This window comes from Mycena indigotica (assembly GCF_014461135.1).
Source record: "Mycena indigotica strain 171206Taipei chromosome Unknown Mind.scaff0004, whole genome shotgun sequence".
Taxonomy (NCBI): Eukaryota; Fungi; Basidiomycota; class Agaricomycetes; order Agaricales; family Mycenaceae; genus Mycena; species Mycena indigotica.
The window spans coordinates 4,523,106-4,761,245 of record NW_023503003.1 but is presented as its reverse complement, the minus strand read 5'-3'; the positions used below and the strand labels follow the sequence as shown (position 1 = coordinate 4,761,245).

The following is a 238,140-nucleotide window of genomic DNA, read 5'->3' as shown; positions in this document are numbered from 1 at the left end:
AGGTGCGACTGCTCTTTCTGCGCTCTGGCGAGTGTCAGAATTAGTGACAACGATGAAGGGACTTACCTCGACAGTCGCAGTTGTATGTCCAGCCGCGTAGCGCGATCGCGGAATAGCTGCTCCTCTTGGGCCTTCTCGAATATGTCCTTGGTGTCGCGAATGACGCGCTCGAGGTTGTCCATGCAGATGTGGGGGAGCAGCGGTCGGATAAGGAAGCGGAGGCCAGCGGTGAGCACTGAGGGCGGCCAGGGCCAGGACTGTGTACTGGAGAATGCCGGTGTTGCTATCGGCCACAAGATTGGCCATGTTGGTGCGTCTCTTTATGCTCAAACAGCCTTGTATCTTCGTGCGGTAAAATTAGATTGGAATTTGGATGGACACGTGGGAAGAAAGACGACCAAGTTTGTCGACTTGGTCGTCTGAGTCGATCTGTCGTCGGGGAGATTGGAGTCGATCTGTCGTCGGGGAGATGGGAGTCGATCTGTCGTCACGTTGTTGAGTGTGGCAAAGCCTACGAAGAGCATCGGTCGGTATCGTATTCGATGCCGTATCGGAAAGGTGCCTGAGACATCGCTGGAAATACAGAGAAGGATTATCTTCCTCGGTTCCGTTGGATCGTCTGGATTTACTTGAATCCCATTTCTCGTGTTGGTCCAGATGAGCGCTTCAAGAACTTGCGTCCAAATGTGGACTCGGACCAGCCGGTCCATCAAAGTTGGACAAAATGGAAAATCTGTCCCGGACTTCCATGTCAGTCTTGGGGTATTTCTGTCAATAACATACATGGAGAGAAGCAAGAGAGAGAGAGAGAGAGAGAGAGAGAGAGAGAAACAATCAGCTTGTCACTTGGCGGGACTGCAGGAGCATGCGCCGCTGGATGGTGCTCACTGCTGTGCCAGAAGTAACTACAACAAACCGTGGCTCTCTTCTTTTGCACCTCGTACTAGTGCATCAAGTATAAGTTGAAGTAAGGTCGGCATCAGCTCTAGCAACTCACACAGTTTGTTTGTTTGTATAACGTTGTCGACATGTCATTGTATGAGCCCGATTCGATTCCTTACAGGTTGCCTGTTCCACAGCCAGGTGGAATAGTGCATGTGGGAATTCCGAATGGGCAACGTCAAACTCAGCGACGAGTCATCGCCCTTCGTCATCAGAATTGATTGAAGGCTCCTTTCTGCGCCGATAGCTCATCTACTTAATGGACCAACGCCCACGCAAAGGATTGAGCACGGGTTGGGCAGATCGCTGCGGGACTGGATATCTTCAATGCCGACGAGGTCAGGGCACCACAATCATCTAAATGTTCATCTTCGTGCGCACATTGGCATCGCTACACGGGCGGCAAATGCCCCGGCAATGAGAACTTGGAAGTCCCAATTTGGGAGCCCGGGGCGTGAGAAGAATTAGGAGGATCAATCTAATCTAATTTTATCCAGCGCAATACTAGTATAAGGCCGTTTGAGCATGAAGAGATGTACCAACATGGCCCAGCTCCTCCATCTCGCAGCAGAGACCAACACTGGCATTCTCCAGTACACACTCCTCGCCCTGGCCGCTCTCGTCGCTTGCCACCATTTCCTGATTCGACCGCTGCTCCCCCACAACTGCATGGCCGACCTCGAGCGTGTCATTCGCGACACCAAGGACATCTTCGACAAAGCCCAGGAAGAGCATTTATTGCACCATCGCGCTACGAGGTTGGATATTCAGCTCCGGCTGTCGAGGTATCATATTCCGCTTGACATCGTAATCAGCAATTCTGACATTTGCCAGAGCGCAGAAAGAGGAGTCGCACCTTCGCTCTCGAGTTCTCCACGAACATGGACTTAATTGCTCAACGCGCGAATACCTCTTCATATTCAGCAATCTTGCGCGTCAACTCCGCAGATGTAGACGAGAGGTCAAGACCATTCAGTTGTTCATCTTGGTACGCCATTTCCGTTGACGAGTTTCTTGTTATTGAATATGCCTCCAGAAACAAATGGAAGACGCGAGGCGCGGGCTTCATTGTGAACGCGTCGAGGAACTCGCGGCCGTACTTTCATCGGAAAGGTTTCGGTCTGGTGATTGACATTAGGGTTAGGAGGATGGATTGTATTGTAATTTCAGGAATATTGGAGAGTGCGACTTGCTTTCGTGGCCCGAGGTTGTTTCCAATCCACAAGGTTGATTCCGCTAATGGACGACAAGGTAATAGTACAAACAGCCAATAAGCTATCTGGCGCGGCAGTTGAGTAGCTGTCCCACAAGCCAAATGATGAGGGCACGTACAACATATAAACCGGGGTCAAAGATGAGAACACGGGCTATGCGCGCGTTGCCCTCCCCGAGGCTTTTCTCCGCCCGCCAGCGCTTACTGTTCGTGACGCCCTTGGACTTGCAGTCATCGCAGAACCAGCTTCCGTCGGGGGTCGTGGTCATACCGATACACGCCAGATGGAACCAAAAGAAAGAAAGTCAATGCGGGCGGAGAGGAAAGAGAACAACAGCACACACCCATTCAATTTCCCATCGACAGTTCCGTCCATCATCTCTCCAAAGCCCTGGCGTTGGCAGACGCAGTAGACCTTGCCATCGTCGTTGTCTCCGTCCCCATGCTCTTCTCAGGGAGGACGACCCATCGAGTGCGTAACGTCGATGTGGAAAAGAAGTCCGGTGGGATGTGTACTGTACATTGAAGTCGACCTCTATGGCTTCACAGAAGCAATGTTCAGACGAAGGGAACAGATGGGGACCTCCGAACTTACTATATGGGAGGTTTGATAGGTCAGCACAGTGACTGTCACGAATCAAAGGTTGGACAAAACTCAAGAGGTGACTGATCGGGAGATCGGGCTGCCTGGATCTGCCTCGTGGGCGACCCCCCCCCCAGAAAAGGAAGTAGCTCCGGTGGCTGTTACGTCTGCATACACCGTTCAAGTTGGACAGCGTTGTACTCTCTTGCCTACCCAACACATACTCAATGCTCTTGGGTGTTGTCCTCTTTCTCTACACCTATTGTTAGTAACAAACCACATACTGTACACATTAAATAAAACATGGTCTTTGAATTGACACTTGTGTTCTCCGCACAACAAGCAAAATTTGAACCCTCAGCGCAGGAAAATTGTACAAACAACTTGAATTCCAATGCCTATCATGAAGTTGGGCAGTATCCTGTACAATATGTATGGACTCCAGGCTCCTTGTGTAAGGGCAACCCCGGAGGCCTGAGATCAAGGTCCTAGCAGGGGAGGATCCAAAGCGTGAACATTGGTAAGCAAATACAAATGAAGCTGACCTAGCAGGGGAGGATCCAAAGAGAAGAAACTCTAAGGGTCCGCCTGCTAGGGAGCTGACTATATACTGCTTGTCCGTAGCTGCCGCTGTCGGGCACAGAAGGCTTGGGCGGCGTCGCAGGCAAGGTCCCAGGGCGACCGTTGGGAGGGCGTTGACGGATCGGGTGATTGTGCGGGCGAGATGGAGGGCCGGACCGGAGACGGAACCGAGTCGGACCGGAATCGGAGGCGTCTCCGAGGGGCCGAAAGGGAGGTTCCCCTGACATCACCCCCCCTTTGAATGCGGCGTCCCGGCGCATAGACCGGAACGGAATCGAGTCGAAGGTCGCAGAGGCGATGTGCCGTGGTTTGCCAGGGTACTTACGGTAGAACTCCGCGATTTTCTCCGGGGCGAAGACGCGGTCGAAGCCCCACTGGTCGTGCGGCGCGTCGTAGCCTTTCCATCTGACAAAGTAATTCAGCCGTTTATACCTCACCCTTGCGTCCAAGATTTCCTCTACTTCCCACTCCGGGACTCCGTCCTCGAGGTCCGGAGGGGCTGGTCGTAGCCGGGCGTCCGTCGAAGGGGGTCGTCCTGGGCGAGCTCGAGCTTGACGACGGGGAAGACCGGGTGGAGCTTCGAGTAGCGCGGAGGAAGGTCGAGCTTGTAGGCACCTTTGCTGATCTCCGCGACTATCTTGAACGGTCCAAGGCGGCGATGGGAGAACTTTTCCGAGGGGCGAGTCGTCCTGATGTCAGAGGCATCTAGCCAAACACGGTCGCCAACCTTAAACTCCGGAGACGGAGTGCGTCTCCGGTCGTAGTAGCGCTTGTACTCCTCTTTGGCCTTAGTGAGCGCGGCCTTGGCTTCAGCAACACCAGTGGCGATCCGGTCGCGGAACTCATTCACAGACTCCATAGGGGAACGGACTCCGGGTTCGAAGCCCATGCGCGGAAGCCGTCCCGTGTCCGTCATGAAGGGGACTTGCTGCGTGGAGGAGTGAACATGGTTGTTGTAAGCGAACTCCGCGGCCGGAATCAACTCATCCCAGTCGTCCTGCTGATAGTTGGTGAAGATCCGCAGGTATTGCTCCAACTCCTGGTTGACGCGCTCTGTCTGACCGTCCGTCTGTGGATGATACGCGGTGGACGTGGCTGGCTTGATGCCGATTAGACGCCAAAGTTCTCGGGTGAAGTCCGCGATGAACTGCGAGCCGCGGTCGGAGACGTACTTCTCCGGAGTCCCATGGTGCCGCCAGACATTCCGGTAGTAGAGGCGGGCTTCCCCTACTGCATCGACCGTCGTATGACACTCCGAGAAGTGGGCGCGCTTTCCGAGGGTGTCAACGACGACCATGATCGCGTCGTACCCATGGGCTTCGGGAAGCTCTACCATGAAGTCGACGGAGACGGTATGCCAGCGTTCGGGGGCGTTTCCGTGGGGTGCAGTTCTCCGTGGGGCAGTCTCCGGAGTGCCTTGGTGCGACAGCACAAGTCACAGGTCGCAACATACCGGCCGATATGGCGAGACATCTGAGGCCACCAGTAGTTCCGGGAGACCAACTCCAGGGTCTTGAAACGACCTGCGTGTCCGGCGACTCGGGTGTCATGGCAGAGCTCGATGATGCGTCTCCGGAGGTCCTTGTCCTTTGGTACGACGATCTTTCCTCGGAAATGGAGAAGACCGCCGGAGACAGCCCACTCGTCAGAACGTGAGGAGCGGGGGCCTCGAGCTTGACCTTGGACCTTTAGGAGTTGCCGGGCCGCTAGTGCGACGGGCTCCTCCAAGTCTGGCTCACCGGAGAGGGCATCACGGATGTCGCGAAGAAGTTCAGAACCAGGGCCGGAAACGGAAACACCTTCGAGTGCGCGAACGTGGAAGAGTTCGGGCCGCAGAAGGACGACGTCAGAGTTGTCGGAATCGACTCCGTGGTCGGGTCTCCGAGAGAGGGCGTCAGGTCGGCCCATGTCGCGGCCGGGCTTGTGGTGCAGCGTGAAGTCGAACCGGGAGAGGTAGAGGGACCAGCGGGCCTGTCTCCGGTTGAGGTGCTGCGTCTTCCTGAAGTACTCCAAATTCTTATGGTCAGTCCAAATCTCGACAGGGTGCACAGCGCCCTCGAGGAAGTGTCTATACTCCTCGAGTGCGCGGATGATCGCGAGCATCTTGTCAACGTCGGGCTCGGGCCGTATCGGGGCGTCGGGGGGTCCGACGTCGAAGGGGTCTGAGGAGCACGAGAGATGGGTATTCGCCCGGAGAATAGACGATATTAGCCTAGCGACTACATCTTGTAAGTACGACTTTTATACGCTACGGTATTAGGGATGGATCGGATGGGCGCCAGGTCCCAGGGCGGATCGGATGGGCGCTGCGTAGGGTCGTAGGGGTGAACGGAAGGGGTTGGAAGGATGAGGGGGCGTCCAGGAGGACGACGGTATACGGGCCCGTGCGGGCCCGTTCGGGCCCGTGCGGCCTTACGGCCCGGACGGCCCGACCCGAACCGTGACATCACCCCCTCCGTTGTGGGCGGCGCCTCGACGCCCTATGGGTCCGCGTCCCCTGGTCTTGCTTTCGGATCTTCCATCGGCCGTTTACGAGTTCTTCGCGGGGCGCGAACGGGTTGAGAGTATAGAAGTCCTCGAGTGCCTCTTCTGCGCCCTCCAGTTTGTCCCGCAATTCCCACGTCCACTCTTCCCGAGGGTAGCCTTTCCACTGAATTAGGTACCTTAGGCGGTGTCGTCCTTGCTTGCGTACGAGGGAAATGGCCTCGACTTCGTAATGAGGCTCGCCGTCCCGCATTTCTGCCGGGGGTGGTGGGGCGGCCCGTTGATGATCCGCTATGGGGGGGTTCCAGGGTCGTAATAGCGCCGTGTGGAATACGGGGCTTACGCGCCAAGTTGGGGGTAGCACCAGTTCATAGGATGTTTTACCCACTTTGCGCTTAACTTCAAACGGCCCGAACCTCTTGTCGTCCAGTTTTTTTGAGGGTCGATCGCTGGTCAAATTCGTCCCCTGGAGGTAAACTTTGTCCCCTTCGGCGTAATTCGGTCCGGAGAGTGCTTTCGGTCGTAGTATTTCTTCATCGTTTCCTGGGCTTCTTTCATAGCTTCGGCCGCATCGGCCCAGGCTTCCTTCATTCGTTCGGCAAACACCGTAGCGGCCTCGGTCGGGACCTCTTGCGGGGCCTCGGACCCCTTTCTCGGGTGGAATCCCAGCGTGAGGAAGAAGGGCGAGAATCCCGTTGAAGAGTTAACCTTGTCATTAAACGCGAATTCTGCTAGGGAAAGCCAGTCGGACCAGTCGCTCTGCTGGAAGTTGCAGAATGTTCAAGGTATTGCTCGACCTCCATATTCGCACGTTCTGTTTGCCCGTCCGTCTGTGGGTGATACGCCGATGAAGATCGAATCTTGATTCCCAGCAATTTGCTCAAGTCGCTCATGAAATGCCCGATGAATTGCTGGCCCCGGTCGCTAGTTACTTCCTCTGGGAATCCGTAATCTTTCCAGACGTGATCGCGGTATAGTCGAGCGACTCCTTCCCCGGAGATGTTTCCCGTGCATGGGAGTACGCGTATCCCTTTACCCAGTCGATCGACGATTACGAGAATGGCGTTGTACCCGGAGGATTCGGGTAGTTGAACGATCAGATCGATTGATATGCGCTGCCAGACTCGAGTCGGCACGCTATTCGGGACCAAGGTTCCTACGGGGCGTCTCGGGAATATCTTCGTTCGTTGGCACAACGGGCAGGCCTGTACGTACGCCTGGCAATCGGCTTGAATAGACGGCCACCAGTAGTTGCGGGTCGTCAGCTCGAGGGTTCGATGCCACCCCGGGTGTCCCACGATAGGGACGTCATGGTGTTGCCGTAGCACCCGATGCCTCAGTCCCATAGCCGGGGGTACGTATACCAGTCCGTTCCGAGTCTTGAAGCCGTCATGCTGTTCCCAGCCTTCCGGTTCTCCGTCTTCCCAGAGTTTGAGGACCTTTTCCTCAGTGGCCGATCCTGCCCGCCGGATCGAGTCCATCAGCCCGTCGCCCTCCGTATGCTCTAGTGTCAGCATAGCGCGGATCGCGTGTTCCTTGAATAGCCCCGCCGGGAGTAGGACGATGTCCTGGTTATCTTCCTTTCCGTTGTCGTACCCGTTTCGTCGGGATAACGCGTCGGCCCGCCCGTTCGTTTTCCCCGGTTTATGTAACAAGGAGAAGTGATACTCGCTCAGTTCGAGAGACCATCGTGCCTGCCGCCGGTTCAGTTTCTTAGCCGTCATGAAGTACTCCAGATTCTTGTGGTCGGTCCAGATTTGAACGGCTTATCTCCCCCTCTGAAGATAATGTCGCCACTCGGTAAGGGCCCGCATGATAGCGAGCATCTCTTTGTCGTGGATGTCGTAGTTGCGCTCGGTGTCGTTCATGGCCCGGGAGAGAAATGCGATCGGGACCCACTTTCCCTCCTGCTCTTGCGAAAGGACGGCCCCGGTGGCGAAATCGGAAGAGTCCGCTTCGACCCGCCATGCCCCGTGATCCGTAGGGAAGTGTAGTACTGGTTCATCAGTGACCCGGTCTATCAAGGTCTGAAAGGCCTCCTCCTCTTCCGGTCCCCATTTCCATGGGCTGTCCTTTCGGGTCAGCCGGGTCAGTGGCTTGGCGTACGCGCCGAAGTCTTTGATGAATCGTCGGTAGAAGTTGAGGAACCCCAGGAAGCTTTGAACCTCTCGCAGGTTACGAGGTCGGGGCCATTCGCGCACGCCAGCGACCTTGATCGGGTCCATGCGAAGTTGCCCATTCCCGACGATCACACCGCGGTATTCAACTTCGTTCCGCTCGAAGTCGCACTTGTCCGGTTTCAGGTACAGTTGGTTGTCCTTCAGGATCTGTAGGACCTCTTTCACCGTTGCGATGTTCGGAGAGGTCGCTAGAGTATATGAGGATGTCGTCCAGGTACACGATCACGCGACCCTGGGAAATCAGGTTGGAAAACAATTCGTTCATCATGGATTGGAACGTGGCCGGGGAGTTGGTGAGGCCGAAAAACATCACGAGTGGTTCGAATAGGCCCCGGTTGGTAATGACGGCGGCTTTCTCCTCGTCGCCTTCTTTTATGCGGATGTTGTTATATCCCCAACGTCACGCCGAGCTTGGTGAACCACCGGGCGTTACGTAACTTATGCATGATGTCCGATATGAGTGGTATCGGGTATCGGTTTTTGATGGTGATCTCGTTTAACTTCCGGTAGTCCTGTACGGGCCGTAATTTCCCGTCCTTCTTCTTGACGAAGAAGAACGGGGATGCGTACGGGGATTTCGAGGGCCGAATCCGCCCGGTTGCCAAATGTTCCTTGATGAATGCGTCAAGCTCTTTCTGTTCCTCTCCTGATAGGGGAATGCAGCGCCCTTTGACGGGTTCGGCGTCTGGGTGTAGTTCAATGGCATGGTCCCACTTCCTCCGTTCCGGGAGTTTGTCGAAGTCCTGTTTTTCGAAAACCTCTTTGAATTCCCTCAAGGTAGTGCGGGGTACGCTCTCCTCGGTGGTTCGGGGCTTCTCGGCAGCGTGGGCGGCGGCGGCCAGTTTGGTGGCCACGCTCTGCATGGCCCGGATGTGGGCGGGCGCGTTCGAACCTTCGTCGTAGATCCGCGTGACGAAGAGGCGATCCCCTTTGCCCAGGGGTTCGTTGTCCTCTTCGTCCCCATTGTTCCAGCAATCGGGCCCGCTTGCACTCGGGCGGGCATCGGGTGAAGGCGATCGCCCCTTCACGCCAGTCGATCACGGGGTTGTGCTTCTTGAGCCAGTGATGCCCGATGATCACGTCACTGTTCCCGGTGTCCGTGATGGCGAATGTCAGAAGTTCGGAGTGATCCTGAATGGTGACTCGTAAGCGGGTAACATGGGTGATTGCCCCGTCGGCGTTGATCGTCCCGTCAGCGTTGTACACTGGGACTGGGTGCGGCAGGGCTTCAAGTTCCAGTTGCGAGTCCTCCTGAACCGTTTGTGCATGAACTCGGAGGTGGCGCCACTGTCGAGGAGGGCGTCAACCGAGTACCCGGAGGTCGTTGACCCCTTGAAGGGTGACGGCTACCCGCGTAGCCGTGGTGCCCTCACTTTTCCGAAAGGGGGAGCATCTTGCAGTTGTCACAAGGCTTCGGCTACGTCGGGGCGTACCCGTTCGTATGAACTCTTCTAGTTCGGGCCCGTTCTCGGCTCGGCGGGCCGGATGTATCCACTGTTGTAGTTTCGCACGAGCCTTCTCGGGCTGGTCTCGGATTTGTGCGACAAGCCTCTCGGCGCTGGCCGCGGGCCAACTTTTCCAAGCGGGCCTTGGAGTGTCTCGTATGGTTTTATGCGGGTTCTTCCTGCGGGTGGAAACGGTGGTTTGCGGGGTTTGTTGTTCGGGGGTTGGTTTCTACGTCTGGTCCCACGTATCTCTGGATTGGCAACACGGAATATCGATTATGCGGGTTGTAACTAGAGACACTTGTGGTATACGTCGGCGGGGCGTAGGCTTCACTCGCGACGATCGCCAAAATCCGCTTTATCCGCGTTATCCTTGACAAACTCGGAGAAGATAGCCCGGATCTGGTTTGCCGATGCGGCCCGGTTCGGGCACATCCGACTGATGTGTCCTTCCTGGCCACAGTTGTAGCAGCGAGTGCTGCGGGCCGTAGCGGGGCCTGGGCCCGGTCGATCTCCATAGGCGCGGGCCCCGTCGAGGGTCCGGCGACCGTGGTTGCCCCGTTTCCTCGGGGTGCGGCCACGGTCGGTCCGGGCGGCGCTGATTGCTGCGTTTCGGGCCCACCCGTTGAACGGGTTGCGGTTGCTGAGCCCGCTCTTGGCGGGGGCGGGTGCCGTCGGGGCGTTTTGGCCCGAGGGTGGTTAACCTTGTGGCTTTCGTCGAAAATGCGGTAGCGGCGGAGTGCGCCGTCTTGCTTGATGGCCTCTGCCTTCCAGGCCTCGTAGGTGTCGGGGAGCGTGTCCTTTCGGTAGACCGCGTTCATACGCCCGGAGCATACAGTTCTTGGCGACGCGAATAAGGTTGACGTCGTCGTAGTGCGCGACTTTGTTGAGAGAGTCGAGGACCGTGAAATAACTAGTTGCGTCCATGTCTTTGGTCTGGACGAAGGTTTCCATCTTCTGCTGCGATTTCGGCGTGAGCTTCCCAGGGAAGGCCGCGATGAAGGCTTTCTCGAAGCCTTCGTACGTAGTATAAGCTGCGGCGGTACGGAGCTTCATGGCTTGGGAGACGTTTTCCTTCCACGTGACCGCGTTCCCGCCTTTGATATAGGAGAGTGCGTACGAAATCTTTCGCACCTCGTCGTTATAAACATTCGGGTTGGCTTCGAAGGCCAACCAACAATCGGCCAGGAAGGCGTCTACTTCGCTGGCGTCGCCCGTGAACTCCTTAGGGGGAGAGACGGTTACTCGTGTGTTTCCCCCGTGGGGCCGATGAGCCAAGTCCTCTCTGGCTTGGCGGAGCAGATCGTAGCTCTGCATGACTCCCTGCTGTACAGCTGCGTATTCCCCGTTTACTCGGGACAGCTCGGCCTCGAGGACCACTTGTCGATTCGTCAGGGCGGTGTTTTCCGCCTTGAGTTGCTCCATCTCCTGACTCGTTCGGAACAGATGGGCGAACAGGAACTCCTGTTGTTCGTTATGGCCCAGGGCCATGAATCGGGCACGTTCGTCCCCCTGGCTTGCGGGGGTGCCCATCGTACTGTCGTGCTCGGTAGACATTTGTCGCGCTTCTTGCGTTCGTGGGGGAGGCTAATATTCTGTCAACGTCGGGCTCGGGCCGTATCGGGGCGTCGGGGGGTCCGACGTCGAAGGGGTCTGAGGAGCACGAGAGATGGGTATTCGCCCGGAGAATAGACGATATTAGCCTAGCGACTACATCTTGTAAGTACGACTTTTATATGCTACGGTATTAGGGATGGATCGGATGGGCGCCAGGTCCCAGGGCGGATCGGATGGGCGCTGCGTAGGGTCGTAGGGGTGAACGGAAGGGGTTGGAAGGATGAGGGGGCGTCCAGGAGGACGACGGTATACGGGCCCGTGCGGGCCCGTTCGGGCCCGTGCGGCCTTACGGCCCGGACGGCCCGACCCGAACCGTGACACATCTCCTTGTCGTGGATTTCGTAGTTGCGCTGGACATCATTTAAGCTTTTGGAATAGAATGCTACAGGGTGCCACTTCCCGTCTGGGGCGGATTGTGAAAGAACCGCCCCCGTCGCATAATCAGAGCTGTCCGCCTTGAGTCGGAAAGGCTGTGCGTCGTCCGGAATCGCCAGGACCGGTTCCAAGGTGACCGCGTCCTTGATCGCTTGGAACGCGGAGGCCTCCGCATCGCCTCAAGTCCATTGCTGGTCTTTCTTGGTGAGCGCAAAGAGAGGACGCGCGAGGGCCGAGAAGTCCCGAATGAACCTGCGGTAGAAATTAGCGAACCCAAGGAACTGTTGAACATCCTTCTTGTTGTCCGGAGTCGGCCAAGCGGAGACGCCTGCAACCTTGACGGGGTCCATTTCGACGTGGTTGTGGGAGATGATGACTCCGAGGTATTCGATTGACGATTTTTCGAAGTCGCACTTCTCCGCTCGGAGGTACAACTTATGCTCCCGGAGTCGGCGTAAGACCTCCTGGACGATCTGTCGGTGTTTCCGGAGGTCGGAATGGGCGATCAAGATGTCGTCAAGGTAGATCATGACGTCTCCGGAGAGGATGAGGTCCTGAAAAATGTCATTCATCATCGTTTGGAACGTCGCGGGAGAGTTTGTCAGGCCGAAATACATCACCAAGGGCTCGAACAGGCCTCAGTTACTCCGGAAAGCCGCTTTCCACTCGTCACCTTCCTTGATCCGGACGTTGTTGAAGCCCCAACGGACGCCGAAGTTTGGTGAAGTAACGAGCGCCTTTGAGCCGGTTGATGAGGTCGTTGATCAGCGGAAGGGGGTACCGATTTTTGACGGTCATCGCGTTGAGGGCCCGATAGTCCTGGACAAAACGGAGTCCGCCATCCTTCTTTTTGACAAAGAAGACCGGAGACGCCATCGGAGACTTGGAGGGGCGAATCCGGCCCGTCGACAGCCCTTCCTCGATGAACGCGTCGAGCTCGCGTTGCTCAAGGGGCGAGATGGGGTACACCTTGCAGTTGGTCGGCTTAGCGTCGGGGACGAGTTCGATGGCGTGGTCCCAGGTTCTCCGTTCCGGGAGCGTGTCGAAAGACTCCTTGTTGAAGACGTCCTGGAACTCCTTAGCCCAGTCCGGGATGTTGGAGGGCGGGGGGGCGGAGTTCCTGGCGAAGGCCTCGGCCAGGCGTTGCGAGACAGTACTGCCAGCGCGTATCTCCTCCGAGGGGCGGAACGAGGTGTAGAAGATGCGGTCACCATCTTCAAGCTGACCATCGTCATCGTCGTCGTCGGAGTCCGGCGTCAGATCAGGCAGGCCGGAGTCGTCACCAGAGACGGAATCGTCTCCGTCATCAGACCCAGAAAGGTCCATGGCGCAGACCGAGGGGAACGGGCCGGAGCGGAGTCGCTTCTGGAGCAGCCGGAGTCGCCGTAGCTCAGTCCGTTCAATGCGTTCCTCCTCGCGGCAAGTGGAGCAGCCGCGAGGGCACCGCGTCATCTTGACCTCCTTGGTTTCCCAATCGATCTCTGGGTTATGCTTCCACAGCCAGGAGTACCCCAGGATGAGGTCTTGTTTACCAAGATGGGTGACGGCGAAGTTGAACACGCTCGGAATGGCCTTTGTAGCGTAAGACCAAGTCCGCGATCTGGTTGATGGAGCCAGCATCATTCGGAGTGCCATCGACGTTGAAGACCGGAATCGGTTGCGCCAGGGTGCGGACCGGAATGCCATTCCGAGCGGCGTGGTTCGTGTCGATGAAGTCGGAGGTGGCACCACAGTCAACAAGCCCAGAAAGGGAGAGCTTCAACGCACTGGTGGTGGACTCTAGCTCCAATGGGAGGTGGAGGGAGTTCACTCCAGGGGAGGCAGCGACGGTGTACTGCTTGGGCAATTTCTTTTCCCAGGCAGTGAGGCGGCGAAGGACGATGACCGGAGTCACGGGCGGAGTCGGAGACGGAGTCGAAACGGGGGCGGGGGAGGGTATGTCTTTCGTTTCAGGCTCGTTGTAGGGCAAAGGAATTGATTCGTCATACAAACAAGCGAAATGATTTATGGACGCGAACGAGGGCACACCAGTCACTCGTCGCGGGGGACAAAATCCTCTCCAGCCATCGACTCCGCAGCCGTTTCCGGCAACGCGGCTGTGTCCGAGTAGCGGGCGATCAACTCCGCTAACATCTCGTCACCGAGTTGTTGGATCATCTCGTCGAGGATGTCCATTGAGCGGACGTCCGCGGGGAGGGGGCAATCCCGGGCGAGATGGTTTGGGTCGCCGCACCTGAAGCAGGCGCGACGAGGGGCACCCCGAGCCCTAGTGCGATCCAACTCCATGGGGACGGGAGCTGGAGGCGCCGGAGCGGGGGCGCGGGCCGCGGGTGGCACGACCGGAGCCACCGGGCGGAAAGGGGCCGGAGTCGGAACCGGAGTCGGACTGTCAGGGGAACCCCCGCTTCGGCCTCCTTCGGACCCTCCGAACGCATCCGAGGCGCATCCGACCGGCGCCCCCTCGGACGCTCCGACCCACCCCGACCATCGTCCCACGGCCTCCTTCGCCCGCACAATCACCGATCCGTCAAGACCCTCCCAACGATCACCTTGGGACAGAGCCTGCGACGCCGCTCAGGCCTTCTGCGCCTACGTCGGCAGTTACAGACGACTAGTATATAGTTGGCGCCCTAGCAGGCGGACCCTTAGAGTTTCTTCTCTTTGGATCCTCCCCTGCTAGGTCGGTCCCTCCGTATATTTCCTGTAGTCTTATTCACGCTTTGGATCCTCCCCTGCTAGGCTTTCGTCGGAGTCTCCAGGGTTGCCCTTACAGCAGAAGAAACTCTCTACGGGATTAACCGGTCAAGATTGCCAGGTTTGGTGCTGACTCAGGCTCGGAGTACGAGTCCGTACCCCCCTCGTCACTGCCCCCCGCCACTTGACCCCTCCTCCTCTGCTCTTGTCGTCTTTACGCCCGCTATGTCTACCGGAGCTGCTCCGGACGCTGACGCGCGCATGGACGCACTTGAGGCGAAACTAGACAACCTCACCAATCTCCTCACCCACCTTGCTTCCCAGGCTTCCGCTGCCGCACCACCTCCGGCAGCTCCCGAACCGCCGGCATCTCCGAATGCCCCGACGCGGATGCGTTATTTGGTGACATTACTGTCGCCTCAAAACTGGTCTTACGACCAAACCCCCCGTTTGCGTTTAACGGAGATCGCAAACGCGGCCGCGCTTTCCTATACGCGGTCAAAACCTACGCTCGGCTTGCCCCGGAGGCCTTCGTAGTTAACGGAGAGCCGAGCGAAGAAAAGGCCGTCCGCTACGCCATGTCCTATATGGCGGAGGGACCTGCTCAGCAATGGGCAGAGCGTTATGGGAGCAAAAACCCCTTCCCCTTCCCTCGGTGGAGCCAGTTCCTCTCCGAGTTTCGCCTTCGGTTCGTCGAGGAGAACGAACAGGACCTCGCGCTCGCTAAGTTGGAAAGCGCGGGTTATCACATGGGAACGCGGGATGTCTACGGATACACCGACGACTTCGAGGACTTGATGGACCTCGCTGGCTTCGAAGACGCGTTGGTTAAGGTAACCAAGTACCGCCACGGACTTGACCCCTTGATCAACAACGGCATCACCTCTTCGAACGACCCCCCAGACCTCCGTGACTATCTGGGTTGGCGCACTCGGGCTTTCCGACAATATGAAGCCCTGGTGCGAGCGAAGCTCATTAAGGGAACGGCTACCCCGCAGACCGCTTCGGGAGCTCCGCACGGCGCCTTCCCCATCACTCGTTCGGCAACTCCGTTCCCCATCCGCCCGGTGGCCCCGCCTGTGCCACCCGCGGCCCGCACCCCCGTCCCGGTACCTCCGGCTCCCGTCCCTATGGAGCTGGATCGTACTAGGGCTCGGGGTGCCCCTCGTCGAGCCTGCTTCAGATGCGGCGACCCCAACCATTTGGCTCGGGACCGACGTCCGCCATGTGGACATCCTCGACGAGGTAGTCCAGCAACTTGGCGATGAGATGCTGGGAGAGCTGCTTGCGCGGTTGTCCGATACTGCGGCCTTAGCGGAGGCGCATTCGGAGGCTCCGGCAGAGGATTTTGTCCCCCGCGACGAGTGACTGGTGTGCCCTCGTTCGCGTCCCATAAATCGTTTCACTTGTTTGTATGATGAATCAACTCCCTTGCCCTACAACGAGCCCGAAACGAAAGACGCACCCTCTGCCCCCTCCGAAGCCCCCCGTTCGGATTCGCCGACTTGCCTGGGAGAAAAAGCTACCTGGCAGTTATACCATCTCTGCCGCTCCTGGCGTTAACTCGCTGCACCTCCCCCTTGAACTTGAGTCCACTGCGAACGCGCTCAAGCTCTCCCTCTCGGGTCTGGTCGACTGCGGAGCTACCCTGGACTTTATCGACACAGAATATGTCAACCGGAATAATGTGCCAGTCCGAAATCTCTCAGTACCCATCCCGGTCTACAACGTCGACGGCACCCCCAATGATGCTGGGTCTATTCGCCAAATCGCGGACCTCGTTCTACGGTACAATGGACACTCCGAACGCGTTCAGCTGGCTGTAACCCACCTTGGGAAACAGGACCTGATACTCGGATACTCCTGGCTCAAAAAGCATAACCCCGAGATCAACTGGGAAACAAAGGAGGTGAAAATGAGTCGTTGCCCCGCAGCTGCTCTACCTGCCGTGACGAAGAGCGGACCGAACGCGCCGAGGTTCGGCGGCTCCGACTCCTTAAATCACGACTACTTGCGGGCGCCTTCCCCACTGTTTGCGCTATCGATATCGCTGGCCCAGATGATGCTGACGACGAGCTCGGAGCTGCTTCGGACCCTCCGGAGCCCCCACCAGATCTCGACGGCGACGAGCATCTTGAAGACGGCGACCGCATCTTCTACACCTCCTTTCGCCCAGTTGAGGAGATCCGTGCTGGCAGTACAGTGTCCCAACGCCTTGCAGAGGCCTTCGCCCGTAACTCGGCCCCTCCGCCTTCGGAGATCCCGGACAGGGCCAAGGAGTTCCAAGACGTCTTCGACAAGGAGTCCTTTGACACGTTACCAGAACGAAGGGCTTGGGACCACGCTATCGAACTCGTCCCCGACGCGAAGCCCGCTAACTGCAAGGTGTATCCGATCTCCCCCCTTGAACAGCGCGAACTTGACGAGTTCATCGAGGAGGGACTTGCCACAGGCCGTATCCGCCCTTCGAAATCTCCGATGGCTTCCCCCGTCTTCTTCGTTAAGAAAAAGGACGGAGGACTTCGGTTTGTCCAGGACTACCGCGCCCTCAACGCAATGACGATTAAGAACCGGTACCCCCTCCCGTTGATTAATGACCTTATCAACAGGCTTAAGGGCGCCCGTCACTTCACCAAACTCGACGTTCGCTGGGGCTTTAATAACGTCCGGATTAAAGAAGGAGACGAGTGGAAGGCGGCCTTTCGGACCAACCGAGGGTTGTTCGAACCTTTGGTGATGTATTTTGGCCTGACGAACTCCCCCGCGACTTTCCAAACGATGATGAATGACATTTTCCAGGATCTCATTCTCTCAGGAGACGTCATGATCTACCTCGACGATATCCTTATCGCGCATTCGGACCTCCGTAAGCACCGCGAGATCGTCCGCGAAGTCCTTCGGCGACTCCGAATGCACAAGCTGTACCTTCGCAAGGAGAAGTGCGACTTGAGAAATCGTCAATCGAGTACCTGGGGGTTATCATCTCTCACAACCACGTCGAAATGGATCCCGTTAAGGTTGCCGGAGTCTCCGCATGGCCTCCGCCCGAGAACAAGAAGGACGTCCAGCAGTTCCTGGGGTTTGCTAATTTCTACCGCAGGTTCATTCGGGATTTCTCGGCCCTAGCGCAACCCCTCTTCGCTCACCAAGAAAGACCAGAAATGGGCCTGGGGAGACGCCAGGCCGCCGCCTTTCAAGCTATCAAAGACGCGGTCGTCTCAGAGCCCGTCTTAGCGATCCCGGACGACTCCCGGCCTTTCCGACTTGAAGCAGACAGCTCAGATTATGCGACGGGGCGGTTCTTTCACAACAATCCGCCCCGGACGGGAAGTGGCACCCTGTAGCGTTCTATTCCAAAAGCTTAAATGATGTCCAGCGCAACTACGAGATTCACGACAAGGAGATGCTCGCGATCATCCGCGCACTCGAGGAGTATCGGCATTTCCTCGAGGGCGCCGCGCATCCGGTTGAGATCTGGACTGACCATAAGAACTTGGAATACTTCCGAAAGGCGCAACACCTTAATCGTCGGCAAGCCCGATGGTCGTTGTACCTTTCCAGGTTTGACTTTACGCTGCACCACGTCCCCAGGTCGCCAGATGGGCCGTCCCGATGCTCTCTCCCGCTGGCCTGACCACGGTATCTCCGACGACAACTCGGATGTCACCCTCTTACGCCCCGAACTGTTCCACGTTCGCGCTTGAGGCCGTCACTGTCTCTGGGCCTGGCTCCGAACTTGTCCGCGACATCAAGGAAGCGCTATCCGGTGAGCCTGACCTAGAGGAACCCGTCGCACTTGCGGCTCGGCAACTCTTGAAGGTCCGAGGTCAAGCTCGGGGCCCCCGCTCATCGCGTTCGGACGAGTGGGCCGTCTCAGGTGACCTCCTGTACTTCCGCGGCAAGGTCGTAGTCCCCAAAGACAAAGACCTGAGGAGGCGCATTATAGAGCTCTGCCACGACACGCGTGTCGCCGGACATGCCGGGCGGTTCAAGACCCTGGAGTTGGTTTCGCGCAACTACTGGTGGCCACAGATGTCCCGCCATATCGGACGCTACGTCGCGACCTGCGACCTATGCTGTCGTGCGAAGGCCCTCCGAAGGCTTCCGCATGGGGAGCTACATCCAACCGAAGTCCCCCGAGCGCTGGCACACCGTCACTGTGGACTTCATCGTCGAGCTCCCCAGGGCCCATGGGTATGACGCGGTTATGGTAGTGGTTGACGCCCTCGGGAAACGCGCTCACTTCACCGAATGCCATACGACAATAGACGCGGTCGGAGCTGCCCGCTTGTACTATCGGAACGTCTGGAGACACCACGGAACCCCGAGAAGTACATTTCAGACCGTGGTTCGCAGTTCATCGCTGACTTCACGCGCGAACTCTGGCGCTTAATTGGCGTCAAGCCGGCTACCTCTACGGCTTACCACCCACAGACCGACGGACAAACCGAACGCGTTAACCAGGAGCTCGAGCAGTACATCCGAATCTTCACCAACTACCAACAAGACGACTGGGACGAGCTTATCCCTGCCGCTGAGTTCGCCTATAACAACCACGTTCACTCCTCCACTCAACAGGTACCCTTTATGACGGACACTGGCCGGCTCCCCCGAATGGGCTTCGAGCCGGGCACCCGCTCAGAGTTGGAGTCAGTGAACGAAGTTTCGATCGGATAGCGAACGGCGTCTCCGAGGCGAAGGCCGCGCTCGTCAAAGCCAAAGACGAGTATAAACGGTACTACGATCGGAGACGATCGGACGCTCCGAATATTCAAGTTGGTGATAAGGTTTGGTTAGATGCCTCTGACATCAGAACAACTCGGCCCTCCGAGAAGTTCTCCCACAAGCGCCTTGGACCGTTCAAGGTGCTCGCAGAGGTTTGTCAGGGGAACCTCCCTTTCGGCCCGGAGACGCGCCCGATTCCGGTCCGACTCCGGTTCCGACTCCGGTCCGGCCCTCCATCTCGCCCCGCACAATCACCGATCCGTCAACGCCCTCCCGACGGTCGCCCTGGGACCTCGCCTGCGACGCCGCCCAAGCCTTCTGTGCCCGACAGCGGCAGCTACGGACAAGCAGTATATAGTCAGCTCCCTAGCAGGCGGACCCTTAGAGTTTCTTCTCTTTGGATCCTCCCCTGCTAGGTCAGCTTCATTTGTATTCGCTTACCAATGTTCACGCTTTGGATCCTCCCCTGCTAGGACCTTGATCTCAGGCCTCCGGGGTTGCCCTTACAGCAGAAGAAACTCTCTACGGGATCAACCGGACAAGATTGCCAGGTTCGGCGCTGACTCAGGCTCGGAGTACGAGTCCGTTCCGCCCTCGTCACCGCCCCTGCCACTTGTCCCCTCCTCCTCTACTCCTGTGGTCCCCGCACCCGTCATGCCGTCCGGAGTCACTCCTACCGCAGACGCCCGGCTGGACTCACTCGAGGCGAAAATCGATAGCCTAACTGAGGCCCTTGCTTTACTCACCAACCAGGCTTCCGCTGCCGCTGCCGCCGCTAATAATGCTGGCGGACCCCAAACACCATCGCCGGAGACGTCGATTCCGACTCCGACTCCGGTCCAGGGCGACTCGAAGCCCTTTTTGGCGACATCAACCTCGCCTCAAAATTGGTCTTACGACCAAACCCCCGTTCACCTTCAACGGCGACCGGAAACGCGGCCGCGTTCCTCTCACGCGGTCCGCACCTCGCCCGCCTTGCCCCTGAGGCCTTCGTGGTCAACGGAGAGGCGAGCGAGGAAAAAGCTGTCCGCTATGCCATGTCGTTTATGGCAGAAGGACCCGCTCAGCAATGGGCGGAGCGCCACGGAAGCAAAGCCCCGTTTCCGTTTCCGTCCTGGGGCTCGTTCGTTTCCGAGTTTCGACTCCGGTTCGTCGAGGAGAACGAGCAAGATCACGCTCTCTCCAAGCTGGAGACTTCCGCCTATCACATGGGCACGAAGGATGTCTACCAGTATACCGACGACTTCGAGGACCTGATGGACCTCGCCGGATTCGAAGACGCGCTGGTCAAGGTGACCAAGTTCCGCCACGGACTTGACCCCTTGATCAACAACGGAATCACGTCCTCGAACGACCCCCCGGGACCTCCGGGATTACCTTAGCTGGCGCACCCGGGCCTTCCGTCAATATGAGGCCCTGGTCCGGGCCAAGCTGATCAAGTCAGCCGCCCCCAAGACGCCTGGCGGTTTGATTCGGACTCCGTTTCCGGTCAACCGCATCCCGGCTCCGGCTCCCTTCCGCCCGGTGGTTCCGGTCGTACCACCCGCGGCCCGCCCCCGCTCCGGCGCCTCCAGCTCCCGTCCCTATGGAGTTGGATCGCACCAGGGCTCGGGGTGCCCCTCGTCGCGCCTGCTTCAGGTGCGGCGACCCAAACCATCTCGCCCGGGATTGCCCCTCCCCGCCGATGTCCGCTCGATGGACATCCTCGACGAGGTGATCCAACAACTCGGTGACGAGATGTTAGCGGAGTTGATCGCCCGCTACACGGACACAGCTGCCCTGCCGGAGACGGCAGCGGAGTCGATGGCCGGAGAGGATTTTGTCCCCGCGACGAGTGACTGGTGTGCCCTCGTTCGCGTCTATAAATCGTTTTGCCTCTTTGTATGATGAATGCAGTTCCTTGCCCTACAATGAGCCCGAAACGAAAGACACGCCCTCTCCTGCCCCCGCCTCGACTCCGTCTCCGACTCCGCCCGCGACTCCGGTCATCGTCCTCCGCCGCCTCACTGCCTGGGAAAAGAAACTGCCCAAGCAGTACACCGTTGCCGCTGCCCCTGGGGCGAACTCCCTCCACCTCCCGTTGGAGCTTGAGTCCACCACCAGCGCGCTGAAGCTCTCACTCTCTGGGCTTGTCGACTGTGGTGCCACCTCCGACTTCATTGACACGAACTATGTTGCTCGGAATGGCATTCCGGTCCGCACCCTCGATCAGCCGATTCCGGTTTTCAATGTCGATGGCACCCCCAATGACGCTGGCTCCATCAAACAGATCGCGGACTTAGTCCTGCGCTACAAGGGCCATGCCGAACGAGTTCAGCTGGCCGTCACCCATCTTGGCAAGCAAGACCTCATCCTGGGGTATTCCTGGTTGCGGAAACATAACCCAGAGATCGATTGGGAAACCAAGGAGGTCAAGATGACACGGTGCCCCCGCAATTGCTCGACCTGCCGTGAGGAAGAGCGGGTCGAACGGACCGAGTTGCGGCGACTCCGGTCGCTTCAGAAGCGTCTCCGCTCCGGCCCGTTCCCCTCGGTCTGCGCCATGGACCTTTCTGGGTCTGATGACGGAGACGATTCCGTCTCCGGTGACGACTCCGGCCTGCCTGATCTGACGCCGGACTCCGGCGACGACGATGACGATGGTCAGCTTGAAGATGGTGACCGCATCTTCTACACCTCGTTCCGCCCCTCGGAGGAGATACGCGCTGGCAGTACTGTCTGCTCGCAACGCCTGGCCGGAGCCTTCGCCAGGAACTCCGCCCCTCCGCCCTCCGAGATCCCGGACTGGGCTAAGGAGTTCCAGGACGTCTTCAACAAGGAGTCCTTCGACACGCTACCGGAGCGGAGAGCCTGGGACCACGCCATTGAACTCGTCCCCCGACGCTAAGCCCACCAACTGCAAGGTGTACCCCATCTCGCCCCTCGAGCAACGCGAGCTCGACGCGTTCATCGAGGAAGGGCTTTCGACGGGCCGGATTCGTCCCTCCAAGTCTCCGATGGCGTCTCCGGTCTTCTTCGTCAAGAAGAAGGACGGCGGACTCCGCTTCGTCCAGGACTACCGTGCTCTCAATGCGATGACTGTCAAAAACCGGTACCCCCTTCCGCTGATCAACGACCTCATCAACCGGCTCAAAGGCGCTCGTTACTTCACCAAACTCGATGTCCGTTGGGGCTTTAACAACGTCCGGATCAAGGAAGGTGACGAGTGGAAAGCGGCTTTCCGGACTAACCGAGGCCTGTTCGAGCCCTTGGTGATGTATTTCGGCCTGACAAACTCTCCCGCGACGTTCCAAACGATGATGAATGACATTTTCCAGGACCTCATCCTCTCCGGAGACGTCATGATCTACCTTGACGACATCTTGATCGCCCATTCCGACCTCCGGAAACACCGGCAGATCGTTCAGGAGGTCTTGCGGCGACTCCGAGAGCACAAGTTGTACCTCCGAGCGGAGAAGTGCGACTTTGAAAAATCGTCAATCGAGTACCTCGGAGTCATCATCTCCCACAACCACGTCGAAATGGACCCCGTCAAGGTCGCAGGCGTCTCCGCTTGGCCGACTCCGGAAAACAAGAAGGACATTCAGCAGTTCCTTGGGTTCGCTAACTTCTACCGCAGGTTCATTCGGGACTTCTCGACCCTTGCGCGCCCTCTCTTCGTGCTCACCAAGAAGGACCAGCAATGGACTTGGGGCGACGCGGAGGCCTCCGCGTTCCAAGCGATCAAGGACGCGGTCACCTCGGAACCGGTCCTGGCGATTCCGGACGACGCACGGCCTTTCCGACTCGAGGCGGACAGCTCTGATTATGCGACGGGGCGGTTCTTTCACAATCCGCCCCGGACGGGAAGTGGCACCCTGTAGCATTCTATTCCAAAAGCTTAAATGATGTCCAGCGCAACTACGAAATCCACGACAAGGAGATGCTCGCGATCATCCGCGCACTCGAGGAGTATAGACACTTCCTCGAGGGCGCCGCGCACCTGTCGAGATTTGGACTGACCATAAGAATTTGGAGTACTTCAGGAAGACGCAGCACCTCAACCGGAGACAGGCCCGGTGGTCTCTGTACCTCTCCCGGTTCGACTTCACGCTGCACCACAAGCCTGGCCGCGATATGGGTCGGCCTGACGCCCTCTCCCGGAGACCCGACCACGGAGTCGATTCCGACAACTCCGGCGTCGTCCTTCTGCGGCCTGAACTCTTCCACGTCCGCGCACTCGAGGGCGTTTCCGTTTCCGGTCCCGGCTCTGAACTCCTCCGCGACATCCGTGATGCCCTCTCCGGTGAGCCTGACCTGGAGGAGCCCGTCGGCACTAGCGGCCCGGCAACTTCTTAAGGTTCAAGGTCAAGCTCGAGGCCCCCGCTCCTCACGTTCTGACGAATGGGCCGTCTCCGGCGGTCTTCTCCATTTCCGAGGAAAGATCGTCGTACCAAAGGACAAGGACCTCCGGAGACGCATCATCGAGCTCTGCCATGACACCCGAGTCGCCGGACACGCAGGTCGTTTCAAGACCCTGGAGTTGGTCTCCCGGAACTACTGGTGGCCTCAGATGTCTCGCCATATCGGCCGGTATGTTGCGACCTGTGACTTGTGCTGTCGCACCAAGGCACTCCGGAGACTGCCCCACGGAGAACTGCACCCCACGGAAACGCCTCCGGACGCTGGCATACCGTCTCCGTCGACTTCATCGTAGAGCTTCCCGAAGCCCATGGGTACGACGCGATCATGGTCGTCGTTGACACCCCTCGGAAAGCGCCCCACTTCTCAGAGTGTCATACGACGGTCGATGCAGTAGGGGCAGCCCGTCTCTACTACCGGAATGTCTGGCGGCACCATGGGACTCCGGAGAAGTACGTCTCCGACCGCGGCTCGCAGTTCATCGCGGACTTCACCCGAGAACTTTGGCGTCTAATCGGCATCAAGCCCGCCACGTCCACCGCGTACCACCCGCAGACAGACGGTCAGACAGAGCGCGTCAACCAGGAGCTGGAGCAGTACTTGCGGATCTTCACCAACTACCAGCAGGACGACTGGGATGAGCTGATTCCGGCCGCGGAGTTCGCCTACAACAACCACGTTCACTCCTCCACGCAGCAGGTCCCCTTCATGACGGACACGGGACGGCTCCCCGCATGGGCTTCGAACCCGGAGTCCGTTCTGCCATGGAGTCAGTGAACGAGTTCCGCGACCGGATCGCCACTGGTGTTGCTGAAGCCAAGGCCGCTCACTAAGGCCAAAGAGGAGTACAAGCGCTACTACGACCGGAGACGGACTCCGTCTCCGGAGTTTAAGGTTGGCGACCGTGTTTGGCTGGATGCCTCTGACATCAGGACGACTCGCCCCTCGGAAAAGTTCTCCCATCGCCGCCTTGGACCGTTCAAGATAGTCGCGGAGATCAGCAAAGGTGCCTACAAGCTCGACCTCCCTCCGCGCTACTCGAAGCTCCACCCGGTCTTCCCCGTCGTCAAGCTCGAGCTCGCCCAGGACGACCCCTTCGACGGACGCCCGGCTACGACCAACCCCCTCCGGACCTCGAGGACGGAGTCCCGGAGTGGGAAGTAGAGGAAATCTTGGACGCAAGGGTGAGGTATAAACGGCTGAATTACTTCGTCAGATGGAAAGGCTACGACGCGTCGCACGACCAGTGGGTCCGCTTCGACCGCGTCTTCGCCCCGGAGAAAATCGCGGAGTTCTATCGTAAGTACCCTGGCAAGCCACGACACATCGCCTCCGCGACCTTCGACTCGATTCCGTTCCGGTCTATGCGTCGGGACGCCGCATTCAAAGGGGGGGGTGATGTCAGGGGAACCTCCCTTCGGCCCGGAGACGCGCCCGATTCCGGTCCGACTCGGTTCCGACTCCGGTCCGGCCCTCCATCTCGCCCGCACAATCACCGATCCGTCAACGCCCTCCCGACGGTCGCCCTGGGACCTCGCCTGCGACGCCGCCCAAGCCTTCTGTGCCCGACAGCGGCAGCTACGGACAAGCAGTATATAGTCAGCTCCCTAGCAGGCGGACCCTTAGAGTTTCTTCTCTTTGGATCCTCCCCTGCTAGGTCAGCTTCATTTGTATTCGCTTACCAATGTTCACGCTTTGGATCCTCCCCTGCTAGGACCTTGATCTCAGGCCTCCGGGGTTGCCCTTACAAGGTTAGCAAAGGTGCCTACAAGCTCGACCTCCCCCCGCGTTACTCCAAGCTCCACCCCGTCTTCCCCGTTGTTAAACTCGAGCTCGCTCAGGACGACCCCCTTCAATGGACGACCCGGCTACGACGAACCGCCCCCGAACTAGAGGACGGAGTCCCCGAGTGGGAAGTCGAGGAAATCTTGGATGCCAGGATAAGGTATAAGCGTCTTAACTACTTCGTCAGGTGGAAAGGCTACGATGCTTCGCACGACTCGTGGGTTCGGTTCGACCGTGTCTTCGCACCAGACAAAATTGCGGACTTCTATCGGAGGTACCCAGGTAAACCACGGCACATCGCCTCAGCGACCTTCGACTCCTTGCCCTTCCGAACTATGCGTCGGGACGCCGCATTCAAAGGGGGGGGTGATGTCAGGGGAACCCCCGCCTGGCCTCCTTCGGACCCTCCGAACGCATCCGAGGCGCATCCGACCGGCGCCCCCTCGGACGCTCCGACCCACCCCGACCATCGTCCACGGCCTCCTTCGCCCGCACAATCACCGATCCGTCAAGACCCTCCCAACGATCACCTTGGGACAGAGCCTGCGACGCCGCTCAGGCCTTCTGCGCTCTACGTCGGCAGTTACAGACGACTAGTATATAGTTGGCGCCCTAGCAGGCGGACCCTTAGAGTTTCTTCTCTTTGGATCCTCCCCTGCTAGGTCGGTCCCTCCGTGTATTTCCTGTAGTCTTATTCACGCTTTGGATCCTCCCCTGCTAGGCTTTCGTCGGAGTCTCCAGGGTTGCCCTTACACGGACCGGAATCGGAGGCGTCTCCGAGGGGCCGAAAGGGAGGTTCCCCTGACACCTTGTTGCTCCTCTGAGTTTCGACAGCTAGCCCTGGCGAATGGGGAAGCTGTCAAAAAGTGCGTGAGACCTAGGCTGCTCGATCGCTCGATCAGTCACCTCTTGACAAAACTTCGAAACAATTCCATCAAGGCTCAAGAGCTTCAAGCTCGATATCTTGCTCTGGATCTGCGTCAAAGACCTGCCGTGACTTGACTATCGAATAGTCGACTGACTGGCCATTCAGAACGCCAAACCGATAACATCCACCAAGTGTACAAACAATACTTAGTCCGACTACTTACTTGACCACAATATTAATACTATCCTCGAGGTCATAACGCAGCTCAGAACATTCGTCCAACTCATAGCTGATCTGCCTCAATAACTAACCCGAAGCTTCAAGAGTACGGCCGCAATCGCGCCAAGACGAACAACTGGATTGTCTTAACCTCGTGTCGACTCCCGGAGCACCCGCGAGCGAAGGTACGACCGAGAGGTCAACATTCTAGATCAACTACAATCACGTCGAAAGTCGCAGCTGTATATGAACGGCGCGTTCGAGGTCGTCTATATATCAGCGTACATAGGCCTGCGATAACGGGGATAGGACTATATATTGGAGGACGGTGTTATTGGCCCTCTTCACCTTACTTCTGCTGGGATCCACAGCTGATTGCCGTGGCAAGCCGAGCGTCGCCGAACTCCGTACAGCCCTGTCGATCAGGTCGGCTTCTTTTACAAGCAACGACAATCGCCGTGCTTCTCCGAGTCGCAATTTGTCATGCAGTATCGACTCAGCACACCATACTGCACACAATAGTTACTTCAGTTTTTCTTGTGATCCTCAATACCACTCTAGATCTACGTCAAAGTCAATCCCTCTCAATAACGGGACCAGAGCCTTTCTGACACAGTCACGATTTTTTTAACGCGTTCAAGCCTGCGTCCCCTGTCTATAAAAGCATTTTTCATTGTTTATTAGAGCTCGAGTTTTGGTAGGATTTGAGCTGCACAACAGAGGTTTTTCCAAATAGAAGTAGAGCAATTGATGCCATATCAGGTTTGAGGTTCTGAGGGGGTGGAGCTTTTTCGTGATGTTGTGACATTTCGAGCTTTTTTGTGACATGTCACGTCAGCCATCAAAAGATAAGACTGCCATTTTTATAGATAAGACAATTTTTGAAAAGCTTGGTCACCAATACAAGCATGTCTTGTACTACACCACACCCAAAGCAGCCTGACTCCGAAGATTATAGTGATTGAGTCCATTCCGACAAGTACGTGCCCGATTGACGTTCCGACGATTATTACTCCCATGATCTCCCTCAGACCGTGCCCCTGCATTGATAGCTTCAGCACTAGGCATGATAGAGCCATGGCTATCCCGCCCGTCAAACAACCTATTTTTTTTATCAAGACTCCGCTATAAACTTGAACATGAATGACATACCATAAGGCATTAGGAACCGTTTCAATGGCAACACCCCACTCAACATATGCGAAGTTGAAGTCGAGAGGACCACAGTTTTCTTTGGCGAGCTGAAAGCAGGGATGAAGGCAGCCTCCATCAATATCATCATCACGATGAATGCAACTGACGAAATTACTGCAATGGTAGCCAGTAAGACCGTACTTTCCTAGATATGTTAACTCAGATTCCTCGACAAGATTTTTGTAATAGGTGGGAGCGCCGGACTAGATAGTCCGGGAACCCTCCACCAGTAAGTTTAATGTCTGGGCTTAGTTAGGACGCACAATGAGATAGTAATAAGGTACCATAGCATGTCGCATGAGAGCGAGAAGATCCTCTGGGGTAGCTCCACTATGTTTTGCATAAGCGTTGTAAATGTCACCCTTGATACCGCCTTTGGGTTGTCGTGTGCCATATCCAGTCATGGTACCAATGTGGGACCAGTTGTCCATAGCTGCGCGTCGTCGAATACCATTGACTTGGACAAGTCGATGATTATCTCTTAATATCGCAAGAATCTTGTCGGAGAAAGCGCAAAAAGTTGACGCCGCCAACCTAAAAATTACCATTAATACCAAGCGTTGACTAGGAGCAAATATGTAAAACATACCAGTCGATACTTGCTACCCTCCCTAGAATAAAAGCGTACAATATCTCGGCCACAGGTCTGAGCCACATCTCGCCGGCAGTGATAGTACTGGAGTTGGAGACGTGGATCATCCGGCGAGATATAGTTCTGACGCTTTTGTTTTCCGGAGGATTGGGTCTAGACCTATTGTTAGTATTTTCCTTTCCCAAAAGACTAAACATTGACCTGAAATTTACGTGGCTGCAAACGGCTCTTCCCCTGGGCATGAGTGAGAGCATAGTCAAGAAACTTGTCAGCATTCATGTTTCGTTTCACCTCCACCATACGGACACAAAACTTCACAGAATCTCCCTGAGAACATCGGGGGCATGAGCGATCACGCCACCAGGAGGGTCTATTGGCTTCTTCATCCTCTTCATCCATCTCTAAGCTCTGAGACTTAGCCCCCCTAGACTGTTGATCCATACCTGCCATCGTTTGCCGATTTTCGTTTTCGCGATGATGCCGTTTTCGGGAACTACGGCCTCTAGCACCTGGGGTCGGACCAACAGTGTCTGAACGTTCTCGTTTGGTCCCTTCAGGCTTTGGTATCGACTCCCTTGCTCGCTCTTTCCGATTCAGATCTTCGCGGACTTCATCAAGAATGCCGCGCTGCCAAAGAGACTCGGTAGCTATGGTTCGTAGTCGAGAGTCGAGTTGTTCAACAAAAGTGGTAGCCTGGTCACGAATTACTTGATCTGGATGAACGTCCTTGCGGGCAGGTCGGGGAACCACCATATAACTCATGATGTGGTTGTATACTGTGGCTGGATTCCATTGATCGGGGTCCTAGAGAAAGAATAACTGAGAATCATAAGCTAAGGGATCAAACTGTACGCACAAACTTCCACCGAGCCTGTGTTGGATAACGTAGAGTGCAGGCTTGGAGATGAGGCTTAATCCAGCGGCGCCAATTGAGGACAAAGGCTGCTTGAGACATGAAAGTAAAGGCAGCCATAGGATTATAGGTCCAGGGCTTCATTTCATGGGTGTCGCTCATGAATTGAAGGAGGTCGGGAACAAAGTTGGTATTCCCTTTGGCAGGGTCCACCATAACAGAAGTCTAGAAGGTGTTCAGCTATTGCGGCCAAAGGAGTCTGCACCAACCTTTGAGCTGGATGCCGTTTTGTGGATGGAGGTGTCTAGAGGGGCGTCCCAGGAGTGGAGAAGAAGGATATAGGCTAACTTCCAATTGTATCTCCGGAAGAAGGGCAAGAGGAGATCGTTATGGTCAAACTCAATTAGATTTCCAGGTTGACAAAAGTCATACATCCACCGTCGCAGGCCGGAACTCTGTGGGAGGCTGGGTTAAATCTTTCCGAAACAAGACTAATGTTTTTACCCGGAATTCCTCCTGAAATTCTGCCCTCCGATAAACAGTTGCCTTGACGCGCCGCAGCCAAACCAAATCGTCAACAACTTGGTCCATCTCTTGATACAGAGAATTGGTATCAGCCACAGTCCAAGGTATAGCCTGAAAAGATCAACGATAAGCCAAAAAGCCGAGAGGAAAGAAAGAAGACAAACCCGCCGGAATACATGATGAGCCCGATCCTTGATATCACGCAGAGACCGCTCCAATGATAGGACAGGCTCCAGGAGGGGCTGGGGCTGAGTTGACTCCCATAGCTTCAAATGTTCTTGAATTTCTAATAAGATCTCCTCCTGCTCATCGGCGTAGTCAGAATCACTGTTGTCCGACATATCCTCATCAGTTCCCCCCTCCTCCTCCTCCTCCTCGTCCGCTTCTATGTGACCGTAGGGCAGTAGAACGTCCTCTAGCGTAGAGAATTGACGCGCCGGAGCACTCTAATTCAAGAATAAAACAGGAGACTAGGAAGGCAATACACACTTACCGCCAACCATTGTACTGATTGGATCTTGTGAATTTGGGTGCGAAGAGTGGTCAAAGTCGATTGGGCGTAAGCTACGTGGTCCCGAGAATCATCATTTTGATTGAAGCGGAGCTCCTGAAACTCGATGAATTCCTTGAGAAGGAAAGGGAGATGTTCGTCGGAAAGACCGTTAAGGTCAACGTTCAAGACTCGTTCAAAGTACCCGCAGATTACGGAGATCTGCCTTGTGGTGAGTATTGTAAAAGGAATCGACATGAAAGATCAGCTTACCCAGTAGGATGAAGCCCTCAGACGTTCCATCAACTGTCGTCGCAGACTAGAAAGCCCAGCGGTCTTGAAAAACGAGTTGGAGAGAAAGTAGCCAATACAGCGGTTGTCATCAGCCCAGATTTGAGTTTGAAGGAAGTCAATAGTGTCCACATGAGGTGGACCCCCCCAAAAGTACTCTTTCTTCATGGTGGATGGACAAGAAGGACGATAATATCAATAGGTGACAGGTAACATCAAATCAATAACAAGAACTACCATACAAAAAGAGGCCCATACACTAGCTCAATCTCAGTGACCAGAGAAGAGGGTAAGGAGAAGTCAATGGTTAGTATATATCTACAGAATAGAGTGAGATTTGGCCAAGGTTGGACAGAACAAAAGGGCACACCTTGAAGACCGAAAAAGGCAAACCTCGGCCGGCTCGTTCTCCACAACCACAGGGATTCCCGCGGCGGGGCCACCAGCGTTTTGAAGGTATAGATGGGCAGTATAAGTCTACCAAGTATCGTGAGATTCGACAAAGGTTTGACGAGGATAGAGCACACACCCTGAAGGCCAAAAAAGGCAATCTTCGACCGGCTCGTTCTCCACAACCACAGGGATTCCCGCGGCGGGGCCACCAGCGTTTTGAAGGTACAGATGGGCAGTATAGGTCTACCAAGTATCGTGAGATTCGACAAAGGTTTGACGAAGATAGAGCACACACCCTGAAGGCCAAAAAAGGCAATCTTCGACCGGCTCGTTCTCCACAACCACAGGGATTCCCGCGGCGGGGCCACCAGCGTTTTGAAGGTACAGATGGGCAGTATAGGTCTACCAAGTATCGTGAGATTCGACAAAGGTTTGACGAAGATAGAGCACACACCCTGAAGGCCAAAAAAGGCAATCTTCGACCGGCTCGTTCTCCACAACCACAGGGATTCCCGCGGCGGGGCCACCAGCGTTTTGAAGATACGAATGGGTAGTATAAGTCTACCAAGTATCGTGAGATTCGGCGAAGTTTTGATGAAGATAGAGAACACACTTTGACAGGCCAAAAGAGGAAACCTTCGACCAGCTTGTTCTCAGCAAATATAGCGTTCGGTGGGGCCGAGTTGGGATCGTTTTGAAGGTATAGGAGAGTAGTAGAACTCTATGCAGTATCGTGAGATTCTACGAAGATTTGACGGAAAGAGACCACGCACTCTAGAACCACCAGGGATAAAACTGGATGGCCACCACTCATCTAGGCCTTAACCATTGGTGAAGCCACGGTGGAGTTGTTGGCCAGAGAAGGGAACAAGGGAGGGGAGGAGAAGGGAAAGGCTCCATGAGAGCGGGGGGAGGATGGCAGCAACAAGGATAATTTGGGACTTCAGCTCAAACTGTCAGAGTGGTCTGGGATGCGCAAGTTGCGTAGCCCGATGGTTGCATACGGCCCTAGACCAGGAGTTCGATCTTCGACAACTTCCAAACTCATTACCTGCTCCCTGCTGTCGTATCGAGGTTAACATTGCAGGCTTGCATATTTCTCGCAAGCTACGCACACTGTGTGAGCTTATCAACGATTATGAAGACGATCCGACCTATGCCGAGAGGGTAGATGGCGAGCGAAAGGATTTAGAGAGGGCCCGGAATCGGTTTGAGGAGACGCATAACGCAGAAGATTTAGACTTTGAAGAGGAAACTATGTGGGTCTTTGGAGATATTTTGAATCATGGTACACCCATTCCTACAGATAGAGCTGAAACTCGTAGACAATAGATAGTTCTAGGCCATACTTCAATGATTTTCTTTTCACTAGGTTGCGAGCGTCAAAGAGCGTCTGATAGTCCCGTGACCATTCCGAACTTGGCATGGACCTAAATCTGCCTATTTTCTCTCAAACGGCTCTGTTAAATGCTTTTCGGACGCACTATATTCGGTTCTCTGATGAGGTCAGACAGTTAGATGGAACAGTGACGGATGGAGTAGTAATTGCACGGCTGGGCGACGATCTAGATGAGTTTCTTGCTATCGTTCAAGAAGTGTGTCCCAAACTTTTTACGTCTAGTTCAGACTGACTTGGAAGCTATAGCACTCTAGGGTCTTTGAAGATGAGGCGGAATGGACAACCCTGCAAACTAGTATTGCTGCTATGCAACAGGATATTCGCCACCACTATCAAACTGCGGCGGACTCGTCCCACCAAGGTCGACCTGCACTTGTCGAATATAGGGCAACCAGTGGGCGAGGCAGGCCCCGGATATGGATTGATCCAGACTTCCTGCGATAGGCTTATTCACATCGAACCACGGCAGGCATTAGCCATTTTCTGGGCGTCAGCCGGACAACAGTTCGGAATGCTTTGCTAGAACATGGTATTGCGGAAGCTCAAGACAATCCATTTCCCATGGAAAATCATCAACAATCTCAAGAGGGAGATGACGACCTCCTGGAGCCAGTCCTACCAATGCCTACCAACAACGAGCTTTCACGTCATACAACCTCTTATACTGGTCCAATCTCTATACTTTCGGATGCTGATCTCGATGATCTAATTTCACGTCTGCGAAGTAACTTTCGGCGTGCAGGACTGGCTATGTTAGATGGCATGTTGCGAAGGCTTGGTCATCGGGTTCCACGACAGCGTATTCGTCAGTCTCTTCTGAGAATAGATCCTGTCCGTCGGGTCTTTGAGCGAATCCGAATCCGGCGCAGAGTTTACCAGGTGCTGGGCCCACACCCGTGGCTGTAACCTGATTCAATCACTGCTGGCAGTTGCCAGAACATCAGATTGCAAAACACCTGGCTCCACCACCCCCCCTGGCAAAGCCACTGCATTTTCAACTCTACCTCTGCCGACCCTGCTCACCCAGGTTGATTGATCCTCTCGTGCCGATACTCGCCGTCTAGTCACTTTCAGGGCCAAATCAATCCTGGGTAAATTTTGGGTAAATTCCAGCCCAGCCCTACGCTGGATCGCTCGATGTAACTCATATATTGTATTTGTTCTCTATTTATGCGCACATACTTAGCTACTCCGACACTACACACACACACACATATGTATAAGGAAGGTGAAGGGGAGGGAGACGGTGCGGAACGGGGCTGGGCAGCAGATTCCTTGCGGGAGCGGTAGAGAGATGAGCGGGCAGATGGAAAAAGTCAGAAGCAGGGGGGAAGGGGTAAGACTGTGGTCGATGCAGACGCCCAGACAGTGTAAAAATCAGGCCACGTAGCAACGCGGAGTCTTGGCGCAGTCTGTCACTGTCAGCGGAAGATTTGATTGATATATGGTACATACATTTCAGCCCTACACGTACATCAAACCATTCGGGATGTCGCCAGACCACCAAGCACGATCCATTCGCTCTGTGCACCTACGAATGACAGTCCAAGTCACCGTTTTCGTCTTCGAGACTGGCAGGATTACCGCATCGACGGCGAGTTTGCCCTCGACGAGGTCAACGATGTTCATCAAATTCACGTCGCCCCCCCACATCTCCATGCCAGGCACCTCCGGCAGTTTCGTGGAGCGAATGCAATCATACCTCATTGGCACGCAATCATAGCGATAAACCACCGATAGGTACTCCGACTCGTCCAACGCTACCAAGGCCAGCCTCTTAATCGACTGGAAGCCAGTACGAAAGGACCTGGTGATCGTCCGACGAATGAACTTCTGTGTTGCGCTATCGATGCTCTCATGTTGGACACCTGCCATCCAGTCAGCTCAGGTCAATTGATGATTGGAACAAAGAAAAGCTCACGCCAGAGCGAAACCGCGAGGTTACTGCAGCACATCCTGTGGGACGCTCGATTGTTCCTCTGACACTGCTGGTTACAGTAATACACCTCCTTGCATGCCGAGCAAGTCTGGAAGGACGTTTTGGAGGCAACATGGCCACACTATCAAGACTCAGATTATACACCCAGGCTCAAATGACAACTTACCCCTTGGCATATTCCCTGCGACACGAGCTCTCTCCCCACCCCTTGAAGGACCTCCCACAGGTTTGTGCTTTCTTCAACTTGTTTATTGAGCCCCGACAACGATCTGTCGCTGCTTTCGTTGACGTATCGGGCCAATGTCTCTTTTCCTTTGGTAGCCTGCAAAACCTTCAAGACTCGTGGATTCCACATGGTCTGGCCCAGTGCGGAGTGCAAAAAGGCGATCACCTGTTGCTTGGTGTGTTGAGTGGAGTCCTTGTGAAGCAGGAAGTCCAATAAGACGGGCAGCGCCGAATTCTTTTTGAGTTGGTGAGCATTAGAACGATCGCCTTCGATAGGTCTCCTCCGCTTGTGCTAACCACAACAGCAGGTTGACATTACTATCCATCGCCCCAGTCAGCGTTTCCCGTCAGTTCCGTGAAATCGTCGATCGTCAAGAGAGTGGCCAATAAGTCGATCAGCATCCCATATACTCCCTTCCGCCTCAGCTCGACGTGCAAGGCGGCGTTCAGTTCCTCACTCTTGTAGAATCGGTAGAGGAAGTTGAGGGAATCCACTGACATGACTGGTAATGCCCAATGGAAGGGCGAGTCCTTCAGGCCACAGACTTTTATCGTTATATCCAGAGAGAGCATCAGAATCTGCGCCGTTTGTCGAGCTCCGATGCGATTGACGAAATTTGCATTTTCGAAGTTCTTCTTGTCGAAAGCACCGAGCGCTTCCAGAGACCTCAATGCGAGATAGAATACGTCAGCCCGACGGTTGGGTGTTAGATTCCAGGTGGTCGAATGCGACAACCTTTGCACAAGCAACATGTCCTCGATGAGGTAGCGACACAGCGGGCCAAAGGCGTGTTCAAGAGCCCAGGTAAGCACAGCAGAGATCTTCGTCAAGGAAAGCACAGCATTCCTGGTTATTACCTGTATTTCGTCAGCCTCCGCGTAGCGCAAGCCAACGAGAGGTTCGGAGTTGTTAGTATTGGCAGCGCTCGGCCCGGGTAGTTCACTGGAAAAATGTTTCGATTGCAGTTGGAGATAGTGCCCCTCCTTTATCAGACACTCCTGCCATTCGCAGATGTTCAGCCATATAGCTTTAGCGTCTGGTGTGGTGACACAATCGTCGTCTGCGTTTATTAGTAGCAACATCTCCCATGCCATAACATATTCCGTTTGTTTTTGGCGTTCGGCTTCCCTGGTGGCGTTGACCAAGGAGTTCGAAGCCACGGGGTCAAGCATCTTCGGTGTATGCTCCACGAAGAAGACCTTAATCCAGCGCCATGCAACCCGCCAAGCGTGGGCTTTGTCCTCCGCCTTCTCGGCTGCGTCGACGACTTGCGCCATTTGAAAGCGAAACTCAAAGAGAACCCGGTTTTCACCGATATTCTAGCATGATGATTCAACGAATTACCAGTGCCACTGGGCAATCCTTACCCAGAGCACGGTGGTCATCGGAGAAAGTGGGTAAGTCGCGATCGTCACATGCACGTGACGAATGTCACGTTCACACGTAACTGAGTGCCTCGACGCATTGTGACTCGACGCATTTAAAACATCCTACAAATTGTTGCTTTCTAGCTCAGCCATTCCACCAACCTCTGAGTCTCCATCCAGCAAATGTCGATACAGAGCCCCATCTTGAGCCATAACCTCTTTCACCGCATCCGAAACTGATTTCCGCCACTCGGTGTAGAACCCTTCAGCTATTCGTTTGTGTAGCTCCACCTGGCGAAGAGCATACGCCACAAGACCATTCGCCACCTCTGGGTCGACAAAGAGTCTCGCAGAGGTGGCACGTGCTGCCCACTCGTTCTCTGCGCAAACCGCAATGAACGCAAAACACGTTTCATTTCTTCACGGATGAGTTCGACTTCTTCGTTCCAACGCGCGCGACGAGCCCTGGCTTTTGACCACTCCACACGAACAGCTATTGACCAAACCAGTCAATAATGACTTGAATGAAAACCCTTCACACATACCATCATGCATTTCTTCGGCTTCGCTTCCGATTTCGGCCTGCCAAATCCAAGACACTTTTCCGCGAAGGCGCTTGGTACTAGGTTCGCTTCGAGCACCTCTGGAACCATCGGCACCTCTAAGCCGTTGGGCTGCTTCAATGTCGTTCTCTTCCACAACTCGGCAGTTCACATCTGCATCTTCCAGCTTCTGAAACTCCGGGGCAAAGGCGGGCCCTTTTAGCTTCACGATCGCTTCTTGCGAGAACGATATTTAGCCACGATTCTGGTGATGCCTTCTTCAAGACGCCCCATAAGTGTTACTGACCGAGTCCGCGCCTTTTGACCCACAAGATTGCGATCGCGAAACCAGATCATATGCGTCTGGGCGAAGAGTTTTGCCCGCAGGGCAACCAAAGCATCGGTACATTGACCACGGCGAAGGTTGACCTCGGTGTCAACAACGCGTTGGACGCATGCCTGCAAACGCTCAGTATGTGTGAGGTCTGACGGCAGGTAAAGCTTCGTGTCTTCTGGTGGCGGAGTCGGTTGATCTGGGTTGCGTTTTGTATCGTCCGCTTGACGCAAGCCCTCGACCCCAGGCATGTAAGTTAATTGCAGCTTTTGGAAAGCCTGTGTTTGTTTGACGAGAGATAGTCGCAGCTCTTGAATCTGACTTGCACGGTCAGCTGTCAAGGACTTGTTTTTCAGAGCCGCACGGATTCGCCTCCTGCCAAGTGTCAATAATAAACGGAGAGCAGGAGTAGGTCAACCTACTGCAAGTTTTGCAATTGAAGGCCCGCTTTGATGAAAGCCACAACCGTCATCTTGCCTTCTAAGACAGGAATTCGGCCAGCCCTGACCTCCTCAAGCTCTTCCTTCTTCAAGTCTTGCACAATTTCCCGCTCGGTAGGGCCAGCTGGTTTTCGTCGTTCATTAGCCGAAACATGCAGCCAAGTCCAGCCACTGACCAGCGTTTCCACCCTGCAGAACAAACGGATTTGGTTGGGTCGTGTCTTTATACCAGTTGTCCATGAGAGTTCGCCATTGTTTTCGCTTGACTTTGTTGATGCTTTGGTCGAATTCCGCAAATTCGTTGCCTTGACGCCGGCGTTCGAGATGGCGACGATGAGTTTGCGAGACAACACCCTTCCTAACAATGATTCGTTTGACGTAGTCAAAGAGCAATCCAAGCACATACCTAGTCCCAGATTTTTCTCGAAATTAAGATGATCCACCTTGTCCTCCAATACATCGTGTCGACCTCCTTCGCCCATTTCCTTCGTAGCCCAGCTGGCGGGGTTCAAACTAGCCCATATCCTTTCCATCGCCTCTCCATCGGTCTTTCCCATGCCCAAGAGATAAGCCAGAGCAAGATGTGCTCTACATTGAAGATCGTGCGCACCTGCATGCCAGACAGGCACGCCAAAAACCACCTCCAGGTCGTCGAAATCGGTAGTAAGCGTGGTTGTATCCGCCGACCCCTCGCGAATTTTGGCCAGCCGTTTGAAGAAATTTATCATCCATTGGCAAACGATGTCATAGGCGAAGCCATACTCCATTAACCGCTCGGTCCAGAGTGTGCATGCCACAATCCAATCCACATTTGCATACCTAAGGTCATCCTTAAGTCGAAAAGATAAGCAACTTGACGCGACATACCGTTCTCCCTTTTGTAGATCTCCTAGTCCTCGAGCTCGCACCAGCCCATGACGGGCACAAACACATCCGGCAACCCCAGAAACACGCAATCCGGTCGTTAAACGAGTCTCCTTCTGGAGCAGAGCAGCAAAGGCAACACAAGAGCTGACCTATTGGGTTACCATGGCATAAACCTCAGTCTCGCTGCCCAAAACAGTACTCACATCTTTTTCTTTGACATAGCTTCGGAGGTGATCCTTGTGCGATGATGACTCCACGAAATATCCCAAGCCTGAGCCTAACGACAGGTCTTGATGCTCATTCGGTCGAAGGCGATTCTTGAGGCGAAAGTTCGGCGTCGATGGAGAGGATTAATCGGTAAAGATAGCTTGAACGCATTACTATTTTTTTCCAAAGATAGATGGGTATTCACCGTTGGCTTGGCTTCACGTTACGCCACCCCTCGGGGAGATTTCTTCCCTCCGCTGGACACGCCCAACATAATACTGCTAACCCACCGGGTGGCGTTGTAGCCATTCCATCAGCCTCAGACGCGACCCGCCCGCGCTTCATCCGCTTCAAGAAATCAAACTGTCGAGCCATCCGCCCAAATGCTTTGTACCGATCCTTGAATCCCATCAGTCTACGACGATCGAGATTATCGTGTGTACTTACAGGAGTGTCGCAGGTTAAGGTGGGGTCGCCTGACCTCTCCAAAGTCCGCATGAAGTCATGGACATTGAGGTTGCCAATGGTGCGGAGCAGACGAAACAGTTCAAGCACATTAAAGGTGGCACAGGTCGCTGGGTTGATGGTTGTCGCTGGGTACCATCCATTCCGGAGTAGTTGCTGCAGCATGTCAGAGCCATTGGTATTGTGGCAATCGCAGTACTGTATGTCAACGACAAAGATTCCATTGACGCCGATGACAACCATTGACCGCCGATTACCAGGGAAGGGACATGTAGCACCCGAATGTCCTAGTTGATACATAGCGCCAAGGCCTGAGCGCCCCCCGCTCTCCACTCGACTGTGGTAGAGCGAAACCTCTGTCCAGAAGCTCCCAGTCCACTCCTACCAAGCGAGGATCAATATGTCGGCCCACAGTGAAAAATGCTTGAGGCTGACCTGAATAGTATGCAAAGGTGACCATTGGTGCTGTTTTTTGACGCAACTTTCGCAGAAGATTTGCACCCCACATTGTCGGCATCGAAAAAAGCGCTGGCCGGCCTGGTTAACTTTGGTCGGGCAGACGGCGCACTGGGTTCGCTGACCCAAACCATCGTGTCGTACGATTTCGTCGAGAAACAACCCCGACACACTTTTCCACACCTCCATAGGATCATCCTACATTCTTCGTAAGCTCTTTTCTCGCATATTTCGTTTCAGGACACGTACCGACTCGTAGCGCTTGCGTTTTGTCACGACTTCGTCAAGGTCAACGTCGAAAGATGAGACTGACGTAGCCAGAGCATCTACCTCATCCATGGTGGCATCCGGACGGGGACCCAATCCTGCAGTCTTGGGTCGGATTCGTAGACGCGCCCTTTTCGGGACGCTTGCTGGGGGACAGATTGAAAGCACTTGTAACAACTCTTGTGTTGTCTGCAGATATATACGCATGCTCGTCGGTCGGGTTGAAGTCCGCATTCTCGTCGGGCGTACACATTGCGCTGCGCCAAAGTCAGTGGCGCCATGTCGGTTGTGGAGAGTGAAGAGGAATAAGGCAAGAAAAAATAAGCATCAACACGTAATTGCCACGCCACGGTCACGGGTTTAGAAGCGGCACGCGTTTGGGACTCGTTGATTGGGGATCAAAAATTTAGGGACAAGCGAATTAACGGCGCAAAAGCTCTATCTACTGAAATTACGACTCAAGTCAAAGTTTTGATGAGAGGTAGGGTATTGGCAGATTATATCATAAGTTGAGACCGATGCCCCTCAACTTGGCTGCCCAAAGCCATCCTAAGGTCCACCCGGCTACCATCAAACTCCTCCCCAAGCTGCAAGATATCGCCTTCACTCCCACTTAGGCTAGAGCTTGAGCGTCCGCGATATCGTGATAGGACTCGCCAATGGCGAATGCTCGCGTCCACCGGCGTTGCCAGTGGTTGATTGGGATGATGGCGTCGACTCGAAGAAGGAAGGATTCAAGGCCTGGAACGAAGAGGTTGGTTGAAGCCGCGTCAACGCTGAGAGGGGCATCCTAGGACGGACTCCGACAGAACGACGTCCACGAGATAAAATAGATTGGCCTGGGGTTGGATTTCGGGTATAGGCTAAAACCCGGAACGCTCGGCCAACGCAAAACTCCTGCACATCTGCAGGTAGACTCGCCACATCAAACCGACCGACGCGCAAACGGGAGCTGGTCGACGAGTGGGAGACAATGTTGGATAGGTGAGGGTGCTTGCCCGTTGAGCCCTGTGGTCCATAATCTCCGTCGGCCTCTGCAGCGATGAGTTGACGTAGGACTGAGCTAGGTCGTTCAGTGGAATAATATTCTGCGTTGATATCAGTACAGCTGCAGCGAGAATTAGCTGCGTAGACTCACCGGCGGACTCAACCAAATTGGAGTTCAGGGACTCGGAAAGATTCGCCGTTGCGTTGACCAAGTTGCTTGGGGATGGCAAAGATCCTTCTTCAGGTTCGCTCTGGCTGTCGCTATCAGAGAGCTCTGCCAAGTCGGAGTCCGGGTCCTCATCGCAGGAGATGGTTGTCGGCGGCGACTGAGAAGAACGAACACTGCCAGTGGTAGCGTTAAGACGAGACTCCGCGAACTTGAATGCATGCCGCTGGCAGTCACGGTCCTTGGGCTGCCTCCAATTCTTGGTCGTCGAGCAGGGGGGGAGGAAGTATCACTGCCTGTGGGTGTCGACCGACCACGAATAAGCGAGCCTGGGCTATAGAGCATCGTCAACGTCGACGCCAAATTCAGAAAGGAACACAAACGAGGGGGGTGTGGGGAGCAGACATTGTGAGTTGCTCAACTTGGACCGGGGAGGATGTTTATAACTTACTTACTGTTTCGATAACCCACTTCAAGCTGAAGCGTCGAAGCCGACAACCTCACGCTTAAATCGGGCCTTTTTCCCTGACAACCACAGGATCTCGATGACAATGAGGGGATCATGGAAAGAATCAAATCAAGTGTGAGTGCGTGACGTCGCCAAATGACCATCAAATGTCGCAAAACCCGAGCCAAATCCGAGCCACAACTACAACTACTTATCCGAGGGATTCAGGGTCGTCATGTCGTGGCTGACACGATGCTAAACTAATACTGACTCGGGCCCTTGCGCCGGGAAATCAAGAAAATCTCATATTCAAAACACTTGCGGCACTTGCTTGGGAATGGCAAGAACTTCAAGCTCGAATGCTGCGAGGAGATCCCGAGCTCTCTACATCATCGCCCGAGTCTGAGCTTGGTACTACGCCCGGGCCTACTCGTAGCAATAGGCGGCTACTATTCGGTGAAGGCTTTCTCCCTCTTGCAACATTCACGACTGACTCCTCGTTAAAATCTTACAGTACCCCATTTCCGCCCTCGGTCAGCAGATGAAATCCCACAAGGCCACAGTCTTTTCGGCATGACCCCTCCAGTAATCCACCGTGTTTTCGACGCGCACACCCAATCCCAACGCGCAAGCCTGTATCGTGGAAAAGCACGGCCACCCTCGATGTCGACCGTCGTCGTCACTGACTCTGCCGACTTGTGCGGACTTTGCGGGCAGCTACTGTCTGTTCCCGTGAGGTAAGAGGTGCTATTTGCTGTCCGTCCTCCATTTAACCTTGACCTATACAGACTGCGCGAAATTTCGCAGCATTTCCGAATCAATAATGACCCCTGCGGTCATCACTTCTGTTGCGTTTGCTTAACGCTTTGGCTGGTCGACAGACACAGCAACAGTTGTCCGACGTGCAGCCAGCGCATTCATTATCGACCCAATCTTGACCGTCGGCCGGCAGTGGGCAATACGGCGAAAATACTCATGGTATGACGCAAGCACGGTAGATTCGTCTTTTCGTGGATTTCATTTCCCAGCCGAATTTCGCCTCGTAGAACTCCAGTTGTAAATAGCTACTCATTCTACAGCAATACTACTTGCTTTTACATGGTCGAACTTTAGTCGTAGCAAGTGATTGGAATGAGATTGGTCGAAGTACTAGTATTGCACTACTGGCTTTTCGCATTGACTCCTTTGTCCTTCGTCAAAAAGTCCAGGGTTGCTGCAGCATCGTTCGTGAGGTTTTGCACGACCCATTCCACATCGTCGACAGCCTTCTCCCAATCTGCAGCCGCCTCGTTGCCTTTATCCCATACTTCTCGGCCCCACCAACTTAGGGAGGCCACCACAACCCCCATCCCACTGGTGCCTGGTAACGCCAACCCACCCCAGCTACGTCTCTCAGATGCAACCTTGAGCAAATCATCCGCGGCGGAATCAGGAACGCGCCACGGAGGCTGCCGACTCCGCCACCAAGAGTTCCATTGTTTCCCATATGAAAGCACGTCGGAAATTTTCATGGCCTCAGGATTCCAGACGCGACCGTGCTTAAACCACTCGCCAATTTGACCAGGACGGCCCACTGCTGGCAATTTGGCGCGACGATCAAGGTAGCCGTATGCAGCCTCTAGCAAAACGAGGGCCTTGATCAACTGCACAAAGCGAGGACCGAGCTTGAAACGTGAGATGTCGGTGAACATATGCTTGAACCATGTCGGAGCGTCAGGTGGGCATGCTATCAACTCGGATGCAGGTGCGGCATTGTCAGCGTGAGGCACCTGGGAGGATGCAGCGAAAGCGACCTGCTGGCTCGACTCGAGATTGACTGGCGGGTCGTTTGAAGCCAAAGAGGAAGTTACAGCTGAATGTTCCGCCTCCTTCTCCAGCTGCTCCCTTGCCAATCTTGCCTCTCTGGCTTGTCTTGCCAATGCCAATCCCTGTTCGTGATATTCCGCGCGCTCTCGTTGAATCCTCATTTCTTCGGACTTGCGCTTCGCCGCCTCCCGTTGCACCTTAGCCGCGGCTTCACGTTCAGCTTGCTTGAGCTTTTTATCTGCAGCTTCTTTTTGTAAACGCGCGACACGGTCATTGGCGCTTTCAACTGCCCGCTTTGGGCGCTTGTGCGTAGAACTGTCATCGTCTGCCTGTTCTGGTCGCTTGCGCTTGTTTTTTTGTGGGACGATAGCTGGTGCAGCGGTTGCGGTTTGTTGAACGATGGAAGATGCTGAGAGATCGCCAGTTGGCTGTGGACTTGGATTTGAAGAAGAGCCCGACGCAGCTGCCCCAGACGAGTCGATGGGCTGTACTGGGCCGGTGTTTGCTGCATAACCGTCAACATTCAGTGTCGTTCAAAATAAAACCTCACCATTCGTGTCCAGTTGCGTTGACTCTACCGTTGGTGATACCGTTGGAGTCGCCTTGCTCTTGGCTTTCTGCTTGCCCTTCTGAGTCGACTTTGCTGGTTCCTTCCTTTTTTTCGCGGTGACCGTCGCCTTGCGTTTGCCGCGCGCCGCACCTGAGTCGGTATCAGAGTCTGACTCGGAATCATCAGAGTCCGAAGAGTCAGACTCTTCCAAGTCCGACTGTGTGACTTGAAAATCAAATTCTTCATGGTCGTCTGGGAAGCGGAGTAGACCATCGAGTTGGGAAGGATTTGCAGGAGCTGGATTGGACGTGGATTGGGCGTTGTCTTTCGCAGGCAAGTGGACGTTGTCCGCGTTCTGGCCTGAGGGGCGACCCAAGGTCGCATCTGCTTTATCGGATTCCGCTACAATAACAAAGGTTAGCATCATTATGGCACACAGAGATTCACTCACTAAAACAACCTTCCAGATATTCCCTGAAAAAACCCACAACGTCCGTCTGGAACCGTGGCTTGTTGGAGGAGGGCCATGCAACTCCGACAGTGGCTCGATTTACGCCATGATAGACCCTGAAGTATAGTAAGTTGGAGTGAGAAAATAGGGAAGGCTTCGGTTACGATGAGGTCCAAATCTCGCCACCTTGCTCAGTGGGTTTGAGACCGCCAACCATGCAGAAGAAGTGGAGACCTGTCAGTTCCGTAAAGTGTGTAGCAATGGGCCAAATGAAGTCTTTAAAGTCTGCAATACATCTGAAGCCAGCTTAGCGCAAGAAGAACAACCCCCCAAGAAACAACTTACTCGAACGGAATTCTGGGGTCACCGGCGGCCCTCCTTATCGAAAATGGCAAGTTTTTCTTTGTTGGTTGTAGCTTCGTCCTGCGCCCTTTGCTCATACTCGTTCTGGACTTCCACTGGGAGGTTCTCGAAAATCTTCTTGACGACGCTCTGGCGAAAGGGAGCGTTTATAACCACAGGCTTCGCCCCGGGTTACTGTCGTTGATGCGGCTGGCCTCTTGAAGGTAGATGGGGCGAAGTTCCTCAGCATGCTCGTGCTGGTACTGCTGTTGAGGTTGGAGCTTTCGTTTGGGGCGAGGAACGGCTTTCATGCGGTGGAATAAAATGTTGTAGGGGCTATGAGTCCTTGCCCGTAAATATTTGCCGCGAATGTTTCGGGCGTGGTACTTGAGGTAGCGAGCAATGCTCTGTTATAATGAAGTAAGATGGATGTGGACTCAAACGAGAAAGCTTACTTTATTTCGTTCCTTGACAATCTCGTGCTTCTTTGCCAGCTCCTCCTCACTCAAGGGTGGGTCCTCGACCGGTTCAGGCGCATGGGGGTCCCACGGCTCAAGAGGGATGGTGATTTTTGGTTCTTCGTGGTCTGGAATACGCCAAGATATCCGCGTCGTTGTATTCATTGCAAACGGCTTGAATTTTGTCGCGATTTTCCCGCCAATTGAGAGACAATGCCTTCGCGTATGCTTCGACATGCGGCTTCAGAATGAGCTCATGAACACCTTTGGCCCAGAATTTTCTCGACTTGCGCTCGATTTTCTCCATGGGACGCCACACGCGTTTACGTTTTGTGGACTTGGTTTGCGGGGTTGTTGGCTTGGTCGCAACCATAACTCTTGTGAACAAGGAAACTTGAGGATGAAGTGGAGCAGAGGAGACGAAGTGTGACTGCTGCGTGATGTGCTTCAAAAGTTTTCACTAAATTCAAGGCAAGTCAACAAGAAATCTGATGGAACAGGACGGTTACCAGATCTGAGATCGACTACTTTAAGCGGCGTCGTATGTCTGAGCCCTGAGTTGACCCCCCAAATTTCCTTCCAACTTCCATGTCTCAGTCATTCGCTGACCACCCGCCGTCCTGCCTCAGAGACGAACCCTCCTCGAACGGCCCCAAGAGTCAAGGATGCGCAGTTGAAGGCCAAAGTTTGACGAGGGTCAGCTTGGCATCCACATGTATTATCCGTAGTGCGTGCACAGTCACTCGAAGAGAAGGCCCCAGATAACTTTTTTTTCTAGCAACCAATCAAGGTCGTTTTTTCGCTATTTTCCGGGGCAGGACCATCGGCGTAACTCATTCCATGTGCGTTTGACCCAGTAAATATCTGGCGACAATCAACTTAATAGCAACAGGGGAAGCCTACATCAAGCTACCTGGCGATTTCCGGGCTCCCTCTTCCGTTCATACACTGACGTCAAGGTTGCTCTTGAAGCGTTGGCTCGTGCGGAAATGGCACATCTTACATCGACCAAGGAATTGGGTCCAGGAAAACTTCATTTGTCTATCTCGGAGACGCCGCGTCCGCTTGACATCCACAATTGGAACAACCTTGGCGACCATCTCGCCGCCGCGGCCCTGAGGACTCCTGGTTCGTGTGTATAGTCGGAATTTGGCCCGGTATCTACTCGACATGGTAAGTTTTTCGTTTGTTTTCTGTGCTTGATGAAATATCGTGCTCACCGACCGGTCAAGGATCGAGTCAGCGGTCAACGTTCGAGGTATTCGGGATGGGCGACACCAAAAGGCATCGTCATTAGAAGATGCTATTGCAATTTTCACGGCTGCACTGAAGTCGGGGAGGTCAGGACTTCACGGGAGGCTTCGTTAAAGTTACCAGGCCAGATACTTGAGAAGGGAGCTCAGGGCTGGATGTTGGTCGGATAGATTGAATATGACTTTATTGCATCTAAAAGCAAGGAACAAAAGATAAGCGACAGCAAAGCGGAAACAATATTCAGGCCAGGTAAAGCTCCGACACTACAGGCTTGGTCTCCTCCTCAAAGTCGTGAAAAGTGTCGTCGTGGTCGAGTATGTATAAGCTCTGACTGCTGCCATTGGCCCAAGGGCGGTATTGTCATATCATAGGCTCTGAGTGCAAAAGTTGACAAGATTTTAGAGTCGCGATATTAACGCACCTATTGCGAGTCCGCCTCTGGCGCTCTATAATATCTTGTCGGTGTCTTGCTTGAACGTTAGTAGAGCTGGTGTAGAACGTATCGAGAGCACGTGCATTTTTCGATACCGCTGACTGGCCTGCCTCGCTCTAGCTCGGCCCTGCTCCTTCTCCTCTTCGTTGACCTCCCGCAACCGGTTGCTGTGGTAAAGCTGTGCAGTGCGTTCACCGGTGAGCAGAAAACAGCAACTAACCGCTCCATCCGTTCCCGCGCCTTCTGGCGTAAAGTTGGTCGATTCCTAGATCTTGTCAGGAGCTACATATGAAAGTGTGCTACAAGCACCTGGCCCGATATCTTGCGCAAGCTTCTCGCCTGAGACAGCAGCATCCTGGGGAGGGGAGGGGAGCAGTGTAGAGGGCATCGACGAGGTGGAAGTTGGAGGCAACTCATCAGTCAATGGATAACGCACACTCATTGATGTAACGCACACTCAGGTAACGCACACTCAGGTAACGCACACTCACCTCTCCCGACACAAATATAACAGCGTTTAAGGCTTCAAGTGGTCGGTAGATCGCTGGCACGTCTCATCTCTTCTTTAACCAGGCAAAGGTCCTCACATTCATCTGCGAATGAGTGCAATCTTTGTGCTAGATTGATCTACCTAGGAGTAAACCAACTAGTGAGTATCTACACATCTCGACTACCATGAATCTATTGTCACGCAGACAAAAAATCTAGGGCATAGAGAACGGCTCGCAGAAGAGAAAACAATGCCCTGCGAGTCTGTGATCCCCGCACATTTGCAAGTATTTCAAGTACGGGTAAGCCCGGCCCCTACTCCTGCGTCACGGTAACGCAGCAAACAGGCTCTGCTTTCTCCCTCACCCACTGTCAAAACTACTCGATGCTCATGTCGCAGAATACCAAGCAAAAGGAATTCAAGACTAGTGTGGCGAGACGTCGCGCCTCTGCCAAGTATCGAGAAGTGTCAGTGGTACCAAAAAATAAGAACTTTGATTTATCTTGTTACTTACTTACACAGTCACGGCGACGCAGCTAGGGAGCGAAATCGCATTCGCATGGCTGCGTCAGCGGAGTGTTTTCTGACTGACCGACCAAAAGACTAACGCAGGTCTGTAGTCGGCGAGCACTCATCAAGGGAAACCCTCTAGAGTGGGAAGTTCATCGAGATCGAAAAAAGGCTGAGAATCGCGCTCAACGAGAACGTCAGAGAGCACAACGTGAAGCACTACGTGTCGGAGGTGACAACGGAATTGAATGCTGTTTGCCTCAAAGCTAATGCACGAGCAGCCCCAACTTCGTTTCATCCTGGTCCTCCGAATCGACCAGAGCCCGAAGCAGGATCGGAAGAACTTAGCGCTCGGCAACTCGAAGAAACTGAAGAGGATGTTCATAATGAGCAACAGACGCCGGACTCTATGCTTCCCCGCGGTGTCAATGACCAAGAAGATTTGGACCAAGAAAGTGAAGATTCAGCTAGAAGTGAAGTCGAGACCGAAGCCGGTCGACGTATGAAGTGGGCCCAAATCTATTCTTCCAGTCAACAATTATATTTGGTCTGACATGCCTGTCCAGGAGAGACATTGCACGATATGGGGTGGAGGGTTGGGCTGAACGCGAAGGTGCTCGCCGTCTCAAAGCGCAAGAGAAGATGGAGGTAAAGCTGGCAACAGAATAACCTCGCGGAAAATACTCAGCTAACCAACTCGCAGCGACGAGAAGCAAGACGGGCAATGATTCGTGAAATGGAAGAAGAAGACCGCGAGTGTGCTCAGGGAGCTGGAGAACTTGGAACAGCGCATGCAAAGGCGATGAACCAAACACTTCGACAAAATTATGGAGCAAGGATGCATGGATTCTTCGAGGCGTTGGATCGACGGCTTGGACGATGAGGCAGTCATGAGGAACACAGTTAGGTTTTTGGGCAACGATACATGGAGGTGGCATTTGAGCATGACAGAACTCGGTCAACCTCACGAAATGGGGACTAGGTAAGCTTTCTTGAACAAGCGAGTCTGATTTCGTTCCAGTGTAGGCTTAGATAGTACGAGACGTTGTATTTTCTATAGTGAATGAATAATACTTTTCGAAGCGACAAGTCTAACTACAAGGGAAAAGTAAGGTCGGAAAAACTATAGGTAACTTTTGTAGTGTCATTCCATTTGGGGTACACCATAGCGATTACTTCCTCGAACTTGTAATGACGATGGGGCGCGGCTTTGATCGTCGCTTGGCACTCTGGACACGTCCAACGAAACTGAAGGTTTTTCTTGATGCAAGCGTAACAAAAAGTATGGCCGCAGGATGTCCTGAGCAAGAACATATTAGCGTTGAGTTGATGTATAGTCGAAAATGGGAAGGAAGAGTCCACGTACACCACTGGATGAGAGAACAACAAAAGGCAAATGGTGCAAGAGAACGTTGGGAGAAGACCTCCGGGACTTGCCGGAGCGAACGTGGTCTGGGTCCAGGTAGATGTCGCTGTCCTTAAGCTCCCCAATTCGTTCACGGGAGCCCAGCTGAGCGCTGCGCTGCCTGCCTGTGCTTCCCGACGGGCCCGAAGACTGCAAATCCTTGCTCTATACTGCGCCATAATCGCCCGCTCGTCGGCCTCCTGGTCCCATGAGCGCTGTGATTGGTGAGAAGAAACCGAAAGGGAAGTCGAATAGGAGCTATGAGTATCTTCAGATTGATCTTGCTCTGATTCGGAGACAACTTCGTCATTGTCGTCGGTCTGCGAGTCTGATTGTGAATCGGAGATGGAGACGTTGGAGTTGGATTGGGACGCCTGGGGAGTCCCCGACTCGGTCAAGACCGCGATAGGTGGCGAGGAGCGAGCAGGCAACGCAATACCCGCAGAGAAGCCAACATTGTTGGCAAGTTGAGCACCGCCGTTGGGGGGGGAACTTGAAGGGCCGCCGGACAAAGTGAGAGCGAAGCTAGATGGGAAGGATATGCCTAGCAACAAGCGATAACTTAGGATGGATTTTAAAAGCCTCGAGAAGGGGGACGTACCGAGACGTATAAAACTAGTTTGATGACCGCTGGCAGTCGTAATGCCAAGCTGAGTGGCCGGCTCTGACTCGAGATCGGACACAGTTGGGGACTGGGGGCGACGGGGAGCGGCTTGACCAGTTCCGGGTTGAGTGGCGGCACTACCAGTATTTCCAAGTTCGGAGCCGCCGGTGTAGGACATTCGCCGAGATCTTTGGCGCGGACGGCCAGACTCTGAGTCTGAGGTAGCTTGATTGTCTTGACGTTGGTCAGACGGCAAGGCAGGAAGAAATGGAGGATAAGCAACATACGAGTGCCCTGAGAACCGTGCGCCCGACGTCGAATCAAAACGCGCGGGGAGGGAGAGGGCGGAGCCTGGGCAGTGGGCATGGTGCTACTAGGTGGAACTCCAAGTTTCGAACGTGAAGTCTCTGGAGCCTCATATGTACCAGTACAGCTTCCGGAAGGAGATCTAGATTTGGGATAGATCCCCCAGGTATATTGAATTTGTGTGTCCGATGTCGAATGCAAGGATAATAATATGAGCAGTGGGACACCGTGCCAGTGGACACGTCGCTTGTGGAAAGGCATGTGGTGAGACTCGCTTGGCGAAGTCTGACGTTGCATGTAGTTGTTGACTGGTTGTTTGCGAAATCTGTACTACTTATCTCGAGTACTCGGAGCGAGCCTGAGCCTGAGGGGAGTGCCAGTGGAGGACGCCGGCGACGCATCGACCAGTATGTTGACCTTCAGGTTTACCGTCCTACACTGACCGCCGCAGCGCTCCTTCCGCGGTCTCGCTTCAGGTCGGGGAACATTTGAAGGCCATCGCCAAATGACTGTCAGACTAGTTTCGCGTGACCAGTTTGATGGCCGGTTCTCACGCGGGTTCTCTCACGCTGCCTCTCTTTCGCACTTTGCCAGCCAACTCAGTGGCTACTACTTGCTGAGCAGTGAATCCTTCACCTTCCTAAGATTAACTTGAAGGGATCATGCAGGAACACCTGAAACTTTGGACGCGACCCTCCGAGTCCAGCGAAATCCAGATTCTAGTCGTGAAGTATCGCCAAACTATCTCGCGACGCCGCCGTAAAGTACTTGACCACAAGTTCGTTATCGCCAACTGACGCCGGGACAAATTTTTTTTCTGGGTCCAGATATTGCGTCGCTAGGCTATCTCCAAGTGGAAATGACGCGACGCGCCGCGCCTTGCTCCCAAAAAACAACGACCATTCATTCAGTGGCTACTACTTGCTGAGTCCTTCACTTTCCTAAGATTAACTCGAAAGGGATCATGCAGGAACACCTGAGACTTTGGACGCGACCCTCCGAGTCCAGCGACATCCAGATTCTAGTCGTGAAGTATCGCCAAAACTATCTCGCGACGCCGCTGTATGTACTTGACCACAAGTTCGTTATCGCCAACTGACGCCGGGACAAATTTTTTTTCTGGGTCCAGATATTGCGCCGCTAGGCTATCTCCAAGTGGAAATGACGCGACACTATGGCACTTGCTCCCCTCCCCAAAAAACAACGACCATTCATTCAGCATTTCAACTCGTTTGCCTCCTCTACATCCAGATGTTCGGTATCGCTAACTGACGCCGCGGCTCAAGTTTTTAACCCAGAACTTGGTTGCTGACGAACGATTCCGTCGGACCTGAACATTTTTTTAGTTACGGCTGGACAACGACCATTCATTCAGCATTTCAACTCGTTTGCCTCCTCTACATCCAGATGTTCAGTATCGCTAACTGACGCCGCGGCTCAAGTTTTTAACCCAGAACTTGGTTGCTGACGAACGATTCCGTCGGACCTACTGAACATTTTTTTTGTTACGCTGGAGGGAAACAAAAATTTCTTTCTTGTCAATCCACGCCCGGGCCAATGATCCTTTAGGCTCAATCCAAGCCCCCCCGACAATAATTCATACTTCAAGGTTTCATTCACCATCCATTCCTTTCGACCCTCCATTGGCCACAAATCACTAGCCCCCAAATGGGTCCGAGTCCTTCCCCAAAGCGACGCCAGCGACGCAACCACCTGCTGCGGTCTCGCAGAGCGGATACCAGCACCCACTCGGATGACTTTCAAGTCGGAACAGCCTCTTCGCCCATCCGTCAGCCACAAGCACGACGTTTTCCCACTCACTCCACTCCTACCCACCGCAATCTGCGTTCGCAAAACCCGCGCCCACGCCAGCCTCCCTGCATCTCCTCACGGCAGCCTCATTGTAGCTCCTGGCCCGGGCGGTTCTGCATCTCGACCGACAGATAGCGTTCTGCGCGAGCGCATGGGGAACTTTCTTTACTATCATTACCGCCGGCGTCGGCTTCGCTCTGAAGTCTCGCTGGGAGGTCCCTTCCATTGCACCTGGTGCTGCTGCAATGGCGAGCCGCTTTACCGTTGTGCAACGCGAAACTGCCGCAAGGGTCTATACGCTTGTGCACCATGCTTTCTGCTGGACCATGCCTGTCGCGTTCTATGCGGTTTCATCGAGGTGCGTTGCTCGCCAGCCTGATTCAGAAATATTTAGACTTAAAGCCTTGTTTTGCAGCGCTGGAACGGATTTGTGTGGGAGCGCATGCCCTTGTCCTCTCTTGGTTTTGTGTTCCAGTTCGGTCACCAGGGCTTGCCTTGCCCAAATGCTGGTCCTCTCGACACGACAACCATGCATCCAGTTAGTGGGGAAGCTGTAAGGGCAACCCCGGAGGCCTGAGATCAAGGTCCTAGCAGGGGAGGATCCAAAGCGTGAACATTGGTAAGCGAATACAAATGAAGCTGACCTAGCAGGGGAGGATCCAAAGAGAAGAAACTCTAAGGGTCCGCCTGCTAGGTAGCTGACTATATACTGCTTGTCCGTAGCTGCCGCTGTCGGGCACAGAAGGCTTGGGCGGCGTCGCAGGCGAGGTCCCAGGGCGACCGTCGGGAGGGCGTTGACGGATCGGTGATTGTGCGGGCGAGATGGAGGGCCGGACCGGAGACGGAACCGGAGTCGGACCGGAATCGGAGGCGTCTCCGAGGGGCCGAAAGGGAGGTCCCCCTGACATCACCCCCCTTTGAATGCGGCGTCCCGACGCATAGACCGGAACGGAATCGAGTCGAAGGTCGCGGAGGCGATGTGTCGTGGCTTGCCAGGGTACTTACGATAGAACTCCGCAATTTTCTCCGGGCGAAGACGCGGTCGAAGCGGACCCCATTGGTCGTGCGATGCGTCGTAGCCTTTCCATCTGACGAAGTAGTTCAGCCGTTTATACCTCACCCTTGCGTCCAGGATTTCCTCTACTTCCCACTCCGGGACTCCGTCCTCGAGGTCCGGAGGGGGCTGGTCGTAGCCGGGGCGTCCGTCGAAGGGGGTCGTCCTGAGCGAGCTCGAGCTTGACGACGGGGAGACCGGGTGGAGCTTCGAGTAGCGGGAGGGAGGTCGAGCTTGTAGGCACCTTTGCTGATCTCCGCGACTATCTTGAACGGTCCGAGGCGGCGGTGGGAGAACTTCTCCGAGGGGCGAGTCGTCCTGATGTCAGAGGCATCCAGCCAAACACGGTCGCCAACCTTAAACTCCGGAGACGGAGTGCGTCTCCGGTCGTAGTAGCGCTTGTACTCCTCTTTGGCCTTAGTGAGCGCGGCCTTGGCCTCGGCAACACCAGTGGCAATCCGGTCGCGGAACTCGTTCACGGACTCCATAGCGGAACGGACTCCGGGTTCGAAGCCCATGCGCGGGAGTCGTCCCGTGTCCGTCATGAAGGGGACCTGCTGCGTGGAGGAGTGAACGTGGTTGTTGTAGGCGAACTCCGCGGCCGGAATCAGCTCATCCCAGTCGTCCTGCTGGTAGTTGGTGAAGATCCGCAAGTACTGCTCCAGCTCCTGGTTGACGCTCTGTCTGACCGTCTGTCTGCGGGTGGTACGCGGTGGACGTGGCGGGCTTGATGCCGATTAGACGCCAAAGTTCTCGGGTGAAGTCCGCGATGAACTGCGAGCCGCGGTCGGAGACGTACTTCTCCGGAGTCCCATGGTGCCGCCAGACATTCCGGTAGTAGAGGCGGGCTGCCCCTACTGCATCGACCGTCGTATGACACTCTGAGAAGTGGGCGCTTTCCGAGGGTGTCAACGACGACCATGATCGCGTCGTACCCATGGGCTTCGGGAAGCTCTACGATGAAGTCGACGGAGACGGTATGCCAGCGTTCGGAGGCGTTTCCGTGGGGTGCAGTTCTCCGTGGGGCAGTCTCCGGAGTGCCTTGGTGCGACAGCACAAGTCACAGGTCGCAACATACCGGCCGATATGGCGAGACATCTGAGGCCACCAGTAGTTCCGGGAGACCAACTCCAGGGTCTTGAAACGACCTGCGTGTCCGGCGACTCGGGTGTCATGGCAGAGCTCGATGATGCGTCTCCGGAGGTCCTTGTCTTTTGGTACGACGATCTTTCCTCGGAAATGGAGAAGACCGCCGGAGACGGCCCACTCGTCAGAACGTGAGGAGCGGGGGCCTCGAGCTTGACCTTGAACCTTAAGAAGTTGCCGGGCCGCTAGTGCGACGGGCTCCTCCAGGTCAGGCTCACCGGAGAGGGCATCACGGATGTCACGGAGGAGTTCAGAGCCGGGACCGGAAACGGAAACGCCCTCGAGTGCGCGGGACGTGGAAGAGTTCAGGCCGCAGAAGGACGACATCGGAGTTGTCGGAATCGACTCCGTGGTCGGGTCTCCGGGAGAGGGCGTCAGGCCGACCCATATCGCGGCCAGGCTTGTGGTGCAGCGTGAAGTCGAACCGGGAGAGGTACAGAGACCACCGGGCCTGTCTCCGGTTGAGGTGCTGCGTCTTCCTGAAGTACTCCAAATTCTTATGGTCAGTCCAAATCTCGACAGGTGCGCGGCGCCCTCGAGGAAGTGTCTATACTCCTCGAGTGCGCGGATGATCGCGAGCATCTCCTTGTCGTGGATTTCGTAGTTGCGCTGGACATCATTTAAGCTTTTGGAATAGAATGCTACAGGGTGCCACTTCCCGTCCGGGGCGGATTGTGAAAAGAACCGCCCCGTCGCATAATCAGAGCTGTCCGCCTCGAGTCGGAAAGGCCGTGTGTCGTCCGGAATCGCCAGGACCGGTTCCGAGGTGACCGCGTCCTTGATCGCTTGGAACGCGGAGGCCTCCGCGTCGCCCCCAAGTCCATTGCTGGTCCTTCTTGGTGAGCACGAAAAGAGGGCGCGCAAGGGTCGAGAAGTCCCGAATGAACCTGCGGTAGAAGTTAGCGAACCCGAGGAACTGCTGAATGTCCTTCTTGTTTTCCGGAGTCGGCCAAGCGGAGACGCCTGCGACCTTGACGGGGTCCATTTCGACGTGGTTGTGGGAGATGATGACTCCGAGGTACTCGATTGACGATTTTTCAAAGTCGCACTTCTCCGCTCGGAGGTACAACTTGTGCTCTCGGAGTCGCCGCAAGACCTCCTGAACGATCTGCCGGTGTTTCCGGAGGTCGGAATGGGCGATCAGGATGTCGTCAAGGTAGATCATGACGTCTCCGGAGAGGATGAGGTCCTGGAAAATGTCATTCATCATCGTTTGGAACGTCGCGGGAGAGTTTGTCAGGCCGAAATACATCACCAAGGGCTCGAACAGGCCTCGGTTAGTCCGGAAGCTGCTTTCCACTCGTCACCTTCCTTGATCCGGACGTTGTTGAAGCCCCAACGGACGTCGAGTTTGGTGAAGTAACGAGCGCCTTTGAGCCGGTTGATGAGGTCGTTGATCAGCGGAAGGGGGTACCGGTTTTTGACAGTCATCGCATTGAGAGCACGGTAGTCCTGGACGAAGCGGAGTCCGCCGTCCTTCTTCTTGACGAAGAAGACCGGAGACGCCATCGGAGACTTGGAGGCGAATCCGGCCCGTCGAAAGCCCTTCCTCGATGAACGCGCGTCGAGCTCGCGTTGCTCGAGGGGCGAGATGGGGTACACCTTGCAGTTGGTGGGCTTAGCGTCGGGGACGAGTTCAATGGCGTGGTCCCAGGCTCTCCGCTCCGGTAGCGTGTCGAAGGACTCCTTGTTGAAGACGTCCTGGAACTCCTTAGCCCAGTCCGGGATCTCGGAGGGCGGAGGGGCGGAGTTCCTGGCGAAGGCTTCGGCCAGGCGTTGCGAGACAGTACTGCCAGCGCGTATCTCCTCCGAGGGGCGGAACGAGGTGTAGAAGATGCGGTCACCATCTTCAAGCTGACCATCGTCATCGTCGTCGTCGGAGTCCGGCGTCAGATCAGGCAGGCCGGAGTCGTCAGCGGAGACGGAATCGTCTCCGTCATCAGACCCAGAAAGGTCCATGGCGCAGACCGAGGGGAACGGGCCGGAGCGGAGACGCTTCTGAAGCGACCGGAGTCGCCGCAACTCGGTCCGTTCGACCCGCTCTTCCTCACGGCAGGTCGAGCAATTGCGGGGGCACCGTGTCATCTTGACCTCCTTGGTTTCCCAATTGATCTCTGGGTTATGTTTCCGCAACCAGGAATACCCCAGGATGAGGTCTTGCTTGCCAAGATGGGTGACGGCCAGCTGAACTCGTTCGGCATGGCCCTTGTAGCGCAGGACCAAGTCCGCGATCTGTTTGATGGAGCCAGCGTCATTGGGGGTGCCATCGACATTGAAAACCGGAATCGGCTGATCGAGGGTGCGGACCGGAATGCCATTCCGAGCAACATAGTTCGTGTCAATGAAGTCGGAGGTGGCACCACAGTCGACAAGCCCAGAGAGTGAGAGCTTCAGCGCCTGGTGGTGGACTCGAGCTCTAACGGGAGGTGGAGGGAGTTCGCCCCAGGGGCAGCGGCAACGGTGTACTGCTTGGGCAGTTTCTTTTCCCAGGCAGTGAGGCGGCGGAGGACGATGACCGGAGTCGCGGGCGGAGTCGGAGACGGAGTCGAGGCGGGGGCAGGAGAGGGTGTGTCTTTCGTTTCGGGCTCATTGTAGGGCAAGGAACTGCATTCATCATACAAAGAGGCAAAACGATTTATAGACGCGAACGAGGGCACACCAGTCACTCGTCGCGGGGACAAAATCCTCTCCGGCCATCGACTCCGCTGCCGTCTCCGGCAGGGCAGCTGTGTCCGTGTAGCGGGCGATCAACTCCGCTAACATCTCGTCACCGAGTTGTTGGATCACCTCGTCGAGGATGTCCATTGAGCGGACATCGGCGGGGAGGGGGCAATCCCGGCGAGATGGTTTGGGTCGCCGCACCTGAAGCAGGCGCGACGAGGGGCACCCCGAGCCCTGGTGCGATCCAACTCCATAGGGACGGGAGCTGGAGGCGCCGGAGCGGGGGCGCGGGCCGCGGGTGGCACGACCGGAGCCACCGGGCGGAAAGGGGCCGGAGCCGGGATGCGGTTGACCGGAAACGGAGTCCGAATCAAACCGCCAGGCGTCTTGGGGGCGGCTGACTTGATCAGCTTGGCCCGGACCAGGGCCTCGTATTGACGGAAGGCCCGGGTGCGCCAGCTAAGGTAGTCCCGGAGGTCCGGGGGGTCGTTCGAGGACGTGATTCCGTTATTGATCAGGGGGTCAAGTCCGTGGCGGAACTTGGTCACCTTGACCAGCGCGTCTTCGAATCCGGCGAGGTCCATCAGGTCCTCGGTCGCCGGTGTACTGGTAGACATCCTTTGTACCCATGTGATAGGCGGAAGTCTCCAGCTTGGAGAGAGCGTGATCTTGCTCATTCTCCTCGACGAACCGGAGTCGAAACTCGGAAACGAACGAGCCCCAGGACGGAAACGGAAACGGGGCTTTGCTTCCGTGGCGCTCCGCCCATTGCTGAGCGGGTCCTTCTGCCATAAACGACATGGCATAGCGGACAGCCTTTTCCTCGCTCGCCTCTCCGTTGACCACGAAGGCCTCAGGGGCAAGGCGGGCGTAGGTGCGGACCGCGTAGAGGAACGCGCGGCCGCGTTTCCGGTCGCCGTTGAAGGTGAACGGGGGTTTGGTCGCAAGACCAATTTTGAGGCGAGGTTGATGTCGCCAAAAAGGGCTTCGAGTCGCCCTGGACCGGAGTCGGAGTCGGAATCGACGTCTCCGGCGATGGTGTTTGGGGTCCGCCAGCATTATTAGCGGCGGCAGCGGCAGCGGAAGCCTGGTTGGTGAGTAAAGCAAGGGCCTCAGTTAGGCTATCGATTTTCGCCTCGAGTGAGTCCAGCCGGGCGTCTGCGGTAGGAGTGACTCCGGACGGCATGACGGGTGCGGGGGACCACAGGAGTAGAGGAGGAGGGGACAAGTGGCAGGGGCGGTGACGAGGGCGGAACGGACTCGTACTCCGAGCCTGAGTCAGCGCCGAACCTGGCAATCTTGTCCGGTTGATCCCGTAGAGAGTTTCTTCTGCTGTAAGGGCAACCCCGGAGGCCTGAGATCAAGGTCCTAGCAGGGGAGGATCCAAAGCGTGAACATTGGTAAGCGAATACAAATGAAGCTGACCTAGCAGGGGAGGATCCAAAGAGAAGAAACTCTAAGGGTCCGCCTGCTAGGTAGCTGACTATATACTGCTTGTCCGTAGCTGCCGCTGTCGGGCACAGAAGGCTTGGGCGGCGTCGCAGGCGAGGTCCCAGGGCGACCGGCCGGGAGGGCGTTGACGGATCGGTGATTGTGCGGGCGAGATGGAGGGCCGGACCGGAGACGGAACCGGAGTCGGACCGGAATCGGAGGCGTCTCCGAGGGGCCGAAAGGGAGGTTCCCCTGACAGAAGCCTTCGACATGGCCTTTCGACGATGCCAGTGCCAAAACTCCGATACCATTGTTTCTTAATGCTCATACTATCAGAATTTCCATCCGCATTATTGGCCTCTTTCTTTCGCTCGCCACCTACCACAATTTACATCTCTACGCCTACATCACTCCCTACATATAGTAACATCTTTATTCCCCCCCAATAAACTGTGCCTGAAAAAAGTACTCATAAGTTGGTGAATGAGATCATGATCTTTATCCAAAACCGTCTGTTTCCTGCCTCATGTCCTGTTCTGCAGTCTGCTCAACATCGACGATGTCTTTGATTACATTGCCAGCCACATTGCACCAGGACAGTCCTACACCCCCTGGCGCTCCGAAACTTCGTTACCCCCACAAAATCTCGGCTTGAAGCTTAGCTACGAGCTCACACTGTCCATTTTCTTCCTTGTTTTGCCACCGCGCTTCGACCCTCAAAGTTGGTCAAATGATGTTGAAAGCCGAGGCATTTTACGCAGTGTCAGCCGACTTTGGAGGAATCTAGTGGATGGTTGCCCTGCTTTCTGGGCTCATCTAAACCTGGCTTCAGCAATTGGACCAACCTACCTTCGACATGCATTTTCACTCGCGAAAAACTATCAGGCTAAAACCATCACCCTCACCCCTGCGGGAGCGCTATGGTATTCCCCGTGGCATCGGGCGGCCAGCCCGCCAACGGCACGGCTGGATTTACCCCGACCCCCAGTTCATGTCGACTTTGGGCCATCTACTCACTGCGAATGCTTCTACCATCACGAGCCTTGCAATTACCGTCGATAAGCGATTTTGGGACAGTTTGGTCGTGGCTCTTGGAGATGATGTCGAATTTGCCAGCCTCAAAGTCCTCGTTCTTGTCGCTGTCAAAATCCCTCAAATTGACAACAGTGACGACTGGGATAGTGACCTGGATATCCAGGCCCTCCCTGGAGTCACATCGTCGCTCCGAGAATTGGTCCTGGACGACATTCCCCGTCATTACATCGCTGGTCTCTACTACCGCGATCTCACTGTCCTCGCTCTGACCGGCTCTGTCGAACACCCCGGAGACGGAGACGAAGGATGCCGACTTGGCCGCAATCTTCTCCAAATTCTCGCCAACTGTCCGAGACTAACGTGTTTGCGGGTTACCGATGGAGATTGCCCACAAGATGCACTGAACGAGCAACTCCCTGTTGTGAGCCTCCCGGAGTTGACATGTCTGCTTTACTCGTGCAAATGGCTGGGCCGTGGACGACATGTCTGCGGAAAAAGTTGTGTCCTGCATCGATACTCCCGGCCTCCAATCTTTGGCTCTTCATATCAGCCACGACGATGGAGTGGCCACGTTTGCCGCTCAACGAGTCGAAGCTGGGCCAAGTAAACGTTCTGCACCTATCGGGCCATTGGCAGCTTTACACACCGACGCAAAATCCCTCGTTGCTTATTGGCAGAATTTCTCGTGCGACTGAGCTCGACATTACCCACCTGACGCGATTGAGCGGTATCAGGGATAGCGGCATCGTGACCGAGCCTGAGTCATTCCACAACTTTCTTGCCCTTATTCTCGGCCGCCCTAACATTCAAGTGCTGCGTTTGCCCTACTCCGAGGCGGTTTTTGGAGAGTGTGACTGGGAGCAGATGGAGGAGACGATAAAGTTTTTTCATCAACACACAGGCCGCGAGTACACACTCGCTTTTACACCCATGTATTCGACCGGTCGGTGCAACATGAGCGCGCATTTCAGCTGCCCAAACGCGTTTTTGGAGGCGTCATTTACCTCGACCTTGTCATTCCATGGGAAGTGCTTTCCTGTTACAAGATGGGCTGTAGAATGCATCCAAGGCACATTTGAAGATCATTCTAGTACTTGAGGGATTGTTTGTTGCTTATTATCATTGATGGGTCTGTTACACATACACATAAATGCAGATAAGTCAATAAAAAAAGGTAGTGCACGTGAAAGACTACGGCTTGGAGAAGGATCCGACCAACCCTGCTTGCTTGCTGACTCCCCATGCCTCCGTGGAGCGCCAAATTCAAAGCTCGCATGTCCGAGGAAGTACTAGAACAGTAAGTCCTCATCCCACAAACCTCATTAACTGATGCCCACCATGATTACCCGAAAATCGTGTATATGGCAAATTGACTCGTCAAGATCGCGCTTTGGTTCGCGCGCTCGAGGAGCAGGGCTGGACACGGGAAATGATTGCAGACGAAATGCACACAAACACGGGAAACGTTACCCGCGCCGTCCACAACTTGAATACAACAAAAGACACGCTGAGTTTGGACGACCGGTATATGGACAAGACTCGTTACAAGCTATTGACACAGGTCAACGTCTACCCTTTGAAATTACCCAACCTGACCTTCCTAGACCCCCTCTTCCAATGCCGATGCAAATGATATTCGGGGCAAGCGATATTTGAGATGGAGGTCGACTCCGACAGCAGCTCCGAGGACGACGAACTTGATCACGAGTTGGGCGACACCAATGATGCAGCTAGTGTCAAACCGGACTTCGATGTTGAGCAGCAGGAGGACAATGAGGTCGATCTCGAACAGGAAAACGAACAAACATTGCAAGAAGAAGGCCTTATGACCCCCATGGAAGCCTGCGGTTCAATGGACGAAGGTGTTGCTGGAGGCGTCGAAGCTGTTTTTGCCGTCGAAGGCGTCGAAGCTGTTTTTGTTCTCGGAGACGTCGATGTCGACGACGCAGCTGCTGTCTCTTCTATCTCCTTGAACGACTTTCTGCACCACCTATCGGGGTTTGACCTGTCCGACAAACTCGACCTATTTGTCTCCCAAGATTTCCGAACTGTGAAGGATTTAATGCGGCTGAAGTCGTGGGATGAAGACGACGATAGAAGCACTCAGAGTACTTTTTGGGAGAACTAGACCCAAAAGTCTCCTCGAGGATGATCACCCCGGCTGGCTCAACTACATCGAAATTCTAGCCGTCGCCTTCCAAATCGACGCTGAAGAGCGAAATGGGTCTTTGAAAACATTGAAGCTCAAGTCCTCCCTGCTGGCTTCGATCCAGCATTCGCTGATTTCCTTGGTTCACTCAAACCAACAGTGGACCTGCGAGACCGACTCAAGCTTTTCGCCGCGTGGGATTGGAAAAACTTTGGAGCATTTGAGGAATTTGCGGGTGGTCATTCTCGCTGGTGGTGCAGGTGGCTGATTCGTTGTTCCGCGCACCTTTCAAGCCAGCATTTGCGAGATCGCTCCGCATCAGGGGCTACGAGGGCAAAGGATTGGAGGCTGTGGAGATAGTAGCGCTTGCACAGGGTGTGCGTAAATGGCTGAAACGGCAGGGACGCCCCTTGAGGTTTGTGCCTTTCGGCAACCTACCACCATGAACTCTACATGCCACGCATTGTTCGTTTTGTTAATAGATCTTATGTGTGTAACTAGTAAAAAAATTATCCGCATTAACCAAAGCAAGAAAGACATGAAAAAAAAAATTGCATTTCAAAGCAAAGAAAGACACGCGTGCATATATAGAATAGATTCGCCTCGAATGCAACTGTCAAGCCTTGCGCTGTCCCAGGCGGTGAATGGTGAAAGGAGAGGGCAGAAATTCCTTGGACTCCTCCTGCCAAGGGGACGTCGGGTTGTAATCACCGACAATGTATCTATATTGGTGCGTTAGCTGGAGCAACAAACAGCACTGAGGCCGAGGAGACACACCTGAATATCAAGCCCCAGATGACTGAGAAGTCATCCTCCTCAATATCAACGATCTCCATATCCATGACGCTGTCGGGAAGTGGATTGACCATACGGTGCTTGACCACCACGAGGTTACCCCGAATGGGATTGTGCCCAACCTCTTGTGTGATGCGCGCCGTGGCGAGATTAAAGGCGCGGTCGTCTTGTTCCTCCGGTTCGCTGTGTGCATGGTCGCTGTCGTCATCAGAATCTTCAAAATCTTCCTGGTCATTGGCTTCAAGCATCGCTGCTCGATGAGATGGATGGATGCAGCGTTCGAGGAAAGTGTACGCGATGTCGTCGTGGGGGGAAATGGCAGTGGGGAGAAGTCGGTGACAGTCGTCGCACCCGAGGGGTGGGACTTGCCAAAAGTTTCGTAAAATGGGAGCTTGGTCGCGAATCGTGGGGGGACTTTTGATCATCCAAAGGGATGATGAAGTGCTGGACGGCGCCGGAGTAGTCGTAGACCGCGAAGGCGCGGCATTTTGGATGACCAGGCTGGGGGAAGGATTAGAAAGAGCGAGGAAATGAACAGGCAAGGGAGACAGACGCGAGGAAGAGTTGGAAATATGTTGTGGTCCAAGAAACCCCAAGCATGCGACGGGGGGGTTGAAGGGGGAGCCATCGATGGTATTGTCGATGGTGGGAGTTGGTGGGAGTCCGAAGAATTTGTCGGAGTCAGAAAAACTTGAATCATGCGGAGGCATCTCCGCCAAGGCCGACGCTGAAACACATGAAATGTTGAAACCGAAATGCCCTACATAGGAAACTAGGAAATTTGAGAGTAGAAAGAGATAAGGTTGAGGACGCACCAGCATTGACTTGTTGGTATAAACAGTAGGACTTGAACAGTTGCCTCAGGATCCGACTGGTGTGTAGATGTGTAGACTCGGAGGGAACACGTTGGCGACAATTGGTCCAGAGTCTGTCGCCGCCTGAGACAGAAGCGAAGTGCGTCGCCGCTTGGCTGCCTTAGGCGGCGAGCCGCCTAACGCAGAAGCAGAGGCGTTCGTCCTCCACGAGTGTCACACACGTGCCAACTAACTAAAAGAGGGTGACTTTGGTGTCGAATGTGGAGTGAATAGGTAGGCTTGATGCCGCCCAAGCCGCTGGTCGCAGTAACTGATTGCCAGGTGGAAGCCGTCCCAAGAGCGAAGCATTCATGGACTGGCTATTGCCAGGGGCTGGTATGAGCCACGGTTGTTGCAATCAAAACCCCTGGCAACTGTCAGGGATATTTTGCAAATATCTACTACTAGGGCTCGGGCCCAAACTCTCTCTGGCACCACGATGGACAACATGGTTCGTATCTTGCATTTACTTACTTCACTTGTCTCATCTTCGTCAGGGCTCATCCGATGGGGTATTATCATTCACGGATTTATAGATGGCTATTCAAGATTAATTACCGGACTCCGAGCAAGCGACAATAATCGAGCGCAAACAGTTTTGGCGCTTTTCCTGGTTGCCATTTTGGTCTATGGTCTTCCGTCGCGTCTCCGTGGCGATCATGGAACCGAAAATATTCATGTGGCTGCCTATATGGAAAGAGAACGTGGTTTAAGGCGGGGGGTCATATATATGGGGAAGGTTGGCGATATAATTTGACAAATCTGCAGTCAACTAAACTGTTTCAACAGAAGTGTTCATAATATTCGTATTGAGCGGCTATGGGTAGATGTTACGGCTCAGCTGACATCAACCTGGGCCGATAACTTCACACAATTAGAACTTCACCACGGTCTCAACGTGAACAACTCCGCTCATATATGGCTTCTGCATTTTCTCTTTTTGGCCACCTTCAACACACAACTCGCGTTTTTTGCTGAAAGCTGGAACCAGCATCGTATTCAAATACGTGGAGGCCCTAATCGCTCACCAGCCGACATGTTTGTGTTCGATCAATTTGTCAACGGTATCCGGGGTGGGAATCTTTCAGATGGGGAAGAAGATCTAAGTCGGGAAGAGCTTGAAGTTCATGGGGTCGACTGGGCGGGTCTTCGCGACGACACAATACTACAATCTCAGCAGCATAATAACCCTGCAACTGAACACGACTCCTCATGGGTTGGTGAGGTTGGGCCTCCCCCGAATCTTAATGAAGTTTCTGTGGATCCACCAGTAGGCGTTTTTACGGAGACAGAGTTAGAGTTGGTACTGGAAACTTTATCTCCACATATACAGAACTCGGCCGAGCCTACCTATGTAACCGCTCTATGGACATTTGCTCTAGCTTATGTTCGAGTTGTGGCTCCAAATGTATTTTAACCTCTTTGATACTTCAATTAGAATTAGAATAGTAGTAGGGGTATAATAGCTAGATAGTCCATCTCTATCTGTACGCTATCTATCCATCAAGTGCTAGATATATTGATGTCTAGTATTGTGTGAATGGCCCGATGCTCTCGACTAGCTCTGTAAAGAGCCAATGGTCTATAGCTTGCTGAATGTTGTATGGCTCCTTCTCTTTTCCATCAGCATCTTTGGCGGGGTAAGTGGCGGTAAGCAGTTCAGCCAAATACGTCAGAGGAATTCGCCCAATCTTCAGGCAAGTTGCAAAGGATAAACGTCCAATGGCCATATGAGCATCCCGCGCTTCCTGTGTTGGGGCGTAAGTGGCATCGTCTGGTTTGACAAACCAAAGATCCAAGCTTCCATCTGTCGGAAGTTGGGTACGAGCACTGACGGCAAGGCATAAGGCATGGGCACGAAACCTGGGGTGGTCAACATGCTCAATATCCACAACTGGGTCCGTAAGATAGGGTGCAGTATTGAACAAGGAGGGGCAGGGAACACCTGTGCCATAAAGGAAGGTTTTGATGGCACGACGGATATTGAACGTGGCCAGAGGGTGGCTCTCCGGAAGGTGTAGGGCGGTCGCTAGATTTCCGGGGGGGGATGCATATATGAAGTTGGTTCATAATGGATTCGGGACCGTGGATAAGAGAAGTTGAGAAATGGGCAATTGTTGCTTCTGCGTTCTTTGAGACCGCAAAACTAAAGGCAGATTAGATTATCTATATATGAAAGAGGAAGAACTAACCCAATCAAGTGAGAATCCATGAGCCGTGGCCAGTCGAAAACCGGAATAGATCAATTTGAGCTCAAAATGATTGCCCGTAAATGCTCCGATAGTTGCACGTTGGAATGTCTCGACGCTAAGAGATTCTCGCTCGATTGAGGGAAGGCTAGCCAGTCCTGGAATCTGAAAGCCTTTCGTTAACATAAATCATCAGGAAATAAGATACGAACCTGAACGCCCAGGTAACCTCCAATCAAATTCCGGGCCTGCTCAACGTTGGTCATATCTCGAAGTGCCTCGAGCTCACGGAGGAAATCTGGGTCCCATTCGACGATCATGCTTCGGGGAATAGACTGTAGGTTGCAGTCGTTGAACAGGTAAAGGAGAAGATATGGGGACATATTCTCTGGGATGCGGCCATGAATCAACGAGAGACCAATAAGTGCCCCAAGAGTCTTGAGCTCCACACATCTCTCCATAGATATTCGTTGCTCCGCCCCTTCCTCACGCTGAACAAGTAATTGGAACCCTTTGCCCCGCAATAATGGTACAGTCAAGTATTGCGGGAGCATAAGCGCCAGGGCGTCAGTGATGGCTTGCTCCTCCAGTCCGTCACCACTTGAAATCACTGTTCCAGTAGTGTCAACTCTAGAAGGATGTAAGCTACCGGAGAAATAGAGGGGGAAAGATAAGACTTGCTCGTTAAACTCTCGATTAGGAGAGAGCAACTTCGAGTAATCGTCCAAAACTGAGCACTCCCTAATTATGGCTAGGAGCTTTGGTCCAAGCTCCGACTTCTGTCCTACTGGAGGAGGTGGAGCGTTGATAACTAGGCGGGGTGCGGACACTGGGATATGATCGGGATGGGCACCTGGCCACGTGAGTGCAAAAATGTGACGTGCCGTCCACTCCGTGTTAGCATAGAGTGGGTGGCGTGCAAGGGGTACAAAAGTCTCCCAAAGGACTGTGGGGTGAGAAGTTGCGTACTCCTGTAGCAAGGTTTAGTAATCTTAACGCACAAATGACCTAAAGTATTGGAACATACTTTGGGTGTGAGAATCGTGAATCCGTCGGGTCCAACTGTTCGATTGTAACGATGATCAGATAAAGCTTGCGGTTGAATTGCAGAAGTTGTATCTTGAAGCCGCCCTGAGCGCCGGAGAAGAGCTGTTGGATTTGACGGTCTATCTAGTTCCTAGGCATTATATGAGAAGAGACGTCTTGAGAAATGAGGGAAGATCTTACCATAACTTCATTCTCAACCTCCATGCTCTCAACCCTTTCTGTTTCCGCAACTGATACATCGTCTTCATTGGTATTGTTGTCTATACAGACACACAGGCCATAGGTGCGAGGAGCTCCTCCAATTTCCGTTGAGGGATTAAGCTGGAGATTCATTCGGGCAGTCAGGCAGCTGTGGTAGCCCTCTTGTCCATTATCGAACCTAGTCCGGCCTCGGACCCCATGACGAAAGACCGCTAGTCAAGAATGAGCAATACAAATGCGTAATAAAGTAAGAATTACCTAGATGGATAACCAGTCGTTGCCCTTGAATCAACAGAACAGGATGTGCCAGTCGTGAAGCATAAGGGTCGTCAAAAACTTGCTCAGAGTAAGTCCCTCCGGGAACCTCATTTGAGTCATGTTGTTACGACTTCCATGAACAGTGGGTGTACCGCCGTTTGTTGCCTGAAGTAGGATGAAGGGAAGGGTATCGCCGTTCTGATATTCTTGGTCGGCTGAAAGGGGCCCACTTCCAACAAAGCGCCAAGCCGTTGGCGATTGCTCCATGTCCCGTTGAACTTGATGCATAAGATGTTCAATACGTGTCGACTCGGGTATAGTATACTGGTAGCGCAGGTGATAATGAGCCAGAAAACGTTCAAAGTCGCCCCGGAGATTATGGAAATAAACAAAATGTGTCTGGATATAACTCAGTTTAGGTCCAATAGTAGACTGGAAGATGCAAACGTACCGCGGGTAGTCGCACTTGAACATCAATATTGATCATTCGTTCATTTGAATTAGCATCCCAGCTAAATATCGCCAACGTTATATCTCCCGAAGTAGCTTGACTTGACGCGGTGGAGGGGGCAGCACGGGCAGGACCTCTTCTACGTTGGGTTGAGGTAATGGGATTCAAGTTGGTGGATGTCCTGTTTCGAGAACTTCGAGAATTTCGGACAGCAAGTGAGGGTTGGCGGGGGAAATGATTTTGAATGGCAACGTTCCGTCCTTCGCTTGCAATAGATATGTCGTGAGAAGTCAGGGTAGGTAAACCAGAATGGGGGCCTGAAGATCGTACAAGATTACGATTACTAGCCATAGGAATACCTAAGGATGCAGCTGCCGGAATCATGGATAAAGGGCCATTCGGAGAAGAGCTGGAGGCTATGGGGTGACCTGCGGGGGCAGTCAAGCCGGAAAGCACCAAATGTGAAGATGGGGATGGTAGGGTGGATATTGTCGAAATGTTGGCTGGGGGTTGGTTAAAAGAAGGTGGTGGTAGTGGTGAGCTTTGGGAGGAGTAGGGCTCTATGGGCGGCGCAGTGATAGTCCCAACGATAGTGGTGGCGCTTGGAGTTGACATCTCTCGTTCTCTTTCCTGTTCTAGCATGCGCCGAAATCGTAGGAATTGGGCTGCTAGTTCTGCATCTGAGCTGATGCCAGACGCCATATTATGAGAGGTAGAGGGTTAATAGGGTAGTGTAGCGTTAAAAACGAAGGTTGAACAAAATTTGTGACAGTAACAAAGAGAATGTCACACCTTGCAGGGTCTGATCACGGGCAGTCAAGTCAAATCAAGATTTAATAATGTGATTCACGACAGCGCAAAACCTCCAGCTCACAGAGTCACATGGCAAAAAGCACCTAATTGCGCGATCAAACCAACCTTCTGCTTTACTCTCTGACCTACTTCCTATTTTACAACGATAAATACTGTCATACCTGTCGCTGGGATCATCTTAGCGAAAGTCAACTGTAAATGCGGACAAGATCAAGATACACACTTAGTTGGATCATGACCCCTCGCCAACACTTGCATACTCGGTGCGCAAAAGTCGCCGATCGCTGGACGGGTCAGTCATTTTCTGTCAATGGAGGACTCGATTCCTCTTCTCGAGTTCTTGCGCTCCATCAAAGATTCCAACAGCCAAGCAGTATCGGGCTCAAATATATGTCCTTGTCGGTGTCTCTCGGCTATACTCCATTCTACAACAGCCTATGTTGTCAATGGTAAAATTAGAGATTGACGACTGTTACATCTTTTCCGAGTCCGGGCCGGAAAATGTGGAACAACTTGAAGGAGAAGAAGAAGTTTCGAAGATACTCTCACCTACGGTAGGCCGTACTCACCTCGAGCGCGCTCGGCTATGCTTGCTGGGAAGGTTCCAATTGGTGGATTCGCCGGCGTCGGTCGCCACGATTTTTACTCTGAGACCTAATCGTATTTCAGGCTGGGGATGGCAGGGCGACCCTGCCGCTCTAAGTTTCTATATAGTTACCTATAATCTGACAAGGTGTCGCCAGCTCCGCGGCGCCTGACCAACCTTGCTTTGGCGTTGATAAATACTTAGAATCTAATAAGGAACAAATTTTCTAGTTATCAAGAATGAAAGATGTCGTTGATTTCTCCGCTCAACCACCAGTCCCTGTCCATCCTCATCGTAGAGCGACGCGTTACACACCAGCTCAAACACCTCAACCCGGTCTGCACCACGACTGTATCGACAGCAATCTGGTCGTGGTGCAAATCTAAAACTGTAAATGGGTTCACACTGCGCCATTCATCCAACGCCCCATCTTCACGGCAAATCTCCAAGTCCACGCATTCCACTTGGACGGGCAGCGCGTCGAATCTGAACACCAGCACCGGTTGTCTGTCTGGACGATCCCGCCAGAACTCGAGTAAGTGGGATCAAATCTGTTGAAACTTAGCCCTGAAGTAGTAGGTCATAGCGTTGCGTATGAATTCCCGCTGAGCCCGGTCAATATGGGCCCTTCGGAGTTCTAGTACACCTTAACATCAGCCTGTCAATCCAACATAACGCGAATCCAGTACTCATCACTATTCTCCCCAACGCTCTACAACTCCGACGATGAGTTGACCAAGCTTGTTGCTGACAGTCCCTTCCACAAAAGTAAACTGTACTACAACCTGAGCAGCGACGCAGATCGCTGCGAGGGCGGATGGTGTGACACTGTCGTCTCCGTTTAGTTCTAGCAAGCACCTCAGCACAACACATACCCCGTCGCACATCCTCCGGAGCGGCGCGTTCACAGTCTGTATAGTGCGATGCAACAGAGTGTGCCGCTCGATTGTCTCTGCGAAACACACCAACTCGTCGTGAACGGGCCCTTCGAGGTTGACTCGCGATAGCATCTCCCGGACGGAAGGTGGTCTGAGCCCCAACGCTCTCACGACGTCGACGTGCCACAGTGCCCGCCCAATGCCTTCCAGCAACAGCTTTACTATGCGCTCGTTTGATCGCTGCGGGTTACTGCTGCGTATCGCCTGGAGGCACGATTCAACGAGATGATTTTCGATGGCTGGGGCCCAGAGACCCTGATGGTTGCGTCCATTTGCCACGAGTACCAACACGTTCATCGCGGAGTCTAGCACGTGTATCTTGATATCCCAACTGGCCAGGTCGGTGCATATTCCCTCCAACACAGAACTCAACTTGGCATATGCGCCGGCACTGACCAACGCATCGACATATACCGCGTCCGGGGCAGACTCCAACATAGCCTGAAGCAGGCGAAGAACACCTATCTGCATCGCCGGAAGCTGGGAAAAATTCCTCGCATCCACTAGAAAGGGCAAGTCCAAGCAGCGCAACGATATCAAAGCCAACTGAGTCGCCGAGCGTCGTCCGAAGCAATGTCGATGTATCCACCATGGGCAATTCCGCAGAGCAGAGAAGGCGAAATGTGCTGATCGCCATAACGTGCGCTTCCCTTCCCCAGCCCGATACTATATGTACGGCGCAGTCCAGTTGATCAACGAGGAATTCGCCGCAACAACCCACACTCCGCAGAATAGGTAGCCGCAAGCTATTGTGTTGAGAAAAGGAACCCAGAGCAGCGCCGGTCCATATGATGACCTGATGTCTGGTATGCGCCCATGGCAGAGCTAACGCCACCCCGTGTTTTGCGAAGAACATTGTCCACTCCCAAAAGCATGGTAACATCGCGCGACCTTCCACCTCGCTGTCTTCCATCGCATCGTTCCGGGCAATCACCAGCACGAGGTACCAGACCATCACGCAATGGGTTTGCCAGCGTAGCCGAGAGCCCGAGAACTCCTCTAGCACCATCACTGGCGTCCGAGAAGGTAGCAAATAGTCGGCAGCAAGCGATATGAATTCCGACCATCCACCAAGAACAGGAGCTCTCTGCATTATGAGCCGAATCCGAGCACCAAAGTCCAACAGAGGTCGATTGGTGGATACGTTCTAGCGACGTTAAGGCAATGTTGAAGGTGGTGGAGGATACTCACCCATTCCAAAGGTGAAAGCGGCAGCATAGAGAAACGACCGAAAGTCGTATCCCGCGGTCAGCATATAAGGGGAAGCTAATATACAGCATTCGGTTAACTGAGCAATGCGATCTTCTTGCGCCTCTCCCGGCCAGATTAAGAACCAGGCGGCAGAAGCAGAAGTAGCTTGGGTATGTCGTTTTTCAGGGTCCGCCGTCAGACATTCTCACTTCCAATTCAGGGTGCATAGAAGCTAACCGTATGCGAAGTGCTTGACACGAAATAAATTAAAAGGCGAAGGAGAAGGAGAAGAAAAGGCGTATCTAACTATGGAGATAAACGGAAGAAAATTTAACTACTGATACTGCTTGATAGGGCCCTCGACGTCTAAGCAGCCTACTCGGTTCTGGGAGCCTTCGTAACTTGGTTTTCCATGAAAGAGGAAGCCGCTTTGCGCTTGCCTGGAACTGACATCAATACCCCAAGTGACTGATGTTTGAACGCCGCACCTTTGCTCGTGTAACTAGTACCGGAATAGCCGTAAGGGGACGCGCTGGACCCTACGACCGTGTCTTGGGAGAACTGGCCAGCGGAGGGCTGCGCGGCGGAGTAGGAAGAACCGAGGGAATAAACTTGATCTAAACACGTCGTCAATAAAGTTGGGACAGACAGTCGGTAAACCCACCATAACAATAGGGAGAATCGCCACCCGCAACGTCATCTCGAAAGTAGTCGCGCGTAGTTTGAATGGGCTGGTCAACTGCACCGGCAACTGGTGTTTCCCCACTCATGTATCCGGGGCTTTGAGGTGTATCTCGGAAGCTAAGTAACTCAGTTGACGCGAGTCCTGTGTCTCTCGTACCGCGAGATGGGGTCTCTGAACGCCAAAACCCCTCCCCCAATGTCCCAAACCCAAGCATACCCGCACTGGCTGTATTGATCAAGGGGGTAGGGGGATGGAGAGGGTTAAAGAAAAACGGCGAGACCTCCGTGGGATCTACAGTTGCGGGGGACGGCTGGGCTGGTGAAGAGGCTGCGAAAGGATGAACGACTCCGAGCTGTGCCTGCACTGTAGATGAAACCGTGTCGTCAACGGTGGCCGGAGGATAGGCAGAGGTAGCCTCTCGCAAGGGGCTATCAGGTCGATAAGCAGCGCGATTCAACAAGCGCGACACGCTGTTCCCGCTTGACGGAACGGGCGATCCCGGGGCAACCAAAGGTTGGCGCACTTGAGGCGGTGTGGACGGCCGACGAGATGATATACTGAGGGGGGGTGCCAACTGGCCAGAACCCCTTGCACGCGACAGGTCCCAGGCGGGAGAAGACATGCCCGCCATATTTAAAGCGGGTAATCAATATCTATCGTCACCGAGGCGGACACCATAAGGCGTCTGAGCACGTGACCCGGGAGATGCATTGAGCGTTGGAGCACTGGGTAACTGTGCAGTTCCGGAAGGCGAGCGCCCTGCCAACGGGGAAGATGCTGAAGAGAACATAAGTCTCAGTCACATACATCGAGAGATCATCTAACCTGTCGGTGTCCACGCGTGAGTAGCTACTGGTGTCAACGGTACACCCGAGCGGGGCGGGACAGGAATAACAGCCACATGGGCAGACGACAAAGCTGTTGACACCACTGAGCTGCTGGGTGATACCTGACCGGCAGGTAACACCGGGGGCACGAAACCAGGGGCTTGGCCGGAGCGATGAATGATTTGCAGAGATAAGATCGTCGCTGCGCCAGCTTCAGCCAAGAAAATGTGTCGAGGCAAGACACGCATACCGTTGAAAGAATTGTACGGGCCCGCGGTAGTGTTACTCATGCTACGATGAACGAGCGAGAACTCCACGAGCACGATGGACCCGGGTAGACGACCCAGCGCCTCGACAAGGCCGGTACCTGTAATAAGTGCCCCAGATTCGTCTTTCAGGACAGGTACACGGAAATCCATTTGCTTCGCTGCGTTCAGGAACGCTTCTTTGTGTTCTTGGGGCACCGGCCAGTCTTGCGGGTCGTCAACAGCTTTGTAGGACGCCAAGTCAACTCAGGCTGCTACAGAAACTGGAGAAACACACACGACGAGAGGAGTCTCTCTTTTTTTCCAACACCACCCGTGTGAATCGGAGGAAGAAACGGTCCTGTTCCTTGTCGTGCACAGTCCAATGAAGGTGGCGGGAGACGTCCGCCACCTTCAACCGCTGAACTTCTTGACTATTGGCTTTAACGGTCGGCCAGTCCAATACAAATTCAGAACCAGCTGATAATTGTCGTCATTGGGGTGGAGGCACTCATGATCAGAGATTATGGCGTACCTGGTTCCTCAAGGAGCAAAAGGTATTTGGCCTTGTCAACAGTCCCAAAGTTTGAGGAATACGTGCCCAAACCCGTCATCGAATGGCGTTCACCGCTGACCATACCCACTACCATCATTTTCTCGGGTAAACCAGCGCCTTTTCCAGTCCAACTATCCAAACCATTTCTTCGAGTCCAAGCCTGATCAGTCAGGAAGCGGGGCGAAGCCATGTAAGCCGAAGAGGACAAGAGCGAAGTGCGAGAGAAAGTCATAGCGAAGTACGCAGTTGAGGGTTTTGGAGAGTGTAGTGGGGAAATAAAGAAATGAGTGCAGGCTAGGTTGAAGGGGCTGTAATGGGTAGTTCTCTCACTGCAACTCTTGCGTCCTATAAGGCAGCGAAATCGACACCGTTGACAACCGCTTGATTAAACGAGACAGACGCGCCGTATCCTACTACAGCGTCAAGTAGATGAAACCGAGTTGTAGAAGCGATGGACTGTCTTGGCCGTTAGAGTCCAAGTCTACAATCAACTGATATGAGCAGGGATCCTAGCGTGCAAGCTGAAAACGAAAGACTTACAGCATGCCAAGTAGCAGTACCCTCACTTCCCTCGGCCGTACGGAGCTCTTCACGACCCATCCAGACCTCACAACCAAGCAAAGCGCCGCGTCTAAGTCCGGCACCCGAGGCATTGTGCACCAAAGGGACCTCTGTCGTCAAAGCAATGTTCATTGGATGCCCCAGGGTCGAAACATCGAGCTCATGCTGCGGCGATAAGCAAAAAAAATCGACTGGAAGAAGTTGAGAAGTAAATTTACCTCTATGGTGTCGGGAGACAAATTAACGAAGATCAAACCGTCGTGGTAGTTGGAAGGCTCCTGTATCCAAAGGGTGCTGCTGTCGCTGAACTAACCAGACGGTCAGTGTGCAACGACCCACAGCAATCAAGGGCACACCTTCTCCATGCGATCCTCCAGAAGCGCGATGCTCGCTAATCCATCGACTGTCTGAACAAACAAGTTGCGCAGTCGGGGTTGAGTCACCGCGGGTGCTTCCAACGCTACTTTCTGACGACCGTCATGGATAATGAAGATAAGGAAGTGATAGTCACGAACCGTCACTCCGTCTTGAAGACGGTAAACGTCACGGACCACCCCCACGAGCGAGAGGAGAACCAACGATTCGCCACCATGCACAGCTTGCAGGTAAGGACGGTATTCGGTACCAACATCCGTCAGATCCGCAGGGCCAAGGTAATATTGGTGGGCTGTTCGAAGAGTGTGGATGGTCGGGCGTCATGTCTACCGCAAAGGGGAGATAGGGCGAGTAAGGGCAACTGATTGCATTGAACGATTTTAAACAGATACGTTAGATCTAGGTCTATGGAATGGAAGTGGAGGAAGACGCCATCTCGACAGCCTCATGTGAGGACGACATGAAGTCATTTGAGGGTCAAAACCGGGAACGCAATGGTAGTTCATGTATGGAGGGCAGGGTGTCCTTACGACTACAACTATTCAGAGAAATTAGTGTGGTGGACAATCAAGGACAATATACACACCTGTGAATAGCTGATATGACATCGTCAAACTTGATCTTTGCGTGCGCTGGTGCTCTCAAGCCATCCTTGAAGAAGACAACAAGCGCGTCGCCGAAAAAAAGACCTTGGTACAATCGCAATGATTCATGTAAATGTTTGAGTTGACACCCGCCGATGTGGAGTTAGATTCGAAGACAACGACAAGAGTGTACCAGCCATCTTCGCCTTCCACCCGGAACGACTTCTGGAATGGATTAGCGAAAAACGAGACCCCCGTAAATGCGATTAGGCGGCTCGAAGAGCGACAAGCCCATACTGGGTCTGATCCAGGTGTGAGTCCGCAGGTCATCAAAATGGCGATAGTAGCCGACATGGTCGTCCAGAGGAACCGGCACGAGCACAGCGTCCATCGCACTAGGCAGCAACAAGCAAGTGAAATATATCGGAAATCTCTGCAGTGGAGAAATATCAACAATCACAAACAGCTAAGATTAATCGCACACTGAACGCACCGGCTCTCTAAATCTGCAAGCAGTGATATTGCTCACGACGCGATGAATCTGAAGATCATCGTAATTGGTTGAGTCAGGGCGCCGACTAGCAGGCTCCATGTCGAAACCCGGGAGACGGCCGCAGAGATGACAAAGGGAGACGATAACAAGGACAGGATGGATTGCAACAAGTGCCCCAGGTGAATATGATGCTGTACTCGCTGGAGGCGAACCCCGCCCGAGGCATCAACACCTAAGCGATCTGGCACATTGGGACGATGAACGGCGATTACAGCGAAGTCTCGTCCACCGCGCAGCCGGCGTTCGTATGCACAACAGAGGTCGCAAGAAATCAACGAAAGCGGGTTAGAGTTCGGGACAACTGTTATACCGCGAGCCAAGAGGTTATCCCGGGGTGGGGATCCTGCGGGGGTCGGAGTCGCCGTTGACAATTGTGCCATCACGGAAAGTCGCCTGCTGAGCTCTCCAAAGTCGGGGATGAGCGAACATCACGGTAGTCGGGGTCAACACTGCAGTCCCAAGAGTCGTTTCAGCGCCAAGGACGGTGCGCATGATATTACAGTCTTTCGTCTCAGTTATCGTCACCTTAGAGCCGTTCTCGTGCGTATAGAGCGTCGTAGTGTTGCTCCAATGGCTGCCAGGGGGGTACGCCGTGATGCTCTCTGACCCATAGGCCGGAGTGTAATGGACGGCGGGAATGTGGCTGGGAATAACTTGGGGGACGTGACCGGAGGCTATGAACAATTCTCCAATATCGGCACCCTCGCCAGCGGGCACCAGAATATTGAAGTCGTTCGGGGTCCACGCGTTGGACGGGTATACCAGTTGCAAGACTGTTGAGCCTACGACGCCACCGCCAGCTGAACCCAGGCGACGCCAGAAATCGGGATGATGGTCCGCGGGAAGGTGTGGTAAGAGAAGAGCGTCAGCGCGCTCTGCGACAACAAATTGAGCAGCGCGAGCACCCAGAGTAAAAGCGCTGCAGATGTTATTGATAGTGAAAAGGTCGCATTGCTTGAGTAGCTCGACAACGATTTCGAGAGGGAAGTCCATTGGAGCAAAGAGGTTTAAGCTCGTCCATATAGTAACAGGTTAAATACGAACAAGGTAGATACCGAGCCGCGGACCCCCGCTGACCGCCAGAGGCACATTGAACCGTCAGCGCGAACATCCTACCAACCCTGCCGACCATACGGAGCGATGTACGCCAAGATCTCCATTCCATAGAAGGGGCATAAGGGGTTGCTGCATGCGGCGCCGAGGCGCCAGCGGATTCGAAGTGTTTGGCCGAAGTCAGCCTCGATGGGAGTACTTCCGAAGTGGAAACGCGCAACGCCTCGGTCGTTCCGCAAGCATCGCCACAAACGGGGACACTCAACTCCGCACGGACGAGCCAGAGTAGCGTTATTTGTTTGATACCGAAGGGTTTCGCAGCCAACCCCCCTGATAAGTGAAGGACGTCGTGCCCACTGAGGTTGACCGATCTGCGCCCAAGCAGGGATGCTCACACACTCCGCGGCCAGCTTAGGATACAGGGTGTAAACGGTTGATCCAACAACAAATGTCATGTCGGACGTCCGAAGGGATGCGTAGACCAAAGGCAGGATCGATAAGGTGGAACTCTCGAAGATGAGAACACTAGAGTCCTGGGCAAAAGATAAATGAGGTAGATTACACTGAAGGGCAGGGACGGACAAATTTCGTAAATTTTCGGACCGCGAAGGCATGACCATGAAGGCGCCGCGGAGGTGGCCTCACGAAGCCGCTGTAAACGCACATTTATTTTCAACAGTCAAAGAAGCAGGCAACGACACGTACGGCTGGAATCCCAATTGATGCACAAGGAAGCGGCCCCAACGAGCAACGTAGATACTAGGGACAAAAAGCACCAGTCGTCGGACGGGAGTGTCTTGCAATGGGATACATGTGACTAGCTGCACAAAAGCGTCGCCTGACAACGCGGCCGATGTTGCAAACGAAAGGTGCAGAATGCGATAGAGGATGTCGAGATCAGATGCTGGCTCAATTGCGATGACCGGAGCGAGGAGGTGACGAAGGCGAAGCAACAAGTAATGGTTGCCCAGTTGCCTCATCAAACGACACGTAGAGGATATTGAAGTCCAAGTACCCCAAGGGAGGTATTGCAGTATCATATGCACAAGGTGGGCGTCCCCCAGAACACGGGAAGACGCCATGATGAAGAAAAGAGAGAGACAAGTGTTTGATTTGTCAGAAAGAGAGGAACGTCGATACATCAGTGCCTATCATTTTACTCCGTATCACACTGAAAGGTGAAATCAATCCAGAGAACGGTCAAGCAAAAGAGCAAACCTTTTCACTATATTCTCACATATCGCCCTATCGTCCATCTCCATATTACTCACACCCGATCGAGCGTAGCTGGAGCGCGCAACCAGCACATTGCCTTTCCAGCGAGCGACACCAGCAAGGTTCGAGATATATTTGTTGTCGTTGTGTATGGTGTCTTCGGGGGGCCATTTAAAAACGGGCTGAGGGGCGCAAAATATAGTGTACGCATAGGACAAGTCTTGTGAAGTATCAGAAGGCCAGCGAGTAATTTGGATAGAGTTGCTGTCGACATTGAATGAGGAACTTTCCGGCCGACAACCTGGCGATATCCAGTGTGTAATATCGAGGTCATAGGTGTCTGCGGGCAGCGAGGACCCCAGATATAGAGGTACATCGACTAGACACACTGGACTCCAGCCGCAAATAAAAGGCATTTGAAGGAGCCTGACACTAACTAGAGCCGATAGTCAGCGATACAAACAACCGTATCATGTGCGGAACATCCACTTGACCAGAGCAAGCGATGTAGCGCTGAACCAACCCCCGATTATGGGAATCGAGAATGGGTAGGAGTTCAGACTGAGGCATCGACTGATGATCGAGGACGGAATCAACGGAAGACAAAGCACGTGACCACGTGGCGACTTTCAATGCACTTTACACCAAGACAAGGACACTCGCAGGATCATGTCTACCGACGCGACAGCATTTCATTTGAAGTAAAGAGCAATACGCTACTCAGCTGCTGGCGATGAACTGTTATCAGGAACGGTAATGTTGGTGCTGGGCGCAAACGTCTCTACACCATCCCACTCTTCAAGCAAGCCACCCACGGACAACTCATTTTGTTGCTGAGGGAAGACTTGCTTGATGGAGGTCGACCTGAGCGCGTAGTAGTACTCAATAAAAGGTCAGTGTAGGAAGTCATTCGTCGGCATACTCACGCGATATTCATCACCAGGTCCCAAAAACACCGCTTGCGAATGCATGGTGCATTCAACCACCACAGTCGACCCGATTTCGAAGGGGAAGGCCCTGGCATCTTGGCACCCGAGGCAAGTAGAATACTTGCCAGGCGCATGCCTCATCCAATAAACAGTGTTGTGACGGATGTTCAAAACGATGTGCGGGCCAGGGTAAACCGTGAAACTCTCTTCTTCGTCGAGATCCTATAAGCGCGTGAGCTCGACTCAGGCGAAAGAAAGATGAAGGCACATAACCAGCCTGCTTATCCAGGTCTTCCATATCCAACACAATCGACATCAGCTTATCCAACTGCAACTTCCAATCTCCCGCAAAGACATCCGGACTCCAACGGGATGTGGACCAGTCGGGCATGCACAAACGCAGATGATAGCCCTGACCGTCCTCTTTCTGCGGCAAACAGGCGACTTCCCCGAACAGTAGGAAAGTCTTAGCATCGTCCAGACGCGATGCCCCCGGGTGCGGCACTGAAAGCGCTTTCATTGTAGTTCGTGTTTGACGGCTTAAAGAAGTCCTTCTCGTATTCGACCGTGGACAAATACGAAGAGGTCTTCGAGCGCAAGAATGTCAAGAGATGGTGCGGGGAAAGCCGACAATCAGGGCAGACAACATCGGTAGGCTCTACCCTGGTCTGCAAGTCCAGCGATACCAATAAGGCGAGAGACGAGGACATGGGAGGTAGTAGTCAAGGACGATGATAAAGAGAGGGTAGTAAATCAAATCATACTCTGCGAGAACCATGTCATTAAACCACGTCTTACAGGCCTTTACTGTCGCGGAAATAATTGAACTGGCCACCTATGCAACAGCACCCATTCCAAGAGCAGCAAAACGCAACAGGACAGCACTATTGGCATACCTCGACGCGTTACCTGACAATCAGCGAAATTTACTCGTGATACACGCGCGGACGAGGCAAGGCTCGAAGCGCAAACGAGCTCCGCAGAGGGACACGCCTAATAAGCGCCAAAAACCCGAGATCGTGAGCGGCGCGATGGAAGGACCGCCGCCATCGAGAACGCCGTGGGCAAGGGAAGAGAACGTGTCAAGAGATATTATGGAGGGACCATTTTTACGATGCGTCAGCGACAGCGTAATTGAGGGTTGTATAGCGAGGTATGTTGTGTTTAAACACTCAAGTGTTCGAGACCCAACATCTCTTTAGAGCTATTGATCGTACGGGTAACTCGGGCTTGCGCAAAAGAGTTTGTATGAGCTGTGCTCGCAGCCTCTTTATGTCGGACCTAGTGGAATTGACGGTGGACAAAATCCCTAATCCCATGTTCCTTGTGCCAACACACCCACATCCCAGACACACACTCACCAATGGAATGCTACTCCATCGGACGGGCGAGACGAAGGAGTACATCTGTAGTCAATGTCGACAACAGCTTATTAAAGGCAACCGACCGCCTTTATCGCTCGCCAACAATATGTGGATTGGAGCCATACCGAGAGAACTCGCCGTGTTAACTCTCAGCGAGCGTCTCCTGGTATCTATCTACTTTCCTGCAGCCTATATCATCAAACTATATCCTCGACATCTCGGCAAACGGGACGAGGAAAAGACTACAGGAGCTGGACTCAGAGGGAATGTATCGTCGTACAGGCTAAACACGGACCGCATTAGCCAAATGGTGGACGGTAAACTGTTCCCGAACCCTGCAGCAGTGCTAGCTGCGACGATAGGAATCACTTTCATTGGAGCAAAAGACCGGCCAGTTTCAAGTTATCCGGATTTAGTACACATGCAACGCCATCGGGTTGCGCAAGCCCTCCGCTGGCTCAAAAAACAACAACCCATTATATTCGCAAATCACCATATCTGACGAAAAGACTCGACGAGCTACCAGAAAATGACGTGCCCGAAGAGATAACCAGCAACGTCAGATATTCTGATGATGTAGGGGCAGTCAGACAAGAGCACGCCTCCTATGTCCCGGCGGATGAGTCCTCTAGTGATGAAGACGATGACGAAGGGATGGGCGATGACAGAGAACGATACACAGGGCATCTACCAGGTATTACGAAACAACGCATCATGGGATATATCACTGAATAACGGCAGATAATCGTGGGCAAAACAATGGAGAAGATATAGATTCGGATTATGGTAAGCAGCATGCGAGTGGTTGGCAGCAGCATATCAAGCAATTGAAATGTCCACAGAGCCTGACGTGTTTCCCATTCAAGCTAGCGGTGTTATCGACACGGGTGGAGAAGAAGTCACTGACTCTGACCTCTTTGCGCATGCGGCGGAAAACATAGTCCCGGCCTTTGCTGCGAGGGAATACGGCGTGCGGAAAGGAAGCGCGTTTGTCAACGAGTACGCGCGAACAGATGGGCAAGGGCACTGATTTGATGGGGGACCGACAGACCCGAACCACTTGCTGGGAGCGTTCCCATTCCTATTCCCGTACGGTTTGGGAGGGCTGGAGGTCGACCGAGAAGGGCGGGTCCCATACGAGACACACGTTCGCTGGGCATTGCAATACCACGACAAGAGGTTCCGAAAGGACATATACTTCATGTTCCTCGCCTTCGGGGTCATATCCAAGCGACAGATTTGCAGAGCAGCCTGCTTACAAATCAAGCGAAGCTCCTTTATCTCGATGCAAACATCATTTCAGCTACTTGTCCCCACCGACCTCATTCGCGCAAGCGAGGAAGAAGCACAGAGAAAATCCATAACCAACCCCGTAGTGCGGAGCTTGAGACGCCAGCTCACCGCGGTGGCGGTCAAAAGTTTCAGGGACAGACGAGAGTCGTATAGCCATCAGGGCTCAAATCTGGGGCATGACTGTCCGGTTCAATCCTCCAACTATATGGGCGACACTTAATTTGTCAGACAGTGGCGATCCTGTCGCTCAAGTCCTGGCAGGGCAGGAAATCGATCTCGACGCGCGTTCAGCGCAACTGCTGGTCCCACGTACAAAAGCAGATTGAGGAATATTGCAAGCGACCCCTTCGCTTCCGCGGAATTCTTCCACTTTATGGTGAATGTAGCGCTTGAAGAGATCTTTGGAATAAGAGTGTCGCAGCGAGGAGGGATTGCTCGTGAAGAAGGTGTGCTGGGCGTTGTCAAGGGCTATATAGGCACGGTCGAAGCACAAGCACGAGGGTCACTCCACCTACACAGTCTGTTCTGGTTGGAAGGCGGGCCGACTGCGTCAGCAATGAAAGCAGCGTTGCAAACGGAAGAATTTCGAGCGAGAGTCAGAGCATTCATCGCGCGAAACATCAAGGCGCACATCAGCGAGAACGACCTGCAACTACGGAACACACCGAAGGAGCGTCACGTGGCATACTCACGACCTGAGGATCCACGACTGCCTGGCTATGCGGAAAGAAGGGATGCAAGTGAAAGAAGAATTGCGCGAGCAACTCAACCGCACGATTGCTATGATAGGACCTGTATGCGAACCCGAAACGGAAGGCAGGAATGTAAGCGAAGAGCACCATGGAAGACGTCGGAAGAGGCTTGGGTTGAGCCCAACGGAGAGTGGGGACCGAAGCGGATCTGGTCGCGGCTTAATGCGTGGAACCCGCCTCTCATGCAATTCGGGCGCTGCAATCAAGACATGAAACTCATCACCAACGGTGGAGAAACAAAAGACATAACGTTCTATATCACGCTCTACATTGCCAAGAAACAAATACAGGCAGCGAACGCATCGGCACTTCTCGCAGTCGGGCTTGCTATGCACAAGAAGCTGACCGCGCGGCAAAAACGACACGGTGATGAAAACAAGCTACTTCTTCAACGTTGCGCAAAACACTCTCAGCCGACAACACGAGCTTAGTGGGCCTGAGGTTGTGAGTTATCTGATGGGATGGGGAGACCGCTTTATCTCACACAACTTTGTGCGGATATTTTGGGACGAGGTAACATGGACTATTCGGCAAGCATTTCCGGGAATAGAGACCATACCACAGTAAGTACAGATCGGTGTTCAGTCCAAGTAGCTAATCAGTTTATAGGCCGAGTGAGAGAGCGACATACACAGTAGTCTGACCAGCGATAGACAGCCGACAGTAAGGGTTTCCACAATTATACAAGGTTTATTTTTGTTGACAAGCAGATAGGAGCCTGTCGCTAGATTGTCGCTCGAAAACGGCCGCCTGGTCCTCAAAGACCAGATGAAGGAGTACGCGGAACGAGGACACGAACTGGAGACATACAGTCTGTATGATTTTCACACGTTCACATACCAGGGAACGAAAATCCCCCAATCACAAGTCACGGACGACGAGGAGGAAAGTGACGAAAATGAGGAGGAGGTTCCGAGACGCCGCCCTGGACGACCCGCCAGCCTGCGAGTACCATATCTCCCGGGATCTGAACGCAAGGGTTGCCGAGTGGTCCGTGGTGCTGACCTTGAAACGGTAGTGCAACTGGTGGGCCGCTGGCTTCCGAGAAGCGATGACGCAAACAGAGAATACTACGCAGTTCAAGTGTTGGCATTATTCAAGCCGTGGAGAACGCTTCAAGACTTGCGAGCAACACTCCCAACCCATGAGGAGGCGCTCAACGAATTCTTGCAAATCACAGGCATCAAGGTCAACGAGATGATAGAAAACATACAGTACTATCACGACTGTACAGATGCCGCGAAAGAGAGGAAGGAAGCAGAGAGGGGGGGCGGGCGGGAGCGAAGAGCACTTTGCCCAGCGTGCAGACGAGTTCGTCAACGAGAGGGAGGATCCACTACGTCCACTGACAGAGGCTGATGTTGAAGCTGCAAGACAAAATCGATATGCTTCTAGAGAAGGTGCTTATGGTCTACACGCGATGGAGGTGGCTTATCGAGTGGGGGTGTTCCAGAGGGAAGATGAAACTGTGAATCATACGTACACGCCCGTCGAGAGGGCAAGCGTAGAGGACTGCTTGAAGTACGAGAGATGGGCGAAGGAGGTGAGCGCCATAACGAGGAGGACCGCCACAGTGGACAACAGACACATGGTACAGCCGCATGGTGCCGGGAGCGAAGACGTTGTCGGTATGGTAAACAGAACACAAGCAGATGTGGTGGACCTTGGGAACCCATTAGAGAAGCGCGCCGAGGAGCATCACGCACTCCTTGACATACTCAACGAAGAACAGAGGATGGCTCATGATATTGTGGCTGACCATCTACGAGGCGAAATGGAGGGTCGAAAGCCAAAACAGCTTTTGATGATCGTCAGAGGCGAAGGAGGGACGGGGAAAACAGTGCTGATCAACGCCATCTCACAACTATTCGAATCCAGAGGAGTACCAGAAATGCTTGCCAAAAACAGCAACGACGGGCGTTGCCGCGAGTCTCATCGGGGGACAAACGATACACAGCTGGGCAGGCATCAACATCAAATTGTCGCAGAATCCCAGTGAGGAAACACTGGAGAAGCGGATAAGGAACATTACGCCAACAAGATATCTAATTATCGACGAGAGCTCAATGCTGACGAAAGTGTTCCTGCGAGAACTATGCAAAGTGATGGGCAACACGAAAGGACACGACGGTAGCGGCGACGCCGGATATTGCATTTGGGGATGTGAATGTAATCCTATTCGGTGACCCTCACCAATTCCCACCTCCAGGCAACCCTACTGCGGCGCTGTACCACAGGGAGGACCGGCGGCAAGACGGGCGGCTTGGAGTCGACCGATATGAGCAATTCGACACCGTGATAACGTTGGTGCGGCAAATGAGAACGCGGGACCCGGGCTGGATGGCCATTTTGAAGAGGCTTAGAACTGGATCGTGTACAGCGGATGATATCGAGGAAGTTGAGCACCTCTTACTCGAAAACGAGCGTTGTGACGTACCCGACTTCACGACTAGCCCTTGGAACACAGCAGTGTTAGTAACTCCCCGACACGGTGCGAGAGTGAGATGGAACACGGCCTGTGTAAGCAGACACGGGAGGACAACGGGCAATCGTGTTTTCATTTCACCAGCGGAGGACATGGTCGCGACGGAGAAAAGGGGGGTTGACAGTAGAGGAGCGATTTATAGTGGCGGGCCGACCTATGAAGAAGACAGGTAAGCTGGAGGAGAGGGTGGAAATATCTGTTGGTATGCGCGCGATGGTGCTATTCAACATAGCGACAGAGGCGGACCTTGCAAACGGGACACGAGGGACAATAGTGGATTTGAAGTTGGACCCTCGAGAGCCAATGCCGTTGAGGGAAGACGAGCAAGGGCGAACGCTGCTAACATACCCAGCAGCAGTTATACTGTTCAAGCCAGACGCGAGCACTTTCGGAACCTTCGCGGACTTGCCAGAGGGTGTCCTCCCGATAGTGCCAACGATCATGTCATTTCAGATACCGTCGGCGACGGGTCGGTTCAAGACGAAATCAATCAAGCGGAGGCAGTACGCTTTAACGCCCGGATATGCATTCACGGACTACAAGTCACAAGGACAGACGCTGGAGTATGTTATAATTGACTTGGAGGATCCACCCACCGGGAAATTGACACCTTTTAACGCCTACATGGCACTATCACGTAGCAGAGGACGAGGAAACATCCGGTTGCTGCGAGGGTTCGACCCGAAACTGTTCACGACCCACCCATTGGAAAAGCTTCGAATAGAGGACGAACGACTAGACAGACTGAGCGCAAAAGACGATGCAGCGGGAGAGGATGAAAAGGTGAGAGCTTCAATTCAGGTGGAAAGCAAAGTCAGGCTGACGGCGAGCCAGGACGCAGGGCATATATGGATAAGACACAAGGGGGAGGGGGGAAGTAGAAAGCGAGAGGCATAAAGCAGGATTTAATTTTTATGTAGGAGACCGCGCGTAAAGGGACAATCAGTTGTACATCGAATCGTACAGATTCTAAACCAGACGGAATAAGCAGTAATAACCTGATTAAGGAGACGTGGTGAGATGAACACGTGAGACGGAGGAGGCTATACAAAGTTGTTTGCATTTATTTGTTTCTGGCAAGTGAGGAATAGTGAGGGAAAAAAATCATAGGACGGCGATTGATCATTGATGCGTAAAAGTGACTTCCTTATATGGGTGATAGACACGATGGGGGACCTTGCCAAAGCAAGGTGAATCCGCGGCACCGTTGCGGGGACGCCGTGAGAACACAACGACCCGTCAGAATTTTCCATTGGAACGCCGACTCTTCCGTGGGAAACTTTCAGGATCTCCTGGGAGATCTCGTCATTTCGGGGCGTCAATCAAGCCTCAATCCAAACATGTACTTAAGCCGTTCAAGCATGAAGAGACCCAACCAGTACAAGTAACTGATATGGCCAGGCTCCTCCCATTCGTAGCAGACACTACCAGCACCAACAACAGCCTCTTCCAGTACACGCTCCTGGCCCTGGCCGCCCTCATCGCAGTCCTCCGTCTCATTCGTCCATTGCTCCCCCACATCTGCATGGACGACCTCGAGCGTGTCATTCGCGAAACCAAGGACATCTTCGACAAAGCCCAGGAAGAGCATTTATTGCACCATCGCGCTACGAGGTTGGATATCCAGCTGCGGCTGTCGAGGTATCATATTCCGCTTGACAGTGTTATCAGCAATTCTGACATTCGCCAGAGCGCAGAAAGAGGAGTCGCACCTTCGCTCTCGAGTTCTCCACGAACATGGACTTAATTGCTCAACGCGCGAATACCTCTTCATATTCAGCAATCTTGCGCGTCAACTCCGCAGATGTAGACGAGAGGTCAAGACAATCCAGTTATTCATCTTGGTACGCCATTTCCGTCGACAAGTTTCTCGTTCATATGCCTCCAGAAACAAATGGAAGACGCGAGACGCGGGCTTCATTGTGAACGCGTCGAGGAACTCGCGGCCGTACTTTCATCGGAAAGGTTTCGGTCTGGTGATTGACATTAGGGTTAAGAGGATGGATTGTATCGTAATTTCAGGAATATTGGAGAGTGCGACTTGCTTTCGTGGCCTGAGGGTGTTTCCAATCCACAAGGTTGATTCCACTAATGGACGACAAGGTAATAGTACAAACAGCCAATAAGCTATCTGGTACCAAAGTTGAGTAGCTGTCCCACAAGCCAAATCATGAGGGCACGTACAACATATAAACCGGGGTCAAAGAGGAGAACACGGGCTATGCGCGCGTTGCCCTCCCCGAAGCTTTTCTCCGCCCGCCAGCGCCCCTCTGCGAGCGCTTGCTGTTCGTGACGCCCTTGGACTTGCAGTCATCGCAGAACCAGCTTCCGTCGGGGGTCGTGGTCATACCGATACACGCCAGATGGAACTAAGAGAAAAAATCAATGTAGGCGAAAAGAAAAGAGCACCAGCTACGCACCCATTCCCATCGACAGTTCCGTCCATCACACGCAATCATCTCTCCAAAGCTCTGGCGTTGGCAGACGCAGTAGACCTTGCCATCGTCGTTGTCTCCGTCCCCGTCTGTACCGTCTGGCGGCGCGTTGTTGTCGGGCGGTAGCGGTTGGTGGGAAATGGCCCGGGGAATTCCTGGCCCTTCGAGAGTTTGTGGATGTGGTGGATTCCAATCCTGCACTGGAGGGGTCCCATTTCCATTCATTTGCGCATAGGAGCTGCCGTTCCCATTTTGGTAAGAGGCAAGAGAAGGATGGCCGGCAGTAGGTGGGACATTGAAGTCGCCGCGACGTGATCCATTGCCATTGACTTGCGGCTGCTGCTGGTCTGCGTAGTACTCGGCTGGTTGGTTGCTTCCAACACGGTTGGCGCTGGGGCGAGACCGCTTTCCCGCTCCATTGGTTGCGCGTGAAGGAATTCGGCCATTTGGTGGGAGATGGGAAGTGACAGAAACAAGGGACTCTGTTGGTGATGCCGCACGTTCCACTCTACCCAATGAAATAAGCCACAGAGGAGTAAAACAAAAGTTATGAACGCACTTTTTTCGAGCTCCTCCCCGTGCTCGCTCACCCTTTCTTGGTGAGCGGTGGTCGAAATCATCGTCCCTGGGCCCTGTATTGCGCTTCCGCTTGGCTGGACTGGGATCGACCGCGCTGGACAGGGCAGAAAACACGCCTCTCCGCCGTCTGCCGAATTCGAGGGCCGTTGCGGGCATAAACGGTTTTGTTGCGACATGGGGGTAGGTGGTGTGTCTATTCAACGACGTTGCATCGAACCCGGGGATGCTTTCCGCGAGCTGTCTGAGGTACGTGTGGTGCCCCCTCAGGTTGTCGGCTGCCGTGCAAGCGACTCGTATTTTGTCCTCCCCACCCAGCCGAAGTCGGGTGGCCTCCTCCGCTATTTCGCCCAGCATCCACATTCTCTGCTCGTGCGGGCCGGTCCCATTCTCGATCATCGTCGTCAGGGCCGTGATTTTCTCTATGAGCGTGGTCTGTGAGGCGGACAGCACAGCGTCGAGCTCCCGTAGGTCGGCAAAGTTGCGGGAAAGCTCGATGGGGAGGGCGGAAAGAGTCTGGGCATACTCTTGCAATAGAGTAAGAGGGTAGATGGGGGAAGGAGAAGCCGCTTGCGCGGCGGGGGGCGGGACGACGCGCGGTGGCATGGCCAGGATAATCTCGTCTAACGTGACTGTCACTTCCGGGCCGGAGATCAGCTTTGTGGATCATGATCATCAATTTTTCGCACCTCTTGACTGAACCACCATTGGCCCTCCAAGGGCGTCTATCTATTTCTTGGATTCCCATCTTGCTCCGTGGCACACAAGGCCGATGACTCCGGCCGAAAACCAGAAGCTCAAATAATTTCCTTCTCAACCATCGACGCGTTGCAAAACCAACTTGAAACCGAAGGACGTGAAGAAGCGTGAAGATCCTAGCGCCAAAGTACCCCGGCGAACAAAAAACAACCAAACACGAGAAGAAATTGCTCCACGAAAGGAGGACTCAAGTACGGTTCTCCAAAGTTCGAACAACAGCTTGTCAAGATCAACAACCTCTTACCCGCGAGGGACGAAATATGACATATTCTGGCTCATTCTTTGTTCTATACCGCAAGTGTATCTATCAATCTATATGTCCGAACATCGGAAGAGACAGCAACACCCGATCGTGGGGCGGCCGACTGCAATCTTCCGCCTTTCCATACGACTCGCTGCGCAAGATAAGCCTTCGACTGCACGCCGCGGCCAATTCAGATGACAAGACTTAACGTTCCTTGCTCTGAGTGCGCTCGCGCAAGCCTTGTTCGCAGTAACAAATTCAACTTATCGACGGTGAACTTGAACAGGCCGCGCGAATCAACACGACCTCGCCTTGAAAAAAAGAGAGAGGTGACTTCTCTTCCTCTGTGATTGATTGTTCAAGTTCCCGACTTAGCCCCGGCGCGACTGAGCTGTCAACGCAGTTCCGCCAACTGAGATGGCGCCGTCGTTACGCCAGCTGATCGACTTGCTGTTGCCTTTATCATTGCGCGCGGAGTTGACCTTGTGGATTGCGTTAAAATAGACACAACCATGTGTTATAAGGGCCCGGGCTTCGTCACCGAGGGCCTATCCACAAGGTCATGTCCCCGCTCGCCTTGGACTCCGCTCTCTCTGCCTCGATGTCGTGTATCGACAACAACATCCATTATTTCGCTTTGATTATTGGCACAATCGTGGTTCCCGTGACCGTCCTGCTCATGCGCCCGTTTCTCCCCCATTCCCGGCTTGGTCGTCTCGAGAATGCTATTCGGCAGACGCGGGAGACCTTCCGCGAGGCCCAAGAGGAGCACCTGTTGCGTCAGCGCTCTATTCGACTGAATATTCAACTGCGCTTGTCGAGGTAATTGCTGCTATTCAGACAAGGCGGCCTTTCTTATTCAGCTAGGATAGAGAGGGAACACTCCCATCTTCGCTCTCGCGTACTGCAGAAGCACGGCTTAAACCACTCCATCTCAGAACACCTGCATATATTCAGCACTCTTTCCCGACAACTGCACACATGTCGAAAGGAAGTCAAGACGATCCACCTATCGATTCTGGTGACCGTTTCATTCGCCTCTTGTTGGCTTGCTGAGGCCGGCGACAGAAAGAAATTGAGGAAGAGCGACATAATCTCCACTGCGAACGAGTTGCAGAGATTATGGCTCTGATTTCTTCGCAGCGTGGGCCGAATAAAACTTGATGAGCTTGGGCCATGGCAAGCTGTGTACGAAAGAATTCAAATACACGAGAATTCGGAGATGATCGACTACTCAACGGTGGGAGATTAGATTGGACGGCGAGCGTTTTGATGCCATCAAAGCGGATGCAATCCGTGCCTCACTGCTTCTCCCACAATTGAAACTACCGCCAAATTTTTACTTACCATCTCGGCTCCGAGTCTTTCTTGCACGGCCCCTGCATTAGAACCAAGATGAAATATATGTACAACAAAAGATACAGTCGAGTGTGTATATGCTACAATATTTATGGCAAAACTGCTTACCATTCCTCATTCAAAAATGTCGGCATCGACTTGTCTTCTAGCGTGAGCTGCTTATCGGCGAGTTTCTTCTCGTTGTCTGCAAGGAATGCGATAGCCCGACGACAGTTAGCCGCTCGTTGTTCAGCCGCCATGCTCAGACGAGCCCCATCCCAGACTACATCCGCCGCCTGCATCGAGTCACGAATTTGGCGGCACAAAGGGAGTGTTTTTCGGAGCGGAGCGCCAGTCCAACAGAGGCATTCAAAGGCAGCGAAAAGTAAGAACGGACGCTCTTCCTCGTCTATCACATAATTAATACATGGATTCGCGGGCTTTCGGTAAAAGTCACCCTCAGGGTATGCCTTCGCCGCTTGTGTGTAGAATTTGGCAGCCTTGGACCACTCTTTCGACGCTTCAGAAGCAGCCTTGTTCCGCTTGTGGCGGATTCCTTGCTGTTTGTGGACCCAGCCAACATAACTGAACGTTTATTAGTTACTTGAATGGCAAAAACACCACCACTCGACAAACCAAAGACCCTCTGCGATGGGGTATATCCAGAATGGCGCGTAAAAACCTGGTTCTGCCTCGATATTCGGAAACGGCGCGCACGTTTCAGTGTCGGACTTGAGGTCGCGCGCGAGCTTCTCAATGTCTTCTAGGGTGCGACCAGGTGCGCTGCCCTCTTTTCAAGTGCAGCTAGGCGCAATTGTGAACTCGAAAAGCAAAATAAATCACGTGAGCTATGAATTACCGCAATCACTGCTGGAATATATAGACGCTGGACCCCGCGAATGAAGCTCGCTTCAAAGTGGGCCCCGCGGTCCTGCGACAGGAGTAAGATAAAGTCGACCGTGTTGTCTCAATAACTCACATCTCGATGCACATGTGGATACTTTGCTGCTCCCCATTGGAGGATTTCGACCGTTCGCTTGTAGTGTTGCACGGCCTTAGCGTGGTCGCCTCTCTTCGTCGCAATGAAGCCTTTGAAAATCCAGATGCGGACCGTCACGGCGAGCGCCCGTCGAACAGGGTTCCAGTCATTGGGTGTTTGCTCCGGCCCCAATCGTTGCACGAACTCGGTTTTGATGCGGTTGAGGTTGATCGTCGTCCACGCGTGTGTGTTCCAAGTTTCCATATTCACTGGCAAAAATTTATATTATCTAGTTAAGCGGGCAATGAAGCATACTTTGGTACTCCATCTTGTCAATGAAGCCTGGGTCGACCTTGAACGCCCGCTTGTCGTTGAGTAGGCCAGTCGTAAGGCCCTCGAGCGCCTGACAATGACGGGTGAGTACTAGTGAGTTTTGTTGCACGAGGCAATCGTAAAATACCCGATTAATAGTTTCGAACCAGATTGCCATGCCCGGAAGCGCTATCGCAAAGCGGGGGTTAGTTGCCAGCTGTTGAACTGGTTTATACCCTCGTTCAAACCACTGGCACATGTTTTAGACATGCCTACTAGTATTGACGAGCAGAGCATTACCATGGCAGCAACAGCAATGACCCATCCCTTGGAACGTAATAAGAGCAGAGTGCTCCATCAGGTTGTGCACTCACGCTGCTTGGGAGTGTACCCCTCTTGAGCAGGTTTTGATCGTTCAAAACAACAGCACGGTCCCAAGGCAAGTTGGCGTTCTGATTGGCGGTCGCACTGGCGAGGCCGCTCTCCAATTCACGTCTGAACACCTGCTGATGCAGGGAGGACGTTTCGGTGCCCAGACAGGACAGGGCCTTCATGTACGCGCTACGGGCGGTTTCCCAATAGTGTAATTTCTAATGAAGGAATTTCAACCGTCTCGTTTTCAACCAAGAAAGATCGAAGAACCTCGGCGGCAGAGGCGATCCGCGACCATCCTCTTATGTACAAAGGGTCAATAGCGGTTGCCTGTAACGGTCGTTCGTCCACAGCAAGCTACGAGGGAGACAGAGCACCTCTGAAGCATCATCCAGAGCACCCAAATAGCTGCGAATGGATCAAAAAAACGTTTACGCAGGGTCAGGATGGCAGCAATATTACTCTGCGAGCTTCAGAGAGGTGGCCGCACGGTTGGCGTATAAGATGGCATTGTTCGGGGTTTGCGCGATGGCCTCGCTGTACTTCCAATGGCTGTTGCGGAGGTGAAAAGTGTAACCCTGTCATCGAAAGGTCAGTCTTACGCTTGGGCATAGTTCCCTTGTCGGTGGAGAGCATCAGCGGCCGCCTTGAGGACGTCCGCCATGAGGGGCAAACACACAAAGGTTACAAAATTTGGCGCGTCACGTGCGATCATACGACCTACAACCCAGCAAACACCAACTAGTACTACAGCTCGATGCAACATGTTCTAATCGACTTCTCTACCTCAGATGAAGGCAGGTATTTTTAAATCGTCCAGAGTTAACACTCCTGCAGCAATTTTCTGTTCGCAGTCCTGCATGAATGTAATGGCCCTCTGACAACGAGCAGCACGATCGGCAGTGACCCCGAGCCTGGCCCCAGACCCACCCCAGATGACATCGGAGTCTGCCAAAGATTCTCTGATGCGGCGACAGACAGGAAGGGTGACACGCAATGGCGACTTGGCCTTCCACATGTTCTCTGCAGCAGTGTAGAGCAGAAACGGTCTTTCTTCCTCGTCTTCTAAAGTTTAGCAAAGAAAACATGACGGAAGTGGGTAGGCTACATACCTTCCGGATAGGCGTCCGCCGCCTTGATGTAGAATCTGGACGATATCAAAAACTCTTTGGATGCCTTTTCGCCTGTCGCATGTTGCGCGACACAACGATGGGCCCAGGCGATGGCGCTGTTTACAGTTGGGAAGTAATTACTCTCAGCGCCTAGGAGCTTACGCATATGCTTCAGCGATGGGATAGACGTGGAATGCCGCGAAAGACCCTGGGTTGACTTCTTTCAGGTCCGAGGGTTGCGGAATGCTCGTTTCTGTTTCCTCTTTTAAGTCGCGGGCCATTGCTTTGATCCCTTCCAAAGAATAATAGCCACGTCCTTGCATATATGCCTGACGATCGTGAGTTTTATATATACATGTTCAGTGAGATGGAGCCTTACGCTCATGGCATTGAAGAGATGCAGACGCCGAACGGAACGGATGAAGGTGGGCTTGAATATTTCGAAGTCAGACTGCAGTCCAATAAAAATGTGCTCTTGAGTATGAAGAAAACTCCACACCGTGTTGGATTGCTCCGCACCCCATTCCAGTACTTGAACCGCGCATTTTGTCTGTTCAACCGCACTCAGTTCCTTCCCCGTCTTGACGTCCAGAAACGCAGCAACTATCCAGTTACGGACACTGGCTGCGATAGCCTGGTAGACTACATCCCATGTAGAGTTCTTCAGCCGCCGTTGAACCTCTGCTTTGACATTTTCAACTTGTGCCGCTCCAAAAGACTTGAAATGCTGTTCCTCAAATTGCACTTTGAGATATCAGCAAACGAGACAAACATGACACGAGTTTACTTTGGACCTGGAGCTGTTGAAAGAAAGTAAGGTCCGGTCCCATCACCAGCGCTCTTGCATCGCAGAGAATAGAGGAGGCTATTCCTGCGATAACCTGGAGGCGAGAGTGAGCACATTGGCGTATTTGTGCAAGAAAGCCTTGTACTCCAGGCTCTGGGCGAGTAGTGACACTCTGGAGACGTATCAGAGTCGCTTCGAAGAACTAACAGTATTGAGCCTGAGACAGATCTGGCAAGGCTGAAACTCGCACCTCAGACGCTCGAAGAAGTAGGAAAGCCTATCCATTATTGAGATGATTTAAGAGACGATAAGGACACTCACGCTGCTCGGTATTGGGCTCTTCTTCAGTTGATTCCCCCGGAACAATTTAAGTGCGCGGACAGTCGGAACATCACCCATCAAGCTTGCGCCGATGTGTATGGAGGTGTCGAGACTTGGTTTCTTCCTCAATGCTTCTTCGGTTTTCGCAAGACCAGTGTCAAAAGCGAGCTTTTGGATTTTATAGATGTCGGAAGAGACGGTCGACCGTGACTTTGCATTTTCTAGGCAGGATAAACCTTTTTTCCATGTTGTTAGTGCCCTGTTCAGATGTCCAAGCTCCTAAGTGTACTATCAGAGAGGGAAAGAATTTCTGAGGAGAGGTGGACTCACAAATGCTGCAGCGGCTAGGCGAAGGTAGCCCTTGATGTACGTAGGGTCAATAACCGTTGCCTGACGAATGTATTAGATTGCTGCTGTCACAAGAGGGCTTGAATGACCTGGTTTGCGTCGTTGACAGCATCGAGGTAGTTAGCCAAGCAGAAAGAACAGGTCGACCGATTGGCATATAAGATAGAGAGAGTTGACTTCTTCTGGGGCTTCGCCGCGATTGCATCTGAATATTTCTGGTATGCTTCTGCGTATTTTGCATTGCCTATAAGTTCATTTCCTTCGCTTTTGAGTCGCTCTAGAAGATGACGGATTGCAACAGAGTCCCAGAGCCCACCGGCCTCGTACCTACATTTGCCATGATGGACAAAAGCAACTCGAATTGATGAGAGATCAGATGATCAACAACACGTTTTTGCTCGTTCACCCCAAACCATGTCCGCTGCGATGGATGGCGTCTATTCAATCTGCACTGGACTTTTGCTCCGAGTCGTAGTCGACGCAGCGACCTTCCATAACGTCAAGCTGTATGGAACGCTCATTGGACTTTGGGAAGGCATTGTGGTTCTACATTATGTGAAGAAGGTGCGTCGTAGCAAGTCTGAAAGACAATTTCTAACTTGGCGCTATAGGTACCAACCTCCTCGGACCCCTACCTGGCCTTGGGAGTGAGGCTATTTGTGGATTTCATTGTCACCGCCAGCATCTTTCGGTTGATGATTGTCCTTCTATGGACGACCCTGGGGAGCGTTATAGCAGACGTGGCGCCGGCGGTTTGGGTTGGCTATGGACTCAAGAAGCGATGGAGTCGACTACGGAGGGAGTTGTATTGGACGACCCGCCTTTTGTCGCGCAAACGAAGAACGGCTACAGTCAGATTCGTGACCGTGCCTACGATCGCGTCTGGCTCTGCCTCGTCAGATGTCAGCAGTGTTGTTGGCTCAACGGTGGTCACCACTGCCGCCCCACTCTCAACTCTTGCCACCGAATCTATTGCCCCCACCTCCCCTGCCACCCGGTCCTATCCGCCTACCCGCTTACCAAATCGACGACGGCGCTCATCGATTCCCGGGACATTGCCAGGGTCGGGCTGGTCAGAGACAGACACAGATGGTGGCTCAAGAGTCGGATTTGACCGGGCTAGCACACTTTCGGGTTCTGTGTTTCGCTCAGAATCGGGTTTCGTCTCAGAATCAGTATTTCCTTCACAAGCGTCCTCGCACATCACAATCTCCCAGTTCATTCCGGCCAACCCATCGGAAGACTCGCTCACAGTTTCCTCGTCACAGACATCGCGGTCGTCTTCTCCCACCTACTCCCTAGAGTATTCCGATGATCCATCAGCTTCCAACCCACTTGAAATACCGTCGGATATGGAAGAGGATGAAGAAGAAGAGCAAGTGTTGGTCCATGTCAAGAGCTTCCCCATTATAGAAGAGACGACACCTAAACAGATCCCTGTTGTCCTACCTCCAACCCCATCCGACACTTTCCGAGATTGGGAGAGTTCTCAAGAGGGTGAAGATATGGGCGAAGAGGTATTGGAAGTGCCTCCTTCACCATGGATACCACAGATTCCTGACCAGGAATTGCTGGATGAATGGGAGACAGTCAGCGTGGAAGAAGCAGAAGCGCCACCTGTGCCGCCGAAAGATGATGCTCCTGAGCCTTCATCCCCCCCGCAAGACGACGGTAGCGATGCAACAAGTGTCAACGCCCCATCAACAATAGCCCCTCTTCCACCTCTAACCAGCGAAACTTCACCACCAGACGCGACAAGTTCTGATTCCGTTCCAGAGGCCGAAGTAGCGGGAGATATCACTAGCTCCATGCCTGAGCCTGAACCTATTGTGGAACCATCACCTGAAGTTGACCCTCATCCTCCAACTTCTGATGAACCTACAGACGAAAGCGAGCCAACCCCTGTACCACCAGAAACGAATGAAGAACCTCCGACTGAATCTCCGCCGCCACCACCCACAACAGATGAACCCACACGAACACCCCCACCCTCATTCGAAGACATCTATGGCGAGGACCTCCCCAAGAGTTCTGATGCTGAGCCTGAGCCTGATGCTAAGCCTGAAGTCAGCGAAGAAGCTCAGCCAAGCACACCGTCAGTGCCTCCTTCCCCAGCGGCATCTGTCCGACATGCCCTCTCTCTTAGAAAGGAGGCTCTCGAATTGAATGCACGCATTGCTTCTCTTGGTCGCAAACGCAAGACCTCACTGTCTGAACGGACAGCTGAGTCATTGAGCGCAGCGATGCTGGCGAAAATCGAGATTGATCGTGCAGAGAAGGAGCTCGCGGAGTTGAATGCCAAAGCAGAGGGTGCGTTCGTAGGAGGTCTGTTTGTTATTTGACCCGAAATGGACTCGAAGCTGACTGCCAACAGCGTATAACCCACCAACTGCATCGCTCTACGAGTTCAATACAACGGGACTGACACCTGAAGAGGCTGTCAGACAAACAGAAACTCGTTTGGGCCAGCTACTTCTTACGCCCGTTCCACCGGCGGGGACACGACCAGAAGATCTCGCACATGACTCACCAAACCGCGGTGCTCTCAAAGTTACGATGGAACAGTCCATCAAGGGCAGACTTGTAAAAACGCAATTGCTTTCCGCCCTAACAGAGTAAGTTGCACTAAATGCGAGCTAAGCTTTTTGGCTGACGCGGTTTAGGAACGGAATGAACTGGAACGAAGACACATCTCGCCCGAACGTAATTTTCGTTTTGATCCCTGTCATGGCGGAATCAGAGTCAGGTGACGCTCCACCAGAGGCCGTCGAGGGTACGACTGATGGCGACAAGAAGGATCGTATCGGAGAGGAAGAGTATTGATTAATCTTGATTCCTCAACGATGATGACCTCTTGTTCATGATTTTTGTATGTGTATCTAACGCTTGTCATTTGCTTTCGGAATGTTGTTTCAATGGATTACATAAACTACTCCTTCTGCCTCATCTTCCAAGTCTTTGGGCGCAGCTCATAACCGCCTCCAAATGAGTCGTCCAACGTCCACTTGCCCTTGGCTATTTCCGCATCGCACCGCTTCAGGAATTGGTCGACTTGCTCCAGCTGTGATCGTGACTTCTCTGAGTTCATTGTGGCTTCCCAGATTTCCATTGCCTTGGGCGTTGCCTCCTGGACCCGCCGCGCAAGCGGAATAGTAATACGGAGCGGGGCGTGACCTCGCCAGTACGCCTCTAATGCTACAGCCAAAAGATATGGGTGATATTCGTCGTCTGTATCAGAGTGTTCACAACAGGGTGAATGGCAAGGAAAGGAAAGAGAGCAAACCTGGAGGGTATGTCTCGGCTGCTTGAATGTACCACTGCGCCGACTGGGTGTACTCCGTGACTGCATCTTCGAAGATAGCCAGCCCGGTATCTTGATTCTTCGCTCTTTCTGCGCGCGAGACGTGTTCGTGGCCACGCTCCATATGGTACCAGCCTATTACACTGTGTGGTGTTAGTTTTTGGACAGTGCACCGACAGGACTTTACGAGATGGCGCTGGCCAAGGGGTAGGTCCAAAAGGCGTCGAAAAAGCCCTTGCCTTCAGACGGCATCTCTCCTTCGCTGGCTTCTGTCTCGCTTTTGAGATCACGTGCGAGCTCGACGATGTCGTCGAGAGTGTAGCTGCACTTGGCGCCTTTGTCGCCGTACAGCTTGGAACAGTCGGTAAGTACGATTACAGAAAAACGAGACCGGCTCAACTCCGATTAAATTGTCGAGTCGGAGGTTACGAACAGCCCGTAGAAATGTTGTCGCGAAAATGGCCCCGCGGTCCTGTGGAGATCAAATTAAATGAAGTCAATTCTATCCAACAGGCGCACTTACTTCGGTCGGGACATTAGCATAAGTACGGAGTCCCCATTCAAGCATGTCAATGACCCACTTATAGAACTGGTCTGCCGTGCCCGCCCCGCCCATGTTGGCTTCCATATATGCCCGCCAAATCCAGGCTCGAATAGTTATGGCCACCGCAGGGCGAACCGTATCCCAATCAGACGCGCGTAACCTTTTGGGGATCTGTTTCATCAGCTCTACAGGTGTGCTATCCGGCCAGCCATTAAATCCTGTCATTTCCGCGATGACTGGAAAGGTGTTTCAGTATTTTCGTATGGACATTAGTACCAGGACATACTCTGCTGTTGCATATTGCGAAAGAAATTGGAACCATCTTCAACATGAAAGACCCGTTGATCGCACAAGACCGCGTTGGTTAGCTTCTCCAAGACTGCCTGAAATATAAATAATCACTCATGTAAAGGGAGCGTTCGGTTGAACCACCTTTTTTTTCTGCAGAAATGATCATGCGACCTTTCATGTTTAGCCGCTTCAAATCCGTTAATGCTGCTTCAAACGCCACGGTTGCTCGGAGAATGACGTTTCCCTACGACCTGTCAGAACAGTGGAAGGCAGGAACTTGAAGGCGATTGCAACCCACACTGCTCTGCAACGGCAATCGGTTTTGCTCCCACAACCTCTTGGCCCGCACCCATGGCATAACTTGTCCTGCTCGAGAGCCAGGCTTGTAGGTGACACGCGAGATTTCCTTCTGACGCTTCGTTTGGGCTGCCTCTGCCGCATCGATATGGGCCTTACACATAACTTTCAGCAGTGGGTCAGAGTCGGTAATTAGCCCCAAGGCCATCCTCCACGAGCGAAGCGACACATCCCACATTCCAACTGCCTGTGATTTGTTTATTTGCACAAGGATAGGAAAAATAGTCGCGATAGCGTACGCTAGCTGCGGTACCCGTACGAATGTACCCCTTCATGTAGTCTGGGTCGGCTTTCGTGGCTGTTTGGCCGTCGATTATGGCATGCAGGTAGCTGCAAGAGAAGGTCACTGCAGCGCAACCAAGGGATTTTGTGTGTACTCATTCAGTTTTGTAGACACTGCAGCGCGGTTGCTGTGCAAAATAGCCAAAGTCTTGTTGTCCTTGCACGCGTTTATCGCTTCTGTATATTTTTGGGACCTAGAATTCGACGGTGAGCGGTCGCCCGCACCACTTGAAAGTATCGTGGTTACGCCGCAGTGAAGTCCTGTTTCTTATAAAGGTCGTTGCCTTCGAGTTTCAAGGTGTTGACGGTGTCGACATGCAATTGCAATTCGTCCATGATGGTGGGAGGAAAGGAGGGGCTTTGCCAAACGAATTCGTGCACCAGGGGAATGAAGCGTTAAAAAATCATGCAAGAGGAGGGCCAGTAGCCGAGAACTATTGTCCAGCAGCTAGTCGTTGAATGTTATCAAGACAGAGCCGGCGGTTTTCCTGAGATCATGATCATCATGATGGCTGGCAATCCCTTCCTCAACCTCAAGCTTGAAGCCCGTGCAGGCAATCTCCCTATCCTCGGCAGCGATTATTTCGTCCTTGGCAAGCTTGTAGTGCTTCTACTAATAACGCTTTCGGTCTGCCCTATCCGCTTTCCGTCCCTTGTGCTTTCCTTTTGAGTCGGAGGGCCCCAAAAATATTCCCCCGTTTCTGGAGATAATCAGCTAGACGCCGTTTTTCATGAACGCTCCCCCCAATCACAAGCAGCTCATCAATAAGTCTGTGGACGCGAACCATCACCTTCTGTCTTGTTTTGGGGCTCAACAGCCTTTTGAATGGGTGCTCGATGCTCGTCCACACACGCGTCCACACACAAGTGACCACATGAACAGCTGCCCTTGTTCTAGACAGTTCGTTCTTTTGTCAGCGCAGAATGATATATCGGGGCAATGGGCGCTTGTTTGGTGTATAAAAGCCAGCCCTCGAACGATTCCCTCCTTCAGCACTCTTGCCTTCGACCTTCATCCTCCTCGCTCTACCTCGCTGCTCTACCTTGAGCTATGCTTCTGCTCTTGTCTTCGACTTGAGCTTGCTCATGGTCATCGTTGACCTGACCACGACGTTTGTCGTCGTCTCCATCGTATGTTCTGTCGCTGTCATCAACGTTGATCAAGACCTCACTAGCTTGCAGATGCCTCCCCACTAACAGGCTACAACATCAACCACATCGCCCTCAAGTTCATGGCCATGGTACGTGTCCTCGGGCTGTCATTCTCACAGATACTAACGACCACTCAGCGTTCCTCTACGATGTGAGTAGGCAGCCAGCTATCCACCCATTTCTCCACGCAAACACACGCACCCACAAACACCCTCCCACGTCCCCACACCATCATCATCTATCAAACACGTGTGCATCAAGCTGAACCGAAACCTGTGGTGGACGTCAGTAGTGCGCACTATGGCTCTGGAGTAAACACGAAGACCGGCTGACTCATCTCATACGAGAAGTCGGTTCTTGGTCTTCAATGTGTCTTTATCCTCTATCCGCGTCACGAAAGCGATCTGCCCCAGGCGCCTGAATCGACAAGAGCCCGACTGCTTTAGCGCGTATTGCTACGGTTTCGGATCGGCCTGTGCGCAGTGACCGTGTGAGAATCCAACGCTACGCGCGGGCGGGGCTCCGTAAGGGAAACACAAAAAAAAAAGAAAAAATATATATCGGGTGTGGGGACGGAGGGTAATAACGACACCACCTACTATTTCTTCTTCTTTTCTTTGTTCTGTCCATCACGAGTTATGGGATGCTGGCTGACCTACTCACAGATCCATTGCACGTCGCTGTCCACGCCTCCTCCTGCTGCCCGTTCCGACACCCCGACCTCAAGCGCGTCTTATCCTCAAGAAAGATCTCGGGCAAGACAATGCGTAAGCCGGATCAATTCCAGACCGGTCCGGGGGTTGCTTGCGCAGGATTGAGCGGGGAAGCCTAGTCGAGTTCTCGCCCACAGTTGGTTGAATTCCTGGCTCTCGCAAGACATTATGCGCGCCCCTCGGCTGTTCCGTCGAGTTGACGCAGTATCCGAGTCGAAGATCGTAAGACTGGTGGGCACGGGCAGTTAGGGACATTCGGCAGCAGACGACTATTATTGTCAATGTGGATGTAGCAGTACTAGTGCATAATGCAATTGCAATCTCCGATGCTTATTCTTTTGTGTGAACGGGTGGACTTGGTTCGAAGTCATTTACTGGTGCTTAGAAAGCAGTTTTTCGTTCGCCTTTGATTGCACATATCGTGGTATGTTTGGACAATCAGCGCATTGCAGTGGTGAACTTCGAAGTTTCACTCGCTTCGGCCAACCATTGACGCTTCAACAAGATACGACATTAATGTAGTTGAGGTATTATTGGCAAAATAACAAGCGAGACTGGTCACTCGAACAGCGTATGGTAGAGGTCCATATGTTTCTTGTGTGCCGATGCAGCGGCGACCTGGACAATTGGCTGTTGGAGGGGGGAACATTGACCATCGATGTGCTCCGTCACAGTTGTCTTGCCGTCGGCCTCAGTGAAGATGCGCGTTTTGCGGACGGTGACCTTGGAGTCTGCACAGATGTGAGTGAACACGACAAGAAGCAGGATCAGATGCAGGACACACTAGATGTAGTCTCGTAGAGAGCGACATGACGTTCCGGGTCCCACGTGAAGGTTCCAGTGAGGTTGACCACGACGTTGCTGAAGGAGAGACCGGGAATTATTTGGATCGTCTCTGTGTAAGAGAAAGGTCGGCGCTGGAAACCCTGTCCTGCGGGGCTTGATGGAAGCGTGCGCGCAAAGGCCTTCTCAATGTCTCCGTCGGCTTCAACAACATCGAGGTTTCCTGCAGAGAATTTGGACGCGATCTTCGAGAGAAGGATCGTCTCCTTGAGGCCTTGTTCTGTCCCTAGGACAGGAAAGACGACAGACATGGGCTTGTTGACCGTGACACTGTAATCGTGCTTGAAGTTGGGCTTAAAGTTGGTGGGGTAAGCGTCAGCAGCTAGAGCGGCAAAGGTGAGCACTGAGAAGCTTTACATCGGCAGAAAGGGAGACACGTGCCTGTTTGGGTCTCGTTCGCCGCACGCGTAGACAGGGAGCTCATGGCCACGCGGAATGCTTGATGGCGGCAAAGAAAAGGAAATATAATGCGATGTATGGACGAGAAGACAAACGGCAAAGGGTACTGAGAGTATTGATACTGATATGAACTGGTATGTGATTTGAGACGGCTTTCTGAGGTTCCTTTTTTCGTTTACGCAAGCCTGTTGGAGAGAGAGAGAGATCGTTTCAACGAAGGACTGGAAGAGAAGAGGTCGACGTCGCAGTCACAGTGTGACTTCTCTGAGTCGCGCTCACGTGTTGCCATTTTTTTACGTGTTGCCAATTGCCAATGGCGTTGCGCCTTCCAAACTGCTGAATCTAGTGCAATCTCGAATCAAAGTCAAGTAAAGCAAAATAAAAACAATTAGGTGAAGCCTTGCCGAGTCCAGGTCTCAGACCGGAAACAGCTTGAAATGTGACTGCCCGCTGTGTGACGAGGCCACTCCTGCTTTCTCTCTCTTACCACCACCTTCTTGGTCTTGAGGGACACGACTACTTCGAGCCACCACTTGCAGCTACTTCGACCACTTCTGACGGCAATGTTTATCGACACCCTCTAGTCTGGCCACTCGACCACCGCTGATCAAGCCTGCGCTACACAGACCTTGAGCCCACATCCCTATGTAGTCTCGACTTCTCTCAAGAGAGACCCCGCCATCTCGCGCACACATCGTTGTCTTGCCCACCAAGCAGCCTGGATAGAAAACTCGGTGGCACGAGGCAACGACTGCGGCGCCAGGGTGCCCGGGAGGTAGTTTGACTTGGTCCTACCTGCTTTAAAGCGACTCTCGAGTTGGAGGAGACGCGAACAGGCCACCTGCTTGCAGGAAGCCGATGATTTTTCCGGCCATATAACTCCTGTTGGTGTCGATAATTTCCGCTGAGTTACGTCCTGGACGAACCGCACGTGGAGAACTACGACGCTCTGTTGGGCCAGCGCCGATCGTTCGCCACATATCTGGACATCTTCTGGCTTGTTCTAGTGCTTCGTTCTGGGCTACTTTCTGCTTGGTCGTTTGGTGAGTTTCATATTTTGTCGAGATCTCATCCGAGTGGCGACAATTGGGCTTGATCATGGCGGTTCGTTTTCGCTGGAAGATACCATGGGGGGTCGGAGGTCGAGGTCAGATATATGGGCTGCTTGGGAGATCGTATATATGGGCTGCTTTCGGTGAGTCTCATTTTTTGTCGAGATTTCATCCAAGTGGCGACGACAATAATTGGGCTTGATCGTTTTCGCTGTGGGGGTAGGAGGTTGAGGTCAGATATATGGGTTGCTTGGGATGGTCGTTCGGTGAGTCTCATTTTTTGTCGAGATTTCATCCCAGTGGCGACAATAATTGGGCTTGACTATGGTGGTTCGTTTTCGCTGGAAGATACCATGGGGGTCGAGGTCAGATATATGGGCTGCTTGGGAGATGGTAATTTGTTGTCCCGTTTCATGTAAAAAATTGAAAGTTGTCTCGTCCTGTGGTACTTTTTGCGTGTGTACTATGATTTACGCCAAGAGAAGATTCTGAGCAACACCGCGACGCGTCTTCTTCTTCATACCGTTCATTTCCTCAAGACGAATGGAACGAGTGTAGTCTACGTAAGAAAGGCGAGGGTATGGCACAATGCATGGGCTATAAATACAGTAGTGTAAACTTGAAGAATTTAAACGCTATATGCAGAGAAGTAAATGTGCAGTAGAGGTAGTGATTGTGGCTCCGAGTGGAAAATGCAAGGGTGGAGGAGAGCAGACAGAAACGAGCGTGGCACAGACACCGTCGTCTGGTTGAGAGTACACTTGACAGCCAATAAGGATACTTTTTGTCACCCAACGAAAGAGAGAGAGAGAGAGAGAATGCGTGATCACTGCTAATCGTCATTCACCCACCACGCACCCGACACCATGCGCACGCGTTCCAGCGGGGGACAATGCCGCCGCCAGACTGCGACGCGTAGAGCGTCTTCTCGTGAAATCACGTCCGTGACATCCGGGTCATCGAGGCCGGCAAAGTCGCTGCTGCTTTCGGCGTCATAACCAAACGAGTCGATCACAGCATCGTCAAGATATAGCCGTTCTCGCTCATCGTCCCAGTGGTTGATCCCCGCGTCGTTCAAGACATCACCAGCGTCTTGCCAGCCGTCCCATTCCCAGGTCCAGGTCGGTTTGGTGGCTGTTTGTCGTGAGAACGTGGACCCATGCGGGCTGAGAGGGGGCAATAACCCAGGTGGGAGCAGTTGGATAGAGCTACGGCGATAGTTGGGTGTGGCAGGCGCTAGTGATGTCGGAGTTGACGGAGCAGAAGCATAAATCGAGGAGGGTGATGGCGAGAGAGTTTGGATCGGAGGCGATGGAGGAAGTGGCAGTGCTTGTGCAGCAGCAAATGAAGGACTTGGTGGGGGATGAATAGAGAACGAAGGTGAGGGAGGAGGTCGAAGTGATGAACTCGCGAATCCTGGAGTGGGAGGAGGCGAGGGGAAGTAAAATGTTGATGAAGCAGGTGATGGTGGAGTAGATTCTGCTGCGATGGTGATACTAGGACGTGTGAGTCGTGTGAGAAGAAGGGTTCGCAGTGTTGGATAACGCGGAATGATCGTAGTGATGGTTCTGTATAACTGGAGACAGTCAGCGAAATTTCAATAAACCAAGCTGAGAACTTACATCGGTGACTCGAACACAACTCCGAACCTCTAAAAGTGCGAGACTCCCTGACACTTTGACCGGATCCAACCCATCTTTAATTCCAGTTCCGATAGTTCGTAAGACTTTCTCCATGGTCCGTTTGTCAACTCGCGGGCCAAGCATTATATGCAAAGCGAGTTCCCGCTTGCTGGTGACATTTGATTGCCCGCCTCTTGCCAGTAAACTGGCAATTGCGCGGCCAATACGTGCTCCGCCGACTGCTCCTGAGGAGATGGTCTCATATAATGGCCGGGGCATCGCAATTCGCAGAACACGTAATGGATGTGGTGGTGTAGGCGGATTGCTGCCAGGTGAAGCAGGAACGTAGGATGTTCTCGTCAAGTTTATGCTGACCGGACGCTTTAATTCGACGACTCCGCCTTCTGAAAGAAAATGTTGAGGGACAGGCTTTCTTGGTATCTTCTTGTCCCGGAACGAACGTTTGGGCGATGGCGCATCCGGCGAGAGCAGCGCCAGAGCCTCTGCAGACAGAAGTCTTTTCCGAGGCGTCTCAATGACTGTGGGTAATGCAGGAAGAGTGGGAGGAGAAGTAGCCATTCGTTCTAATAGGACACAGGTTATTGCTGGAGGCGCATGAAGGTGTGTTAAATTCGGGAGGAATGGAACATAAGATGTGTCGGGGTTCTCTGAAAGAACTTGTTCGTCGCTTGCTGTATCCCCAATGATTGCCAAACGCTCCAGGGTTCGATGTTCGCGCAGAAAAGTGCTCAAGGAAAGGAAATCGAGAGGGGGCATTGTTTGCGGCGAAAATACTGTCAAGCTGCGCAAGGACGACAATTGCAGCTGAAGAAGAAGAAAAGTGAGAACTGGGGAAATGTTCACCACAAAATGACAAACCTGTTCAAACCCTAGTGATGGCCAGCCCAGGCAGATCACACCTTGAACAAGTGCGGCAAGGTGTGGTGAACGAATCGAGTCCGCAAGACGCGATCGCGTCTTTTCGCGGCTTAACCTGAGGTCCAGAACGCTATATATCCTACTTCTGGCCCCCTCGCACATAGTCTTGCTGACCAAACAGCAACGAGAAGAATCTGAGAGGGAGAGATATTTGAAGATAGCATGCCATATTGAAGGAGTAACTGTTGAGGCGATTCGATTAACTGGAAGCAGTGGAGGAGCAAGACCGAGCATCTGGTGGAGATGCGTCAATGTTCCAGCTGGCGATGAGCGTGTGCGAGACCTAGGGTAGTTTTCTAGAGGATTCGAAGCGAGTTCGTCCGCTTCTGGGCTGTCCTCAAGTAAAGAGCGCATTGATGACGCTCTGCCAAGACCAGATGGTCGTCGAATATCCTCCTCATCATCCTCATCTTCATCTTCTGACAAGTTTGGGAAAGCCTTTGCTTGTGGAGTAGCCCCTGACACATCGGCCTCAACAAAAGCTTCCGAATCCAGTGGGCTGTTGGTTGAACGCAAGGAAGATGTCCGCCCTAGGTCCGATGGACGGCGAATATCATCTTCATCATCCTCTAACTCATCCCTCGATGTGGTATTGGGAAGCGATTTATGACCGGGGGAGGCAGGCGTCGTTTTGGCAGTTGATGAATTGGACTTGAAGCCAAATGTCGACGAGATGCTCATGGTGGACTTGCTCGACTTGACAGATTTCGCTGTCTTTTTCTGTGGAGTAACTGCAACCTCCCGTAGCCTGTCCTTCTCTGGTTGGGTGGCAGCAGTCGTGTTCCGCCTGGCAGACGGCCGTTTGACGAGTTTCCCACCAGCAACGACGTGAATCTCTGAATTCGAGGCTGTGGCTTTGTACTGGGAGCTTGAGGGAGAACCTAAGGGTAACGAAGGATAAATGGAGTTTAAAAGCGAGATATAATGCACACCAAGTTTCGCCGTGGCCGACGTGTTTCTGAAGAGCGAAGACACTCGGTGAATGAGGCCATCCTTAGGATGACCGACGGGAGTCTCGGTGGAGAGGAGACCCTTCTTTCCTGGAGTGCCAGTCGGTGCTGGGGTGGGCAAGGTCTTGATACGCAGTGTCGCACGCGTCAGACCAGTTGGTGGGGGCGGGTACTCTTCTTCTTCGACCTCAGGCGGTGGTTGAATGAGAGCAGTGAGCGAGCGTTGCCGCCGAAGCATTTTTCATATGGCCTCCGGCAGCCGTCCGTCTAGAATTTAGGTCGCGGAGTGGTCGCGGAATGGGAAGAACCAAGTGAGTGCAGAAAAATCCAAGAAAATCATGTCAGTGGTAGCGTGTGAGCGCGCTATGGTTGCCTAACAACGATGGAGCATCTTGATGACTTGATGGCAAGGTATATTTGAAGTTAAAGTATACCAGATATGGCTTAGAATACTGCTCAAGAAGATGTAAATGTCCGAAACTGTCCGAAATCATCTGCAATCGTCGGCTGTCAATTCGCGTAACGCAGCGTACGTCACACAACCTTCTTATCGCATCCCGCCATCTCCTTCTTTTGCGTCGCCTCTTCTTCTCATGTACAACTCAAGCGAATCCCCATCTCCTCCTTCCAAAAAGCGAAAACGCGACTCTCTCCTCCAAGCTGCCGCATATCCTACAGCGTTAGACGCGAATGGAAAACTGAAACCGCGTCGCATAGATCCAGACCGGTATGCCCAACCATTCTTGTCTCGCTATTAGTGAGGCTGAAACACGCGACTTAGGCTCGCCACTCGCCTTGGCTCCGACCTTACAGCTGATCTTGACAAGTTTCTGGTTCCCGGTGCGAAAATGCCCTCTTTCGCGGTAGGCTTTTGGCTCGCCACTCTCAGACTGTTTTGAACATGTATCCAATCCTCTCAGATACGTCAAGAATTTGTCAAGAAGTATAACATAGATCGTCGCCACATTTATGATTACTTGCACTCCAGAGGTGTGTTCGCTTGTTCTTTCAACCAATTCTTGACATTGATGTCTTATACAGGCCTTCGGGTCGCGAAAGAAGACAAGCATCTCAATCTCTCTCGGAAAGTGACCGCAACCGCTTCACGCAAGAATAACAAACCCGGAAAAGAAAACATCCCGCCAGCGGAGTTCACAGATACCCTCGGAACCTTCCGGACCTCTGTCGCCCCTAAGCCTCCAAAACGACGCAAAATCATCAACACTCCCGCCATCCGAGTCAAGAGTGTTACCCCACCTCCAGTACTTCCTGTAGCGTCTGAATCTCAGTGTCAATCTCTTGGTCAATCTCCAATCCCAGCTGCGGAGACCTTTGCCGAAGTTCTACATCCAACTCCCGAATCAGAAGCCCTGCCAGACGATTACGCGGACGAACTCGTGTCCGTTGACGAATACTGCGAACTCTCCCAAGACGAATTACCAGCGGCACCCATCTACCACGATGAACTTGTTGAATATCTCGACCATGCTTTGGACCCTGCACCCACACACGATGACCCTCTTTTCGCTTTGGAAGACCTCCTTGATCTCGAAGTTACTTCTGCCGACGTTATCGTTCCTCATTCTCCACCCGCTCGCTTCGTTTCTCTCCACGACATTTGCATCTTTTCTCAACAAGATCGTACCTCTTTCTACGATACAGTCAACGCGAGCATCAATATAGATGTTCTTGCTCCGCCTGCAAAACGCCACGATGTAGCTCCTCTCCATCATCAGGAACCCCCGCGAGTACCCCTCCCTGCCTCCTCGCAGACAACATCCATGAAACTGAAGGAAAATATCAAACCTGCTCCTGCTCCTCGCCGAATTGTGTCCATCCATCGCCGTGATGCTCATCGTCGCTACTCTGAACCGTCACATTTCGTTGTCAACAATGCGCCGCTTCAGCATCACCAACCCTTAGTGTGGACTTCCCCGATCATTTACCCACCGCAGCCCTCTCAAATTCTGCAGCAACACTGGCAAACCCGACTTGCCGTCCCGAATAACGCGTATCCCTATTCGACCCCTGTGTACGAGTATTGCTAGATGACGGAATACTTTACGGTAATGATAATTTGTGTTGTCTTTCTCAGCGATACCTTGATCCATACCTCGCGACCATAACTTACGATCTGCCATGTACTTTACTTGATGTTCTCCCCGATTAATATTCTAGTTTCATGGTCACCAAACTGCTACTAGTAGTACAATAAAACGAGACCTACATATTAACACTAAGTACCCTGAGACTATCTAAACCAAGAAAGTGTCCGCCGCGTTGTTGAGATTATTCCAGAAGCGTTGAACTGAGGAAGTTTCGAACCCATTCTCATCGTAACCGAGGCTAAGCCACAGTTTCCCTGTGAAAAGGTTATTCTGGAGTCTTTCTCGAACCGGCGAGCTTACCACAGAATGTGTAACCAAACAAAAGCATACCCCCAGCCCGCTGTCGCGAGCCTGTTGTGAGCGTGTGGAGCTTGATATGGGGGAAGCGATCGTGCTTATATATCCCGTCTAGGTTGCCTGGAGGCCGAGGGTCAGCATCGTATTATTCTGGCACGAGTTGAATATTACCCAGCAAGCTCAGTCCGATCAAACATACACACGGCGCTTTCGCTTTCTTGGGCTCAGGTTGTTGGTTATGTGGCGGCGAAGGCTTCCATATCCCCAACGCCTTCTCGTCGTCTTCTCTCGCCCACACCCGCGCGCGCTCGCCCCGCTCCCTGGCCATCTCCATGCTCCGCGAGACAAGCATTGGGGTCTTGGCGGCCCTTGTGCTCTGGCTCTTGGCCATCCGGGCTCGATGCCAGAATGTCTTCTCCGCCTCTTCGGGAAAGAATGTCGGGAGGACAACATTGAAGTAGCCAATTGCGAGGAACCAGTACGTGTCGTTGAGCGCTGCGCTCGCGGTGAGAGTTGGCCGTAAATTCAGGGCCGAGTACATCATCCTGTTGCGCATTGAAAAGAAGAATAGTACAGGAAGAACAACACGTACGTTGGCTGGCTCCGGTCGTCCACCGTCCTCGCCCATGCGTAGTTGCAAAGGCTGAAGAGCGCGGCACTGATGGAGACGCCGTGGGCCTTACATTTCTTCAGCATGGCTTTGGTCTTGTCTCCATCGAAGCTGGTTGTCGGGACAACTGTCTTGCGCGCATGGCCGGACCGACGCGGGAACGATTGGCCGCCCTTCGGAGCAAGTTAAATAAGGTAGGCTGATACGCGTAAAAAAAGTACTGACAATGAGCTTCGACTGCGCAGTTTCAAAATCCACTCGTCGCACTGCTTGGTGGAACTTGCTTCGTGGCAAGGGTGGCAATCGCGTTTCCAAAGGTTCAGGGAGTTGCGACGGCATCTAGATCCCGGTAAGCAAAGGTTGTGCAGTATGAGGTTGTGGCTAACCTTGGTTTTGCTACCCCACCAATTTTCCCACTCATCCTCCAAAATAGTTTCCAGGCTCGCCTGCTCGCTCAGGAGACCAAAGAAGTCGTTGGCACACTGGTGCAGCGCCATTCCATCGCCGAGGAAATGCGTCGCGCATATCAACAGGTCAAAATCCTCAGAGGATTCCCGAGATCCCACGATAAGATATGATAAGCGCTCATTCGACAGCGTTCTCGGTCCATTCAGGTACGCGTCAATGAGCTCGTCCTTGCTCTGCGAGCGGTACTCGAGAGTACTGGCGGCATTTTCGAGCGCGTCTTCTACGGACTCTGGTGGGTTGTACCTACACACGGTTAGCCGGGAGTGAGAACAGCCAATTAGGGTCATACACGAATCGGATGTCGTTATAATCGAGCATGTCCACTTTTGCCGCGAGCAGGGGATGGCGCAGGCGGAGAATAGCCCACACGAGAGCGACACGGGCTCGGGCCATGGTGGAGACATTGGTGCGGAAACCAAGATGTAGATACCTACGGGGGAAATTTTCGAGGACCCGATTACTTGAGAAAGGGGACATACATGTCATTCACGCCACTCTCACGCGAGGGCAAGAAGTACGACGCTTCGGTGTCGCCAAGCTGGCGCTCGAGAGCATGGTTTTGTCTGCCGACGAGGGTATCATCGGAGGATTGGGAGTCGACACGGCGCAGAATGGGAGGCATTGGGGATAAAGGGCGAAATTAGACAGCATTGAACAACCCGGTTATTTATCCCGGAGACAAGGGGGCACAAAGTAGGGGCAAATGCAGTGACAGCTATATTTCCAAAAATAAAACGGAGGAAAAGCGGTAGCCGGTGAAACTACTCTTTGATTTGGGCCTCTCGCTCCGTCTTGGCCCCGTTAAATGCCTCGATATCTGCTGGCGGTTGCTTCTTGGCTTCAGCCGACTTGATCCAGGTATAGAACCTTGGGTTTCAGTTAGTCGAGGCTATCGCACATCAAACCAAGACTTGCATGGTCCCTCCGAGAATGACAAGTATGGACGTCGCGCGATTGCTATTCAGTTGTCAGCACTGGCATGTCCAAATTTCGACGTCGAGAATGGCTTCAACACACATATTTATGAGGTCGCCAAAATACGCCACCCCGATAATTGTCTGAAGCACCGAGCGCGCTGCCTAAGAGTGAATTAATATTTGACAGAATGGGTGGGAATAAAAAAATGGGCATACACTGCTGAACATGTGTGTGACAGGACTGGTAACTCGAATCGACAACAACCCAGCTATCAGCCTCGTCGTCAGTGCGGAAATGCAAGAGCTGATAACGCGGAACCCACCAAGACAAAGTAGAAAACCGAAAACACCCGTAATCAGACTTCCGTAGAGGAAGGTATTCCCATTCCACTGTGAATCGTAGATCTTGCCCTGGAGAACAGATATTTCCCCTGTAACTGCGACGACAGGAAGCAATAGGAGGGCGGAGCCCGCGTTCGTCCACCATGCCAGTTGGATTGTGGAGTTCTGACAATATGGCAGACTTATTTTGATAAGAACTGCGTGGACGGCGATGAAAAGGGAGGAGAGGACGCCATAGAAGAGCGAAATGAAGGATGGTGTCGAGGTTGCAGGGATGGTGGAGTTGGGCAGTACACCGAGGAAGAATCCTCCAGTGACGATTGCGCTGGCTGTAATGACATTTTTGCTGACTCCACTGGTAGGATCGTACATCCAAGAGCACAAGATGGTGAGTGGCAAAACAAGCCCCCTTGCGATTTGGAAGAAGGTTGCTTCAACGCCACGCAGACAGAGGAGATTGAATGTGAGTCCCGTCTAGTGCCATGTCAGCAGTAGAAAAGACGGAGAAGTGGTTCGGCAGACAATATTGACAAAAACCACTGGGAAAAGTTTCTTCGCCGCATCCAGCGTGATTTTGGGTATCTCGACAGATTTGGAAGCAAGGGCAGAGACATGGAGCAGAACGACCGCAATCACGAGTTGGAGGAGCAGGAAAACAAGGGGCAGGTCTGGTTCATTGTTCATAACAGTCTTGTTGACGAAGACCATCTGAAAAAGTGGGGTCAAAAACCACACAACTAATAGAGACGACGACGTACCACAAGCGCAGCGCACATATAAAACGCGACGACACAAGCAACTTGCAAATTGGTGCTGGACATCGTCGTTCGAGGTTATCCAAAACTGGCCGTATCTCAGCCGCCCTTTTCACGCTATCGATATGATCGCCCCTGTTATTCATGGTGGCAGCTTGCAATCGCAGCCTGTCTCTTCGGTCGCATATTGAGCGGCTGTGGCCATTGAGTGGAAGTAGAGAGCAAACGCAGAATGTGATGATGATCAGTCAGCTCATCGCGACCACGTGACTGTCCGTAGAAACGTCTAGAACAAACCCAAAAACGAGTATGTAAGATGAGTGCTCCGATGGTTGATGTTGCACTCTACCTTGAAGTATCGCGGTCGACCTAGAGAGTGTTCTCGAAGACTTCTAGTCTAACAGCCACCATGGAAAGTAATAATCCAGACGCGCTGATTGGTGTGTTGGTTATTTTATCGCCTAGACCGCTTACCGCGGCTTCAACACGTTAATTGAATGGCATCATCAACCCCACGGATCTGTTATCAGCAACACGCGCATTTCTGCGTGTCAACCATACTAACACATCCTACCACCAGCCTAAACGCGTTTATCGACTTACAACCAGCTCTCGACGTGTCTTTTGTTGTTAGCTTCTCGAGGGACCCTTCCGCTGCGTCGCCTGACCAGCGGCGACTCGATGATACTTCATCTGGCCTCAGATCGCTATACATCACATCTCCGATTTTTGTCTGCGACTGATATCAATGCATAAGAAAAGCCCGCTGTTCGGTTTGGTCGAGTTCATTCTCTTTACCACACCCACCCCATCGTGCTCTCCTCATTTCGGACTACTATGCGCAACGCAGCCCTCTTCATCGTCGCCCTCGCCACCGTTGGTGTCCTCGCCCAGTCCAGTGACGTCCACCCCATGCTCCAGGTCCGTCCCAATTCGTCGTCTAGCTGACCACACACAAACTCAAACCATCCACATAGACCCTCTCCCAATACATCGACGTCTCGAGAATAGAGCCTCTCCGGGCCAAAGCCGAGATCTTCATCGAGGCTGCCAAAGTCGACCCCCTCGTTGCCGCCCAAACCTACCCCGAAACCGCCATCGTCTTCTTCAGCGCTTTCTTCATCGTGCTCGGCTTCCTCGGTACCCTCGTGGGCTGTGTCGTCCCCCAGAACAAGGAGTCACAGGAGGACATTGAGCTCAAGCAAGCTGCCGCCGTCCCCGTCCCCGCCATGAAGAGCAACAGCAGCATTGCCCCCCTCAAGAAGCGGAAGTAAATATTCTGCTTTCTGCTTCGTTTGGCCGCTGGGCGTGAGGATGTATTAGAGGAGCAGGTTGTGTTGTCGCAAAAACCATTATCTCTCATTTTATCCACTTGTTGTGTAGTTTGGAGGTGGGGAATCGTGCCAGCGTCGCGACTCATAGAAATACCATAAAAACTATGAAAAAACGATTCAGAGAGCAACACAAAGGCAAAGGTCTGAAGTCCTTGTTGCAGCGCAAGGTGATGCGACCTTCGTTGATGCCATTGGTGGTTGCCGGCCATGCCACGAGAATCAACACCCAGTTTTAGAAGGTCCAAAAGACTGGTTAGAATTACACAAATACACGTCCTATCCAAGCAGGTCTGCGTGTCCCGATGCAGATAACGCGAGCTGTTGTGCAAGATCAGCATAGTCTCTCGCCAGGAAACAACCAAATGCAACTCACCACAAACTCATCGTCCAGATACTTGGACACGGCAATCTGCTCACCAAGCCCCTTTCTCCGCCTGGTCTTGAGCACTAGATCTCGCGCTAGCGCCTGCCCTGAGGCAGGCTCCAGTGGGCGCAATTTGATACTCGTGTCCGTCGGGTCACCTGCCATCAATATCAGCATCACAACCACCCGTCTGTGACAGAACGCGCCTGGCACAACCGCCCAGTGATCAAACACCTGTAAACAGAACGCCTGACCCTGCGTAGCGGTCCGCAAGTCGGTCTCAAATCCATTTGCATCGATGACGGGAATGAGCGCCTTGACGGTGTAAAGTGGGGATCCGGCTTTGGGAATGTCTTGCGTCACGTGCCCTCTTCTTCGGGCCAACACAGTGTAAACAGCCGAGATACAGTCTGCTGGAGCCTGTACTTCCACGTAGTAAATGGGCTCCATTAGACGTGGCGCAGCCTAAGAGAAATTAACTCGGGCTGGTCAACGATATTTAAGTATGCATACCATCAAGAACGATGAATAGCAGACTCGTCGAGCGGTTGGAACGATTTGCCCGCCTCCACGGAAAATCGGCTCTTGAGCGAGACTGGCATCAAGCAGCCGGAATTTTACGTTCCGCATGGGCTCGTCGCATAGCGGACCCTCTCGCGCTCCCCATTGGAAGCCTTGCCTGATGTGGTCTTTGACAGTAAACAGCATCTTTTTGTCTATCTGAGAAAATTGTGAGGCGTTGCAGCGATTGGAGTTGGTTATACACACTTGGGAAGGTAATGTGTCATCGAGCAGAATGTTCGGGCCGTTCTCATCTGGTCCAAATGCCCATATTGACCTGGACGCAAGCAAATCCCACTGGTATTTCTCTTGGAAGAAAGTACCCCGCTCTTTCGGCGTCATCCTCATGTTCACGCGACCTCGTTCGATGTCTTCTGCGATTCCCTTTTCTAAAGGTTCAGCAATCATCGTGATTTTGTTTCTGGGCCACATTAGCTTCGCATATAGGAAAATGAATGAATACTTTTTTGTTGGGCGTATCCGCGTAACATTTTAGCGCACTTGTCTCCAGCACAGTTTCGCTGAACTTGGTAACTGGGTCCGAAACCTTGATCTCGATCTCCGAGAACAATTTCCGTAGGTCGTGCATAACTGAATCGAGATAAAGTTCGCCCGTCCCAATCAGGACATGTTCTCCGCTTTCTTCGACCTTGGTCGACACAAGTGGGTACGATTTGTTGACGCTTCGCAGCCCAGACAACATTTTGGGCAGCTCGGACGGTGCGATAGGTTCTATGGCGATTTTCAGAACCGACTGCGTCATATGTTTAAGTGGTCGGAAGATATGGAGGTCGTCGTCGATGTCGACGCCGGCAATCGTGGCCGTTTTGATGATTGAGGCATCAACACCACCGAGAAGTACGAGGTTGCCTGCAGGGACTTCTTCTGCTGGAATGTAGTACCTGGACTCGCTTATCCAAACATCTTCAACGGTGGCCTTCATCATGTCTTCTTCGTCCTCCGGTGAGTAGCCTTCCCCAAGCACCTTGACTTGCACGCCCTTCCTCATCGTCCCGCTCAGGATACGGCCAAATGCACGGAATGATTGGGCATCTGTCGTCTGATATAGCTTGGTGACTTGAACCATTAGAGGGCCATCGGGATTGCATGCCCGCATTGACTGCGCCAAATCCGAGCTTTGGGGGCCACTGTATGTGCCCTCGATCTTGTTCTCCGCTCCTTCTATAGGTGAAGGTATATGCTCGACAATCATATCCACCAAGCCGGTTGCAGAGCCAAAGAATTGCGCCAATACAACCTTGAGCAGCGGTCGCACGTCCATTTTGTACATTACAGGCTTCAGATGAATGCCCAGCGTTCCCAGAGTGTCCTTCAACATGTCGGTTTCCTCACTTAAGACGTTGCTATACAGCTTGTAGAGTGGTTCCAGAATGAAATGTACGAAGGTGCGTTGTGATTCGGGATCTGCCTGCTTCCGTGTGAATTTCCGGGTGTCGGTGTTGAAGTAGATATCGCCCCAAAGTCGGTCCGCAAAAGAGCGGACGTCGAGAGAGCCTAGATACGTAATATCACCAAATGGTGGGGGGCTATATGAGCAGATTACAAACCAAAAGTGTCTGCATACATCTGAGCAAACGAGCGCAGAGTGAAGCACCAAGTCATGTCCGTGCTAGCGAACGAAACATTGCCATTTTCGGGGCTTAAACGGAGCTCTGGGTCCGGGTCGATAGACCTAGTAAGGATTCAATATACTGGAACATTTGCCTCCCCAATAACGCACGCGATGAAAGTGTTGATTTCTTCAATGGTGTGCTTGATTTTGTAGTACGCGTCGGCAGGCTTTATCCGTAGCTCCAATATAAGTCGGTCCAGTTTATTGACAACAAGCGTGATTTTGATGTTTTCTTGGAGCGCGTGTCGCAGGATGCTTTCGGTGCCGACCATTAGCTGTAAATGTATTAGCTTCAGAAATAAAAACTCAGACAATGACAATACCCCTTCCACCACGTCAACAACCAACACAATACCATCCACCAATCGAATAGCAGAGGCCACCTCGTCAACGAAATTGACATGACCAGGGGTGTCGATAAAATGCACGAGATGGGACTTCCCCGCAGTGGTTGATAGTATCAGGGACATTGGGGAGGACTTGATGGAGATTTCGCGTTCCCTTGCCAGAATATGCGTGTCGGTATATCGCAACTGAATTTGGTCAGTAGAATGTTGAGGAGTGAACACGAAAGCTAACTGGATGGTCGGCATCCCACACAAGTTTGTGCGTCTCGAGAACGAGCATATCCATAAGCGCCGTCTTTCCATGATGGAGGTGCCCCACAACAGCAACATTGCGAATCATATCAGGGAAAGCGGTCATGTTCAACAGAAACCTAGCCGCGAGTTCTATCAACCATAGAGCGTGTTCTGAAGGAGGACACACCCTTTGTCAAAACGAGTCTCTGGCATATCCTTTTCTTCCACATTCCATTTTCGTATTTTTATTGGCGCGATGATAGGTTGGGTCAATGGTTGGGCATCCTCCTCTTGCACCATAGTCTCCACATCTGCGCCGTAGACATCAGAGGCTGACGGGTAGTATTGTTTGTCTTCATGTAATACGACAGCGTTGTGAATCGGCTCTGCCAAAAACTATTGAACAGGATGAGCATGCCTGCTAACGAAGAACACGAACCAATTTCCATCAATGCGCTTTGCTCTCCTCCCTGCATTGGGTCGTCGTCTTCATAGCCCTCCAGTGGTGCAGCCTGCGGTGGAGGCGCAAACGATTGTTGTTGGGGAATGTCATCCTCCTCATCTGAGTCCAAGTCAGCGCCGATGTAGTTCCCGAATTCATCGTAGTCTTCAAAAGACGCCATGTGAAGAAGTGGGATGGGTTGGTGAAGGTGAGAGTCAGCGCCGAGACGCGTTGAACAAAATTCGCGTCAAGAGCGAAAGTGTGACCGTCACGCGGCGGTACCCCGACCAAAACGATGTCGTTGCCCGACGAGACACTCAGAAAGGTTGAGAGGCTTTGCTCTCTGCCGTCGCCAGTCCTCTCAAGGCACACATAACCCCAGATCTTGGTTCAAATCCAACAAACGGCCGTTCAATCTCAGAGAGCCCACTCCCTCTCTGTACAACAATCCAGTGCCAAAGAACGAGAGCGGCGAATTCTTCAACTCACGATCGACGAAATAACGGGCATCAAGGGCGATGTGAACCTGTACAGAGGAGTGGGGAAGATGTATTATCTTGTCGGCCGTACTTGTTGAGGCGCTAATCAGCAAATAGGTTCATGGGTGTTCCTAGGAAAGAGATGGAGAACGAGTTGAAGAGTCAGGAGAAGGAGCTGACAGACGATATCGCCAGCCTGGCGAAAAAGGTAACCAGGGAATGCCAATGGCTATCTTTCACGCATTAACACCTTCCAGTCCAAATACCTGGAGAAGCAGTTCAACGACGCTCAAGCACAACTACGAGATATTGTACGAGCACTTCTTCCCTTGTTCAAGACTTCCCTCAATACCTTTTTTCCAGTTCCACCACGCCCCACGAGCTTCGTGAACCACATTTTAGATATTCTCGACCGCATTTGTATCGTCTAGCTGTGTGAGATTAAATGGTGCAAGGATTGATTCAGAGTCTCTGACGCTTCCTCAACTGTCGACATCAAAACAAAGAGTGTTCAACCTGATCACACCACGTTATTTTCGCTTGTTTTCGTTCACCATGAGCAACAACTCCGACGTTGTTAACGCCTTGAAGCTTGAAGGCAACACCTTTCACCAGCAAAATGACTTCAAGGCGGCACATTCGAAGTATACACAAGCCATCAATGTTTGCGACCCTGCAGACACGGGAACATTGGCTATTCTTTTCGCAAATCGTGCCGCATCGTCCTTGAATCTCAAGAAGTAAGTCACCTATTCTATGTTCAGCATTTCGTCTGACCAGTCCGAAGTTATCTGGACGCACTTCATGATGGTCGACAGGCAAGCACTGACGAGCCCAGCAATTTGGTGATCTTATTGGTCCTCTAGGCTACAACGGCAGATCCAACCTACGCAAAGGGCTTCATCCGTGTCGCCACTGCTGCTGATGTGAGTACTAGTACTTGGTGCAGGAAGTTCAACTTAACCAATCATGCGCCAGGCAATCGACATGTGGGCCATCTCCTCCGAGGCATGGTCAAAGATGTCGGAGTTGACCTCAGATGCGACGCAGAAAGCTATCTACCGAGCTAAATCTGAGGCCGCAAGGTCCAAAAATGCCAACCACGAAGTGAAACTCGCGACAAACAGCTTCCGAACCGAGTTCAGTACAAGACAATTGCCATGGACTCGAGCGATAGCAATGCTAGAGAACGGCACTCTTCCTCCTGGGCCTGGCCAGAGCAGCGTAACGATCTTTCCTCATGTAATTGTATCATCAACTCATGCTCATCGTAGGGTCATGTTATCATTCAAGCGTACACAGTTCGTTCCTTCTGCAGTATTGTCAACCTTATCAACCCATAATCAGGAGTTTAAGCCTGGTCTCGACAACCTAAGGAGGATCTCGATAACCCCTCGTGCCAATGGGGTGATGGTCATACCCGCGGGCAAAGTGCGTGCACCACTTGATCCTTTCGGTTGTGGTTGAATTAGAGGGAAAAGGTTCTCGAACCATTCATCAACGGTATACTTTGCGACCCCCGCGCATTTCATGCGGATATTCCCGACTTCTTCGAGAAACTCACCCGACAAAGTAGGCCACAGAGGTTCTTCGCTCCAAATCAATCTAATGTCGTCACAGTACGGGCTGAAGTCGAAAATTCTAAAGGTTGGCCGTCAAGTGGTCCAACACAGATCATGCAGGACATCCCCAGGAAGTTGCAGGAATCGAATTGGGCTGCGGTCCGTCCAGCAATAGCAATTACCATAAGGGCTTGGATTTTTCGCGCGTTCATGAACTCCAACATGGGGCAGGAGGCACAGGCCGATGAATTTTATAAGCGAGCCGTAGATGTAATCGAGTGGGGGCGTCGAAAATACCCAAACGTTCCAAGAGAAGTCGGTGGTCCTTACACTAAGTATACGTCGATCGCCAGACTGTCTGATTTTGATTCTAGGATCGTGGGTCTATTTTCGAAGCCACCATTCTCCGGGGCGTACGCACTTTGCGTCTGCAAAATATACTGACCGTGCGTCATTACCTGCTTCATAATTACCGGCGTCAAAATCTCCTCAGATCGGTGACCACGAAGGCAACTACACTTTGGAGGACATCGAAAATCTGGCCCTTGAACTCAAAAGCGAGACCGAAGCAAGTGAGCGGCCGACGGCTTTCAACGGCTATGGGTTCTTCGCGTTTTGGACCTATCCATTAGCTGAGGCAATTTCGTGCGCTGTCATGATCAATGCCTGATCTGATTCGCTCTTACACTCCCGTTGACAGTGCTCTTGGTTGGGTCCATATGCGTCGCGGATTTGCACTTCAGCGTCGTTCGGAAGAGCTGGGTGAGGATTCGAATGGAGAATCACCAGTCCTGGACAAGGCCGAAGACGAATATGCTCTCGCCGCCCAGTACTACTATCAAGCGGCGGAAACTTACCCTGAAGGTGACGATTGTCTCCTTACTCGTCAACAACACATAATATTAGCTGCCCTGTTCAGACGACATTCATCACGTGGAAATGCTGCTCCTTGCGCTTGAAGCTGAATGGCGCGGTTGCTCGTCGTTGAAGGCCACATTCCCCCTTGCTCGTAGAATCTCCAAGGCGGTTCCCGTCGTTTCGAAGATTTGGCAAGCCAAGATTAACCAGCACATTACCGCTAAACTCAAGGAAGTCACCGATTTCCTGGAGGATTGTCAACGCAACCTTTCTCGAGGAATCTGGACAATCGATGAATCCTGCGGGCCACCACATTATGTGAAGTATTTCAAACGCGTTGCAATTTGTCTCTGAATAGCGTTGTAGTTTGTGGCCCCTCCGACAGCTCTGCAAAGCGGTAACGCAGGTGCTCATGATTCAAACGACTCGGAGGAAGAGACATGAATACGGAAGACATCTTTTACAACTTGAAGTAGTAGAAGTAGAATTGCTTGCTGGGTGATAGCGGCAAGTTAAAAGATAACCGATTCAGGGTCGCCACTTACCCCAGCCAACGACAGAGCAAAAAATCAATAAAGAATGGTGAGCATGCATATCTAAGTCTCAGAGACATTGTGCCCCGTGAAGTATCGATATTTAAGCCCAATGTTGTATAACCGAGAAAACTCCCGGTAGTTGACGGGTTTGAACCAGTCTAATCGACGTAACAAAGAACGACTGCTTTGAGCTTGCCTCCCTCCATCATGGACACTGCATCCAAGGTCAATGCCCTCAAGCTCGAGGGCAACGACTCCATCAAGCAAGGCAAATACACTGCCGCGTAAACCCAATGGCCATATGCTTGTGAGCCAAGCTCATGTCGTTGTGCAGGTACAAACAGTATACAGAGGCTATCAACATCTGCACAGACAGCAAGGTTTTGGCGATCCTTTACAGCAATCGGGCGGCCGCATCTCTCAACTTGAAGGAGTCAGCTTATATTCAGGACGCTGCACCCAACTTATCTTCCTCAGCTACCTCGACGCGATATCGGATAGCCAACAAGTACGACAGAGCTGTGGCGTTGACTTTTTCTTTGTTTCTCATGAATCTCATCGCATGAAAGGCAACAAACGCAGACCCGACGTTTGTAAAGGCATACACTCGGACAGGCACTGCTGCGGATGTGCGTTTTTTGGAGCGAAATTCTCAATATTCCAACTCATTCCGGCGACAGGCAATTAATATGTGGTCAATCTCTTCCCGTGCGTGGGGCACGGCGGCAGAGCTTACCCCAGACCCGGTCCTCAAGGCCGATTACGAGGCAAAGGCCAAAGCTTCTGACGACGCCAGGACGAAACAGGAGGACAAAATTTCGCAAGGCGACTACCACTACCGGATGCCATCACATCGGGCTCAACAGATCGTGCCATGGATCAAGGCCAGAGAGTTGTTTCAAGCTAATCAGTTGCCGTATGAAAGCAGCGTTTGTTTTTCGTCTTGTTCCCCGCCGTTTTGTGTTGCACTAACGCTCGCTTTGTGAAGGGTCATGTTATTATCCAAGCATATCTCGAATACGAAGAAGCCGTATCGAATCTCAAGAAAGTGCGTGTCAAGGTAGAGAACGGTCAAGAGATGATCATGCTTGCCGGCAAGGTTAAACCCTGTATTCACGGTTGATTTCCATTTGATCCATCGAACAGGTCTTGGAACCGCTAACAAACGCCATCCTCGGCGACGATCGCGTTTTCCATATTGACTTTCCCGAATTCTTCGATAATCTTCGGCGACAAAGTAAGTTTCGATGAATCCTCAGCCCCTGTTCATCACATGACCTCCACCCGCAAGCCGTTATCGAAGTCCAGGCTAGCAATGGCTGGACCGATAGTGGACCAAAAGAACTGATGAAGGAGGTCCCGGAACGACTGCAAAACTCGAGCTGGGATTTAGTGCGGCCCGCATTGGCGATGACTATTCGGGCATGGATTTGGCGCGCGTTCTTGGAATCCAAAATGGGGATGGGAACCAGCGCAGACGAATTTTACAAGCGTGTCATTGAAATCATTGACTGGGGACGGTCTACGTATGCCCATGTCCCCAAAGAGGTGTGCTGGTGCTAACTTACTTATGGGCTTTTTTTTGACGCATACTCTTGACAGGAGCGCGGCGCGATCTTTGAGGCGACCATCGTTCGTTCAGTTCGCAGTTTACGACTGAGTAATCTTTTGGGTGTCAGTAAACACAATTACCCCGGCCATTGCGCTCACACTTTAACACAGCTATTTCGTGCTGGCCTTGTTGGTCCGGGCTGTGTTTACACTCTCGACGACATTGAACAACTGGCCAGTGAGATCAAGCGCGAAACCGAGGCGAGCGAGAGACCAGGGACCTTCAATGGCCGTGGATTTTTCGGCTTTTGGACGTACCCCCTGGCGGAGGCAATTTCGTCAGTCATCTAGCTACCTCAAGGACTGTTACCGACTATTTTTCTAGTGCCTTGGGTTTTGTTCACATGCAACGCGGTCTCGACCACGCGCTCCGCTCTGAAAATATCGAAGACGAGGAGGCGAAAGAAGCAGCATTGCTCGATGCGATGAAGGAATTCGACCAGTCCGCCCGCTTATACATCAAGTCAGCGGAGACATACCCCCCAGGTTGCTTGAGCCACCATAGATTTGATAGTTTCTCACCATTGTCAACAGACGATGAGTCCTCGTTATACATGCTCTGCATCGCCCTGGAAGCGCGCCTCAGAGGCCACGCGCCCCTGCGGCTGACGGTGCCACTCGCTCGCCGAGTGCGGGACGCAGTGCCCAAAGTCATGAAAATCTGGGAGGCGACGATCAACTCTTCGGAGCAAACAAAAGCCAAGTACGAAGAGGCCGCCGAATTTCTGAAGCAGTGCGAGCGGCAAATCGCGAAGGGCAGTTGGAAGTTGGACGACTGTCTGGGCTTGGCCCACTACGTAAGCGTCGATGAATTCTGGAGTTCCACATTAATGCATCTTTCCGACAGGACGTTCATCCAAGTACATGGGCACGGAAACGGGCTAGTCAGGATGAGGACGAATTGGACGAAGACGAGTTGGCGGAGGAACTTGAAAAGAAAGTAAATATCGAATCATAATCTGTTCATCACCTTTTTGTATATTCAAAATAATTGTAAATTTGCGCTAAACGAAGGGCGACGACAAGTTATTTGCTAGCATACCACATTTTAGTCAGCCTGCCTCCCATCCTTCACACCAACCAGCATTGACCCGATCGTTGTTGCAACTCGAAAACACGTAAGATCTCTACAGGTAATTGGAACTCACCAAACGCGGAAAGTAGCGCAGAAGGAAGAAACTAGAACAAGCCCGAAGATGCCCAGAGATATGGCGAATGATCGGCGCTGGCCCAACAGAGCGTCGTAGTTCTCCACGTGCGGTTCGTGCAGGACATAACTCAGCGGAAATTATCGACACCAACAGGAGTTATATGGCCGGAAAAATCATCGGCTTCCTGCAAGCAGGTGGCCTGTTCGCGTCTCCTCCAACTCGAAAGTCGCTTTAAAGCAGGTAGGAATCCCGTAGGACAAAGTCAAACTACCTCCCGCACATGCTGACGCCGCAGTCGTTGCCTCGTGCCACCGAGTTTTCTATCCAGGCTGCTTGGTGGGCAAGACAACGATGTGTGCGCGAGCTGTCGGGGTCTCTCTTGAGAGAAGTCGAGACTACATGGGGATGTGGGCTTGAAGTCTGTGTAGCGCAGGCTTGATCAGCGATGGTGATCGAGTGGCTGGTTGATGAGACGTCGACGAGCATTGCTGGGGCAGTTGCGACCGGTGGCTGGGAGTAGTGGTCGTGGAAAGAGAGAAAGCAAGAGTGGCTTTCGTCACAAGTCACGACAGTCACATTTGTTCAGATTACAAGTGAAACCTTGGCACGCTCTGACTTGACTTTTTTTCTCGTTGGAGGAAGTTTTCAGTTTATACCCCTTCAACTTCATTCCCATTTTACGAATTGTGCATGCAATCTATCATCTTATCGCATCACATATGTGACATTTGTGACCTTCTTGAAATTGAACCATGAAGTTCGTTTGGATGGACGTCGATCCAGGGCACGACGACGCGACTGCGCTTCTACTTGGGCTCCACTGCCCTGACATCAAGCTTCTAGGAATATCGACCGTATGCGCCGCGCTTGAACCACCATTTCTCTCCCGGTAATTATCGAAGATCTAGACTCACGGCAACGCCAGCAGCGATTGGACCCTGCGAAATGCGGCTCGGTGTCTTCACGCCTTCGGCGCGTCTGCCCACCACTCTGACATCCGCGTATATCCTGGGGCGGCGAAGCCTCTTCTTAAACCAGCCAAACACGATCCAGAGATTCATGGCGAAGATGGGCTGGGGGGCGTCGAGGGATTTCCAGACGCTGAAGACCCCAATGTCACGCGTTGGATTGCGGGACAGTCAGAGCGGGCTCTAGATGGCCTTTCTGCCGCTGTGCGGAAGACGTGGGACAACGGAAAAGGCAACAAGGTCTCCATAATTTCTAGCGGTCCCATGACGAACGTTGCACTGTTCGTTGCGGTCTATCCTGACCTCTTGGAGGCCATCGAAGAATTCGTTTGTTCGCACTCGTTGGTTTCCGTGAATGGGCTGCTGACAAACCAATAGTCATGGGTGGAGGTGTTGGCATGGGCAATCGATCTGCTGTTGCTGGTAATTATTTTCGAGCTTGTCCTGGACAAATATATCTGACTTCCACACAGAATACAATATATTGTGTGATCGTGTGTATTTCTTTTACCAATCTATATTTTTTTCTCATACATTTTCCAGCCCATGCAGCCCAAATCGTACTCAATGCACCTGTAAAAAAGACAATGATCCCGATAAATGTGACCCATACCGCCATCGTGACGCGTCAAATCCACGCAAACCTCCTCTCTCCCGCCTCACAAACAACCGATGGACGTTTGCCGACAGCGTCCTCTAATCTGCGATACACACTGTCTACCCTTATCAGCTTTTTTGCTGAATCATATCGCAGCACATTCGGATTCGAGAATGGACCGCCTCTCCACGATGCCCTCACGGTTGCATACGTGGCCTACCCACACTTATTCAAGGAAAAGCGGTTCCGAGTCGATGTCGAGCTAAACGGAACGCATACGTCGGGGGAAACAGTGGTTGATGTTTGGAACTACAAGAACTGCGATGATAGTTGGGGGGTTGGTGGAAAGAACTGTTTGGTAGCTCAATCAGTCGATGTCAGTCCCATTTTTACGTGTTTTTCGCTATCTAAAGTGTTTCTAGCTCAATGGGTTTTTCAGCTTTTTCCACGAGTCTATAGAACGATGTGATCAGGTTTCTCCCTTGAATGCTTGATATGTCTTTTCTTTGATTGGACAAGATGCAGCAATGATGTCAGACTCCACGACCGAGACTTACCTCTTGCCATGTCCGCAACGAAAAGCTACCATCTCATATGCACCGGTACTGCTCTCAAGACGGCCCAGAAACACGCCGAGCCGCAAGACATTACCCTTTTTGGCAGCTGCTTTTGCCCCTTCGTCCAGCGCGTGTGGGCAGCGATGGAATACCTCCAAGTGCCATACGAGGTGAGTAAGGTAACCTGATTCTTGAGAATGTCACTAAAGCTCATTCACCAAGTATTGTGAAAATGCCTCTCCCGTCGTCTATTATCTCACTAGGAGGCTAGATGAGGTTGACCCGTATAAGAAGCCTGCCGATCTACTCGAGGTTTCGCCCAAGGGCCTTGTACCCGGACTCAAACTGCACCGATACGCTCCTGCCCGTGGTCTGAATGAAAGCATAGTCATTCTCGAGTACCTCGAAGAGTAGAACTTCCGCCCTCTACCAGTATCTGTGCTGAGAAATATTCTGTTCTGAACAGTCTTGCTGCCCAATCAGGCGGCCGGGGCCTACTTCCCAAGGATCCCTGTACGTATCTAACATCGTCTCACATAGCACACTCATGTTCTTAGACGCCCGCGCCCTCGTTCGTCTCCAGTGCGATCACGTGAACCGCGCGATCGTACCCGCCTTTTACCGCCTTCTTCAAGCCCAAGAGGGATCGGCACAGATAGAAGCCGCGCAAGATCTTCGACGAGGCCTGGAACGTCTTGTCAACCTCCTCGATCGTGCCGAGCGCGAGATTCTCGGGGGCGGAGGCACCACTGGGGTGGGCGAGAAAATGGCGCTCGCGGTGGGGCTCGGACTCTGGAACGAAAGCGGAGACATGAACCTGACCGATGTGATGGTTGCTCCATGTTTGTCGTCTTCCTCTCTTCCGATCCGGTGGACTGACATACTCCAGACTTGTTTCGAGCGAGCAATGTTTTGAAGCACTATCGGGGGTTCGAGCTGCCCGAAGGAGAGAAGTTTGGGGTTTGGACAACGCGTCTGTTTGGGCATGCCGCGTTCAAGGCAACATGCAGCACAGAAGAGTTGTATCTCGATAGCTATGAAAGGTTGGTGATTCGTTCATTTCTGTGTTCTCGGCCTGGGCATGAACTTGAATCATCTGTAGTGTTCTGCTGGCTTTGGCTTCAGGCCAAAAAGCCATGGCTTTTTGGCTTTGATACCAGGGCCAAAGCCAAGCCAGAAATTTTGGTCTAAATTGGCTTTGGCCTGGCTTGAGAGTCTAGAAAGCCAAAGCCAGGCCAAAAGCCAATGGCTTTCAGTCTGATCATTGATGGCTGATCTAACTCCCAAAAAGGAAGTTTGCTAGTCATATGTTGGTTAGAAGTGCTATTACTAGCATGTCAAGGCTTTATTGATGCTCTACAGGTTACCTTATGACCACTTTCTACACTAAATTAAATATCCACTATTATTTTTGATGCCAACATCTGATCAACAACACCGGATCACACCTAGCCGAGGCCATGGCCTAGGCCAAAGCCAAGCTAAAGCCAGGCCAAAGCCAGCTGAGTTGGCCTGGCCTGATGATTTGCAAGGCCAAAGCCACGGAAAGCCGGGCCAAAGCCATGGCTTTCAGGCCAAGCCAAGGCCAGAAGACCACTAATCATCTGTACTCACCAGTGTGTAGATATGCCCAAAATCGCCCCAACACCAGCCAGGTCGCAGAAGCTATCAACGCTGGGAAACCACTGCCGTGATCAAAACGAACGAATGGCCAACCGTGCTCCAATAATCCACCCCAAATGACAAATGTTTAAATTTAAGGAGCCTCAGGTTTTAAGTTGTTCAATTTTCTACTCAGTTCAATGGAACGAAAGAATGCGTAGGTTGAAAGCATCGGGGATTGGTTTATGCCCTTGTACTGATACATCCATATTCACACTAATAGTCGTCCGCCGGCGATCGTCCCCAACTGCCCGTGCCCACCAGTCTTACGATCTTCGACTCGGATACTGCGTCAACTCGACGGAACAGCCGAGGGGCGCGCATAATGTCTTGCGAGAGCCAGGAATTCAACCAACTGTGGGCGAGAACTCGACTAGGCTTCCCCGCTCAATCCTGCGCAAGCAACCCCGGACCGGTCTGGAATTGATCCGGCTTACGCATTGTCTTGCCCGAGATCTTTCTTGAGGATAAGACGCGCTTGAGGTGGGGGTGTCGGAACGGGCAGCAGGAGGAGGAGTGGACAGCGACGTGCAATGGATCTGTGAGTAGGTCAGCCAGCATCCCATAACTTGTGATAGACAGAAGAAAGAAATAGTAGGTGGTGTCGTTACCCTTACCCTCCGTCCCCACACCCGATATATTTTTTTTTCTTTTTTTTTTGTGTTTCCCTTACGGAGCCCCGCCCGCGCGTAGCGTTGGATTCTCACACGGTCACTGCGCACAGGCCGATCCGAAACCGTAGCAATACGCGCTAAAGCAGTCGGGCTCTTGTCGATTCAGGCGCCTGGGCCAGATCGCTTTCGTGACGCGGATGGAGGATAAAGGCACATTGAAGACCAAGAACCGACCTCTCGTCTGAGATCAGTCGGCCGGTCTTCGTGTTTACTCCAGAGCCATAGTGCGCACTACTAACGTCGACCACAGGTTGTCGGTTCAGCTTGATGCACACGTGTTTGATAGATGATGATGGTGTGGGGACGTGGGAGGGGTGTTTGTGGGTGCGTGTGTTTGCGCGGAGAAATGGGTGGATAGCTGGCCGCCTACTCACATCGTAGTGGAACGCTGAGTGGTCGTTAGTATCTGTGAGAATGACAGCTAGAAGACACATACCATGGCCATAAACCTGAGGGCGATGTGGTTGATGTTGTATGGCGAGGCATCTGCAAACTAGTGAGGTCTTGATCAACGTCGATGACAGCGACAAAACATACGATGGAGACGACGACAAAGGTCGTGGTCGTGGTCAGGTCGACGATGACCATGATCAAGCTCAAGTCGAAGACAAGAGCAGAAGCATAGCTCTTAGCAGAGCAGCGAGGTAGGGCGAGGAGGATGAAGGTCGAAGGCAAGAGTGCTGAAGGAAGGAATCGTTCGAGCACCAACTTTTATACACCAAACAAGCGCCCATCGCCCCGATATAGCATTCTGCGCTGACAAAAGAACGAACTGTCTAGAACAAGGGCAGCTGTTCATGTGGTCACTTTTGTGTGGACGCGTGTGTGGACGACCATACAAAAGGCTGTTGAGCCCCAAAACAGGACAGAAGCTGATGATTCGCGTCCACAGACTTACTGATGAGCTGCCTGTGATTGGGGGAGCGTTCATGCAAAACGGCGTCTAGCTGATCATCTCCAAAAAATGGGGGACAAGTTGACTCATAAGGAAAGCACAAGGGACGGAACAGCGGATGAGGAAGATCGAATAGGTCGTATTTGTCGATTATGGACACGTACGCAAGACTCACTCCTTCCACGCCTCCCAAGCGAATGAGTGCGCGCAACCGGCTTCATGAGCCGCCGCGTTGTGTCTTCCAGCGAAACATAACACGGGAACGCCCATTTCTTCCACATTTTCGTCCCATTCTATGACTTCAACCAAGCCATTGAGCTCGTTGTCTTGGTCTGAGGACCCCAACGGTTCCTGTGCAAACCGCATAACAGTTGCAGACCCCATACGATAGGCTTGATATAGACGACTGCGGGTCTGAATCAGTTGCGCAAGTCCCTCTCGCCAGCCACGGCTAAAATTTTCCCTGATCTCTGCGTGTTTCGTTGGAGATACCGAAGGGGCCAATGTTGTTGCAAACGAACGAAGGCTTGGGACAGCCGGCCAGACACGTATCCTAGCTAGTAGTAAGGGTGAAAGGGTGGAAGACACGTGGGGGGTGGCATCTTCTCTTGGAGGCGAAGGACGAAGAGATATCTTGGCCGTGCTCAGACCCTTGCGGCCAGCTTTGGCAGCACGGGGTTGACGTGGTGCTGTTTCGACAGTTGCTGCCAGCCTGGCCTGTTTGAGCTTTCGTTCGCGATCGCGGGCTCGTTTGACTCCTGCGAGAGCACAGCCCTTACCTAGAACTGCCCAGTCGTCGGCGTGAAACTCTCCCCTGAGTAGCGCGCCATTGTCGAGAATTACGTGTTTAAGACGAGAGAGGTTAACAAGCAATGTGTCCGTCAGTTCCGCGCCAAACACTGTGCATGTCGAAAGGTCGAGCATTTCTAGAGAAGGCAGGGATCTAGGCGAATTAGTGAGCGGTATCGCCATCGGTCGTGCCGGGAGACAAAAGCGTAGGGATGTTAAGTTCGATAGAACGGCAGATTGAGAGAAAATTGGAAGGCTTGAGTCAAGCGTATGAAAGACAATCGGTTGCGCGAATTTAGTGGGTGTGTCGCTTTCTGGGATGGCATCCTGCACAATGGAGAGTGTCGGAAGGGTCGTATGCGGCCATTTCGCCAGACAAAGGAGTGTAGAGTCAAAAAATGAACCCTGTTACTAGTTAAATGTCGCATGATGCAAAATAAGCGACTAAATACCTTGAGAAAAGGAAGATAGTTGGCCTTTTGCACACTGGCATCAATATGAGAAAGGAACGAACACGGGATGGCTGAACACACTAAGGCCGAAACCTGAGAGACAGATACTCTAGTCCTGGTCTCGGTTTCTGGAATATGTCGGTCAAATGTTCTGGCGAGAAATGGGTGCCGATCCAGAGGTCCAACGACCGTAACATGGGAAATTTAGCCAGTATATTGACGATAAGGTCGGCGTCAACCATCCAGCCGTGCCATTTGAATTCGCGGGTGTAGTTAACGATATCGCGCCAGTCAGACTGGACGAGGCGACGTGTGAGGTGAACAACTTGTTCAGCATGGTCTAGTTCAATCCGTTGGAATAATAGATGGTTGGCGGGGAGGCCTGGAAATGCGCGAGTCAGGGCGAGTAGCGTTGAGCGAAACAGTGGGTCCTGTTCAGATATCGTTTCCACAATGGCCAAAACTAGTTCCGAGGGCAACATGGTGGATCACATCAAGTTTTAGTGCGACGTCACGGTGAACGTCACACTAATTTGTCTTCCACCTTTAAGCAACACGGATTCTTTCAACTTCGCCTTCTCAACGTTTCAGTGAACCTGGCATGCACGAAGGCGGTTTCGCGGGTCTATAGTTTGACTCTGCATGAGCTTGGGAAATCTAAGAACTATAGACTGCAACTTCACGATGAAACGGCCTGGGCACCTTGCCTTTTTCAATTTTGCAATAATGCCTATGCCACACGAGATCATCGCCGCTCCTGTGGTGCCAAGTTTCATCACCGCTGGAAACCGACCCGGATTTATCAGACTATGAGGTAGTTGCAACGCGAGGTTAAACCTCTCCCTTTTCTCCGAACCCCGATGGTCTTCGTTTACACCGCCCAAGACGCCACTACATCGTGCGTTCTGAGTTTCATCTACTTGCGATTGGACTAATAAACATTAGTGCTGCGGCAAGCATTACTTATTGACCCTCTCAATATTCTGTTCTCATATGCATTCACGGCAGATATGGGGGATTGGCTCCGCGATTGGCGCTTGTTTATGTTTTCTGGTGCTTTCGCTCATCGCCCTTCTCTATGCCCGTCCAAGATCACGCCCGTATCTCAACCGCGTTAGCTTTCGGGTGATGGTCTATGCACTCACGGCCAACATGCTGCACGGAATTGCCACAGCCGTATGTGCGTTCCAGACACAGGATAGTTCAGCCTGTGGTTTCTCTGTATGGCTCATCTTGGTTCACTCTCTCCTTCTATCTCCTCTGCTGTAGCTAATTGCTCCAATAGTTGACGCTCCAATTCAGCAGTTGGCTGATATTCGGCATCGCATTGAATCTTCAGTGCGCTATCTTCGTTCAGAATTATTGCGACACTGATGAGCCCGATAGATTAGTCCTGATACACGGAATCTCTGGTCATGTTATGGAGAAGTACTACATCCTCAGCGCCTTAATCATAGCCCTCTGCGTAACCATTCCACCATTTGCCTATAAACAATATGGCTGGGACGACCTCAACGAAGCCTGCTGGATGACGGCCTCAGACCCCAGTGTCCGGCTCAAATGGCAACTTACAACACAACTGATGTGGTCCCTTCTTGCCGCAGTGGGAGAGTCTGTCGTGTTTTGCACCGTGTTGAGCTACATGTTCAGACATCAGGTCAGTCTACTATTCTCACCGTCGTTAAACGGGCACTTAGTCCACGTAGATTCTACACGGGAAAAAGCTTCGCAATGGTTCTTTTGGTGGCGAGTCGGGCGGCATGAATTTCTCTCTTGATGCGAAGACAAAAGCCCTCAACCATGCTGCATTATATCGTTCAGTCATCATTCGGATCTCTTGTTACCCTCTGGCCTCCATTATCATCAATGGTTTAACCGTCGCATGCGACTTGTATGTGCGTCTCTATTCTCATATCCAGGTTGATACTGTTACTCATGGTCAATAGTTGTCTGTGAAGGGCTCCATAGACTCAGAGAAGGTACGACATGTCATAGTGTTTATGTCAGCTACTGATTGCCTTCAGGACCTGAACATTGCTATCCTCAGTGAGTTTCTTTGTTCGTTGCTCCTCTTTCATACCAACCCTAACCATAGATAACCTCGTTTACGGATTGCGGCCAAGTATATATGCGTTGCTTGCGGTCTCTGATCCGGTATATTGGTCCATTCCACTCTGATAGTTTACTTACCCATTCAAGGCACTCCTACGGGCCCTCCGCTCAGCAATTCATGACTGCCGTAGCAAAACCGGCCATTCAAAACCATGCACTTCAAGTGACACTCCCGGCAATATCGCCTCTCAGCTTACAGTTCATATCGAACTGGAAGAGGTTCGACGAACAGACGACGGCGAGATGCTGCCCCCACTGGTAGCGCAAAAGAATGCTCTGGATGGATACGGAAAAGACCTGAATGAGGATTTAACGTCAAACCAAATGATCGAACGAATAAGGAAGAGTCATGTCCAACGCGCGAAGGATGCTAAGATTGCGGCGGCAATAGCAAAGGAGGAAAGGCAGGATTTCAAGTCCCAAATATAGTTTTGGTGAGGTGGCAGTCCTTTTTTTGTTGTATTTTTATTTGTATACCGTCTGCTTGACGCAGTCGCTACTTATTACCATTAGCAATGTATTCTACGGGCAAAATTCGGCTGGCTTTCTCGGAATTGACTATGTGTCGGACTCACATGACCGCATTATCTGACAGAGAATCCCGAGTTGATGGAGCCTACGTGGCCAACCACGTCTACGGCGTTACCACCGAAGTCACACCGTGTCACTTATAACCTGACACTTTTCTCTTGCTGCTTTACCAGCTCATTCCACCTCCCCCGTCTGTTTACTCTCGTCCCCGGCCCTTCGTATCATGCGAAGCGTAGCGCTCTCTGTGCTTGCCTTGGCCGCCACTGGCGCCCTCGGTCAATCAGAAGAACCCAAACCGTTATTCAAAGTACGTGGCACTTCCCCCACACTAGCGTCGCTGACACGACATTCGTAGTCGACTCCCATCAAGGCTCCCTTCCTCGAGCAATTCACTGACGACTGGAAAGAACGCTGGACGCCCTCAGAGGCAACCAAGAAGACCCCAGTTGGCAGCGAGACCTTCAGCTACGTGGGTGAATGGAAGGTCGAGGAGCCATCCATCTCCGTCCTTGAGGGTGACCTTGGTCTTGTTGCTAAGAGCAAGGCTGCCCACCACGCCATTTCTGCGCCATTTGCTACCCCCATCGACTTCAAGACCAAGCCTCTTGTCGTCCAATACGAGGTCAAGTACCAGAAGGGCGGTAACTGCGGTGGTGGATACCTCAAACTCCTTGAAGACGGCTTCCAAAGCAGCGGCAAGGAGTTCTCCGACACCACTCCCTGGGTCGTGATGTTTGGTCCTGACCTTACTTGCCCAGGCACTAAGGTGTGTTGCTGTTTTATTGAATCACGAGTTCGCGTTGCTCACCTGTCACAGGTCCACTTCATCTTCCGCTACAAGTCTCCCAAGACTGGCGAATACGAGGAGAAGCATCTCGCGCTCCCTCCCCGTCCCACGATTGAGAAATTGACTAACCTTTACACGCTCATTATCAAGTTGGTATTTCATTGAGTTTCTTTCATTTGCTTATTAGTCATCAGCCCTGACAATACCTACGACGTCTTGTTCAACGGCGCCAGCGAGAAATCTGGCAGTCTGCTTGAGGACTTCGAACCCGCCGTTAACCCTCCCAAAGAAATCGACGACCCCGAGGACAAGAAGCCCGAGGACTGGGTTGACCTCAAGAGAATCGAGGACCCCGAAGCCACCAAGGTTAGTTATTACAAATCCCTCGTTAGCTTATATTGATCTCGATCAAATTCTAGCCCGCAGACTGGGACGAAGAGGCACCTTATGAAATCGTTGACGAGGAGGCCACGAAACCTGAGGGCTGGCTCGACAACGAACCCAGCACCATCCCCGACCCTGGTATGTGCCTTTCATCATCAGCGCGGATGATATCTCTGAATGCGGTATGTAGACGCCGAGAAGCCCGAAGAGTGGGACGACGAGGAAGACGGTGACTGGATCGCACCTACTGTTGCCAACCCCAAGTGTGCTGAGGCTCCTGGATGTGGCGAGTGGAAACGGTTTGTCTTGCATTATTCTCACTCCTACCGTCTAACTGGTCCTTCAGCCCGATGAAGGCCAACCCCGCTTACAAAGGCAAGTGGTACGCGCCATTCATCGACAACCCCGCCTACAAGGGTGAATGGGCTCCACGCAAGATCGCCAACCCCAACTTCTACGAGGATCTGACACCCGTCAAATCTCTTAACAAGATCGTAAGTAATAAAATTGGTTGAATGTGCGTTTAATAATGTTGTGTCAGGGTGGTGTTGGTATTGAACTCTGGACTATGACTGAGGACATCCTCTTCGACAACATCTACATTGGCCACTCAGTCGAGGACGCCAAAGCCCTTGCTGCCGAATCGTTCGATATCAAGAAGCCTCTTGAGGCCGCCGCCGCCAAACCCGCTGATGCCGAGGACGATGACGAGGAAGAGACCAAGTCGTTCAAGGAAGACCCCGTTGGCTTCCTGCGTAACAAGGCCCTCGCGTTCATCGACCTTGCCAAGATTGACCCCGTTCTTGCCGCCAAGACTCAACCCGAGACTGCCATCGTCCTCTTCAGCGCTTTCCTCACCCTGCTCGGTATGATCGGCACCTTGTTCGGCTGTGTCGTCCCCCAAAACAAAGAACCCGCCAGCCCATCGACCACCAAACCTGCCAAGGACACCACACCAGTGGCCCCTGCTGGTGGCGAGAAGAAGGAGGAGAGCACGACCGTCAAGAAGAGGAAGTAGACAACCAACACCCAAAAATTCAGATGTGGGGCTGGAATGGCTTGGAGTGGATGTGGTTTTCGCTGTCGGTCAACTGCAAATTGCATGCATCTCTCATTTTTTTGTCCACTTGTTTTTTTAGTGCGCCTTAGGCTTACGCGACCCGATCGTACAAAATACAGGATGCAAAAGACAAAAAACTAGCAAGCAGAACGACGAGTGAGTAGTCAAAGCAAAGGTATACAGACACGTTTCGTCACTTGGGTGAGGCAAAAGGTGAGGATCGAAGGGAATCTGTGGACGCGAACCATCAGCTTCTGTCTTGTTTTGGGGCTCAACAGCCTTTTAAATTTGTATGGTCGTCCACACACGCGTCCACACACAAGTGACCACATGAACAACTGCCCTTGTTCTAGACAGTTCGTTCTTTTGTCAGCGCAGAATGCTACATTGGGGTAATGGGCGCTTGTTTGGTGTATAAAAAGCCTGCCCTTGAACGATTCCCTCCTTCAGCACTCTTGCCTTCGACCTTCATCCTCCTCGCTCTAACTCACTGCTCTACTTTGAGCTATGCTTCTGCTCTTGTCTTCGACTTGAGCTTGCTCATGGTCATCGTCGACCTGACCACGACCTTTGTTGTTGTCTTCATCGTATGTTTTGTCGCTGTCATCGACGTTGATCAAGACCTCACTAGTTTGCAGATGCCTCGCCATACAACATCAACCACATCGCCCTTAGGTTTTGGTATGTGTCTTCTGGCTGTCATTCTCACAGATACTAACGACCACTCAGCGTTCCTCTACGATGTGAGTAGGCGGCCAGCTATCCACCCATTTCTCCACGCAAACACACGCACCCACAAGCACCCCTCCCACGTCCCCACACCATCATCATTTATCAAACACGTGTGCATCAAGCTGAACCGACAACCTGTGGTCGACGTTAGTAGTGCGCACTATGGCTCTGGAATAAACACGAAGACCGGCCGACTGATCTCAGACGAGAGGTCGGTTCTTGGTCTTCAATGTGTCTTTTATCCTCCATCCGCGTTACGAAAGCGATCTGGCCCAGGCGCCTGAATCGACAAGAGCCCGACTGCTTTAGCGCGTATTGCTACGGTTTCGGATCGGCCTGTGTGCAGTGACCGTGTGAGAATCCAACGCTACGCGCGGGCGGGGCTCCGTAAGGGAAACACAAAAAAAAAGAAAAAAAATATATCGGGTGTGGGGACGGAGGGTAACGACACCACCTACTATTTCTTTCTTCTGTCTATCACAAGTTATGGGATGCTGGCTGACCTACTCACAGATTCATTGCACGTCGCTGTCCACGCCTCCTCCTGCTGCCCGTTCCGACACCCCCACCTCAAGCGCGTCTTATCCTCAAGAAAGATCTCGGGCAAGACAATGCGTAAGCCGGATCAATTCCAGACCGGTCCGGGGGTTGCTTGCGCAGGATTGAGCGGGGAAGCCTAGTCGAGTTCTCGCCCACAGTTGGTTGAATTCCTGGCTCTCGCAAGACATTATGCGCGCCCCTCGGCTGTTCCGTCGAGTTGACGCAGTATCCGAGTCGAAGATCGTAAGACTGGTGGGCACGGGCAGTCGGGGACAATCGCCAGCGGCCAGCTATTGGTGGATGTAGTACATAATGCAATCTCCGATGCTTTGGCTCGCGTTCTTTTCCGTTCTTGTGTCTGAAAGACTTGACTTGAAAGCTTGAACTCACGTCAAACTGATGTTACTCTGACCAGTGACGGGTCACCGGCTTAAGTGAGGACGCTCGGAGGGTAGACCCCACTGGCAAGTATTGGTGACTATAGTTTCCATGTTCTTCTACTTTCCCCCTTTCTTCCCTTTGTTTCTCCGGGATTTTTTGGTTTTCTTTCGACTGCCTTCTTGAACACTGATGCTTCGGTCCATGTCCGTCTGAGTTGCCACAACTACATCAACCCCCCCACGGCGGTGACCGTAACCCACCATCCAGTCGCAATGAACAAGATCGCTTAACGAGCATCTGCTCTTCGCATCATAGCGCAACATCGCCTCCAACATCGCCTCCAATGCCAAAATCTCTTCCTTTGCGACTGGCCAATGTCCGATTGTTTCCTTCAGGTAAGTCTTGGATGAGATCCCACTCAACCCTGACCAGGAGTCGACTTGGAGGACTGGATTTGCGTCGTCGTCGAAAAACTTTTCACGATTGCTCCAACTGCGCCACAGCGGTTCGGGTAGTTTGCCCAACGTCAAGACAATGGTCTCCAGAGTGTAGTCGTCATTGAGCGAAGAAAACAGAGAACCGCCATTGGTGAGAATTTGGAAGATTACAACCGCCAGTCCCCAGATGTCCGTTTGTAGAGTTGCGTGGGGTAAGTCACCGAGGATTCCTTCTGGCGGTCGGAGAATATGGGGGGAAGCAAGTGGTGGAGGCTCGGTCATGCCCGTCATGTACGACTCGCTGAAATCGCAAACTTTGATGTGAGGCTTGGCCATGCAGGATCGAATGAATTTGTTTGGGACGCGTTCACTGATGGGCCCGACAAGATATTTGGGCCTATGAGGAGAGGGCTTCGCAGGTAACCCGCAAGTATCTCTTATTGGAGTGCCAAAATCGATACTGAATGAGGCGGGGATACAGAGAAGAATATTGCCAGTGTGAAGGTCGCCGTGTGCAATTCCACGTTTATGAAGATAGTCGACAGCGTGAAGAAGTTGGCCGGCAATTCGACGGGCCCTCGACTTGGAGGCGGCAGAATTGCCTTCGATTTTCATGGTCATACTGGGCCCAAGGAATTCCTGAACGATGCACAAATGTGATCCATTCGGTCCCTCGTGCACTGGAATGAATGTGAGTTGGGTCAAATTGTCATCAAGAGCCACACACCAAAATGGTCAAGCATTCGGACTATATGTTGGCTTCCCTCATCTTCTGCATCGAACGTAGCTTCAAGATGCTTCAATACAATTAACTCAGTCGACGATTCCGATCTATCAGCCTCTATGATCTTGAGTGAGACGTAGCTTGCAGTTGTCAGGTCGCGAGCGAGCCAGATGGTAGAAGAACAACCATGTCCAAGTTTATCAATGACCTCGTAGCGCCCTTCCGCAAATGTATCGCCTATATGGACGGGATGCAGGCCGCCAGGTTCGTAGTCCAATGGGTGTTCGAGGCAAGACATGACTGGATAGGGGTGAACCAGTTGATCTTTCACCAGATGACAAAATTTCTCCATGACCTATTTCTACCATTTTGCGCGCTGTGTGCATTGTAGATTATTTTCCTCGGACGGAACCACCTCATAGCCGATGCGAGCCGCCCGAATCAGACACGATAATCGTCCAACAACCATACTGGGTAATTGTCCTCCGCTTTCAGCAGCGTGGTAAGGGAGTCAATGATGACCTTATCTTCCGCGCTAGCTAGACCCTCAGAGCTCATATTGTTAGCGAACTGCACGAAGGTGAAGGAGACCAGGCTTCTTCCCATCAGGTCTGTTCCAAAATTTCCTAGTGTGTGCACGGAAACTTCGAAGCTGGATAGGCCGTGAGATGGTGAATAGCCTTAACGACGATACAAACCTCCCACCATGCTGAGCACAACACTCTTTTACAGCACAAAAAACAAAGGACCTTGTCGGCGCTTCCTGCCAATGGAGGCTCTCTGGTGTCATTGCGCGTAGTTCTCCATCGCTCATAAGCCACCCAAAGCAGTACTTTGGCTTCACCGGGCTCTTTCTGTAGTCGGCGAGGCCGGGAGATATCTTGCGAACATGGTCGAAGCCAAGTCGGGATTTGGAAGATGTAGAGCGTGGGGAACGGCTAGTTGTTGTGTTGGCCGTGTGCAGAGACCTGCTGGGGTTCCAGGGCCTGTTATGACCCAGTCCTTAGACGAAGTTAAAACAGTTGTAAATAGAAGAACGTACATTGTGGACTGGAAATCAACTTCTCGCAACTGGAGAGAATCAAGAATGCACCATCCTCGTGGTATATACGCCACGAGCGCGATGTGCTTTGAGTCATGAGAAATGACGATCGAATGCAGCGATGGACGCGGGAAAACACCAGTCCTGGGAAAAATGAACTGGTCACGTGACGGGAGGAGACGCGTTGTGTACAGTTGCAACAGATGTTTTTTTAGCAAGGCGAGGGTACTTGGACTGAGGGATAGAGAAATTAGTCGAAGCCCAACTATGACCAATGGACGTGTGTGTTGAGAACAGTGAAGATATGCGCAATTGGTTGAAGAGTCGAGGCCGTCGAGCCGATCGGGAACGAGTGCATCCAAAATGCCTATGTAGCAATAATTCTTCTCGATGGTCCAAAGAAAAAAAAGTGGAAATTCAAATTGATTAGGTAGTTCGCCTATGAATAAATCAACAGGAGAGCAGTATTATATTCTCATTACTACGCAGTCAAGGTACTTCAGAAGAAAACGAGCGAGGTCGTCGTTTACTTGAACAGGGTGGCGTACAAGTCCATCTGTTGCTTGTGTGCTGAGGCGGCAGTGAGCTGGACGATGGGTTGCTGGATGGGCGCGCATTGGCCGTCGATGTGCTCTGTCACGGTCGTCTTACCGTTCGACTCGGTGAAGATGCGCGTTTTGCGGACGGTGACATTGGAGTCTGCAGCAGGTTGAGCAAAACAAGAAGCAAAGATAGAAGCCACGGCTCACCAGAGGTAGTCTCGTAGAGAGAAACATTGCGCGCTGGGTCTGATGTGAAGGTTCCAGCCAGGTTTACGACGATGTTGGTGAAGTCAAGGCCAGGGATAATTTTGATTGTTTCCGTGTAAGAAAAGGCCTGGCGTTCGAAGCCCTTGCCAGCGGGGCCTGATGGAAGCGTCCGCACGAACGCTTTCTCCAGGGGCCCACTGACCGCGACAGTGTCAAGTTTGCCAGCGGCGAACTTGGAAGCGATGTTGGAGAGGAGAACCGTCTCCTTCAGGCCTTGCTTCGTCCCCAGCACGGGGAAGACGACGGACATGGGCTTGTTAATCGTGACGCTGTAATCATTCTTGAAGTTGGGTTTGAAGTTGGCTGGGTAGGTGCCGGCGGCAGCTAGAGACAGTACGATTAGAAGGGCCTGGGGAGGATTAAGTAAAAGATGCGCACCTCTGGCGCTCACGTCGACTGCACGGCAGCTGACGTACGCGACGAGCGTAGAGAAGAAGGTGATGGAGGCAAAATGCTTCATGGCGTCCAAGAAGAAGAAAGAATATAAGGCGAGGTGCAGAAAAGAAGAAGACAAAAGCGGGCGAAAGAGGAAGAAAAAGTGAGAAGTCAAGGATCGACGTTGCTAGCGATTTTATAGGGATTGATTGCACGGTTTCAACAACACGGCGCGCAGCCCCTGTGAAGATCAGATTTGGAGTCCTCATTTAAAACGACTTGGCGTTGGGCAGGCGTGAAATGCAGTGGAGGTGCATCGTTGCGAGAGGCCAAATAAGTTAGCGAACCGTTCCAGCAATCGCCCATAACTTGGAGAAGAACGGAAGGTCTGTGAAGGTGTCACCGTCACGGTGACACCGCCTTCCAAATTTCTCGTCCTCCGTCTCGCACTCGGGTGCTTAACACTACTTTACCACTTCACCGTCGCCCCGGCCTAATAAATGCACGCGTGTCTCACCACGAAATATTGGCGGAGAATCCCCGGATGCTGGAAACCGGTCCGCCACCTAAAAATCTCTGCTTCTCTGTCGGGTCAGGTGCATTAAGTTGAGCGAGATGGGGGCGGCCCTGGAAATCCTGAGCGACATGCATTTTCTTCTCGTACAACTACTCCACCTCGTCGCTCTTCTCGCAAAAGCTAGTGGAGCAGATGCTGCTCGGTCGAATAATGGCCTTACTCAAGCGGTTGAATGGGACGACTACAGCTTCTTCCTACTTGGCAACCGCACCTTCATCCAGTCTGGAGAATTTCACATGTGGCGACTGCCTTCGCCCTCTCTCTGGCCCGACATCGTGCAAAAGGTTAAAGCTGGTGGCCTCAACACCATCTCTGTGTATTTCCACTGGGGGTTGTCCGAACCTCGACCAGGCGTTGTGGACCTGACAGGAATCAACGATTTCCAACCATTTCTCGATGCAGCAAAGAAAGAAGGTATCTGGGTCATTGCTCGTCCAGGGCCATATATCAAGTAAACGATACCTCGTTTTGAGTGTGCGTGGTTCTGATGTCTCCAGTTCCGAAACATCTCGTGGCGGAATACCGGGTCACGTAGCTTGGCTGCCCGGTAATCCACCTTGGAATCCGTATAATGGTGAACTTCGAAGTAACGACACATTCTATCATGATGCATGGCAAGATTATGTGGGTCCAGTTGGCTTCCTTTCTTCTTCTTCGTGCTCTTATTCTGGTGCAGTGGACTGAGGTCATCGGCCTGGTCGCTCGGAATCAAATCACCAACGGTGGTCCGATTATTCTGCTCCAAATAGAGAACGAATACTACAATGGTTTGCGGTCTCTCTTGTAACTGAAAGCGATTGACCGGCGAATAAAGGTCCTGGCCAGAACGAGTATGTTGGCCAGCTTAAACAGCGCGCCATCGACCTTGGAGTCGTAGTCCCAACATTCGTCAACGATCCTGGTGAATTCCAGAATCTTGTTAATGATACCGACCTCTACGCTATCGACGCGTATCCGCTCAGCGCGTCTAACTGCGGCAATGCGAACCCAGCTATTTGGCGCGACATTGTGACCAATTGGCGCTCATATTTTGACTCTGTTGTCCCTGGCAAACCCCATTTCTTTCCCGAGTTTCAGGGCGGGTCAGCAGACAACTGGGGGAGCACTGGAGGATACGAAAATTGTCGAAAACTCATCAACACCAACTTCCAGCGGGTTTTCTACCACCAGATGTGGTCGAGCGGTGTCACAGCAGAAAACTTCTATATGGTTTATGGAGGCACGACCTGGGCCCAATTACCGTACTCACAGGGATACACTTCTTACGACTACTCCGCGCCCATCGACGAACAACGGCAGATAACTGCTAAGCATGCAGAATTGAAGTTGCAGTCTTTGTTCCTACGGTCGTTCCCCGATTTCTATATGACCGACCTTGTTGGTAGGTCTCTGCATTCTTCTTTCTCTTACTGCCTGACGCTTATGATAGTCGTGGACAATTCAACTGTTTCGAAAGTGTATGCGACACACCTCAAAAACCCAGCACAAGGATCTTCATTCTATATCTTCCGGCCAAATAACGTTACCTTAAAGTGGGCTCTCTTTAATTTCTGTTACCCCGTAGCTCACGCTCACCAGCGAAACGCTCAACTTCCGATACACCATCGGCCAGAACAACATTACAATTCCCCAGAACAACGCTTCGCTCACCCTGCTTGGCCGTGATTCCTTCGTGATTGCGTCAGTGTTCTGTCTAACGGTTGAAAGCAACTTACCTCCCAACAGCACGGATCTCGTGTTTGGATCGAGCAAATTGAAGTATTCGACTGCTAGCATCCTGACCTCACTGGAGCTAGATGGTTCCGATCTTCTCGTGGTTTATGGAAACGCCGGGCTGTCCTACGAGATCTCCTTGAACTTGGCTGGTCCAGTGCGACTGTCTACAGCTGGTCCAACGAAAGTCACAACCTTGGTACGAATATATTCTTCCCGCGAATAGATTCTTATTTGTGACTATTCAGAGCGGCACAAGCTCATTCACGATCAACTTCATGCCTGCTGCTGGCCTGACACTTGTTCGTCTCTCCCCACAACATGGCATCAAACCTATTACAATCCTCATTGCCGACTACGATGCGGCCACACGTCTTTGGCAGCCCAGCATCCAAGGTGCTGGCACGTTTTCCAACTACGTGCATTACGGTGCTTCCACACCACTTCTGATAAGCGGGCCATATCTTGTGCGCAATGCGAGTCTTCAAGGATCGCACTTGTCACTGTGGGGAGACGTGCCAGAAAGCACTGCCATCCAAATTTTCGGGCCAGCATCTCTTTCGACACTGCAGTGGAACGGCTCACCACTGAGAAACCTCAAGAAAATGAGCGATGGCGTGTTCGCGGCATCGATCTCGTTTGTCCCGCCCCCAGTCAGCCTCCCAAACTTGCAGAGCGCAACATGGAAATTCAGAGACTCGCTTCCAGAAGTTCAGCCCGACTTTGACGGCTTTGGGATGATTCCGGCGGACCAGACGACGACGACAAGCGTGTTTCCGCCGTACTACGGCCAGCCGTGGATTTTGTACGGCGACATGTATGGCTTCCATGCGGGGAACCTCGTTTGGCGCGGGACATTCAATCACAACTCGACGCTTGCTGTCCCAACGGCGGTGAATATTTCGTCGTCGGGGGGCATCAACTACGCAGCATCGGTTTGGCTCAACACGCACTACCTGGGAGCCGCAGATGTCCGTGCGACGAGGACGAACAACAACTCCTTCCCTGTTACTCCTGACATGCTGAGGGACGGCGAGAACAATGTGGTCGTGTTGCACGAGTGAGTGGTCCCGTTTGGTAGTAGTTGGCTTACTGATGTTGTAGCAATATGGGCGGCGACTTGAGCGGCATGATCGTATGCTGCACACCGGGAGGAAGAGCAAGAGATTTACAGCAGCCTCGCGGGATTCAGGGCTATTATTTGGTTGGCCGCGATGAACAGTTTACGGGCTGGAAAGTCGCGGGGAATTTTATGGGCGAAGACGCACCAGACATGGCGAGGAAGATATTCAACGAAGGAGGGCTGTTTGCCGAGGTAAGTCAACAACCTCTCCTTCCCCGCTCGCTCAACTTTGAGCCAGCGTAAAGGCTGGCACCTTCCAGGCTATGACGACTCCAAGTGGGAGACAAGGACGCCGTCCGAGGGGTTGGCGGGGCCTGGAGTCGGCTTCTTCCGGACGACATTTGTGCTGGACCTTCCCAGAGGCTACGACATTCCGCTGTCGTTTGTGTTCGACTCGGCCGTAGGGCAATACCGGGGTTAGTCCGCAAAGGCTTCTCAGTTATCGTGCTAAGTGTGTCTGTCTTTCCCACAGCCCAGCTTTATGTCAACGGCTGGCAAATGGGCAAGCGCATCGCAAACCTCGGGCCGCAGACTGCGTTCCCCGTTCACGAAGGCATCCTCGACTACCACGGGGTCAATACCGTCGGTCTGAGTCTGTGGGCGCTCGGGAATAGCACGGCTGATTGGCGCATCCCGAGTTTTAAGCTGGTGGCGAACGGGACGTATGCGGGTGGGGTATCGCATGATATTGCGACGAATAATCCCGGGTGGGGTGAGCTGAGGGGCAGGTTTGGGGTGACGGCGTTGTAGAAAACAAGCTATGTTTAGCTGGAGGAAAGAAGCGATCGGTTAAGCTTCGAAAGCGCTATGATTAGAGTTGCTGACGCCACAACAGAAAATCCTAGTATCTTGAACAATTTTTAGCTGGCCCGTCATGTTAACACTCGCCATCCTTTTCGTTTCTTGCGAAAGAGCATATATTTTTTGGACCGCTTGGTTACTCTCTAACGGAAGCTAGTTGTGGATGCATTACGACGGGATGACTTCAAGAGAGTCCGAGCCCTACGTCAGGCTCAGTTGACTGCAACGAGGCAGGCAGACCCACTGCTTTGTTCCTCGAAGAGGCTAATCTAACACCCTCGTTGACATGATAGAAGGCGATAACGTCTGAGATTCAGATTGAAGATGGGTGTTCTCTGGCTCGATTTGGCCATCTGCCGCTCTTGGTAAAACCAACCCCAGAGAGAAGACGAGGAACAAGGAGAACCTCTCTCATTTTGCCAATCTTCCCAATTTGGTAAAACTGGCCCAGGGACATATGAATGCAGTCTATTAGATGATGATGTGTGTGTTCGTTATACGTGCGCTGTGTGGGTAGTAGATAGGGAATAAAATGTGCAGTAAAAGTATGGTACAGTGCTTGACAACGTAAGTAGACCCACGAAACCCAGAAGAAGAAGAGAGGAGAACAAGGAGGACGGGAGGGAAAGTCATATGTACAACAACATCGTCTGCATGGACGTCTACGCAGCGAGTGAGAGGTAAAAGCAAGATGGAAATAGAAATCTAGACAACGACCCCGCGCTCTCGAGAATAAACAAACCTAAGCCGACTGCCGACCGCGGACCGTATACCGGGCACCTGTGCAACCATTGCTTCCTTGGGCCATCTTGGAGTCGTGGGGGAGCATTGCGGTGACGCTGACCCCCACACTCGAAGCATGACCCCAGATAACATCGGCCGCGTAGTTGTTCAGTGCCTTGATGCGCAAGAAGGCGCTGTTGGGAACCGCACGGTCGCGCAACAAAGGTTGGTACTCCCAGGTATCCAACAGCAATTCGGTAATGTCTGGCGGTGGTTTCTCGGCCCAGACATCAACATCTGCATCGCCAGCTCTAACTCGAGCAGCCGCACTGGCAGCTACTAACGTTGCCCACGGACTTCTCGGTAACGGAGCAGGAGGTGAGAAAACGCGGTCATAAGGCAGCTTGGCAGGCAGTTCAGTTCTGGCGGGCGGAGTAGGCACCCATCGCGGCGACCGGGGGACGAGCTGCGACAGAGTGGCGCTAGGGATTAGCTCGTCGTCAGAATTGGTGAAGGCTGATTCTTCTGATTCTTCATTCTCGGTTATCCGAGACGGAGAGGTTGATACAAAGTTGCGGACATCGGCAGACGAAACACGGAGGCCAATTGGTCGGATTGGGAGCGGACTAGCGCTGGCAGCGCTAGACACCGTGGAAGGCAAGCTTGTTGGTTTGCTCAATCGTGGCTTCTCCTTGACGGGCGGGGGGAGGATAGCCCATTCCCAGATCATACTCTTCCTCCTGAGGCTCATCCCAATCAGGCGAAGGCCCACCATAGCCAACAACAACGGCTCTAACGTACGCCGTCTGCATCGTCTTCGCAAGTGCCGTTAGCCGACCCAGTGTATTGGCCAACGAACTCTTGATTTCATCTGAACGCGTCGAATGACCCTGCCGGGAACTTGTCAAAGACGGATCCATCAGAGGATGTTTCGAGGCTGGACTCCGAGCCGAGTCACGACAACGGCAATCCAGAGCGTGAACGTGAACTTGACTCAACTGCGATTCAGGCGATGCAGTTCGGCGAGCGCCAGGTAACCATGAACCAACACCGCTACCGCTATAATTGAGACTGAGTCGTCTTGACGGAGACTTGATAACAGGCACTGCTGATTCAACAGAGATCCACGAGGAGGCTACCGTACTGGTGCTAGATCGCGAAGAACTGCCAAAAGACAGCCACGACCCTGCACGAGATAGGCTGGAAGAAGTCGTCGATGTGGATGGTGAGGGTAACGGCGGTGCTCGGATAGCTTCCGTACATCGAATAGGAACAGCGCGAGCTTTGCCTTTGTCATCTGGAGGTGTAATGGTGATGCCAGAATCGAGCAGAGTTTCGAGAAGGGCGAGTTGGCGACGGGCCTTGACATGGTCTGTTGACTGTGGTACGATATGTTCTCCGGGTATTAACGGGAAAAGATCGCCTTGCATGCACGCGAGGACATCCTGAAACGATACGCGGTTTGGCTGACGCGTCTCATCGAGAAGTTCCGGCCGATTAACAGGTGGTAACCTGGGAGCAGGCGGTGGTCGGGCAGCACGGGGGGTAAAGGGGAAGTCGTAGGTGAATCTGGGAGGGGGAGGGGGTACAGCAGGGACCAGCGCAAAGTTTAGTGTTCTTGCCGGTTTCATCTACAAAACAAGGCAAAACCAGTTGTTAGATGCTTCCGTGGACGGAACAGGTAGAGATACGCACTCGTCTTCTCCGCAAGTCGACAACAGCAGCAGCAGCCTCCTTCTGCTTAATAGAGCGTAGTCGGTCGTGTTCTCGTTGTTGGTCGAGTTGCATTCGCTTGAGCGACTCCAGTCGCAGCCTCTCCTCTGCAAAGCGTCGCATCTCCATGTCCCACAACCGCTCCTTGTCCTTCAGATTTTCCCGCCTGCGCGTGTCTTCTGAAGGCTGTCGTCGCTGCTGTGGCGCTGGCTTTGATGGTGCCACTGGTATAGAAACTGTCTCGTCCAGCCGGTAGGGCACGAAATGGGCGTCGAAGTCCTCGTCAGTGACCGCTGCTATCCGTGGGTCGCTGTCTGAGGTGATTTCTATGCCCTGTAGTCGGAGGAGAAGGACCTTGGCGAGATGAAGGTCGTCTGCCGCGTAAGCGATGTGAAGTTGGTCGCTCAGTGTTAGTGGTGGCGTTGGGGAGTTGGAGCGTGGGGAAAGGGAAGCAGAGCTCGTTGGGGATGGACTGGGGGAGCGGGAAAGGGTCTTGCGATCAGTGGAGAAAGTTGGGCTGGGAGAACGCGAATATCGACGAGCCCTGATGGCTCTTTCCTCGCTGGCTTTCCTAGCGGTGGCGGAGAGCGCGACATTGCGGTCGCGGCCCCTCGAGATGTTCATCGTTGGATGAAAGAAAAAAGAGTAGCCGAAAACTCCCCACGAAGCTCAAAGCATGTATAAGTTATGACTGTGATGGCTGTGCGAGAGAGATAAGAGTTGATGACATCAGCAACTCGTGGCCGACGCCCACTGTTAACTCCGGCTAGTAAAACGCCCAGCACAAAACACCTGCTTCCCCGCTTTTTTCCGACAATACGGAAGCTTTTTAACCACTTCCTGGCCTCGGCTGGTCGACCAAAAGCCTCAGAGAAACTACTTCTTGGCCCCTTGGTTGCTATCTCACACCGTGTTGCTTGTTGACGTAGCTATTTGCGACATGGATGGACCCAGCTTGGCCCCGGCGGTCGTTATCGCCCGGCCATTTCCGCTTAACTCGCACACCCTTCATCTATCCTCATACCCATCTACTTTGAACAGAAAGCTTGCTTTCCAGCCAGATGGACCTATATTGAGCAAAACGGTGACTGTCTGATGACTCCCGTCCACAAGGTTCAACAACAACGAGGCACCGCTAGACTCCCCAACAATCCCTAGAACATCCATCGCAACGAGGCCCACAGCACTTTGACGCTAGCCATGTAGGACACTATTCCTTGCCAACTCTACTAGTCGTGCAAACCAAGTCATCGAACGCTTCGTTTTAACTACGAAAGATTAAACACCACCCCGCATCAGCAACTTCGTCCTCACCAAGCTCAACAATTCAAGCGCCCTCTTGTTTATTGCCTCATCGCCCACACGAGCCACTATCTTTTCCAGGTAGTCCCGAGCCTTTCCCCAGTCACCCGTAGGTCGCATTGCCTGGTGTTCTGCCACAGCCATCATCGCTTTCGCATACTGCTCAACCGGGACATTTTGCGCCTGGCCGGTGGCAACAGCTTCCTCCGCATAAAATGTTGCTGCGTTGAAGTCCTCGACAGTGATTAGCAACTGCATCAGACGGAGATAAATCTGAAGTGGATGTGGCGCTTCAGATTCTAGAGCCTGCTTTAGACAGGCGATGGCCGTTTCAGGTCTGAAGATAGGTCATAATCTAGCCGCCCAAAATACGTCAACAGTGCTTACTTTCCCGCGAGTTCCCAGATGTGTCCAAGGTCTTCCCAAGACTCCGCTTCGTGAGGTCTAAAGAACGCAGTCAGATAATTGTCGGCCAAATTCAATCAACTCCCCGCACCGCAGATGTAAAGCGCGCTTCGTATAATATAGCGCATACCATGGCATCCCCAACGCGCCATAGGCCTTGCCCATACTCGCCCATGCTCTGTAATCTTTCGGGTTCACATCTTTCCGCCACCGTAAGCACGCGATAGCAATCCAAAAAAAGCCATAAATGCATACCTACGGCGCGGCGAAAGGACTCTATGGCAGCCTGCGGATTCTCCATCTCAATATACTCAAGCCCCATCATCGTCCAGGCAGGCGAAAACGTCCGGTCCAATTCCGTTGCGCGTCGAAAGTACCTGGCAGACTTTTCGTGTTCTGCGCGTAACGAATAATGACAGCCCAACAAATAGCACGTCTGTGAACGAACGTCATTCCTAGCAACACTATCGAGAACCTATTCCTCACTTCTGGTCGGTTCTTGCCAAGGATGAGAACAAACTGTGCAAGGGAAGACAATCTCTCCTTATTTTCTACCGCATAAAGAATATCGGCATATATTTCCAGGTCGTCGATACGGTATGGATCAGCGCTGAGAATGTGGTGGAATTGTTGGTCGGCTGCTTCATAGTCATGGATGATATAAAGGCCCTGAGCAAACTGTGCTCTGATCCACAGAGAGTTGGGAAACATTTGCGAACTAAGCAGGCGATTGCATGTCGGGATGTCGTCGGCAGCGAACGTGTTGAGGGCATTCATCATGCGGATCATGAACATCTGAACAGCAGCATGTTGAACAGGGAGGCGGTCAAGGAGCGAGCTTAACTGCTTGTGTTAGTGAAGATTAAAAGAAAACATGCCACTCACAGATTCAGGGTCATGTATGCAGTCAACTAGCAGCATCCAGGACGACCAGTTCCACGGTATTGTCTCAAGGGAAAGTAAAACGCAGTCGATTGTCTCTTCAAAACGTTGAAGGCGGAAGAGTAACAACGCTTTCCTAAACGCAGCATGATTAAAACGCTCAGGCATAAACAGTAGGTCAGCTCACAAGAACAACAACCACGGATCGATTGCATTCTCCACCGTAAGGTACAGCTGCGCGACTTGGTTGTTCACTGGTTTCGGAGGCTGCTGTCGTCTATATCGTGTTGAGTATGGGTGTAAGTCACATAGGGAGAATGACGCACTTGTTGTCCAACGCGTGCCATTCTTTCAACGCGCGTTTCTCGCTGACCTGCATAACTTAGTAATCAAATCGGTGAGAGGATGTACTCACGATATAGTTGCAGTATGTCCTCATAAACAAGCCTCTCGCGCTACTCGCATCGTCCAGCAAAACGATTGCCCGTGGAAACTGTTTCTCGTCGATGGCAAGACGCGCCAGATTGAGCATCTCTGCTTCGAGTTCTTCGTCTTCTGGTATGGGTGGGGCTGGAGTTGTGGCCGGCTGTGCGCGAAACTCGGGATTTATTCCTCGGAGAAGGTCGAGAGCCCTAATCGTTTGTTAGGTTGGAATTATTTGGTTGGCAAACAACGGACCATTTGGTTGCATTTAGCAGCCCGCGCGCGTGGGCGGCTTTGGCAGTGCGGCGGATCTCCCAGACCGCCGACGCATCGACATAAGAGGAGTTTTGCCTTGTATTCATTTTCTCGACATCAACGCAAGAAGCGAGACGCGAAGTTGTACATAACATCACCAAATTGGTCACAACACTGTAACAACTTTTCGTCCAGACAAACCCTGACAAGGTGCTAGTTAACCTACATAATCCTTAGCCACACTTTTATGATACTAGCAACAGGCTTGGAAGACTCGCTACAAGCCTTGCCGTGAACGGAAAGGGTAGTCATACAGTTAATACACCCTTATTACTCAGCGCCTTCGATATGGAATGTTTTGCAAGTTATTCTGGTTCAAGAGCTTTGTCTAAGTACATGAAATATTTTTGCATGCTTGGTTCTCGTAACAACTGTCGCAAGGAGAATCCTGTTTTCAATGTTGATGCGGTGGTGCGCGGAGAAGGGATACTCAACTGCGGCATGACTGTGAATTCAAACTCAGAGGCCCGAGCGACTCGTCTCTTTGAATTCTTGAAATTTCTGGCTCTCTCTTCATTGAGCGACAGCAGCCTAAGTGGTAGGGTGGTAGATGACATGGCCATATAACGCGTGAGGGCCTCGTTAATGGATAGTACCTCGACGAGTATGACGGTTGAGAGTAAGTTGAGCGGCGGGCATCGGCTCTCATTGACCCGAGATCCGACTTATGTCCGGCGGCATCACCAAATTTGGTGGGTCAACAAATTGGAAATATTATGCGAATGAGCAGTTATGAGCGATCTATTCAGCTAGACCAAGGTGATTGATAACTGCCGCATCACCTCCATACAACGGTTCATCTTCATTATCAGCCTCTTCGTTGTCCTGTTCAAATATCGTGTCTCCACGCCAATCAGCATCCTCCTCCTCTGAATCGCTGTTATCCCCGTTAACCTGCATCAAGGGCATAGTAGTATCCTCTATTGAGGACGGGTCATCCACTGCTTCGCTCAACAGTGTCTGATCAGATGAAACCGCAAGGTTGTTGTCAATTGTGGAAAGACTGTCGTCCGACAGTTGGAGAGGCGTAATCTTGCGATGGCCAATGACATTGTCATGGTACCGCATAAGCATGTCGCGATCAACCACCCTAACAAGTCTGAGTGCAATAAGGTAGCGTAGAGAAAGCGGCTTACATATTGACATAATAGAATCGCCAGTCTTCGTTTCTGCTAGATTCGGGTCGAGCCACAGACTTAGGAAGATACTCCGTTGTTCGTCCGTGGCGAAAAGCAGGTATCAAATGACTGCCCCACACAATATCTTGAGGGTCGACAAAACCGAAAGCATCGGGATCCTCATGCGGCATGTAGCCAAGGCGCGGGAAGCGTTTTGCTTTGAGTCCGCAGATGTAGGTCATGTCGCGTCGGAACCATCGAACCCAAAGGAATTCCATGCGCTTTGCTTTACTAGGGTGGTCTGCCAGTAACACATAGACATGGAATATGCCCAAAATTTCGCCATACCAGTAACGGTGAGGATCGATTGAATCCTGTGCATGAACCATGAAAAATCTTCGGGTTCGCGGATTCAATGTGTCCTGGTCTTGACGAACATCGTATGTTGTGTAGTTGACCTTCATGGTTGCATGAGTATAAAGCAAATCCTTCTCCACAATCACATTGAGCAAATCCTCCTTAGTGAGCTGAACATCATCGTCAAGGCCGAGAAGTTGACGTCGCAAGTAAGCCTTGAGTTTGGGAGTAAAGTCCTGCAGTCATTGTAAATTATGCACGAGTGGACAATAGCACGCCTACCTTGAGTGCGGGATCGGAGTACGACTGATCAATCTCCTGTAAGGCAATTGATAAGACGAACCATCGACCTGAAATGTCTACACACCATGGGTTCTATGGGAGGCCCGTCAGTACCAGTATCTAAAGCTTCCTCTTCATCCTCCATGTCGATGTCTGAAAGATGCCAAAACGATCTCTTTGAGTCAGAGATATAATGATGCTGTTCCGGAGGAACATAGGCACCATATGATGACGATAGAGGTTTGGGACGGAGAGTGGACACCAGTTGTTGTCGCTTGCGGACGTGCTTTGCTTGCTTCAGTAGCACTTGGCTGTTTGGTCGGTGGGGGGATAGCTCCTGTTGCGGTTGCTCTCTCAGCAGCTTTTCTCTCAGCCTCTTTATAGGACTTTCGTTTCTCCCACATTGCACGAATCAACTGTCGGCGGTGTTCATGTTTAGCAATTTGACGAACATGATCTCGCTTGTTCGTGCGACGGTACAGATATTTGACGAGCCTGTGAGCAAGCTCACCCTGATGGACAATTCAGAACTGAATGAAATTTAGTCGGAGATTACCCACAATCTGCGTTGAAAACAAGTCGGTGGTTCCATAACGCAGAATGGCATCCGGATAGTCAGGGAGCGAGTGCAATTTGAACGTGATTAAATTGAATGGCTTCTCGACCTTTTCTCCCTTTTGTTTGGGCGGAGCAGGGGGAGTTGCGCTTGCAGTCGATGAACCAGGCGTAGCCAATGAACTTGGCGCGGCAGCTGGTGCAGACAAGTGGTTGGTGCTGAGTGTCGATGGGCCAGCTGCCGGCAGTAGGTTACCATCTGGGTTTGCCAACAGCGTTGCTGAATCAGATGAGTGGTCGGCAATGGGCGTTGGCAGTCCAGGTATGAGTGTCTCGTTGCCATTTGTGTTCGCCAACGGTATCGCGGGACCAGCTGGGCCTGTCAATTTTGACTTCGCCTTCGCCTTCGCCTTCGACTTGGGCTTGGGTTTAGGTTTGGGTTTGGGTTTTGTCTTTAATGTGGCACTTGAGCTTAGAGAAGGGGGAACGGGAGGAACTGGGTTTTGGGGAAGTGTTGTTGGTTGAACATGTGCAGCTAGGTCAGTAACTGCTGCTGCTGCTGCTGCTTTCGCCGCCGCCGCCGCCTTGGATGCTTGGTTGGCCCTTCGACGCTCTTCGCGAGGCAACTCATAAGTTTTTCGTCGGCTGTCTCTTGCGCGAACCGTCGTATAGTTGTGAGAAGACTTGTGGTTGCTGTCCGAAATAGCTGGATAGTTGTCGTTGTATGCATTCGAAGCTTTGCGTACCCGTGCCAGAGAGCCAATTCAAAACAGAGTTGATCAACGAGCTGCTGGTGAAGGGGAAATAGACCATCAACAATAGGAAGAATGCACTAGAACTGAGTCAGTTAAATGGTCGAGGATCTGCGCTCAGCCTCCAACAATACCTGTAGTACATCCTCAAAATTTCGAGCTGCTGCATACTTCATATCCGAAACGTTGTGACCGAATGTGCGGATAACAGAGCGCCCAAAGGTTTCAACTTGCCGAAATCTGCAATAGTGTAAGAAGGCAATCCCGATAAGAATTTCTGCTGCTTGCCGTTGATCAAACTCGTCAACCTGTTTGAAGGTTTGGAGCATTCGAATTAGATGGGTAATAATTGCTTTAGCAACTCCCAGTTCAACTTCATGGAGCAGGTCCGGGACAAACATCGTATAAAAGTTGAAGGGAGTTTTTTCCGTGTTGAGCTTGGTGAACGCATTCTGCCGCATATTTAGTAAATGTTGAATGATGTTTCAGCAAAGACCCACGCGAACCAGAACCCAGGAGCTCCCTTTCAACATTTTATCAACTGAGGAATTTGGACCGCCAATAACAAAACCATTCTCAAAGGCAGCTTGACGCGCATCCTCAATAGTTTGTCGTCGAGGATGATCATCAACTCGAATGACTTGTCGTCGCTTCATGTCGTTCACCGTGCCAGTTTCAGCAATTTGTCGTTTTTGGATGAAACAACGTGGGCAAGGATGGCCGCCCAGGCTGCGAATAGTAGCAAGCAGAATTCTGCGAGGACTAAGTCTTGATAGAAAAAGATAGCGTATCACGTACTTTTCAGGATAATCTGCCCCATAGATGAAGAAACGAGGGAAAACAAGACGAATAACACCATCCCAACATCGAATTTTGATACCATTATCATGAGCCGTAGAGGTAATATACAGTCTAAAATAGCCTAGGTATTGCTAGGATATCCGTAGGCTCGCCGTCTAGCAGTTCCTGCCGCCTAGCAACTGCTAACGCTGTTAGCCTTTTAGCCGGCGTGGCTGTTGCCCGGCCCGCCTGCATTCTAGACCAGTCCTTTCCTTATTAGGACGTGTAGATCAGATCGATCATTTGCCACTCAGGCCATCAATATTGGCCGCTGGCAGTCCCGGCAATCCAATCCATCAATTGACACCGTCAATTAGCGTGATTCTCATGTGATGGAGTCTTCTCGGTGCATGGGTGGCTTGCTTAGCACTTTCTCCCCTTAACCTCAATGGGTGGCTTCCTGTTCTACCTGTTTAGCTTTTCATAAGATTACCTTTTCTTGACTTAATTTTTTTTTCGTGGTGCATGTCTAAGATCATGTGATCTTCTCGACACCATCGCGCAAGTCCAAAAGGAACACCAAGTCTAAAACATAACTACAATGATTGACAATATGGCTCATATTCACGCTACTCAACATCAAACTACATAGCTTTCTGTTTCTTCAATTGAGGCTCTTCATCCTCCTCCTCTGCCTCCTCCCGCAAGCCTTCGCAAACGACACTGACATCGGCGACAGCATCAAGCCAATCGACTGTCGGCCATGTACCACTGCTCTTCTCTGCGCACCCCCACCAGTACACCAGCACAACCGCTGTCACCATACCATTGATGCCGGGAGCCACAAGCCCACCCCACGATTCGTTGCCTCGTTTCTTACTGCCTGGTCGTCCCTCGGTCGTCAGTCCCCTCCAAGTCGGCTGCAGTGCCATCCACCAACTCCAGAACTGTTTTGCAAACGCCGCGACGTCTTTAATCCCACAGTAAGCGGGCTTAGCAATCCGCTTATGTCGAATCCACTCTGCTAGTTGTGGCGGTCGATGCTCCGCGGCCAGCCGACCAGAGCCATTTGCATATTTATATGCGCGTTCCAAGTCGAGATACTTCGCCAGCATCTGATTAAAGGCGGCCCCAAGGTTGACCGAGGTAAATTCGGCATAGACTTTGCAGAGCTATCCTGAGATGGGGGACATCTCGGGGCAGTCGGGAATGGGGGTGAGCGCTTTGGCCGCGTCCAGTCGTAGAAGCTCTCGCAGCATTCCTCCGCCAGCACGAGGCGGGGGAATGGTTTTGAACTTCTTGCCGTTGTCGGTGGAGGAAGAGGTTTCGGGGGGCTGAGGCTGAGTGGGCTCGTCCGTGTCGGGCTTGTCGTTGGACGGCTTGTCGTTGGACGGAGAGGTTTCGGCGGGAGGCTGGGTTGGCTTGTCCATCTGGGACTTGTCCATCTGGGACTTGTCGTTGGACGCAGAGGTTTCGGGTGGAGGCTCGGTGGACACGTCCATCTCGGGCTTGTCGTTGGGAAGGGTCATTTCGCCACCATCGACCGATTTGTTGAGCTGTGTCGACTCGTCGCCCTTGGGTTCAGTCGGTTGAATAGGCACATCGATGTTTATCTCATCGTTAGAAGTCGAGATATCGGATTCGTCGGCGGTACCACTTCCTGCATAGCTTGAGGGAGGTCCTTCCATGTCCGTATCCTCCATATCTACTTCCATCGACTTCTCAATCTCCATTCCCCTCGATGTCTCCATCTCAGCGGCAGCACTTGCTTGTTGACCCCGGGTTGAACGACGTGGTGGAGCTGTGGACACAGCTTTGGGCTTCCGCGTTCTTGGCGGCTTTGGCTTCTCCTGCACCAGCTGGGTCGCGGCATTCAACAAGTCCAGTTGCTTCATCAGCTCTTGCCCTCTGCGAATGTTTTCAAGCCGTTGGCGTTCGTAGTTTTTGCGCCTTTGGTAGGAGGAGATACTCGCAACGCCTTCCGTCGTCGCTCTCGGTGGTACTCTCTTCGTCACTCCCGTCGTTGGTCAAGGGTTCATCAACGGGCTTGACGGAGCTCGGCCCAGCAACGGGCTGTTCGGTGACCAGTTGCGCCGGGTCGACGGGCTTGACGGAGCTTGGCCCAGCAACGGGCTGTTCGGTGACCAGTTGTGCCGGGTCGACGGGCTTGACGGAGCTTGGCCCAGCAACGGGCTGTTCGTTGTCCAGTTGCAGCAGCGAGGGGTCGTTCAAAAGTGACGCCGGGTCGACGACCAGGGCAGACGCGAGGCGTTCTTCGAATGCTGTTCATCGCGTTAAGTTCCACAGTCAAAGTGAGGAAGAGAAAATGGCACATACTGAAAGCGGTTTCCAAGTAACTCTTGAATTTAGACACGATCTCTCGTTCCCAATGTGCTGGGTCCCATTCAGGGAAGGGAACGGGAACGGAAGCATGGTTGACACCAACAGATAGTCTGTAGTACAGTTAGCTCGTGTCCATGCCCTTCTTTAAATTGGAAACTCACTGGATAGTCCGCAAATCCCCGCCCCATTTAGGCACTGGGCCGCCCATCACCATGAAAATATGCATTCCCGTCGCCTTCGCGATTGCTCGAAGCAGACTATCGAGGAGGGTTTCGAGATGGTTTTGTGCTCTAGACGACGGGTTAGAAATATATTCAATAGTAAGGAGCACGCTTGACGTACTCTTGACGAAACTCTGGAGTTTGTGGTGGCCAGTTTTTTAACTGGGTTTCGTACTCTGTCTTGTTTTGCTCCCCAATTGCGGTCGCGCGAGCTTCTATCTCCTGCTTTCGTTGCGGGTCCATCGCATTGAACAGCTCCAGAGCGACCTTGTTATTCAGCTCGGGTGGTGGTGGAGCATCGAACTCGGCTTGCGTCGATTTCGCGTGGAGACGCGCCTTCCATCTCCTAGCCACCTCTGGGCCAATTTCCGACGCGAAACTCTCCGACATATACAGCTGGTGAGCCGCTGGTTTTCGTTTTGGAGGCGGAAGTCCCAGGTGGTTGGCGACAAAGACGATGACATCTTCAACGTCTGGGACCTTGGATAGCCGGCTCGTCTTCGCTGCGGCAGGCCCCTCCGCTTGTCCCACTCCCTTCTTCTTCGACGACGACTTTCTGGTCTTTTTGGGACCGTCGTATCGATTCGTGTAGTAGCGGATGATACGCTGAGAAGAAGAAGTCAGCGTGTGACCGGCCCGAATGACGACAACTCACAGCACAGAGTACAGCGATGCGCTCATCTTTCTCGCGCTGTTCAGTGGGTGAAAGAGTTTCTTTTGGAAGGACCATTGTTGAATCATATGTCGGCAGAGGTAGGTCGGGTTCGACATGATCTGGAAGCCGCCAGCCAACTTTATACAGGAATTCGTTTTGCACGGAAGTGAAGAAGGCGGCGGTCGTGCCACCGAGCCGAGCGGCAAGGTATTCCTCCCAACGAGGTTGCAGGATTTGATCCTCTCGAATCCCAGACGACCAGTTTTTCGCATTTATTCATAAGCGTTCCTCCTTCGACATTTTTCCCTTCCTTTTCTTCGACTTCGTCGTTAGAGTAGGTGCGCTAACAAGAAATCAGACTGCTAGAGCGGTCTAACAAGCCATGTTACTTACCCAGCATCTTCGTTAGTGACAATGGCAGCCGCATTTTGTGTGGTGGGTATTTCCGCATCTCTATTTTTCGGTCAGCTCGTTAAACAGATTATTTTGCAGCCTAACTAACTCCTTGTCGACGTTGACGCCATCCGAAAGTTGCTGGTCCATGGTCGCAGTAGAGTGTCGACCGAAAGTGACACTAATATCTGGGCTTTTCGGTCACTTGGTGACCCTGTCTGGGTCTCGGTCCATACGTACCGACTCGATCTGCTCACGAGATCAAACACCAGCTTAGTCGCCTCAAGATCCAGGAGAGCAACCCCAAAACGGCGCTTGATGACCATGCGTGCCAAGACAACCACAATCTTTTCGTAAAAGGGCAGTCAGATTCTTCTCGTCTGTTCTGCTCTTTGCTCCCCTCCCCATGCCAGATCGCTCAGCTCAACCCCCCTCTCATGGCTTTGGCTTTCTGCCACGAGCTGACTTCCCCAGGCTCCCCTCCCCACCCGACGGTGGCCAAAGTATGCCTTCTACTCGACAGTACCATATGATAATAATGATGCATCGCGTAGCCCGGACATCCCAAATGCCGCGCGGTTGCAGCGTATGATTATACCGGCGCCATCCAGCACTTCGTGTGAGCCGTAGTGGTAGTATTTAGGCTAAAACCAGTAGGTGTACTTAGGAAATGCATTGCCTAGCCCTCTAGCTACAGCCAGGAGACTGCATGTACCTAGTTATTTAGCCTAGTGCTCCTCCCTGGGCCAAAGCATTATTTTTATAGAAAATATATTATTATACCTTATCTGGTATCATGTGACTGATGGTAGCACACCCTTTTCAGTAATATTTTTAATGTGGAACCATTTTTGATTGCCATCAGTACTTTTGATGGCTATATCATGATACATCATTTTTGTCCAAATTAGGATTGTTATTGATACAGGCTTTCCCAACTATATACCGGATCATCGGCCTGAAGAAAAGGAGTTTAAAGTATTATATATACATAATGAATAAGTAATATGTATTAGATAACCATTTATTCCATCATTGATGCTATTGATTGAGAGATTCTCTGTAGTGGATTAGGCTAGATAGCTAGGTACACCCAGGCTGTGTGCAGCTAGCGGGCTAGACAATGGATATCCTGGGTGTACCTTGGAGGCTAGGCTAAATCTTACAGCTACGGGTGTTGCTCCTACTGGAGGCATCCTACGGATGGCTCGACAGTGGCAACCACTTGCGCTGCGAGCGTCGTCCAAAGCAAGTGGGTGGGTGGATCAAGACCAAACGCCGTGCGACCCCACGATACTGCAGTGTGCCGAATGCTGCAATCTTTGGTAGGCAGTGGTGGGCCTGGTGGGCAAGCATGCAGCCGGAATGGCGCACAAGAAGAGATGGAGATGAAACGGCATTATCCAGGGAGGGGAAGGGGGAAACGGATACCTGGGGCGCGTTACTGTGTCCGGGGGTAAATGGCATGATCAGTGTGGTGGTTAGTTTGTATTGGTGGGGCTGCAAAGGAGAGGCGACGTCTTTGGAATCGTGGGAGAAGGGAGTAGAGGATGTGACTTGGGCCTTGGAGAATATCAGGCTGCAAGTCGAGGCTGACCGTAGCGCAATCATCTAAAGTACATGTTATTCGAGAGTTTGGCTATAAAGGAATGTGTGTACAAGACTCTCAGGACGTGAGTAAGAACATATCCATGATACTTGAGGCTTGTCGGATGTGGTCACGTGATCCAATGGACTTAGCAAAAATTTGGTCGAAAACATTGATGTCTTTCAAAGTTGGCCAACAAGCAATTAATTTGAGTGCTGATCAACAAGTAAGTTAAGATACTACTGGTTGCCTACATACACCCTCAGATAATGGCCTGACCATCAAAGAAATAGAGAGTAAAACCCGTTTTAAGTAGAATGTCACGAGTGTGACTGGAATGTGACTGGAATGTGACAGTGGCCCGCATGCCGCCGAGGCCGTAAGACAATCAAATATACCTGATATCCAGTCCTGATTGTATCAAAATCCGCATCCCTGGGTCCACTGCAATCAGAATATGTTCCTATCACAGCCATCAAGGGCCAGCCGGCTGCCGAAGCCTGGTAAGACTACCCTGTTGATAGGGCCTAGCAAAGGCTAGTAATACAGGCAACACTCCGATTAGCAATGGCTAGTCCAGCAGGCTACCACCTGCCTAGCAGTACTTAGGGTATTTAGGCTAAAAGTTACAGGTACGGCTCCGGGTGCCGCGCATCCGGTCGAGATCTGGACCGACCATAAGAATTTGGAATACTTCCGAAAGGCGCAACACCTTAATCGTCGGCAAGCCCGATGGTCGTTGTCTAACCTTTCTAGATTTGACTTTACCCTGCACCACGTCCCCAGGTCGCCAGATGGGCCGTCCCGATGCTCTCTCCTGCCGGCCTGACCAGATCAAGGTCTAGCAGGGGAGGATCCAAAGAGAAGAAACTCTAAGGGTCCGCCTGCTAGGGAGCTGACTATATACTGCTTGTCTGTAGCTGCCGCTGTCGGGCACAGAAGGCCTGGGCGGCGTCGCAGGCAAGGTCCCAGGGCGACCGTTGGGAGGGCGTTGACGGATCGGTGATTGTGCGCGCGAGATGGAGGGCCGGACCGGAATTGGAACCGGAATCGGAGGCGTCTCCGAGGGGCCGAAAGGGAGGTTCCCCTGACAGCAAGACCTGGTTAGCGCCGACACTTGTACATCTGGGTGTTGGTTGATTTGGGTATGCAGTGGTTGGACTGGGAATTGCCACAGTCAAAATGCAAGCAAAAAAGCTATTTGTGGTATTAGTTTTATTCTCGGTAATCTTGTGTAGTTTGTCTCGCTTTGTCTCATTGACATGATCATTGCATAAATAGCCTTAAGGTAGCCAGAAAATATAGCGAATGTGAACAAGTGTTTTGCTAGGTGATAAATGGTTTGCTTAGGATTACATGGTGGGGATAAGTGCATTGCAAGGGGCAACAAGGGTTTTTACGGCGCTGGAATGGTCTTGCCATCAATTTTCGGTGTCAAAACGAGTCACAGGTTTCGGACGAATTTGGTGATGTCTGTGATGTGACTGCTGCTCCTGCTCTATATGCCTTACCTCGAAGACCCCTTGGATTACGAGCCTGGCGGGCTACATCCCGTCCATATAGGTGATACGTTTGCAGCAGGGCGTTACGAGGTCATCGACAAACTTGGGCACGGCTGCTCTTCCACCATCTGGCTCGCTCGCGACCTGACAACTGCAAGCTACGTCTCACTCAAGATTATAGAAGCTGATAGATCGGAATCGTCGACTGAGTTGATGGTCTTGAAACATCTTGAAGCAACGTTCGATGCAGAGGAAGAGGGAAGCCAACATGTAGTCCGAATGCTTGACCATTTTGGTGTGTCTCTTGATGACAATACTGACTCAACTCACATTCATTTCAGTGCACGAGGGACCGAATGGATCACATTTGTGCATCGTTCAGGAATTCCTTGGGCCCACCCTGACCACCAAAATTGAAGCCAATTCTGCCTCCTCTAAGCCGAAGGCCCGTCGAATTGCTGGCCAACTTCTTCACGCTGTCGCCTATCTTCATAAACGTGGAATCGCACATGGCGACCTTCACACTGGCAATATCCTTCTCTGTATCCCCGCCTCACTCAGTATCGATTTTGGCACTCCAATAAGAGATACATGCGGGTTACCTGCGACGCCCTCTCCTCATAGGCCGAAATATCTTGTTGGACCCATCATTGAACGCGTCCCAAACAAATTCATACGGTCCTGCCTGGACAAGCCTCACATCAAAGTGTGCGATTTCAGCGAGTCGTACATGACGGGCATGACCGAGCCTCCACCACTTGCTTCCCCCCATATTCTCCGACCGCCAGAAGGAATCCTCGGTGACTTACCCCACGCAACTCTACAAACGGACATCTGGGGACTGGCGGTTGTAATCTTCCAAATTCTTACCAATGGCGGTTCTCTGTTTTCTTCGCTTAATGACGACTACACTCTGGAGACCATCGTCTTGACGTTGGGCAAACTACCCGAACCGCTGTGGCGCAGTTGGAGCAATCGTGAAAAGTTTTTCGACGACGACGTAAATCCAGTCCTCCAAGTCAACTCCTGGTCAGGGTTGAGTGGGATCTCATCCAAGACTTCCCTGAAGGAAACAATCGGACATTGGCCAGTCGCAAAGGAAGAGATTTTGGCATTGGAGGCGATGTTGGAGGCGATGTTGCGCTATGATGCGAAGAGCAGATGCTCGTTAAGCGATCTTGTTCATTGCGACTGGATGGTGGGTTACGGTCACCGCCGTGGGGGGGGTGATGTAGTTGTGCCAACTCAGACGGACGTGGACCTAAGCATCGGTGTTCAAGAGGGCGGTCGAAAAGAGGGCAGTCGAAAGAAAACCAAAAAATCCCGGAGAAACAAAGGGAAGAAAGGGGGAAAGGAGAACAGTCGCACGTAGAACTCTGAATCTGGGTAATAGTACTTGAGAACTTTCGCATTTTGTAAGTCAAGTAAACAACGAACAAAGTTGGTATCCACTTGCGCTTTCCGCCATCATGAATGGCGCCGAACATAGACAGATCGTCCAGAGCATCGTCGACTCCGCGGCCAACGATAAATCTCAGCTCTTAAAAGAGCGCGGCCTGGATGGCATTCCTTCTCCGGAAGCCATACACCGAGAAATCGAGGATAAACCCCTACTCCCAAAGACATCTTTGCCTCGACACTGGCTTCCAACGTACCAACTGTGCGGCCCCAGATCCATGCATTGTTGCTTGGAGAATTCACCCAAGCTAGACATTGGAAACCGGAACTGTCCATACCTTCCCTTCTCACCTACACACCATCGCCTCCGCCCACCAGTGTTTCTTTTGTGAGGACTGGACTCAACGGACGCGTCACTGGCCATGTAGAGGTGAAAACGACTTTTGTTTCCTTTACAATTCACTCAACAACTCCAGGTGCCTAATGTACCTCCTTCAACGGGCCTGACTTCAACGTTAACATCATTGGATCGCGCACCCGGGCCATCCAAAAACTTTGTTCGCGGGCGCTCAGGGCACGTTCCATTCTGGCCTGGCGGTCTTGAAGACGTAGTCGTGTCGGAAAGTACTGCATCAAGTTCGAAAACAGGATTCCGCCGGGGTTCACTCGTGGTTTGCTCCTTCCTGACGAGGTTGACGAGAGCCTGCTTGAGTTGGGCGATGGTGGTGACTTCAGAGACGACGAGATTGTGAGTTATCATGTTCAGTGAAGCTATGTGCGTTTATGAGCCTTTAGGCTGCTGAGGCGGACGCGTTTTTCGACGAACAATCTGAGCAGCCATTATCCAGTACCGCAAACGATATCGATGACCTTCTGCCGACCACCATATGTTTAGCTTCACCAAAATCTCTTCCCGCTCATGCAGGCGGTAGCGTTCCCATTTGAAACCAGTCAAGCCAGCGCCAAAACGAATCATTCAAAAGCGCGACTGGGCCCATGTTATCGATGTCAATACATTCCACGAACTTGTCCCAGAAATGGCTCATAAGGTTTGGCCTCTCTTTAGCAAGTACTCCTGCTCAACCATCCACAGTATCCCTTCGAGCTCGATACGTTCCAAAGGCAAGCCGTTTACCATTTGGAGATGGGAGATTCGGTTTTTGTCGCTGCACATACGTCTGCTGGTAACACGGTGGTAGCTGAATTTGCGATTTCATTGGCAGAAAAGCATGTGACACGGTGAGTGTTTGCTCAAACTCTGCCCATAGTTCTGAACCTCATCCAGCGCGATATATACGTCTCCCATCAAGGCACTGTCTAACCAGAAATTCCGCGACTTCAAACAGACTTTCTCCTCCTCGTCGGTCGGTATTCTTACTGGAGACATGCAGATTAACCCCGAAGCAAGTTGTTTAATCATGACAACAGAGATTCTGAGAAGTATGCTGTACAAGGGTGCAGACCTTATTCGAGATGTGGAATTTGTTATTTTCGACGAGGTCCACTACGTGAATGATGCTGAGGTCCGTGCTCTTCTTCTCCAGGAATTTGACTAACGGGAGTAAAAGCGAGGAGTTGTCTGGGAAGAGGTCATCATCATGCTACCGGACCACGTCAACATCATCCTTCTCTCCGCTACAGTCCCAAATACAAAAGAATTTGCTGATTGGGTTGGGTACGACCTCAGACCAACTTCGTTTTTTGTCCTGACGCGTAGTAGACGGACCAAGAAAAAGGATATTTACGTAATCCCGACAGCCCAGCGGCCTGTGCCTCTCGAACATTATCTTTATGCTGGCCGTGAAATGTACAAGATTGTGGACTCGAAAAGAAACTTTGTTGCCCTTGGGTTTGTCGTGACTCTTTTGGAGGTTATGGTTTAATATTTTCTGCTAGCTACAAGGATGCAGGTGAAGCCCTACGTCGAAAACAAGACAAAGAACGTGAAGCTGCTGGATTACCTCAAGAAGGGATTACTGCCTGTCGTCGTGTTTACGTTCTCCAAGAAGCGCTGTGAAGAAAACGCGGGCACCCTTTCTAACGTCGATTTGACGAGCTCTGTTGAGAAAAGCGAAGTCCATGTTGCTATTGAGAAAGCCATGTCTCGTTTAAAAGGTAATATCTTGTCCATCCTAGTTATTTAGACTGATCAAAGTAGGCAGCGATAAGAAACTCCCGCAGATTGCTCGAATGCGAGATCTCCTTTCGCGTGGAATCGGTGTTCATCATGGCGGCCTTCTCCCGCTTGTCAAGGAAGTGGTTGAAATCCTGTTTGCTCGAGGTCTTGTCAAAATCCTCTTCGCAACCGAAACTTTCGCTATGGTCAACCTTTCCGTGTCGTGTTGTGCTGTGCTCACGATCTACAGGGTGTAAATATGCCTGCCAAATGTGTCGTATTCTCTGGAATACGGAAACACGATGGACGTAGCTTTCGCGATATCTTACCTGGGGAATACACGTAAATGGCCGGTCGCGCTGGACGTCGCGGACTTGATGCGACAGGAACTGTAATAATTGTGGCTAACGACTCTCTGCCAGAGGTATCAAACTTGAAATTATCTGAGCTCTATATTCTGACAATCAACAGCAAACAACCCTTCAAACGATGATTCTGGGAATACCGACCAAACTCTCTTCGCAGTTCAGGTTAACCTATAACATGATTCTCAATCTTCTCCGCGTCGAGGCGCTCAAAGTCGAGGAGATGATCAAACGCAGCTTCTCCGAAAATGCCTCCCAGCGGCTATTGCCCGAACAACAGAAGCAAGTTCTCGAGGTTGGTGGACCCTCTCGGTCTTTCGGAATCAGCTAACGATTGCTCAGAGTGAGAAGGTGCTGTCGTCGCTCGCGAAACTGAGCTGTGATATATGCCAACCCGACATTAATTCGTTTTACGATGATTCGCTTGCGATCGTATCAGCAAATCAACAGTTGTTCAGAATGGCTGTTGGTCATCCACAGGGTTCAAAACTCCTTTCTTCGAGACGCGTTATTATCCTGCGAGATGCGGTATCTTTTTTCGGCTTGTTCTGAAAGAGTGTCTTATTCGGTGTAGCATTTCAAGTTATAATTCGCTACCGGTGAGGGTCTTTGAGTTGGCCGTTCCCGTGTGGGACCTATGGCCTTGATAACATAACATAATCGAACATTGCGGTCCTGTTGAAGCCTGCTCCTCTTCTTGTTTCAGATTCGGGTCTCTTCAGTAAAACATATTTCGTGTTGGCGCTTGTCGATCAAGAGACAAAGACCCGCAAGCGAGGTGAAACAGTCGTGTTTTCCATCTCTTCATGAATATCAAACTGCCGCATAGACATGGACCTACAAGCTGTGACACCGAAATGGCCGCCCAGTCCAAACTCTCTGGTGGTGAATGATGCAGTCTACGAGGTCACCGCTGTATCGCTAGCCAGCATAGCTATGATCACTGGACGGACAGTCAAGGTCTCGTTCAAGCAAATTCATAAATTCTACTCTTTCTGAATCCCGGCTAGATCGATGTGGATGCGATTGTGGACCGACATCTAATTTCACGCATGCGGGAGGCTCTCGCGCTTCTACAAGGTCTAGTTCACGAATGGAACGCCAGCACTGTGATTCCAGAAGTCGACTGGGCAAGGATGCGGTCGCTTGAGTTTCAAGAAACGTTGCTTGCTCGAAACTCACGCGTCGAAAAGTTGTCGGGCCGCGAGTGTTTGCTGTGTGGTGAACTTGAGAGACATGTTGGTTTTTGCGTGTCTTCTCTATTTATCAATTGAAAGGCCGCGTAGCGTGCGAGGTATGTTGGCGTTTAGTGACTGTTGCAACTGACCAACTGGGCAGATCAACTCGATCAACGAACTCGTTCTGACCGAGCTCATCCTCGAAAACACGCTTGCGAGCTATTTTCTTGTTTTATCTTCCAGGAAAAACCCAAGGTAGAGCCTGTGATACCGCCCAAACTCGAGACGGGAAGGGAGGCGATTCTCGCGATCAGCGACCGTGTGGGGCGGATGCAGGACTTTCACCAAGTTGCGACGGAGGATTTCCGTTCAAGTCTGAAGATTGGACTAGTTGAGGTGGTCTGCATATTATTCTTACTATACCAGTGACGTTGCCTGATATGATGTGCTGCAGCGCTGACAGACATTGCAGAAGGGACTATAGTCCGGGTCATAACACGGTTGGACGAAACATGTCGCGAAATACGGGACGCCGCGCGGGTTATTGAAGATGCAGAGTTGTTTAAAAAGATGAAGTTCAAATTAAGATTAAGCGAGATATTGCAGGAAGCTTATTATATCTCTAGTTGCAAGAATCTACCATCGCTTTGCTCTAATTTATTCTTCTCTCGCTAACGAACTGGACAACAACCCAAGAATTCAACACCCTACTCGTTGCAAGCCCACTCATCTTTCCGATGCTTCTTGTCCAAAATATACAATCTGGAGTTCTCCGAATCAGCAAGGCAAATGTGTCAATCCGAATTACGACAACATACCTACTCTCCACCTTTTGTTGTTCTGTGGCTCCCAGCTGGCTCTTTGTCGAGGACTTCTTCAAGTACATCTTCAAGAGGCTTTGGCGCCATCGTGTCCAGAATGCGTTTCCCAGATCTTTCCACGGTTATCCCCCGAATACCATAGCTTGTCGAAGGGGCGCCGGCCATCGGGGCGATATATAAATGCGCAGTGGTCTTCGAACGTCTCAGCCCCGGATCCAACGAGATGGTCAAGTGCAATCCATAAGGATCTGGACGTCGACTGGATCTTGCTGCCTTTTTGCGTGCTCGGGGAGTGGAAGTCATACGGGGCGAGGGTTTGGGCAGATTTCGCGTAGTGTTGTGAGGGGTCCCTCTGGAAAATATAGCTGACATTACGGCGACGAAGTGGTCAACTCACCGAACTTGAATGAGCTTATTGTCCCCGAAATAACCCTCACTGATAGCCTTTTGAACGATTTCGATTACGGCTAAGCCCGATGTCGCTTCGCCAGTCGTCGTGGAAATTGGGTGTGAATAGAGGATGGTTTTCTCTCTAATTTGGCGGATGATCGTGGTTTTGGACTCTTCTCTGTCGTTTTTTATTATGGATTGGACCGCGGCATCGACAGTCTTGCGGCGGCTTTGTCCGTTGGCTGGCATTTGGGGGCTATTTCGTAGATGGAGGGTCAAGTACGAGGAGAAAGCTTAAGGTTGTCGCCCCGCTTCATTTGGCCAGTGCTTCGCGGGTATTACTCAACCCCAAACGATACTAATAATAATAGTATTGTTTGGGGTTGAGTAATACCCATAGATAACTGACAAATTTGAATTAAATAGACTGGACAAAGGTGAGCATATCATTGAATACCAGTAAACTGTACTACATACCTAGGGTCTGTTTGTTCGTGTACTGTCTCAGTGTCCGATGATCATGATCCGACATCATGCATCAGATCCCAGAGTTGATGCTAACACGTACAGCTGTGCTGCCAATGACCTTGCTCTCTGCCCTAGCAGGGTTGGTTTGACGTCAACTACTTTGAGAGTGAGAGCGATGATTTAGTGGGTGACGACGATTAGGTTGATGTGGGTTAACGTTGTGATGGCTGTACCAAGGTTTCCAACCTACTTGATAAAAGAGTGCTGGACCGGTAGAAGTAAGGTCGTAAGTTTACACAGTAGACAAGTACAGACCAAATACCACTGAAAATCAACTAGAGATATAATAAGCTTGCTGCAATATCTCGCTTAATCTTAATTTGAACTTCATCTTTTTAAACAACTCTGCATCTTCAATAACCCGCGCGGCGTCCCGTATTTCGCGACATGTTTCGTCCAACCGTGTTATGACCCGGACTATAGTCCCTTCTGCAATGTCTATCAGCGCTGCAGCACATCATATCAGGCAACGTCACTGGTATAGTAAGAATAATATGCAGACCACCTCAACTAGTCCAATCTTCAGACTTGAACGGAAATCCTCCGTCGCAACTTGGTGAAAGTCCTGCATCCGCCCCACACGGTCGCTGATCGCGAGAATCGCCTCCCTTCCCGTCTCGAGTTTGGGCGGTATCACAGGCTCTACCTTGGGTTTTTCCTGGAAGATAAAACAAGAAAATAGCTCGCAAGCGTGTTTTCGAGGATGAGCTCGGTCAGAACGAGTTCGTTGATCGAGTTGATCTGCCCAGTTGGTCAGTTGCAACAGTCACTAAACGCCAACATACCTCGCACGCTACGCGGCCTTTCAATTGATAAATAGAGAAGACACGCAAAAACCAACATGTCTCTCAAGTTCACCACACAGCAAACACTCGCGGCCCGACAACTTTTCGACGCGTGAGTTTCGAGCAAGCAACGTTTCTTGAAACTCAAGCGACCGCATCCTTGCCCAGTCGACTTCTGGAATCACAGTGCTGGCGTTCCATTCGTGAACTAGACCTTGTAGAAGCGCGAGAGCCTCCCGCATGCGTGAAATTAGATGTCGGTCCACAATCGCATCCACATCGATCTAGCCGGGATTCAGAAAGAGTAGAATTTATGAATTTGCTTGAACGAGACCTTGACTGTCCGTCCAGTGATCATAGCTATGCTGGCTAGCGATACAGCGGTGACCTCGTAGACTGCATCATTCACCACCAGAGAGTTTGGACTGGGCGGCCATTTCGGTGTCACAGCTTGTAGGTCCATGTCTATGCGGCAGTTTGATATTCATGAAGAGATGGAAAACACGACTGTTTCACCTCGCTTGCGGGTCTTTGTCTCTTGATCGACAAGCGCCAACACGAAATATGTTTTACTGAAGAGACCCGAATCTGAAACAAGAAGAGGAGCAGGCTTCAACAGGACCGCAATGTTCGATTATGTTATGTTATCAAGGCCATAGGTCCCACACGGGAACGGCCAACTCAAAGACCCTCACCGGTAGCGAATTATAACTTGAAATGCTACACCGAATAAGACACTCTTTCAGAACAAGCCGAAAAAAAGATACCGCATCTCGCAGGATAATAACGCGTCTCGAAGAAAGGAGTTTTGAACCCTGTGGATGACCAACAGCCATTCTGAACAACTGTTGATTTGCTGATACGATCGCAAGCGAATCATCGTAAAACGAATTAATGTCGGGTTGGCATATATCACAGCTCAGTTTCGCGAGCGACGACAGCACCTTCTCACTCTGAGCAATCGTTAGCTGATTCCGAAAGACCGAGAGGGTCCACCAACCTCGAGAACTTGCTTCTGTTGTTCGGGCAATAGCCGCTGGGAGGCATTTTCGGAGAAGCTGCGTTTGATCATCTCCTCGACTTTGAGCGCCTCGACGCGGAGAAGATTGAGAATCATGTTATAGGTTAACCTGAACTGCGAAGAGAGTTTGGTCGGTATTCCCAGAATCATCGTTTGAAGGGTTGTTTGCTGTTGATTGTCAGAATATAGAGCTCAGATAATTTCAAGTTTGATACCTCTGGCAGAGAGTCGTTAGCCACAATTATTACAGTTCCTGTCGCATCAAGTCCGCGACGTCCAGCGCGACCGGCCATTTACGTGTATTCCCCAGGTAAGATATCGCGAAAGCTACGTCCATCGTGTTTCCGTATTCCAGAGAATACGACACATTTGGCAGGCATATTTACACCCTGTAGATCGTGAGCACAGCACAACACGACACGGAAAGGTTGACCATAGCGAAAGTTTCGGTTGCGAAGAGGATTTTGACAAGACCTCGAGCAAACAGGATTTCAACCACTTCCTTGACAAGCGGGAGAAGGCCGCCATGATGAACACCGATTCCACGCGAAAGGAGATCTCGCATTCGAGCAATCTGCGGGAGTTTCTTATCGCTGCCTACTTTGATCAGTCTAAATAACTAGGATGGACAAGATATTACCTTTTAAACGAGACATGGCTTTCTCAATAGCAACATGGACTTCGCTTTTCTCAACAGAGCTCGTCAAATCGACGTTAGAAAGGGTGCCCGCGTTTTCTTCACAGCGCTTCTTGGAGAACGTAAACACGACGACAGGCAGTAATCCCTTCTTGAGGTAATCCAGCAGCTTCACGTTCTTTGTCTTGTTTTCGACGTAGGGCTTCACCTGCATCCTTGTAGCTAGCAGAAAATATTAAACCATAACCTCCAAAAGAGTCACGACAAACCCAAGGGCAACAAAGTTTCTTTTCGAGTCCACAATCTTGTACATTTCACGGCCAGCATAAAGATAATGTTCGAGAGGCACAGGCCGCTGGGCTGTCGGGATTACGTAAATATCCTTTTTCTTGGTCCGTCTACTACGCGTCAGGACAAAAAACGAAGTTGGTCTGAGGTCGTACCCAACCCAATCAGCAAATTCTTTTGTATTTGGGACTGTAGCGGAGAGAAGGATGATGTTGACGTGGTCCGGTAGCATGATGATGACCTCTTCCCAGACAACTCCTCGCTTTTACTCCCGTTAGTCAAATTCCTGGAGAAGAAGAGCACGGACCTCAGCATCATTCACGTAGTGGACCTCGTCGAAAATAACAAATTCCACATCTCGAATAAGGTCTGCACCCTTGTACAGCATACTTCTCAGAATCTCTGTTGTCATGATTAAACAACTTGCTTCGGGGTTAATCTGCATGTCTCCAGTAAGAATACCGACCGACGAGGAGGAGAAAGTCTGTTTGAAGTCGCGGAATTTCTGGTTAGACAGTGCCTTGATGGGAGACGTATATATCGCGCTGGATGAGGTTCAGAACTATGGGCAGAGTTTGAGCAAACACTCACCGTGTCACATGCTTTTCTGCCAATGAAATCGCAAATTCAGCTACCACCGTGTTACCAGCAGACGTATGTGCAGCGACAAAAACCGAATCTCCCATCTCCAAATGGTAAACGGCTTGCCTTTGGAACGTATCGAGCTCGAAGGGATACTGTGGATGGTTGAGCAGGAGTACTTGCTAAAGAGAGGCCAAACCTTATGAGCCATTTCTGGGACAAGTTCGTGGAATGTATTGACATCGATAACATGGGCCCAGTCGCGCTTTTGAATGATTCGTTTTGGCGCTGGCTTGACTGGTTTCAAATGGGAACGCTACCGCCTGCATGAGCGGGAAGAGATTTTGGTGAAGCTAAACATATGGTGGTCGGCAGAAGGTCATCGATATCGTTTGCGGTACTGGATAATGGCTGCTCAGATTGTTCGTCGAAAAACGCGTCCGCCTCAGCAGCCTAAAGGCTCATAAACGCACATAGCTTCACTGAACATGATAACTCACAATCTCGTCGTCTCTGAAGTCACCACCATCGCCCAACTCAAGCAGGCTCTCGTCAACCTCGTCAGGAAGGAGCAAACCACGAGTGAACCCCGGCGGAATCCTGTTTTCGAACTTGATGCAGTACTTTCCGACACGACTACGTCTTCAAGACCGCCAGGCCAGAATGGAACGTGCCCTGAGCGCCCGCGAACAAAGTTTTTGGATGGCCCGGGTGCGCGATCCAATGATGTTAACGTTGAAGTCAGGCCCGTTGAAGGAGGTACATTAGGCACCTGGAGTTGTTGAGTGAATTGTAAAGGAAACAAAAGTCGTTTTCACCTCTACATGGCCAGTGACGCGTCCGTTGAGTCCAGTCCTCACAAAAGAAACACTGGTGGGCGGAGGCGATGGTGTGTAGGTGAGAAGGGAAGGTATGGACAGTTCCGGTTTCCAATGTCTAGCTTGGGTGAATTCTCCAAGCAACAATGCATGGATCTGGGGCCGCACAGTTGGTACGTTGGAAGCCAGTGTCGAGGCAAAGATGTCTTTGGGAGTAGGGGTTTATCCTCGATTTCTCGGTGTATGGCTTCCGGAGAAGGAATGCCATCCAGGCCGCGCTCTTTTTAAGAGCTGAGATTTATCGTTGGCCGCGGAGTCGACGATGCTCTGGACGATCTGTCTATGTTCGGCGCCATTCATGATGGCGGAAAGCGCAAGTGGATACCAACTTTGTTCGTTGTTTACTTGACTTACAAAATGCGAAAGTTCTCAAGTACTATTACCCAGATTCAGAGTTCTACGTGCGACTGTTCTCCTTTCCCCCTTTCTTCCCTTTGTTTCTCCGGGATTTTTTGGTTTTCTTTCGACTGCCCTCTTTTCGACCGCCCTCTTGAACACCGATGCTTAGGTCCACGTCCGTCTGAGTTGGCACAACTACATCACCCCCCCCACGGCGGTGACCGTAACCCACCATCCAGTCGCAATGAACAAGATCGCTTAACGAGCATCTGCTCTTCGCATCATAGCGCAACATCGCCTCCAACATCGCCTCCAATGCCAAAATCTCTTCCTTTGCGACTGGCCAATGTCCGATTGTTTCCTTCAGGGAAGTCTTGGATGAGATCCCACTCAACCCTGACCAGGAGTTGACTTGGAGGACTGGATTTACGTCGTCGTCGAAAAACTTTTCACGATTGCTCCAACTGCGCCACAGCGGTTCGGGTAGTTTGCCCAACGTCAAGACGATGGTCTCCAGAGTGTAGTCGTCATTAAGCGAAGAAAACAGAGAACCGCCATTGGTAAGAATTTGGAAGATTACAACCGCCAGTCCCCAGATGTCCGTTTGTAGAGTTGCGTGGGGTAAGTCACCGAGGATTCCTTCTGGCGGTCGGAGAATATGGGGGGAAGCAAGTGGTGGAGGCTCGGTCATGCCCGTCATGTACGACTCGCTGAAATCGCACACTTTGATGTGAGGCTTGTCCAGGCAGGACCGTATGAATTTGTTTGGGACGCGTTCAATGATGGGTCCAACAAGATATTTCGGCCTATGAGGAGAGGGCGTCGCAGGTAACCCGCATGTATCTCTTATTGGAGTGCCAAAATCGATACTGAGTGAGGCGGGGATACAGAGAAGGATATTGCCAGTGTGAAGGTCGCCATGTGCGATTCCACGTTTATGAAGATAGGCGACAGCGTGAAGAAGTTGGCCAGCAATTCGACGGGCCTTCGGCTTAGAGGAGGCAGAATTGGCTTCAATTTTGGTGGTCAGGGTGGGCCCAAGGAATTCCTGAACGATGCACAAATGTGATCCATTCGGTCCCTCGTGCACTGAAATGAATGTGAGTTGAGTCAGTATTGTCATCAAGAGACACACCAAAATGGTCAAGCATTCGGACTACATGTTGGCTTCCCTCTTCCTCTGCATCGAACGTTGCTTCAAGATGTTTCAAGACCATCAACTCAGTCGACGATTCCGATCTATCAGCTTCTATAATCTTGAGTGAGACGTAGCTTGCAGTTGTCAGGTCGCGAGCGAGCCAGATGGTGGAAGAGCAGCCGTGCCCAAGTTTGTCGATGACCTCGTAACGCCCTGCTGCAAACGTATCACCTATATGGACGGGATGTAGCCCGCCAGGCTCGTAATCCAAGGGGTCTTCGAGGTAAGGCATATAGAGCAGGAGCAGCAGTCACATCACAGAATTGAATTCGAGGACAAATCCGGCCAAAAATCCGGACAGAATTTCAGCCAAAACCGGACATCTTTAATCTAAAATCCGGACAAGACCCACCTCCACTTCTAGGACCGCTGATGTGTGATGGAATGTCCCCGCATTACGTCCGGCACGCAGTGCCGGCCTAGAAGATCTGGGCATGAGATTAACCGTGCTGCTTGTTGACGTAGCTATTTGCGACATGGATGGACCCAGCTTGGCCTCGGTGGTCGTTATCGCCCGGCCATTTCTGCTTAACTCGCACACCCTTCATCTATCCTCATACCCATCTACTTTGAACAGAAAGCTTGCTTTCCAGCCAGATGGACCTATATTGAGCAAAACGGTGACTGTCTGATGACTCCCGTCCACAAGGTTCAACAACAACAAGGCACCGCTAGACTCCCCAACAATCCCTAGAACATCCATCGCAACGAGGCCCACAGCACTTTGACGCTAGCCATGTAGGACACTATTCCTTGCCAACTCTACTAGTCGTGCAAACCAAGTCATCGAACGCTTCGTTTTAACTACGAAAGATTAAACACCACCCCGCATCAGCAACTTCGTCCTCACCAAGCTCAACAATTCAAGCGCCCTCTTGTTTATTGCCTCATCGCCCACACGAGCCACTATCTTTTCCAGGTAATCCCGAGCCTTTCCCCAGTCACCCGTAGGTCGCATTGCCTGGTGTTCTGCCACAGCCATCATCGCTTTCGCATACTGCTCAACCGGGACATTTTGCGCCTGGCCGGTGGCAACAGCTTCCTCCGCATAAAATGTTGCTGCGTTGAAGTCCTCGACAGTGATTAGCAACTGCATCAGACGGAGATAAATCTGAAGTGGATGTGGCGCTTCAGATTCTAGAGCCTGCTTTAGACAGGCGATGGCCGTTTCAGGTCTGAAGATAGGTCATAATCTAGCCGCCCAAAATACGTCAACAGTGCTTACTTTCCCGCGAGTTCCCAGATGTGTCCAAGGTCTTCCCAAGACTCCGCTTCGTGAGGTCTAAAGAACGCAGTCAGATAATTGTCGGCCAAATTCAATCAACTCCCCGCACCGCAGATGTAAAGCGCGCTTCGTATAATATAGCGCATACCATGGCATCCCCAACGCGCCATAGGCCTTGCCCATACTCGCCCATGCTCTGTAATCCTTCGGGTTCGCATCTTTCCGCCACCGTAAGCACGCGATAGCAATCCAAAAAAAAGCCATAAATGCATACCTACGGCGCGGCGAAAGGACTCTATGGCAGCCTGCGGATTCTCCATCTCAATATACTCAAGCCCCATCATCGTCCAGGCAGGCGAAAACGTCCGGTCCAATTCCGTTGCGCGTCGAAAGTACCTGGCAGACTTTTCGTGTTCTGCGCGTAACGAATAATGACAGCCCAACAAATAGCACGTCTGTGAACGAACGTCATTCCTAGCAACACTATCGAGAACCTATTCCTCACTTCTGGTCGGTTCTTGCCAAGGATGAGAACAAACTGTGCAAGGGAAGACAATCTCTCCTTATTTTCTACCGCATAAAGAATATCGGCATATATTTCCAGGTCGTCGATACGGTATGGATCAGCGCTGAGAATGTGGTGGAATTGTTGGTCGGCTGCTTCATAGTCATGGATGATATAAAGGCCCTGAGCAAACTGTGCTCTGATCCACAGAGAGTTGGGAAACATTTGCGAACTAAGCAGGCGATTGCATGTCGGGATGTCGTCGGCAGCGAACGTGTTGAGGGCATTCATCATGCGGATCATGAACATCTGAACAGCAGGGTGTTGAACAGGGATTGGGAGGCGGTCAAGGAGCGAGCTTAACTGCTTGTGTTAGTGAAGATTAAAAGAAAACATGCCACTCACCGATTCAGGGTCATGTATGCAGTCAACTAGCAGCATCCAGGACGACCAGTTCCACGGTATTGTCTCAAGGGAAAGTAAAACACAGTCGATTGTCTCTTCAAAACGTTGAAGACGGAAGAGTAACAACGCTTTCCTAGACGCAACATGATTAAAACGCTCAGGCATAAACAGTAGGTCAGCTCACAAGAACAACAACCACGGATCGATTGCATTCTCCACCGTAAGGTACAGCTGCGCGACTTGGTTGTTCACTGGTTTCGGAGGCTGCTGCCGTCTATATCGCGTTGAGTATGGGTGTAACATAGGGAGAATGACGGACTTGTTGTCCAACGCGTGCCATTCTTTCAACGCGCGTTTCTCGCTGACCTGCGCGACTTAGTGATCAAATCGGTGAGAGGATGTACTCACGATATAGTTGCAGTATGTCCTCATAAACAAGCCTCTCGCGCTATTCGCATCGTCCAGCAAAACGATTGCCCGTGGAAACTGTTTCTCGTTGATGGCAAGACGCGCCAGATTGAGCATCTCTGCTTCGAGTTCTTCGTCTTCGGGTATGAATGGGGCTGGAGTTGTTGCCGGCTGTGCGCGAAACTCGGGATTTATTCCTCGGAGAAGGTCGAGAGCCCTAATTGTTTGTTAGGTTGGAATTATTTGGTTGGCAAACAACGGACCATTTGGTTGCATTTAGCAGCCCGCGCGCGTGGGCGGCTTTGGCAGTGCGGCGGATCTCCCAGACCGTCGACGCATCGACATAAGAGGAGTTTTGCCTTGTATTCATTTTCTCGACATCAACGCAAGAAGCGAGACGCGAAGTTGTACATAATCAGTCACGTTACATCACCAAATTGGGACGGACCTTATTAGCGTCTAACAATATATTTGCTACCCCGAAAAGTTGCTATAGTCGCTCGTAAGCCTCATGCATGGTCGAGAAGGGCAATGCAAGGGGATCTTAGAAACAGAAAGATGTTGCAAGGGTCTTGAAAGCAGCTACAAGGTATCATAGCCTTGCATGGGCTTTTGGGTCGTGCAAGTTGGCGCAGGTCTTGTCACTACTTGTTTGTTGTCTGAAGGATAAGGTATAGTTGTCAGATCCAAGAAGGGTAGCAGATGTCCACAACTTATCAAAAGCTTTGAGACACATACAACCAGTTTCTCCTGTTCACGAGCGCCAACAACGCTTCTGAATTGTGAATAGCATTGCAGGCAAGTTCAATCGCTTTTCGCAGAAACAATTCATTGCAGCGTGTAGGGCATAATAGTCGTATCTAATGGTTCTCTAGTTTGTACATATACAATGGCGTGAGCAATGGTCAAGCAATACGTGAAAGTTTGGGATGTGAGTGGTTAAAAAGAAACCGCAACGAGGATACGAGAGCAGAAGAGCCCGACCGAGTGAACAGCTCGAGAAATAATGACACTTGTTGTTCGTTCCACAGGGCAAGGAGATGGCGGTGGAGAAACCTGGGAACAAGATTAAAGACGAGTTGAGCAGAAAGGACACACGCACGAAACTCAGGTTGCTGATGCTGATTCTGGAAGACGCTCTGATGCAGCACGACGACGTCTTTGGACGATCGCCTCATCATCGTCACTTGATTGTTCCTCGTCATTTGAGTTTACGCCGTCCTCGATCTCACCGAAAACGCGCGTCTAAGCCAAGTAAGCAACAGCAAGATCAATGGCAGACCACATTACTCTGTGAGCCATTCCAAAGTCTCATTCCCCCAATTGGGCAAGTGGGGATTTGTGTCGTCTTCGAATGCGCGAATGGTTTTGTTGTAGAGATCGGTGAACTTGTACTTTTTGCTCTCCTTTGATGCCCACTGAGGAATACTGCTGATAGCTATCCGTATCTGAAATAGAGTCAGATGGTTATTAGCCCCCGTAAACCTGTAAGCCACCTGTACAACGATATAAGCAACCATATGTGCGGTCACTTTGTAGGTGTTGTGGATCGATGCGAGACAGCCTGTTGAAATTTGATCGACTTCATGGCTGGCGTCTGATCGAGTGATAAACAAGAGTCGTATTCCCTCGTTGATGATTAGAACATGACGGAGGCAAGAGCAGTTGGTTACTCTGACGATAGACACAGTCCTGAATAGGTTGCATTGATATGAGTGTGGGTCCCAATCTCCATCTCCGTAACAGAAGGATGGGAACCGGCGGGATGATGGTGTATACACATTTTCAACGATCTTCTGATTAATTCTGGGAGGAGGTGTTCATTTAGAACAATGAAGAATTGAGCTTACACTTGAGCTTCAGTCCTGATAGATAGCGTCAATTATGGTAGATTGAAGAAAGCAGAAGGGTTACGAAAGAGGGATCGGTGGCCTGAAAGAAAAGGTTAAAAGGCTAGCAACGAAGCAGTGGAGCTTTACCCTGCAGGTTGAGCATACACCAAAGGGGGGAAATGGATCCGATCTTTCCATGGCATGATCAGCATGCGGAGCTGTGGGTGAGCGAGACCGCGTCGAGATTTACTCAATCCAACATCGAGAGGCGGATAAAAAAAGTCAGAGCCATGAACGGGCAGTAGAATCCGGAGATTATTCTTGAAGGTATTTGTATCTTGTGTTCGGGCATCGCGTGCAGCCCTTGCAAGCTGTGGGGTATGTAAATACTTCAGTTGCCAGTAAAGTCAAGGACCTACACGGTTTCCCAGTACGTTCCATGGTCCCGGATTTGTTTTCGAGTCGAAATACAGTTGTTGAAGAACAGGAAGGACGTCAAACCGGCAAGTTGCAAAGATGGTTGTGAAAAACTTTGGCGTGATGCTCCGCGCACTCGCTGGGCATGAAAGTTAAAGTGTGCTCTCAGCAATTGGCAAGATTACCTCGCTGGCAGGTCCCGGAGACGGTCAGCGCCAGCTTGGTGAAAAGATTTCAGGCATCCGTATTCTAACACCCTTCTCATATCCCAGAACGCGTCGGGCGCCACGAGGTGTGAATTTGGCAGCGTCAATAACTTGTTGGTATGCCCCTCTATTGGACCTAGAACAAATCAGTATGAGACCTTGTATACTCGGAACACATGATTGCGAACGCATTTCGTGGTGGGCCATGCCGTCGTTTCTTTGGACCAGGTGGTGACGCTCTGGGTAAGAAGCCAAGGTTCATAAGGATGTCGTTCACAAAGCGTTCATGTTCAGGAGAAAGAGAAGGAGGGACTACGAGTGGCGCCGGACCGGTCGTAACTATGATAGCAGTGTTGGCCAATAATTGCAAGTTGTCCACGGTGGTCATCCAGCTCAGCCTACAGGTGAGGCTGGGGGCCCACTTGTCGCTGTGACTTGGCGTTCCCAGTCGGACCATTTTATATGTGGAATTTGAGGGCGTTACGAGGAGCGGGGAACTTGAAGTAGTACATCGCGCTGGTGGAAGGCGCTTCCTGGTCACCAGCCTCATGGTCACAGTCACAGTCACACACAATCACACAGTCACACAGTCACGGTCTGGCAATTAGTCGTTGTGAATCTACAGTGGGTTTTGCCAGAAGCCTGAAGCTAGGTATCCTATAGTAACAAGTGGTCGAGAGTTTATCCCGAGACCTTTCGTGGGACATCAAGTCGCAAAGAATCGCCAGATTTTGGTAGTGGACGTATCGAACTCGATAGCGAAGCTCCTTCAAGATAGTCGCACGAGCGACTTCGCTACTCAACACACGCCGATGATGGTTGGAGTAGTATGTGCGCTCGAAGTCAACACCGTCGATGCACAACACAGTCTTGAGGTTTGAACTCTCCGTCTCCAAAACTCATTCCTCTCACTTGCGAAGAGCGATCCTGCCATTCTCTTCGGTTACGACCTCGTTCTGCTCAGCCAAAAGGTCCTTCCGAATGTCTTTCACACCTCGCAATTTGACTGAGTCCAACATCGTGTTCTCGATTTGACGCAAGAAGGTATTTTCTCGACGTTTTTCGTCGTCTTTGTCCCCTCTGCCCCTCTGCCAAGCACTTGACACCGAATGGCAAGCTTGTCCAAGATGATGGCGGGGTTGAATTTAGACTCTATTTCATGCAACATGCTTCTCGAGCTAGATAAAACCGCTCGTGGACATGTGTTGCAAAGGTTGACCGAAGGTCACTAGGTTGGCGGCGATCGATACGGAAAATTTGGGTGGCATTTTGGATAATGCGCTGCATGTTGACGGGAAGATAGAAGTTGGTCGTGTTGTCAGCACGGGGGAAGATGAAGGTTCGCAGCAGGTTGCGGTCGTCAGAAAGTTGTGCGTATTCCTCGTCCAGTTTGGCCAATAATTCCAACGAGCTGTCATCCAGGCCGAGTTGGAGAACACCCATGAAACCACCCTTCTCGTCTGTCACATCCACTCGGTAGTTGTGGCGGAATTTTTCGTCGTCCATAGCGAAGATTGCGATGTCTTGCTTTTCAATGAAAGCACCATCCATTCCATCCTCGCCGTAGACGAATTGGATCAAGTCGCCAAGGGAAGGGATGAAAAGCGCCGGACATGGTGATGTCGAGGAAGGAAACGCATTCGCTGGCCGTATGGCGTCCTTCTTGATAACAAAAGCTTCCTGCATGGTGCAGGAGGGCCACAAACGAGGAAGCAACACAGGTAGAAGGGACCAATGTGACGAGGAAGGGAGGACCGAGCTCGAGAACAGGGCCGCGTAGTGGCGGTGGGACAAACGCGCATGATCAACGAATGCCCAAGTCATTCGAGAACGGCGTTGGTTGAGATCCACGGGGCCTAGACCGCTGTGGCAGCGAATATGGGTTATTTCACCACTTCCGCAATATAGGTGGTCGAAATCAGCAGCGGCAGCTGCCGATATCGTATCTCCAGATGATCACCGTCCCGCTAAATTTCTTGTTAAACTCCAGCAGCAAGAACGGGGCGGAAGATGTGGACAGTATGAAGGTGCTGAGGAAGGGGATGGCGAGAGCTCGAGAACGGGCCCGTCAAATGACGGGAGAGCAGATGGTAGCGGTCAAGGAGAATGAACAGATGTTGGGGAAGCCGCTATTCGAGCCGAAAAAGGTTCAGATCCACGAGGAAGGCCTATCGGCCGCATCAGCGACGTTTGCGCTAAAACGCGGGTTGCGACAGCATTTTGGAGGATGTACATAGTCTCCGCCTTCAGCAGAGACCTCTATAACACGACTGGTACGTTTTTACGGCCAGCAGAGGGGAGAAGACTGCATTATATGATGCAGGAGGAGGAGGGCATCGCCGACGTCAATAATGAGGCAAGTGAATCGCTCTGGGGCAGCGGCGGGTGATGAATCGATGGGAGGTGTGGTGCGGGAAGCTGTTTGGACGAGTGTTAGAGGCCACCGAGAGAAGTTATTCGAGCAGGGGGGTTGGCGCCATATTCGGCGATATACGACGGTGGTGGCCAGCTGGTGTTTAATTGTTGACAGGAGCAGAGATAGTTGTCAGAGAGAGGAAAAGGTCGTTGTGGGATGAGAAAAAGACAATATAGCGCTGGTGGTGGCGCATTTGAGGACTACTGCGAGAATTGAGCTTGACAATTCAGAAAGCTGGCCTAAAAGCGCACTTGAAAACCTCCAAACTGTTGTAGAGATTCGCTTCAAGGCCTCCATTAGCTTGAAAACTCATGGACTTCTGTAGCCCAACGCACAAGTCATTTTGAGTCGGTCATGGTCCAAAACAACCGAGTTCCAGCCTTGCACAGTTCCATTGTCTACATGTGGGACTAATTGCTCGGGGCCGTATTTGCGGATGGTATACGCGCAAGGAGGTGTTTGTGTGTCTGGAGACTAGAGGCGGAGGAGAACTTTGCCTGCGAAAAGCAATCTGGGTGAGTAAGTGCATGTATCAGTCACCGAATAACGCACCGTTGAGAGCAACAATAGCTCTGAAAATCGTCCCATAAGCCTCAGCACAGCACCCTCAGACGACTCTGTCTACCCCAGCCAGCCTTGTGGAGTTCCGGACCGTACCATCGTAGCAAACCATCACATCCTGCAGTGCCTTCACCAATCGCCGTTGGATGTAGCCCGTCTCTGCTGTCTTGATGACCGTATCGATCAAACCTTCACGACCAGCCATAGCATGGAAGAAGAACTCCTGGGGCGTTAAGCCACGCAGATATGAGTTTTCCACGAAGCCGCGAGCCTCTGGACTAAAATCGTCCTTCGTGAAATGTGGCAAGGTTCGATGCTTGAAACCAAAAGGAATCCGTCGACCTTCGACCGACTGCTGCCCAACACAGACCGACATCTGTGAAATGTTGATGAAGGAACCCTTGGAACCCGCCACCACCATCTGCTTGACATTGTTGTCTTCCTTCAAGTTCTTCTGTGCGAATTGACCCGAGTCATCACGAGCGAGATTGAGTTGTCGTTCGACCAGACTTTCAAACTACTGTCGAATCGCCATACCAAGGGCAGCCTTGAGCCTGTCGTGTGTGGCATCCTCGATGATGTTCACGACATTAGTTTTGCATTCCGCGATCTTTTTCGTGATGAACTCCATCGTTCCTTTGTCGGCGATAGTGTCGCCAATACCGATACTAAAGCCGTTGTGAAACAGCCAGTAGTTGACCACCATCTGTAGACCAGTGAACAGCTGCCGAGTCGCCTCTGGCTCTTTCTCTCGAGCCACCCTGCGAGGCACCGACAGTCTTTTTCTCCATGGTTCCGAATATGATCTCGCCGTTTTCAATCAACATGCCATCGTCGAACACGGGGTTGTTGCTCTTGTCTTCAGCGCCACGCAGGATGTTGATACCGCGAGGAATGACCATACTAAGAATCTGCTTGCCGGACCAGAGAGGTTTGGGCTTGAGGATTGCAGGAGTTGGGACAAGTCCGTCCCAATCAGGAACCCAGAGCAAGATGTTTTGAACTTGGTTCCAGTCAAGGAAGGCATCGCGGAGGGTGAATTTGCGAATGCCGCAAAGCGTGTCTTGGACAATACCCATGACTGGCTTATTGGCTTGAGGAGAAATGATCTACGAATGAAAGATGAGCTTCCGCGTTGGAAGAAACAATAATTCAAACCTGGCGTGGAACCCATGCTATTTGACTTAGCTCTGCCCGCGTCTCTTCGCTCTGAGGCACACTGAATGATTGTCAGTCATGGACGAGGGTCAACGTTGGTATACGTACTGCATGTTCACTTGACCTGCTGTTTGACGCATGAAAAGTGCTTTGCGCTGCATGGCTTCTTCGCGTGTCGTTCGCAAAGGGAAGAAAAGAGCCTGAATCGATGATTAAGTTTGTCTATAAAAGTGCACTTGAAGCTGACGAACCTGAGGATAAAGGCGAGCAAGATTCAGCAGGATGAAGCGTGCCTGTTTGACTTCGCGACCAGAGAGCGACATGCATGAATTGGGTATAAACGTGATCCAATACCAATAGCAGCATCGCCCTTGTACGTGTCGAAAGCGCGAGAAATCGGCAGGGTATTGTCAGAGCCAGGGAATGCGGGCGATGAGTGGCCTGCTTTTCCCGCTCTTGTACTGACCAGCAGCTTGAAGGTAACAGCTGACAGCGTTGGCCGCATAAGACAAGTCGTTGGGTACTTCCTTGAACATATTGTCGTTGTATTTTCCCCACTCAGCCCACGCCTTCGCCTGAGTCATTTCAAGCTGAACAGCCTGTCCAAATGCATTGTTCGCATCTTCGTTGCGCTTGAAGCGGGCAGGGAACATGCCTTTGAGAGTGAAGAATTGACGACAGAGAAGAAGACAAGGTTGGTGTTATTGATAACCTCGAGACCAGCTTGCAGATCGTTTGGCTTCTGATAATGACAACGGGTTTGCTCGCGCAGCTTGAGGAACGCTTCAGAGATCTCGATATTCGGAAGGGTGTAGATCTTCGTTAACGACGTAAAACAAACATCGAGGAGGTCGTGTTTGCGAGCCGCGTGGGCGAAGCGGTTGATGATCCAGGCAGTCTCGTGGCAGCCACGATATCCAAACGTCTGCGTATTATTCCCTGCCCCGTTATTTGTGATGAGGGGAATATAGGTATGGTTGATGGCGTGGAAGACGTTCTGCCTCCAAGCGACCAAATCGCTCCAAATACTTATGTCATCGTGATGATTCGGAAGCCGTTCACGCCAGGCTTGGAGGACCATCTCAAGAGGACCATCTTGAGATCGGAAGACTTTTTCTCGAGATGATGCGCTGTCGTGAGTGACAATGAGCCGAGAATCTGGACGGCCTCTTGTAGCTCCACGAATTGTTGAAAGTGTTGCAACAATGGGACATGAGCAGCAGAAAGCTGAGGCGGGAGAGCGACCCATTTGCGGAGTGACAGCTGCATAGCGTCTTCAAGAATCTTAGTAAACTCCACGTTTTTATCCAGGGCTGCCGGAAGCTTGAGCATGGAGATGAAAGCTTCAAAGACACGTCGTCGTGGCTTGTCATTCGTGAGTAGAGGAATTCATGAATGAAAACGATATACAAGACTCACCGTAGGCACTTCGGGAAGCTGATTAATCTGCTCCTCAAGGGCTTCTTTCTGGTCCAGCCATTGAGTCGTTCTCCATGCACTTTCCAGCAACAGCTCTTGGTTCCCCTCTGACTTCGCAAGGTCTTGAAGAACGTCCCGGTGTCGTACTAACTTCTCTGCCGCCAGAATCCAATGATCCATCGAAGTCGGGGCGTCCTGATTTTTGCAACGCTTGTGGAATGCCAGCAATATCGTTGTCCATGTAAGTCGCGACGTGGAACTTCGCAAGTAAAGGTAAGAAAGAGTCAGATATTTAGATGGCAAAACGAACCTGGAACAGTTGCTCAAACTCGAAGCTGACATGAGCGGGAGTCCCTTCATTTTCACATCTCCGAACATTGGCGGACGCTTTGAGAATGTCTCCTAGCTTGTAAGTCAAGTCATCCTCACTCCTCATGGCGCCACCATCGACAGCAATATTGGCAATACTAGGTCGGACTGGAGGCGGTGGAACAGGCAGGACGGAGAGTGTAGGAGGAGATGGACCGCGAAGAGGGTTGGAAGACTGGGAACACCTCGGAGCAGCGGTAACACCCGCTCTGCGCTTCCGATTCACCCTAACACGGGCGCCAGCACGCTGGAAGGTGGAGGACAGAAATGATGTGATGCTTGCTTACATCATCACAAGCTTCAATCTTCATCTCACAAAATTGTCGTCAAACACCTGTGCGTTGCACCATCACGCTACTCGAACGAACGCAGGTAAAATTCATGAATTGATGTTGAAAAAATACTGAGATGCTTGAACGAAGGGTCTCATCTCATTGTCAATGAAGAAATGCCGATTCTGTCGCTTCCCATCAAACAGAAATCGCCACTAGACCGTCAAGTTGAAGATCGAAAGGAACGATATCGGTTCGAAATTTGACGGTCTCCTTTACCAGGCTAGATAAATTATGAATGTTGTGGCTCAATAGTAAAAGACAATATTACCCCGGTTCGTTTACAAGGTTCAGAAGGTGGCGAGTGAACATGAACCCATCGACGGATTCGTGGTAAAGCAGCGAAATAACCGTAATCAAAGCCCGATGATAAAACACCTAATAGTCAACTATCGCTCAGTGTAGCGCAGCAACGAGAATGCTTACGATCGTGTTGTCCAAAATGGGATCACTACCATAAGCGAAGGTGTATAGAGCTTGAGCGAGCTGTTAGGATATCAGGATAATATAGTCTGTGGTGACGAGTAGCCATACCAGGGTCACCACCAGCGCCACCATGGCAGGTGGAATACCATAGCCGCTGAGGGGGAGCCCAAGATGTTTGTGTTGGGTGATTTTGACGATCATTTCCGTAATGGCAGGATGAGTGAATCGAGTGTCGCCGTTGAGAGGTTGGTCCTAGAGGTTTGGCATGTGAGCAACCTATCGAACGACTTGAACTTCGAATTTACCGGGTTTTTGTGCAAGAACATCTCATTCTTCAGCAAAACCTTGACCCTATCTTTCTGAGCTTCTAGGCGCTCCTCGTCGGAGTACGGCATCGAGGTTTCCCGGATTAATCGTGCCTTCAGGGATGTCCAGAAGGTAGTGCTCGAAACATATCATGTCCGCCAGAGTTAGCAAGTCGTCGTATAATTGGAGTTCCCCAGTCGTAAGCTATGAACGTATTAGTCGAATACAACAAGGGGCGATTGCGAAATGGTGTCATACAAAGATCTTGAGTTGGGGTTTTTCGTTTTGCCACCCATCTGCAGAGTCTCGTCAACACCAAGCTTGGAATGGAATATATAGAAACAAACCAATCTCCATTTCCTTGTTGTGATGAACATAGGCCGCGTAAAGTAGTGGGTCGAAACGGCTATCGTACTCCGTATTCGAGGGGAACGCGTTGTAGTAAACAAAGCGATGGGATGCGAGGCCTGCGGTTTGTGTCGAGCATGTTACTGAGCTTTGGGTATACTTGTTGGAACCGACGTGAAGTCTCGTGGAAGACCTCAGTAGAGAGCCTAGCTGGCGGTGGGTGTTTGATCCGTGCCCTGCCATGATAGTCGTGGGGTGCAAATCGCTCGGTGATCCAATCCAAGTGAGTCTCCGTCGATCCAGTTGGCGCTACAGTCTCAGCTTGCTTCTGTTGCTTCTGCGCAATGGGCTGTTTGCCACGCCCGTTTGACTTCGGTGGCTTTCCGAGATCTTGACTGGCGACTCGGAAGAGACCGCACGGGCCCAGTATGCGAAACGCTGGCTGAAGACAGGTTGTGTGGAAGGGAACGAGTAGCCGAGTAGTTTGATGGCGCAGACCCAGATTGTGAAATGCTGACCGAAGCCGAATCGTCTGCATGAGAATGAGCAGCGGAGTAAGAAGACGATGCGGATTGAGTTGCAGGCCGCGATGGGGCCGACCTAGTCTCCTACATAAAGCTTCAATAACACAAATAGGCTGCATTAGGCTCGTACCCGAGACGCTTGAGAAAAGGGTCCACGACTGGGGGCCATACCGGCAAGGATGTTCCCTTGATAAATAGGTCGAGGAAGACGCAAATTGTTGGTGTTCGAGCGAATCTCCTGATGATAGGTTGGAACCGTTGGATAGTATGATGGAAGGTTCGGTAAATTTTGTTGTCCAGAGTTGAATGAGCGAAGATTGCGACCAATGGGAGGCATTCCAGGGATGGAGGCGGAGTTGGAGGCGCCAGCTGAGAACAAGGCCGAGTCGGATTCGCTCGCGCGTTCCTCATCTTCAAAATGGTCGACAACAAAGCGAAAATGTCAGAATATCACTCACAATAATCCATCCTCCCAGGCTCCTGCATGACCGGCAGGGGATTCACATCAGCCTTGAGTCGCGTCAGTCAATAGAACTGGAAGTAAGAAGAGACTTACAGGTAGTCCCGCGTCAGCAAGCACACGTTGGATGAACGCGTCGAGTTCTTCGTCCGACGTATGATGGGTGGGAGTAGCTAATTGTCGTCATTAGCTGGAAAAGAAGGATAGCCAAAGACGTACCTTGAGGTGGTCCTCCCCATCCCTGCGGTCTACGATGTCCATCCATGGCCCGGTCCCCTTCAGGTTTGAGAAGTTTTGGAGTGAAAAAGAGCGTTGGAAGCAGGGCCGCCAAAAAAGGCCGACCATCCAGGTCGTGGCGACTCGCAGTTTATAGTGTGACGGCGGCATTGTAACGCCTAGGGTCGAAGATTCGCGATAATGATAAAGTGCAATCAGGATAACCATAGCCGTCATCGTGTTTGGGAGCTGCCTCCTTCCGTCGAGAGCAACTGGCGTCGGTTGAGTGACAGTCAAACACCGGATTACGTTGGTCACAGTCCAAAATTAGCTTGCGTCACGGCTGGCGTCACGCTTGTCGTCACAAGTTGTTCGTCACGAGTAGGTCACAAGTTGTTCGTCACGAGTAGGTCGCAGGCGGGACGTCGGACGGCGGGCGCGATGGGCTGGGAAGACTTAGATAGGACATTATCATGCCGGTAATATACAAACAAAATATACACCACTTGTACACTGAAGAGGGGGGCTCTAATAAAAGGATCAGGCGACGGAGACGGTTGGTGATTGGAGACGGCTTGAGGTGGAAGTCTGAGACTCCGACATCTGTTGGTAATGGAAGATTTGGCGTCGTAGGTCGGCGTTTTCGGCGCTCAACTGTGCGACATGGACCATGACATCGTCCCGAGACCGACGCAAATGACAATTACTCCACATGAGCGCCTAGTTTGATGTAAGCTGGGACTCAAGCAATGAAGGAGAACACACGTCAATGAAGAGGACTTTCTCTTGGATATCTCTTTGACTCTGGTCCAGGTCAAACTTTGTATGGAGAAGTTTAACCTGCAATACAGCACGAGATTGCAGTTCAGCTCGCAAACGTAGTTCGGCTTGTGTTTTGGCTTCTGAGAGCGCCGCATTTATGAGATTAAGGCTTTCATTGACATCTCGCAAGTTGAGCAAATCGTCTTGAAGGAGAAGTCGCTCAGCACGAAACTCATCCAGTTGAGTTGCGACAATGTCATGAGCTAGAATACTGTCAATCCTCTTTAATCCAAGCACTTCACATACACACTTGAAATAGATGCCATTTGATGGATGTAGAATTCAACAGCACAAATGCTCGTGGGCGAGCGGAAGGATGGAGGAGGAGGGAAAGAGAAGTGCTGACAAATGAGGCTGTGCTGCGGCTGATTTCTGAGACTGAGTCACTGTGTATTCAAGACCATTTAAATACAGACCTAAATCGACCATGTAAATGGTTGCTGGGTCACTCAGAAGACAGGTCAAGCTGGTGCAGAAACTGGTGAATTTTCCTGACGTCGTGATGATCTCCAAGTGAGCTGCTTTGTCATCATCAACAACCTGAATTCTACCAACACAACGGCTGGCCGTGCTTTCTACACATGACTCCAATTGATGGCACAGGACTTGCCAGTGGATAGTATCTTGCTCAGTCAACATGCCAAAGACCCAACACAAATGTGACTTGTGCAGCAAACCACTTCGGAACCTGACCGATGCAAAACGTGTTCACGACCGAACATGCCCTGGCTTCAAGGCTCTACATATTCAGTCTGTATCGCATATCCATCAACGCTTAGCGCTGCAGTCAAATCCCACTTCAGCTCTCGGTCCTCCGGGTCGAAGTCGAGGTGAACATTTTCATAGTGAAAAATTATGATGCAACCTCTCACGCGCCGTCTCAGATGCAGGTTGACGAAGTCCCACCCGTCTTACCAGAACCCCCCGAGCCCGAGTTTCGTCCAAGCGGTCTGCCAAACCGTCGACGGCATGCCCCGGCGCGACTAAACGACGCTGCTCCAGCTCCTCCACCTCGGATAAGGCGGCGACGGGGAGAGGATGCACCACCAGCACTATTCATGGCGCCATCCTCCTCCACAGCACCATCCTCCTCCATAGCACCACTACCTACCGCAGAACCGGAGCCAAAACCACTCCAAACGTATATACAAACGGAACCCAATGAATTCGGGCTTTACAAAGTATATCCCCGACGTCCAACACACGATCCTGACGCCCACATTAACATTCGTGATCTTTATCAAGTCCCGCTGGCGACCCAAGGGGGTGTTGACTCACTAACCCCACAAGAACCTTGGTACTACCCCTTCCCCAACGCTTCAGTTGCGCATATGATGAAGTATCACATCGAGGAGGAGAGTGCAGGCTCCATTGCTGGCTTTGATCGACTCATTCACAATATACTTCGGCCCAATCCAGAGGCTGAATCAGATGGCGTCAATCTACACGATCTGCCCCTTCCTTTTTCCACCAAAAAGTTCCTCGACGACCTGGACAAAAGGGGAATCGAGCCATTAGGAGTGAATGAGAAGTGGCTTCGTGGTTGTGTGTCGCTTAAGCTACCCTGTGCTGGTCGGAAGCAAAAGGAGATGGACGCCCCAGAATTCACCCTTACCGACATCTACTATCGACCGCTTCTCGACCCGATCAGGGAGGTGTTACAAGGACCACTCTTCCAGCAATTCCACACCACTCCCTTCTCACTAAGATTTGACCCAACCTCTGGTCTCAGTGAGCCAACAACGCCCAATATACCATTAGTCGACATGAACGCCCCGTTGGACAAATGTGGCCTTCCCGATTTGCTTCCTGACCATGAGGAAGTTTTCGGGGAACTCTACACCTCAGCAGCTATGCTCGAGGCGTATCACGCCATTCCGCAGCCTCCCCCTCCACAATCCCCAGAAGATCCAGTGGAGAGTATCATCGTCGCCATTATGGAGTGGTCTGACGCCACCCATCTGGCTCAGTTTGGTACAGCTTCGCTGTGGCCAGGCTATACATTTTTTGGAAACCACCCAAAAGGATTTCGAGGCAAGCCATCAGCGAATGCAGGCTTCCATCAAGCATACTTTCCAACTGTACGATCTTTCGCAAAGGAATTCTTGTTCTGACAGTCTTAAAGCTCCCCGACTCTATTCGCGATCAATACCGAGAAAAGTTTGGACAGGATATGGCAGACGACGTTTACCGACATCTTAAACGTGAGTTAATGCACAGAATATGGGAGCTTTTGCTTTCAGAGGAGTTCATGGACGCATACGATAATGGAATCAAGATAAAATGTTGGGATGGCATTGTGCGTCTAATTTTCCCCCGATTCTTCATTTACGGTGCGGACTATCCAGAAAAGTCAGTATCCAACACAGTTGTTTTCCTTGCTTGTTGATGATAACTGAACAGGGTCCTTCTTGCTACAATCAGAAGCTTAGGTGGACATCCCTGTCCTCGTTGTTTCATTGCAAAGTCGCAAATCTCTGAAACTGGAACTGTCAATGATATGAAGCGACGGCAAGTGCTTTGGGTGGATGATCACCATCGGCGTGAAATTATCGAAGACGCGCGCAAAGCTATCTTCGATAATGGTTTCGCTGTTGCCGGTTCCTCTATTGACAACATGCTCAAACCGAACTCCTGGGTTCCGGTCCGCGTATGTCAAGCTTCAGAGATATATTCACGTGCTTATCGCCAAACTCAGAACGCCTTCTCAAAACTCAACACCGAGAAAACACCATTCAACTTCTATAGTCTGTTTGTTCCCGACCTCCTGCATGAAGTCGAGTTGGGAGTCGTCAAGGCAATTACCATCCACTTGATCCGTATGCTCCAAACCTTCAAAAACATTGACGAATTTGACGCACGGTAAGTGAAAACCGGCAGATCATGGGTGAACTCTATTAATTCAACCCACAGATTCCGCCAGATTGAGCCATTTGGTCGTTCCGGAATCAGGGCCTTTGGGCATAATGTCTCCGAGATGAAATATGCAGCAGCAAGAAATTTTGAGGACGTTTTACAGGTGTGCCTTCTACATCTCCATGTTGCCTCGTAAACATGAAATGCAGTGCATTCTCCCTGTTCTTGAAGGCTTGTTTCCCATGCATCAAAAGCTGGTAGATCAGCTTTGTTTCGAGCTTGCAGTCTGGCATGGCTATGCGAAACTTCGTATATGCATACCACAACAACGGTTAAACTCTTTCGGACTGCCACCCGAGATCTTCTCACATCGATTCGACGATTTTCCCGAGAAACAGCCAACGTGAAGACGTATGAACTTCCTCGTGAAGAACGTCGACGTCTTAAAAAAGCCTCAAAAGCTCCATCTACCTCTGCCGCACTACCCACTGAACCACCTGCCTCCGTCCCGAATCCTCCTTTGCCTCCTCCTTCTTCCGTTCAAACAAAAAATACAAAGGGGAAGAGCAAGTCGCGCGCACAGCCGCCTCAACCCGTCTCCTCCAATGCAACTGCGGATTTGCCCACAGAATTGCCAGTGCCTTCTGGCTCTTTACCGAAAGCGCCCGCCAAGAAAACCAAGCAGCAAAAGGAGATGGTCGAAAAGCCCTTCAATCTCATAACCTACAAATTGCATGCATTGCCGGACTATCCAGACGCAATAGTGCGGTTTGGAACCACAGATTCAACATCTACACAAATTGTACGTTCTAGGCTTCCTTTTTATCCATGTTCAAACTCCTCTGTAGGGCGAGCTTGCACATCGTCTGGTGAAATATCTCTACAGTCGAACCAACAAACGTGATCACGTCCACCAGATTGCGAAACACGAACACCGTCGACGACTCATACGTGCAATGTGGGAACGGCGCCGTCACTACAAGAAATTGGAGAATAAAGCCGTTGCGGGGGCAGAGGCAGCGCTGCGATGACGACCAATACCAACAGCTCAACCGAGAAAGGAAAACAACCTGATAATCGTAGGAAGCGGTTAACATCTGCTTTGCATCCCCAGAAAACCCATTGGGGACAGGTCTACGTCCCTCCCGAACAACACCACTATATTTCCGACTCAAAGAGATCATTTTGGCGTCTCTCGGATCTAGTCGACACTGAGATATCCGACGCTGATAGTGACTCAGATTCTGGTGCCGATGGGCCTCGCCTAGAGCGAATGGTAGGTGTCAATGTTAACCACCTTTCATGATCACCGCAACTGACTGTAAGCTAAGGATATCGACCGTGCATCAGTACCTGATCCTGCGTTGAAGGTGCGGCTTCCAATTCCTTCTCTAGAGCCTCCTAGCAACTGAAGTGCAGGACTTCGTTCGAAAACTGAAATCTCATCTGCGTCATCGACTATGCGACTCGAACGCTGACCAAGTCGAATTTACCCAGCAAGATTTAATGAACGTCGTCATCGAAAAGGATCTACTATACACGCATGCAACCATGCATGTTAACTACACGACTTACGATGTGCGCCGAGATCAAGATGTCCTGAATCCACGTACTCGTCGATTCTTTCTCGTCCATGCTCAAGATCCTGTGGATTCACACCGATACTGGTATGGTGAAATTTTAGGAATCTTTCACGCTTATGTGTTGCTGGCTGATGTTCCCGGGAAATCGCAACGCCTTGAATTTCTTTGGGTTCGTTGGTTTCAACGAGATATGACATACAAATGTGGCTTCAAAGTCAAACGGTTTCCCCGGCTCCAGTATATGCCGCATCAGAGCCCAGACGCGTTTAATTTTCTCGATCCACGAGATGTTGTCCGGGGCTCTCATCTTATCCCTGCTTTTAATCACGGCCACACCAACGAGTACCTACCACCCAAGTCATTCGGCAGGCGTATGGGAGATAAGGACTGGTTGTTCTATTATGTCAACTTGTGAGCTGCTCTTCTAACTTCGACTCTCTTCATCACTCATTGTTGTTGATAGAGTTGCTGACCGCGATATGCTAATGCGCTATCATGACAACGTGGTCGGTCATCGAAAGATAGTGCCCGTTCAAGCCGAACTTTCCGGGGACCGTAACCAAGGCGAGCAAGCGGAAGATGATACAGCTCAAGAGAACCATGCACCCAACGCGACGGAGTTGATGAATCAAGATACGCCCACACACCTTCAGGATGGTGGCGTCCCCGCTTACCTCAAGTGTTGTCGAAGAAGCTGTCACTGACGACAGCGCGATGATGATGAATGAGGAGCAGGAGGGTATAGAGGATCCAGATTGGTGCGGAGTGAGCTCGAGCTCAGGATCAGAAAGCGACTCGGAGGAGGCAATTGAAGGGGAAGAGGTTTGGGGAGATGATGCGATACGAAATCAGCTACAGCTTGCGGAATAATCTCCTTCTTCTTCTGACTCACCCTGTCTATGTACGTACTATAGTTGCTACACAACAGACCTGTGTTTGCTTGTTACAACATGTTCAAAAGTTGCTATAACATGGGATAACGCGTTCCGCTCCAGACGCGTTACTCCAAATTGTCGTGACTGTGACTCCTGCAAATTGTCGTGACTGTGACTCCTGTCACAACCGTGTCACAGACCTGCTCCAAACTATCGTGATGCTTCGAATCGTCACTCATGCAGCAGCGGCAATCTCACGGGCTTTCCTATAAAGCAGGGATCGGCTGCCTTGCAACATCCTCACTCCCCCTCGCAATGTCTACCAGCAGTTCCGACATTCTTGACTCTGCTCAGCTCCCCCAATTCAACAATCGTCGAATGGGACGTGTTATTTCCTATGCCGCGCCGACTCCCGACACCCCAACCCCAAACACCTCCAATCAGGCTCAGCACGGTAGTCTATTCACCCCAGGCGCTGCGACAGACCGCTCTGAAACGCCCGTTCGACTCTGTCTTCCCCCGCTTGTGCGGCATCTCAGTCCTTCTTTTTTTGGCTCTATTGACCTTTTTGTCAGACAAGCCCTGAACACAACTAGCAATGAGGACAGCAACGCTATCATCCGTACGTGAACCAAATGTCTTCTATCATTGATTTCAACACACCTTGGTAGCTTTGGCTGAATACCAGGCACTCCTCGGCAGGTTCGACACGCTGAGCGAGAAGCACGACATCCTTACTTTCGACTTTGCTCTCCTGCAACACGAGTCTACGAAGGAAAAGAACGAAAACCACGATCTCCGACAGGAAATGGAGCATCTCGAATACCAGCTCAATAACGCTCTCGAGCGGCAGGCGCAGCTCGAGCGGAACTCCCGTGATTCACTCACGCGACAAACACAGTTGGAAAAAGACCTGGATACCACGCGCAAGGTGTTGACTGCCAAGACTGATAAAGTCAAGGTACATGATTCATATTCTCATCTGCCCCGCATTACATTGAACTGACGACTTTGCCAGCTTCTCCAAAAGACGTCTAACCATCTGTACAACGAGCTTGAAAGAGCCCATTCGCAAAATGCTCACCTGCGCACCGAAAAGGACGACATCCTAGACTATCTTGCCGACACCCAGCTGCGCCTTCACAATGCCGAAAACGCTCTTGCCGAAGCGAGTCGAAAAGCATGCAACAGTATCGCTTCTCTCAACCATCTTATGCGTGTGGTGCGGAATGCGCTCGAGACAGTCGACAATTCGGAGCCCGATGCTGGAGATGTGTCGATGGATTCGCTGAATATGTCCCGCGAGGTCATCGAAATCTCATCCGACAGTATTCAAGTGTTGGCGTAAGACGGCGCCGTTACCTCTCTTTATCGCTCTCCCTCGTAGCACCGTATCTCACAGTTGGACTTACATTCTCTCTCGCACTCAGCAGTACTAGAACATTGTCAATTCAACCCCTTTTCACTCTTTCGTCTGCGAAAATGCATTGAGCTAAAGTGTCTACTCGGTTGAGCTGTATATCTTTTTGAGAGTTTGTATGGTGTGAACATGGTTTGTAGTAGGCGTAAGGGTTATAACAGAGTTGCAGGTCATTGGTAAGGGAGTTGTTGAGGTGAGGAAGGGCTTCGGAAAGGTTGTGACGAGGTTGTAACTGATTCCTGATCAGCGAAGGGCTTACGTGGAATGGACAAATTTGGTGATGTAACCGCTCTCTTTCTTGAACTTCCACAACGACAAGGAAACAAGTGGCTGGATTTAGTGTTCTGTGTGGCTTTGCCAAGTCAATACGCCAGATGTCGACGGAATGCTTACTGGTACAAACCAAAAGGATTTAATTCTATCCACATTGGTGATAAGTACTTCACCAATGGCCGCTATGAGGTCAATCATTGGCAGCTCGGACAAGGTTACTCAAGGTCACTCATCGACTGTCTCAGTGTCTGGATTGTTCGCGACTCTACTCGAGCTCTACCACCAGTGCTTATTGAAGATCGGCCTAGTCACCTGATCAGAGGCATCTCCCGAGTTGGGTGTCCTAAAGTATCTCAAGGATACTTTAAATCTTTCATACATGGGACGAGGAAGCAAATCTGTCATCCGAATACTGCATTTTTTTTCACGACCTGCTCACTTGCGCTCTGGAGCACACCTCAGTCCGGGAACGTCACCACCAACTTGAACAAATTTTCACAGTCTCGTGGAAGTTTGCCTTGGAATGGATAACGCTTCCTGCAAGTCGAGTAACTCCAAGTTGCTCGGACCTTGGAAACAAAATTTAGAATTTCCTGCCAAGTATCGAACGTGACAGGCCGTGACGTGGGTGACTCGAGGACTGGATGACTTCCGTGTACCCCTCGCCTCACTGCGAACACCCACTCGATTATGAACCTGGCGGTCTGCACCCTGTTCATATCGGCGACATCTTTGCAAACGGTCGCTACGAGGTCATGGACAAGCTCGGATTCGGCTACTCCTCAACAATCTGGCTTGTTCGCGACTTAACAACTGCCACCTACGCGTCACTAAAAATTCTCGAGGCCCGTAGGACAGTGTCTCCGACAGAACTCGTAGTTTTGAAACATCTCGAGGCCACATTTAATGCGGAGGAGGAGGGCAGCAAACATGTAGTTCGAATGCTCGACCACTTTGGTACGCTTTGCGATTGAAAGTGGTGTTGATCTTATCTCCGTTTCACACAGTGCATGAAGGGCCGAATGGAGCTCATATGTGCATTGTTCAAGAGCTCCTTGTTCCTGCACTCGCCGTCGACATCGTGATGTACGATGGTCACTCTTGTCTTCCAGTTGCTACGGCAAGTAGAATTGTTGGACAACTTCTTCTCGCTGTCGACTATCTTCATAAACGTGGGATTGCTCACGGCGACCTCCACTCTGGAAACATACTTGTCTGCCTTCCGCCGACATTCGACCTCGAAGTTGATTTTCGCAAACCAATAAAGCAGGCTCGCGGGTTGCCTACCGAGCTCTCTCCTCACAGACCTCAATATCTCGTTGTCCCCATCGGACCACGCCTCCCCGCGAGTTTCTTGCGCTCCTGCTTGTCTAAACCTTCCATCAAACTTTGTGATTTCAGTGAATCGTACATGATTGGCATGACCGAGCCACCATGCTTTGCATCCCCCCATTTTCTCCGTCCACCAGAAGGCATTCTCGATGAAATCTTGCACGCGACTCCTGAAACAGACATCTGGGCGCTGGCTGTCGCGATCTACCATATCCTGACAAGTGGTTGTGGGTTATTTTCCATCAACGACGACCATGACTACATATTGGCGTCCATGGTGCTGGTGCTAGGGAAGTTCCCGGAACCGTTGTGGGTTAGTTGGACCGGCCGGGGAAAGTTCTTGGACGAGAATGCCGACCCGGTCCCGAATGCTATCGGCCCAGTAACTTCCCTGAGCAACAAAGTTGAGTGCTGGTTGTGCGATGAGAAACAAACCCCCGCATTGACCGCGATGTTGGATTCTATGTTACGATACGAGGCCAAGGCCAGAAGCACAGCGAGTGACATCGTGCACAGTCAGTGGATGGAGAATTTCTGCCGTCCGTATATGGGCGAAGATGTAGTCTTGCCAATTGAGCGCAGGAAGATACAACCCAATATTGTCAACATTACTCCTCAGACTACCGCGTAAAATACTCCATATACGGTGCACTCGCTATTGTCGGTATAGTGTGCAATGGTTCAGGCTGTCCGTATTAACGAATTAAAGCAAACTGACCATTTGATGAAATATCCAAACCTTGGGAGATAACCGGCGCGGAGGCGATACTGGAGCCTTTGTTGCGTTATAGCGAGAAGAGTTCTTGTCTTCCGCTTGATCCGGTCTTGCGAGCTGAGCCGCCGAGCTCGGCGGACTTTTATGGTCGTGCACATTCGAAGAGAGAAGAATAATAGCCACAATAAAGGAAGGAGAAAGGGGGGAAGCTGAAGAATTAGCCACTGCCGTCGGTAGAAATCGTCAGTTTGTAACTTTCCTCACCTACGACATGCAGGTATCAATCCGTGCCGCTGATCCGAAGTATGTTTGCTTTTCGCCACCATGAATGGCAAAACAAGGACTAGACATGCACCATCGCTTCCACCAGTGCCTCTTTTGGGAGGACCGACTTGCGTGCTCGAGTGTAAGTGGAGTGGTAGGCGAAGGGAAAGGCGCGCAAATGACCATGACGTTGGCCCGTTCTTTTGTGCTGACAGATATTGCGGAAGATATCATCCTACGAGTAGTGTCATAGGCGTTGGGAAACATTAGAGATGGAGAGTCGTTCAAACAGAAGGAAGAGGCGCGCGCCTGCAAATCAAGACGAGATGGCAAGCTTGCATTTCCAGTAGAAATTTTTTACATCGTGCGTCTCTTTCATATTTTATCGGTCCAGTGGCAAAAGTTTTGATCTGCCTCCTAATAGTCATCCCTCATGTCTGACTCCGTCTACGAGTACGAGGAAGAGTATGAACCCGGTGGTCTGCATCCCGTACACATAGGCGACACCTTTGCGGACGGCCGTTACCAGGTCGTCAACAAGCTTGGAAACGGCTACTCATCCACAATCTGGCTTGTTCGCGATTCGACATCCACCAATTACGCTTCACTAAAGATTCTTGAAGCGCGTAGATCGGAGTCACCGACAGAGCTCCATGTTTTGGAGCATCTCGAAGCAACATTCGATGCACAGGATGAGGGAAGCAAACATGTTGTCCGAATGCTCGACCACTTTTGTTTGCTTTCTCGTTGAGAGGGTTAATACCAAGCTCATGGTTGAACAGTGCATCAAGGACCGAATGGAATACATCTTTGCATCGTTCAGGAGCTCCTCGGGCCCAGTCTGGCGCTGGACGTCAAATTGTTTTGGGCTATCTCCTACCTTCCCGAGAGCACGTCAAGTCGACTCGTTGGCCAACTTATTCTCGCTGTCGCCTATCTTCACAAACGCGGAATCGCCCAGGGCGACCTTCATGCTGGAAACATTCTCCTGTGTCTGCCCTCACCGCTCGACCCAGACATAGACTTCACCACGGTTGTCAGCAACACCGGAGAGCTACCTTCTGAACCCTCCCCCCACAAGCCACGATATCTTGTAGAGCCCGTTACGCAGCGCCTAGGTAGCGACCTGTTACAGTCTTGCATGATCAAACCGTACATTAAACTATGCGATTTCAGCGAGTCTTATATGACCAACATGGTTGACCCACCAAAGTTTGGCTCCCCACATATTCTTCGTCCACCAGAAGGCATCCTCACCAAATTGCCACATGCTACTCTCGAGAGCGACATTTGGGCCCTCGCTGTCGCAATCTACCAGCTGCTCACGTCTGGCGGTCTGTTATTTTCCGAATACGACGATTCGATATTGGAGGATATGGTTCTTACGCTGGGCAAGCTCCCTGAGCCGCTCTGGTCCAAATGGGCTAACCGCGCCTGCTTCTTCGACGAGGAAGTGAATCCGGTCATCCAGGCATTCAATATCAAGGCCCAAACAACTTCCTTTCGCCAAAAGGTGCGGGGTTGGACGAGGGACGAGGGCAAGATCTCCGCATTGGCAGCTATGTTCGAGACGATGGCGCGGTACGATGCGCAGAGCAGAAGTCGAGCAAGTGAGCTTGTTCAGAGCGATTGGATGACCAACTATTGCCGGCCTTATATGGGCGACGACGTAATCTTGCCAACAGAACGCAGGAAGGTGAGGGTCAACAGGTTCGTCATTGATCCTCGTGTCCTTAACGCACCGTGAGCGCCTATGCCGTCGACGAAGTTGCACGCGAGTTTGGTAGCCGTCAAATGATTTAGAAATTCACCATGTAACGCTTGCCAGCAAAGCAACTCTTGGATAGCAAGCATGTTGGATAGATTATCTGTCCATAGCATCACTGGGTCCACCGCCAGGGAGAAATCACAGTTATCGGAAGACCTCCTCAAGGAGCACTAGATGGAATCAAGATGGAATACCCTCTCACATCGAGGACAAACTCTTCCTCCTAGTAATTGAGTGCTTACTTGCAATTGCCTCTCCCAAAGACATCATCGTTGGCTGGCTTCTAACGGACAGCTGATTATTTTCAAAGGCGTAGGCCTGGGGTGGAGCACGAAGATCGAAGATGCACGCACTGGTAAGTTAGCTAATTATAATAAGCTAGTCCTAGTAGTCAAGACTACATAAACACTCGTATTTGGCACTTTCAGTGGTCCGGCGGAAATTCGGAACCCTGATCTGCCCTCCTATCCAAAGTTTCGCTCATGTCTAACTCCCTCTGCGAGCATGAAAGAGAGTACGAATCCGGTGGCTTGCACCCCGTCCACATAGGCGACACCTTTGTAGACCGCTACCAGGTGATCAACAAGCTGGGACATGGCTACTCGTCCACCATCTGGCTTGTTCACGACTCAACAACTGCAAAATACGCTTCACTAAAGATTCTTGAAGCTCGTAGATCTGAGTCGCCGACAGAGCTTCATGTTCTGAAACATCTCGAAGCGACGTTCGATGCAGAGGAAGAGGGAAGTAAACATGTTGTTCGGATGCTCGACCATTTCAGTGTGTTCTTCAAGTTGGCGAGACTGTCGGTATTGATCTAATCGTTATAGTGCATCTAGGACCGAATGGAGCCCATCTGTGTATCGTCCAGGAACTACTTGGGCCCAGCTTCGCGCTTGACATCGAGTATCACAAGGGTATTGCCTACCTCCCCGAGAGCACGTCAGGTCGACTCGTTGGCCAACTTATTCTCGCTGTCGCCTATCTTCACAAACGCGGAATTGCCCATGGCGACCTCCATTCCGGGAACCTTCTCCTGTGTCTACCCTCACCGCTGGACCCAGACATAGATTTCACTACAGTAGTCAGCCATACTTGGGGCCTACCCTCCGAACCCTCCCCCACACAAACCACGGTATCTCGTTGAGCCCGTTACCCAACGCCTGGGCAGCATCCTCTTGCAAGCTTGCATGGCCACACCGTCCATCAAACTGTGCGATTTCAGCGAATCTTATATGCCCGACATGCCCGACCCACCAGAACTCGGCTCCCCACACATCCTCCGTCCACCAGAAGGCATCCTCACCGATTTGCCACACGCCACCCTCGCAAGCGACATCTGGGCATTGACTGTCGCCATTTACCAGGTCCTTACGTCTGGCTTTTTGCTGTTCTCTGAACTTGACGACGGGATATTGGAAGCTATGGTCCTTACGCTGGGCAAGTTCCCCGAGCCGCTGTGGTCCAAATGGGCCCACCGCGCGAAGTTCTTTGACGACGAGGGGAACCCGGCCACCAAGACTTTTTGGGGTGTCAGTGGCACAGCCAGCAGGACGACGTTCTCCGAGAATCTGCAGTGTTGGACTACCGATTTGGACAAGATTTCGGCATTGGCGGCGATGTTCGAGTCGATGGCACAGTACGATGCGGAGAGCAGGTGTCCGGCGCGTGACCTTGTGCAGAGCGAGTGGATGACCAAATATTGCCGTCCGTATATGGCTGACAACGTGATCTTGCCGACAGAACGCACGAAACTGAAAATAAACACGCCGACATATTTCCCTGACGATTGCGACCTTGGCCCACCACTACCCATACCTACCAGTGTAATCAAATAATTGTTTGTTCAAAAAGCTTGCATAGTGAATGCTTTTTTTAGTTTGAGAACATCTACATCCGCTTTTGGTCCAGATGATGACTGAGTGGAGCCTTCTGAAAATGAGTAATGGTGAAGTTCGAAACCTGTCAATATGAGACGAAGTTGGTATCAATTTGTGCTGCTGATATTTCCTCCTTTCCGCCATCATGACTGGAATGGCGCCGAACACAGACAGAGCGTCAAACCTCAGCCCTAACTTGAACACCCATTGGACTACGAACCTGGCGGCCTGCATCCCGTCCATATAGGCGATACATTTGCGGAAGGGCGCTATGAGGTCATTGACAAACTTGGACATGGTTGTTCTTCTACCATCTGGCTCGCTCGCGACCTGGCAACTGCAAGCTACGTCTCACTCAAGATCATAGAGGCTGATAGATCTGAATCCTCGACCGAGTTGATTGTCTTGAAGCATCTTGAAGCTACGTTCGATGCAGAAGATGAGGGAAGCCAACATATAGTCCGAATGCTTGACCATTTTGGTGTGTGGCTCTTGATGACAATTTGACTCAACTCACATTCATTCCAGTGCACGAGGGACCGAATGGATCACATTTGTGCATCGTTCAGGAATTCCTTGGGCCCAGTATGACCATGAAAATCGAAGGCAATTCTGCCGCCTCCAAGTCGAGGGCCCGTCGAATTGCCGGCCAACTTCTTCACGCTGTCGACTATCTTCATAAACGTGGAATTGCACACGGCGACCTTCACACTGGCAATATTCTTCTCTGTATCCCCGCCTCATTCAGTATCGATTTTGGCACTCCAATAAGAGATACATGCGGGTTACCTGCGAAGCCCTCTCCTCATAGGCCCAAGTATCTTGTCGGGCCCATCAGTGAACGCGTCCCAAACAAATTCATTCGATCCTGCATGGCCAAGCCTCACATCAAAGTTTGCGATTTCAGCGAGTCGTACATGACGGGCATGACCGAGCCTCCACCACTTGCTTCCCCTCATATTCTCCGACCGCCAGAAGGAATCCTCGGTGACTTACCCTACGCAACTCTACAAACGGACATCTGGGGACTGGCGGTTGTAATCTTCCAAATTCTCACCAATGGCGGTTCTCTGTTTTCTTCGCTTAATGACGACTACACTCTGGAGACCATTGTCTTGACGCTGGGCAAACTGCTATGGCGCAGTTGGAGTAATCGTGAAAAGTTTTTCGACGACGACGTAAATCCAGTCCTCCAAGTCGACTCCTGGTTAGGGTTGAGTGGAATCTCATCCAAGACTTCCCTGAAGGAACGAATTGAACTTTGGACAGACGTAAAGGAAGAGATTCTAGCGTTAGAGGCGATGTTGCGCTATGATGCGGAGAGCAGATGCTCGTTGAGCGATCTTATTCATTGCGACTGGATGGTGGGTTACGGTCGCCGCCGTCGCGGGAGGTGATGTACTTGTAGTTGTGGCAACTCGGACCGAAGCATCAGTGTTCAAGAAGGCAGTCGAAAGAAAACCAAAAAATCCCGCAGAGGAAGAAAGGGGGAAAGAAGAATAGCAGCACGTAGAACTCTGAATCTAAGTAATAGTGAGAACTTTCGCATTTTGTAAGTAAAGTAAACAACGAACAAAGTTGGTATCAATTCGTGGCACTTGCGCTTTCCGCCATCATGAATGGCGCCGAACACAGACATATCGTCCAGAGCATCGTCCACTCCGCGGCTAGCGATAAATCTCAGCTCTTAAAAGAGCTCGGCCTGGATGGCATTCCTTCCCCAGAGGCCATACACCGAGAAATCGAGGGTAAACTCCTACTCCCAAAGACATCTTTGCCTCGACACTGGCTTCCAACGTACCAACTGTGCGGCCCCAGATCCATGCATTGTTGCTTGGAGAATTCACCCAAGCTAGACATTGGAAACCGGAACTGTCCATACCTTCTCTTCTCACCTACACACCATCGCCTCCGCCGACCGGTGTTTCTTTTGTGAGGACTGGACTCAACGGACGCGTCACTGGCCATGTAGAGGTGAAAACGACTTTTGTTTCCTTTACGATTCACTCAACAACTCCAGGTACCTAATGTACCCCCTTCAACGGGCCTGACTTCAACATCATTGGATCGCGCACCCGGGCCATCCAAAAACTTTGTTCGCGGGCGCTCAGGACACGTTCCATTTTGGCCCGGTGGCCTTGAGGACGTAGTCGTGTCGGAAAGTACTGCATCAAGTTCGAAAACAGGGCTGAAGACGATTCCGCCGGGGTTCACTCGTGGTTTGCTCCTTCCTGACGAGGTTGACGAGAGCCTGCTTGAGTTGGGCGATGGTGGTGATTTCAGAGACGACGAGATTGTGAGTTATCATGTTCAGTCAAGATATGGGCGTTAATGAGACTTGAGGCTGCTGAGGCGGACGCATTTTTCGACGAACAATCTGAGCCGCCTCTATCCAGTGCCGCAAACGATATCGACGACCTTCTGCCGACCACCGTATGTTTAGCTTCACCAAAGTTCTTCCCGCTCATGCAGGCGGTAGCGTTCCCATTTGAAACCAGTCAAGCCTTCACGACGAGCGCCAAAACGAATCATTCAAAAGCGCGACTGGGCCCATGTTATCGATGTCAATACACCACTGTCCAACTTCCACGAACTTGTCCCAGAAATGGCTCATAAGGTTTGGCCTCCCTTTAGCAAGTACTCCTGCTCAACCATCCACAGTATCCCTTCGAGCTCGATACGTTCCAAAAGCAAGCCGTTTACCATTTGGAGATGGGAGATTCGGTTTTCGTCGCTGCACATACGTCTGCTGGTAAAACGGTGGTAGCTGAATATGCGATTTCATTGGCAGAAAAGCATATGACACGGTGAGTGTTTGCTCAAAATCTGCCCATATCTCTGAACCTCATTCAGCGCGATATATACGTCTCCCATCAAGGCACTGTCTAACCAGAAATTCCGCGACTTCAAACAGACTTTCTCCTCCTCGTCGGTCGGTATTCTTACTGGAGACGTGCAGATTAACCCCGAAGCAAGTTGTTTAATCATGACAACGGAGATTCTGAGAAGTATGCTGTACAAAGGTGCAGACCTTATTCGAGATGTGGAATTTGTTATTTTCGACGAGGTCCACTACGTGAATGATGCTGAGGTCCGTGCTCTTCTTCTCCAGGAATTTGACTAACGGGAGTAAAAGCGAGGAGTTGTCTGGGAAGAGGTCATCATCATGCTACCGGACCACGTCAACATCATCCTTCTCTCCGCTACAGTCCCAAATACAAAAGAATTTGCTGATTGGGTTGGGTACGACCTCATACCAACTTCGTTTTTTGTCCTGACGCGTAGTAGACGGACCAAGAAAAAGGATATTTACGTAATCTCGACAGCCCAGCGGCCTGTGCCTCTCGAACATTATCTTTATGCTGGCCGTGAAATGTACAAGATTGTGGACTCGAAACGAAACTTTGTTGCCCTTGGGTTTGTCATGACTCTTTTTTTTGGAGGTTAAGGTTTAATATTTTCTGCTAGCTACAAGGATGCAGGTGAAGCCCTACGTCGAAAACAAGACAAAGAACGTGAAGCTGCTGGCTTACCTCCTGTCCAGCGTGTCGGCGCCAGAGGCGCTCCCGCTGGTCAACGGGGGCAACAGCGTGGACGAGGCTCTGTAACTCCTGCACGTGGTGTGGCGCGTGGCGGTGCTCCTCCGCGAACGATGCATACCGGTGCAGACAAGAACCTTTATGTGCATCTTGTTGGTCATCTGCGCAAGAAGGGATTACTGCCTGTCGTCGTGTTTACGTTCTCCAAGAAGCGCTGTGAAGAAAACGCGGGCACCCTTTCTAACGTCGATTTGACGAGCTCTGTTGAGAAAAGCGAAGTCCATGTTGCTATTGAGAAAGCCTTGTCTCGTTTAAAAGGTAATCTCTTGTCCATCCTAGTTATTTCGACTGATCAAAGTAGGCAGCGATAAGAAACTCCCGCAGATTGCTCGAATGCGAGATCTCCTTTCGCGTGGAATCGGTGTTCATCATGGAGGTCTTCTCCCGCTTGTCAAGGAAGTGGTTGAAATCCTGTTTGCTCGAGGTCTAGTCAAAATCCTCTTCGCAACCGAAACCTTCGCTATGGTCAACCTTCCCGTTTCGCGTTGTTTTGTGTTCACGATCTGCAGGGTGTAAATATGCCTGCCAAATGTGTCGTATTCTCTGGAATACGGAAACACGACGGACGTAGCTTTCGCGATATCTTACCTGGGGAATATACGCAAATGGCCGGTCGCGCTGGACGTCGCGGACTTGATGCGACAGGAACTGTGATAATTGTGGCCAACGACTCTCTGCCAGAGGTATCAAACTTGAAATTATCTGAGCTCTGTATTCTGACAATCAACAGCAAACAACCCTTCAAACGATGATCCTGGGAATACCGACCAAACTCTCTTCGCAGTTCAGGTTAACCTATAACATGATCCTCAATCTTCTGCGCGTCGAGGCGCTCAAAGTCGAGGAGATGATCAAACGCAGCTTCTCCGAAAATGCCTCTCAGCGGCTGTTGCCCGAACAACAGAAACAAGTTCTCGAGGTTGGTAGACCCTCTCGGTTTTTCAGAATAAGCTAACGATTGCTCAGAGTGAGAAGGTGCTGTCTTCGCTCGCGAAACTAAGCTGCGATATATGCCAATCCGACATTGAATCGTTTTACGATGATTCGCTTGCGATCGTATCGGCAAACCAACAGCTGTTCAGAATGGCTGTCGGTCATCCACAGGGTTCAAAACTCCTTTCTTCGGGACGCGTTATTATCCTGCGAGATGCGGTATCTTTTTTTCTACTTGTTTTGAAAGAGTGTCTTATTCAATGTAGCATTTCAAATCGAACATTGCGGTCCTGTTGAAGCCTGCTCCTCTTGTTGCTTCAGATTCGGGTCTCTTGGAAAAAAGTAAAACATATTTTGTGTTGGCGCTTGTCGATCAAGAGACGAAGACCCGCAAGCGAGGTGATTCAGCCGTGTTTTCCATCTCTTCATGAATATCAAACTGCCGCATAGACATGGACTTACAAGCTGTGACACCGAAATGGCCACCCAGTCCAAACTCTCTGGTGGTGAATGATGCGGTCTATGAGGTCACCGCTGTATCACTCGCCAGCATAGCTATGATCACTGGACGGACAGTTAAGGTATCATTCAAGCAAATCATAAATTCCATCTGTTCTGAATCCCGGCTAGATCGATGTGGATGCTATTGTGGACCGACATCTAATTTCACGCATGCGGGAGGCTCTCGCGCTTCTGCAAGGTCTGGTTGACGAATGGAACGCCAGCACTGTGATTCCAGAAGTCGACTGGGCAAGGATGCGGTCGCTTGAGTTTCAAGAAACGTTGCGTGCTCGAAACTCACGCGTCGAAAAGTTGTCGGGCCGCGAGTGTTTGCTGTGTGGTGATTTTGAGAGACATGTTGGTTTTGCGTGTTTTCTCTATTTATCAATCTCACCAAAATCCAGTATGCGACTGTTCACGGGGAAAAAGTTCTCCGTGCCAACATTGCGAATCTGAAACTGGCCATTTCTGACCAGAATCTCGAGCTGATTCCGGACTACGAGCAGCGGATAGCGGTGTTACAGGAACTCAAGTTTATCGACGAGAACTCGACGGTGCTTTTGAAAGGCCGCGTAGCGTGCGAGGTGGGTTAAAAGCTGGCGTTTAGTGAATGTTGCGACTGACCAACTGGGCAGATCAACTCGGTCAACGAACTCGTTCTGACCGAGCTCATCCTCGAAAACACGCTTGCAAGCTATGAGCCTGAGGAGGTGGTCGCGCTCCTTTCTTGTTTTGTCTTCCAGGAGAAAACCGAGGTAGAGCCTGTGATACCGCCCAAACTCGAGACGGGCAGGGAGGCGATTCTCGCCATTAGCGACCGTGTGGGGCGGATTCAGGACTTTCACAAAGTTGCGACAGAGGATTTCCGTTCGAGTCTGAAGTTCGGACTAGTTGAGGTGGTATATGAGTGGGCAAAGGGAATGGTGCGTCTAACTATACCAGTGACGTTGACCTGATATGTGCTGCAGCCGTTTGAACAGATCACGGCGCTGACAGACATTGCGGAAGGGACTATAGTCCGGGTCATAACGCGGTTGGACGAAACATGTCGCGAAGTACGGGACGCCGCGCGGGTTATTGGAGATGCAGAGTTGTTCAAAAAGATGGAGGAAGCTCAAATTAAGATTAAGCGAGACATTGTGTTTGCAGCAAGCTTGTATTTCTAGTGGCATTTGGTTTGTACTTGTCTACTCTGTAAACTTACGACGTCACTTCCACCGGTCCGGCAAGGATCTAGCACTCTTTTATTAGCAAGTAAGTTGGAAACCTTGGTAAAGCCACCGCATCCAAAAATGACTGTGCAACCGTGCGACTTTCACTGCTATGGGCAGCGCACATGAAAGTCATGAGGGGTCCGCGACAAGACGACCCGGAGGAGACGCTGCGAAAAAATGTGGACATCGTTCTGCCCCAATGGCCCGCGATTTCTCCTCCAATAACGAGCGAGGGCCGGTCCCACGAAAATCGGTATAAAAGAGTAGTAATTGGTTGAGTGGAACCCCAATATCCGGGTCTGCAGCACCATGGTTTTCACCTCCTTATTGGCTGTCTTTGCGCTAACGGTCGTCGGCGCATCTGCTCTGTTTCTCCCCGCAAACAACAGCTCGCTTGCGCTTGCTGGCCGCGGCGTGCAGGGCCCTGGCCAAGGGACATTCGATGGTTTCTTCTGGCAGAACTTCGTGGCGGGCAATTTTGCGGTCACGTTCAACAACATCGCGGGCGGGCAATATGAAGTGCAGTGGTCTGGCTCGGGCGACTTTGTGGTCGGGCAGGGGTTCAATCCCGGCTCGACCTCACGGTTAGTCTACAGCAGCTTGCGTACCTGTTGAAGGCTAAACGCTGCTTTAGAGTGATCAAATTCAGCGCGCAATGGGGGCCCAATCCCGCTTCGGCATCTATCCTGTCGGTTTATGGTTAGTCACAAGTTTCCTCGTTGAATAAACGAGCCTCAATTGTGTAGGATGGTCAACCAACCCACTCGTCGAATACTACATCAACGAGCAGGCCAACGACTTTAACATCGGGACCGCCAACCCAGGCACAACCCACATGGGCACTGTGGTGTCTGATGGGTCCACCTACGACATCTTCACACACACTCAGGTCAACCAGCCGAGTATCCAAGGCACCGCGACGTTCCAGCAATTCCTCTCTGTGCGACAGAATAAACGGACGAGCGGCACGGTGACGGTGCAAAATCACGTGAACGCCTGGGCTTCGCTGGGGATGCATTTGGGGACGATGAATCTGCAGATTGTCGCAGTGGAAGGGCTCAGCAGCTCCGGGCAAGCCACCGTGACCGTGTCTTGAAAAAAGTATACTGTACGATATAAAATAAGGAATAAACGGTCATCGACTGAACTCGGGAGGGGGCTGCCAAGTTGGCGGTGGATTCCACATTGGCCCTTGAGGAGGAGCTCCCATAGCACCGGGAATAACGCCCCGCCCCGCCCCAGCGCCAAACATGCCCGGTCGGCGATTTGCTTGTCCAGCACGCATCATTGGTTGCATATCCATAGCCCGTTGTTGTTGCTGCTGTTGCTGCATTTGTTGCTGTTGCTGTTGCTGTTGCTGCTGCTGAGTTTGTTGTTGTTGAGCCTGACCATTGTCCCAATAAGACATTCGTGGCCCGTCTCCACTCGCGCTTCGTCTTCTTGACAACATCAAGGCATATCGCGCCGGCTCCCGATCCACCTCCACACTGACCCCATTCGCCTCTAAGGTCTCTGGATCAATTCCCAGCATCCTCCGTAACGCAGCATTTTCTTGCTCCAGCCGAGAAATCTCTGCCTCGCGTTCGACAGCCCAATCTTCTGGGTTATCAAGAGCGTCGACAAGCGAAAGAAGCTCGTTTGGGTCGATGTATTCGCCTGCCTCGTATTCGAGTTCTGGGTCGGGGTCTTCGCCGGCCATAACTTGGAGAGTTGCACGCAGTAAATGGGCAATGCGTTGGACGGAGTGGGTAATCTCGGAGCTGGAAGCAAGGTCGTGTGAGAGGGTCTGTGTTTCCCGAGTGAGAAGCAAAGCTTCGTAGTGCCGTGTGAGGTTCAGCTCGTATTGCTGCGATGCAAGGGCGTGGTTGCGGAATTTTGCCATTACTGTCTCGAGGGTGCCTTCGTATTCTTTGAGAAGAATGCTCAATTGCTTGTTCTCGTGCAGAAGAGTCTGGTTTTCTATCACAATGTGCGCGTTCATGCGCTCTAGCTCGGATTCGAAGGTTTCTGCATCGGCGTTAGCAAAGACAGACAGCCCATGAGGCGTACCATTGGCGATATCAGTATTGAATCTTCTGAGAGCAAAGCCAGAGCCAGATTGTTCGGCCTGACCCTGCGACAAGATGTCTAAAGTGTGCCTCGAGGCCAAGACAGACACGTACCTTTAGTGCGGTGGCCTGGGATTGAAGCGCGGCTGTTGTCTTTTGGTTTTGGGCAAGCTGCTCGCTGAGCTCGTGGACTATTTGGTAGATACGGCCGAGGTCGGTGTCCATCGCGGAATGAACCCAACTCCGAATTGCGGGTGAGAGTGAGTGAGAAAGGAGTTGTAAGAGTGACAACGACGAGTTGATCGCACTAACTGGCGGGCGCTGATTCTGTTGCCCTTCAAAACTTGTTTGGAATATGTATATAAGGACGACAAGGTACAAAGCTAATAGTGTACGAAGTAATGGCTTATATTCCTGCAGAGTCGTTGGACCAAACCATAACCCGAGCACTGGCTGCCGCCCAAGTCGCGGTAAACCTCGATGCCGCCGACCAAGACGCGATGGCGATAGCTTTAGCATATCAGCGCTGCATCAGTCTACTGGATGAAGCGGTCCGAAGAAATCCAACAGAAAGGGATTGGGTAGACCCGGTGGTAGGTTCTCGCCATACTTCTTGTAGTATCATTCATACCTTCCTAGCGATCAAAATACCAAGAAAGGGTGAAAGTTCTGTTGTTATCGCGGACCGTCATTGCAGAGGAAGATGAGCAGGAACAGGATAGAGGCAAAGCTCGCGGATTGGGTTTAAATTATGTGCGGAAAGCAAGACGGTGGACAATCGGCAGAATGCGAGCGTTATGATAACGTCTCTGGCGATCCCAGAACAAGAAGCCCAGGATGTTCTGGTTGGTGGCTGGTCATTGCAGGAGTTCACGAAGTGAGCGTTAGTCGCAAAGCAATGGCAGCGCCAACTAAGCTTGATTCTGTTGTTATCAAGCCTACTTGCGGGAGGAGAGGGAGGAAAGGGAAGTAAGATAGATTATTGAACAGCCAGACGGTAGACAGAGGCCACAAACATTCTGTCGAAAAGAAACGCAGAAGGAGTTTTGTGAATAAGAGTCACGGTGTGACCGTCTCTCTTCTTTGCTACTCTATCATCGTTCGCATTATTTTCCCAACCCAGTGTCTGCGCCCGACCTGTGCGCCTGTCCTCACGTCGTCCCTGATCTGTTAACGCCCTCCTAATCACTTCGCAAATGGCCACGTCGCTCGCAGCCCTATCTGCTTCCGTGACTCGCATTCTCTTCCTCACCGGCTTTCCGAAGGAGCTCAAGACCAAGGACATCCACACTGCTTTTGCAGAGTGGGAGTCCGTCAATGGAGGCTTCAAGATCAAATGGAGAGACGACACCAGCCTGCTGATTGTTTTCCAGGATGCATCTACCGGTAAGTGTTTGCTGACGAGTCTTCATCTATCTTCTTACCGATGAAACTCAGCTAAACGTGCTTACCTGCATACAATTGCATTCCCTCCACCTATTCTCAGGTCCCCCGATGGTGTCTCTGCGACCATCAAGCCTTATGACGGGTCCGATGCCCAAACTGTCATCCAGACTGTGAACGCCCGCAGCCAGAACCCAACCCGAGCCAATGGGCGGTCCAACTCCATTTCCACTTTCCCTGGAGTCAGCCCGATTGCCAATAGACCCCCTTCCAACTCGTTTTCGCGCGGCAATGCTCCTCCCAGTATCCCCATTCCGGAAGGCCACATCAACGGTCGTGAACCGTCGCCCACTCTCCCTTCCCTCCCGACACACCCCACTCTCAATTCGCTCATCAACTCATCTTTGGGGCAGGCTGGCATTTCCCCGCCTTCTGACCCAGCCATTCTCGCTGCTAGTATGCATGCTGATATCGGCAGCGGACCGCGTATCGGTGACCCAGGAAAACGAATGCTTGGAGCTGCTCTCGGAGTTAGACATCCCGCTCTCGGCCCACGTATCATTGGAGGAAACCCTCAAGGTGGTGTTGATCAGGCTATGCGTGAGGTTCAGCGAGCCATGGGCGGAATGGTTGTTGCCGAGTAAATCGCACAAACGACGCAATTCGACATCTGCTCGTAATACTCCAATCAACCCCCAAGAAACAACCCTGGATTTCTCTCATTCATCGTGTGCTGTTTTGTCTCGAATGTTAAACCAACCCTACGTATCGTCGTCGTTGTAATACGACCATCGTCTTTCCCCTCCAGTCTTTCCTCGCAGCGCGGAGCAAACCCCCCTTTCCCTGTGTTGTGTACGTGTTCTTTAGCGAGTTGGTGCACTAGCCGCCACACAATCCATCCCGTTCACCCCCCAATTCCGCGCTAGCTGTACTACCAACTGCTAATTTATTTGCAAGTTGTTATTATCTACTTCTCCCGCCCTTTCGGAATTCTCCTTCCTTTCCTGTGCCTTCTCCGACTTCTTCTTTTCGACAAGGCTGGGTGAGAGATGGTGGAGGTCTTCTTCCTCATCGTGGCTGAGCTGTAAAATCACAATCCCATTCCCGCTGACGAACCCCAAAAGATGAGAATCGCACCGCACACTTTCAAGAGCCTATCGAAACTCGGGGCTCCGGCGCGGCTATAACAATATAGCTAAGCCTGGTATTGGTCGGCGAGGGAGGGAATATATGAAAAGCACGCGATGGACCTTGTGTGAAACTGAGCAGTTGAGCACTTTTACAACGAGAGAACACACAGTCAGAAGACATGTTCGTGGGGGAGACAATGACGGAAATGAGCTATTACTGACCAGCTGAATGGCGCTAGACCTGACTTGCTTGCGGGCTGATTGCTCAAAACCAGGTCCCAGGTTCACATATCGTATTGTCTATCGGGACCCACTGCTTTGGCGGACACTGTTGAGGTCTGTAAGTTAACTTGCTGGCACCCAGAATTCAGCCCCGGGATTAAAGATTATTTTGGGACAGTTGAGACGCCGCCGGTCGGATCCATGGCCATCGATTCGCCTTGGTTGACGGTGTTGATAATTCTGGTCCTGGGACGGGTGTTTTGGTCGCTTGCCGTCTGTCTGGCAGACAGACAGACCGTATTGTTCATTATCTTATTCTTGGCTGAGGCGGAAGCGGATCGTCTGAGGGGGGTCAGATGCAAGTGCGCGATGGCGTTGAATAGCGGACGACACAATAATTTAGTTGACAACAACCGTTTCTGTGGCTTGTGGGCCCGCGCTGAGGCCGGTTTTGTGTCTGAATCGTGCCTGCCAGAATTCGCTGGGGCCGATAAGATTGGTGTCAATCAGTTCACTTGAGCATGAGAACAGAAGAAGAATTGAACACAGCAAAACATCTGGGCATCTCTTGTTGTGGCGCCCAGCGCTCGTGCCCGGGTTGGCCTGTGAAAGAGTGCTCTATTGCGGTGCTTTGTTGACGCCGGGGACGGGAACAAGGTTGGAAAGGGAAGAGAAGAGGTCGGGCTGCCGGTGCTGCGGACAGTCACAGAGTCTAAGATGAGCACGGCACAACAGTTCATCGCCTCAAACCTTCAAGTTGTTTTCGCAGCAGCCAGAGCAATCAAGCTCAAAGGGTCAGTAAGCTTGTCATTTAGTCGCGATGTAGATCGTATCGGCGGAGTTTGTGAATGGAGTGGGCGAAGCGAATGTGGAATTCGGAGTATTAGTCGACGTCAAATGGCCAAAGCTCCAGCGAGCAGGCGGAATTGGGGTTGCTTTGTTGTTAGGCCGTCGCGTTGCACACACGAGGCTCGCAGGCAGGCAGGGCTCTGACGCTTACATTACCTTTTTTGGGTTCTTCTGGTTTTGTTCTCGAGCTTCGAATGCCCTCCGCTGCCAACAAGGACCAAGGTACTCTTGCCTTGATAGGGATAATGATTTGAGAGAAGCGCTCCATCTCCTCTCGCTTGGGCGTTGATGTCCCTTGTTGTCTCAGGTCTGCCATCCGCGTAATTTTTTTAAGGTTTGGGAAAACGGGAAGCGGAGCCGATGACGATTCCAGCTTACACAGAGTTGGTAGCTTTCCTGCTGCTCGGGAGAATTGCTCGGCCCTGTAACAGGGCAGTGGGGCCGAAAATATATTGCGGGGGCCAGGGGGAAAAGCGTCCGTCAAGCAACAGAGCAAGGGCTGAGCGGAGGCAGTTATGGAAGTGCTAAAGATGGATTGACGTGATGTCAAAAGCCCGGATCGATCAAACACGCGTAAACAGCTTCCACGCTTCTCCTTTACCCAATAAAAAGTCGACCAAGAACCCACATCATGGCCCGAATAAAGACCTCGCTCGCTCGTCCTGCTTCTTCTCTTTTCACCCACCTTCGATTCTCCCCTCCCCACTACGACTTGACTCTCTTTGAACTCTGGGATGGCGACATCGTATTATACCAACGCCTACGATAACCTAGAGAATCAGCAGGAACTACAATCCTCACGGCCTTGGTCATCGAGCTACGCCTACGACGCGACTTATGGCCAAGAGGCCTATGATTGCTACGACGGAAGTGGAGTTCCTGTCGCTACCTGCTATCAGCCGACCTATGAAAACTATGGCACATTTGACGAATACACACCCATTTCTCCGTCATCGAGCACGTCTTCGGCTTCGCCATTGACTCCCGCATATCATCACGCGCCACTACTCTTTACGAAATTGGATTCGCCGATAGAGGAGGGATTGTTGCACGATGAGGGGGTGGACAAGTCAGGAACAACCACCAGCAACACACGACAGGCGTATGGTTATGACGCGCCGAGTGTGGGTCCATGTGACCCGCCAATTTCGTGCCTCTCGCCTGCCCAGACCCAGCTTATCTCTCCGCCCCCTCCATATACCCTCGAAATCAAACAACCGCAGCCGAAACCAATTATACCCGTCATCTCACTCGCAGCATTGGCCTCGCAGGCTTCCGACGGGTCGCCCAGCCCCAATTCACCACGCTCGCCACCATTTATATCACCATCAACCATACCACGGCGCCCAGTATTAACACTTTCTTGTTCGGTGCCTGCCCCGCCAACACTTCTATCACCACTCGATTTCGCGCTTGGGCTTCCGACAGCATCATACCCGGATGTCTTCCCGCTGGCATATCAGGAGGAGCCAATACCACCCTGTCCGTGTGCGGCCTGCATGGGTTGCTATGGCCCATAGAAGTCCATGTTTTTTTGTCTTTCTTGCTGTCCTCGTTACCCTGTAGCCTATTGCATCGCACCCATCGCATATCTCCCCCTTTTTGCACGCACAACACAAACCTGTATTACACCGAAGAACCCGCTTGATTCGTTATCGTACCACATAGTTATGAATGCAAATAAGAATGTCGCAACACCGCAACCAAGTCTAGGGTCGGAACAGTGTGGGTAGATCTGAGTAAATGAATGCAGTATGAATGCGGAGACGGAAGACGGATAGGAACGGAGATTTGCGTGGGGGTTAGATTGCGGACGGCGTGATAGGGAATTGCAGGTAGCTATGGCACGGACAGGTGATTCGGCGCTGCTTGCTCATCTTGACCCGAGCGTTGTTCTTCCTGAAGCAGGGTTCAGATGCCCATCTTCCCTCCGTGTCCCGCATCGACGGTAGCTTGAGCTAGCTATTTTGCTACTGGTAGCATTCTTCCGTGTTGAGCGTGTAGCTTGAGCTGTTGAGGCTTCTGATGAAGGTTTGTTTGTTCATTTGTTCGGCGTCTACAGAAGGTTGAGATAACAAGCTTTGGGTATCGCCGATGTCTCCTAGCATTCTGAGACTCGGCACGGAACTTGACTTCCGTCGCTCTCCTTTGACGACGACCAATGGCCTTCGAGCCGGGCAGTGTGGTCAGACTGCGGCTCGTGGGGTCAGAGGAGGAACAATTCACCGTGATCCACCCGTTTCTCCCATTCACGAAGAGTGTTGTCTTCCTCGCGAACGGAACGCGACAGAAGAAGGTCGTTGTGAAGCTGTACGACCCGCGCTATCTCAACGACCGCTTCGTGCTCAGCCAATACCGGCCGGACTACCCGTGGGAGGCAGCGCTCGAGCGCAAGGCTGTGTCGATGCGGATGGCGGGGTCGTTTCCCGACAGCTTGGAGCAGTGTTTGTGGGCTGATGACGACGGAGACAGGGCGGTATTCTGGGAGGAGTTTTTCTACCGGACGAGTATGGCCTCGTTCAGAGACGAATGCGAGGCCTACGACCGACTGGTTGCTTTGCAAGGGACAGCTATTCCGAGGCTCTTGGGGCGTGGAATCGTCATCGAAGACCGCGCTATTGAGGTACCAGCGATTGTCTTGGAGCATATTGAAGGAACTGCAATCAGGGATGCTCAAGCGGTCGCAGCAGAGGCATATGTCGAGCTTGCCAAAGCAATCGAGTTGTTTCGCGAACTTGATGTTGTCCACGACGATATCAACGAGGGAAATGTGTTGCTTTGCGGGAATCGAGCAGTGATAATTGATTTTGGGCGGGCAAGAAGGTTGGACTCTTGTGGGAGTGATATGAGACGGTTGGAGACACTTTTCCGAAGCAAGACTAGGTAGATGCTCAACATCCAGATTGACGATAACTTGAACACATGAATGGATGATTGTAGGATCGATATAAGACGGCAGGAGACACTGTCTAGGTAGATGCTAGACGAGAAGAAGATGCGAAAGATAACATTGGCTGACGGTCTGATCAACGTCATTTGCACTCACCTGCCATGTCCCTAGCCTCTAAAATGCGCACCACCACCTCTTTTGTCCCGTACAGCCATGACCTCCAACGCCCTCTCCCCAGAATCTGCGGCTACGAGCACCAACAGCGGCTTACAACGTCGACCATCAACAACAGAAGTCATTTCTGCCTTCATCCGCTCAAAAACACTGCGTAGAAGCAAAAGCAACCGCCCCGCTATCGTATGGCCCCCACCGTCCTGGAATCTCGACGAGACCCTCAACAATGGTGCAGGTGCTTCCGGGACGACACCCACGCCAGAGCAGCAAATCGACGAAACAGAGCCAGACGATATGCCTGAGCCGCGTGAACTTGCGCAACGCATTAGCACCCTTATCGAGTCGCTGCCTCCGCCGCCCACCACGGACGCTGTCGACCCCAATGGCCCGCCGTTGTCGCCGTCTGTCGCAAACGACCCACGTTTGGTGAAGCTGTTGGCAAATCAGCGTGTCATGGGTGGATCCACCTCGTTGGGCCGCCAAAGTGTGTTCTCTATGCTTGAACAACTCAAACAGCGACACGGGCATCTTGCGGGGAGTAGCAACAGTGAGGATGACCGCGAAGATGGCGGGGTGATGATGTATAGCCCACTTGAGCCAACAAAGGACACAGAAGTCGAGATTGCGGAGTCAGAGATGGTCCTCGAATACTTCGACGAGCCAGAGCCAGAGCCAGAGCCTGCTAAACCATCTGGTCCAGCTCCAGCTACTGACAAGCCCCCGACAACTCCTCCTACCCAAACCCCGAATCCCAGCCGGGCAAAGAAGCAAAAGGCTCGACAACATGTTCATTGGGTGCCCTCTCGGACCAAGGTTTCGCTACAGGTTATGTGGTGGGGCTACCGCCTATATCTCCCTCCCCCAGTCATGAAGAAGTTAGACGACACCCACCTATCTGCAGCGAAACGCGGGGCAATGCTCATCGCGGCGCTCAAATACCTCCTGGACAAGGTCCCAATGATGCTTGTTCCACCACAAGTCCGGCCCGCAATGCTGTTGCTCAAGCGGTTGGCGCCGTATCTTGGATATGTTGGTGTGTTTGTTGCCTGGAGTTGGAAGGCGATAAAGGAGAGGGACAAAGGTGGGTTTTATGTTATCTCTTTTACTTTGAGCAAAGCTGAGGATATTAAGGCGATGGAGTCGTTCTTACGACGACTTGGCTCTTGCCTGTGGCGCTGATGCCTTCGACATTGAAGCCCAAGGACTACCTGCGTCCAGGAGAGAAGTTGCCGGCGAGCGAAAGTGACGTAACCCAGAAGCCTGACTCTTCAGACTCAGCTTCGGCCCAAGCTGAGTCCGAATTGAAATCTACACCATCAACGTCGAAGGAGAAAGGGAAAGCAGCCTAGAGCTGCAAAGGCATCAGAGGACTTTGTTTTCTCTTCTTCGTTTGCTTTACAACTCTAGACATACAAGGGTTATTTGGACCATTTTTATATCAAGTCGACCTAAAAATTGTGTTGGCCATTCATGTATGCCTTGCGTAAGTTGCGGTAGCATTGCTAATCCGTTCAACTGGAGTTAAGAAAGAATGGTCTTGGTTGACTGCTCGATGGGAAACCCTGCATACTAGTGGTTGCAGACGACTAAAAAAGAGTTTATAGGTAGTTCTGAATTTACCAGCCTTCTGAGGATTAGTAAGTACGATATGTAACATTATTTATCAATTTGACGCGCTCAGTCGGCAAGATAACGTCGTCGCACATGTAGGGGCGGCAGTACTTGGTCATCCACTCGCTCTGAAGGAGATCCCCAGCTGGACTTCTGCGCTCTGCATCGTAACGCAGCATAGTCTCGAACATCGCGGCCAATGCAGAGAGTTTGTGCTCATCTGACGTCCAACCCTTCGCTTTCCGGCGAAGAGAGCTTTTCGGGCACGTGTCCGTGATGGGGTTCCCCTCTTCGTCGAAAGACTCGGCGCGGTCGGCCCACTCTGACCACAGCGGCTCGGGGAACTTTCCCAGCGTACAGACCATTCTCTCCAATACCGTGCCATCGGTCTCGTAGAACAGCAGACAGCCGGACGTGAGCACCTGGTAAATGGCGACAGCGACTGCCCAGATGTCGCTTGCAAGGGTGGCATGCGGCAGTTCACCGAAAATGCCTTCTGGCGGAAGGAGGAATCCCGGGGAAGCTAACGGGGGTGGGTCGGCCATGTCAGTCATATAAGATTCACTGAAATCGCAGAGTTTGATGGATGGTGTTGCCATGCAGGCTTGGAAGAGAGGGGTCCGTAGACGCCTTGAAATGGGCACAATGAGATACCGGGGTTTGTGTGGAGACGGTTCGGAGGGCAACATCCAGTCATTGCTGATTACTGTGGTCAAGTCCAGGTCTGGGTCGAGCGAAGAGGGAAGACACAAGAGGAGGTTGCCGGCATGGAGGTCACCGTGTGCGATTCCGCGTTTGTGGAGATAGGTGACAGCGAGTATAAGTTGGCCAACGAGCCGACTGGATGTGCTCTCAGGAAGGTAAGATGAACCACAGTTACGCTCAATGTCTAGCGCGAAACTGGGCCCGAGGAATTCCTGCACGATACAAAGATGGGCTCCATTCGGTCCGTGGTGAACTGTGTTGCGATTGTTCATGTCAGTTAGCACAACGGTAAAACAAGAATGAAAAGCACCGAAATTGTCGAGCATTCGAACTACATGTTTGCTACCCTCTTCTTCATCATTAAACGTGGCTTCGAGATGCTTCAAGACTGCAAGCTCCGTAGGCGACTCTGATCTGCGAGCCTCGAGAATCTTCAATGAAGCATACTTCGTAGTTGTTGAATCGTGGACTCGGACAAGCCAGATAGTGGCCGAGTAGCCATGACCCAGCTTATTGATGACTTCATAGCGGCCTTCTGCAAAGGTGTCGCCTATGTGGACGGGGTGCAAGCCACCGGGCTCATAATAGACTGCGCTTTCGCAGAGAGGCGACCTGATGAACAGGACCAAGACAGGGATCCAAGTTGCCTCCTCTTCGTTCGAGTCAGATCGAATCGAGTTCAGATTATGGTGATCGTCAGGATCCGATACTGGCAGCTATTGAGACTCGAGCGTAGCGCAAAACGTTCCTACAACTTGAATGTCTGAGAAGTTGTTAGGGAGGAATTTTGACGATGACAAGTGCACTCTAGTGCTGTATCTTCATCCGTTTTACCGTGATATGGACCGGCCATGCCCCAGCTTGTTTATATATAACCCGGTAGCGGTCCTCAGCAAAGGTGTCGCCTATTAGTATGTGGACTGACAGTGGTTCTGGACATGGTTTGTAATATCATGATGTAGTAGTGCTTGACATCATGCACCGGCAGAATCATGATCCGTTCTTGACCGTTCTGACCCGTGACTGAAAAAAAACCGCCGCAAGTATCACAGCCAACTACCACCATGCTCTCAAGGACTCTTCTCTATTATCCTCCGCTAGAGTCTCAAACTGTAACAATCCGACGGGCCAGCCCTCGCAAGCCAACTTACTGGTCTTATGAAAACAAACATATATCTTGACGTGAAGCGAAGCGAGTTCAAGAAGCCCAGCTTAAACCATCATGACCGCGAGAGACCCATCCCTCTCCAGTGGCTCGGGTGAGCCCCTCGATGACCCAAGCGAGAATGTGTGGGGCGTTTATGTGAAGATGCTATCTTCCCACAATCGTAAAGTGGCTGAGCAGTGGAAAGTGCGTTCTATCATGCGTTTGGGGGCCTTCCAGACTCTTACTTCATTAACAGGGAGATATGAGCTCGATTCTGATATTCGTGGGTCCCTGGCGCTTCGTCGACTGTCAGCGCCTAACCTTTCCAGGCGGGCCTCTTTTCAAGTAGTCTAACCACCTTCTTGATTGAGAGCTATCGGACGTTAACACCGGAACCCACGGAGCCTAACGAGCTATTATTATTGCAATTGACCCAACTGGTGCTATCACAAACCAACTCAACGATACCAATTCCACTCTCCACCCCCAGCACCTCCAGCAATCAACCTCCGACATCAGCACTGATATGCAACATATTCTGGTTCTCCAGTCTTGCATTTAGTCTGATATGCGCCCTTTGCGCGACAATGGTTGACACTGTGCGTTCTTGCTGCTTCCCGTATGCAGGACATAAACTCATTCAACACAGTGGGCCCGAAATTACCTAATCTCCATCGAAAGCAGGTCCGCTCTTCACAAACGAGCGAGAATATCCGCATACCTTCACCAAGGAATCCGAATCTTCCATGTGTGGTCCATATCTAAACACAAATTGACCTACTAATCGTGATCCGAGTAGATGAACACGCTTGCAGAGCTCATCCCAAGCCTGCTACATATTTCGCTCTTACTGTTTTTTGCTGGGCTTGTGGAATTCTTGCGACCCATTAACATCGCAATCAGCAATCTTGTCTTGGGATTGTTGATTCTTTGCGGAAGCCTTTACGCCCTCGTCACATTCCTTCCGTTGTTCTACACCAACTGCCCATATCAGACCCCATTATCCGCTATTTGGTGGCGTATCTTTTGGATGCTGGGTCTGCTTCGCTCGCGGGAAGAGAGCAAACCTTCAGGGACCATTCTCGAGTCCATGGTACATGCTAGGGAAGCAGATGCGACAGAAATATCCTCCGAACGTGACGAGAGGGACCTGGAGGCTATGCGGTGGACGCTGTCCCATCTACGCGAAGACACCGAGCTCGAGTCATTTTTGGTGCACATCCCTCACATGATATCCGGCTTCGACTACAGCGCCAAGTTGCTGCTTCACCAACTCGTTCACGACCGCAACCCCATAGTCAGTCTACGCCATCGAATTCCACGCCTTTTGGGAACCTGCGCCGAGGGCACTGTCATTTTCAGCGTCGCATCCAACCGTGCAATGACTTGTCTACAGGCCATCTGGTCTCTAACTATGATGGCCGTACCACTGTCCATACCCTTTACACAGCCCTCTCGACAAACATTGACGTTTGACGAAGAAACTCTCATAAATATCCAAGCAGTCAAAGCTCAAATTTCAGTCATTTCGGATTTGGCTGATTCCGCTGCGTCGGTTGTCGCGAGAAGTTTACTCGACCTCTTCCTTGAGCTCGTCGCCACTATGGAAGGCGAATTATGTGTCTTCATCGAATCCGGTCATTGGTCGCATCAGCGTATAGCGTCGCAAAAAAATCCCGAATGGGCGGTTCCAAGGACGAAAGTGTTGAGAAAGAACATCCAACGACAGCTGCAAAATTTCGAGCAATTGCTTGTGTCGTTGGACCACACCGCTGCGCCTGTGATTTTCATGGTCGCAGACGGTCTGTGTCATCATCTCGACGACTTCATTCAGGTTGTTGTCTCTTCCGCTCATGACGAGCGACTGCTAGCTTTGGAAGCACGAGAATATGCTCTAGCCTTCCAACAACAGCTGAACTCTGCTGGGTTTTCCCTGACATTGGATTATATTTCCACTCTTGTTGGCAGTCCGGCAGCGGCTCTGCCATATGAGGCATTCAACACCCTCCGACGACTCTTCTTGAAGATCAACCAAGGCGATTCGTCGACTTCATTCCCTGTCCACCTCCAAACCAAACTCGTCCAGCAACTTGATTCAGCGCTTGAACAAAACCCGAAGCGGGGGACGTGGCTGCCCGCTAGTATAGTGAACATTGTGCTCGAGTTGGCCGGGTTATCACTCAAGGATGCTGGCTGTGCAATGAAGGCTCACGGGATTGTTAGCCACTACGTCTCCGTTCTTCCGAGCGCCCTTTCCCTCACTCGAGACACTGCCCGCAAGACAATTGCGCAACTAGACAATGCGATACCGATTGACAACCGGCCTCGCCCTATATCTGATTTGCTCAGCTCGCATATGTACGCAAACACCAAACTCCATCGACCACACGTTGCTCGGCAAATTTTTGCGCTACAGCCAATTGTCGGTCCAACTTCGCCAGTAGTTCTAGAAAAAGCGTTCTTTTCCGGTGGTTAGATAGCTGTTGCTGATGGACCAGGGTTAGAGTGGCAGCGGAGCGCTCATCGGGAGGGGAGGGGAGACGTGGCCATTCGGCAGCATCCAGGTCATTATAACGATCTGTGTGAATTTCGGCGCCCGCCGTGTTAGTTCGACCAATTTGGTGGACTTGAGGGCACAAAAACAATTGTTAAAGACTCAGAAGCTGACCTAAAATTAGCTGTCAAGAAAGATGGACCGATGTGTCTTGGATGTGTCAGCACATATTTGCTCTTCGGTCCATCGCTTAACTTGCAATTGAACGTGTTCTACTTTAAATGTTCAGCTCGACTGTATTGGCACCCACTTGCCACCCATGGGCTCGACATGGAGCCAGTTTTTTCCGCCCAAGGCAACGTTTACCACTAAGGATATACCTGATTTGACTGGCCAGGTAAAGCTCTTAGCCATGAGTCTATCTTAACTAGGAATCTAGGTCATGCTCGTTACTGGCGGCAATTCTGGTACGCGTCGGTGTGCTCCACTTACTGCCATGCTCATCATTATTAGGCATCGGCAAGGAAATTGTCAAGGCCTTGCTGGAGCGCAACGCAAAAGTTTACCTAGCCGCTCGGAATCCAGAGAATGCGAAGAGCGCTATTGCTGACCTGAAGGCTGAAACAGGCAGGGAGGCGGAGTTTTTGGAAGTCGATCTTGCTAACCTGCCGTCGATCAAGCGCGCAGCGCAAGAGTTTACAAGGTGTGTCAAAGCGTTAGCTAGAGAACTTGTTCTGACGTGTTCACAGTAAAGAAAGCCAATTGAACGTTCTGTTCAACAATGGGTACGTTGTTTCCCCAGGCCAAGTTTACGATTATCCAACCCAATATACTTAGAGGCGTTATGGTAATTCGTTCAACCATTCAACAACCCTTTCCCAACCTCTTTCAGCGTCCCCCAACCAACATGCTCACTACACAAGGATACGACCTGCAATTCGGGACCAACGTTCTCGGCCACTTCTATCTCACCCAACTGCTGCTCCCGACCCTCATTTCCACCGCGACCGCCTCTGCGAAACCCGCACGTATCGTCCATACATCCTCCCTCTCGACCCACTTCTTCCCCGCCAAGACGTTCGACTTTGCGACCTTCAAGGAGAGCCCGAAGCGCGAGAAATACGGCACGGCATGGCTGTATCACCAGAGTAAATTCGGTAACGCGGTCATGAGCGTCGAGCTGCATCGCCGATACGCGGACAAGGGCGTCGTGTCGGTTGCGCTCAACCCGGGGAATATCAACACCAATCTTGGGCGCTATTTGCCAGGATTTGCAGCTACTCTACTCGTATGTCGACTTTTTTTAGCGTCAGTTTCTGATTTATGATTTTTTCCAGAAATATCTCGTTGTCTATCCGGCCCCAATGGGCGCACTGACATCGCTATATGCAGGCACAACTAAGGAGGGAGAATTGTTGGGTGGGAAGGTACGAAATGAATCTTGTTTTAATCTTATCTATTCAACACATTCACAGTACTTGTTTCCGTGGGCCCGCCTCGGAGAAGCTCCTGTAACTGTCCACGACCCAGCAAATGGCACAGAGCTTTGGAAGTGGTGCGAAGAACAAGTTTCGGGCATCTAACTCGATTTATTTGTCCGTAATTTACATTCAGACACGATAATTCCATCCTCTTGGCACGTGTATTGGGGGAATAATATTCGACGCTCAAGCACATCCAACGGCGCCGTCTGCCAAGTTCTTGCAGGCATTGGCTCCGCAATTGAGCCCAAGGAAAATCTCGTTGTCGTCGTTGCAGCAATACCACGCGCACCCACTACCTGCGCCGGGAGGAAGACCGGACCAGCAGCTTTCGACTGCGTGACCATCGCAGGAGCGTTTAGTGAGCGAGCTTTGTCCAATGGCACTTGCCGTGCTCCCCGAAACAAGGGCGAGTGCAAGGAGGAGGACGCTGGTGAGTTGGTTCATTATGATGTTAAGCTGGAGAATAGTCAGACAGCCTCAAGAGTGTCGTCACCCATTACCTGGGAAATATTGTCTTTTTGCTCTGAGCATTCAGGGCTCTTCGGCGCGCTTTTATGTGCTCAGGACTTAGACGGGCGTAAATTTAGCCTGTGGAGCGCGGGAGGGGAAGGCGACGATCGTGCAAATTCTGTGGATATGAGCGTACAAAAGGCTCCACCTCAGAGATTGTCTGCCGACGAAAACACTGCGAAAGCCGTGGATTTGGAGTCCCTGATCCAACTCCCGCTACTGTAACAGCCCGGGCACAATGACAGAGATGAGGATCGTTGACATTGTGGCTAGTGAAGACAAAATTAGTCCTGAATTCACGTCAGTATGCGCGTAGTTGCTTCGAAGGCCATCGTAGTCATGCCATCGCAAAAAAAAAAGCGCAGTAAATTTTGAAAAATCAGGTCACATGACCGCGTCTGTCACCACCGATACACAGCACCCCAGACCTCTGCTAATCCTTCCGGTCTCTGCTTCCCTTCCCCGCCCCCCACAAAGCCTAGTGTGTCCCACAAGCCCCTCACCCGTTCCCGCTCTTTTGCGCTCAACATCCGGACAACAGTAGCGAATCGTGGGACCCGCTCGAAGGCACGCATATACGCTTCTGTTTGCTCTTTGGCTTCAGAGGAGCTTGCCAAGACGTCCACGACTTGCACAAATGTCTCTGGCTCAAGTGAGCTCTGGAACAAAGTCGGTATATTGGCAGGTGGGATGCGCTGTAGAATATGTTTAGAAAAGAGGACATGTAGATGCGCGAAAACTCACAGAAAGCAATGACATCCTTACACCATCGTCCTCAGTCACCTCCCACGCCCGCGTAAACTCAAACAGCGTACTCGGCGTCTTGCCTTCGTATTTTCGTTGTGAAGGTGGAGCGGGTTTTATTGTGGCCTCTTCCGGAGCAGATGATTCCACTTGGGTTTCAGCTTTTGGGGCTTCTGTTGGTGTTGGGTTTTCCGCCGGGACCGGCTTGAGCAGCGATTTCTTTTCGGTCAGCTTGCTCTCCATCGCCTTCATCTTCTCCGCCTCTTTTTCCGCTTGTTGTGGCGTAAACAGCGTATGCTCGCCAGATGCCCTGAATATTCCACCGCCATAAGAGGGCTTGGTCGTATCCCGCATGGCCTTGGCTTCTTTGAATGAGCTGGGTTTGGGTTTCGGGGTTGTAGCGGAAGTGGACGGGGTAGGACCAGATGTAGTGAGTGGCCGCGAAGACACAGGAGTCATCAAGTCGTTGGAGGGTTTCGACGAAGACTTTGCTTTTTTTGACGCTGTCGTCAGCGATGCTGTTGACGATGTAGGTGTTGAAGAGACATCTCGAGGAACAGCAAGTTTGGACTTCTGACAACATTTAGTCAAGCAAGTGGATTTTGAAAATTAGCACCCTCGCCGCTGTGTTTGCTATCTTCCCCAGCTTCTCCAGCTCATCCTTTACACTCTGGTTGGCAGGTTCCAGATATAATGCCTCTCGAAGATCTACAATCAAGAAAAGTCAGAAAATGAGGGAGCTCTGAGAAAACAGGCGAGTTAAACGCGCCTTCTAATGCATCGTCGACCCTTCCCATCCCGCTCCTCGCCTGAGAGCGCCTGAATAGTGCCTTGACATTGCCTTTGTTGAGTTTGATGACGGTTGAGCAGTCGCGTTCCGCGTCCTCAAATCTAACAAAGTCAAACAACTGGCAGACAACGAGAAGGAAGGGGCTCACATACTTCCCAAGCTTGAGGTATGCCGCAGCCCGGTTGAGTGGGAATGTCGGGTCCGTGTAATTTGGGTCAGCCAACATCGCGGCTGTATAGTGTCCAATGGCGGTCGGAAAGTCTCCTGCCTTGAAGGCAGCGTTGCCCTACAGGGGGGGGTTAAGTGGGGTGGATGAAAACGGAGAAGAGCACCTTTTCTTTTTCTTTTGCTGCTTGAGCGGACATGGAAAGAGATGAGATGATGGAAAGAGATGAGATGATGGTGTGACAACACGCGAATCGTGCTTTCTTCCGGCCACGATGGCACAAACCTGGGATCCTAGTTCGTCTTATCGCAAACGGGGGCGCCCACTCTAATCATATGCAGCCTCCATTCCTATAGATCCCGCTCTGCAAGCCTCCTCCTCGTAAAACTCACTCTTCACCTCTTTGCCCGACTTATACATTCCAGCGCGACTACCCTCGACTCTGTACGTCTCATTACTCGCATTCAACAGTCCAATAACAAGTCCTCCAGCAGCGGATTAACCTGGACCGCACACCCTCCAGCGTTGGGCCACTAAACCCCTTCTTCGATCCATCCGCGTTCAAATCACGAGTCGATGCCATCGCTGCTCACCACAAGCTGACCGAGGGTGTACCCGACAATGCCGCCGCATACCTAGCCGCCGCCCTCCGCGTCCGACTCGAGGAGCTTGTCAAGCAAATGCGTGATGCTGCCAACCACCGAACAGACACGCAGTTCGATAGGCCGGCGCTATATGCAGAGGGCGCCCCGATGTGGAGTCTGGCGGTGAGAAGTGATGTGGGGAAGCAGACGGCAGTCTTGGAGAAATTGGAGAGGGAAGAGGAGCAGAAACTGCGCCGGGAAAGGAAAGAACGGGCGGATTTGACGGCGGCACATGCTGCAGCGTTAGCGGCCCAAGCGCAAGCGGGGGGTGTGGGTGGAGATTTCGAGGACGACGGGGAGGGCGGGAAGAAGCGAAAGAAGAAAGACGGACCGGGGGTGACGGCGAGAAATATGTCGGAAGATGTGAGGAAGAAGATGAGCAATGCGGTGGCGAGTCAGGCAGCGGGAATTGGAGGAAAATATTCATGGATGAATGCAACGAATGCGGCTGCGGCTGCTGCAAAGCCAATAAAGACAACGACCACACCATCAACACCTGCGACACCTTCACCAGCTCCGAATCCAGGAGGCGGTTGGGCACGGGCTTACACGGGGAAGAAGGCGGCAGTTGCAACACCAGCGCCAACACCTATAGTTGAGGAGGACACGCGAATACTGATCACTCTGCGGGATGCTCAGTTTGTGGTGCATAAAGAGAGAAGCCAAGGACGGACGTGATTACATTTCGCGGTCATGTGAGTACAAATAGATCTATTCTGTCTGTCTAATAACGCGCGCCTTCGCGGTTATTTCATCGCACTTTTTTGTGGGCCTACTGTACCTCAGATTTCTTCAGGCCCTGGGAATGTAAATGTCGCATAAAATCAAGTACATCGAAGGACAATAACAACGTTGATAAAGACGTCAGTAGAAAACTGAATCATTCACTGGTGGCGGCGGTCTATCCAGTCCAACCTTCCCATCAGCAGCAGGGACCACATTCCACGTCTCCCAAAACAAGTGTGGGTCATGACCGAATTCTCGGTACAGTCCAATCCGCTGCAACCATGGCGCCACATTGGCAATCTCTTCGGCCATCGAATGCAGTCGCACAACCATTTCGCGGAATTCTCTGTTAGCGAGGATAACGGGCGGACGCCCGTATCGCTCGGGCAGATCGAGGTCGAACATCAGCGACTTGAGGCATTTGAAGTTGGAGGCGAGCTTTTTAGCGACAGGCTGGTAAATGAGTAAGATACGGAAATCATGAGAAAATGCACTCACAAGCGCGTCCCAACGGCCTTGGAGCGCTGGTACCCGCGCCTCCCATCGCCTGCTTAATTCTAGAATCTCTACAGAAGGAAATGCCGTTGAGAGAAAATCGAGTAACGGTTCTTCATCTTCCAAATCTTCCAATGAGGCGATGGAGTACCATAGCGTGAGCGAAATGAGCTCTGGAAAGGAAGATTTTTTGAGTTGGGCAAGGAGGCCTGAAGGTGATTGGACGGCCCGCAGCGTGTTGCCTTGAAGCATATATGGAAACATCGGCAAAGATAACACCTCCAATGTTGGGGGAAGAAAGTCGACAATGCGGTCATCCATCGAAAGCGAGGTGGCCTGGAAGCGCTTCACATGCCGAAGGAACGTATCCGGAGCGGCAGGAGTGGACGAACCATCAGCAGAGCAAATCAATGCCCCGACGGGTTGTGGGTCGTCGCCGTGATGGACCATTCTCAAATCCAAGAAACGGAGATTTGGCATCGCTTCTAAGACTGAGAGAATGGGAGAGCAATGAGGTGGGGGTAGGGATTCCACTGCGGCGATAGCAGTTTCATTCGAAGTTGCAGCCCCTCCAACTGGGCCAGTTGTTAGTGGTGACTCGGACTCAGAGGTTGATGTTGCCGATGTGGAGGGATTGGAAGGCGCTGTGGATTCTTCGTCTGCCTTGGAAATGGGAGGTGCGGGTGCCGAAACTGATTCAGAACTCTCTGTCGATGATGTAATAGGTTTGTTGTCGGCGAGTTGAGCTGGGCTCGAGGGTTTATCGAAAATTGGCCACAAGCCCTCCAAACACAAATCAGTAAGCGCATCCCAGATGAGACCCTGCATAGCATGAAAGAGTTCCCCAGGAAGATACACCGATGACAAGGTGCTTGATGACGCTGCGAAAATACTTCGCACATTCTTGACCTCCGAGTCCCAAGCATCTGGTGGTCGACGGCTGACATTCCGACCAGACTCGTCGAATACGATTGGGAATGGAAACGTAAAGCCGGTTAGATTCAATTCACAGGTTCTTGGTGCCAAAACGAGCGGATCCTGGTCGTCATCGGGGTCCCAATAGCAGTCAAGCACCAGCTTGAACGGCCTAGGCACGGCGGAGAGAGCGTCTAGTAGCTCTGACCATATACCACCCCTCGCATCCTCAGCCAAGACAAATGTATCGAGGAGCTTCATTGTGGGCAAGGCTTCCTGGAGTTGAGACGCGATGGTTTTGTGCATGTCTGGGGTAAAATACTGGATGCTGTGACCAGAAAGATTGAAGTCCCTGGATGAGATATGAGTTTGCTATCTGCTTGAGTAAAAACCAACGCAATGTACGAATGGCAGGAGGGTTTCTGGCGGGAATTCGGAAACAATGCCTGGTGGCCAACGCAGTTTCCGAAAGATTCGAGGAAGAAGCAAACTTCTTAGACGATGAGATAATGTGGACATGATAACACGCTCTTCGAAGGGCAAAAGCTGGTATATTAGGAGGAGGACATCGTGGTTGAGGTCGACGAGGGTTCTGTATCGGCTGGGCGCCTGGTCCATCGGGTTCTTGGGGTATTCCTTGAATCAAATGCCTGGGTTGAGCTGGGCCCACTTGAAGATGGAAGGCATTTGCAAAGAACAAGAAGTGTGGTTATTGTGTGGGTGTGGCTTGTATCACTCTGATCCGAGATGTTCGAGCAGTCACACTGATGTTGCGTTTGTTTTCCTGCTCTCATGTGGTGGTATTGACTGGAACCTGACCTCTTTAGCAACTTGGCAACGTGCCTCGTACTGTTCCAAGCAGTAAGTACATCGTCGCACTGCCAACACCATCAGCCTCGCCCCGCGCTTCGCCGTGACCGTGACCGTACAGCGCTTCAAGTTAGACTAAGTGCTTGGTTTCAAGTTGAGAACATCCACCGACCTCGTCAACATCAGCGATATACTCAGAGTCTAGCGACAGACCCCACGACTGCCTGTCCAACACAACGACGTAAGCTGCACGCGTCGGCCACACAAACGCACAATGGCACTTGTGACACCCACTCAAGTCAAACCACCATCCTCTCTACGTCTACTATGCCGTTTGTGGATTCTGGTTGCCCAGAAGACTTATAACAATCCACAGGCGCCAGATAGGTGTTTCGTCCAAGGCGGTATACGGCTTCGACCACGTCCGCGCCACGTGCCTGGGCCTCGCGAACTACGAGTCTGAGACGCGGGATACTAGTAAGTGGCTCCCGCACTACCGGCTCGGGTGGCTGCTCAGCCACGACCAGCTGCGGGTGGTCCTACCGGAGGATATATGGCATAAGCCGGGCCACACCGCGAACTTCATGGACCAGGCGGTGGAGGCGTGCTGTATGAAGCACGTGCAGGGGTAAGTTCACCTCCGGGCTAGCCAGGCTGTCGATGACTGAAGTGTATGCGCAGGGCGGACTGTGGGATGGTTGAGCTCGGAAAGTATGGCTACGACCTGCAGAAGCGCAACTTGGCGGACCTCCACTTTGTCTACTTCAGCAACAATCTGACCGAAGAAGGGCTGGTTATTGCGGCAAACGAGGCGCTGCAAGAAGAGTTAGCTGCGCGGTTGTGCATGCCCAAAGAGGACATGGTCTGGGTGTTGCAAGAAACGCTTTTTCTGATGTGAATGCAGCGTTTGCTAGCAATACCACCACCGATCGTTAAAGTATCTATGCTGAGTCCATGAGATAACATCGAGTTCTTTAGGCCGCATCATGAACGCGGTCATGTGAGGAGTATCCCACGCGTCAGCGTGTACACCAAAATAGCGGCACACGCGGCGTCACCCTCGTGACGCGCCTAAAGCCAACCGCCATGTCCAACTCCGAGCAACCCCAGCCGCCGCGGCGGCGGCGGCGCGAGATGGGCGTCTCGTCCAAGTCGGAGTACGGCTTTCATCACGTGCTTGCAGCGTGCCCCGGTCTCTTCAATCTCGAAGGCAAAACGAGGGCGACCTATATCCCACACCACCGGATTGGGTGGCTGCTGGACTACGTGGAGATTCGCACGGTCACGCCTGAGGAAACGTTGTAGTAGTGGGATCAGCCATCATGTCACCTAGTCACATTATCATTAGCATCATTCAGCTACCACTAGCGGGCGAGCGGACATACCACAACGTGGTGACGAGAGCAGCATTCGAACCAAGCAGCAGTAGCAAAGCAGGGAAACTGGCAGAGCAGAAGCAGCAGAGAAAACGAGACGAAAGTGGACGATACGCCAAGTCGTCCCCGATACTAGACAGAATCGCGAGGCTTAGAGGCTTGAAGACATACGAAGACGGGTCGGATTCAGACGACTCAGACGAAACAATAAGACCTAGCTCACCAGCAGACTCCTCGACATCACAGCAGTCTAGGCAGGCAACTGTCACGCCACCGACATCAACGGCAACGATCCAAAACATATTCACAACAACACAACAACGGCCGGTGAGCAACGCGATTATGGTGGAAACGAACACGGTGCCAACGTTCTACGGGGATGAGAGAGACGAAAAGAATGAAGTCAATTCGGAGGAGTTCGTGCGAAAATTTAGAATCAGAAGCCGAGACTTGGCGCGAGACTCAGACCGTGAACGCCTAGACGCGGTCGGGGATCACTTCCCGACTCGTACCCCAGCAGCGAAATGGTGGGCGGAACGACAAAAGCAGAACCCCATCACCAAGTTTAGCGATTTCACGAAGGAATTCCTAGCGCAGTTCCCAACCGATGAAGAAGCCGAGCCTACAAAACAAGAATACCAGGAGAAGCTGGTGGCGATGAAGTTGACGCTGGCAGAATTAGGCGGCACTGTCGAAGTTGCAGGCCAAGAAATCGCAACACACATCAAGTTTGCGCAGAAAGCGCTGGAATTGGCGAGAAAAGCGGGGGTGGCCAGTACCTCCAGCTACATTTACCAAGTCCGTGACGCGATTCCCGAGCCACTACGAAAGCATCTACCCCGAGAACCCAACGATTGGAAAGAGTTTACGGATGCAATCAAGAAAGTCGACAGGGCGAAGCTTCGGGAAGATGTTAAGGAAGCGAAGGACAAGCAAGAGAAAGATGATGCCAGAGACAAGAAAATCGCGGAGCTCCAGCGAGCACAAACAAAAACCCAAACCCCAACGACACCTGTCTCGAGAATGGCAGCGCGGTTTACCGCGACAAATCTCAACACGCCCAAGGGAGGAGCCGGGGCCAGCAGAAGCAGCGGCGACGTTTTCGGGGCAGGCGGAGGACAAGGCAACTTGTTCGCACGAGAAACTGGGGATTTGACAGAAGAAGCGCGACGACAACTTCAGGACATAGCCACCAGAATGAAGCCGTCAACGGATGACGAGGCTGGGCGCAAGTTCTATGCGGCGCAAGTCGAATCGTGGAACAGGCAGTTCGGAAGAGGGGCGAGACCGCCACTGGAACAAATAGGCTACCCGCTCAAACCAGGGACAGCCCCGGTCTGCTCGGGCGAATGCTTCCAGTGCGGACAACTCACAATCCCACAACACACGTCAAGCAACTGCGACGGCGAGAAGGTCCCGAAGGAGGAGCGTCAATTTAGAATCATCTGCAATCGATTGCTTGGACGCAAAAGGACGACAAACCAGACTGTTATAGCGGGAATCAATTACTTAGCGCTTAAGGCGGAGGACTATGCAGGAAACAACGACAGCGAGGGTTTTGGACGGGGACTGTCCGGGTAGACGGCCCACGGACAGTCCGGGATTCGCGGCCAAAGGAAAGCCACGAACCCGCCAACGTACGACCATTATGTATGAATTCAGACGCGCGAATCAACATCATTGACCTGTACGAGGCGAGTATCGAAGGAATCAAAGGGTGTAAGCCATTTGAGTATGTGGCGAAGATGTGTGGAATAAGGGGAGAAGTTAAGTTGCGAGCATTGTTTGACGGGGGAGCACTGGTAGGAGCGCTAGACCAGAGGATATGGGAGCAAAACCGTGGAAAGCTGGGAAGGGGAAGACCGTCAACCACGATACTACGAATGGCAAGCGGTCAACTCATACCTTCGATATGTTGTTGGGTTGGAGATATCGACATCGAGGGTGTCAGAGCAAGGGTGACCTTGGAGGTGTTCGACAGTGGAGGCGGGTGGGAGATCTTATTCGGAAAACCCCTGCAGGCTTTATTCGGAGCGATACACGACTACAAGGCTGACGTGGTACAGTTGAAGGTAGGGGGCAACAGCGTAAGGCTGGAAAATCAAGCGATAGGAAGAACACGGAGACCTCAAACTACAGAGGCGGACAGGGACAAGACGGCAAACGCGCATATGGTGGAGGAGAGGAGTGAAATGGAGAGTGACGAAGGAGAGATGGAGGAAGGACAGGAGAATGAAGGCAAAACGAGAGTTGAAGAGGACAGGGAGATAGCAGCGGAGGCGATGAGAGTGCTGGGAATGGCGAACGAGGAAGACATGGGGGGAGAACAAACCCCCTCAAGGGAAGTCCATCCGCAAATGGATGAGAAACCGAACTCAGAACCCAAAACTGACAACATCTTTGAGGTGAAACCGAGCCAGAACATATTCACAAGAGCGACGGACCCATTCAACCCAGCACGGGTGGCGAAGATATTACAAGCAGTCAAGATAGGCGAGGATGTGTCACAAGAAGAGAGGAAGGAAGTGGAGGAGTTGATTGCGGAATTTGCAGACGTCTTCGCGCTGGCTGTGAGTGAGGTCAACGCAGTAAAGGATGCGGAATACGCACCAAATATACCGAAGGACCGACAGTTCAGCACGAAAATCCACCAAAAACCATTATCGCAGCCACAAGCGGAATACCTAAGGGAGCAAGTCAGGATACTGGAAGACGCGGGAATAATCAGACCCATACATCCCAGGGAGGTCAAGTGCGTGTCGCCTATAAAACTTGCGCAAAAGGAGCATGATGGAGACGGAATGACGCTAGAGGAATTGCAACATGCCCTCAACGATGAATGTGTTAAGGAAGGCCTGCCGCCGATCTACGACTTACCAGCGAGGCCGCAGAAGAAGAAGGAGGGCGTGGGAGAAACACCCAAGCAACCAAAATGGCGTATCTGCCAGAACTTTTACGAGCTGAACGAGCTCCTGAAGGTGGTGCCAATGCCGCAGGGGGACATAAGAGAGAAACAAAGAAGGCTCTCGGGGCACAGATATGTCTCGGTCTTCGATTTCGCGTCAGGGTTTTTTGCGATACAAATCGCAGAAGACGTCCAACCCTACATAGTGATGTTTGTGCCGGGACAAGGGTACTACGCTTACATGCGAATGCCTTTCGGTCTCACAGACGCGCCAACGGAGTTCGCACATATGGTGGCAACCAAACTTTCCGACATATTGGTGAAGCGCGTAATTGAGCTGTTTGCGGACGACAGCGGGTCGGCGGCAGACACGTTTAGGGAAGGGATGGAAAAGCTGCGATTGATTTTCACGAGGATCAGAGAAGAGAATTTGTCATTATCAGCAGCCAAGACTAAACTCTTTATGACAGAAGCTGTCTTCGCGGGTGCAAGAGTCGGACCAAAGGGAGTATCGCCGGACCCAGCAAAAATGACGGCAATAGTACAATGGGAAAAGCCAAAGGACGCTGCGAACCTAGCCGCGTTCCTGGGACTAACAGGCTACTTCCGCGACCTCATCAAGAACTACGCGAAGCTCGAGAAACCGCTACGCGACCTGCTCACAAAAGTGGACATACCGGCAGGAGCCAAAAAACCAGTATATCAGGCGGCAATGAAGGGGTTCAAGTTACAACCAGTCTGGACAGAGGAGCACTCAAAAGCCTTTTTAGGACTCAAAAACACCTTGCTGACGGAACCAGTTCTACGAGCACCAAACTATGAAACAGTCGACAAATACCCGTTCATAGTCACAACGGATGGCAGTAAGCACGCGTTCGCGGGAATCTTGTCGCAAAAGATGGCAACAACTCTTCCGGGGGGTAAAGAAGTAGTCAGGAGACATCCGATTGCATTTGCCTCAAAAAGAACCTCATCTTCGGAAGAACGGTATCAACCTCATTTATTGGAATTTGCTGCACTGAAATACTCGCTAGACAAGTTTTCCGACATCATATGGGGTCAGCCGATAAAGTTGGAAACGGACTGTCAAGCGCTAAGAGATATAATGGTCAACGAAAAGCTCAATGTCACTCACACCCGTTGGCGGGACGGTATCTTAGGCTATAATATCGTTGGAGCCGAACATATCAAGGGCAGGAATAATGTGGCAGCGGATGCCTTGTCAAGAGCTAGCGAGGGCAAACCAAGGGAGGAGAATGACGGGAGTGAGTGGACGGTGTCGCCGGACTGGGAAGCGCGAGCAGGCATAGTGAATGACGTGTTTTCAATCCAAACGGCGGACGGAGACTACCTGGTCATGCCAGTACCGGAGGGCACAGCGGATTTGAGAGAAAGGTTCAAAACCGAACCGGTATATTTGGAGGTAATCAACGCGCTAACAGAGCTAGACTTTGGCACCAGTGAGCGAGAGCGCAAGAGGGCACGACACCGAGCCTCGCAATACTTCATCGAGGAAGGGAAGCTATGGAGGCTGGGCGGGCCGAAGGGAGGGAGAGCAAGGTCGAGAAGGGAATGTATCACAAGAGGAGAGGCGAAACAGAAAGCTGCACAAGCGCACGCCGAAGGGGGCCACTTTCACCGTGATCATATTAAAATCAAGCTGATGGACAAGTTTCATAGCCCGAAACTGGACGACTCTATTGTCGCCGCAATACGTGAATGCAGCAAGTGCAAGAACTTTGGTCCGGCGGGACTACATGCGCTGCTCAAACCAATAGTCCGTCGGCACCCATTCGAACTGATTGCAGCGGACTACATGACACTGCCGAAAAGTGTTGACGGATACAAGACAACAGGGTTGTATATCGACGTGGCTTCCCAACATGTCTGGGGAGAGATTTACGCGGGAGCGGGAACGGGAGGTGAGACAGTCAAAGTGCTGGACGACATATTCCGCGACTTTATGCCCGCGGAAGCGCTCATGGTAGACAACGGAACACACTTTGTTAATAACGCGGTTAAAGCGACTTGCGACAAGTGGGGCACCAAGTTTATGCCAGTACCGAAGTACTCACCATGGGTCAACGGACTCGTGGAAGGGACGAACAAGCTGCTAGTCTACGTGTTGGCTAGACTCTGTGCGCCTAACCTGGGGGAAGACGGATGGAAGAACGCGAAGGTAGATGAACTACCGGCAACTTGGTCCAAGCATTTCAGGCAAGCCATACATATATTAAACCAGCGCATACTCCCGTCAATTAGGTTCACACCGAAGGAGATACTCTTCGCGCAAGCGGTAAACACCACAACAACCCCACTGCTGGTCGCAGAGACAAGGCCTACAGAGGCGGACATACAGAAACATATGGCATACGCGGAGCAGCAGCGACTAGACGCGTATGACAACAGACTCGCGTATGCGAACGCGAGAAAAGCGGCATTTGACAGGAAGGTAAAAGACTCGCGGGCAGGGGAGCTGACATTTGCAGAAGGGGACCTTGTGCAAGTGTACGACACGGCGAGAATGAAGACTCTTAGCGCGGACAAGAAGATCAAGGGTCCTTGGAGCGAGCCCTATAGGGTGAAAAGCCGGCGTGTCAACTCATACGAGCTCGAAACACTGGAAGGCGCAGCAACATCAGGACACTACAGCGCGAGGAGGTTAAGGCAGTTCACGCCTAAAGAGGGGACCCAGCTCAAGAGAGAGCATGATATATTCAAGGAGGAGCTAAGGAAGACACAGAAGGTAGCGGGACAGGAAGAAAGGGAGCGAGTAGAGGAAGAGAGAAGGAGAGAGGGCGAGAAGGCCGAGCAGCGAAGGATTGCGCAGACGGAAGCCGAGTTGAAGACTTGGGAGGAGCAGCAGGCGACGAGGACGCCGCCATTTTAAAAGGGGGCACCTGTAGTAGTGGGATCAGCCATCATGTCACCTAGTCACATTATCATTAGCATCATTCAGCTACCACTAGCGGGCGAGCGGACATACCACAACGTGGAGGACGACTGGGCCGATGCAAATGTTCCTGAAGAGGGCTATTCGGGAGTGTTGTGCAAAGCATGGCGTGCAGGCGTGAGTCGCTGCTGTTTGTGGAAGTCTGACTGAAGAATACATGTAGGACCGACATCGGAGTCCTCCCCCAGGGAGATATAGGGCACGACTTGAAGCGCCGCGACCTGCTCGGGCTCGTCTTCATCCACTTCGCCAACAACATGACCAACGAAAGCCTTGCCGTGGCCGCAAACGAGGCGCTGCTGGACGATCTAGCCGCGCTGCTGCAGATGCCTAAACAGGATGCGGTGTGGCTATTGCAGGACTCAGCTCTCATGTGAACGCGTCAGATACTTGGACTTTTGCATGTCATGATACCAGTTTGACTGGTTTACGCACAAGAGAAGTATTTGTGGGCGTCGATAGAGGCATCGTAATGGGCAATACAGTGGTTTCTGCGGTAGTCGTGTCTCTCGAGGTGTTCAACTGCAGGTAGATAAAAGTTCGCAACTAACGTGAAGGGCCGCAGGCCCCGCTCTTCCGCATCGCCCCCGCCGCCCAGCTCTTTAACCGCGACGTTGAAGCTGCCAGCTGCTGCAGCCGGTTGTTATTAGCTTGCTGGAAGGCTAAAGGAACACGCACCTGTTCAGATCTTCAAGCTGACCACACACCCCCAACCGTCTTAGGCCTCACTCGCCGGAGCTCAGCCACAAGCCACCCGAATCGTCGTTGACTCGTTGATCCAACGTTGATCATGACTCGGAGGAGGAGAGGTCACGGAGCTCACATGATCGCGTCACACCTTTGCCCAACCATCGTCGTCGCCAACGAAATGTCTCTAAGTAGCCGATTCTGGCCTTGTACTTGCCATAACCCTGATGCACCGATATAATCGTCACCATATGCCTGCGGCTTGAATCTCCACACACAACTTCCCGGGCCATCGTATGACTTGGCTAAGTTTACTTAGAGGATGACCAAACGGTTCGAATGCCGCATCCGGTGGGACGGTGAAATCACTAGCGTCGAAGGATGTGGTACGTGTTGTGCTTATTCTTGTTTTATATTAGCTAACTATTCCCTGCAGTATAACTTGAATAAGAACAGCGCCATCTTCAAATGCGACAATGCTTCTCCAGAATCTGCTACTTGTGCTGGGGTTACTCAACCGGATCTCAACGTCCAGCTCACGAGAAATAGACCTATCTGGGAACGATGCGACGTCGGGCTCGCTGGAGAAGAGAAAGCCGCAGATAACCGGCTCCCATCCCACTGCTCCCCGCTTCTCCACGAAATTTCACCTAATTTCGTTCCAAGTCAACGCCAGGGACGCTCACGCGCCTCGAAAATGTGCAAAATTTAGGCCAGCCAGCAGGTCATGGTACTGAAAACCGTTTCATCTCGCTATTAGGCCCGTGCTTGGGGCCCCAGCCAGCGGGTGCGTTCACAACGTCCCCACACCTTCTAAAATTCAAGCAGCGTATTTAAAGCCGGAGAACAGCACCTAAATCAAAACACGAAAAAATGTTCCCAACGTCGCTGGCTGCATCGCTCCTTTTCTTCGTGCCCTTCGTAGTCGCACAATGTCCCAATGTCCACGTGTTTGGGGCAAGAGAGACGACCGCGCCGCCTGGATTTGGAACTGCAGCCTCGGTTGTGCAGAGCATTGTGAATGCTTTCCCGGGTGCGACATCTGAAGTCATCAACTACCCTGCGTGCGGCGGCCAAGCCTCGTGTGGTGGTGTCTCCTACGCCAATTCCGTACTTCAAGGCGTCTCCGCAGTCACGAACCAGGTGAACTCATTCAACTCGCGGTGCCCAAACACGGTCCTCGTTCTCGTGGGCTATTCTCAGGTGAGTTAGATTTGCAGTTGGCGAGTAATCTGACGACCGGCCGGCAGGGCGGGCAAATCATGGACGATGCGTATTGCGGTGGGGGTGATACGAACGAGGGGCTGACCAACACCGCCATTCCCATCTCCGCTGCTGCGCAAAAGAAGATTGCCGCCGCTATTTTCATGGGAGACCCGCGGCACATCCCAGGACTGTCGTTCAACGTCGGCAGCTGTCAGGCCTCCGGGGTGCGTGATCCTTTTTTTGCTTTCCGTGGAAAGTCGTTGATGCGGTCTCTCGGCAGTTTGCACCTCGCCCGGCCGGCTTCAAATGTCCTTTCGCGGCCAACATCCAGTCCTACTGCGATGCCCCCGACCCGTTCTGCTGCAACGGAAACGACGCCAATGTCCATCAGGGATACGCCGTCGAGTTCGGCTCCGCAGCGCTGTCGTTCGTCAAGACCAAGGTCAACGCCCTCTTGTAAATTGAGCAATTTTGCAATACAATGAAGATTTCGTGTCGTGTTTGTTGCTGAACCTGCGGCCCGAGGTGCGATTCCGGCAAATCATCAACGCAAATCGACGTTGAGCTGAGCGACGAGCTCCGGCCTCGGCTCGGATGGTGATCATTCTATTCTGGGTCTCGAAAGTACGCAGGCGACGACTGCGCGCTGTCGGAGGAGCTGATCAACAAGCGCTAGCTTGTCTCTAGCGACCCGGAGCAATAGCGGGCGCTGACTGAGGATCACGCGCTGCTGGGGTGAATTGGTTATGCACAGGGCTATATCTACCTTAGGTAGATGTGGCCAGTCTCTGTTTTCCGTTCTGTGCCATGCCGTCCATCTGGAATTTCACGGTAGATGACACAAGTCCTGTCTTGGCATATTGTAAGCTTTGAAACTGGGATGCTCCCACAACTTACTAAAAAAACAATAGCTCCTTATGGTGCTGCAGATTTCCTGATGTGAAGCACCACTATCTAATGCACTGTTATAGCCGATGGATCAGGCTCTGGCCTCGATAAAGGGTGGATTCCGTGGTACACTGAGTCAGGATTTGTGCAGACACCAGGCGAGGGTGGTTCTGGGACTTCCTACCATGTGACCTCAATGAGTGGTGCATCAGTGAGCCTACAATTTTATGGTGAGCTGCCCTATTTAACTTGAAGCCTCTTACAAACTGAGCTGCTGGAATAGGAATGGCTATTTACCTCTATGGCAAAAGTGATGGCTCATATGATGTTTTGCTTGATGGCACAAGCTCCTCACATCAACCATCAAGCTCAGACCTTTTATTCTCTGCCACAGGCCTTGACCAGGGCTCACATTCTGGTAGGATAAAATTCCTTCATTCAGTAATATATAATACTGAAATTTCAGTCACATTGAATATTCAGACCACTGGGTCTGGGCAATTCTCCTTTGACTATGCCATCATTTCTACCCAATACAAGTACATATCTCTCTATAATATATGTTCTGGCTGAATTTTGACACTTTTTCAGAAGCGCACTAACAGAGTTCTTTTATGACAATTCTGACTTATCTGTTTTCAAATACTCGGGCAACTGGGAGGCCCAAAATGCACCTGGGATTCCTAATGCAACAGTGTCCCACCCCTGGGAGCACACCGAGCATCCAGGCAGCAGTGTATCCATGACAGTCAATAATGCAGTTGCTGTAGCAATCCATGGGATGGCAAACTGGGGTGGCTGGATCTATACTGTAGATGTGGATGGCCAGGAGTCTAGCTATAATGGCTCAACCTTTTTGGAAGGTCCCTGATGCACTGCTGTTTTATCAGGGAGGACTTGACCCAGCAAAGAGCCATATTGTCACTCTTACAAATCCAGGGTCCATGAAGTTGAATTTAAACTCATTCAGAGTGTATACAGCACTTGTATCAGCTTCAATCTCAGCCAGTGCTAATAATCCACCTGGTGGAATATTGACTACTGGCACATCTGTTTACAAAATCACTTCAGGAAAAGAAGGCAGCTCAAGGTATATCAAGAATATTAAAGAAAAATAAAATTATTAATATTTATCTTTAGTACAATATCATCAAGTTTTGGTACACAAA

At 51.9% G+C, this 238,140-nt stretch overlaps 56 protein-coding genes across 56 annotated transcripts; 31 read left to right on the top strand and 25 right to left on the bottom strand.

Annotated features, from left to right (window-relative positions):
• Window positions 1–34,332: 34,332 nt before the first annotated feature.
• Window positions 34,333–39,194, bottom strand: MIND_00530000 (CxC2 domain-containing protein; the record flags this gene model as incomplete). Its single annotated transcript, XM_037362087.1, has 13 exons — window positions 34,333–35,334; window positions 35,545–35,711; window positions 35,756–35,875; window positions 35,928–36,161; window positions 36,212–36,633; window positions 36,681–37,056; window positions 37,105–37,517; window positions 37,566–37,714; window positions 37,769–37,842; window positions 38,063–38,171; window positions 38,220–38,618; window positions 38,673–38,891; window positions 38,943–39,194. The coding sequence occupies 13 exons, from the start codon at window positions 39,192–39,194 to the stop codon at window positions 34,333–34,335; spliced, it is 3,936 nt and encodes a 1,311-aa protein (XP_037222379.1).
• A 39,487-nt stretch (window positions 39,195–78,681) lies between these two features.
• Window positions 78,682–79,758, top strand: MIND_00529900 (ATP-dependent DNA helicase; the record flags this gene model as incomplete). The annotated part of the gene is made up of 4 exons (XM_037362086.1): window positions 78,682–79,045; window positions 79,309–79,422; window positions 79,470–79,514; window positions 79,571–79,758. The coding sequence occupies 4 exons, from the start codon at window positions 78,682–78,684 to the stop codon at window positions 79,756–79,758; spliced, it is 711 nt and encodes a 236-aa protein (XP_037222378.1).
• Window positions 79,759–84,579: 4,821 nt separating this feature from the next.
• Window positions 84,580–85,242, top strand: MIND_00529800 (uncharacterized protein; the record flags this gene model as incomplete). The annotated part of the gene is made up of 3 exons (XM_037362085.1): window positions 84,580–84,899; window positions 84,949–85,102; window positions 85,147–85,242. The coding sequence occupies exons 1-3, from the start codon at window positions 84,652–84,654 to the stop codon at window positions 85,240–85,242; spliced, it is 498 nt and encodes a 165-aa protein (XP_037222377.1). The 5' UTR covers window positions 84,580–84,651.
• A 235-nt stretch (window positions 85,243–85,477) lies between these two features.
• On the bottom strand, window positions 85,478–86,884 carry MIND_00529700 (Chromatin modification-related protein; the record flags this gene model as incomplete). The annotated part of the gene is made up of 3 exons (XM_037362084.1): window positions 86,253–86,884; window positions 85,679–86,201; window positions 85,478–85,627 (listed from the first exon to the last, which is right to left on the bottom strand). The coding sequence occupies exons 1-3, from the start codon at window positions 86,873–86,875 to the stop codon at window positions 85,478–85,480; spliced, it is 1,296 nt and encodes a 431-aa protein (XP_037222376.1). The 5' UTR covers window positions 86,876–86,884.
• Window positions 86,885–88,735: 1,851 nt separating this feature from the next.
• MIND_00529600 (TPR-REGION domain-containing protein) lies at window positions 88,736–90,937 on the bottom strand (the record flags this gene model as incomplete). The annotated part of the gene is made up of 13 exons (XM_037362083.1): window positions 88,736–89,019; window positions 89,068–89,195; window positions 89,247–89,400; window positions 89,454–89,541; window positions 89,590–89,858; window positions 89,905–89,992; window positions 90,050–90,151; window positions 90,202–90,228; window positions 90,276–90,491; window positions 90,544–90,603; window positions 90,651–90,681; window positions 90,736–90,825; window positions 90,876–90,937. 13 exons carry the CDS (start codon window positions 90,935–90,937, stop codon window positions 88,736–88,738), a joined length of 1,599 nt encoding a protein of 532 aa, XP_037222375.1.
• A 123-nt stretch (window positions 90,938–91,060) lies between these two features.
• MIND_00529500 (uncharacterized protein) lies at window positions 91,061–93,187 on the bottom strand (the record flags this gene model as incomplete). Its single annotated transcript, XM_037362082.1, has 11 exons — window positions 93,169–93,187; window positions 92,931–93,118; window positions 92,824–92,883; window positions 92,494–92,772; window positions 92,423–92,449; window positions 92,173–92,374; window positions 91,885–92,129; window positions 91,765–91,836; window positions 91,548–91,714; window positions 91,386–91,501; window positions 91,061–91,335 (listed from the first exon to the last, which is right to left on the bottom strand). The coding sequence occupies exons 1-11, from the start codon at window positions 93,179–93,181 to the stop codon at window positions 91,061–91,063; spliced, it is 1,644 nt and encodes a 547-aa protein (XP_037222374.1). The 5' UTR covers window positions 93,182–93,187.
• A 68-nt stretch (window positions 93,188–93,255) lies between these two features.
• Window positions 93,256–95,664, top strand: MIND_00529400 (uncharacterized protein; the record flags this gene model as incomplete). Its single annotated transcript, XM_037362081.1, has 4 exons — window positions 93,256–93,405; window positions 93,453–95,166; window positions 95,216–95,456; window positions 95,505–95,664. 4 exons carry the CDS (start codon window positions 93,256–93,258, stop codon window positions 95,662–95,664), a joined length of 2,265 nt encoding a protein of 754 aa, XP_037222373.1.
• A 106-nt stretch (window positions 95,665–95,770) lies between these two features.
• Window positions 95,771–97,952, bottom strand: MIND_00529300 (TPR-REGION domain-containing protein; the record flags this gene model as incomplete). Its single annotated transcript, XM_037362080.1, has 11 exons — window positions 95,771–96,069; window positions 96,125–96,285; window positions 96,330–96,493; window positions 96,543–96,614; window positions 96,666–96,922; window positions 96,973–97,065; window positions 97,119–97,221; window positions 97,276–97,521; window positions 97,574–97,664; window positions 97,712–97,810; window positions 97,864–97,952. The coding sequence occupies 11 exons, from the start codon at window positions 97,950–97,952 to the stop codon at window positions 95,771–95,773; spliced, it is 1,674 nt and encodes a 557-aa protein (XP_037222372.1).
• Window positions 97,953–102,607: 4,655 nt separating this feature from the next.
• On the bottom strand, window positions 102,608–105,524 carry MIND_00529200 (uncharacterized protein; the record flags this gene model as incomplete). Its single annotated transcript, XM_037362079.1, has 6 exons — window positions 102,608–103,351; window positions 103,398–103,801; window positions 103,859–104,222; window positions 104,277–104,391; window positions 104,437–105,217; window positions 105,269–105,524. 6 exons carry the CDS (start codon window positions 105,522–105,524, stop codon window positions 102,608–102,610), a joined length of 2,664 nt encoding a protein of 887 aa, XP_037222371.1.
• Window positions 105,525–107,541: 2,017 nt separating this feature from the next.
• On the bottom strand, window positions 107,542–109,391 carry MIND_00529100 (uncharacterized protein; the record flags this gene model as incomplete). The annotated part of the gene is made up of 8 exons (XM_037362078.1): window positions 107,542–107,648; window positions 107,695–107,811; window positions 107,863–108,236; window positions 108,284–108,474; window positions 108,527–108,640; window positions 108,688–109,012; window positions 109,059–109,199; window positions 109,249–109,391. 8 exons carry the CDS (start codon window positions 109,389–109,391, stop codon window positions 107,542–107,544), a joined length of 1,512 nt encoding a protein of 503 aa, XP_037222370.1.
• Window positions 109,392–109,530: 139 nt separating this feature from the next.
• On the bottom strand, window positions 109,531–110,849 carry MIND_00529000 (TPT domain-containing protein; the record flags this gene model as incomplete). The annotated part of the gene is made up of 7 exons (XM_037362077.1): window positions 109,531–109,636; window positions 109,685–109,726; window positions 109,787–109,848; window positions 109,903–109,955; window positions 110,010–110,502; window positions 110,551–110,736; window positions 110,787–110,849. 7 exons carry the CDS (start codon window positions 110,847–110,849, stop codon window positions 109,531–109,533), a joined length of 1,005 nt encoding a protein of 334 aa, XP_037222369.1.
• A 690-nt stretch (window positions 110,850–111,539) lies between these two features.
• On the top strand, window positions 111,540–112,057 carry MIND_00528900 (uncharacterized protein; the record flags this gene model as incomplete). The annotated part of the gene is made up of 2 exons (XM_037362076.1): window positions 111,540–111,704; window positions 111,761–112,057. Exons 1-2 carry the CDS (start codon window positions 111,621–111,623, stop codon window positions 112,055–112,057), a joined length of 381 nt encoding a protein of 126 aa, XP_037222368.1. The 5' UTR covers window positions 111,540–111,620.
• Window positions 112,058–112,393: 336 nt separating this feature from the next.
• MIND_00528800 (U5 small nuclear ribonucleoprotein component) lies at window positions 112,394–115,879 on the bottom strand (the record flags this gene model as incomplete). The annotated part of the gene is made up of 11 exons (XM_037362075.1): window positions 112,394–112,435; window positions 112,491–112,946; window positions 112,995–113,201; window positions 113,250–113,477; window positions 113,506–114,557; window positions 114,611–114,735; window positions 114,784–114,950; window positions 114,999–115,208; window positions 115,255–115,393; window positions 115,444–115,642; window positions 115,696–115,879. 11 exons carry the CDS (start codon window positions 115,877–115,879, stop codon window positions 112,394–112,396), a joined length of 3,009 nt encoding a protein of 1,002 aa, XP_037222367.1.
• A 114-nt stretch (window positions 115,880–115,993) lies between these two features.
• On the top strand, window positions 115,994–116,567 carry MIND_00528700 (uncharacterized protein; the record flags this gene model as incomplete). The annotated part of the gene is made up of 5 exons (XM_037362074.1): window positions 115,994–116,023; window positions 116,081–116,247; window positions 116,295–116,385; window positions 116,435–116,488; window positions 116,541–116,567. The coding sequence occupies 5 exons, from the start codon at window positions 115,994–115,996 to the stop codon at window positions 116,565–116,567; spliced, it is 369 nt and encodes a 122-aa protein (XP_037222366.1).
• Window positions 116,568–116,732: 165 nt separating this feature from the next.
• Window positions 116,733–119,041, top strand: MIND_00528600 (TPR-REGION domain-containing protein; the record flags this gene model as incomplete). Its single annotated transcript, XM_037362073.1, has 13 exons — window positions 116,733–116,917; window positions 116,965–116,995; window positions 117,044–117,103; window positions 117,156–117,401; window positions 117,452–117,478; window positions 117,525–117,608; window positions 117,659–117,749; window positions 117,798–118,054; window positions 118,114–118,185; window positions 118,233–118,384; window positions 118,440–118,603; window positions 118,659–118,915; window positions 118,964–119,041. 13 exons carry the CDS (start codon window positions 116,733–116,735, stop codon window positions 119,039–119,041), a joined length of 1,704 nt encoding a protein of 567 aa, XP_037222365.1.
• A 299-nt stretch (window positions 119,042–119,340) lies between these two features.
• On the top strand, window positions 119,341–121,702 carry MIND_00528500 (TPR-REGION domain-containing protein; the record flags this gene model as incomplete). Its single annotated transcript, XM_037362072.1, has 13 exons — window positions 119,341–119,417; window positions 119,468–119,566; window positions 119,611–119,641; window positions 119,703–119,762; window positions 119,814–120,062; window positions 120,122–120,232; window positions 120,280–120,370; window positions 120,425–120,681; window positions 120,736–120,807; window positions 120,856–121,022; window positions 121,070–121,230; window positions 121,279–121,541; window positions 121,592–121,702. The coding sequence occupies 13 exons, from the start codon at window positions 119,341–119,343 to the stop codon at window positions 121,700–121,702; spliced, it is 1,749 nt and encodes a 582-aa protein (XP_037222364.1).
• A 945-nt stretch (window positions 121,703–122,647) lies between these two features.
• Window positions 122,648–123,955, top strand: MIND_00528400 (IU-nuc-hydro domain-containing protein; the record flags this gene model as incomplete). The annotated part of the gene is made up of 6 exons (XM_037362071.1): window positions 122,648–122,749; window positions 122,804–123,194; window positions 123,242–123,286; window positions 123,337–123,357; window positions 123,407–123,837; window positions 123,884–123,955. The coding sequence occupies 6 exons, from the start codon at window positions 122,648–122,650 to the stop codon at window positions 123,953–123,955; spliced, it is 1,062 nt and encodes a 353-aa protein (XP_037222363.1).
• Window positions 123,956–124,026: 71 nt separating this feature from the next.
• MIND_00528300 (Glutathione transferase) lies at window positions 124,027–125,172 on the top strand (the record flags this gene model as incomplete). Its single annotated transcript, XM_037362070.1, has 6 exons — window positions 124,027–124,197; window positions 124,241–124,428; window positions 124,485–124,531; window positions 124,576–124,860; window positions 124,908–125,061; window positions 125,121–125,172. 6 exons carry the CDS (start codon window positions 124,027–124,029, stop codon window positions 125,170–125,172), a joined length of 897 nt encoding a protein of 298 aa, XP_037222362.1.
• A 2,248-nt stretch (window positions 125,173–127,420) lies between these two features.
• On the bottom strand, window positions 127,421–128,972 carry MIND_00528200 (F-box domain-containing protein; the record flags this gene model as incomplete). Its single annotated transcript, XM_037362069.1, has 3 exons — window positions 127,421–128,443; window positions 128,491–128,524; window positions 128,572–128,972. The coding sequence occupies 3 exons, from the start codon at window positions 128,970–128,972 to the stop codon at window positions 127,421–127,423; spliced, it is 1,458 nt and encodes a 485-aa protein (XP_037222361.1).
• Window positions 128,973–129,468: 496 nt separating this feature from the next.
• MIND_00528100 (uncharacterized protein) lies at window positions 129,469–131,031 on the top strand (the record flags this gene model as incomplete). The annotated part of the gene is made up of 8 exons (XM_037362068.1): window positions 129,469–129,726; window positions 129,776–129,828; window positions 129,877–130,147; window positions 130,197–130,385; window positions 130,437–130,469; window positions 130,515–130,536; window positions 130,586–130,644; window positions 130,690–131,031. The coding sequence occupies exons 1-8, from the start codon at window positions 129,484–129,486 to the stop codon at window positions 131,029–131,031; spliced, it is 1,212 nt and encodes a 403-aa protein (XP_037222360.1). The 5' UTR covers window positions 129,469–129,483.
• A 325-nt stretch (window positions 131,032–131,356) lies between these two features.
• MIND_00528000 (putative calnexin) lies at window positions 131,357–133,322 on the top strand (the record flags this gene model as incomplete). The annotated part of the gene is made up of 8 exons (XM_037362067.1): window positions 131,357–131,440; window positions 131,489–131,899; window positions 131,951–132,069; window positions 132,115–132,286; window positions 132,340–132,442; window positions 132,495–132,603; window positions 132,651–132,798; window positions 132,846–133,322. The coding sequence occupies 8 exons, from the start codon at window positions 131,357–131,359 to the stop codon at window positions 133,320–133,322; spliced, it is 1,623 nt and encodes a 540-aa protein (XP_037222359.1).
• Window positions 133,323–133,759: 437 nt separating this feature from the next.
• Window positions 133,760–134,762, top strand: MIND_00527900 (uncharacterized protein; the record flags this gene model as incomplete). Its single annotated transcript, XM_037362066.1, has 4 exons — window positions 133,760–133,951; window positions 134,003–134,045; window positions 134,094–134,107; window positions 134,610–134,762. 4 exons carry the CDS (start codon window positions 133,760–133,762, stop codon window positions 134,760–134,762), a joined length of 402 nt encoding a protein of 133 aa, XP_037222358.1.
• A 371-nt stretch (window positions 134,763–135,133) lies between these two features.
• MIND_00527800 (Protein kinase) lies at window positions 135,134–136,476 on the bottom strand (the record flags this gene model as incomplete). The annotated part of the gene is made up of 2 exons (XM_037362065.1): window positions 135,134–136,134; window positions 136,182–136,476. 2 exons carry the CDS (start codon window positions 136,474–136,476, stop codon window positions 135,134–135,136), a joined length of 1,296 nt encoding a protein of 431 aa, XP_037222357.1.
• A 143-nt stretch (window positions 136,477–136,619) lies between these two features.
• MIND_00527700 (uncharacterized protein) lies at window positions 136,620–138,489 on the bottom strand (the record flags this gene model as incomplete). Its single annotated transcript, XM_037362064.1, has 6 exons — window positions 136,620–136,830; window positions 136,877–137,164; window positions 137,221–137,364; window positions 137,769–137,919; window positions 137,970–138,353; window positions 138,408–138,489. The coding sequence occupies 6 exons, from the start codon at window positions 138,487–138,489 to the stop codon at window positions 136,620–136,622; spliced, it is 1,260 nt and encodes a 419-aa protein (XP_037222356.1).
• A 530-nt stretch (window positions 138,490–139,019) lies between these two features.
• Window positions 139,020–142,567, top strand: MIND_00527600 (Beta-galactosidase; the record flags this gene model as incomplete). Its single annotated transcript, XM_037362063.1, has 11 exons — window positions 139,020–139,432; window positions 139,479–139,605; window positions 139,658–139,748; window positions 139,796–140,362; window positions 140,411–140,513; window positions 140,560–140,661; window positions 140,707–140,893; window positions 140,943–141,754; window positions 141,799–142,009; window positions 142,056–142,233; window positions 142,290–142,567. 11 exons carry the CDS (start codon window positions 139,020–139,022, stop codon window positions 142,565–142,567), a joined length of 3,069 nt encoding a protein of 1,022 aa, XP_037222355.1.
• A 793-nt stretch (window positions 142,568–143,360) lies between these two features.
• Window positions 143,361–145,678, bottom strand: MIND_00527500 (uncharacterized protein; the record flags this gene model as incomplete). Its single annotated transcript, XM_037362062.1, has 3 exons — window positions 143,361–144,081; window positions 144,143–144,972; window positions 145,037–145,678. The coding sequence occupies 3 exons, from the start codon at window positions 145,676–145,678 to the stop codon at window positions 143,361–143,363; spliced, it is 2,193 nt and encodes a 730-aa protein (XP_037222354.1).
• A 623-nt stretch (window positions 145,679–146,301) lies between these two features.
• MIND_00527400 (TPR-REGION domain-containing protein) lies at window positions 146,302–148,461 on the bottom strand (the record flags this gene model as incomplete). The annotated part of the gene is made up of 11 exons (XM_037362061.1): window positions 148,322–148,461; window positions 148,059–148,275; window positions 147,970–148,016; window positions 147,831–147,920; window positions 147,647–147,779; window positions 147,248–147,604; window positions 147,017–147,197; window positions 146,853–146,961; window positions 146,744–146,800; window positions 146,369–146,693; window positions 146,302–146,322 (listed from the first exon to the last, which is right to left on the bottom strand). Exons 1-11 carry the CDS (start codon window positions 148,426–148,428, stop codon window positions 146,302–146,304), a joined length of 1,644 nt encoding a protein of 547 aa, XP_037222353.1. The 5' UTR covers window positions 148,429–148,461.
• Window positions 148,462–149,122: 661 nt separating this feature from the next.
• On the bottom strand, window positions 149,123–152,101 carry MIND_00527300 (uncharacterized protein; the record flags this gene model as incomplete). Its single annotated transcript, XM_037362060.1, has 9 exons — window positions 149,123–149,471; window positions 149,518–150,092; window positions 150,139–150,174; window positions 150,224–150,291; window positions 150,353–150,650; window positions 150,699–151,386; window positions 151,440–151,525; window positions 151,580–151,897; window positions 151,946–152,101. The coding sequence occupies 9 exons, from the start codon at window positions 152,099–152,101 to the stop codon at window positions 149,123–149,125; spliced, it is 2,574 nt and encodes an 857-aa protein (XP_037222352.1).
• A 6,826-nt stretch (window positions 152,102–158,927) lies between these two features.
• MIND_00527200 (Protein kinase) lies at window positions 158,928–160,299 on the top strand (the record flags this gene model as incomplete). The annotated part of the gene is made up of 2 exons (XM_037362059.1): window positions 158,928–159,222; window positions 159,269–160,299. The coding sequence occupies 2 exons, from the start codon at window positions 158,928–158,930 to the stop codon at window positions 160,297–160,299; spliced, it is 1,326 nt and encodes a 441-aa protein (XP_037222351.1).
• A 97-nt stretch (window positions 160,300–160,396) lies between these two features.
• MIND_00527100 (ATP-dependent RNA helicase) lies at window positions 160,397–164,444 on the top strand (the record flags this gene model as incomplete). The annotated part of the gene is made up of 25 exons (XM_037362058.1): window positions 160,397–160,587; window positions 160,638–160,755; window positions 160,802–161,073; window positions 161,121–161,172; window positions 161,221–161,253; window positions 161,309–161,374; window positions 161,419–161,564; window positions 161,611–161,848; window positions 161,894–162,000; window positions 162,046–162,174; window positions 162,222–162,338; window positions 162,382–162,440; window positions 162,484–162,647; window positions 162,692–162,749; window positions 162,828–162,865; window positions 162,913–163,101; window positions 163,149–163,334; window positions 163,381–163,388; window positions 163,529–163,584; window positions 163,636–163,766; window positions 163,817–164,027; window positions 164,084–164,100; window positions 164,145–164,239; window positions 164,299–164,383; window positions 164,439–164,444. 25 exons carry the CDS (start codon window positions 160,397–160,399, stop codon window positions 164,442–164,444), a joined length of 2,772 nt encoding a protein of 923 aa, XP_037222350.1.
• A 358-nt stretch (window positions 164,445–164,802) lies between these two features.
• MIND_00527000 (uncharacterized protein) lies at window positions 164,803–165,444 on the bottom strand (the record flags this gene model as incomplete). Its single annotated transcript, XM_037362057.1, has 2 exons — window positions 164,803–165,157; window positions 165,203–165,444. The coding sequence occupies 2 exons, from the start codon at window positions 165,442–165,444 to the stop codon at window positions 164,803–164,805; spliced, it is 597 nt and encodes a 198-aa protein (XP_037222349.1).
• Window positions 165,445–166,365: 921 nt separating this feature from the next.
• MIND_00526900 (ATP-dependent RNA helicase) lies at window positions 166,366–171,683 on the bottom strand (the record flags this gene model as incomplete). Its single annotated transcript, XM_037362056.1, has 25 exons — window positions 166,366–166,464; window positions 166,509–166,525; window positions 166,582–166,792; window positions 166,843–166,973; window positions 167,025–167,080; window positions 167,221–167,228; window positions 167,276–167,461; window positions 167,509–167,697; window positions 167,745–167,782; window positions 167,861–167,918; window positions 167,963–168,126; window positions 168,170–168,228; window positions 168,272–168,388; window positions 168,436–168,564; window positions 168,610–168,716; window positions 168,762–168,999; window positions 169,046–169,191; window positions 169,236–169,301; window positions 169,357–169,389; window positions 169,438–169,489; window positions 169,537–169,808; window positions 169,855–169,972; window positions 170,023–170,132; window positions 170,486–171,342; window positions 171,389–171,683. The coding sequence occupies 25 exons, from the start codon at window positions 171,681–171,683 to the stop codon at window positions 166,366–166,368; spliced, it is 3,756 nt and encodes a 1,251-aa protein (XP_037222348.1).
• Window positions 171,684–172,234: 551 nt separating this feature from the next.
• MIND_00526800 (TPR-REGION domain-containing protein) lies at window positions 172,235–174,391 on the bottom strand (the record flags this gene model as incomplete). The annotated part of the gene is made up of 11 exons (XM_037362055.1): window positions 174,258–174,391; window positions 173,995–174,211; window positions 173,906–173,952; window positions 173,771–173,860; window positions 173,587–173,719; window positions 173,182–173,544; window positions 172,951–173,131; window positions 172,786–172,894; window positions 172,677–172,733; window positions 172,302–172,626; window positions 172,235–172,255 (listed from the first exon to the last, which is right to left on the bottom strand). The coding sequence occupies exons 1-11, from the start codon at window positions 174,362–174,364 to the stop codon at window positions 172,235–172,237; spliced, it is 1,650 nt and encodes a 549-aa protein (XP_037222347.1). The 5' UTR covers window positions 174,365–174,391.
• Window positions 174,392–177,601: 3,210 nt separating this feature from the next.
• Window positions 177,602–178,135, bottom strand: MIND_00526700 (DNA-directed RNA polymerase subunit; the record flags this gene model as incomplete). Its single annotated transcript, XM_037362054.1, has 1 exon — window positions 177,602–178,135. The coding sequence occupies one exon, from the start codon at window positions 178,133–178,135 to the stop codon at window positions 177,602–177,604; it is 534 nt and encodes a 177-aa protein (XP_037222346.1).
• An 830-nt stretch (window positions 178,136–178,965) lies between these two features.
• MIND_00526600 (Beta and beta-prime subunits of DNA dependent RNA-polymerase) lies at window positions 178,966–179,802 on the bottom strand (the record flags this gene model as incomplete). Its single annotated transcript, XM_037362053.1, has 5 exons — window positions 178,966–179,068; window positions 179,117–179,147; window positions 179,201–179,339; window positions 179,418–179,486; window positions 179,536–179,802. The coding sequence occupies 5 exons, from the start codon at window positions 179,800–179,802 to the stop codon at window positions 178,966–178,968; spliced, it is 609 nt and encodes a 202-aa protein (XP_037222345.1).
• A 141-nt stretch (window positions 179,803–179,943) lies between these two features.
• Window positions 179,944–180,907, bottom strand: MIND_00526500 (DNA-directed RNA polymerase subunit; the record flags this gene model as incomplete). Its single annotated transcript, XM_037362052.1, has 5 exons — window positions 179,944–180,094; window positions 180,141–180,535; window positions 180,585–180,645; window positions 180,693–180,784; window positions 180,836–180,907. The coding sequence occupies 5 exons, from the start codon at window positions 180,905–180,907 to the stop codon at window positions 179,944–179,946; spliced, it is 771 nt and encodes a 256-aa protein (XP_037222344.1).
• A 257-nt stretch (window positions 180,908–181,164) lies between these two features.
• Window positions 181,165–185,033, bottom strand: MIND_00526400 (uncharacterized protein; the record flags this gene model as incomplete). The annotated part of the gene is made up of 17 exons (XM_037362051.1): window positions 181,165–181,612; window positions 181,663–181,949; window positions 182,004–182,110; window positions 182,151–182,262; window positions 182,314–182,599; window positions 182,976–183,082; window positions 183,131–183,190; window positions 183,239–183,382; window positions 183,521–183,640; window positions 183,695–183,732; window positions 183,784–183,903; window positions 183,959–184,226; window positions 184,303–184,392; window positions 184,439–184,719; window positions 184,767–184,818; window positions 184,865–184,941; window positions 184,988–185,033. The coding sequence occupies 17 exons, from the start codon at window positions 185,031–185,033 to the stop codon at window positions 181,165–181,167; spliced, it is 2,643 nt and encodes an 880-aa protein (XP_037222343.1).
• Window positions 185,034–186,690: 1,657 nt separating this feature from the next.
• Window positions 186,691–190,660, top strand: MIND_00526300 (uncharacterized protein; the record flags this gene model as incomplete). Its single annotated transcript, XM_037362050.1, has 11 exons — window positions 186,691–187,887; window positions 187,932–188,158; window positions 188,210–188,456; window positions 188,505–188,668; window positions 188,720–188,825; window positions 188,872–188,971; window positions 189,022–189,464; window positions 189,511–189,620; window positions 189,677–189,938; window positions 189,994–190,011; window positions 190,058–190,660. 11 exons carry the CDS (start codon window positions 186,691–186,693, stop codon window positions 190,658–190,660), a joined length of 3,477 nt encoding a protein of 1,158 aa, XP_037222342.1.
• A 2,797-nt stretch (window positions 190,661–193,457) lies between these two features.
• Window positions 193,458–194,776, top strand: MIND_00526200 (Protein kinase; the record flags this gene model as incomplete). The annotated part of the gene is made up of 2 exons (XM_037362049.1): window positions 193,458–193,770; window positions 193,821–194,776. The coding sequence occupies 2 exons, from the start codon at window positions 193,458–193,460 to the stop codon at window positions 194,774–194,776; spliced, it is 1,269 nt and encodes a 422-aa protein (XP_037222341.1).
• Window positions 194,777–195,557: 781 nt separating this feature from the next.
• Window positions 195,558–196,871, top strand: MIND_00526100 (Protein kinase; the record flags this gene model as incomplete). The annotated part of the gene is made up of 2 exons (XM_037362048.1): window positions 195,558–195,858; window positions 195,907–196,871. The coding sequence occupies 2 exons, from the start codon at window positions 195,558–195,560 to the stop codon at window positions 196,869–196,871; spliced, it is 1,266 nt and encodes a 421-aa protein (XP_037222340.1).
• A 503-nt stretch (window positions 196,872–197,374) lies between these two features.
• On the top strand, window positions 197,375–198,039 carry MIND_00526000 (Protein kinase; the record flags this gene model as incomplete). Its single annotated transcript, XM_037362047.1, has 2 exons — window positions 197,375–197,672; window positions 197,723–198,039. The coding sequence occupies 2 exons, from the start codon at window positions 197,375–197,377 to the stop codon at window positions 198,037–198,039; spliced, it is 615 nt and encodes a 204-aa protein (XP_037222339.1).
• A 43-nt stretch (window positions 198,040–198,082) lies between these two features.
• On the top strand, window positions 198,083–198,730 carry MIND_00525900 (Protein kinase; the record flags this gene model as incomplete). The annotated part of the gene is made up of 1 exon (XM_037362046.1): window positions 198,083–198,730. One exon carries the CDS (start codon window positions 198,083–198,085, stop codon window positions 198,728–198,730), a length of 648 nt encoding a protein of 215 aa, XP_037222338.1.
• A 507-nt stretch (window positions 198,731–199,237) lies between these two features.
• MIND_00525800 (ATP-dependent RNA helicase) lies at window positions 199,238–204,971 on the top strand (the record flags this gene model as incomplete). The annotated part of the gene is made up of 22 exons (XM_037362045.1): window positions 199,238–199,253; window positions 199,301–200,165; window positions 200,351–200,578; window positions 200,629–200,746; window positions 200,793–201,068; window positions 201,116–201,205; window positions 201,252–201,389; window positions 201,434–201,579; window positions 201,626–201,863; window positions 201,909–202,015; window positions 202,061–202,189; window positions 202,241–202,629; window positions 202,673–202,836; window positions 202,881–203,054; window positions 203,102–203,290; window positions 203,338–203,523; window positions 203,571–203,703; window positions 203,755–203,885; window positions 203,935–204,162; window positions 204,210–204,389; window positions 204,441–204,728; window positions 204,774–204,971. 22 exons carry the CDS (start codon window positions 199,238–199,240, stop codon window positions 204,969–204,971), a joined length of 4,611 nt encoding a protein of 1,536 aa, XP_037222337.1.
• Window positions 204,972–205,328: 357 nt separating this feature from the next.
• MIND_00525700 (Endo-1,4-beta-xylanase) lies at window positions 205,329–206,115 on the top strand (the record flags this gene model as incomplete). Its single annotated transcript, XM_037362044.1, has 3 exons — window positions 205,329–205,603; window positions 205,654–205,718; window positions 205,766–206,115. 3 exons carry the CDS (start codon window positions 205,329–205,331, stop codon window positions 206,113–206,115), a joined length of 690 nt encoding a protein of 229 aa, XP_037222336.1.
• A 39-nt stretch (window positions 206,116–206,154) lies between these two features.
• On the bottom strand, window positions 206,155–207,334 carry MIND_00525600 (uncharacterized protein; the record flags this gene model as incomplete). Its single annotated transcript, XM_037362043.1, has 3 exons — window positions 207,182–207,334; window positions 207,069–207,132; window positions 206,155–207,026 (listed from the first exon to the last, which is right to left on the bottom strand). The coding sequence occupies exons 1-3, from the start codon at window positions 207,290–207,292 to the stop codon at window positions 206,155–206,157; spliced, it is 1,047 nt and encodes a 348-aa protein (XP_037222335.1). The 5' UTR covers window positions 207,293–207,334.
• Window positions 207,335–207,468: 134 nt separating this feature from the next.
• On the top strand, window positions 207,469–207,868 carry MIND_00525500 (uncharacterized protein; the record flags this gene model as incomplete). The annotated part of the gene is made up of 2 exons (XM_037362042.1): window positions 207,469–207,660; window positions 207,707–207,868. The coding sequence occupies 2 exons, from the start codon at window positions 207,469–207,471 to the stop codon at window positions 207,866–207,868; spliced, it is 354 nt and encodes a 117-aa protein (XP_037222334.1).
• Window positions 207,869–208,263: 395 nt separating this feature from the next.
• MIND_00525400 (uncharacterized protein) lies at window positions 208,264–209,094 on the top strand (the record flags this gene model as incomplete). The annotated part of the gene is made up of 2 exons (XM_037362041.1): window positions 208,264–208,453; window positions 208,505–209,094. The coding sequence occupies 2 exons, from the start codon at window positions 208,264–208,266 to the stop codon at window positions 209,092–209,094; spliced, it is 780 nt and encodes a 259-aa protein (XP_037222333.1).
• A 2,291-nt stretch (window positions 209,095–211,385) lies between these two features.
• Window positions 211,386–212,171, top strand: MIND_00525300 (uncharacterized protein; the record flags this gene model as incomplete). The annotated part of the gene is made up of 1 exon (XM_037362040.1): window positions 211,386–212,171. One exon carries the CDS (start codon window positions 211,386–211,388, stop codon window positions 212,169–212,171), a length of 786 nt encoding a protein of 261 aa, XP_037222332.1.
• Window positions 212,172–212,812: 641 nt separating this feature from the next.
• Window positions 212,813–213,538, top strand: MIND_00525200 (uncharacterized protein; the record flags this gene model as incomplete). Its single annotated transcript, XM_037362039.1, has 1 exon — window positions 212,813–213,538. The coding sequence occupies one exon, from the start codon at window positions 212,813–212,815 to the stop codon at window positions 213,536–213,538; it is 726 nt and encodes a 241-aa protein (XP_037222331.1).
• Window positions 213,539–213,754: 216 nt separating this feature from the next.
• On the top strand, window positions 213,755–215,064 carry MIND_00525100 (uncharacterized protein; the record flags this gene model as incomplete). Its single annotated transcript, XM_037362038.1, has 2 exons — window positions 213,755–214,796; window positions 214,847–215,064. 2 exons carry the CDS (start codon window positions 213,755–213,757, stop codon window positions 215,062–215,064), a joined length of 1,260 nt encoding a protein of 419 aa, XP_037222330.1.
• Window positions 215,065–215,349: 285 nt separating this feature from the next.
• MIND_00525000 (Protein kinase) lies at window positions 215,350–216,303 on the bottom strand (the record flags this gene model as incomplete). The annotated part of the gene is made up of 1 exon (XM_037362037.1): window positions 215,350–216,303. The coding sequence occupies one exon, from the start codon at window positions 216,301–216,303 to the stop codon at window positions 215,350–215,352; it is 954 nt and encodes a 317-aa protein (XP_037222329.1).
• Window positions 216,304–217,253: 950 nt separating this feature from the next.
• Window positions 217,254–221,255, top strand: MIND_00524900 (uncharacterized protein; the record flags this gene model as incomplete). The annotated part of the gene is made up of 12 exons (XM_037362036.1): window positions 217,254–217,382; window positions 217,435–217,461; window positions 217,508–217,777; window positions 217,828–217,926; window positions 217,978–219,600; window positions 219,962–220,069; window positions 220,112–220,139; window positions 220,186–220,375; window positions 220,422–220,457; window positions 220,510–220,960; window positions 221,010–221,099; window positions 221,148–221,255. 12 exons carry the CDS (start codon window positions 217,254–217,256, stop codon window positions 221,253–221,255), a joined length of 3,159 nt encoding a protein of 1,052 aa, XP_037222328.1.
• Window positions 221,256–223,625: 2,370 nt separating this feature from the next.
• On the top strand, window positions 223,626–224,688 carry MIND_00524800 (uncharacterized protein; the record flags this gene model as incomplete). Its single annotated transcript, XM_037362035.1, has 4 exons — window positions 223,626–223,662; window positions 223,708–223,747; window positions 223,792–223,810; window positions 223,858–224,688. The coding sequence occupies exons 1-4, from the start codon at window positions 223,641–223,643 to the stop codon at window positions 224,686–224,688; spliced, it is 912 nt and encodes a 303-aa protein (XP_037222327.1). The 5' UTR covers window positions 223,626–223,640.
• A 186-nt stretch (window positions 224,689–224,874) lies between these two features.
• Window positions 224,875–226,452, bottom strand: MIND_00524700 (F-box domain-containing protein; the record flags this gene model as incomplete). The annotated part of the gene is made up of 2 exons (XM_037362034.1): window positions 224,875–225,189; window positions 225,235–226,452. The coding sequence occupies 2 exons, from the start codon at window positions 226,450–226,452 to the stop codon at window positions 224,875–224,877; spliced, it is 1,533 nt and encodes a 510-aa protein (XP_037222326.1).
• Window positions 226,453–234,154: 7,702 nt separating this feature from the next.
• Window positions 234,155–234,567, top strand: MIND_00524600 (uncharacterized protein; the record flags this gene model as incomplete). The annotated part of the gene is made up of 2 exons (XM_037362033.1): window positions 234,155–234,307; window positions 234,354–234,567. Exons 1-2 carry the CDS (start codon window positions 234,249–234,251, stop codon window positions 234,565–234,567), a joined length of 273 nt encoding a protein of 90 aa, XP_037222325.1. The 5' UTR covers window positions 234,155–234,248.
• A 1,183-nt stretch (window positions 234,568–235,750) lies between these two features.
• MIND_00524500 (Acetyl xylan esterase) lies at window positions 235,751–236,543 on the top strand (the record flags this gene model as incomplete). The annotated part of the gene is made up of 3 exons (XM_037362032.1): window positions 235,751–236,080; window positions 236,128–236,307; window positions 236,364–236,543. 3 exons carry the CDS (start codon window positions 235,751–235,753, stop codon window positions 236,541–236,543), a joined length of 690 nt encoding a protein of 229 aa, XP_037222324.1.
• Between the last annotated feature and the right edge of the window lie 1,597 nt (window positions 236,544–238,140).